Source organism: Lynx canadensis, chromosome B1 (genome assembly GCF_007474595.2).
Source record: "Lynx canadensis isolate LIC74 chromosome B1, mLynCan4.pri.v2, whole genome shotgun sequence".
NCBI lineage: Eukaryota > Metazoa > Chordata > Mammalia > Carnivora > Felidae > Lynx > Lynx canadensis.
The window spans coordinates 160139127-160427484 of record NC_044306.2 but is presented as its reverse complement, the minus strand read 5'-3'; the positions used below and the strand labels follow the sequence as shown (position 1 = coordinate 160427484).

The 288358-nt window shown below is 40.7% G+C and overlaps 5 protein-coding genes, 1 long non-coding RNA gene, 1 other non-coding gene and 1 pseudogene across 10 annotated transcripts; 4 read left to right on the top strand and 4 right to left on the bottom strand.

Moving 5' to 3' along the window:
* Positions 1-23101: 23101 nt before the first annotated feature.
* Positions 23102-34687, bottom strand: SPINK2 (serine peptidase inhibitor Kazal type 2). Of its 2 annotated transcripts, none has more exons than XM_030311946.1 (4): positions 34590-34687; positions 33459-33511; positions 24670-24779; positions 23102-23388 (listed from the first exon to the last, which is right to left on the bottom strand). In XM_030311946.1, exons 1-4 carry the CDS (start codon positions 34642-34644, stop codon positions 23343-23345), a joined length of 264 nt encoding a protein of 87 aa, XP_030167806.1. In that variant the 5' UTR covers positions 34645-34687; the 3' UTR covers positions 23102-23342. The 2 variants fall into 2 exon arrangements, with proteins under 2 accessions (XP_030167806.1, XP_030167807.1); XM_030311947.1 differs by having other exon boundaries at positions 24685-24779.
* An 80412-nt stretch (positions 34688-115099) lies between these two features.
* LOC115513113 lies at positions 115100-115215 on the bottom strand. Its single transcript, XR_003968540.1, has one exon. It is a non-coding gene; the product is annotated as a U5 spliceosomal RNA (small nuclear RNA).
* A 3295-nt stretch (positions 115216-118510) lies between these two features.
* Positions 118511-142167, top strand: REST (RE1 silencing transcription factor). Of its 2 annotated transcripts, none has more exons than XM_030313805.1 (4): positions 118511-118678; positions 121050-121953; positions 127731-127814; positions 135493-142167. In XM_030313805.1, exons 2-4 carry the CDS (start codon positions 121059-121061, stop codon positions 137619-137621), a joined length of 3108 nt encoding a protein of 1035 aa, XP_030169665.1. In that variant the 5' UTR covers positions 118511-118678; positions 121050-121058; the 3' UTR covers positions 137622-142167. The 2 variants fall into 2 exon arrangements, with proteins under 2 accessions (XP_030169665.1, XP_030169664.1); XM_030313804.1 differs by lacking the exon at positions 118511-118678 and adding an exon at positions 119416-119496.
* A 13971-nt stretch (positions 142168-156138) lies between these two features.
* On the bottom strand, positions 156139-169826 carry NOA1 (nitric oxide associated 1). Of its 2 annotated transcripts, XM_030313801.1 has the most exons (7): positions 168663-169826; positions 167183-167347; positions 165689-165894; positions 162725-162856; positions 161450-161566; positions 157689-157809; positions 156139-156455 (listed from the first exon to the last, which is right to left on the bottom strand). In XM_030313801.1, exons 1-7 carry the CDS (start codon positions 169807-169809, stop codon positions 156253-156255), a joined length of 2091 nt encoding a protein of 696 aa, XP_030169661.1. In that variant the 5' UTR covers positions 169810-169826; the 3' UTR covers positions 156139-156252. The 2 variants fall into 2 exon arrangements, with proteins under 2 accessions (XP_030169661.1, XP_030169662.1); XM_030313802.1 differs by lacking the exon at positions 161450-161566.
* LOC115512605 lies at positions 157787-158458 on the top strand. Its single transcript, XR_003968435.1, has 2 exons — positions 157787-158017; positions 158316-158458. It is a non-coding gene; the product is annotated as an uncharacterized LOC115512605 (long non-coding RNA).
* Positions 169827-169931: 105 nt separating the features above from the next.
* POLR2B (RNA polymerase II subunit B) lies at positions 169932-211396 on the top strand. The gene is made up of 26 exons (XM_030313800.2): positions 169932-170049; positions 170245-170583; positions 176888-176960; positions 179059-179209; positions 182520-182632; positions 182749-182968; positions 183154-183312; positions 184780-184944; positions 187665-187861; positions 188036-188155; positions 188931-189117; positions 189766-189909; positions 190139-190278; positions 190381-190492; positions 192604-192758; positions 193848-194046; positions 194367-194535; positions 202223-202319; positions 203291-203385; positions 204635-204885; positions 204978-205067; positions 205305-205412; positions 206386-206499; positions 206885-207045; positions 210496-210691; positions 211142-211396. The coding sequence occupies exons 2-26, from the start codon at positions 170565-170567 to the stop codon at positions 211229-211231; spliced, it is 3525 nt and encodes a 1174-aa protein (XP_030169660.1). The 5' UTR covers positions 169932-170049; positions 170245-170564; the 3' UTR covers positions 211232-211396.
* Positions 200306-201614, top strand: LOC115512603 (annotated as a pseudogene).
* IGFBP7 (insulin like growth factor binding protein 7) lies at positions 211392-284925 on the bottom strand. The gene is made up of 5 exons (XM_030313803.1): positions 284426-284925; positions 222539-222648; positions 213457-213573; positions 212600-212726; positions 211392-211598 (listed from the first exon to the last, which is right to left on the bottom strand). The coding sequence occupies exons 1-5, from the start codon at positions 284898-284900 to the stop codon at positions 211579-211581; spliced, it is 849 nt and encodes a 282-aa protein (XP_030169663.1). The 5' UTR covers positions 284901-284925; the 3' UTR covers positions 211392-211578.
* Positions 284926-288358: the final 3433 nt, after the last annotated feature.

Here is a 288358-nt window from a genome sequence, read left to right as displayed (position 1 = left end):
GCAAAGTCAGGCATTTTTGCCCCAAAGCCTGAAGATAGGGCTGGTTTTAGTGCAGGTGCATTATACCTTTGCCTCCAAGGTGTGATTTTATGACTCAAGCAGCCCTTTGGAAATCCTTCCCATCTGTTTCTGCTGGGTGATGCCTGTTATTCAATTGTCAATACTCCGTTCCTTTAACTTGAGATTTTGATCCTTGCTAACATCGAGACACATTTCAGAGAAATAATATTTTGAGTTGCTACCAATGCTTGGAGTGACCAAAAGAGTTAAGCAATTTTTTTTACTTTATTTATTTATTTTGAGAGAGAGAAAGAGAGAGATTCCCAAGCAGGCTCTGGGCTGCCAGTGTGAAGCCCAACATGGGGCTCCAACCCACAAACTGTGAGATTATGACCTGAGCCAAAATCAAGAGCTGGACACTCAACTGACTGAACCACCCAGGTGCCCTGAGTTAAGGAATTTTTTAAATAAAAGTTGGTAAAGGTGGAGAAGAAGAGAGTAACAGGTACCTTGAGAAAGAAGCTCCAGGAGTACAGCAAAGAGACAGAATAAAAAAATCTGGGATACAGATTGTTTGCAGACTTTGTAGTTCTACCTCTGGCCTACTGTACCTCTGCGAGAATAGAATTTGGTTCTGGATCCCGGAAGACTGGAGAAGGAGAATAGAGATGACTGCCCCTTCCCCTCTCCCTCCCTCACCATAGTCATTGGCACTATAGGAATTGCCCTGGCCTGCTTGGCAGTGGTTTTCTGTCTTAGATTAATATGTACTTTTCTTTTCTTTCTTTCTTTCTTTCTTTTTTTTTTAGTTTATTTATCTAAATAATCTCTACATCCAATGTGGGGCTTGGACTCATGACCCCAAGATCAAGAGTCACACACTCCTCCAACAGAGTCAGCCAGGCACCTCTAGTTGATGCTTTTCTTTAAGCATTTTTTAAGACAGAGAGAGACAGAGCATGAACAGGGGAGGGTCAGAGAGAGAGGGAGACACAGAATCTGAAGCAGGCTCCAGGCTCTGAGCTGTCAGCACAGAGCCTGACACGGAGCTTGAACCCACAGACCGTGAGATCATGACCTGAGCCAAAGCCGGACGCTCAACCGACTGAGCCACCCAGGTGCCCCTAGTTGATGCTTTTCTAAGGAAAAGAAGAGAACTGAGTTGGACTACAGTGGAAGTAAACCCTGGGGCATGTGCCAACTCTCTAAATTGTTTCCTGGGCTTGGGATGCAGAGAACTATGTAATTATGAGACTGTGATACATATAAATTGGCTTAAAGAAATTAGACACTTACACCCAATTGCCAAGAGCAATGAGAAAAGACAGATTTGTTGGAGCCCAATGGATTTTGTAGAGGCAAGCAACTTAGAGACTTGGGTTTTCTGATGAGAACATATTGTTGAATCAAATCCAATTACTGCAAGAAGTATCTCTCCCTCTCCAAGCAAAGAAATACTGATGGCTCTGGCAAAGGCTGTGACAGGCAGGATCTGAAGGTGTATCTCAGAACTTCCTGAAAGGATGGACTGCCAGAGCAGTCCACTGTTGTCCTCATTTAACTGTCTTCTCAAATGAGGTGAAGAGGATCTGTCTCTATGTTCATCTCAGCTGTGCTTCTGTCCAATTACTGAACAAGTTATGTACCTGCTTGGTGTAGCTTAGAAACAAGTATGCAGTCATTGGGTAACTTAAGAGTCTTTGGAAATTTAGCATCTCAAAATGAAATGGAGTCAGGAAGAAGATTTGAGAGATATAACTTCCTACTTCTACTTCCTCTATGATCTTCACCCTTTCTGCCAATGGCTCTATCAAGTGCTCAGCCATTTGGTTAGCATGGTAAAGTAGCTCTTGGCAGGAGCCAAGTAAATGCTTTTTGAGTGTCTATCACCACTTTATCTCAATATAGGGTTAGCAGGACTTTGGTGCTAGAGTTTGAAATGCAGGGGGTTAGTGTGCCCCCAAGGATTCCCCTTGGCAGTTTTCACAGGGGGGAGAAACCACACCGGGGTGAAATGTCCCTCCACTGTGCCTGAGAGACAACTACAGGTGCAAGAATAAATAAGTGTGTAAGAATAAGTCCACACTGAGGCATCTGGGTGGCTGTTGAGTGTCCAACTTCGGCTCAGGTCATGAACTCATGTTTCGTGGGTTCGAGCCCCACATGCTTTCAGCACAGAGCCTGCTTTGGATCCTCTGTTCCCCTCTTTCTTTCTGCCCCGCCCCTGCTCATTCTCTATCTGTCTCTCAAATAAATAAATAATAAGTCCACACTAATGTCACGACTGAAAAAATATTGAAAAGAAATCAAAAGTCATTTGTAATGCTGGAAATGGTGTCTCAGAATCAGGATAATGAAAATATCAGCAGTTTCCCCCAAATATCACTGTATTAAAGTTCTCCAGAGAAACAAAACCAATAAGATAGATATTTATATAGATATAGATTTGTGGAATTTTCTTATGAGGAATTAGCTCACATCATTACAGAGTTGTCTACAAGCTAGAGACTGAAAGCCAGTAGCATCATTCAGTCTGAGTCCAAAGGCCTAGACCCAGGGGAACCAATGACATAAAATCCAGTCCATGGACAGGAGAAGGTGAAATGAGATGTCCCAGCTTAATCGGTGAGGCAGAAAAAATAAAAAGCAAATTCCTCCTTCCTCTGCCTTTTGTCCTATTCAGGCCCTCAATGGATTGGTTGACATTCACACACACTGGGGAAAGCAATCAATTTACTGAGTTCACGAACTCAAATGCTGATCTCATCCAGAAACACCCAGACACACCCAGAAATATGTTTAATCCCAGCAACCAAGGTCAGTCAAGTGGACACATAAAATGAGCCATCACAATCACAATCTTTAAACGTGTCATACATATGTGTATATTTAATGCATGAGAGATTTTCATATATATGTATTTTTTTTTAGTTTAGCACCTTGCAATGTTTAGTTATTTTCTCCTTCACGTTGGCTTACATGGTGAATTTTTTACAAAGTATTCATCAAAAATTTCTTTATTACCTTTTATTTTTGATTTAATTTATAAGCAGTTTCACTTAAACAACATTCAAGGGATATTTTTCAGTGTAGGCAAGAGAAATGTGAAGGGAAATCCCCCCTCTCCTCACTTGTAGTTCATGTTCACAGGGTTGTCCATCCTACCACTTCCCCACTCTTCCCTTGCATCTAAAATTATCCCAAGATCATCTGGACATGTTCCCTCTAGTGAATGTCTTCTGTGGTCACTTTTTATGATCTCTGCTCCTAAGGAAGTGAATGCAAATGAAATGAGGCCAAGCCAGCATCCTTTCTCCAGCCTTCCTGTTTCCTTGCCTCTGTCCCTGCACAGGGACCCCAGAGACCAGGAAACCTCTGCCAGTCCCTTCTTCATTCCTACAGAAGTAGCTACATGTCTACCCAAAGCCTTTTCCCCCTTCTTCCTCACTGATAAACTTTTATTTTACTGCAAATGTTGGTATGTTCAGTTCAGTAACTATGGTCAGTTACTTTTCTGAGACTCTCAGGTGGATGGATGGGAGTGGGTGAATGGCAAAGTTTAGACTGGTGAGATGGAAGAGGAAATTGAGTAGGACATCTGCAAAGCTCAAAAGGGGAAAGGGCTCACCTGGCAGACGCCTTAATATTTTCCCCTCCCGCGTTCTTGCTTGTGTATATTAAGCACAAACACACAGCCCTACATATGTTTCAAGGATATATGTGTATTCAGGAGCATATCTACATCACATCAGAGTGGGAGGCCTACAATTAAGCAAAGGAAACGGCTGGTGTGGGTGGGGAAAAGTAAATTTAAAAAAAGAGAAGGGCCCTGTACAGACTACTGATGAGAATGTATTCTGAGATTGGTGTTTGTTTAACTCAACTCTGCACCTGGTATCTTGAATAAAAGGGGAGGGGGTGGAGGAGGAAGGCAAAAAGAAAAGAGCCAGTGCAAAATGTTATTGTCAATAATCTTATAAAATTCTGCAGTATGACACATGGAAAACATTCACCTGGCATCAACTGACTCAGGAAACCATGAGGAACCAAGAGAAAACTCTTCTAGCCTCAAATCTTGTGCAGTCTGACTTCACACCTGGGAGCTCTCAAATGTCCAGTGGTACAGCAGCCAGGGCTCTGTGGATGACTAAGGCGAATTCTCTGCTTGCGGTACCTTTCCCTGCAGATGTGAACAGGAACCCCATGGTTCAAATCTAAACACTGGATTCCCTTTCCGGATACTCTGTCCTGGTCTTGGGCTCCTACCCAGCTTCAGGGCTTTGATCAGTCTTTACACAGCTGTCCCTTTTAGGACTCAATAGACCTAATTTCCTGTTTAGGTTTTGTCCTCCCTGGGGGAAATTGCTGGCTGCCTTCTTCCTCCAAGCAGAGGTGCATAAACTTAAATGTTAAATAAAACCTCTGTTCTGTGAAAGAGGTTTTTGACTGAAGAGCCTTACAGTAGAAGCCTAAGGGGGAGTATGGCAGGCTGTGTGTTGGTAACCGCCCATGAGCCATGTTCCCGGCATTCATACCCTCTCCTTGATTCTTGATGGCTCTGTGACCTGCTTTAACCACTAGAATGAGGCAGAAGTGATGTTGAGCCAATCTGAGGCCTAGAATTTAAGAGGGCCTGGAAGCTTTTGCTTTCACACTTCACCCTCTGGGAGAAGCCAGCTGCCATGTGGTAGGAAGGCTGACCACTCTGAGACCACCACACTGTGAGGAAGCTCACAGAAACTTTTCCAGTGGTTTGTTATCCAACACTAGATTACCCAAACGAAGAGCTACTATACTCATACTGTATTGAGGGTTTAAAAATTGATTTAGGGGGAAAGGTAGTATTTCTTCACACAAGGAGAATGGTCTTTTGACAAATGATCTTCTAATTGAAGCTTAAAAGTAGTGCGTGTTACTGCAGAATTTTGTGTGACAACTAACTTCATCCTGCTACATGTCTCATCCTCTGTCTCCTCCTGTCCCTCCACTGCCTCCCACCCCCTGGATTTGCCTTATGCTTCTCCACTCCTGTGGGTTTGCCTCTGCCATCTGTGGGTAATGGCTCCCCCTACATCTCTGTGTATCAAAGCCCCACCAGTTCTCCTGAAACACTGTGAAGTAGAACCAGACTGTGGAATTTCCCATGAATGCTGCAGCCCCCAAGAGGGCTCCTCTTGTCCTCTCACCTCCATTCCCAAAGCATTTCTAGAATAGAAAACTCATTTAGCCATTAGCCATTGGGTAACATCATTTCTCTTACTGTCTTGAAGTGATATGTAAATATATTTTGATTTAACTTTATACCAGTTTATTTCCTGTTCCCCGAATCAGACTGTAGCTTATCAGGCACAGGAACACACGTGTGTCTCCTCAATAGAAAGTCAGTAAATGTCTGTTGATTTCTACTGTATTTCCCATCACCCATCCAAGGGACCCAATAATTATATCTTTTCTTTCTTTCTTTCTTTCTTTCTTTCTTTCTTTCTTTCTTTCTTTCTTTCTTTTCTTTCTTTTCTTTCTTTCCTTTCTCTTCCTGAAGTCTGAAATTGTACTTTGGCAACATGCACTTTTTAATTTATTTTTTTATTGAGATACAATTGACATATAACATTCCATCAGTTTCATATTTCATTTTTATTTTTTATTTTTTTTAATTTAATTTTATTAAAAAAATTTTTTTAATGTTTATTCATTTTTGAGAGACAGAGAGAGACAGAGCATGAGCGGGGAAGGGGCAGAGAGAGGGAGACACAGAATCTGAAGCAGGCTCCAGGCTCTGAGCTGTCAGCACAGAGCCCAATGTGGGGCTCGAACTCACAAACCATGAGGTCATGACCTGAGCCGAAGTCGGACACTCAACTGACTGAGCCACCCAGGTGCCCTTAGTTTTATTTTTGAGAGAGAGAGAAAGAGAGAGAGAGAAAGCAAGTGGGGAAGGGGCAGAGAGAGAGGAAGACAGAGGATCTGAAGCAGGCTCTGTGCTGACAACACAGAGCCCAATGTGGGGCTCGAACCCATGAACCATGAGATCATGACCTGAGTTGAAGTTGGGACACTTAACCAACTGAGCCACACAGGCACCCCTTGTATTTCTTTTTTAAAGCTTTCATTTCCTATCAAAACATTGTAATGATTTGAAATGTTTGTCCAAGACGGAGAGGGTTCTGGGAAGTGGAACCTACTATTTTAAAACTGATGTGAGGGAACAAGAATTTCTGTCCCATTCAAGAGTCCTTCTTCTAGCTGGACTAAGAATCAAATTGACATGAGACAGATAAACGGGAGAAAATAAAATTTAATAGTGTGCATTTGGGTAATCTACAAAGACATGGAAATTCCAAAGACAGACATAAAGGTATATATATTATCCTGAACTAAGGAGAAGGAGGTAGGGGTCTGGGACTCCAGAGGAAAGAAATGCACTTCACAGGGCAATTAGAAGAAGAGCCGATGTTTGGTAATTAGATGTTTGCCTGCCTTACAGATGGGTCACGCAGATAAATATTATCTCTGCTGATAACCCTTATTCTAGGAAAGACCCCCAATTTAGATTCTTCTATGTACTTAAGGGAGGGGCAAAGTTTTCTCTTGAGCTCATAGAGTCTCGATTGCTTTCAGCTCAAAATAATCTTCATGCCAAAGTGGCTCATCTTGGGGTGCCTGTCTTCAACCCCTACACTGGGAACGTCACATGAAAACTGGCATAAGTTGGCCACCTCACTTCTATAGGTTATTGCCACATCTAATTCACATGGTGCCCCACCCAGGGCTCCAACTGCAGAAACTGCAGAACGGTTGCCCAATCCTGTTTTCACATAAATTGCACCTGCACCCAGTAAAGTTCAAGCAGGTGGTCTCCTAAACAAGTTTCACTATCATTTAAATTTGATAGAAAGGTTTTGGAAAACCATTTGTGGTAATTATACATTAGCATAGTGGAGGTTGTATTCATGGTAGCAGCTATAAAAAGGAAGGATAAAAATTTGCTGGATTCTCTCCAGCGTGGTTCTACAGAGGGAAGCTCTACATGTCACATGCCCTCCAGAGCACATGCCCTCCAGACTCCAGAGAGAGACCCCATAGTCTGTCATGTAGCAAAGAAAAGTCAGGCGCTTCACTATATGTCTTCCTAGCATTTATTACATATATTGTAATTTGCTTCTTTCCATGTCACTCTTTCCTTCCCACTACTGTGAGCTCGTCAAAGACAAAGACTGGTGTGTTTATTTGACAACATTTATAAAACACATATGAAGTGCCAGATTGTATTCACTGCTTTTTACAAATGTTAACTCATTTAATTCTTACTTCTCTCTTAGTGGATAGATGCAATTTTTATTCCCATTTTACAGATGAGGTAACTGAGGCACAAAGTGATTAAGTAACTTGACAAGCTAATAAGTGACAGAGCTGAAATTTGAATCCAGGAAATCTGGCTCCAGAATATGCTTCAACCTTGACACAGTCCTGCTTAGTCCTTATTTATTGTTACATCCACAGTACCTAGCCCCATCCCTGGCATGATACTCAATGAATATTTATTTAAAAATGAATAAGTGAATAACTCCCATATGTAAGATAATCATATGTCCAGGATATTCTTGGAGAGTTCTAATTTTAAAAATTCTGTTTTCAAAATACGCATTAAACCATGCATCACATGATGCATCTAGATTTGGAGGTCAGAAACTGTGGCAAGGTTTCTGTAAGATTATCGATTTCATTTCCTCTGATTTTTTGTTCAAATTGATCATTCTTATCCAATAAATCTTGATGCCAGGAAAGGGGTGCCCTGGATAATGGGCTTCAAATACCAGGAATTGCAAAAATATCAAGTGTTCTTGGTTTTTATATAAGGTGATTGAGTTTGAAGCTGGAACGCTCCTAAAAATATCCATTTTATATGGTTCTGTAAGGTTTGAGTCAAACAAAGGATTTGAGGGAAGGTACAAGGAGTCTTCTTAGACCTGTTATTACTAGATGTAAAAACCTTTGGGAAATCTTACAAGGGTTGCCTAGCCAGGAATGCACCTCGTTGAGACAAGCAAGATACTATATTTTGGAAGAGGTCACTATCTCATGTTACAATCTATTTTCCCAAATATTTTCAGCGAAGGACTGCCTGGTTCAGAAGGTTATCTACAGCAGTGAGTCTTAAAGTATGGTCCCTAACCAGCAGCATCAGTATCTCCAAAGAACTTATTAGAAATACAAATTCTTGGGGCACTTGGGGGCTCAGTCAGTTAAGTGTCTGACTTCGCCTCAGGTCACGATCTCTCAGTTCGTGAATGCGAGCCCCACGTCAGGCCATGTGCTGACAGCTCGAAGCCTGGAGCCTGCTTCAGATTCTGTGTCTCTCTCTCTCTCTGCCCCTCCCCCACTCACACTCTGTCTCTCTCTGTCTCTCAAAAATGAATAAATGTTAAAAAATTAAAAAAAAAAAAAGAAATACAAATTCTTGGGCCACTTGGGTGGCCTATTCAGTTAAGTGTCTGACTCTTGATCTCAGCACAGGTTTTGATCTCAGAGTCATGAGTTCAAGCTTCAAGTTGGGCTCTGGGCTAGGTGGGAGGCCTACTTTAAAAAAAAAAGAAAAGAAAGAAATACAAATTCTTGAGCCCACCTTAGATCTACTGAATCAGAAACTCTGAACATGGGGTCCATGCATTTAATAAGCCTTCCAAGTGATTCTGATGCAGGCTTGACAAATCTATAACTAAGTTTGGTTTGTTTTTAGCTTATTATTTTTTGAAAAAGAGAGATAATTTAAGAATAAGTGAAATGATACTGTGAAATGAACTAAATACAGAATTGTTGAATTAGTAGCTAAGCACATATACACACTTACATGTGACAAGTGTGACCCAAGTTTCAGAAGTCCCCATAGGGTTGAGAGGCTGTTAAGCTCACATTTAATCAGAGGCAGCAAAAGTGTTCCATCTGTTTCAGTGACTCTATTACTTTCTGCTGCCCTCCCAAGGGGGAAGGGGTCATCAAGACAAATCCCATGGCTCCTGGTGAAAAGTTCTTTCTTTTCTTTACACGATGACCCTCCTCTCCCCAGGCACATGTGATGTCTCTGAAGGGGCTGGAGGCCAAGGTAGCCAACACCAGCCTCTAGAATACTGCTCTGTTGGGACAGTCTCAAGTCCCAGGCTCGGTCCAGCTAGTTCTACGAGAAGGTTCTACCGCCCCTCCTTTCAGTCCTTTCTTTGAGGGTCACAATCTGAAAGTCCAACTTCTACATGTCTGAACTGGAGTTCTGAACTGGATTCCACTCCCTTTCCATAGGGTTTCTGAACCCTGTGTGAAGCAAGGGGTATGTTTGGACATCTGTGTTGGTCAGTATCCCTGAGCATGACAAAATGGTTTAAAATCTCTCAGAATATTTTCCAACCATCAGGAAACTCACCTGTCTAAACTTCATGGGGGTCTTGTAGATGGTATAGGGTATAGGGTATAGAGTAGTATTGCCTAATCTCACATGCTAGCCTTAACTAGCCTTAAATGATCTGTCAGACATATTCATTCATTCATCTGTCCATTCATCCATAAACACATGTAGGCACATGCACAGAAAATACCTGTATTTTAAGATATCAGTAAGTATATATCAGAGTATGAAAAAAACCCAAATTCTATAAAATATGAATCAAAAATATTTTTATATGCTATAAAATATGGCTACCCATCACCAAGGACTAAATGAAACTTTAGTTAGCTGAAGGTAATGTAAATATTCCCACTTCGATCAAGTATGGACCCTCCCCTTCCATTTTCTGTCACCTCAGTCTATATTTTTGTTAATACTCTTCAGTGGCTATATGAACTTTTTTTGGAAGGAACAATTCAAGATTTTTATGCTCACCACTGAAAATGTTGTCTCTCTGCAATAGGTCAAATGTCATACCAAGAGTAGAAATGACTATACCTTCCCAGTTTTACCTACTGCTGTTATTATTTATTAGGACCTTCATTCACTTTCAAGGTGCCTTATGTTACGGGCCAGCTGCAGCTGCCACTCTCTTAAAAGGACTCCTCTCTTTCTGTATGATTTTTCCTTTGCTTCTCTAGTCTGGGGGTTGTGTAGACTGACTTTTGTGTAGGAAGAGAACAAATCTGAGGTAGTTCTGCAAGCAACACTGAAGGCCCTGGAAAGTCTCCCTCAATATGCAGGAGACATTTACTCATTATTTTCTGGGTGACCCTATCAAACTCTCTTTGGCAGTAACTGTTTAACATTTTTCCATTTAACAATTTCAGGCCCACTGTGTGTGGTCTTCACTTGGCTAGAGATAGATGAATTTTTAAAAGTATGCAAGACTTGATGAATGAACTATTTGGAGATGGATAGTTACTATACAGATAAGCCTGAAAATATTCCACTATTATAAAGTATGTGTTTCTAAAAGTATTATGTTGTAGATCAGCCAACCTGATTTCTTATTTCTGCTATTAAATGGTCTCAGGCAAAGAGCCTGGGGTGAAGTTGTCACATAGAACAAGCTTGACCTTAATAGCTGCTCTCATGCCCTTATTATCCACAGTTTCCTGGTTTCTAGATCCCTGACCAAGGGGATACTATATTATCAACTCATTCAGATCACACTGCTAAGACTGGGATGCCAAATAGGCTTCAACTCCTGTGCCAACTTTGATTAGCCTGGAGAGGTTGCCAGCAGCACTGTGTTGAGGATTCTAACTCCAGGTTCCAAGAGAAAGCATGCTATGATAGATTAGTAACATCCAGCATAGATTGGGAGTGTACCAAGAAACTTGCCTAGAATTTGCCATCCCTGCATTAAGAATTTAGCAGATTATAGGGTGCCTGGGTGGCTCAGTTGGTTAAGTGTCCAACTCTTGATTTCGGCTCAGGTCATGATCTCATGTTTCTTGGGTTTGAGCCCTGCATCTGGCTGTGTGCTGACCACCCAGAGCTTGCTTGGGATTCTCTCTCTCCCTCTCTCTCTGCCCCTCCCCACCCTCACATGCATGTACTTCCACCCTCTCTCTCTCTCAAAATAAATAAATAAACGTTTAAAAAAATAATTTAACATATTATGGGATATTTGCACATTAGAAGAGGAATGTGAAAGAGACAACAGTTTATTAAAACGCTGATAATTGGGGCACCTGGGTGGCTCAGTCAGTTGGGCATCCAACTTCGGCTCAGGTCATGATCTCATGACTTGTGGGTTCAGGCCCCATGTCAGGCTGTGTGCTGACAGCTCGGAGCCTGGAGCCTGCTTCAGATTCTGTCTCTCTCTCTGCCTCTCCCCTGCTCATGCTCTGTCTCTCGGTCTCTCTCTCTGTCTCTCTCTCTCTCTCTCAAAAATAAACATTAAAAAACATAAAAATAAAAATAAAATGCTGATGATCAATGGAGATTCAGACATTTGTAGAAAGCCAGAGGGACAAATATTTGGGGGAAGCCCTAGAAGGAGAGCAGGAGAAAATGAAAAGGAGATCTGTTCCAAAAGAGAAACTCAGTTTGAAAGAGTACAGGAATAGTACTAATCCCAGTCTTATAAACTACCATTTTATGGACCTAATATTAAGTCTAAATTTTAGTTAAATGTATAAAATGTGCCCAAGGTGCTGTGCTTTATTTTGCTGTAACAAATTTTGCACCAACTTTTCATGCTTCACATTACACTCCTTGGTCTGTTGTTTATTTTATTCTCTGTGATATGAGCCAAGGAGCTTGAGAAAGTGAGCTGACAGAAGGCACAGATGGGCCATATGTTATTTTCCTACTAGGTCAAGTACACCCTTGGCATTCGACAAACAACAACCCACCCAAATGCTGCCACTGCCTTGGACACTAACTTTTCCCCCTACAGAATCTAAGTAATAAGTTCCTCATTCAGCAGCACTGCAAAAACCAAATTATTTCAGTGCCTTAATTTTGTATGTTCAGATGGAAAACAGCAGCCACCAAATCTACCACAGAGAGATGGAGCAGAGGTGGTCTGGTAAAAGAACTTTCTTAACAGAGTTAGATATCTTGAGAGCACAATGATTTAAAAAAAAAAAAAAAAAAAAACCTCAAAATTTGGAGTCAGGAGACCTGCTATGCCCTTTAGTTGACCAGAAACACAGTCATTTAACCTATTTTACACTGTTTTCTAAACCATAAAACAGAGACACAACAAACCCCAACTTACCGGTTGACAATCAAGAGAAGCCATCACAAATTGAACCCTGATTTCCTACAAGCACAATGCTGTTTCCTATCACAAAAATTATGAAATGATCACATACAGTAGAACAAGAAAATTCAAATATACTTACAGGCTTTTATTAAATATGTAAAACCATACAGCCCTAAAAACTTCATAGCAAATGCTCCTTTTGAGAGGTTTTTCTGCATGGCTTAGACTTGTTGCAGCTTATCAAAATATATGGTTTATGAGGACAATTTCCCTAAGAAATCACCCTATAGAAAACAAAGGATTTCTTCACTCCTTCAAAGACTAACATACCACATTGAAAATTAGGGTCATCTGTCTTGCAAATATTCATTGCAGATTTCATGGACATGGATGCCTCTGAAGGTCTTTGAGTGGAAAATGCTTCTGATAGTGTTGCCTTGTTCCTTTCTTTCAGAGGAGAATCTGTTGCTGAGCTCCATAACCAAGATTCTAACACTTCCATGTTAGATAGTCTGTATCTGGACTTTAACTTGCAGCTTGGTCCATGTTGCCAGGTCAATGCAATGAATGTCCTTGCCACTTGGTCCCCAATCTTTCACTGGTATTTTGTTTTATTTTTATTTTATTTTATTTTATTTTATTTTATTTTATTTTATTTTATTTTATTTTATTTTATTTTATGTTTACTTATTTATTTATTTGAGAGAGAGAGTGTGCACATGTGGGAGGAGCAGGCGGGGGTGGGGAGAAAGAATCCCAACCAGGCTCCATGCTGTCAGGGTGGAGCCCAACACGGGGCTTGATCCCACAAACTGTGAGATCATGACCTGAGCCAAAATCAAGAATCAGACGCTCAACTGACTGAGCCATCCAGGTGCCCTCACTGGTTTTTTATATTGGCTTTGGTCACTGTGGTGAAGTTATTTCCAGTAATAAAATTCATTAAAGTGAGGATCAAAAGTCAAAACGTTTCAAATTGTGGGTGAAAAGCATACATGAAAGTGCTTAATAAAACATAAAAGACTTTCTTTTATTATTATTTTTTTAGGTTTATGAGGTTTACTTGCCTTTTTTTTTTTTTAACTCTCAAGTTAGTTAACAATACAATCTTGGCTTCAGGAGTAGATTCCAGCAATTCATCACTTACATACAACACCCAGTGCTCTTATTGTTATTTTTAAAAAATCTTTTTAAATGTTTATTACTTTTGAGAGAGAGAGACAGAGAGCAAGTAGGGGAGAGGCAGAGAGAGAGGGAGATGCAGAATCAGAAGCAGGCTCCAGGCTCTGAGCTGCCAGTACAGAGCCTGGCGCGGGGCTCAAACTCACAGATCACGAGATCATGACCTGAACTGAAGTCGACCACTTAACCGACTGAGCCACCCAGGCGCCCCTATTTTATTTTTTTATATTTATTTTTTTTAGTCATCTCTACACCTAACATGGGGCTTGAACTCATGACCCTGAGATCAAGAGTCACACACTCTCCTTACTGAGCCAGGCAGGCCCCCCTAAAATATAGAAGACTCTGTAAACTGAAAATAACCAAGCAAATATTGTATAGTGTGCCTTATCTGAAGTAATGCATAAGCTCACAAGAGCAGAAGTTTTAGTCAAGTTGAAAGACAATGAACCAGAGGGAGACAGTGGACCAGAAAAGCTTGGGAAGAAAGGTTGGAAGCTTAATTGTAAACTTGCCCATTACAGAAGGGGGTCTCCTAATACTCTCTTAGGCCAGTTGCTGGTTCCTGTGTCAGAGCTATTTGCTTGGGTCAGCTAAGCTTGAACCTTCTCCTCTGGCAGCTTTTCAAATTCCAACTTTTCCAGACAATCTGAGAATGTTTCCCTAACTCCTGCTCTGGAGGAGAAAATTGTTTCTATTTGCCTTTATTTCCCATCTTTTCACTTAGGTCCTTGACCCCATGTTGACCCCAACTGGACCATTCATTCAGTTTTTTTCATAGAAATGGTATCTTCAAAGAATCAAAGAAAAAAGAGGCTTTAATAACCAGTTTGCAGTGAAATGTGACTCTCCCAGGTCAGTGGCAATGAATGAGAGACGTCATCACTCAGCCAGTCTCAGGCTGAGCTCCAGATCTGCCGGCAGTTCCCAGGAAGCCACTGCCCCCTTGTGTCTCTGCGCTGGCCAGGAATTACCCCATGATGGGGAAGAACATTTGGCAAAAATCTGTAAAAGATTATCGGTGGGCTATTTCTGGCTCTTAGATTTGTTGGTTCAAATAAGATTTCCTTTCATCTCATGGCTTTTTAAATTATAATCTTCCTGCCTCCCCATGAATTTTTTAGAAGGCATATTTTGTTATAATCATCAAAGGAGTATATACTTCTTAAAGAAAAATTCATGTAAAATTAATTTTGTTAACATTTTGATGTATTTCTTCCATGTTTTTTTTTCTTTCTCCATATAAGGAAATCTAATTTTCCTTGGGGGTGGGGGAAAAAAAGCCACAGAACTATGAAATCTAATTTTATCATAAATGTTATATAAACATGATCTCTTCTCCACAAGAAAGTCAACTTTTGAATTTGCTAGAGTACTAAGAAACAGCTTGTCTTTTTCTCTCAAAAAATATAAGACATATAGGATATCACTTTAGATCACAGAACCTTTTAAAATTTGCCTGTAGCTCCAGTTCTGTGAATTATACATACTATAGTGATTGCAACTATTAAACACATTAAATTGAATATTATCTTCAAGACAGAACAATAAAATTCTCTACTCTAAAGACAGCCTGTGGAATTAGGAAATTTCACAGCCTAAATGATCCAGTCATTGGCAACTGCTTTCAAGAGCAACGTATCACATTTCTAAATGTTGTTTAGATATGTTACTTCCTCCCCATTTGGAGAATACAGAAACAAAGGCTTACATCTGGTCATGCTGGGAGGAGCTGAGAAGGTCATTTGTTTCTCCAAGTTCCTTTTCTTCTATATCTTAATGGTTGTCTGTATCATCTAGATATGCATACAATACAATATAAATATGGATATATGATGTCAGAGAGAGAGTCTGTAGCCAAGAATTGGAATGGGCTTAGAAGTTTAATGTAGCTTTAGCTGCTTTATCTGATCCTTTATTTTCTTTGGAGACCTTGTGACTAAGAGGATATTTCAAAAGAGTCCTAGAACAGGAGTTCCCCATTAAAAAAAAATTAATGTTAATTTATTTTTGAGAAAGAGTGTGAGTGGGGAGGGGCAGAGAGAAAGAGAGACACTGAAGCTGAAGCAGGCTCCAGGCTCTGAGCTGTCAGCACAGAGCCCGACGTGGGGCTCAAACCTACGAACTGTGAGATCATGACCTGAGCCAAAGTTGGACGCTTAACCGACTGAGCCACCCAGATGCCCCAGTTCCCCATTTTTTTTGACCCACAAATCACCTTAACTCTACAGGAATAGATCACCTACTTCCTGCATATTGTTTTTTAAAAATGTATATAGACATTTTATCATTTTCAATACAGAAAAACAAAACTTCCTTCTGTAAAGATGACCTGTGGGAATTATGTAATTTGGTCATTTAAATGAGCCTGTCATTGGCGATTGCAAATGGCCATTATTAAGCATACACACAAAATAATAAAGCATAAACTTGAATAATTTTACCGAAAAGATGATTGAATATTAAACTGTTAATTATAATATCCCAAAGTCTCTGATCGTTGTTATTACACATTTCTACTTGTTAACATGCTTGTAATCTGTGCCCCGTTTTCTTGTGTTCTATTTTTTAAATCCATTTTTTATTCTTCAAAATATATAAGATTCACATCCAGGTCATGGTAAAACATAGATATCCGGTATATTTTAGTGGGAGTTGCATCCTAGACTAGTCTATAAAGATGACCTGAAGGATCCAGAGATCTATTTGACTGCTTTTTACAAAAGTAGCAACATAGGGTGCTCTATTCTAGGGCACATGAGGGCAGTGTAAAAGGCAGACCCACATTTCTCTAGAAACAGCTCAGGAGAGCAGAGGATGCAGGGAGCCAACCAGGCCACAAGTACCTGGATGAGGTTCACTGCTTTAACCATTCTGGCTTGTGGTTTCTCTTACCATTTCAGGTGAGCACCTACACTCTGATAGAGACTGTTAGAAAGAATTCTTTCTGCCCCAAGGAAATGTGGCAAATGTACTTCCCATCTATCTACTCTAGCTCTCTGCCATCTTAGCCTGCTTCCAAAGGGGAGAGGGGAAATTATAAAGCTGAAACCTAATGCCAAGCTAGGATTTGGTGATAATTATCATCTTGATCTCCACCTATCAGACCCAGAGAAGCAATGTCATTTTGAGTACTGCTTCTCAGTTTTTTCATCTATGAAATGAGAACGCTGGACCAGTTACATACCTAAGTCTACCCCAGTTCAAACACTAGGAGTCTGTAAACTATACTTGGGCTTCATAGACAGAAAAAGTGTTTGGTTTAGCCAATGGGGGAAAAAAAACCCTCAGTGTGTCAAAATAACTTTCTTTCTTAAAAAAAAAAAACAAGTAAGAAAAACAAAGAGCTGGGTCGCCTAGGTGGCTCAGTTGGTTGAGCATCTGACTCTTGATTTCAGCTCCAGTCATGATCTCATGGTCATGGGATTGAGCCCAGAGTCAGGCTCTACACTGAGGGTGGGCCCTGCTTGGGATTCTCTCTCACTCTCTCTCTGCCCCTCCCCTGCTTGCAGCCCCCACACCTCTCTGTCTCAAAATAAATAAATAAAAATTTAAAAAAAAAGAAAAAGTGCTTTTTAAAAAATAAGTATTATTCAGCAAATGTTCCAATGAACCAGGATGCAGATCCTCTTATTTCAAGGCTCATTGTCTGGGAGACTGTGCCTCCAGAACCTACTGAGAAAGTGGCCTGTTCCTGAAGGTTGAATGAGAATGATTCATGCTTAACTGTTCAACCTGCTTTGCTGTACAAAGTTCATATTCTCCTATTCAAAATACTCTTGCCATCCTAAATCTGGCCGTAGAATGCAAAAGCCAACAGAATGGAACTGACTTTAGCTAGTGAGCCCACAATACTTTTTAAGTACCTGCTGTGTGCCAGGTGGGGACTGTAGTGAAGAACATAACAAATATGGCTCCAAACCTCATGGAACTTACAGTCTATAGCAAACATCAGATTCTGGGTTTCCAGAAGTGAGACTTGTTCTGCTTTTCAGAGAAATTTAAAAGAGTGATCCTGTAGATTTTGCAGGGCCAGGGGTATGTTTTATTCATTATTATATACCCAGTGATCAGCCTGTAATAGATATCCACAAATGTTCATGGCAGACATGAGTGAATGATCAGATATAAAGTGGATACTTAATAAAAAAAAAAAAAAAACTTAAATCAAGTTTAAGGTATGCTCCTAGAATTGCTCAAGATCACCTGGGCATTCAGTGCTGTTCTCTTTTTCAGACTAACATAGGAACACAAATAAAATTCACCATTGGGGCGCACCTGGGTAGCTCAGTTGGTTAAGCATCTCACTCTTGATTTCAGCTCACAGTAAAAAAATCAAACCCCGCATCGGGCTTTGTGCTGAGCGTGGAACCTGCTCGAGATTCTCTCTCCCTCTGCCCCTCCACCACTTGCATGCTCTCTCTCTCTCTCTCTCTCTCTCTCTTTCTCTCTCTCTTTCAAAATACATACATGCTTGGGGTGCCTGGGTGACTCAGTCGGTTGAGCGTCCGACTTCGGCTCAGGTCACGATCTCGCGGTCCGTGAGTTTGAGCCCCGCATCGGGCTCTGTGCTGACAGTGCGGAGCCTGGAGCCCGCTTCGGATTCTGTGTCTCCCTCTCTCTCTGCCCCTCCCCTGCTCATGCTCTGCCTCTCTCTGTCTCAAAAATAAATAAAAACATTTAAAAATTTTATACAAAATACATACATGCATACATAGTACAGAGACAGAGAGAAAGAAAGAAAGAAAGCAAAAAAGAAGGAGGAAGGAAGGAAGGAAGGAATTCACTGTTAGGCAAAAGTCAAAACCTGTTTCTCTTGTGGTGTGCGGTTGTGTGTTTATCTTGCCTGTTTGGGGGGAAGGAAGGAAATTCAGGAGGTTAGTGATTTTGTCATTATTTTGTGAGGCCTCCTAAGCATCCATTCCTTCCATCAACAACTATGCCCTGTGCTAGGCACTGTCCCAAGCACTGAAGACACCATGATGAGTAAGACTGGCAAGATCTCTATTCTCTGGGAGCTTCCATTCTAGAACTCTCCATAGACTTGTACTCTTCTCTTCACCACTTACTTTAGGTGATTATAATTACTACATATCACTTTTATAATCAGAATATTTTTAAGAAGGGGAAAGGGAATTATTTAATACATGGTGGAAAGAACTCTGAATCTGTAATACAACTCTGAGTCTATCTGGTGCAGCACTGCTTCTATTACACAACAGTGGCAGTGAAAAGAAGACCAGGCACTCATTTACCACAAAAAGTGCCTAAATAGGACCAACCTTTTCAGAGAGGAAATTTTGCGGCCTCTTTCAACATTTTTAAAGTAAGCTCTGCACCCAGTGTGGGTCTTGAACTCACAACGCCAAGAACAAGAGTCACACACTCTCCCAACTGAGCCAGCCAGACACGCCTCTTTAAACATTTTAAATGTCTGTCTTCTAATCAAGTAATTCCAGCCTCATGAGTTTATCCTACAAAATGCTTTCACAAATAAAGAAGGATACATGTGTGAAGATGTACTGCAACATTATTTGCGAAGGTAGAAAATGACAACCTAAATGTCCATCACTAGGAAATTGCACAAATAAATTATGGTATGCCCATATAATAGAATGCAATGAAATAGATCTGTATGTAGTGATTTGGGAAAATATACATGATATATTCTTACAGGGCCAGGGAGAAGTCAAAAAAACAGGTTGTTTCTTTTTTTAAGGTATAGTTTTCTATAAAATAGCCAACAGTTCACGTGTGCTAAGCACCTTACCATGTATTATTTAATTTACTCCTTACAACAAAACTGTGAAATAGGTACTATTATCGTCCTCACTTTACAGATGGGGAAACAGAGTTTCCATGAATGCATATATGTGACTTTGAGCTCATATGCTTGGTCACTGCTATATCCAGGAACCAATTCTCCCTTTAATTAGACTAATGTAAGTTGGGAATTTTCCACTTTCAACCAAGAAAATTCTAATAATCCAAATATAACTCAACAGAGACTAAATAACAGCACAATAATATAACAGACTACTGTGTAGTTTTTAAAATGAAGAAACTATATATATTAATATAAAAATAACCTAATATAAGAGAAAAGCACATTTATAGAATATATATATATATATTTGTTCTATAATAATAGATAAAAGTTTATACATAAAAGCATGGAAGTATTACAGTTCAATGTCACAAAAACAATACTGTAATGAAATTCTTATAATACATGTTGACACTTTTGAATTTATTTTGAAATATTATTAACAGTTCTTACTGACTATAAAAGTCTTTCATTTCATTGTACTAGGAGTGGACAGGAAAGGAGAATGAGACTAAAACAGGGAGACCCTTTTACTTCCCACACTTCCAAATTGCTTACATTTATTAGTTGAGGGGCGCCTGGGTGGCTCAGTCTGTTAAACATCTGACTTCGGCTCAAGTCATGATCCACAGTTCGTGGGTTCGAAACCCACATCAGGCTCTGCGCTGACAGCTCAGAGCCTGGAGCCTGCTTCCGATTCTGTGTCTCCCTCTCCCTCTGCCCCTCCCTGGCTCACACTCTGTCTCTTTCTCTCAAAAATAAATAAACATTAAACATTTTTTAAAAAATTTATTAGTTGAGGAGTTTATGTGATAACAACCCAATTCAAACTGCTATAAGCAAAAAGAAAAAAAAAAAGCGTGTTGGGTGGAATATTGAATGGATAGTGAGCCAGCTCACAGAATCAAAGGAAAAGCTGACCAACTGAGCCTGACCCATGGCAAGACGGGACATGTTTCCCTGGGCATGTTGGCATCATGCTCTCCTACTACAGTCTTTCTCCATAGTGAGGGGTCACGGTTTCCAGCAGCTTCCAGAAACACAGCCTCTCAATCTCACCACCTAAAAGGAAAAGGCCTCTTCCCTGAGGATGGATTCTGAACAATCACAAACCCACTGCAGACCAACCCTGTGATTAGGGTAGTGGGAATTATGACAGATCATGACTGGTCTAATTTGGACCAGGTGCTTACCCTTCTACCTCCAGATTCAGGGATACTGGATCATGTAAGAAGGCAGCAGCTCCATTCAGCCAGAAGTTGGGAGTGAAGTGGAAAAGCATAATGGAAGGCAGAAGCAATAGTACTTTAGGGCAGAAGAAGAGAGAGTTGCTGGCTATACTAAATGACCAGTGTGTACTACATGAGCATAAACTTCTCTTAAAATTTTTTTTAGGGGTACCTGGGTGGCTCAGTCAGTTAAGCGGCTGACTTCAGCTCAGGTCATGATCTCACAGTTCATGAGTTTGAGCCCCACATTGGGCTCTGTGCTGACAGCTCAGAGCCTGGAGCCTGCTTTGGATTCTTTCTCTCTCTCTCTCTCTCTCTCTCTCTGTCCCTCCCCCGCTTGTGCTCTGTCTCTGTCTCTCAAACTGAATAAACATTAAAAAATTTTTTTTTAATTTTTAGGGGACCCTGGGCGGCTCAGTCAGTAAAGCATCTGACTCTTGATCTCAGGATCATGAGTTCAAGCCCCACACTGGGTGTGGAGCCTACTTAAAAAAAAAAATTTAAAGCTATTCTCATTTTGTGTATGTGTGTGTGTGTGTGTATATATATATATATGTATATACATGTATATATATATGTTTTTTTTCAAGTGACAAGGATGTATGTATAAGAATGTTCTCTGAAACATTTTATAATCATTAAAAGTTGTAAACAACCTACAGTTAACATCTATTGATTTTTTTTCCTCTCGGATTTTCCCTTTTTTCCCTCTGGGAAACAATGGACCCAAGGTCTCATCTCAGCTTAATCAATCCTATATCACCTTAATTCTTCAGAAGGGTGGATGCATAATCTAACATGAACCAGTCAGGGTCTTTGTCCAGGAAAGAGTCATTTTCTTTTCAGGTAGTAAGATTGTTGGGGCTGTAACTCCAGGATTATTTTCACCTGGAACTGATAGAAAAGAATTACTTCCTGTTAGGTCAGAAAGTTGCTAGGATAGAATCTGGAACTTCCAATTTTGTCTCTCACACAGGAGGTGAAGCTAGTCTATGAATGAAGCTGTTTATGCTAAAATAAAGAGATGAGACACGGAGAGATGGCAATTTCTAGTGCGCTAAGGTCTCTGGTTGCAGGCACCCTCTGAGGTTAACATCAGCCTGCTCTTCCGCAAATATGACTAAATGGGACAATGAACTCTCTCTTTAGCTAAGACTAGTTTGAGTTGGGATTCTTCCAATTTCAACAAAGAGAATCCTAATGAACAAGCTGAATATAGATCAGTAGAGCCTGGATAACTTATGGCACAATAATAAAATACTATGTAGCTTTTGAAAAGAACAATCTATATTGACATTAAAAAAAAAAACAATATAAAAAGAAGAGCCATTTTATGGGACAGGGTGTATACGTCTGTGTCTCTGTGTGTCTGTATGATTCGATATACACATACATACTTAGGGAGAACAAAAAGGAGACTATGTTCCAAAAAGTTAATGGTGGTTACCTCTGGAGGCTATATGGGCATAACTTTCACTTTCTAAATACACTTATGTATTTCTTAATTTTCCAAAGAGTATATACTACTTTTATAAAATTTTTAAGCCAAAAACAACTACAGAACATTAACTGTAGCCCATTTATGTTATAGAATTTCCCACTTTATTGCCTTTACTCCACATAAACAACAGGACTGGGGATTCAGAGACCCAGGCTTCTATTCCAGACTTTCAATGTGTTCTATAATGTTGGGCAAGTTGATTTGCCTCTGTGGGCCTCAGTATCTTCCTCTCTAAGAGAGGTCCTTGAAATAATGGCAGGTACTATTTCAGCAGTTTCTGTGTCCCAGCACTGTGCTAAGCAGTTTCCTCTCCACGGTTTCATGAGTTGAGCATTAATCCCATTTTCCATATAAAAAACTGAAGTGTTGGAATCAGAATCCAAGCTCAGGTTTAGCTGACCCGAAAAGCCATATTCTTTCCAATACATGCTCTCTCAGCTACCTCTTGCCTCATGGCTCATGGTTTCCTGGTGCTAGAAAGTACTTGCACCCAGGACTTGACTCAAAATCCTGTACCTAGAAACATCATTCTAAAGCAACCCCCCGTCGCTTTTATTATTGTTAATGTCTATTCTTTATATTGTATCAACCTCTAAAACAGGATGTTTCAATCTCACCACTACTGATATTTTGGACTGAAAAATTCTTCATTGTTGGGAGCTGCCCCGCCCCCTCCACCCCCCACCCTGGGTCACTGCAGGATGTTTGACAACATCCCTGGCGTCTACCCACTAGATGTCAGTAGTGCCCACCCTTCAAATAGTGACACCAAAAATGCCTCCAGACATATTGCCAGATGTCCCCTGGAGGCAAAATCACTGGTCTAAAAGGAGTAAAAAGCCAAATTCCTACATTAACCCTGATGGGCAACTATTGAAAGGAGACACTGACTCTAGTAAATATTTCTACCTGCATGATTCTTTGACTTTATCAGCTCTGCCTAAAATCGGCTCCAAGTGTCTCACAGTTATTTGCTTTGTGCAGAACAACGTCCCAAGCACATATACATTAACTATGTAAGATTTGAGGTAAGGGGGGAGTAGAATAAAGCTCTCCCTCTCAACAATAACTCCACTTCTCCCTTACAAAATTCATCTTTGCCCGTGAGGAAGAGTCACCAGGAGGCTGCAGAGTAAGAATGGGTATTCAACAGAGAACAGCAGTACTTGAATACAATGCTGATTTTATTCCAGGGAAATAAAGCAATGCACAAGTCACCTGGGCAATAAGCTTAACTCAAGAGGCAAAAGCCGAGAAACAAGGATTTTTTTTGTGTTTGTTTTAATTATCATTTGCTCCACATAGCTCTCTTTCACACCTCCTCTCAGAAAATGTGGGCTAACAAATCCCATGCAAAAGAACATAGGAAAGAGAAAAAGGGGAAATGGAATTCATCTAGCATACTGTTGAAGGTGGTTTCTCCAAGTTCTCTTCTATAAACTGCTCCATCAACACGGTCCACTCCGGATTATTTTAATGTCATGACCATCTTCCCTGCAAATTGAACAACCATAAAGACACATTTACTACCTACCTACCACACTGAAACTGTCCCACTCTTTGAACCAAAAAGACCCATGTCATTATACATTAGATTCTAAGGTGATGCTTACTTAATCATTTTTAAAGCTAAATCTAGTAAACAATAGGGCCCCAATTCTGCCATTTTTCCCTGACCCTAAGGCACAGGGCACTAACCTAAAAAAAATCACTATGAGAAGACCTAGGTAACTCACTGAAGACTGACATCAGAGAAAGGACCCCGAAATACAATGCAGCCTACCTTGTCATGGTGTGGTACTTTGTATGTGATTCCTACTCACAGTAGACAATAAGCTAAGTTACAGCAAGACAAGATGTGAGTCTCAGTGGCCAATGTGAGCGCCTGTATTAGTTGTTTGTCAGAATCTAGGACTTAGAGTCCGGTATAACCATTACACCCAAATAAATGGACCCTCAAGTGAAGGAGCTTCAAATGTCTAGGAGACATTTGAAGGCCGACTGACCACCCAAGCTATAGGTGCAAAGATACTGTGTCAAAACAGATGCTGCTGGAGGCTCTGTCAGCACAGAAGGTGACCTGACCGAAATCCAGGCCGAAGTTTGTCTCAGGTCCAACGACTGGACAGGTGCCTCACTGCTCACCTTGTGACACCTCCTTCCTGGATCCTCTTCAGAGTGGTTCATTAATTCCCTCCACTAATTTTCTTCTGTGACTAACTTGTGTGATACAGTGTGCAATAAACTGAGTAATTCATGAATTTAATATTGGCACTACATGGTTATTTGAAATGTGTCTTAATCCTGTGATTCGCCCTGCTTCATACGTACAGGAGAAGTCACAGCCACCTGTGAGTTACATGAAAGGCATCATGTATAACACACTACTTAGCATTCTACTAGGTAGAATTATTACCTAGTAATAATTCAACCCAACTAGTTTTGCAGGTTGTACAGGTACCTGCACATGCCCTCTGAATTTAAAAGAATATTTAATATTTCATAGTTTAACTATTAATACACTCTTAATTTGGGGAAATTGCCCATCCATGAAGAGTAACATAACCTGATTATCAAGGGTATAATTGGTTAATCACAAATGTCACTCTCTGACTTTGACCTGGAAAATGAACTGAAGGATTGTCTTTTTAAATGTCAGTCTGAAAACACAACTACTATGTCACATTTGATTCTTACATCCAAGAAAAGAGTCACTACTTCCTAAGTAATCAAAAATCAAGAAAAGGACTAGTCTATATTGTAAAATTATGTTACCGGATTTTCACGCACAGAGTACACTCGTTAGGATAAGTGGACATGTCACTTCCACACACGGGGTTAAAGTCTCTGGGACATCCTGGTAATTTATATTGATTGCAGTTTGGCTAGGAAAGAAAAAGGAAGACAGAAATTACATAACTGAGACATTCTCATCACAAAATAGTTGGTGGGGGGGACAAAGTCCCAAGGCTCCTAAATTTCCTAGAAACACCCTACAAAAATATTTCTATTTTCCACAGAAAAAAAGATTTTTCTAATGCAAAAATCAGATGCAGCATTGAAGCAATGGTTCAATACCCACTATGTAAGAAAAGGACCTTAGCCAGGCTGATTTTTAAATGAAAGTCCAGGGGCTCCTGGGTGACTCAGTCAGTTAAGCGCCCGACGTCGGTTCAGGTCATGATCTCACAGTCCATGGGTTCAAGCCCCACATGGGGCTCTGTGCTGACAGCTCAGAGCCTGGAGCCTGCTTCGGATTCTGTGTCTCCCTCTCTCTCTGCTCCTCCCCTACTCACACTCTCTCTCTCTCTGTGTCTCTCTCAAAAATAAATAAACATTAAAAAAAATTTAAATGAAAGTCCAAGACAGGCCACCATATCCACTTTCCAACCCTCTAGCTTTATAATTTGTACTTCACTACTGTCTCCACAAGAATGTTGTTACATTCAACCTTAATCCTTCGGCGTGATGTCAAGACAAATTCAGGAATCTAATCTTTCAGTCTGGATCTTTAAGGTACTGGCATTCAACCAAGTGCAACAAAGAAAACAGCACTGGCACTTAGGGGTGGTGATGGGTTGAATTGTGCCCACCCAAAAAGTTACGTTATTGGAAATAGAGTCTTTGTACAGGGAATCAATTTAAAATGAGGTCAGTAGATTGGGCCCTAATCCAATAGAACTGGTGTCCTTATAAAAAGGGGAAATTTGGACACAGAGTCATAAACAGAGGGAAGGTCACACAAAGACATAGAATTTACAAGACAGGGAACACCTGGGGCTACCAGCACCTAGGAGAAAGGCATGGAACAGATTCTTCCTCACAGTCCTCAGGAGGAACCAATTCTACCAACATCCTGATTTAGGACTTCTAGACTCCAGAACAGGGAGACATTCAATTTCTGTTGTTTAACCCCCTCAGTTTGTGGTACTTTATTATAGCAGCCCTACGAAGCTGATACCAGGTCATGGAACTCAATCCTGTGATTTGATGGAATTGAGGCCCGTCAGGTAATACGTCTTGCTCACAGCTGCCAATCTCCAGCAGGGCCAGTCCTAGACCTGGTCAGTGATCAGACTATGATGTGCAGAGTCTCACTTTAACAAAAGTCTAAATATATGGCCCACTGTATTTCTGTTTTATATGCATACATTTAAGGGCACCTGGGTGGCTCAGTCGGTTTACTGAGGGAGGCTTGTTTTGGCTCAGGCTATGATCTCGTGGTTTGTGAGTTCAAGCCCCACAATGGGCTCCACACCAATATTATATATATAAATACTTGTTTTAGTAAATGGTGATCACTTTTCCTCACTTCAGAGTAAAAGAAGCCACCCTGTTTTAACACTCTGAATAAATGTGGCACACATTTCTACTGATACTATCTGGATTTATAAAGACCTAAACAAGGCTGGCCATGAGCCAAACTCTGAAGTAAAAGAGGTTTTGTTGACCGTTTCCATCCCCTGTTCAGCTCTCATTGAGGAGCATGATATGCTGCCCAAGGCTCACTAAGGTGATGCCTTATAGGGCTGTTCTCACAAGCAGAGTAGATGCCCTCTTATCCAATGAGACTGGGAGAAATGGTAGTTGGTCATTTAATTGATAAAGTCAATTAAAGCAAGGAAGCAAGGAAACAAAATATATATCCCAAGCATTTTATCATAAAACATATAGGTGAAAAACAAAATTGCCAATCTTTTGATGTAGGACAATGACAGGGCATGTAGCCACCTGTAATGCTACTATAAGATAACTTTCCTTGTCACTAGGTATGACTGTATGATTAAGGTAAGGCCAATGGGATATACATGGAATTATTGTACAGCAACTTCTGGGAACCTCCTTTGTTTCCCCTCATTTTTTTTCTTAGTCCATTCCTCCATCCTCCTGCAGAGTGCATGGAGCTCTAATCTTTGTTTAGAGCTTTGTTAGACTGGGAAGATAGAGGCCACATTCTCGGACAGCAGCACTGTGTGCTCCTATTTTGAGTTTTTGTTACTTGCAGCTGAATCTAATCCTAACTGATAGAGATGAGAGCTTTCCTTTGAATATTTAAACTACAGTTGATCTTTGAACAACATGAGTTTAAATATATTTTCTCTTCCTTATGATTTTCTTAATAGCATTTTCTTTTCTCTAACTTACATGAATACAGGTAAGATAAGGATGTAACACATAACATACAAAATGTGTATTAATCAACTCTTTATATTATCAGTTAGGCTTCTGGTCAACAGTAGGCTGTTAATTAAATTTGAGGATCAAAAGTTATGCTCAGATTTTTGACTGTGGGAGGGGTCAGCATCCCTAACCCCCTGCATTATTCAAGGATCAAGTGTAATTAAGAGTTTTGTGTGCTATCACTGCAAAAATGATACCCATAATAAGTCACATATTATTTGCTATTCTGGTTTATTTAAAACAGATTTTCTTGGGGCACCTGGGTGGCTCAGTTGGTTAAATGTCTAACTCTTGATTCAGCTCAGATCACGATCTCACGATTTGTGAGGATCTGCACTGGCAGCACAGAGCCTGCTTGGGATTCTCTCTCTTCCTTTCTCTCTGCCCCTCTTCTGATTACGCTCTCTCTCTCTCTCTGTCTCTCAAAATAAATAAATGAATTTTAAAAAATGTTGCTGCTGTTGTACTGTTGTTTCACACAATTCATATTTTGGACCAGATAATTCTTTGTGATGGGAGACGGTCCTGTGCATTGTAGGATGCTCTCTATCCATTAGATGCCAGTATAAACTCCCTAGTCATGATGATCTAAAATAACACTCTAAATGTCTGCTGAAGAGCAAAATTGACCCTAATTAAAAACTAATATTTTAAAATACAGAATTTAAGGGGCACCTGGCTCAGTCGGTAGAACATGTGACTCTTGATCTTGGGATTGTAGGTTCAAGCCCCACACTGGGTGTAGAAATTACTTAAAAATAGGGGATGACCAGGTGGCTCGGTCAGTTAAGCATCTGACTTTGGCTCAGGTCATGATCTCAGTTTGTGAGTTCAAGCCCCAGGTGGGGCTCTGTGCTGCAAGCGTGGAGCCTGGAGCCTGCTTAGAGTTCTGTGACTCCCTGTCTCTGTCCCTCTTGAACTCATGCTTTCTGTCTGTTGCTCTCTCTCTCTCTCTCTCTCTCTCTCTCTGAAAAGTAAATAAACATTTAAAAAAATTACTTAAAAATAAAATCTTAAAAAAAATACAGTCTTCTGGCATACAAAAGACAGTAGGCTGTCTACAGCCAGTAAGTGACCAATACACTATGGAAATTGTTGAGAGAGAAGGGAGAGGATCACTTGTGACTTGCTTAAGTGGAAGGTGTTGAGTGAGTGTTTAGTGTTAACAACTAGCCCTGGTGGATCTACACAGGGTTGCCTGTGCATACAACCTCATAAGCTTGTTAAAAACTGATTTAGTGTCATTGGCAATGACATGTATGGAGCTAAAGAGTATTAAGCTAAGGGAAATAAGCTAGTCAGAGAAAGACAAATACCATATAATTTTATTCATATGTGGAACTTAAGAAACAAAACAAACAAGCAAAAGGGAAGAGAAAACAGAGAGTGAGGCAAACCAAGACACAGACTGTTAACTACAGAGAACAAACTGATGGTTTGGAACTGATGTTCCAGAGAGGAGGTGGGTGGGGAGATAGATAAAATAGGTGATAGGTATTAAGGAGTGCTATGATGAGCACCAGATGTTGTATGGAAGTTTTGAATCACTACATTGTACAGCTGAACTTACCCTGTCTGCTAACAAACTGGAATAAAAATAAACACTTAAAAAACAAACAAACAAACAAACAAACACTGATTTGGGGCCTCATTCCAGACCTACTCAATTAGAATTTCCAGGGTTAGAATCCATGTGTCTAGAGGCCCCTCAATTCTGATTCAGCTAGAACTGGCTTTAGAAATGGCTATTCCCAATCATCTTGACATCCAATCCACTTAGACTATGTATGGAAGCTAAGGAGAATGCACCAAGACACACAGTTTGGCACACAATTTCAGGGATCCCCTGCTCTAGACCTTTTTTTCCTCCCTTTGTTTAACCAAAGTACATCTTGCCTATGCCCACTCTCTGATTAAATAGGTAAATAACTAATCAAAATCAATCTATTTAGCCTAAAGATCTTAGGGTTTTTTTTAAAATATTCAATAGCAGTTTTCAAATGCTTTCATCTCAAAGAATGACTAGTAAATGAGTTTTGAGGAGCAGTAACAGGCTGGTAAGGAAGTTTTGGTGTTTTATTTTGTTTTGTTTAAGCAGAAGACCTTTGATGTCTTTCAGATCCTCAAGAGATCTACCCAGCTGGAAGGCAATGTTGATATTTCAGTCTGATTCCAGTCTAATTCTCATGATTTCAAAGCCAGCTTTGGCTAGCCACCATTTAACTTTATTAAATTCAGGTAACTCATTTCCTGGATTTTCTCTGAGCAGAGACATGAGGCTTTATGAACAAACACTTTTCACTCTTATCAATGAGGTCAATCAATTTCACTAATAAATTATGTTCTCATTAACCCTTAGTTTTATACAGTTATCCAAATTTATGAAAAAGGAAAAGAAATTCAGAACAGGTTCACCATCTAGGGAGGCTCTAAATTACACCCCACAACATGCCAGCTACAGAAAAGAGTTCACCCCTGGCAGACTGCTCCTGGATATTCTGGAATAGTGTCACATGGCATTTTTATTTATTCTTTAGAATCAATTTAATTTTTATAGAAAGATGTCATATGCTTTTAAGTAATTCTCTGAGCTCTATACTCTGAATCTTTTCTTTTGAAAGATTCTTAAATACTTTACTAAATATAGTCCCTCATTTGTTTATTCAATAAATGAAGAAGATTTTAAGATAGATGTTAGAGAACTACAAAGACAAATTGAGTCCTACCTGTAAGAAGTTTGGTGTATCATTAGAAAATCAAGAAATATACGTGGTGCTCTTAAAGGATGGACAGAATTTAGATTAGAGAGATTTGGAAGAATGTCCACCTCAAGGAAATAAAACAGACTAACCAAAGGCACAGTAGTGAGGGAAGTGTCTGATCTGAGAGCAGGGCAGTTTAATTTAAAGGAGCATCCAACACTCTTTCATAATAAAAACACTCAACAAACTAGGCAGAAAAGAGAGCTTCCTCCAACCTGATAAAGAATATCTATAAAAAATATACTTAATGGTGGAAGACTGAATGCTTTTCCTCCAAAATTAGGAACGACAAGGATGTCCATTTTCATTTGTTCTATTCAACATTGTACAGAATATCCTAGAAAAGACAATTAGGCAATAAAATAAATATAAAAAGGCAACCAGATTGGAAAAGAAGAAATAAAACTATCTCTAATCAAAGATGCTATACTCTTTTTATAGAAAGGTCTGAGGAATCCACAAAGAAACTGTTAGAACTAAAAAACAAGTTCAATATGATTGGAGGATACAAGATCAATATACAGAAACCAATTGTACTTCTATACACTTGCAGTGAACAATCTGAAAATGAAATTGAGAAAAAAATTCCATTTATAACAGCATCAAAAAGAATAAAATATTTAGGAAAATATTTAGCAAGAGGAGCATAAGAATTGTACAACAAAACTACAAAACATTGTTGAAATAAATTAAAGGACTAATAAGTGAAAAGGCATCCCATATTCATGGATCAAAAGATTTAACTTTCTTAAGATGGAAACATTCCCCAAACTGATCTACAGGTTCAGTGAAATCCCTATCAAAAATCTCAACTGTCTTTTTGCAGCAGAATTTGGCAAACTGATCTTAAAATGCATATGGAAATGCAAGTGACCCTGAATAGCCAAAACAATCTCAAAGAAGTTGGAGGATTCACACTTCCCCATTTTGAAACTTACTACAAAGCTATAGTAATTAAAACAGTGTGGCACTAACACCTGAAACTAATACAACACTGGATGTCAATTACACTACACTAGCATTAAAATGAAAACAAAACAAAGCAAAGAAAAAACTGTGGCCCTAGCATAAGGATAGAAGAACATAAGCTATGGGAAAGCAGTGGAAGGTACAGGTAGAAAGATAGGCTGCAGTAAGGACACTCTGTGAACACTGGGAAGCTCCAGGTTTTGCAGAAAGTGGAGACACTAAAGAGTTAAGGAAAATTACTTAGGGGGTCACTATGCTTGGGGACTAAACTGGAACAGTAGCAACAGAACTGGGGAAGAAAGCAAAGATCTCTTGAGTGATTCATTCTTTTAATAATCCTGCACAAACAGACTGAGGTCCTGTAGCATTTGCTTCCTGAGACAGAGTGCCCTTTAAAATTTTGCACCCTAAACACCCAACTAGCCTTACCCTGATGCCAAACTTGAGATGAAGGTGGGACTATTCCCATTTTCTGGAAGAAAATCAAACTCCCCAAAATTGGGTCTTCTGATTAAAATGTATTATTGGGTACCTGCTAAGTGCTGAAGATTGGACACCAAATAGCAAGACATCATCCTTGACCACAGTAGTATACAGTTTACTGAAGGGAGACAGGCAAACAGGCAATTTACAGTTCAATGCTATGATGGGTTAGTGAAGAGCACTGGATCTGGAGTAAGACTGCTTGGGTTGGAATCATAGTTCCATCCTGTGGCCCATGCCTGGCTAAGGGGATAATAATGATACCTACTTCATAATGCTATAAAAGATTAAATGAGTTATTATGTTTAAAGCATTTAGAACAGTATTTGGCAGGGATGCCTGGCTGGCTCAGTTGGTAGAGCATGCACTCTTGATCTCTGAGTTGTGAGGTCAAGCCCCACACTGGGTGTAGAGGTTACTTAAAAAAAATCCCAGAATATGTCACCCCCAAACTATGACTCTTTGACATAATTATTTTGAGTTAAAGGCAGCTAAGAAGTAACAATCCCAAGAAAAGTGCTCTGTATCCTCCCCCCTTTTCTGCCTAAAGGCAAGATATAAATTCTCCTTTACTGAAGACAACTCTAGACTCAGCCCAGAGATGGCACCAGAGGAACCTGCAAACAAACCTTACTCCATTAGTTTCCTCCCATACATTTACCTTCCCATAGTATGCCACCCTTGGAAGCCTAGAACCATTTTACTTTGTCCTGTCATGTCTCTGCATGTCTACTTATAAGTCTGACTTGTAGTAGGCTGGCTTCCTGGGCTGGTTATTCTAAATAATGAGTTGGTTTCCTGAGTAGGTTGCTTCAGGTTGTGGGTCAGAATTCTATTTTAATAAATGGTCTGACATTGTCCATTTGTATATTTTCTTTATACAATTTATTGCTCTTGTTAAAGATGCTATATAAGTCAGAGTTCTAAACCACCTCTTTGAGTTACTCATCTCTGAATGCTCCCACATGTATGTGTGATGCACATGTTAATAAACTTTCTCTGTTTTTTTTTTTTTCTTGTTAAACTGTCTTTTGTTCAAGAGGCCCCAGCTGAGAACTTAGAAGGGTAGAGGAAAGCTTTCAATCTTCCCCTACACTGTCATGGTGATGATGATGATGATGCAGTATAGGTTGCATGGAACCAAAGAGAAAGTGCATTTACATATTCTTTGGAGTTAGAAAATGGGATGAGAAGGTTTCCTGGAAGAGGTCTACTCTGAGTTGAATACTCAAGGTTACTTAACCCCCTAAGGTAAATATCCCCATATGTAAAATAATATCTATCATACAAGGTCACTATGAGGATTGAGAGACATACATTGTCCATACAAATGGACAATGTCAGACCATTTATTAGAATAGAACGCTGACCCACAACCTGCAGCAACTTACCCAGAAAATCAACTCATTATATAGAATAACCAGCCCAGGAAGTCAGCCTGCTATAAGTCAGACTTGTAAGACGTCAGACAGCCATCTCTGATGACAGTCCAAGAAGCCAAACAATAACCTCCGTAACAACTGGCCCCAAATGGCCAGGACTTGGTTAATACCTGCCAGCTTCTCTGAGGTTTGTCCCCACATCCAACTGAGGATCAATCAAAGAAAGCCAAATATGCACTCCTTACCAATCACACAGGAAGCCTGCTTCTAGTTAGCCCACATACAGCTTCCCCAGGCCAACAGCTCCAATCAGGGCATACCTAAAGCCTTCCCTTGTTCCCGCTGCAAAGCTTCCCCCCTCCTCTGCCTGCCTTTGAGTCTCCACCAAAACACAAGTGATAAGTGTGGCCGACTCCCTTGCTATATCAAGCTGTGAATTTTGCTTTTTTGCTTGTTCTCACTTAGTTGGGCTTCGTTTGCTTCCACAGACTTCAATTTGATAATGTTCATAAAATTTCTAGTACAAGACATAACCATTAGATCAAGGATCTTTTGAATCATTAAAGAAACTATTAAAGGAAACAATGTGCTGATGCCATCAAGGACTGAGCTATTTTCAACCAAAATTTACAATTTTGATCTGTATCAAAAAGCCTGCCTTAGAATCAGATTTCTAAAGAAGTAAACAGTTTCAAAAGTGGCAGGTGAGACCTGAAAACCATCCCCAGCCCAAACTGTGTGGCCTTCACTATACTAGTGGAAATAATACAAGTGGCTTCCTACTTACTGTTCTGTATTCTGAAGTCTCGCTGAACTCAGAGCTCGAGGAGTCCAAAGAGGCTGTCAGAAAAGAGGCATTTTAAACTATATGATTGAGGTCAATTCTTATTGATAAAGGGCTTTTAAAATCCAGCTTGTGATTTATCCAGGCCATACCCTCTCTCAGATGACCAACTTCTTTGAACAGCCCCCATTGCCCACCCCTACCCCCAAAGAAGGGTATTTGGTTGTTTTCTGGCACTCTTGTGACAGGCACACAGAAGGAACATTTGGTATGGGTTCTGTAACTGACCACCCTAACAGGCTTGCTTGAGAAAGAACTTTGGAACTATGGAATAAAAGGCATAGTCGTATGGGACACCTGGGTGGCTCAGTGGGTTAAGCATCCAACTTTGCCTCAGGTCATGATCTGGTGGTTCATGGGTTCCAGCACTGTGTCAGGCTCTGTGCTGACAGCTCAGAGCCTGGAGCCTGTTTCAGATTCTGTCTCCCTCTGTCTCTGCCCCTCCCCTGCTCATGTTCTATCTCTCTGTGTCTCTCAAAAATAAATTAAAACATTAAAAAAAAAATTTTTTTTTTTAAGTCAGAGAAGTAACTCTTACTAATTCATGATATTCTTGTCCTCAGTGGCTAGGGTAACAAACACACAACTTAACATTTGGTATTACCACTTTAACTCCACTTTCAAATGGGCGTCAAGACCAGGTGGACTAAAGCCCCTTTCTCACAAGCCTCAGAGTGCCTGATGCATTTGGCATTCACAATCCCTAATTCCTGTTCATCTCTTGCAGATGTAGGGTCACTGTGTCCATAAAAACCCAATTTCTGAATTGGGTTCCAGAAAATCAGCCTTAAGGGAGAAAGAGCAGACAGCAGTGTGTCACTAAGAAGGAGCTGGGAGCCAAAGCCAAACAAGATCTTAAAGCACGTCCGCTGGCTCCACCGCCACCCCCGCCCTGCACGACCCCACGTTCGCACTCCTACACGACCGCAGGTGGCGGGGAACCGCCAGTAACGTGTGCCTGAAGGGCAGCCAGGGCCTCCAGGATCCAGGGACCGGCTGCCGCGGGCCAGAGCCACTCTCCGCTACTTCTACGCGGCTCATAGGGGCCCACCAGGCCTGCCCGGCCAGCGTTACCTGTCAAGTTCCCGGCCAGGAGCAACAGCACCAAGCGCACCGCCAAGAACGCCATGCTCCCTCTTTGGCCCGCCCGCTGGTCTCGGCCCGCTCCCGTGCCCGCGCGACACGCAGAGCGCGCCCAGGTCGGACAAGCGACAGGCTTGGGGAGAGAGGGCAAGGGGGACAGGAGGCACGAGAGGGGGAGGGGCTGGAGGAGGAGCGGTTGCTGGCCCCCCACTTCCGCGTCCCGCCGAGGATGGGGGTGAGCGAAGGGAGTGAGCGAGATCTCTCCCTGCAGCAAGCCAGAACCTCGTAAGAGCCCCCGGGGAACAACCCTGGGAGCTCTGTCGGCCAACCCCTGTATCTTCAGCATCTACTCTGTCCAAGACAGTGTTTGGGCGCTAAACTAAACAAAGAACCAGCTCTCGGGAAGTTTTCTGGTGTAGGTGTTGGGCATGGGGTGACACGGGAAACTCCCTAGCGAATCCATGCAATAATTTCTCAAATTAAGTGCTAGAGAGTGGTGGGAGGTGAAGACTTTCCACGGAGAGATCAGGAAAGGCCTTTCAGAGGTGGCATTTGAGCTGAAAGTCGAAGGAGGAGAAGGAATCATGGTGAAGACGGTGGGAACAAGTAATCCAGGATCCAGGAAAAGCCAGTGCAGAGATCCAGAGGCAGGAGCCAGCTCAGTGTTTCAGCTGGAAATGCTGGTGAAAGAGGGGGCAGAGCGAGGGAGATGGAACCCAAGGCCAAGGTCAGGTGTGGTGGTGTAGGCTGTGATAAGGAATTTGGACTTTTTCTGGTTGCAGTGGGAAGCTGGTGGAGGATTTTGAGCTTGGGAATGCCCCTGATCTGACTTATGTTTTAATAGATTGGCTGAAGAATGGACAGGAGATGGGTAAGAGTGGAGGCAGACAAATTAGGTGGCTTTTGCAGCAATCCAGGCATCATCAACCAGAGATGATGGTGGTTTAAATTGATGTGTAGCAGTGCACTGGTGAGAAGTCAGATTCAGGATTTATTTTGGAGGTGGGACCAGGTGGAGTGAAGAGAATAACCAAGGATGCTCCCTAAGCTTTTGTTCTGAACAGCTGAATGGGTGATGGTGCCATTTCTGTGATGAAGAAGATTTGGAGACAACGCCTATCAGACCTCCAAGTGGACATGTGTAACAAGGCAATTGGAATTACAAATTTAGAGCTGGAAATACAAATGAAGGAAACATCAGGGTATGGAAGGTATTGAAAACCATCTCTCTGCAGAGATCCAGATCAGAGCCCTGGTGCACTCCTAGATGCAGAGATTTGACACATGTGGAGAAGAAACCTGTGAAGGAGGAAGAAAACCAGGCTAGAGTCTGGGGTTACTGAACCCAGGGGAAGTGCTGCAACCATGTCAGTTGCTCCTGTGAGGCTGAGAATACGGCAGACTGAGCATGAAGATGGGCTTTGGCAAGATGTAGTCACGGATGACCTTAAAAGGGACTGGTTTAGAGACGTGATGGGGTCCAGGGCCCAAATGGCAAGGATTGAAAGAAATGAGGTGAGAAAGTGGAGACAGAGGGGGCGCCTGGGTGGCTTAGTTGGTTTAGCGTCGGACTTCAGCTCAGGTCATGATCTTGCAGTCTGTGAGTTCAAGCCCTGCATCGGGCTCTCTGTGCTGACAGCTCAGAGCCTGGAGCCTGCTTCAGATTCTGTGTCTCCCTCTCTCTCTGCCCCTCCCCCACTCACACTCTGTCTCTCCCTCTCAAAAATGAATAAATGTTAAAAAAATTTTTTTTAAAAAGAAAAAAGAAAGTGGAGACAGAGGGTTTAGATAACATTTGTGACTTTGGGGGAGTCTGGGTGGCTCAGTCTGTTAAGCGCCCCACTCTTGATTTTGGCTTAAGTCATGATCTCATGGTTGGTGAGTTCAAGCCCCACATCGGGCTCTGTGATGACCATGCAGAGGCTGCTTGAGATTCTCTCTCCCTCTCTTTCTGCCCCTCATGCGTGCTCCCTCCCTCTCTCTCTCAAAAATAAAGTGATGACATTTATTTAAAACAAAAGATAACAGCTGTGAGTTTTGCTATAAAAAGGAAGCCAGATATGGGCAGTTGATGGCCTAATGAGACTTCCAAAATTCCTTTTGAGGTTCATGTCAAAACTCTCCAATGTCCCCACCTTGCTAGGAGTAAAATCCAAAGTCCTTACTGTGGCCTCTAAGACCTCTGCTGGTCTCTTACTGCTCTTCCCTGACTCACTCTTCCCCAGCCACACTGGCCTGCTTGCTCCCATCCAAGGGCCTTGACACTTGCTATTTCCCTCTGCATAGATATCTACACAGCTTCCTCCTTCCATTCCTTTTGTCTCTGCTCAAATGACCCCATATCAGAAATGATTTCCCTGACCATAAATAAAAAATTAGTACTCCCCTCTTCCGGTTCTCCTTACCCTGCTTTTTCCCCCTCTCGTAGGATTTATCTTTTTTTTTTTTTTTTAACTTTGTGACACCAGCCACTGTGTAAGCTCCAAATGGGGAGTGATTCTTTTTTGGCTTACTGATTCATCTCCAGAACCTAGAAGAATACCTCACATATATTAGCAGGTTGACAAATATTGAACAAATAAATGAGGGATTCCTAGGGAGTCAGGGCCTTACCTAAAATGATGGTCAGAATAAAATAAATAACTAACATGCATAAGCAAAATGGCTATTTTGGTTAAGAAGGAGTTAAACCTTAATTCCTGGTTTTGTATGCATTCATTTTTTGCAGCATCACAAAGCATGGCTATAAAGAGTTTTGTAGTTGAATACTTGGCTCTATAAGTTACTGAACTAGCTCTGAACCTCAGAGCTTCCACTTTTGCCTTCCCCTCGTAAAATGGGTACTATAATAATAGAATCTTGAGTATTAAATGAGGTAATTGTACATAAATGTGTTGAGACATGGTAGAACTCAATAAATTTTACTCCCTTTCTATTTTCTCCATGATGACATTTGTAAAAGGGCAGCTGTTCTGTTCCTAGGCAATTGGGTGTCTGCTCTTTTTTCAGGTCACATTGGTCATCGTGTCGTCACAGAGCCCTTACAGCCAGTAGGCAGTAACATTGTCTATTTCTCTTACTTCCATATCCCTAGTACCGAGCACTGTGCCTGACACAAGCTCAGTAAATGTTTGCTGAATAGGTGAATCCTTGAAATGTCAAACTGACATCACAAGGAAGTAAACCAAAAAGGAAGACATAGGATCCAGGAAGCAAGAATTCGAACCCGAGAGAGGTTTGTTCGGGTGGACCTTAATCCAACATGACTGGTGTCCTTATAAGAAGATGACATTAGGACCCAAACAAAATGTAGGGATAACCTGGTGAGGAACCAGAAGATGGCCATCTGCAGTCCAAGGAGAGGGCCTTAGAAGAAACCGAACCTGCCAACATCTTGGCCTTGGGCCTCCAGCTTCCCAAACTGAGAAAATACATTTCTATTATTTAAGCCACTCAGTCTGTGGTGCTTTGTTATGGCAGCACCAGGAAACCAGTACATGTATGTGATAAAATATATTTAATGTGTGTTTATTTATTTTTATTTATATTCAAATTATGTGCATGTATCATTTTGTATTAAAAAATTTAACTTTAAGAAATTTAACAAAAGGTTATTTTGAATGTCCTCCAACAAAAGCTCAACATAGTATTGGAGAATAGTATTGATTTACTGATTTTTTTTTCTCCCTAGATAAGCACCGTTTGAGACATTTACTAATTCTGAACAGAAATTTTGGTAACTATTCAGCAAATCTTAATGAGAAGTGTAAAAAAGAGAAATAATTTTGCCAAAGAGACACAACGAATTAGTAAATTGGCAGATCCATTTCTTTCTCTTTTTTTAATTTTTTTAAATTTTTTATTTATTTTTGAGACAGAGCATGAGCAGGGGAGGGGCAGAGAAAGAGGGAGACACAGAATCTGAAGCAGGCCCCAGGCTCTGAGCTGTCAGCACAGAGCTAGATGCGGGGCTCGCACCCACAAACTGCGAGATCATGACCTGAGCCAAAGTCTGACACTTAACCAACTGAGCCACCCAGGCGCCCCTTGCAGATCCATTTCTTTTCTGCCTCATATGCCTGTGTGTCAAATGTTGATCCTGTGAAATATTCCCTGTATCAGTCAGGGTCCAGTCTAGAAAAAACGAGCCTCACTAGGAATTCTCCCAGAAAGAATTTAACATAAGGGACTGACCAGACCACTATTGGAAAACAAAAAAAGCAGCATGGGAATAGTGAGGTAACACTCAGAGATGGTAACTTCACAACGTATCACCCCTAAGTCTGCGGGAAAAGAGAGAAGAGTTCGAAATTATATTGAAATTTGGAGGAGAGGCCCTGGAAAGCTGAGACCCAGACCTCTGAGCAGGGATGTTGTGTGGCTAGTGCTGGTGGGTCTGAGACCTGTGATGAAGCCAGAGACTAGAAGCAGCTGCTACAGCCCACAGAGGGATGTTGCGTTGGGGTGGGGTGGGGGGGTTGGGGGGGCAGGGATCATATTGGAAATTTCAGGAAGCTAGCTGGCAAAGCAGAAAGGAATTCTGGCACCCCAGAGCCTGGAAGGGTGGTTTTAGAGCTGACATACAATAATCTAATGACTGGCATAGTCACATACCCCACTGCTTGATTTAGCAAACTCAAGTCTTGGGATGAGAAGACAATTCGCAGTTTTAAACTTTATCTGGCACCATGCATGGCTGAGTTCTGACTCAAGAGGGTAAATTTGGAATGAGTTGTTAATACATTTCTGAGTCACATAATTTAAGCTCTCTGAATAAAGTCCCTGAAATGAAGATGGGTTGTTTTGCCAAAGACTTTCATCAAGGAGTGTATATGTTATGGATATTATACACACACATACACACACACACACACAATTTTCTCCACTTTGTTAGATTTGTTACCAAATAACAAACACTTCATTATAAACATCTTTGTCTCTGATGCTTCAGGAATACAAACTGAAATCTGAGCAGACTCAGGAACAATGTGTAGAGTTGTTAGTTGGAATTTCAGCTTCAAAAAGAAAGCCATGTACCCCTCAAGATAGATTTGTTATACATTTATGTGGGTGGGCTGCTGCTTCCTGTTATCTTGTTCCAAACAGTTGATATTATACTTTAAAAATATTTTATACCATGGTGGTTTTCATATAGTTGTCTCAGCGTTTATCAGCCAGGAATAAGAGTTAACATTTTTTTGTAAAGGGCCAGAGAGTAAATACTTTAGACTTTGTGCATCATACAGTCTGTCACAACTAGTCAGCAGTGCCATCATAGTGCAAAAGCAGACGTAGACCATAATTCAAAGAAAGAGCATGGCTGTGTTCCAGTAAAATATGGATTTAGATGTAAAATGTGAAATTCTAAGATTTTGAATAACATCAAAAAGACTGTAAAAAGCATTAAACACGTCGGAATAAATTTAACCAAGGAGGTAAAAGACGTGTACTCTGAAAACTATAAAACATTGATGAAAGAAATTGAAGCTGCCACAAAGAAATGGAAAGATATTCTGTACTCATTGATTGGAAGTTCATATTGTTAAAATGTCCATACCACCCAAGGCAATGTACATATTTAATGAAATCCCTATCAAAATAGTAATGACATTTTTGACAGAACTAGGGCGAGTAATCCTAAAATTTATATGGAACCACAAAAGCCTGCAAAGCCAAAGCAATCTTGAGAAAGAATAAAGCTGGGAGTATCATAATCCCAAATTTCAAAATATAATACAAAGCGTTAGTAATCAAAACAGTATGGTACTGGTACAAAAACAAACAGATCAATAGATCAGAACAGAGAGCCCAGATATAAACTCACACTCACATGGTCAATTAATCTACAATAAAGGAGGCAAAAATATACAATGGAAAAAAAAACAGTCTCTTCAATAAATGGTGTTGGGGAAACTGGACAGCAACATGCAAAAGAACGAAACTGGACTCCTTTCTTACATAAACTCAAATGGAGTAAAGACTTAAATGTAAGACCTGCAATCATAAAGCTTATGGAAGAAAACATTACATCAGTCTTAGCAATATTTTTTTGAATCTGACACCTTAGGTTAGGACAATGAAAGCAAAAATAAGCAAATTGGACTATATAAAACTAAAAAGCTTTTGCACAGCAAAAGAAACCATCAATAAAATGAAAAAGTAACTTACTAAATGGAAGAAGATGTCCATAAATGATATACCCAATAAAGGTTTAAAATCCACAATATAAAAAATTCATACAACTCAATATAAAAAAAAAACAGTCTGATTTAAAAATTAGCAGAGGACCTGAATACACATTTTTCCAAAGAAGACATATAAATGGCCAACAGGCACATAAAAAGATGTTCAACATCACTAGTCATCAGGGAAATGCAAATCAAAACCACAATGAGCTATCATCTCACAGTAATCAGAATGGCTATTATCAAAAAGACAAGAAATAACAAGTGTTGGCAAAAATGGGGAAAAAAGAGAACTCTTGTGCTTTGTTGCTGGGATGTGAATTGGTGCACCTTCTGTGGAAAGCAGTGTGGAGATTCCCCCTAAAATAGAACTACTGGGGAACCTAGGTGGCTCAGTTGGTTGAACGTCCAAATCTTGATTTCAGATCAGGTCAGGATCCCAGGCTTGTGGAATCAAGCCTTGCATCAGGCTCCATGCCAAGTGCGGAACCTGCTTAAGATTCTCTCTCTCCCTTTGCCCCTCTCCCCTGCTCATGCTCTCTCTCAAAAAAAGAAAAGAAAAGAAAAGAAAAGAACTACCATATGATCCAACAATTCCACTTCTAGGTATTTATTTAAAGAAAAAAAAACACTAACTCAAAAGACATATGCACCCCTATATTCATATCAGCATTATTTATAATAGCCAAAGTTTGTAAGCCACCTAAATGTCCATAGGTAGATGAATGGATAAAGAAGATGTAATGTGTATGTATATAGTTATATACACAACAGAATATGACTCAGTTATAAAAAAGAATGAAATCTTGCCATTTTCAACAACATGGGTGGACCTAGAAGGTATTATGCTAAATGAAGCTAGACAGAGAAAAACAAATATGTATGATTTCACTAATATGTGGAATCTAAAAAACAAAACGAATAAAACAGAAACAGACTCATAAATACAGAGAACAAACTGATGGTTGCCAGAGGGGAGGGATGTGGGGAGAAGGGTAAAATATGTGAAGGGGATTAAGAGGTTCGATCTTCCAGTTATAAAATAAGACACAGGGATGTAATATATAGAATAGGGAATTTAGTCAATAATATAACAACTTTGTATGATGACAGATGGTAACAAGTCTTATTGTGGTGACCATTTTTAAATGTATATAAATATCAAATCAGTATGTTGTACACCTGAAACTAATACAATATTGTATGCCAATTATTCTTCAAAAAAGAAAAGAATCTTGGGGCACCTAGGTGGCTCAGTCAGTTAAGTGTTCAATGACTCTTGATTTCAGCTCAGGTCACGATGATCTAGTTCATGAATTCAAGCCCCATGTCAGGCTCTGCACTGACAGTGTGGAGCTTGCTTGGGATTCTCTCTCTCTCTCTGCTTCTTTCTCTGACCCTCCCCTACTCAGTCTTCTTCTCAAAATGCATAATTTTTTTTTAAAAAACTGAAAAGAAAGACAAATCTTAAAAAAAGAGAGAGAGAGAGGGAGAGAGAGCACATGTGAGTTAGGAAGGGGCGAGGGGTGGGAGGTGGTAAGAAGATCTGGAACCACCAGCTCTGCACTAATAGCAGAAAGCCCAATGCAGGGCTCGATATCACACACCATGAGATCATGATCTGAGCCGAAGTTGGACACTTAACCAACCGAACCACCCAGGCTCCCCTTAAAAAACTTTTGAGAAAAACAGGAGAAAATCTTTAGGATCTAGGCAAAGTGTTCTTAGACCTGACACTAAGAGCATGATTTATAAAAAGAAAAATTGGTAAATTGGTCCTCCTCAAAATTAAAACTGTTTGCTCTGTAAAATTCCTTATAATGAGGATGAAAAGACAAATATGGACTGGGAGAAAATATTTGCAAACCACATACCCAACAAAAGACTTGTATCTAGAATAAATAAAGAGATCTCAAAACTCCAGAGTAAAAAACAAAACAAAACAATTTTATTAGAAAATAGACAAATTTATGAGCAGACGTTACACTAGAGAGGATAGATAGATGGCAAATTAACGCATGAAAAGACATTCAACATCATTTGCCCTTAGGGAAATGCAAATCACAATGAGATATCATTTTAGTCATGATGACTAAAATAAAAAATATTAGTAACATCAAATGCTGTCAAGGTTGTGGAGAAACTGGATCATTCATTGTTGGTGGGAATGTCGAATGGTACAACTATTCTGGGAATACAGTTAGGTAGTTTCTTAAAAAACTAAGCATGCTAATTACCATATGACCCAACAATTGTACCTTTGGGCATTTCTGTCACAGAAATGAAAGCTTATGTTACGCAAAAACCTGAACACGAATGTTCATAGCAGCTTTATTTGTAATAGTCAAAAACTGGAAACAACCTAAATATCTTTCATCAAGCAAACAGTTAAACTGTGGTACATTTTACCATAGAGTATTACTCAACAGTAAAAGTGAATCGACAATTGATTCCTGCAACACAACTTGGGTGGATCTCAAGGGCATTACGCTGAGTTAAAGGAAAGAAACCAGATCTCAAAACTAGAAAACAGAAATAGTGGTCAAAACTGAAAATTTACTGAAAACGTTTTTGCTAGCTCATTACATGTGATTCTCAGAATCTTAAGTAATCAATAAGTTTAAATTATACTAATTTGGGAAGAATTCTCAGGTATTTATGACTCTTACCACAAAAAAAGTTTTAGGGCCCTCTGAAACATAGGTGAATAACCTCCAGGCTCACAATTTGGAAGTAAACAGAAAAAAAAAAATTTTTTTCAGGGCACCTGGGTAGTTCAGTCAGTTAAGCATCCGACTTCAGCTCAGGTCATTATCTCACGGTTTGTGGGTTTGAGCCCCACATCGGTCTCTGTGCTGACACCTCAGAGCCTGGAGCCTGCTTTGAAGTCTGTGTCTCCCTCTCTCTCTGCTCCTTCCCTGCTCACACTCTGTCTCTCTCTCTCTGTCTCTCTCTCTCTCTTAAAAATAAACATTAAAAAAATTTGTTTTTAAATTTTTTTAGAATTTTATTTATGAGAGAGAGAGAGTGCATGCATGCACCCACATGTAGGGGAAGGGCAGAGGGAGAGAGAGAGAGAGAGAGAGAGAACAAGAGAGAATCTCAAGCAGGCTCCATGCCCAGCACCGAGCCCCATCTCACAACCTTGAGGTCATGACCTGAGCTGAAATCAAGAGTCAAATGCTTAACCAACTGAGCCACTCAGGCACACCTATTTTTTAAAGATAATTATTTTTGAATGAAACCATACTATCCAGAAGGATATATATGATTCTAGAAATGTCATTTTATTCATCAATTCCACAAATATTTACAAAATGCTATATATGCACTGTCCCAGGAACCAGATTTAGCAGTGAACAAAGCATAGTAAAAATCCCTGCCCTTTGGGGAGTGGAGAATCCCTGCCCTCAAGAATCAGGGATTAATTCTAATATCTAGTACTGTTACTATAATAAAAGGCCCAATTAAAAAAACAACTACAAACTGTTCAAATAATGGTCACAATCAATGATTACACAAGACCTATGGGTCAGAGAATGTTTTATAAAAATTTAATCAGTATAGTAAATCAAACTATATAAATACCAAAAATATACATTGTCACTCATAGGCTGATCTTGGACCAGCATGTTATCAAATCTCACCTAAATGGAAATTACAGAGGGGTGCCTGGCTGGCTCAGTTGGTAGAGCATGCAACTCTTGATCTCAAGGTTGTGAGTTCAAGCCCCACATTGAGTATAAAGATTACTTAAAAATAAAAGGATTTGGGGAACGTGGGTGGCTCAGTCAGTTAAGCAGCTGACTCTTGATTTTGCCGCAGGTCATGATCTCTGGGTTTGTGGGCTCGGGTCATGCATGGGCTCTGTGCTGACAGTGTGGAGCCTGCTTGGGGTTCTCTCTCTCTCCCTCCCTCTCCCTGTCCCTCCCCCACTTGCACTGTCTCTCTCTCTCTCTCTCTCTCAAAATAAATAAATAAACTTAAAAAAAAATGAAAATAAAAACTTTAAAAAATATAAAGACAATTACTAAAGCACCAAAGGCACTGTGGAAACTTTAACTGGGTCCTCTGAATCAAAGCCAAATCTCTGTGGAATTTTGAAAACATAGTTTCTTTTCATAAAAATTGTTATAAATGTTAACAAATAGTGAATTTATTATTATTTAAATAAGAATATTTTCTAAATTTCTCCATTTTAAATTCTTTTTCTGAGCACACTTTATTTTTTTTTCCTTGCAAATCTTTGTTTATTTTTTAAATTTTATTTTAAAGTTTTTTTTAAATTTACATCCAAATTACTTAGCATATAGTGCAACAATGATTTCAGGAGTAGACTCCTTAATGCCCCTTACCCATTTAGCCCATCCCCCCCTCCCACAACCCCTCCAGTAACCCTATGTTTTTTCTCCATATTTATGAGTCTCTTCTGTTTTGTCCCCCTCCCTGTTTTTATATTATTTTTGTTTCCCTTCCCTTATGTTCACCTGTTTTGTCTCTTAAAGTCCTCATATGAGTGAAGTCATATGATTTTTGTCTTACTCTGACTAATTTCACTTAGCATAATACCCTCCAGTTCCATTCATATAGTTGCAAATGGCAAGATTTCATTCTTTTTGATTGCTAATACTCCATTGTATATATATATATATATATATATATATATATATATATATACCACATTTTCTTTATCCATTCATCCATCGATAGACATTTGGGCTCTTTCTATACTTTGGTTATTGTTGATAGGGCTGCTATAAACATGGGGGTGCATATGTCCCTTTGAAACAGCACACCTGTATCCTGTGGATAAATACCTAATAGTGCAATTGCTGGGTCGTAGGGTAGTTCTATTTTTAGTTTTTTGAGGAACCTCCATACTGTTTTCCAGAGTGGCTGCACCAGCTTGCATTCCCATCTCCATTTTAAATTCTAATATGATTAAATATTTGTAGACATAACAAAAAACACTCTTTGAGATATTCAAATTTTTAAGAGTATTAATATTTGGGGGGTACCTGGGTAGCTCAGTCAGTTGAACACCTGATTTGATTTTAGCTCAGGTCATGATCTCACAATTCAGGAGACTGAGCCCCAAGTCAGGCTCTGTGCTAACAGTGTGGAGCCTGCTTGGGATTTTGTCTCCCTCTCTCTCTGACCCTCCCCTGCACTCTCTCTATCTCTCTCTCTCTCAAAAATAAATACATATTTTTAAAAAGAGAGCATTAAAATTTGATCTGGGATTCCAAGACTATAATATTTGAGATCAAGTGCTGTATGAAATAGATGTTATGTCCATTTTATGGTTAATGTAGTGGGACTCAAGAAAGGTCAGGAAGAGTTCTTTTATTTATTATTTATTATTTATTATTTATTTATTTTTTTGAGAGAGGGAGAGACAGAGCACAAGCAAGGGAAGGGCAGAGAGAGAGGGAGACACAGAATTGCAAGCAGGTTCCAGGCTCTGAGCTGTCAGCACAGAGCCTGATGCTGGCCTCAAACTCTCAAGTTGTCAGATCATGACCTGAGCTGAAGTCAGATGCCCAATCAACTGAGCTACCTAGGCACCACAGGAAGAGATTTTTTAAAAGACAAGCCTAATTCTTTTTTTTTCTTCCAAATTTTTATTTAAATTCTAGTTAGTTAAGATACAGTGTAATATTGGCTTCAGGAGTAGAATAAAAAAAAAAAGTAGAATTTAGTGATTGATCACTTAACATACAACACCCAGTGCTCATCATAATAAGTACCCTCTTAATACCCATCACCCATGTAAACCATCCTTCGCCCACCTCCCTCCATCAACCCTCAGTTTGTTCTCTATCATCAAGAGTCTTATGGTTTGCTTCCCTCTCTTTTTTTTTCCTTCCCAAATGTTCATCTGTTTTGTTTCCTTAATTCCACATATAAGTGAAATCATATGGTATTTGTCTTTCTCTGTGACTTATTTCACTTAGCATAACACACTGTAGCTCCATCCACATTGTTGCAAATGGCGAGATTTCATTCTTTTCTTTTAAATTTTTTAAATAAGAATTTATTTTGAGAGAGAGAGAGGGCACAAGCAGGGGAGGGGCAGAGAGAGGGAGGCACAGAATCCAAAGCAGGCTTCAGTCTCTGAGCTGTCAGCACAGAGCCTGATGCAGGGCTTGAACTCACAAGCCGTGAGATCATGACCCAAACTGACGTCAGACTCTTACCTGACTGAGCCACCCAGACCCCCCAAGATTTCATTCTTTTAGATGACTGAATAATATCCTATATTATATAATATATATAATATAATAATATAATATTATAGTGTATTAATGTTATATACTAATAATATTAATATAATATATTATTAATATATAATTTATTAATTAATATAATTGATAATCTATTATTGTATATAATATGTGTGTGTGTGTATATATATATATATATATACTGCAAAACAAGCCTATCTTGTTTTCCTTTCCATTCAGCTCTGTGATGTAGATATTCACTTCATCCTCTGAAATGAACATATTCTACTATATTAAGTTGGGCAACCCAACATGTATATACCTTATTACCTCTGTCATCAAGTTTAAACTTTTAAGAAAAATTATTAAAAACTTGAAAATAAGGCAAAATATTACTGTGTGCCTTTTCAATGTCATACTAGAGTATTGTCTAAGAAACCCTGCATGGGGATCATCTGGCTCTACGGGCTGTCATCTTATTTGGCTTGTTACTTACTGTTGACAGGGCCTAGAGTCTGTAAAGTTAGATACTAACTCATGGCAGATAAGTGGCAAATGCTTTTGTCAAGTAGAAAAGGTGACTCCAAAGGTTATTGTTTTATTGCTCTGACAATAGAAAGCAGTATTGCATCTGATTTTGCAGTCTTATTACAAAGTTCTTTTTTCCCAGAGACTGTATATTCTATCCTCCTTTGAATTGGGTTTACTGTCCTTCTGGTTCCCTCACTAATGGGTTAAGTAAAAAGAATAAATAAGAGGCCAGTTTGCCCAGCAGATGGGGAAGGAGGTGTTTCTGATTTGGGAAGACCAGCCTATACAATGGCCAGCATGACTTCTTTAGAAAAATCCAAGAGTTCAGTTTGCTTCTTCAGTAAATCTGGGGTAAATTGAGGCCCAGGGTTCTGCACTTCTACAAGTGCAGTTGAAACGGATGCTGCTGGTTCATGGACCACACCTGGAGGAACAAGGGGGGTAAGCCAGAGCATAGGTGCATGTAGGAATGTCCAGAGGTGAAAAATGGAGACTGAGGGAGATGAATGTGGAACTAAAACAGGCTCTCTGTAGGGGTAAAAATAACCTTTTTTTCCCACAATCTACATCAAACAAAACGATTCCTAGGCCCAAGCAGGTAGTTCACTCATTTCAAATACTATATGCACTCGCTACATCCCAGTATAATCACACAAGATGAGGCCTGGTAAGTAATTTCATGAAAACTGTCCTGGATTCGGTCTCCCTTAGGGCGGTAGTTGAGCTAAGCTATATTGCGGTGTCTACTGCCATCTAGTGGACATAAGTTGACATAACTAGTGCCTCAGAGAGTAGTTTTCAACATGCCCTACTTTATCTTCACAATAACCTATGAGGTTATTCCAATTTGTTTACATTTTAAAATTAATATTGAGCTTACTGTAAGGGTGCCTGGGTGGCTCAGTCGGTTAAGCATCCAACGTTTGGTTTTGGCTCAGGTCATGATCTCATGGTTTTGTGGGTTTGAGCCCTGCTCAGAGTCTGCACTGGCAGTGTGGAGCCTGCTTGAGATTCTCTGTCTCCCTCTCGCTCTACCCGCCCCCCCAACACACACTCACACTGTATCTGTCTCTCTCAAAATAAATTAATAAACTTAAATTTTTTTTAAAAAATATTGAGCTAACTGTGAGCCAAGAACAATACATGAATAATCTTATTTATTCCCCATGTTAATTTTTTTTTTACATTTATTTGTTTTTGATCGACAGAGAGAGACAGAGCACAAGTGGGGGAGAGGCAGAGAGAGGAGACACAGAACCCGAAGCAAGCTCCAGGCTCCAAGCTGTCAGCACAGAGCCTGACGTGGGGCTGTAACTCACAAACCAGGAGATCATGACCTGAGGTGAAGTCGGACACTTAACTGACTGAGCCACCCAGGCGCCCCGTTATTCCCCATGTTAAAAACAAAATTCAGGGACACCTGGGTGGCTCAGTTGCTTGGGCAACCGAGTCTTGATTTTGGCTCAGACCGTGATCTCATGATTCATGGGATTGAGCCCCATGTCAGGCTCTGTGCTGGCAGTGTGGAGTGTGCTTGGGATTCTCTCTTTCTCCCTCTCTCTCTGTTCCTCCCTTGCTCTCTCTCACACACATAAAATAAACTTTTTTTAAAAATTCGATGGAGTAAACTTGAAGATCTAATTGACTAATTGAGTCATAATCCGATAACATCCCATCTAGCAAGAAGAGGGAAGAAGAGTTGTACAAAATGGAAGGTTTGTATAGGAAGGGAATGGTGCAATGAGCTAGTAGCAAAAGAAAAGAAAGGATTGTTCCAGGCAAGGGCACCTTGCCGAAGGGTCTTATAATGCTGAATGCCTTATCTTCTTTTGCAGAAAGGGGTGGGGGATGGAGAGGGTCCATATGACAGGTTACCTCACTGGTGCTGATCAAAAAACTCCTGGGGTGCCTGGGTGCCTCAGTCACTCAGTCTGACTCTTGTTTTCAGCTCACGTCATGATCTCACAGGTTGTGATGAGCCAGGCTCTGTGCTGATAGTGTTGATCCTGCCTGATATTCTCTCTCGCCTTCTCTCTCTACCCCTCCCCTGCTCTAAATAAATAAATAAACAAATAAACGAACGAACAAACTTTAAAAAAAGAAAGAAAATTCCCAACTGACCAGTTGAGACCACATTTCTGGGGGAGGTTGAAACTGCAATTAAATTAGGGATTAACTTTGCTGACTTGGCCTGGCAAAAGTGACTGGTTGGGCCTGTGGTTTTCTTTTTAATACCCATAACAATCTTATGTGATACTATTACCTGTGTTGTTATTCCCATTTACAGATGAGGAAGCTGAGGCTTAGATCTAGAATGTAAGAAACATTCTCATACTTCAGTAGCTAATAAGTGGGAACATCAGGATTCAAACCAGAGTAGTCACACATCATTAACACAAACCATCATCATCATTTTCTCCCCCTCCCCCTCCTCCCTCTCTTCTTCTTCTTCTTCTTTTCTTCCTTTTCTTCTCCTTTGCCTCCTCCTCCTCTTTCCCCCTTCCTCCTCCTCCTTCTCCTTCTCCTTCTTCTTCTTCTTCACAATGCATTGTGATTATATGCCATTTTCCTAAACAGTTTATAGGTATTGTATAACTTAATTCTTACAATTCTTATGAGTTAAGTATAAGTATTATTCCTATTTTATAGATGAGGAAATCAGTCAAGGCACAGAGGAGTTAAGCAAGTTATCCAAGGTTGTCAGTAGTGAAAACCATACCCAGAGTTGGAGCCTAGGGAATTTTTTTATTTTAATATTTTATGTAATTAAAATTTGCTTCTCTGACATCTAGGAAATAGACCTTTATCCCCATTTCTTATTTTATTTTTTCAGCTTTATTGAGATATAACTGACACATAACATTGTATAAGTTTAAGGCATACAATGTGATGATCTGATACATGTATATTATGTGTCATATATACATATATATATATATGATACACACATATATATTCTCAATATATATATATTGAGAAATGATTAGCACAATAAAGTTAGCTAACATATCCATCACCTCACATAATTACAATTTTTTGTGTGTGGTGAGAACATTTAAGATTTACTCTCAACAACTTTTTTTTACTTCCAAATTTTTATTCAAATTCCAGCCAGTCAAGATATAGTGTAATATTGGTATCAGGAACAGAACCTAATGACCCATATCACCTACATATAACACCCAGTGCCCAACACAAGTGCCCTCCTCTCCATACTCATCACCCACCCAGCCTATCCCCCACCCACCTCCCTCCATCAATTTTGTTTGTTCTCTACCATAGAGTCTCTTATGGTTTGTTTCCCTCTCTTTTTTCCTCTTTCCCATATGTTCATCTGTTTTGTTTCCCAAACTGTACATATGAGTGAAAACAGGGTATTTGTCTCTCTCTCTGACTGACTTACTTCACTTAGCATGATGCATTCTAGCTCCATCCACATCATTGCAAATGGCAAGATTTCATTCTTTTTGATAACTGAGTAATATTCCATTACACGCATATATGTGCATATTAATTTTATTAATATTATTAATAATTAATGTTAACATTAATATATATCACATTTTTAATCCATTCATTAAGTGATGGACATTTGGGCTCTTTCCATAATTTAGCTATTTTGATAATGCTGTTATAAACATGTGCATGTACCCGTTTGAATCTGTATTTTTGAATCCTTTAGGTAAATACCTAGTAGTGCAATTGCTGAGTCATAAGGTAGTTCTATTTTTAGTTTTTTGAGGAACCTCCACACTGTTCTCCAGAGTGGCTGCATCAGTTTCTTAGCAACTCTCCAGGATATAACACAGTACTGTTCTGTTAACTGTAATCACCATGATGAATATTAGATCCCACAACTTGTTCATCTTATAACTAGAAATTTGTACTCTTTGACCAACATGTTCCCATTTCCTCCACATCAGAACCACAGAAATCAGCATTCTATTCTGTTTCTATGAGTTAGGCTTTTTTTTAGATTCCACATGTTGGTGAGATCATACAGTATTTGTCCATTCTCTGTCTGACTTATTTCACTTAACATAAAGCCCTCAAGGGAATCCAGGAAGTTTTATTCCAGAGCCCATTCTCTCAGCCAATAAACAATTTAGGAAATAAAGTTAATTTGGTTTTCCTTGTTATAAAATTAATGCATATTGTAAAAAGCAGAAAGAAAAAAAATCACTGAAAATTCTATCTACCAAACACAACCACAATTAACATTTAGTGTCTCACCCCTAGCCACAATTCTAAGCTACTTTGTTGTTTTTGTTTTTCTAAAATTTTTTTTTAATGTTTATTTATTCTTGAGAGATAGAGACAGAGCATGAGCAGGGGAGGGGTGGAGACAGATGGAGACACAGAATCTGAAGCAGGCTCCAGTCTCTGAGCTGTCAGCACAGAGCCCAGTGTGGGGCTCAAACCCACGGACCATGAGATCATGACCTAAGGTGAAGCTGGACACCTAACTGACTGAGCTATCCAGGCACCCCTGTTTTTGTTTTTTCTAAAGTTTACTTATCTATTTTGAGAGAGAGAGAGAGAGAGAGAGCACAAGTGGGAAAGGAACAGAAAGGAGGAAAGACAGAATCCAAAGCAGACTTCTCCCCATCAGCACAGAGCCCAATGCGGGGTTCAAACCCACGAACTGTGAGACCATGACCTGAGCTAAGATTAAGAGTTGGACAATTAACCAACTGAGCCACCCGGCATCCCTAAGCTTCTTTGTTTTAAATATAGTTGTGATCATACTATAAGAACTATTTTGTGTTGTTTCTTTTATTTAACATCATAACATAGGCATTTCCAATACCCCCAAACTCTTCATAATTGTTTTTGTTAATGGGCCCTTTATGAGAGAGCAAAAGGCAAGCTGAGGACAAAACATGAACTGACACCTGCAACCTCGCCCCCCTTAAGGTGGGATATATATATAACATTCCCCAGGCACTAGTAACTGCTTAAGAACAAATGAAGGGGAAAAACAAATGGTCAATTAATAAAGATCACAGTCATGTAGGGCATGAAACTCACTATAGTTTGAAACTGTCTTAATGATTTACAAGAAAAACACTAATAGACCTTCAGGAACTCTAGACTCAATTTCCTATAGCACCTTCACCTCCATAGGATAGAAACCCCTATATTATCAGTCACTGCCCACAATCACAGTGCAGCTCTTTCTGTCCATAGGTCCTGTCCCTGTGCTGTAATAAAACCATCATTCCTTTTTTTTTTTTAATGTTTATTTATTTTTGAGAGATAGAGAATCGGAGAGAGAGTGTGTGCACGTGCGTGCACAAATGGGAGAGGGGCAGAGAGAGAGAGACACAGAATTCGAAGCAGGCTCCAGGCTCTGAGCTGTCAGCACAGAGCCTGATGCGGGGCTCGAACTCACAGACCGTGAGATCATGACCTGAGCTGAAGTTGGACGTTTGACTGAGCCACCTAGGTGCCCCAAACTACCATTCTGCACCTAAAACATCTGAAGAATTCTTTGGTAGGCTCGACAATCCCACATCACCTCTATGGGTCAGGTACTGGTGTGAGGAATTTCTATGTATTTACTCTTTGCAACAACTCCATAGTATAGAGACTATTAGGAGTCCTATTTTAGATGAGGAAACTGAGGCACAGCTGGTAAATGACAAGCTAGGATTTGAACCTAGGAAGTCTGGCTCCAGAGTCTGCCATTATATAACGTTAGAAAGCAAGGATTTAAATAGATTTAAATTGTTTACATTTTGATACGTTAACTACCTGGAATTTAAATAAAAACTTAAAAAAATAAATCGTTTACATTTTGAATCAGCTATGAAGAATCATATGAAGAAGCACTAAAACAATCTTTTAATAACCATTACACTTATAAAAAGCCTTTTGCAAATAATAATAATTAACATGTTGTCTATCAAGGAGGCAAACCTTGCATATACAGCAAAACCTTGGGTTGTAACTTGTTCTGCGAGTGTTCCATAAGACAAGCAGACATTTCTAATAAAGTTTAACTTGATAAATGAGCAATGTCTTGCAATATGACAAGCAGTACATGATGCCGAATATCACATGAGGCAATGGTTCTTGAAATTCATTTTGATATATAAATGCTTCGGTTTACAAGCATGTTTCCAGAACAAATTATGTTCGTAAACCATGGTTTTACTGTAATGAGATAAATCTCCAAAAAGAAAAGTATAGATAGTCACCATTTATCATGTGCTGCATACATTTATATTCATTATCTCTAATCTTTACTGAGACTCTGTTAGTGAATATTATTCTCTGCTAACATGAGGAAAGGAAATGCAGAGAGGGAAATTTGCACACGATCACAAAGCTAAGAAGTGCTGAAGTTAGATCACACTCAGATTATTTCACTTGAAACCCTAAATTCTTATATTCATGCTAAACTCTACAGCTGCATTGACTAATACTGTAGGCATCAGCCATGTGGCTATAGAAGATTTAAAATCTGGTAGAGTGGAGGCATCTGGGTGGCTCAGTTGGTTAAACATCCTACTTTGGCTCAGGTCATCATCTCACAGTTGGTTCGTGAGTTTGAGCCCTTCTTCCAACTCTGCTGACAGCTCAGAGCCTGGAGACTGCTTCGGATTCCTTGTCTCCCTCTCTCTCTGCCCCTCCCTTGCTTGCACTCTGTTCCTCACTCTCTCAAAAAAAATAAACATTTTTAAAAAATTGTGGTGGGGTGAATTCAGGTGTGCTGTAAGTATAAAATATACTCTGAATTTCAAAAACTTACTACAAAAGAAGGAACATAAAATATTTCCATAATTTTTATACGTGTTACATGTTGAAGTTACAACATTGTGGATATATTGAGTTAAATGAACCACATGATCACAATTAATTTCACTTGTATCTCTTCAGCTTTTTAAGTGTAGTTATTAGACATTTTAATTACACATGGGGCCCACTTTATATTTCTATTGGACAACACTGCTATAGACCAGAATTTCTTCAACTTTAAGGTGCAGATGAGTCACTCAGTAAAAGTGAGGATTCTGATGCAGGAAGCTCAAGGTAGGACCTGCGATTCTGCATTTCTCACAAGCTCTCAATGAAGCCAATGTTGCTGGTCCAGGTGGAGCACATTTGGGAGCAATGGTCTAGATGAGCGAAAGGGGGGGGGGTGTGGAGATCAGCATTAGAATCCTTGGCAACTCCTGTGTTTATGAGGTCATGAGTAAAAATTACAAAAGGCTCTGAAGTGGAGGAGGGGAGAAGTGGCCTGAAAAGGTCCTTAGAGAACTGGAATAGCATGTCGTTGGGGAAGCCATGATGGAAGCATGTCCAGGTAAAACCATCAACAACAGCGCACGCTAAAGACTAAACAGGGCCGGACTGGTTTCTCAATGAAGAGGCTACTGACGAATGTAGTGGGTACAGTTTCTGTGAGTAATGGATACTCAAGGCAGATTTCATAATATTGGGGGATAGTGAGTGAATAGAAGTGGAGCTCTTTTTTCCTACAAAGGGAGCTAAGGAAGCCGGCAGGGGCAAGTGAGGGAGTGGGGTGAGGTGGGGGAGGGGTTATGGAGATACTTGTTTGGTTTGGTTTTGCAGGAGTGAGACCTGAGTTGATGATTTATGCAGAAAGGGTGGGGCATGAGGGAGAAGTCAGCCCAGAGACTACTGGTGGCTTCGCTCCTAAATATACGAATGTGTTTACTGAATGTCAGCTGTGTGTCAGCTTCCGGAATAAAGGACACAGCCTCAAGGTTCACAGATCCCACAGTCTTGGCTACTAAGGGACCTGTATGCCTCTCCTGTGAAACTTTGAGAAGGCAGTAAACCAAGCATGGATTAGTGATGAGCAATCTTTTCTACAAGAGGCATGATGTCTATGTATATAAGGTCCTCAATTTTTTTGAAATTATGTTTAAACATTTTTTATTCCTCAATCACTGAAGGGTTCCATTTTTCTGCAAAAGTTCCACAATGTCACTAGTAGCAACCATTTCAGTATGAGAGGACAACACCAGTCTTTAAAGAAATGTTGAGTGAAATGACACCATGTGGGGCTGGTGAAGGGATCAAGACACAGACACAGGGAAGAGATTTGGCATCAGGATTCACTCACAGATCAGGAACAACCAGAAATGCTAGCCCCTTGGAAAATTCTACATCTGGTGGCAACTGGAGTGGGGTGCTGCCCTTTTAGTGGCAGCACGTGGGGGGATGTGGAGAAAAGTGGCAGCACGCAGGGCTGGAGTGAGGGGGAGCTGGGGAGCTGGTACCAGAGAGAAATGTCATCCTCTCCTATCTCCTCTCAGCCTGAAAACAGTTAAAAAAGAATACAAGTTTGGGCCCCACCCAGCCCATCTTCTGAATAAGCTCTTCAGTCCCTTAAATTGCTGTAGAGATTCCCAGAAGAGTTGAAGGTCAACCTTCCTTCAACTGGGTCCAGAGACCAGCCCACCTGGGGGTTTGTGTGACTATTGTCCCATTGTGTCTAATTGATATGCAAATATTCTAAAGCACAGCAATCAAAGAACCAGCCCCAGGGGAATAAACAAGCTTTAGACACAAAGACAATACCACTCCCCTTCCAGCTTTTTTTTTTTTAATTTTTTTTTTCAACGTTTATTTATTTTTGGGACAGAGAGAGACAGAGCACGAATGGGGGAGGGGCAGAGAGAGAGGGAGACACAGAACCGGAAACAGGCTCCAGGCTCTGAGCCATCAGCCCAGAGCCCGACGCGGGGCTCGAACTCACGGACCGCGAGATCGTGACCTGGCTGAAGTCGGACGCCTAACCGGCTGCGCCACCCAGGCGCCCCTCCCCTTCCAGCTTTAAGAGTGCCTTCTGATCACAGAATCAGCCCACTGAAGATTCTGGGGCTTCTCTAGCAACTTGTCTTCTCTGGGGCTTGACTGCCTCCTAGCTCTGACTTCTTCCTCCTACCTTTTTCCTCTCCCTTCCCAGGGGGGCAGTCTGAGCCATCTGAAAGCAGCCTGGCCCAAATAAAGGAAGAAGCATTCCAGTTCTTTCCTTCAGGGATGAGTGGTTTACCAGGCAGAGATGTGCGTTAAGAAGTGGCTCTTTGTAACACGTCTCTAGAGAAGGGCCTCCTAAAGGTCCAGTACATCGAAGCCCAACAACTTGCCCCCTGTAATAGTTTTCTGACACCTAAATAATGAAGGCCCATGCACCTCAACAAGGTGATTTTAAAAACCTTTCTGTTTTCTTCAAACTTCCTTCCTGCAGCCATGACTAATAAGCTTCCTCCCCAACCTTCTAAGCTCAGCTTGGTCTCCCAAAACCCGCTCCAGCTTGCCAGCCTGGAGAAGCCCTGCCAAGCCTTGGCCCTTCCACGAAGCATGTCTGAAATTTCACATTCTCTGAAAGGCACACCTAGCTCTCATGAATGACTTCTTTCTCTTCACTCCTAGGGTTAGATGTGCGAAACCTCTTCACTTACACTCGTTCATTCAGGAAATGTTTATGAGGGCTTCTTGTGTGCCTGGAGGTTTTGTACAGCACACTAACAATTCCAAGACAAATGAAGCGGGCAGTCCCATTCCCCAAGGAGGAGACCAACCTTGGAAAACCAACCCAGACTTGGGGGTCCTGGTAAGGCTTTCCATAAGAGGAATGGGGAAGGGCATCCTAGGCAGGTGAGTAGGCCAACAAAGGCCTAGAGAAGGGTCCTGGCCTTGTTAAAAAACACCAGCGGGTTAGCTGAACTGGAGGGCAAGGTCAGGCAGAGCAAGGGACGGGTGGGATGAGGCTGAGTGGGGAGCAGGAACCAAAGCCAGAAGGATCTTTTGAGCTATGCTAAGGAATTTGGTCTTGATCCCTCAGAGATGATGGGCCATTGAAGAAATAACACTGGGGGCACCTGGCCGGCTCAGGTGGTGGAGCACGCAACTCTTGGTTTCGGGGTAATGGGTTCAAGCCCCATGTTGGGCATGGAGATTACTTTTAAAAATTTTAAAAAAAGGAAAGAACTCTGGTGTGGTAAATGCATTGGTTGGGGTGAGGGGGCCCAAGAGTGAAGGAGCCTCACACAGGGTCTGGCTCACAAAGAAACTTGACAAGGATGTCTTTCATGAAAAGGCAGGTGAAGTTTCCCAGGTGAGTGATGACTGAGGCCTAAGCTAAACAAATTGTCTTCAGAGAATTTATTTCTTCATTTGTGTTTGTTTGGTCTCTCTCTTCCATTGGAATGGAAGCTGTGAGGTAACATTTTTGTCTTGTTTACTGCTGATTATAAGCCCAGGACTTCTAGTAGTGCCTAGACCCTAAGAGGCACTCAGTAAATATGTGAATGAAGGAATGGAAGCTGCTGGCATATGATGTGACAGATGACTGATGGGGGGCAGGGACGAAGGGGGTAGAATTGCCTGTAATCCCTGCCCTAATGCCGTGACCCCAGAAATGAGGCACCCTTGAAGTTGGTGACTGTACTGGTTTCCTATTGCTGCTGTAACAAATGACCACAAATTTAGTGGCTTAAAAAAGCACAAATTTGTTTTCTTGCGCTTTTTTTTTTTTTGGTTCAGCATCTCTGCAATATGGTGCTTCTTTTTTTTTATGTTTTTTTTTGAGAGAGAGAGAGTGGGAGGAAGAGAGAGAGGACCTCGAGTGGGGGAGGGGCTGAGAGAGAGAGACAGACAGACAGAAGATCTGAAGCAAGCCCCGATGCCAGACTTGAACTCACCAACCATGAGATCATGACCTGAGCCAAAGTTGGATGCTTAACTGACTGAGCCATTATGGTGCCCCTTGTTACACTTCCTGAAGTCAGAAGTCTGAAATCAGTTTTCCTGAGCCAAAGGCAAGCTGTAGGCAGAGTGGCTCTTTTTGGTGCTGTATGGCAGAATCCATTTTCTTGCCCTTTCTAATTTCTCGAGACTGCCTTCATCCTTAACTCCTGACTCCTTCCTTGAATCACTCCAACCTCTTGCTTCCACCCTCAGGTCTCCTACTTGCTCTTTTCTACTCAAATCCCCTCTGGCTCCCTGTCATAAGGGCACTTGTGATTACAGTTAGTGCCTGCCTGAATAATCTGGGATAATCTCTGTTTAATCACATCTGTAAAATCTTTTTTGCCATGCAAGGTAACATTCACAGGTTCTGGACATTAGGATTTGGGTATCTTTGGGCACCAGCACTCAGCCGAGCATAGTGACCAGCACATGAGGTAGTTGCTGAGTGCTTGCACGAGACTGCTTAGAGGTTGGGAGGACTGAACCACTTCACCTGAGAGGCAGGGAAACACAGTGGTTAGGAGCATAATCTGTGGCTAAACTGCCCAAATTCAAAGCTCTGCTATTCACTAGCTGTGTGACCTTGGGTAAGTTACTTAACTTCTCTGTGCTTTAGTTCCCTCGTCTGTAAAATGGATATAATAACTACCCCATAAGGTTTCTGGGATAAGTTAATGCCAAAAAAAAAAAAAAAAAAAAAAAAAGCATGTGGTAGACTAGTGCCAGTCACATGGTAAGCTCTCAGGAAGTGTTAACTATTTGAGATAGCCCACAGGGAAAACGTGGAGCTGCCCTGATCCCACTACTCAATTCAAGGTTTCTTAGCAGCTCAACCCTGAAGAAGCAAACTACACTGGGAATCTGAACTCTCTCCCATGCAGGGGAGACCAAATGCCTTGGGAGTGGTAAAGCATGACTCCACATTGTTACTCAAAACTCTGCCATTGATTCTCTGTCTTCAGTGTCAGCAACTCTCAATTTTAGAGCATCTTTCTACAAGTTTCCTAAAAGCAAAGGGGTAAGGAGCTCCCATTTTCTTATATCCCCTTCCACTTGTTCAGTATGAGTTCCAATCCTGGCAAATTATTGTTCTGGGCCTTAATTTCCTCACGTATAAAATAATAATAAAAGTCAACATTAAAATAGCACTTACTGGGGCGCCTGGGTAGCTCAGTTGGTTAAGCGTCCGACTTCAGCTCAGGTCATGATCTCGCGGTGCGTGAGTTCGAGCCCCGCATCGGGCTCTGTGCTGACAGCTCAGAGCCTGGAGCCTGTTTCAGATTCTGTGTCTCCCTCTCTCTCTGCCCCTCCCCTGTTCATGCTCTGTCTCTCTCTGTCTCAAAAATAAATAAACATTAAAAAAATTTTTTAAAAATAAATAAATAAATAATAAAATAAAATAAAATAAAATAAAATAGCACTTACTAGGGGCCCCTGGGTGGCTCAGTCAGTTAAGCGTCTGACCTCGGCTCAGGTCATGATCTCACGGTTTGTGAGTGCGAGTCTCACATCTGGCTCTGTGCTGACAGCTCGGAGCCTGGAGCCTGCTTAGGATTCTGTGTCTCCCTCTCTCTGCCCCTCCCCCGCTCACTCTCTGTCTCTCTCTCCTTCAAAACTAATTAAACATTAAAAAAATTTTTTTAAATAAAATAAAATAGCACTTACTGTATGCCAGTATGCTGACCTAAGCACTTCATTTGGATTCATGTAATCTTCACAGCAAACCTACATTAAAGGAACTGTTGTTATCTCCATTTTAAAGATAAGGGAGGGGCGCCTGGGTGGCGCAGTCGGTTAAGCGTCCGACTTCAGCCAGGTCACGATCTCGCGGTCCGTGAGTTCGAGCCCCGCGTCGGGCTCTGGGCTGATGGCTCAGAGCCTGGAGCCTGTTTCCCATTCTGTGTCTCCCTCTCTCTCTCTGCCCCTCGCCCGTTCATGCTCTGTCTCTCTCTGTCCCAAAAATAAATAAACGTTGAAAAAAAAAATTTTTAAAGATAAGGGAAATTGAGGGCCAGAGTCCTCTGAAGGAACAGTCTTGCTAGGAAGTTGGCATTGGTACCTCTGCTGTGGAACACTTGGTGTAGCTGGGGGTGAGGGGAGGGCATTGTAAAGAATCATTCCTCAGCCATCCCTACTTCTTTAGGGATTTAGGTCGCTAAATCCTAGGCCCTTCCTGGATAGGGTGAGCCTGGGTCATGTGCTCACATGTGCCCAAATTCATCAGGAATTGAGGACAAACCATACCTGGCTCCTTTCAACACCTCTGATAGAGGCTGAGCCACATTTCCAACCAAAGCTCAAACAATGGGTGACTTGCCCCTTTGTTGTGTGACAAATTACCCCAAATCATACCAACTTAAGACAGCAAACATTATCTCACAGTTTCTGTGGGTCAAGAATCCAGATACATCTTTGCTGGGTCCTTCGTTTCGGCTCAGGGTCTCTCACAAGGAAGCAATTATGTTGTCAGCCAGGACAGATCCTCAGTCGTCTCAAGGCTCAACTAGGGGAGGATCCACTTCCAAGCTCACTTGTGTGGCTGTTGTCAGAGCTCAGGTCTTTGTTGGCTGTTAGCCAGTGTTCGGTTCCCTGATACATAGGCCTTTCCATTCGTCTATTTATATCATGGCAGCCCTTCCCCCAGAGTGAAGGCTGAGAGAGAGGAATGCCAATATGCCTTCTCAATGCAATATTTAGGAGGAAAGCAGAGAAGAGCAGGAAGAAGGAGTTAAGTTAGGAGGTAAGGGCAACCCAAAGGGCTGGTGAAATGGCTTGATCTTCAGTGTTTTTATTTTGTTTTTCCATATGTTTGCCAGATAGATTCCATATGGAAAACATATATATAACTTAAAACTAAAGGAAAAATAACATAAAATTCAGGAATCCACCATGTAGCAAGAAATGAACAAATTCTCGATATAAAAAACATGCACCCATAATTTTAAAATGGATAAAACTGAAGAAGTCTAACAGTTGCCATGAAATACAAGATCATTGGAACAGATGGAAATCGCCAATGATACTATACAGCAGGTAGAGAAAGCAAAGTTAACCCCTGGAAAAAATGAGTCAGTTTGAAACCTATAAGATTGTGGCATACATTTTAATGGATAGAAGTTGTACCATCCTGTTTCTGTGTTGGGGCTCCCAATTAAAGATACTCTAGGGAGTTATCTTTGTGTATGTAATTACTTTCCACATACCCCGAGACCTGCACTAGTGAATCTCAAATGCTTTTGACTTGGACAAAGAGTAAAAAATACTTTTATACCACAACTAATGTGTACACATTCACACACACGTATCTGAAGTACAAGTTTTATGAAAACAACACTTATCCTTATTATATTTTATTAATAACATGTATTCCACTCTGATTTTTATATTCTATGTTATTTTAAAATTCTGGTCAAGATTCACTACACAGATTTCATAACCATTGATAGGTTGTGACATGCAGATTGAAAAATACTGCTTTGTAAGATTTTCACCCAATTTCACCCTCAATTACAGAGAATAGGACAAAGCCACAAAGCCTATATTTATATCATTTGACTTCCCCATAGGGAAAAGGAAGGGACTCATGTATGAAATAAACATTTTCTTTTAGTAATTTTAATAATTGTATAAGTTGAATCAAGTACTTCCTTTGCTTCTTTCTTCCTGCCTCCCTCCTCCTCTCTCTTTTTGTCCTCCTTCCTTTTTCTTTCTTTTCTTTTTTCTTTTCTTTCTTTCTTACTTCTTTCTTTTCTTTCTTCCTTCTTTTTCTTCTGTTCTTCTGTTCTTTTCTTTCTCCAGTCAAGTACTTTTTTCTTTCTTTCTTCTTTCCTTTGCCCAGTAAAGGCAGGCAAAGCTTTATTGGAGCTATTGCTCAAGCTGAAGAGACACAGTACCAACAGAGAGTAGACTGACCTCTCAACCATGTCCTTTACAATCTTTTTCTAGGGCCACCTGGGTGGCTCAGTCAGCTAAGTGTCTGACTTCAGCTCAGGTCATGATCTCATGGTTTGTAAGTTCAAGCGTGGCATCAGACTCCCTGCTGTCATTGCAGAGCCCGCTTCAGATCCACAGTCTGCCCCTCCCCTGCTCTCTCTCTCTCTCTCAAAAATAAACAAAAAATAAAATAAAAATTTTCTGTATCTGTGCTTATTTTCCCATCTTCATTTTTATTTTGTATATTCATGTTTTCTTCTTTTTTATTATTTTTATTAATGCTTATTTATTTTGATGAGAGAGAGTGAAGTGAATGTTGTGTGCAAGTAGAGAAGGGGCAGAAGAGGAGAGGGAGAGAAAGAATCCCAAGCAGGCTCCCCACTGTCAGTGCAGAGCCTGACATGGGACTCAATCTCACTATGAGATAAGACCTGAACCAAAATCAAGAGTTGGATGCTTAACTGGCTAAGCCACCCAGGTGCCCCTCTTCTTTTTTATTCTTGGGTAAGTTAGTAGTTTACTGCATTCAAAGAGTTGGTTCTTGGATTTCTTTTTCAGTTCTACAATTTTTTAAATCTCTAATTTGTTGATTTTTGGATTTGATCTTTGCTTTCCTTTTTTTTTTTTTAATTTTTTAATGTTTATTTTTGAAAGAGAGAGAGAGAGAGAGAGAGAGAGAGCAGCTCAAGGGGGAGGGGCAGAGAGAGAGAGGGAGACACAAAATCTGAAGCAGGCTCCAGGCTACGAGCTGTCAGCACAGTGCTGGATGTGAGAGTCGCACTCCCAAACCGTGAGATCATGACCTGAGCCGAAGTCGGATGCTTAACCAACTGAGCCACCCAGGCACCCAATCTTTGCTTCCTTATGTTATTCTGGTTTTAAAAATGTTTTTATACTCAGTGCTTAATTTGTTTAATTTTTCTTGTTGTATTAGTTTCCTATTACTAATTATTGTTAATAAATTACCTTAAAACTTGGTGATGTAAAACAACATACTTTAAAAAAAATCAAATTATAGTTGACACACACTGGTACATTCATCTCAGGTGTACAACATAGTGATACGACACTCTGTATATCGTGCTGTGTTCACCACAAGTGTAGCTTCCATCTGTGACCATATAACACTTACAATTTCATTGACTGTATGCATTGTTGCTGTACCTTTCATCCCTGTGACTTATTCATTCCATAATTGTAAGCCTATACCTACTACTCCCCTCATTCCTTTTTGCCCATCCTCCCATACCCTCTTTCCCTCTGACAATCATCTGTTTCTTCTCTGTATGTATGGGTCTGTTTCTGCTTTTTGTTTGTTCATGTGTTTTGTTTTTTAGACTCCACATATAAATGAAATCATATAGTATTTGCCTTTCTCTGACTCATTTCATTTAGCATAATACCCTCTAGGTCCACCTATGTTGTCACAAATGGCAAGATTTCATTGTTTTTTATGGCTGAGTAATATCCATTGTTTTTATATATACCACATATTCTTTCTTTTAAAGTAGGCTGCATGCCTAATGTGGGGCTTGAGCTCACAGCCCCAGGATTGAGAATCTCATGTTCTACCAATTGAGCCAGCCAGGCATCCCTACATACTGCATATTCTTTGTCCATTCATCCTTCAGTGAACACTAAAGTTGTTTCCGTGTCTTGGCTATTGTATATAATGCTACAGTGAACATAGGGGTGCATATACCTTTTCAAGTTAGTATTTTAGTTTCCTTGGGATAAATACCCAGAAGTGGAATTGCTGGCCCTATATTTAATTTTTTGAAGAAACTCCATACTGTTTTCCATAATGGTTGCACCAACTTAAATTCCCACCAACAGTGGGGCACCTGGGTGGCTCAGTAGGTTAATTGTCCAACTTCGGCTCAGGTCATATTCTCATGGTTCATGGGTTCGAGCCCTGTGTCAGGCTCTGTGCTGACAGCTTGGACCCTGAAGCCTGCTTCAGATTCTGAGTCTCCCTCTCTGCACCCCCCCCCACTCACACTCTTCTTCTCTCTCTCTCTCTCTCTCCCCCTCAAAAATAAACATTAAAAAAATTTAAATTCCCACCAACAGTGTACAAGAGTTCTCTTTTCTCCATACCCTCTCCAACACTTGTTATTTGTCTTTTTGGTAATAGCCATTCTGACAGGTGTAAGGTGATATGTCATTGTGGTTTTGATTTGCATTTCCCTGAAGATTAGTGATGTTGAACGTCTTCCCATGTGTCTGTAAAACAGCATACATTTATTATCTTATAGTTTCTGTGGGTCAAAAATCCCAGTTTACTGGGCCCTCTGCTTTAGGATCTATGGTGAGGCTGCATTCAAGGTATTGGCCAATAACACAGTCATCCCTAGATTCAACTGGGATAGAACGACTTCCAAACTCACTCAGTGGCTCAGTTCCCCTTTGGCTGTTGGTCTGAGGTTGGCTGTTAATTCCTTGACAGCTGGCCTTCACCAACAGAGCAGGCATGAGAGAACAGCTGGGGATAAAAAGGACCAGTAAGATGACAGTGGCAGTATTTTGTAATGAAGGAATATGTCACCCAGGATATGTCACCCCAAAATAGGTCTCTTTGTTATAAAAATAATTTTGAGGGGCACCTGGGTGGCTCAGTGAGTTAAGTGTCTGATTCTTGATTTTGGCTCAGGTCGTGATCTCACAGTTTGTGAGATCAAGGCCCACATCAGGCTCTGCACTGAGAGTGTAGATCCTGCTTGGGATTCTCTCTCTCTCCCTCTCTCTCTGCCCCTCCACCACTTGCATGTATGCACTCTCTTTTTCAAAATGAATAAATAAACTTAAAACAAACAAAAATAAGAATTATTTTGAGCTGAATACAATTGAGAAGCAGATACAAAAAAATCTCCCTGCCCTCCCCCATTTGCCCAAAAGTAGGACATAAATATTAAAAGGTATCCCTCCTCCCCTTTCTACCAGAGAGGACAAAAGTTAATTACCAGAGACAATTTTAGACCCATAGCATCCTGGAGGTGACACTAGAGGAATCTACATAACAAATTTTACTAAATAGCCTTTTCTTTTTTTTTTTTTTTTTTTAAGATTTTATTTTTTAAGTAACATCTACATCCAAGTGGGGCTTGAATTCACAACCCCAAGATCGAGTCACATGCTCTTTGGACTGAGCCAGCCAGGCACTCCCTAACTGGCTTTTATTGCCATTAGTTTCCCATATATTTACTTTCCCACAGTTTGCTACCTTGGAAGTGTAAAATTACTTTCCTTTGCCCTGTCATTTCTCTACAGATTATTGTTCTTTGTTGAAGATATATACAAGTCAGAGTTCTAAGCCACCTCTTTGAGTTACTCTTTCCAAGTCTCTCCCATGTATATATGAGATATGCATGTTAATAATGTCATTTTGTTTTTCTCTTTTAATATGTCTTTTGTTACAAAGGCCCTAGCTGAGGACTTAGAAGGATAAAGGCAAAGGATATTTCTTCCTCCCCTACGGTAATCTACTTACAGAAGTTTCAATCCATCACTACTGTTGAATTTTATTATTAGAAGGAAATCATTAGGTCTAGTCCATGCTCCAGGGGAAGAGAATTCACAAGGGTGTGAATACAGGTATTAGGGATCACTAGAGCTATGTCAATATTGCCTACCACACTTACATACAGTCAGTCTTCAGGTGCTTTTGAAGTCATTCTCAGACATGTGCAGAATGGCAAAAAAAATGAGTTGGTTGTTGTTCTTGTTCCTATCTGAGGCTGAATAAGGTGACACTCTGCCTTCTCATTCCATGTATTTGTGTGGCTGTTTATCTATTTACTTGTGATTTCACTGTTTATACCCTTACATTAAGTGCTGAGGTGCTGCCTAATGTTCCTAAGTGCAAGAATGTTGTGATGTACCTTAAGGAAAAATTACATGTGTTAGATTAGCTTTATTTAGACATGAGTTATTGTGCTGTTGGGCATGACTTCAATGTTAATCTATTAAAATATATAATAAACAAGCTGTTTTTAAGCAAAACACCCATAAACAAAGTTATGCATGATTATTTGACAAAAATATTGTGACCAGAGGGCCACAGGAAGCTAACTCTATATTTTCCATAGGAGCAGTGGTTCAGTATTTGTTAGATTAGTGTTTGAGGTCAGTTTATAGAAGTTACAAATGCTAATACTAATACTACTACTATAAATAAGATACATTAAATAAATATACATTGTTATTAAATAACGTGAATCAATCTATATAGTCTTTGTATTTAAGACTGTGACTTTTCTTTCAAGGAGGGCTTTATATATGCATCTCAGAATTCTGATATGTAGAGCATGTCTATTGTTAAGCTATTATCTGTCAAATCCAAATCCAGAAAGAATTGCTTTTCCAAGTACTTTGAGTTCTTACATGCTAGTGGTTTTTGAATCCTCCATGCTGGACTTTGTGAGGTGGGGCTGGAACTCTACAAGCTGTATTCCTTCTGTGTCAGCTGGCTGCTTTTAGGTTCTACCAGTAGGAGATACTAGAGGGGGGGCTTGAAGGCAGGAGAAGGAAACTCAAACTTCAGCCATCAATGCCTTTTTACTATGGTGGTAGCAACAGCAGCTGGTTTTAGCCTCCAGATCTTTTCCCATGCTCCCTGAACCAGCCCCACTGTACCCCTCAAAGGCCTGAGTCTCAGCTCGATGGGACCTCTGTCAGAGCATGGCAGCTGCTACCTGCAGGCATTACCTTGAAGTACCTCAGTGTCCCTTTCCTTCTTTTCTGTCCTTTAAGATCTGTCTAAAGTGCTTTAATTTCAAAATTAATCTTCTCTGTTAACCACCTATTAGGGTGTCCATTTTCCTGGAAACTAAGTGACACATAGAGATTCTGTAACTTTTTCTTTAAGTTATTTATTTATTTGAGAGAGGCAGAGAGACAGTTGCAAGCAGGGGAGGGGCAGAGAGGAGAGGCAGACGAGGATCCGAAGCAGGGTCTGTGCTGACAGCAGAGAGCCCAATACAGGGCTTGAATTCATAAGCTGTGAGATCATGACCCGAGACAAAGTCAGATGCTTAACTGCTTAACTGACTGAGCCACCCAGGCACCCCTCTTCTTTCTTTCTTTATTTTTTATAATTTCAAATTTTATAGAATATTGCAAGATTAGTACACAGAAATCTGGATACCCTAATACCCTTTGCTGAAATCCATCAATCTTTTTTCATAGAGGTGAAATTCACATAATATAAATTACTATTTCACTTATTTATTTATTAAAGTTTATTTATGTTTGGAGGGAGAGAGAGAGAGAGAGGAGAGAGATGAGAGAGAGAGAGAATCCCAAGCGGGGCTCCATGCTCTCAGCCTACAGCTCAGTGTGGGGCTTGAACCCATGAACCACGAGATCATGACCTGAAACAAAATCAAGAGTCAGACCCTTAACTAACTGAGCCACCAGGAACCCTAAAATTATCCATTTAAAGTGAACAATTAAGTTGCAATCAGTACATTCACAAAAAATTTATCAACTTTTGACATTTGCCACATTTGCTTTATAATTCACTGTCTCTATAGATGTATATCGATGCATGCATAATTATGCATAATTTTTTATCAACCATTTGAGAGTAAATTGCATATATGACTCTCCTTTACTACACCTTTACTACAATTACATGTACTTCTGAAGAACAACATTTCATTTTTTTAAGATTTTCTTTTTTTAATGTAATCTCTACACCCAACATGGGGCTTGAACTCACAACCCCAAGATCAAGAGTTACATGCTCTACCTACTAAGCCAGCCAGGCACCCTGAAGGACAACATTTCATACAAACTATTGGTAATTACTTTAATCTAATCTATAATCCATAGTCTCATTTGTGAATTGTTCAATAATGTTCTTTATAATATTGTTTTTCTGTTAGTGCAAGACCCAGTCCAGGAAGACATTTAGTTGAATTTAGTTGTCATGTCTGTTTAGTCTCTTTTAATGTGAAATAACCCGTGTTTCACAGCACTGACGTTTTTTAAAGACTACAGGTCAGATGGGCCTCATGTGTGGCTTAGTCATTGAGCAATGGACACTTGGTCTCAGATCATGATCTCACAGTTCTTGAGTTTGAGCCCTGTGTGGGGCTCTGTGCTGGTTGGCATAGAAACTGCTTGGGATTCTGTCTCTCCCTTTCAAAGTAAGTAATAAACTTAAAAAAAAAAAAGAATATAGATCAGTTCTTCAGTTTGGGTTTACTTCTGATTACAACCTGGTTTTACACTGCATAAGTATTTGTGACCTTTAGGGTATCACAAGATATCTTTCTGCCTCTATGACGATATTAATTTCAATCATCCAGTCAAGGTGTGCCCAGTTTCTTCACTGTATGCTCATGTGCTCCTTACAACTAATAAACAATTATGAAGAGACACTTTGAAACCATGAAAATATCTAGAAATTTCATAATATTTGTCTTCTATATAGTTTGCAGTTTAGTCTTGGATATTCTGTTGGATTTTTCTTTGATTCAAAGTTATTGTAGGGGTACCTGGGTGGCTCAGTTGGTAAGTGTCCAACTCTTGGTTTTGATCTCATGGTTTGTGAGTTCAAGCCCCATCTTAGGCTCTGCACTATCAGTGCTTGGGATTCTCTCTCTCTTCCTTCTTTCTGCCCACCCCCCCCACTGGCTCACTCTCATTTTCTCTCTCTCTCAAATAAATAAATAAACTTAAAAAAAAAAACTACAACAGGACATCTGGATGGCTCAGGTTGGTTAAGTGTCCAACTTCAGCTCAGGTCATGATCTTGCTTTTCATGGGTTTGAGCCCCACGTTGGGCTCTGTACTGACAGCTCAGAGCCTGGAGCCTGCTTTAGATTCTGTGTCTCCCTCTCTCTCTGCCCCTCCCTACTCATACTCTGTTTCTCTCTCTCTCTCTCTCTCAAAAATAAATAAACATTAAAAAATTTTTGAGGGGCGCCCTGGGTGGCGCAGTCGGTTTAAGCGTCCGACTTCAGCCAGGTCACGATCTCGCGGTCCGTGAGGTTCGAGCCCCGCGTCAGGCTCTGGGCTGATGGCTCGGAGCCTGGAGCCTGTTTCGATTCTGTGTCTCCCTCTCTCTCTGCCCCTCCCCCGTTCATGCTCTGTCTCTCTCTGTCCCAAAAATAAATAAACGTTAAAAAAAAAAAAATTTTTTTTTGATAAAAAATAAAATTAAACTAAAAACAAACAAACAAAGTTATTGTAAAGAGAGCTTTCAACTGTCCAGATCTTATCGTGCAACATATAACTCCACAATTTCTGTTATTTATTATCTTTTAAAGGAAAAAGAAATATCTATTAAGAAACTATTAGTTATTCTTATTTTGTGATGTGTTTAATTCTCAGCCTTTTCAATTAAACATCATCCTTTCATGTTGTTGATATAGTTCAAACTTGAAAGATGCAAAAAGCATACAAGGAAGTCTTTTTTTCCCAGCTACCCCAGTTCTCTCAACTAACCAAAGTTACAAGTTTCTCTGTGTCCTTCCAGAGCTAGTTTCTGCATATAAAGCAAAAACATATGTACACCCTATACAAATTAACTTTTGCCTATACTTGCACCACCGTTATACATTTGGCTTTTTTCATTTACAATATATCCTAGAGGGGTGCCCTGGGTGGCTCAGTGGGTTGAGCAGCTTACTATGATTTCAGCTCAGGTCACTTCACAGTTCATGAGTTTGAGCCCCTTGTCCAGCTCTGCACTGATAGTGTGGAGCCTGCTTGGGATTGTCTCTCTCTCTCTCTCCTTCTCTCTCTGCCCCTCCTGCTCTCTCTCTCAAAATAAATAAATAAACCTTAAAAACAAAAAAAAACCCAACCCCCCCCAAAAAAAACCAATACAATAAAACCTTGGATTATGAGTAACTTGTTCTGTAAGTGTTCCACAAGACGAGCAAACATTACTAATAAATTTTGACTTGATAAATGAGTGATGTCTTGCAATATGAGTAGTATATGATACTGAATGTCACATGATCACAATTGAGCCAAAGGTTCTTGAAATCCACTTTGATATACAAGTGCTCTGGATTACAAGCATGTTTCCGGAATGAATTATGCTCAGAAGCCAAGGTTTTACTATATATCTTAGAGATTATTAAATATTAGTACATTAAATATTAGCTTCCTTTTTCATCCTGATGGCTGCATATTATTGCATTGTTTATGTGTACTGTGATTTACTCAGCTAGTCCTCTTGACATTTCAGTTGTTTCCATCCTTTTGCCTTTATATAAACTATGGTCCAGAATAACCATGTTCATATATCAGTACATGTGCAAGTATATATATAATATAAATTCCTGGATGTGGTATTTCTGAGTCAAAAAGTATGTAATTTTGTGCTGCAATTTTGATAAATGTTGCCAATGTATGCTTCATCAAGATTCCAAGAAGATTGTACCAGTTTATAGGGAATGAGTCTTAGCACAATTGTTCCTTTATATGCAATAACTGAGAAAGGAAACTTGAAAATAGTATCAATCCAAGAAGATTCTAAAGGAGTGGCTTTTCCAAAAATGATACATATATTCAATATTGCAAAATATAATAATTAGGATCCAAAAAACTTACCTCCTAGATAAGGCTGGAATTTTAGCTTAATTCTTGTACTTGCAAAGACTGTTGTTTGTCCCAATCTGAAGTCTTGCTATTTGGCTTAATTTTTTACTTTACTGATGTGCATATTTCCAGGCCTGCTTTAAACAACTGAGTACAAACTCAGGAAGGTAGCAAATAGTTCAGCTGTTTAACAGACATGAGCCTGGCAAAGGGGAAGAGGAAAAAGGGCTTTCAGCTAAACCTCTCCTGTAGGCTTTTACTGTCCCTGAGGCATTTTCCTTGCCCAAATAAGAAGGAAAATTATTTTCCAGTCTTAAATCGAATGCCAAAATTATTCTTGGAATTGCTCCCTTAATCTGTCAGTTTCATTTTTCCCATGGAGGCGTGATCAGGGTGGCCAAAACTTCCCAGTCAAAATCAGGAATGGAACTTGATTGCTCCTACAGACAGCTACTTTGGAAAAACTCCTTGCAAGGTGATTTTAATAGTGATTACAAACATCAGAGATCTGGTAGTGGGATCTGAGGCTCTAACTGTAGAGGTGACTTCAGTCTTTCTACAGTGTAGTGGCTAACAGAGATATAAAGGAGTCAATCATTTCCAGCAAAGAGAAGACTAAGGAATCAGATTCAAGGGCTCATCAGTGTTGATCTCTAGCTCATTTTTTAAGTTCTTCATTTTCATTCTCTTTCCAAGTCTGGTCAAGTCAAGAGTATGGACTTTGGAGCCAGACCCACCTCAGCTCACATCCAAGCTGTGTCCCTTGCTGTGTTGGGAACACAAGTGAGTTAGTTAGCCTCCCAGAGACAAAGGGTCCTCACCAATAAATATGGGATCCCACTACCTTCTTTGTAGGGTCAGTGTGAGGATTAATGGAAGTCAAGTGCATGGGCACAGTGCCTAGCACAGTCTTGACAAAAAGTGTGGATGTTTATTTCTTTCCTATTATCTCCTTTCTACCCCTCTGACCAATGGCTTGAAACTCATTCTTTCAGAGCTTATAGTCTTGCAAGCATTAAGTTAAAAAAGAAACTTAGGGGCGCCTGGGTGGCGCAGTCGGTTAAGCGTCCGACTTCAGCCAGGTCACGATCTCGCGGTCCGTGAGTTCGAGCCCCGCGTCAGGCTCTGGGCTGATGGCTCGGAGCCTGGAGCCTGTTTCCGATTCTGTGTCTCCCTCTCTCTGCCCTCCCCCGTTCATGCTCTGTCTCTCTCTATCCCAAAAATAAATAAACGTTGAAAAAAAAAATTAAAAAAAAAAAAGAAACATTATAGTAAGGCAATCAGTGGAAACACCAGACTTCACCTGGGCCTAAATTAGAATTTGGAAATTAAAAAATATCCATTCCTTTCCAGGTGGTAAGATTTCAAGCCTTAGGAAATGTATTTCGTATTGACAGGTACACTGTTAGAAAATCCACACCTTTGGGGGCAAATGTGCCAGATTTTGTAATCAAGTCAAAACTATAGCTAATATTTAAACATTTCACAATCTTGTAAAGCAATTTAAATACAAACGGAGTTTTTACAAAAGTCAAGTTCAAGTTTCTTCTCTCTTTCCTCTCCCTGAGGAATATAAAACCTCTCAAGAATAGGGAATGGTTTTACCATAGATGGAGACTTTGGAAATTCTCTGAAACAAATGGTTTGCAGATTTTATAAATGCAAATATACAGTAGTAAATTATTTTACTCTAAACTCTTTATTTCCAGATATTTAACAGGGACCAAGTTATTTAACCACAGCAGCAAGATAGGCTAGCTGTTCATCAGACCTGTTTCCTTCTCATACTAGGCATGCAGCTAGACTGTCTTTCCCAGCCTCCCTTACAGTTGTTAAGTACACCAAGTGGAATGTGGTCAAAAGTTATATGGAGCACTTCCAGGCCTGGCCCGTTAAAACTCCCATGCATCACCCTCCATGCCCTTGAACCCTCCCAGCTGACAGGAATGGAGATGACTCCCAAGGCAATCTTGGAAGCCACATTTTTAATATGGAAGGAGCGTGAATCCCTGAATCACTACTTAGAGAAGAACCATGCAACCAAGAACATCTTCATTAGACTATTTTATGGGTAAGAAATAAGCTTTTTTGTATTAAACCAGTGAGATTTTAAGGGATTTATCTCTTACAGCAGCTAGTATTGTCAGTGTAGTCGTAAACACAAAATGTCATCTCAAAGTCCTCAAATGTCTTTATACCAGTCTCCTTCTCTCCTTCCTTCTCATCTCCTCCCTCCTTCCTTCCTTCCTTCCTTCCTCCCTCTGTCCTTCCTTCCTTCCTTCCTCCTTCCCTCCTTCCCTCTTTCCATTTTCCTTACCCAGTGTGCATCCAGTACACTCCTTCTAGGCTCTATTCTAGGCATTGGGATGTTGAGTAAACAAAGCAAACAATTTTTGCCCTTGTGAAGCTCACACTATAATGGAGGAGATAGGGCGCTGGGTAGCTCCGTCGGTTAAGCATCCGACTTCGGCTCAGGTCATGGTCTCACAGTCCATGGGTTTGAGCCCTGCATTGGGCTCTGTGCTGACAGCTCAGAGCCCGGAGCCTGCTTCAGATTCTGTGTCTTCCTCTCTCTCTAACCCTCCCCTGCTCATGGTATGCCTCTCTCTCTCAAAAATAAATAAACATTAAAAAAGTTTCATAGAAAAAAAAAAAGTTTCATAGGAGGAGACAGGCAATAAACAAGTAAATAATATGGTTACAAGCATTGATAATTGCCTAGAAAAAAAAAAACTAAAGAATAATAAAACGAGTGAGACAGGCCAGGAGGATCTTTTAGACAAGGTTAGGAAAGGCCTTTTGAGGAGGTGGAACTGAACAGTGATGTGAATGATACAAAGAAGCTAATCATACAAAGATCCAAAGACACAAAGATCTTAATCATTTCTCTAAAAGCAGTGATTTGTAGAAGGGAACAAAACATAAAAACAGTACAAAAAGAAACAGTGAAATGACTCAACTTAGTCAAAGATGAATCAAAGGGAGATGAAACTCAAACCCCAGATCATGTGTTTCTAACCTGATGTTGCCCTTGACCAAGAATCTTCAGCATCTTCGGTAAGCCCTTTCTTCCACTCTTGGTTGACTAGTTTCATACTTCACAGTCCTTCAATTTTTTGCCCATATTCAGGCAACTCAGAAAATATAGTAATATGTCAGGCTCCATCCTTAGACATTTCTAACCCATCTAAATTAACTTAACTGTGGGAACTCCAACAGGTTATTTAACTCTCCAGTCCTAAATTGTCTCATCTTTCAAAATGGAGAGAATCCTAGCAACTAAGTTACTTCATAGGCTTGTTCTGATAATAGATGAGACTGTAAATGTAAAATGCTAGCACAGAGTGCCAAAGAAATATTTTTAAGGTGGAGACTCGTTAGCTCAGCCATTAGAGCATGTGACTCTTGATCTCAGGGTCATGAATTCAAACACCATGTTGGGCCTAGAGCTTGCTAAAAAAGAAAAGAAAAGAAAAATGTATGTATTTTTAAAGTTTATTTATTTTTGAGATAGAGAAAGAGAGCATGCATGTACATAGGAGGGGCAGAGAGAGAATCCCAAGCAGGCTCCACAATGTCAGTGCAGAACCTGACGAAGGGCTCAATCCCACGCACTGAGAGATCATGACCTGAGTAGAAATCAAGAGTTGGATGCTTAACTGACTGAGCCACCCGGGCACCCCCGAAAAATGAAATATATTAAGGTTAAATTAACTTACAGCATGCCATTCAAAGACTATCTATCAAATTCCCAAGTCCATGTTCTTAAAATGCCAAGATATTTCTGTCTTCTTTAGGGTCGCACTCCAATTCAATCCTCATCTGAAGGGAAAGGATAATATTCCCCACAGCCTTTGTAGTCAGGAACAGCCAGCAGTTGGCTCTGATAGGCAGGAGGCTTTGTGTTGGGGATGTTTATTTATGAACCTGAGATACCCATTTGGCTGTCTGAGGAAAGATCACCATCGGCCACTATCCCATACAGCTTCCAAAGGGCACCATTTATGTAGAACTGTGAGTTGTACTCTGTTTGTGGGTTGGGAAATCAATTTGCAGGCTATGGCCAGAATCTTTTAAAATTTTTATTGAAGTATAACCTATAAGCATAAAAGTGCACACATCAAAAGTATAGAGCCCAATAAATTTTTATAAAATTTATAAAATTTTATAAAATAGGCACACCATGTAGCCAGCCTGACCTGAAGAAATAGAATATCGCTAACATTAGAAACACTCTCTTCTGCCTTCCTAGCCACTACTTCCCTCCAAAACTAACCACTAGCCTGATTTCTACACTAGCTATAGTTTTGCCTTAAAAAATAAATTTTTATTTTTAAGTAATCTCCACGTCCAACATGGGACTTGAACTCACAACTCCAAGATCAAGAGTCACATGCTCTACTGACTGAGCCAGCCAGTTGGCCCAAGTTTTGCCTTTTTGAAGTTTCATACAGATAAAATCATATGGTATGTAATTCTTTTGTATTTGACTTCTTTTGCTCAACATTATATTTATGAAATTCATCAGTGTTGTTGTGTGTATCAATTGTTCTCATTGCCCTAGAATATTCTATATGAATATACTGCAATTTATCCATTCTACTCTTAATAGACATTTGGGTTGTTTTCAAGTTTGGGCCATTAAGATAGTAGTAAAAAAAATGGCCATTTATCAGGGCACCTGGGTGGCTCAGTTGGTTGAGCGTCCGACTTCAGCTCAGGTCATGATCTCACAGTTCGTGAGCTCGAGCCCCGCGTCGTGCTCTGTGCTGACAGCTCAGAGCCTGGAGCTTGCTTCAGATTCTGTGTGTCTCTCTCTGGCCCTCCCCTTCTCATCCTCTGTCTCTCTCTGTCTCAAAAATAAATAAACATTAAAAAAAAAAAAGGGCATTTATCATGCTCACAGATTCTGTGAGTCAGGGATTTGGAAGGGGCACTGGGGATGGCTTATCTCTGCTCCAGGGAGGTATGGGGCTCTGGGTGAAAGACTCAGTGGTTGGAGGTGAATTGACAGGAGCACTGGCACGTGTCTGGCGCCTGGGCTGGGAAGACTCTTAGGACTAAGTAGGTCAATTAGGTCACCTATATGTGGATTCTTCTGGTTGATGGGCTTCCTTATAGCATGGTAGCCTCAGGACAGTTGGATTTCTTACAGGGTAGCTCAGTTCCAGGCATGAGGGTCCCCAGGAGCAAGGTAGAAACTGCATGGATTTTTCTGATAGGAGACGTTAAATGGTTCTTCCTCCACCCATCTTAGTTGACTGGCTGGGGCCTTGTAAATTAGATTGACAGAAAACCAGCTTAACGTGAGAAAAACAGTTTATTAATATGTGCATTACACACACACACACACACACACACACACGGGAACACTCAGTGATGAGTAACACAAAGGGTGGTTATTCTTAACAAAAGGTGTTATTCTTAACAAAAGAATAATAAAGTTTTAGAGAAATGACAAAGCAGATGAAAGGGACTTCAAATTTTTAGGATGACAAATTGTGGGAAGGGAAATATATGGGAGAACTAATGGGAGGTAAGGCTTGGGTTAGCAAGTTTCTTTTAAATTTTTTTTAATGTTTATTTATTTTTGAGAGACAGAGGGAGACAGAGCACAGTGGGGGAGGGCAGAGAGAGAGGGAGACTCAGAAGCAGGCTCCCGGCTCTGAGCTGCCAGCACAGAGCCCAACGCAGGGCTCCAACTCACAAACCGTGAGATCATGACCTGAGCCGCAGTCAGACGATTAACCGACTGAGTCACCCAGGCGCAGCTAGTAAGGTTTTTATTTATTTATTTATTTATTATTTATTTATTTATTTATTTGATTTTTTTTTTTGAGAGAGAGAGAAAGCACAGGCAAGGTGGGGAGGGGCAGAGTGAGAGAGAGACAGAGACAGAAACAGAGAGAGAATCCCAAGCAGGTTCCATGCTATCAGCGCAAAGCCTGACTCAGGGCTCAATCTCATGAACCATGATATCATGACCTGATCCAAAATCAATAGTCAGATGCTCAACTGGGTGACTAAGTCACCCAGGCCCCTAGCACGGTTTGTTATGTAGATACCTCTATTGTCATCTCTGGGCTGATAAGTTCTACAGTTGTCTCTGGTGATTAACTTCTGTCCTTCCTGGTAGAAAGAAGAGGGGAGACACCTTCACAAACTATGTCCTGCATTTAAGCACATAGAGGGAAGGCAGAGAGCTTTCCTTATATCTATTTTTCCTCAATTGAATTCGGCTCAAAAGGATCCTAATGCCCAAATGGCATATTTTGGGGTGGTATATTCTACTACCCTCCATTGACTTGATTTTGCATTTGACTTAACACAGCATTATTTCTATACCATTTTACTTGTTACAAGTGAGTCACAAGCTTGCTTAGTTTCAAAGGGCAGAAACACAGAACCTACCTCAGCCTAGGGAAGAGTCTCTAGGTTACATTATAGGAAAGCATATGAGATGGGAGACTGTTGCAGCCATTTTGGAATACACAATCTGCCCTAGCTGCTATGACCATTCTTAGAGATTTTTCATGGCCATATGTACATTTCTTTTGAGTATATGCCTTGGAGTGCAATTACTAAGTCAAAATATATAGTATGGTTAGCTTTAGTAGACAATGCTAAATAGTTCTTTTTTTTACCTTGTGCCAATTTATACTTCCATAAATGCTGTATGAAAGTTCCAGTTACTCCATATCCGTGCTAACAATTGGCATTGTTTTTCTCAGTTTAGCCATTTGACTGGGAGTACAGTGGTATTGCATTGTGGTTTAAATTTACATTTCTCTGATGACTAATGAAGTTAAGCACATTTTCAACTGTTTATTGGCTATTTGAATGTCTTTTGTGAAGTGTCTGTTCAGAGGGTCAGTATATTTTTTCAGATGGAACAGAATAGAAAATATCAGAGTACATTATACATAGCAAAGTAGGTATTTTTTCCTGAAACATTTTTTTTTTTTTATGTATTGTAGTAGATACTGTGGTATACTACCCTGATCACCCCCTACAGGATTAAGACACCCACTCCCCAGCTGCCAGGAATGTTGCCTACTGCTGACTGAATGCTCAAAATGAGTCTCTCCCCAGAAATTGCCCTTGGTCTGAGGGAAGTAAGTCATCTAGGGTTAAGATCCCTCCCCAGGGAAAGCCCACTTCCAATGGCTGGTTGATTTGGAAAGTGGGTACAAAGGTCTGGCTCTCCTAGAGGTACCAACTTATCCTGGTTTGCTTGGAACTTTCCTAACTTTAAAACTGAAAGTCCTGCATCCTGGGAGACCACTCAGTCCTAGACAAAGTAGGATGGTTGGTCACCCTATTCTTGCCACAACTTGGGACATCACTGATGAGCCAACTTCAGAACTCTCTATAGAAGCAAACGAAGCTTCACTTACTTAGGTTGCAAGAGCATCACAACTCAACTTATCCCTCTGTCCAATCCTACAATCCTTGTTCTTTCACAGGTGCTGATCCCAGAGTACTCCCCAATAAATGAGTTGTATGCAGTTCTCCATCCAGAATCTGCCTCTCAGGGAACCCAAAGTACTGTATACATGTAGCAGGTCCTAATGTAAAATTCATTTTCTTTCGGGCATTAAGGTCAAGAAAGATATGGAAGCTACTGTTAAAATAGACGTTACCATTGTCCACCCAATATTCTTCTCTTGCATTAGTGATAGCAATCTGGTTCTTTTAGGGAAATACAACTCCTCTGACTCAAGTCAGGTGTTCTGTTGGCACCTCCAATTCAAGTACCCCATCCTTTGCAAACTCTCAACCACCACTGTGATGGTGGACTGTGACTCAATCCAGAATCATTTCCTAGAATTTCTCTATTCAGCCTTAGAGAAAGAGTCCTTTCTTGGGTCAGCCTCTTCCATTACAATACCAAACCAGAGGCCACATAGCCCATACACAGAGGTACATGGAAAATATGGAGAAAGGGATTCTTCTGACATTATAGTCTGGTTCCAGGACAGCCCTGAGACCTATTTGTACCACTGTATCTCCTCTGGCTGGGCTTCTGCCATTTGCAGCCAAAAAGATCCTGACTAGTGCACAGACTTTTAAGAAGAGCAGATTATGATAATTCAGCAGACAAATAATCAACAGCTGTACTGCTATTATTTTTCAATCTTCTATTTATCTGTCTTCCCTTCTTTTGCCTTGTTTTCTCTACTTAATCAAATCAAACCCACTTCAAGATTTATTCAAAAGCCCCTTGCCCATAAAAAACATTTAGAGGAAGGAAGGAAGGAAGGAAAGAAGAAGGAAGAAGAAAGAAAGAAAGAAAAGAAAGAAAAGAAGAAAAGAAGAAGAAAGAAAGAAAAAAGAAAAAAAGAAAGAAACACCTGGGTGGCTTAGTTCGTTAAGCGTCCGACTCTTGATTTTGGCTCAGGTCATGACCTCAAGGGTTCGTGAGTGAGTTGAGCGCAACATTGGGCTCTCTGCTGTCAGCACAGAGCCTGCTTCAGAACTTCTATCTCCCCTTCTCTCTGCCCCTCCCCTGCTTGGTCTCTCTCTCACAAAAATAAATAAACATTAAAAAAAAAAAAAAGTCCCTTGCCCAGTGAAGTCAAGCTTTCCTGCCACTCCCAGTTTACATGCAGGCAGAACCCAAACATTATTGAGCTCTTGCAACTATCGTGCTGAAAGCTGCTGCCATGCTAACACTGGACTGCAAAGGTAGAACAGCGCACAGCCCAGGCCTCCAGGTGCTTTAGTATTATAGTGGGAGAGGCTGACCCACAGACAGTTACCATCTTGAGGTGGTAAGGGCAATGATAGGGATCTCAGAGAGTCCCTTGGAGGGAGGCTACCCTCCAGGGTGGTCCCCAGTGATGCCCACCTCCTGGTATACATACTCTGGGTAGCCCCCTCCCACACTGTATCAGGGTTTATCTCTGTAATCAATAGAATACCATGAAAATAATGGTGTGTGACTTAACAAGCCTACACCAGGAGTTAGCAAACTTTTCTGCAAAAGGCCAGATAGTCAATATTTATTTTTATTTTTATTTTTTTTTAAACGTTTATTTTTGAGACAGAGAGAGACAGAGCATGAACAGGGGAGGAGCAGAGAGAGAGGGAGACACAGAATCTGAAACAGGCTCCAGGCTCTGAGCCATCAGCACAGAGCCCGATGCAGGGCTCAAACTCATAGACCGTGAGATCATGACCTGAGCCGAAGTCGGACGCTTAACCAACCAAGCCACCCAGGCGCCCCCAGATAGTCAATATTTAAAGCTTTGCAGGCTATATGGTTTCTACTGTAACTACTCAACTCTCACTGTAGCATTAAAGCAACCAATAAGTAAATAAATGAGTATATCTGTGTTCTAATAAAACTATTTATAAAAACAAGTGGCAGCTGGCTTTCTTGGCCACTTGTAGCTTGCCAACTCCTGTTCTAGGTCATAAAAGACGTTTCAACTTTTTTTTTTTTTTTTGCTTTTCTTTTTTTTTTTTAAACATTTTTTTAATGTTTATTCATTTTTTTTATATATATATGAAATTTATTGACAAATTGGTTTCCATACAACACCCAGTGCTCATCCCAAAAGGTGCCCTCCTCAATACCCCACCCCCCCCCCCTCCCTCCGACCCCCATCAACCCTCAGTTTGTTCTCAGTTTTAACAGTCTCTATGCTTTGGCTCTCTCCCACTCTAACCTCTTTTTTTTTTTTTTTTCCTTCCCCTCCCCCATGGGTTCCTGTTAAGTTTCTCAGGATCCACATAAGAGTGAAACCCTATGGTATCTGTCTTTCTCTGTATGGCTTATTTCACTTAGCATTACACTCTCCAGTTCCATCCACGTTGCTACAAAAGGCCATATTTCATTTTTTCTCATTGCCACGTAGTATTCCATTGTGTATATATACCACAATTTTTATCCATTCATCAGTTGATGGACATTTAGGCTCTTTCCATAATTTGGCTATTGTTGAGAGTGCTGCTATGAACATTGGGGTACAAGTGCCCCTATGCATCAGTACTCCTGTATCCCTTGGATAAATTCCTAGCAGTGCTATTGCTGGGTCATAGGGTAGGTATTTTTAATTTCTGAGGAACCTCCACACTGCTTTCCAGAGCGGCTGCACCAATTTGCATTCCCACCAACAGTGCAAGAGGGTTCCCGTTTCTCCACATCCTCTCCAGCATCTAGAGTCTCCTGATTTGTTCATTTTGGCCACTCTGACTGGCGTGAGGTGATACCTGAGTGTGGTTTTAATTTGTATTTCCCTGATAAGGAGCGACGCTGAACATCTTTTCATGTGCCTGTTGGCCATCTGGATGTCTTCTTTAGAGAAGTGTCTATTCATGTTTTCTGCCCATTTCTTCACTGGGTTATTTGTTTTTCGGGTGTGGAGTTTGGTGAGCTCTTTATAGATTTTAGATACTAGCCCTTTGTCCGATATGCCATTTGCAAATATCTTTTCCCATTCCGTTGGTTGCCTTTTAGTTTTGTTGGTTGTTTCCTTTGCTGTGCAGAAGCTTTTTCTTCATAAGGTCCCAGTAATTCACTTTTGCTTTTAATTCCCTTGCCTTTGGGGATGTGTCGAGTAAGAGATTGCTACGACTAGGTCAGAGAGGTCTTTTCCTGCTTTCTCCTCTAAGGTTCTGATGGTTTCCTGTCTCACATTTAGGTCCTTTATCCATTTTGAGTTTTTTTTGTAAATGGTGTGAGAAAGTGGTCTAGTTTCAACCTTCTGCATGTTGCTGTCCAGTTCTCCCAGCACCATTTGTTAAAGAGGCTGTCTTTTTTCCATTGGATGTTTTTCCTGCTTTGTCAAAGATGAGTTGGCCATACGTTTGTGGGTCTAGTTCTGGGGTTTCTATTCTATTCCATTGGTCTGTGTGTCTGTTTTTGTGCCAATACCATGCTGTCTTGATGATGACAGCTTTGTAGTAGAGGCTAAAGTCTGGGACGTTTCAACTTTTGACTTGCTGTCTTGGGTCACTTGCTTTGGGGGAAGTCGATTTCTGTCATAAGGACATCTGAGTCCTACAGAGAGGTCCACATGATGAGGAACCAAGGCCTCTGCCAAAAGCCAGTGCCAAGTGTGCCAGTCATGTGAGTGGGCCATCTTCCAAGCAGATCCTTTAGCCCCACCAATCCTTTGGATGAGACTGAAGCCCCAGGTGCATCTTGACCACAACTTCATGAAAGACACTGAGCCAGAAGTGCCCAGCTAAGGTGCTCACACATTTCTGAAATTATCTGAACTAGTGAGTGTTTATTATTGTTTGAAGCCACTAAGTTTTGGCTTAGTGCAGGAATAGAGAATAGTGAGATTTGTCTCCCTCCTGACTCCTGAGATAAGCATTAAGAAACCATGAGCTATAGCTTAGGTGTTTTGGTAAATCAGTTATTTAAATTACAAATACATAAATACAAACTCATTGTAAAAGATCCAAACAATACAGAAGTACAGAGACCAAATAAGAAAATCTCCCTGTAACAATTCCCTACCCTCCTCAGCCCTACAGCCACAGCCCTTGGAGGTGGTATTGACATTTTTGTGTATAATCTTTTAGCCCCTTTCTTGTAGCAAGAATACCTAATGGCTTCTTCCTTTTTTTTATTTACTCAGCACCTGGTGTATTCTCTAGTGTTTATTTCATTCTCTTTGGTCTTAATGGTTTGTTGTTTTCTTAAGGGACAGCTTCATGGGTGTGTAATATATGCAGGGCCCTGCAATTAGAAAGGCTCTGTGTTTGATTTAATGCTCTGTTGTCACTTTCTTGAAACTCCTAAAAAAAATTTTTTTTTAAATTTTTTTTTTTAACGTTTATTTATTTTTGGGACAGAGAGAGACAGAGCATGAATGGGGGAGGGGCAGAGAGAGAGGGAGACACAGAATCGGAAACAGGCTCCAGGCTCTGAGCCATCAGCCCAGAGCCTGACGCGGGGCTCGAACTCATGGACCGCGAGATCATGACCTGGCTGAAGCCGGACGCTCACCGACTGCGCCACCCAGGCGCCCCGTAAAAAATTTTTAAGAAGGGAACCCACATTTTCATTTTATACTGGGCCTGGCTTTTGGATTTATCTTCTCTAAGATTATAAAGACAGTGAGGCCCAGGATTGCAGTCCTGTCATAGACATCTTTGAATTTCCCATAGCACCTTGAGAATGCTCATAATAAACATTGTTAATATGAAGGGGAAATTTCTTATCTCTACAGGGCTTTTTTCTTGTTTTTGTTTTGTTTGGCAAAGCCATGCACAGATATCTTTAATCATGATCAACAAACAGAAGAATCCAGAGTTTTTATTATCATAGTTGAGTCTCATTTTCCCTCTGATTTTTGCATGTTACTCTGAGCTTCATTTGTTCCATGAGAGGAACAAAAGAGAATACTATTCTCTGTTTCTCATTCAGAGAGATCTATAAACACATTCTTAAGAAGCAACAACTTTAGCCCCTTGCAGCCTGCAAGTTCCATGCTTGATAAGTATCCATGCTCAAAGAAGAATTGTGAGCCAGGCATAAAGAAGTGCATGTTTTCAGACAAGCTCAGTAGGAGTGAGTGAATATATAATGGAGCATATAATTATGATATTTTAAATTTTTCATCTGTCCATGCTTCTGTCAGCGATTCTTCTGGTCATTTCGGGGATTCAATGTTCCTTGAATTTCAATCATGGAAAGATTTATCATGACTTCTTGTAAAGAATATATCAGATTTCAGGTTATTCTGGTTAACTTTTTCAAACAGGTTATTTAAAATCAAATTCCCTATTTTTCCAAAATTATATTTAGAATTAGTTCAGGCCTTTCTTTAAGCCATTTTCCCCAAATATTAAAAGAAACATTTCCCCAAATTTTATATTACTACTTAAAGTTTTTTATGCTTTTAAGAGTGAATGTTCAATGATTTTTTTTTTTTTAAGTTTTTATTTAAATTCCAGTCAGGGATGCCTGGCTGCCTCAGTCAATGGAGCATGCAACTCTTGATCTCAGAGTTGTGAGTTCAAGCCCCATGTTGAGTGTAGAGATTACTTAAAAATAAAAATCTTTAAAAATAAATTGGGGCGCCTGGGTGATTCAATTGGTTAAGCATCCGACTTCAGCTCAGGTCACAATCTCACGGTCTGTGAGTCTGAGCCCCATGTGAGGCTCTGTGCTGACAGCTTGGAGCCTGGAGCCTGCTTCAGATTCTGAGTCTCCCTCTCTCTCTGCCCCTCCCCCTCTCAAATTCTGTCTCCCTCTCTTTCTCAAAAATAAACATTAAAATTTTTTTAATTAATTAATTAATTCCAGATAGTTATCATACAGTGTAATATTAGTTTCAGGTGTACAATTTAGTGATTGCCATGATTATTTTTAAATGGAGTAAATTAGAAGTCCAGAAAAGTAAAATAATAAAAATTTAACAAAATAGTAGTTACATCTTAAAATTTAAAGTAAAATGTTTTCATTATTCATTTAATCATTTGTTTATCAAATATCTATGAAGTTCCTCCTATATGTACCTGACATTGTTTCAGATAGGGAACACAGCAGACAAGTTCTCTGCAGTCTGGAGGTCACATTTTGGTGTGAGAACGTGACAGTCAACAGAAATAAATAGAGGATGGATAAGTAATAATAATAAAATGTTTAATTTAAAATTTAATTTTTTTTTTTTTTTTTTTTTTTTTGAGAGAGAGAGCATGAGTGGGAAGGAGACACAGAATCTGAAGCAGGCTCCAGGCTCTGAGCTGTCAGCACAGAGCCCAATGCGGGATTCAAACTCACAGACGGTGAGATCATGACCTGAACTGAAGTCAGACATTTAACCAAGTGAGCCTCCCAGGCGCTCAGGAATGTTTAATTTTAGCTGTTAATGTGTAGTAAGAAGGAAAAGACAAATGGGGGTGGGGGGGCACCTGGCTGCCTCAGAGGAGCATATGACTCTTGATCTCAGGGTTGTGAGTTGGGCCCCATGTTGGGTGTGGAACTTACTAAAAAAACAAAACAAAACAAAAAAACTTAAAAAAAAATTTGGGTATTTATTGATATGTAAACATCTTTATATTATTAAATAAAAAATGGGAATTGTAAAATAATAAGGTATAGGGATCTCAATTTTAGGGATATGTAGGTATATTACCAAAAAAATACATAAATAATAATAAAAGTTGAGAAGTATACACACTAAGATATAAGTGTAAAAAATACTTGAAAAAAAGAGAAGGGTGCCTGGCTTGGTCAGAGAGTAGAGCATGCGACTCTTGATCTCAGGGTTATGAGTTCAAGCCCCACATTGCACATGCAGCCTACTTAAAAAAAAAAAACAAAAAAACAAAAAAACAGGGAGAGACCATTTGAATTTGGGATCTATTTCCCAATATTAAGAACAAGAAAAATATGGGAAGCTTAATTCTCTGGGACCATCAAAAACATTGGCTCTATCAGATTTTATGGCCAACTGGAGAGGAATTTTTCCTGATGGCCTGGAGCCAATACTGACAAAAATAATCAACAGGGTGATAATTATTGTAAGATCTCTGGTTTGCATTAATGTGCTCCCCTGCCCACCTCTATGGCCAGATTTTCATGCTACCCGAAGCAATGCTTTGCACATAGTAGGTGCTGCATGATTATTCACTGCAAGCTGGCAGGAAGGAATGTATGACTGTGCTGTGGAATGGAAAACAGATGTGACTACTTAGGAAATGCAATCAAACAGATTTTGAGGTACTGGGAAGGAGGAGTGTATTTGCAAACCAGGAAACACCCAACCTCAGGAAGCAGATGCTGGTCTGCTTTGGGTCAAAACATCTTTTTCGTAGAAAGCTCCTGGGTCTCATTTTTACTTTGGTGACAATCAAAATTTTTAATCTGTCTGGGGAGTTTCGTTCCAAAATGAGATTCTGAGTGACTGCCCCCATTCACAGCAAGCTGGGTTTTGCGATAATTGCCTTTGATGTCTGTTCTTTGGCCTTTCTACCTCTCCTAACCCCTGTCGCTGTCAATTACCCTGGGAGGCTGCCTGAAACAATGGAGACTATTGCCTCAGTAACAGTGGCATCAGTAGTGGCAGAGGCTGCAGGCACTGCTAAAGGCTTCATTGAGAGCCAAGGAAACTTCCCAGGGTTTGCTCAACTGGTATCTACGGTTTTTCTTCCCACAGTGTGTGTCTACCATCACAGTGTGGGGTGGCAACTCCATCTCAGAGCTCCAAGAGATCCCCAAGTTGCCTCCGCTGTGGTCACAGTGATTCCTAATAGTGCAAGGCTGCAGCTGAAGAATTTGAGGCCGGGTAGGGAAAAGAGGAGATCCTAGCTAGGGGGAGGGCAATGCCCTAAGGGGCTGTCTTCCATAAACCATTTTGCCATCTATGCTCAGCAGTCTTTGTTGAAGGATTAAGATATTTTAGGCAGTGCCAGAGACAGAACTAACATCTATTGAGTAGTGATTAAGGGCCGCATGTTGTACAGATCTGTCTTAATCTTACCACATGTAAGAGTACTATCAGTCCCACTTAACAGATGAGAAAAATGAAGTTCTCTTGGGGTCAAAACTTAGATCTCTTGAATCTAAAATCATGTTCTTTCTACTACAAGGAAGTTGAGGGAATTGAGAAATAGGAATCAAAATTCCTGGCTTGTTTGGTGCAGTATGCTCAATAATTGGCACCAAAACAAGTTCTTCATAGGGACTGGGTTATATAAAATAGCCTAATTCAACATATTGGTTTAATTAAGTTAGAATAAAATGCTCACCTTCAATGCATCCTGATTTGGGGGAAATAACAAATTTTAAGACTATTGAAAGTACTTCATTATGAACTTAAAATATTTTTTATATTAAAAAATATTTTAAGTAATTTCTACACCAAACGAATTTACAACCCCAAGATCATGCCTCCATTATGAACTTTTAAAACAGTTTAATAGGTGTCTTGATTCCCAGACCATCACACTTCGAGGATTAGTCAGGCACCAGAGGCTCCTTTTTCAGTTCCTTTCTCCAGATTTCCACCATTGGCCATTTTCCTGTGAGGTAAACTAAGGATGCCAGCCATACTGGATGAAGTTGTACTTTGGGCTCCCAATATCTTCCATAAGCAATTGCATTTCAAATCTGCTGAAGTAATATTAGTTACCTCATAACCATGAACTTCTCTGTGACTCTCCGAGCCTAGTCCTAATATTATTTAGCAATGACAAATTGGGGGACTGGGTGGCTCAGTGGGTTAAGGGTCTGACTCTTGATTTCAGCTGGGGTCATGATCTCATGGTCTGTTGGGGGATTGAGCCCCACCTTGGGCTCTGCACTGGTTGTAGAGCCTGCTTAAGATTCTCTTTCCCTCTCCTTCTGCCCCTCCCCCACTCACACTCGCAAGCGCCTGCTCTCTCTCTCAAAAAATAAAAAAAATAAAATACACAAATTGTTTCCCATTAGTGATATTAAAACATACCCATAAACCTGGCAAATAGAATTACAGGTAGAAGTGGTTACAAAAAATTCCATGAAGCCAAGAAGTTCACAGAAAGGAAACAGATGGTGTCTCATAATAAAAATTATCAAATTCTTTACTGTGTGGAATAGAACAAGAACAAATTGTCATAGAAAATGCTAGGTTTCTACAAGCAGTGTAAAATGAATTCTTTAGAAATAGAAAAGGAGGGGCGCCTGGGTGGCTCAGTCGGTTGAGCGGCCGACTTCGGCTCAGGTCACGATCTTGCACTCTGTGAGTTCGAGCCCCGCGTCGGGCTCTGTGCTGACAGCTCAGAGCCTGGAGCCTGTTTCAGATTCTGTGTCTCCCTCTCTCTGACCCCCCCCGTTCATGCTCTGTCTCTCCCTGTCTCAAAAATAAATAAACGTAAAAAAAAAAAAAAAAAAAAAGAAATAGAAAAGGAAAAAGTTTTTAAGTGTCTACACTCAATTCTGGCAGGGAAAAAAACATATGGCAAGAGAAGTCAGTTCACCTCTTCTGTTTGACACATGTTCTTAGAGATAACCTTATCCTAGGACTGTGTTTATTTGTTTAGTTTTTAAATGTTATTAATTTATTTTTGAGAGAGAGAGATCGAGTCTGGGGAGGGGCAGTGAGAGAGGGAGACAGAGAAGCCCAAGCAGGCCCTGCACTGTCAGCACAGATACAGACGCGGAGCTCGAACCCACAAACTGTGAGACCATGACCTGAGCCGAAATCAAGAGCAGGATGCTTAACCGACTAAGTCACCCAGACACACACCCCTGCTGAGGGCTGTGTTCAAAATAAGAAATTTGTCTTTTCCATTGTCATTAGATAAGTTCTACTTATCAATATAAAATTCCAGCTTCTGAAAAAAGTTGAATACTTACAAAGGAGCTTACACTTTGTAGCAATTCACCTGAATGCACATACTAAATGTCACAAATTTTATTTTGAACTTGTAAATCTGATTTTGGAAACAATCTGATTTTAGGAAACATTTTCACATTAGATTTAGTTTTATTCTGTCCTACTTCTGTGCAAAAATCTCTTGGTTTCCTGAAGTTTTCCCAAATTCCTTTTACCTATTTCATAACAGTGCTTCTTAAATTTTAATGTGCATGGACAGCTTGTTAGAATGCAATTTCTGATTCAGTAGCTCTGGGATTCTGCATTTTTAACAAGCTCTCAGGTAATGACAGTGTTGCTGGTCCCTAGACTATACTCTGTGTAGCAAGATTTTAGATCACAGAATTCTTAAAACCCAGTGAACCCAGGTCTCAAAGCAGGGATTAAATGGGTTAATAAAGAAAGACTTTTCGGGGCGCCTGGGTGGCGCAGTCGGTTAAGCGTCCAACTTCACCCAGGTCACGATCTCGCGGTCCGTGAGTTCGAGCCCCGCGTCAGGCTCTGGGCTGATGGCTCAGAGCCTGGAGCCTGCTTCCGATTCTGTGTCTCCCTCTCTCTCTGCCCCTCCCCCGTTCATGCTCTGTCTCTCTCTGTCCTAAAAATAAATAAACGTTGAAAAAAAAATTAAAAAAAAAAAAAAAGAAAGACTTTTCATAAAGGGACATTTAAGAATGAAAAGAAGGGGTGCCTGAGTAGCTCAGTCCGTTAAGTGTCTGACTCTTGATTTTGGCTCAGGTCATGATCTCTGCACTATCGATATGGAGCCTGCTTGGGACTCTCTCTCTCCGTTTTCTCTCTGATCCTCCCTTACTCATGTTCTCTTGCTCTCTCAAAATAAATAAATAAAGTTTAATAATAAAAAATAAGAATGAAAAAAATATAAGGGGTGCCTGGGTGGCTCAGTTGGTTAAGCATCTGACTCTTAGTTAAGTGTCCTACTCAGGTTATGATCTCATGGTTCGTGGGTTCGAGCCCCACATTGGGCTCCACACTGACAGTGAGGGGTCTGCTTGGGATTTTCTCTCTCTCTCTCTCTCTCTCTCTCTCTCACTGCCCCTCCCCTGCTCATGCATGTGCACGTTCTTTTTCTCTGTCTCAAAATAAATAAATGAACTTAAGAAAAAAAAAAAGAATGAAAAGAATATGAATAGAAAGAAACTACCTTAAATCAAGACTTGTTGAGGTCTTGACCATGGAGAAACATGGATAGTTTTAAACAAAAGGGATTTGGTCACATTGGTTTACTATCACTCCTTTCTTGTTAAGTAAGCACTAAATTTTATTTATTTTTTGAATGTTTATTTTTGAGAGAGAGAGAGAGAGAGAGAGAGACTGTGAGCAGGGTAGGAGCAAAGAGAGAGGGAGACAGAGAATCAGGTCCAAAAGGGTTCTGTGGTGAGAGCAGACAGCCGAATTTGGGGCTCAGACTCACAAACTGTGAGATCATGACCTGAGCCAAAGTCAGACTGAGCCACCTAGGCACCCCAAGCACTAAATTTTAGTCCCAGAGTCAATATTAACAACACACAAGTCACCACTGGGGAAAGAAGCCATATAACAGAGCATCAAACCCCTAGCCAAGTCTTTATCTCTCCCTGTCTCCCTCCCTCCCTCATAGCAGTTTAAATGCAAGTTGAGAAATTTCATCAAGCACAGGATCGGAGAAATGGTTTTTGTTCAGCATATGTATGATCTCCAAGCTACAGACTTCTAGGCCTTCACAGTTTTGCAGAATGAATAAATAAATAAATAAATAAATAAATAAATAAATAAATAAATAATTTAAGGAAACTGGGTTCCACAAAAACTTCATCATCTGTTTTCTGATGCTTTCTAAGCTACAATTTCTTTGTAAAATGCAATATATCCTCCTTATAGGGTCATCATGAGAAAAAACGATATAGTCCAGATGGTTTATATCTCACCTCAACAAGAATCTTTCCTGGGCCCTTATTAGGCCAAGCAACTCTTCAGGGCTTTCATAACCCCAATGCATGCTTCGATCATGACACTGAATACCTTGTATTTATAAGCCTCTTTATTTTCTTACTTAAACTAGCTCCTTGAAAAAGATCAAGAAAGTAACCTTTATTGAGTACTTACTATGTGCCAGGCATATTCTAAACACTTTGTATCTCTACAATAGCCTTATGATGTAGGTACTCCCCATTCTACAGATGAAGAAACTGAAGGGCACCTGGGTGGCTCAGTCAGTTAAGTGTACAACTTCAGCCCAAGTCATGATCTCATGGTTCATGAGTTTGAGACCCACATCAGGCTCTCTGCTGTCAGCACAGAGCCTGCTTCATATCCTCTGTCTCCCTCTCACTCTGTCCCTCCCCTGTTCACACACACACACACACACACACACACTCTCTCTCTCTCTCTGTCTCTCTCTTTCTCTCTCTCTTAAAAATAAATAAACATTAAAAAAAAAGAAAAGAAAAGAAAAGAAATTGAGACTCATATTGTGGTAACTGCTGAAATTCATTGAACTAATTCGTGAAAGGGCTGGGATTTGAGCCCAGGCAGTCGGGCTCTAAAACCCACATTCCACTTGAGTGAAAGCTTCCTCAGATATTCCTCTCAATAATTCTACCATAACACAGTGTGGTGTGTAGTAGGCATCCAATCTTGTTGGATTTCACATTGGTGAAATCATCAGGATCCTGCTAGAAATGTAATAAATGGTTATAAAGTCTGGATCTCTGCAAGAAGTCTCAGGTATATCTGCAATGTAAGTTTTCCACCTGTGCTGTCTCCACATCTTCAACTTCCATTTGCCCATTGGAATCCAGCTAGGCCTGTCTCATTACTCCACCTTCTCAAGTCACTGCTGTCTTCCATGTTACCATATCTAATATATGCACTCGAGTTCCTACTGACACAGTTTCCAGCTTCTCAAGCAGCATTTCACCCAGATCAGCCCTCTGGTTTCCCTGACACTATACTGTTTTTAATCTGGTGTCCTCATTCCCTCTCAGTGTCCTTTCCTACTTCTTCATCCCCCCGGGTCTGTAAATATTGGAGTTCCACTGTGATGTTGCATCAGGTAAACTGTGCATTTCCTCTCTCATTCTTTTTCTTCCTCCTTCACCCCTGCCCATTTAGCCTTATGACTTTAAATACCTTCCTTGATGATGTTAATGTCTTCCAAATGTATATGGTCAGCCCAGGCTCTTCCCTCAACTCTAAGCTCAGAACTTTCTTGACATCTCCACTGGCATGTTTCATGGACATTTCAAATTTCACATGTTCAAAACTAAACTTGATAGTAAGGTATAAACAGAAAAACTAACCCCAACAAGCTGTGGAGACAGGGTGAATCTCTAGTCAAAGGAAAGTTCTTGTCACATGACAGTAACTACAAAGAGGAAATTAAGGGGTAAGGAAAATATTTATTAGTAACCTGCCTGAAATTAAAATATGGCTCCTAGATGAGGTGCCTGGGTGGCTCAGTTGGTTAAATGTCCAACTCTTGATTTCAGCTCAGGTCGTGATCTCATGGTCGTGGGATAGAGCCCTGCTTCCAGCTCTGCACTGGGTGTGGGACTGGCCTAAGATTCTCTCTCTCCCTCTCCCTCTGCCCCTTCTTACTCTCTCTCTCTCTCTCTCTCTCTCTCAAAAAATAAAAATAAAAAAAGTCTCCCAGACAAGTGTGTGTGTGTGTGTGTGTGTGTGTGTATGTGTATGTGTAAGATTTGTTTATTAGTGAGGGAACTGGCAGATTGTAAAGCTGGTCCAAAAACCATTTGAAGAATAGAGATTTATGAAGTCTGCCAGGAAAGACAGACTGAAATAAATTTGCTAGGTGAGGGATAAAACTAGTTAATGTCCTATAGGGCAATAAGATTGTAGCCATTTGGAGGTATCTTTTCTGTTGGAGAGAAATTATTTGCTTCTCTGTCAGACAAAAAACTGCAAGTTATCTTGTAATTTCGTGTTAACTCTTCACAGAGCCTGGGCCTAATCACTTGTATAGAGCATTGCAAAAGTGGTCATTTCCCTAGAGAATTAAATCATCCTTGGGCAAGCCTGTTAAGACAGAATTCAAGTATGACACTGAAAAGATACACATCCTCCTTTTTGCCTTATTTCCAAATTTTGGATAACTTTTCTTAACAAATGTTAGAATCCTTACATACTTTTTTCCTTGAGCACATAGTTTATAATGGACAGAGCTGGGACATCAACTCCAAAGCTCATATTCCTTCTATCATACCCCATTGACCCATAATATCTTTTGTTTGGGAGAAGTGCTATAGAGATTTCCAGGCTCTAGGGCTGACAACTGAATATCCATTACCAGGACCGAGTGTTCTTATAATTTGGAAGATGGAATCTTGTTTCCAGATTTCCTCAAAGCATACTCTGTTAGTCCCATTGAGTTCTCTGTTCCCAGAGACCTAGTAAATACTTCAGGGTTTTTTTTAACTTTTTAAAATATTTTTATTTATTTTTGACAGAGACAGAGCGTGAGTGGGGGAGGAGCAGAGAGAGAGGGAGACATAGAATCTGAAGCAGGCTCCAGGCTCTGAGCTGTCAGCATAGAGCCTGATGCAGGGCTCGAACTTGTGAACCATAAGATCATGACCTGAGCTGAAGTCAGACACTCTACCAACTGAGGCACCTAGATGACCCAACTTCAGTTTTGTATCATTCATTTGTCAATTTACCCAATGTTTTCTTAGTGTGATTTATCTTTATGTACATGTCCAGTCTCCTTACATAGATTATAAGCCTCTCAAAAGGTCAAAAGGAGGTAAGTTTTCTAAAAAAAAAATTAAATTAAATTAAAAAAAGGACGCTTTCTTTCTTAATACATTGCTGTAGTACCAGCTCCTTGGATATGCTCTATAATGCTCAGTAAGGATTAGCAATAATAAGGTCTATATAGATGGCAAAATGAATGCTAAAAATATTGAGAAAAGGGAGACATACTATAAAGTAAAATAATGTGGAAAACTTAATGGAAAGAAGGAATCTGGAATTCAACTACAGGGACAAATATAATTTGTACTGATACACTAAGAAGGCCATACTTAGCCCCAAGGAGAATTCCTACGACTGGGAATTTCCAGTGATAAGTTCTACACAAATTGTTTCTTCATGAGCAAATAATTTATTCATCCAGCAATTTACATTGAGGGTCAGCTATGTGTTAATCACTGGGGATATAGCTATGCCTAAATCGGACATGACCCTAACCTTCATGGAGATTATAGTGTACTGGGAAAAATCAATAATAATTGCACCACAGAGAATTAAATTACTACTGGGAAATTATACTTAAATAGAAAGTTTACTTGAAAAAATAACATCAAACAATATTAATAACATACTTGAACTTACTTGAAAACAATAATATCTCAACAGGATTCCTCAAAACTGTCAAGGTTATCAAAAATCAGGAAAGTCTGCGGCGCCTGGGTGGCTCAGTCAGTTAAGCATCTGACTCGGTTTCAGCTCAGGTCATGATCTCACAGTTTCGTGAGTTCAAGGCCCATGTCAGGCTTTGCTCTGGCATTGTGGAGCCTGCTTGGGATTCTCTCTCTCTCTCTCTCTCTCTCTCTCTCTCTTTTTGCCCTCCCCCCTGCTCGTACTGTCTCTGTCTCTCTCAAATAAATAATCTTTAAAAAAAATAATAAAAAAAATAAGGAAAGCCTGAGAAACTGTCATAGCCTAAGAGGACATGATACTAAATGTAACGTGATATTCTGCATAGGATGTTGGAAAAGAAGAAGGACATTAGGTAGAATTTCAGAAAAAATAAAGTATGGACTTTAGTTCACAATAATGTATTGAAAGTAAGAAACACATATTGGTTCATTAACTGTAACAAATGTGCCATTTTAATGGAAGATTGTCAAAAGCATGCTGTGAAGGCGCACACATGAGTTGTGTCCATCCGCAATACAGCTTATTCAGTCATGTTTTATGACTAACATAATTGTATAGCAGGTTCAGGATCCAGATTCAAACAACATTTCTCTATGCATTTAACTTGGCTTCATACATATCACAAAAAGCAAAGCACAATACAAAGTCTCACAACAAACAAGATACAACAAGGGGCAGGAAGTTAACAAACCAAATGCAAAATCAGTCTGTGAACACACAGTTGAGATGACTCAGTCTGGTCTGGGTCAGCTCTTGGCACATGCTGCTTATATTTTCAAGCAGTGTAGTATCTGTTATGTTTAGAGATCAATCCAGCAAAGCATCCCATAGCAGTTGCCCTTCTGATGTGGTCATATGTGAAGAGGGTCAGTGTCTGGAGAGTCTGATGGTTTGCTAAAAAGTCCTCCCTTGCATTTATTTATTTTTATAAGTTTATCTATTTTGAGAGAGAGAGAGCATGAGAGAGAATGTTGTGGGGTGTGGAGCCCAACTCGGGGCTTGAGCTCATGAACCATGAAATCATGACCTGAGCTGAAACCAAGAGTCAGATGCTCAACAAACTGAGCCATCCAGACGCCCCAAAAGCCCTCCCTTTTAAAGGAGTTTAATCAGTCTTGGGCCTTTGAAGGCCTTTTCTGGTTCTGCTAATCATAAATTCTGGGTGTCATCAGCCTGTGCTGGTTTTGGCAATATCTGGCCTTAGCTGCACTGTCCTTGACTGTTTGACATATGTGACTCCATCTTGTTCTCTACACAGATGTTAATAATAGGGGAAACTGTGTGTGTGTTGGGGGGTGTTAAAAAACAATATTCAACCAGGTAAACTGGAGGATCTAATTGGCTTTATTAAGGGATTCATGAATTGGGCAGCAACCCATCTGGCAAGTAGAGAGGAGCTCTGAGGAGGTTGTACAAAACGGAAGGTTTTTATAGGAAGGAGGGTGGGGCAAGAAAGTTATTAGTAAAAGAAAAGGAAGGATTATTCCAAGCAAAGTCACCTTTCCTTTAAGGGTGGAGGGAGAAAGCAGGGGTCTTATTAAGTGGATTACTTCATCTTCCTTTGGGGCATGGAAAGGCACCCCCCACCCCTTGACAGATGACCTCATTGGTACTTATCAGAAAATTCCTGATTAACAGGTTAAGACTATATTATTTCTGGGGGGAAGTTGAAACTGCAATTACGTTTGGGCTTAAGCCCTGATTTGGTGACTTGGCCTGGCCTAAGTGATGCCATTTCGGCATAGAGTTTTCTTTTTCACAGGAGAGAAAGTATATGGGCACTGGGTGCTGTCTGCTCAATCTAAAACAATTCTAAGAAAATAAAGTCTAGAAGTTTAAAAAAATTTTAAAGAAGTTTTCTTCACTGTAAATAAAAACAGAAATTATTTGTGATAAACACTAAGAAGGTGAAAAACTGGGTATTTGTTGTTAGAGTCTATAAAGGTCATAAGAAAATGTTTTCTTGAAGAAATCACATAGAAGCTGAGACTTGAAGTTTGAAAAGGAATTGGCTAAGAAAAGAGGAAGTCAAGATCCTTCTAGGCAGGGACCACAGGGAATTCTAAGACTGTGAGAAAGTTAAAAGCGAGGTCACTGTGGCTACAGCAAAAGCCCTGGACATTAATGATAAGACTGCCCTAGATAGACCTTGGATACCAAGTTAAGAACTTTAAATTTTATTCTAAAGCCAAAGGAGAACCATTCATTTGATAACCAATATTATCAGCACTAGTATGTAAAGGTCTGCTAAGCATTGGCCCTAACGCAATGAAGAAAACAAAACCCCTGCCCTCATGAAGCTCCCAGTGGCTTTGAGGGGTGGTGCAGGAGGGAAGATGGGAAAGAAGGCGGAGCACCAAAAAGCTTTTTGTTTTATTCTGTGATGAAGGCTTTTGAGCCAAGGAATGACTTGACCTTTGTACATGATTTATAGAACCTCACTTAGGCTGTTACACATCCCTATAATCCATTCTCTTACACCAGCCAAAGTGACCTTTTGCAAACATAATCAGGCCTTCCTCATTCTCCTGCTTTAAACCCCCTTTTGTTTCTGCTTGCACAGAGATAAAAACCCAAACTCCTAAAACACTTAAAGAAACACTTAAAACACTAAAGAAATTTCAGCAAAATATGTCTATCTGAAAAGAAAACATGATTTTTTTCATATAGGTTTTTACCTATTTATGATTAAGGTGAGGGGGGCGGGGTAAGGGGGGAGGAATTCCCTCTCCAGAATAAACCAGGTCCCAGAGGAATTTTAGACATCAGTCTGAAATTACCTGAATATGCAAACCAATGTTCTTTATCCATTCTACCAAACCCTTATCTCTATTTAAAGACCACCCTCCTGTAAATGAGGGAAAAAAGTTTTCATTGTATCCTGAAACTGCATATCACAAATGCACTAAATAAGCAGGTTTGGGAAACATCCTCTTTATTTCTTCCATACTGACTTTTTCTATCCTTCTATTCAACTAGTCCCTACTTTTGGGAGATTTTCTCCAACAAATTCACGTTGATCTTTTTATATATAACCAGATTTGGAGGGCTTTACATCTGAGCAAATTTTGCTATAGTCTTTCTAGGGTACACAATCCAGTGAAAATGATGAGAGTATATTTCATTTGCACAACCTAATGCAGACTTAATTTCAGGATGCAAATATTTAATTTTGTCCTTGGAATGCTTTAAAAATTTTAATTAATGGAATTCTGGGAAGTTATTAAAAAGAACTAGATAGATCTGTGTAAAATAATAGGTTCAAGATATATTATTAAAGGAAAAAAGTTTCAGGACAATACAAAATAATCCTTGTTAAAAATGTTTATCTTGGGGAGCACCTGGGTGGCTCAGTTGGTTAAGCATCTGACCCTTGATCTTGGCTTGGGTCTTGATCTCAGGGTCATGAGTTCAGGAGCTGTGTTGTGGAGCCTACTTAAGAAAAAAATGTTTATTTTGTATGTATATTTATATATGGTTGGAAAAAAAGCCTATGTAACTAAGTGCATAGCTATTTATACTACTTATTCTTGAGCATGAATAATATATAAGATTTCATCTTCCAGATGCACATTTCTGAAATGTTTGATATTTTCTGCAACTTTCTTCCTTTCTTCCTTCCTTCCTCCCTCCCTCTCTTTCTTTCTTTTCTTTTTCCTTCTTTCCTTCCTTCCTTCCTTCCTTCCTTCCTTCCTTCTTTTAATAAGCTCTAGGCCCAACATGGGTCTTAAAATCACAACCCTGAGATCAAGAGTCACATGTTCTGCAAACTGAACCAGCCAGGTGCCCCTCTACAACTTTGTTTCTGGTTAGTTGTGAATCACAAAAAGTTTAGAGTCTAATATTTATGAAGTATATAATACATTAGTATTTAAATTCATATTTATAGAAACTAATAAAATAGAAGCAAATTATAAGACTATCATAAAATAATGATAGCCAATGATTAGACTAAAATTTCTCTCTGGATGTGAATGACCCTTTTTATTTGGACTTCCAGCTCAAAATGACCTTATACTTGTTGGCACATTATCAGTGATTATTCTAAAAAAAAAAAAAAAAAAAAAAAAAAAAAAAAAAGCATTATGCTGCCATTTGCAGCTTAAATTAAGGAAAAGTCTACCTCCTTAATTGTAATTCCCACTCCCTTCTTTGGGAAAAAAAAGGAGCTTACCCAGTTCTTACTCTACTAAGCAAGCCCCATTTATTACTGACCAACAGTTGCTCTTCTTCCAACCCATTCTATAAGTGAGAAAGCGTGGATGGCACCTGACCGCAGGCCAAATGAGTCTGGGGGAATATCACCTAGGAGTGTCAGTATCTGAACATTCTCAAAGAGTTACTGAGTCTGTCCTCCTCTCTCACTGCACCCCTGCCCTCATAGAGACTTTGTATCTAGGCTTGTTGGATGGATTTCCTCCACAAAGTCGCTGTCTCCTCTGGTAAGCCTATCCTGGCCTGGATTACATTGGGTCTCTCTTTAATGGATCCGAACTGCCTTTCATCTGTTCCCTCATCCTAGCTCTTCTAGTAATGCACGGTCTATCACATCTCAGTCTGTCCTCCCCACTAAACTTTGAATTTCTTTTTATCCCTGAAGACTAGCAGGGAACATGTCATTGGTCTACAAATACGTATTTGAATGCCTGTTCTGTACCAGGCCCTCTGCTGGGTGCTGGTATTACCATGGTGACCAAACAGTAAAAACTGACATTATGGAATGTACAGTCTGGTGAAGGAAATTAGTTAAGTACACAAGTAACTAATTAACTAAAATGGTGTTTAAGGCCACTACATCCAAATACTAACAGAGCATAACAGACTTAGTAGGACTTGGTATAGTTCAGGTGCAGGTTTCTTGGAGGATGTAATCCTTAGATAGACTCCTGAAGAATGAAAACAAGTTACCCAAGCAGAATGTGTCTGTGTTGGGATGGAGGTAGGTAGAGTACTGAGGCCCAGAGGAATCCTCTAGGTAGTTGCAGAGGCACATGAAGGGAGACTGAGCTGGAAATGGCCAGTACCATGGAGTTAGTGAAAGAAGAGGTAACAGTCCAGGCCTAGGCCAGATCTGGCAGCTCCTCACAGGCCTTGTTGAGCAGCTTGAACTTCACCCTACAAGAAATGTAAAGGTGCTGAGGGGATTGTAGTGGAGGAATGATGTGATAAGGTGATCAGATGTGCATTTTTAAAAGTTGACTTTTTTAGGCCACTAGATGAAAAATGGAATGTAGATGAGTAGGAATGGGCAAAGAAAGATTAGTTAAGACAAAATGTAATGGTGGCTTAATGAGTGTACATTGAATGAATGAACTTTAGAATCAAAGCATAGGATATAAGGTCTGGAAAGTCCCCCAGATCCCATCCAAGTTTTGTATCTCAGTTAATGAGAAAACCGAGTCCCAGAGTGGCACCATGAAGTATTCAATGCTGCACAGTTTATTCATAGCAGAACTAGGACAGCCAACCAGTTATGTATTTTGTCTCTTTCCATGGACCTTATGTGACCCAGCAAGTTTTTAAATGGAAAAACAAAAAAAGCAGTGCTTCACTAAGTGATGGGTATATGGAGTTCATTGTGCTATTCTTTGATGTTGAAAAAATGGATAATAAGCAGTTTTACAGACACAATGGCTTTTTTTAAAAATTTTTTGAATGTTTATTTATTTTGATAGAGAGAGAGTGAGAGAGACAGAGTATGAGTAGGGAAAGGGCAGAGAGAGAGGGAGACATAGAATCCGAAGCAGGCTCCAGGCTCTGAGCTGTCAGCACAGAGCCCAACATGGGGCTCGAACTCACGAGCCATGAGATCATGACCTGAGCTGAAGTCGGACGCTCAACCGACTGAGTCACCCAGGTGCCCCAAGATGCATTGCTTTAAAACTGTTGGGGCATAGGTCAAATTCAAGACCTTTGAAACAATTTGGCAAAGGAAACCAATCCAGGGCTTCCTGGCACTATGATACTTACATAGTACCCTCTGGTTCCTAGCCTGGTAGACTCAGCTGGTGGTATTAGGATTGACTGCCATGTCATAGATGAAGCCATATTGCTGAACTCCATGGCACTTGTCTAGAAACACTCAACCCCTCTTTGGTTCTTCTGTAAAATTGGGAGTCCATGCTGTCAAATGCAAAAGCAATATAATTTCATAACAAGTTTGATGTCCTTTGTTCAAGGTAAAACAATACATGGACTGGGGAAGTGCAGTGCCTGACAAGCTGTAAGCACTCTTCCTGAGAGATTTTGAGCAAGAGAGAGTCCTACAGAGTGTTAGAAAAGGGAACACAGAAACAGGGCATGACTGGCTAGGCGGTTAGTGGTTTCCTTGTAAGACTAGCAGGTCCCATTTTGCAGGGTAAGCTAGCTGAGTTGGAGGATTGTGATTGGTTTATGTTAGGTTTCCTTGACAGTGAGGCATTTCTCCTAAGAGCAGACTATCAACCTGAGGTAAACTGGGGCAAGTTTGAACTACCTGGAATTGAGTTTATTTGGAAATAGAAGAAATGAAATTCAGGAAACACATGGTATAGCAAGCTACAGGAGAGTCTGTTGAGGGTTTGGGACAGGATTATCAATGTGTAGGGAGTGTAAAGAGGGGGATATCCAGCCAGAGTCCAAGCAATAAGTTAGGTGGTTGAGGATGAGGAGGGACTCTTGGCAGATGTCCATCGGAAAGGAGATAAGTCTCAGTCTTCCATAAATCAGGCATTTAATGGAAATCAGTCTCTTCGTTCTTAAATTCTTTTCTTCTGAAAGCATGTTCATGAGATTCATTTCATATCCTCTCGTTCCATTTTAGATTGAAATGCTTTCACAAGGTTTACTTAGGTTTAGATTTGTGACCTGGGCCGGACCACTGGAGCAGCCTCTATTTAGTGGGTCCCCATACACAAAATAACTTTATCAATACTTTTTATAGAGGGGATGTTGTGAAACCAGAGTGAGTCCATGTATGTCCCATATTTCCTGATCAATGAATGCTATTTTTTTCTTCACTTTTCCTGAACTCTGAGTAATCAATGTCACCAACAGCTGTCTGTATAAACCACCGAGAGTGACCAAATAGTTGTCTACTTATGATTTATATTGCATGTTAAAAATAATCTTGAAGGGGTGCCTGGGTGGCTCAGTTGGTTAAGTGTCTGACTCTCAATTTCGGCTCAGGTCATGATCTCATGGTTTGTGAGTTCAAACCCCACATTGGGCTCTGGGCTGACAGTGCAGAGCCTGCTTGGGATCCTCTCTCTCCCCCTCTCTCTGCCCCTCCCCTGCTCACTTGCTCTCTCTCAAAATGAGTAAACTTTGAAAAAATTTTAAAAATAATAAACTTGAAGAAGTTCTTTTTTATTTTTAATTTAAGCTGGGGATTGTTATTAATTCAATAGTTTCAGAATATAGAAAGCAAAGATAATAGTTTGTATCCACTAAGACAATTTTATGGAAGATGGGTGAGGTAATCCTATTTGCTGTCAATTTGAAATCTCTGGGTTTTGGAGGGTGGTGGCTGACAGTTAAAGGAATTAATTAGCTTTAGTTACCAGTTTCTTTTCCAAAGTCATTGGTGAGGTGGGCCTTCCTTAGATGATGTGATCAAGGAACTCTTCAGATAGGACCCTCCATTTTATCTTCTTCCCAGTCTTTCTGTACCACTAGATTCTCTGGTATTCAGAAAACATGCAGTTAATCTTCTCCCTATTTTGTCTCCTTTAAAAAAATTTTTTTTAATGTGTATTTATTTTTGAGAGAGAGACAGAGCAACAGCAGGGGAGGGGCAGAGAGGGAGGGAGACACAGAATCTGAAGCAGGCTCTAGGCTCTGAGCTGTCAGCACAGACAGATCCCGACATTGGGGCTCAAACTCATGAACGGTGAGATCATGACCTGAGCCAAAGTCAGACCCTTAATCGACTGAGCCACCCAGGTGCCCCTATTTTGCCCCTTTTAAAATTATTTTTTCACCTGGGGTGCCTGGGTGGCTTGGTTGGTTAAGCGTCTGACTTCGGCTCATGTCATGATCTCGCAGTTCACGAGTTCAAGCCCCACATCAGGCTCTGTGCTGCCAGTTCAGAGCCTGGAGCCTGCTTCAGACTCTGTAACTCTCTCTCTCTGCCCCTCCCCTGCTTATGTTCTGTCCCTCTCTGTCTCTCAAAAAATAAGCTTAAAAAAAATTTAAATTATTTTTTCACCCAATCTTTTCTCAGTGAGGGCAGATTCAAAGGGGCAAACCTGGTGGCACATTGTAAGTACAAAATAGTTTTTGAGTGAATGAAGCAATTCATAAGCAAATTTGAACCCTATAATTTAAATATAACATTGAAAGATGCATACTGTAGAAATGCATATTATAGAAAGTGAAAGTACCCTCCCATAAGCCCGTTCCACGATATAATCCTGGCTAATATTTTGACCAGTAACTTTACTAAAAACACTGGATTGAACATTCTTGCAGATCTCTGTGCACTGTGGAAGGTTATATTGGGTCAAAAGCTGTGTCTATGTGTGTGTGTGTATTTATTTTGGCAGTGCCATCTTATTCTCCAAAAAAGCTGTAGAATTTATACTCCCCAAACATAGTGTTGTGAGATGGTCCATGAACATTTTATTTTAGTTTAAAAACCCTTACTTTCTAGATTATAAAAGTAATGTATTCTTTTGAAAAGAGCTGGAATAATTTGGATGCATACAAAGTAGGAAATTAAATTTTGCTACAAATTTTGGAGATTAACATATATATGTTAATTATATATATATACATATATAGCACTATATATATATATAAGCCATATATATATACAAGCACTATATATATATGCACATATATATATATATATATATATATATATATATATTTTTTTTTTTTTTTTTTTTTAAGTAGGATTCATGCCCAGTGTGGAGCCCAACTCAGGTGCTGAACTCATGACCCTGAGATTACGACCTGAGCCAAGATCAAGATCAAGAGCCAGAAGCCCACTAACTGAGCCACCCAGACACCCTGAGATTATCTTAGAATGAGACAACAATATGGTCAATATAGTAACTTTCCCAGACCAACTTTACTTTATCTTTTCTTCTTTTTCCTCCAGCGTATGTAACCAACCTATGCCACTGCTAAGAAATTCTGAGAGGCCTGCCTAGACCTTCAGCACTTTTATATTTCCAGGCCCTACTTTACATCCAACAATTGTCTTCAGATGCACAAACATCAAATATTGTGTGTGTGTGTGTGTGTGTGTGTGTGATATAAAAGGGCAATGGTATAATATTTTTTTTCTTAAAAATACTTGGCCATAAGTAATTTATTAGCTATAATTCCTCAGTAACTTTCCTGCATGCTCAGGATTTCTTATGAAGTGAGGAAATCTAGCCTATAAGCTTTAAAACATAAGACATTTTAATAAATGCCAAGTTTATTAAGCTGACATAATGTATATGTAGACATTTAATTAAACCTGATGTTTGTCTTACAATTTGGTTTTCAAATTTTGGAGCATAAACCTTTGTAGACATGGCTGACCTGGCTTAAAAATGATCATATCAGGGGTGCCTGGGTGGCTTTCTGTTGGTTAAGCATCTGACTCATGCTTTCTCTCTCTCTCAAAATAAAAACTTAAAAAAAAAAAAATGAAATGAAATTGCTGGGACAAAGAGTAAGTACAATGAACTTTAAAATTTTTTTTAATTAAAAAAAATTTATTTATTTATTTTTGAGAGAGGGACAGTGTGCCCAAGTGGGGAGGGGCAGAGAGACAGAGGGAAACACAGAATCTGAAGCAGGCTCCAAGCTGTCAGCACAGAGCCCGATGTGGGGCTCAAACCCACAAACTGTGAGATCATGACCTGAGCTGAAGTCGGACACTCAACTGACTGAGCCACCCAGGTGTCCCCAATGAAATTTTTTTAAATCTTTATTTATTTATTTTTGAGAGAGAGAGAGAGAGAGAGAGAGAGAGAGAGAGAGAGAGAGAGACTGTGTGTGAGTGGGGGAGGGGCAGAGAGACAGTGGCAGAGAGAATCCAAGCACAGAGTCTGACATGGAGCTCAAACTCACAAAACTGTGAGACCTCGACCTGAGCTGAAATCAAGAGTCAGATGAGCCCCAGGCCTCCCAAACTGTTGAGCGTTGTAGCCAAATTACCCTCCTATGAAGTGATACCCATTTACACAGCAACTTACAGTTTAAGAGACTGCTTAGAGTTTACTTTTCTTCCTTCCTTCCTTCCTTCCTTCCTTCCTTCCTTCCTTCCTTCCTTCCTTCTGTTCTTTCTTTCTTTCTTTCCTTCCTTCTTTCTTTCTTTCCTTCTTTCTTCCTTTCTCTTTTGAACAGGGAGGGGAAAACATAGGGAGAGAGAGAATTCCAGCAAACAGCCTGTCATGGGGCTTGAACCCACGAACTGTGAGATTATGACCTAAGCCAAAACCAAGAGTTGGACACTTAACCTACTGAGCTACCCAGGTGCCCCCAGAGTTTTCATTCTGAAAATTATTTATTTATTTACTTTACATTTTCTCCCCACTGGAATTAAAAAAGCAATATAACACCAGCAAGTACATATATTTGAAAGCAAATGAAAACCTCTCATTGTAGCCTTAGATCTATTTCTGCTCTTGTGTGTTCCTCTGCACCTGAAAGGGGAGCTGGTCTTTGCCAGCTATATGTCCTGGGCTTCCTGTAAGCTGGTATCTGACTGGTTTGGGCTAGTGGGAAACATTGGCAAGAGACTGGAGCGGTGAGTAGTGAGAAGTAAGGCATTTTCGGGGTGTCTGGGTGGCTCAGTCAGTTAAGCATCTGACTCTTGGTTTCTGCTCAGGTCATGATCTCACAGTTTTGTGAGCTCGAGCCCCACATCGGGCTCTGTGCTGGCAGGGCAGAGCCTGCTTCAGATTCTCTCTCTCTCTCCCTCGCTCTCTGCCCCTCACTCATTCTCTGTTTCTGTCTCTCAAAATAAATAAATAAACTTAAAAAAAAAAAAAAAAGAAGTCAGGCATTCCCCCCTCTGTCCTGGGAAGTGTCTTAGCAAGGACAGTGATTTCCTTTGCTCCCCCTCCTCCATGGATCCACCTGCTGCTAAACAGGCCCACTGCAGAGGTTCTGGCACCTGTGGCATACCCCTAGCTTTTGGCGGCCCTATTTGGCTTCTCTGCTCTTCCACTGCCTCTGCAAACAACCTCTTGCCTCAAATTCCCTCTGTTTTAAATACTTAGAAATGGAATCTGTTTCCTGATAGGACCCTAACTGACACACACATCACCCCACCATCCTTGCATTATTTTCTAATTTTTTTTAATGTTTATTTATTTTTGAGAGTGGGAGAGAGAGAGAGGGGGTGAACAGGGGAGGAGCAGAGAGATAGGGAGACAGAATCAGAAGCAGGCTCCAGGCTCCAAGCTGTCAGCACAGAGCCTGACAGGGAGCTCGAACTCACAAACCACAAGATCGTGACCTTAGCCAAAGTTGGATGCTTACACAGACGCCCTCCCTTGCATTATTTTCTTACCACATTTTCTTCTAAATGCTCACATATTTTTACTCTGTCACAACCATGTAAGTTAATATTTTGTCTTCTGTTTCCTTCATTTAACATTATGTCATCAGCATACAATATAAACATATTTTTGAGTACTTTTAATAATTATATTTAAAGGTTGCAGAGTATCTTTTCTTGTTGAGGTACCATGAATCATTCATCATTTAATGTACATGTACTATGAAATTGTTAGCCATGAGAACTGAAACTAACTTACTTTCTTGTCCCTGTGCTAAACAATTCTGGGATCAGACAAAAATAACTTAGCTATTTGCTCTGTGAAATTCTTGTTCTTAAAAGACACCACTATGAACCAATTAAAATAGGTTACTAATCAAAATTAACAACTTGCTCGTTAATACTTGTTTTAATACCCTCATCTTGCTATGCTCACTAATCCTAAACTATTATATTATAAATTCTGCTTATTCCCAACCAGTTTCCTGCCCTCCCAGACCTGTTTAAGTCATCCAACCTGGGCCTAAAACCCTAGAAATATCCTCCTCTGACTACTAAGATTCTGTCAGGGTACTGTTCCCTCTCTCTGTAGTATTCTAATAAATTTAGCTTTGCTTGACCAACAAGTTTTTCTGGTGGTCTTTTGGGAGGTTAATGATTGACAGCAATAATCTATATCACAGGATTATCATGAACAGTGAATGAAAACAAGTATCTGAAAGCATGTCTAAACAATAATGCACTTTCCTGTGCATGGCACACAGACTCTAAGATGGCCCTAATTATCACTTCCCTCTTCTTCCCTTTTCTGGAAACAAGAAGATCTAATATGACCCGAGAAACTTGGAACAGAAAGGCAATGAACTGACATTTACTGAACACTCAATATGTGTCAGGCACTTCTGAGATTTCACTTTGTCCTCACATGAGTCCTGCCAAAATGGCATTATTATTCTGATTGTCCAGACTAAGTGAGGCAGGCTGAGAGAGTTTAAAGGATTTGCTAGAGGTCTGACTCTAAATGGCAAAGCCAGGATTCCACCCATGTCTGTCTGACTCAGCTTGTACTTTCCCTCCTGTTATGGCTTTACTTCCCAGACTTGTATTGTTTTTACTGCAATTATAGAAGGTGAGGCTAAGATTTCAGAGCAGGAGACTGTTCAGCTCCTTTACAGAACCCCACAGGGGAAAATAACATTCTAGAGCAGCACTGATCAAATAGAAATATAATGCAAACCACCTATGTAATTAAAAGTTTTCTAGTAGCTGCCACCGAAAATACTAGAAAGAAAGAAGTGAAATTAATTCTTTATTCATTTAAAAATAATTACAGATTCACAGGAAGTTCCAAAAATAGTATAGAGGGGTCCTGTGTTCTCTTTCTTCCACTCTCCTCTAATGAGAACATCTTAGATAATTATAAAAATCAAAACAAGGAAATTGACATTGGTACAATCTACAGACCTTAGTCTGTAGAAATCTTAGTCAGAGTTCATCAGATTTACATGCAGACGGAAGTGTTCCATCTCCATAAAGATCTCCTTTGTGGTATCACTTTATACTCAGCAAGCCACCATCCCATATCCCATTCTTTTTTTTTTTTTTTAATATTTACTTATTTATTTTTGAAAGAGAGAGCACAAGTGGGGGAGAGGCAGAGAGCCACAGGGAGACACAGAATCCAAAGCAGGCTCTAGGCTTTGCGCTGTCAGCACAGAGCCCGACATGGGGCTTGAACCTCTGAACCGTGAGATCATGACCTGAGCGGAATTCAGATGCTTAACTGACTGAGCCACCCAGGTGCCCCCTGACATCCCATTCTTAACACTTGGCCACATCTAATCTATTCTCCATGTCTGTAATTTTGTTACTTTGAGATGTTACATAGATGGAATCATGCAGCATAGTAGTTTCCCAGGGCTGCTAAAACAAATGGCTACAAACTGAGCTGTTTAAAACAAGAGAAACTTATTCTCTCACAGTTCTGGAGGCTAGAGGTCCAAAATCAAGGTGTCAGCAGGGCCATGCTGGCTCAGAAAGGCCTCTAAGGAAAGATCCAGTCCAGATCTCTTTTAGCCTCTCGCGGTCGCCAGCTTCTTTGGCTTGCGGCCACATCACTCCAATCTCTGCCTCAGTCTTCACATTACTTTCCCCTCTGTCTGTGTTCTCCTCTGTGTGTCTTATATAAGGATTTATGTCAATGACTTTAGGACACACCTAGGTAATCTAGGATAATCTCCTCATTTCAAGATCCTCAATTTAATTACATCTGCAAAGGCCCTGAGAAAGGAGTATGCCTGCCATGGGTGGCTGGAGCTCAGTGAGTGAGGGCTAGAAAAGGAGGAGATGTAGTAGGAAATGTTAGAGGAGGATAGTAGGAGAAAATGCAAAAATTAGAATATCAGTTAATAATAACTTAGCTGCCACACACACACACACACACACACACACACTTTGGAGTCAAAGTATGGGGTGTATATTATTAGTATTGTTTTGTGAATATGGACTCAATGTTAGGAGAGATTAAATGATTTGACATCTATTCTAAGCCATGGAAAATCCAAGTAAACTGTCCTTTGTCCTAAACCTAGCATATATGTTTCTAACAGCCACATTCAATGTCTCAATCCTCCCTGGACAGTGTTAGGTAAACAGTGCCAACTTTTCCCCCTTCATTTTCCTCCTTTCTAGATTATATGCAGACTAGTTTCTTATGGCAACACATTCTTTCTTCTGAGTACACTACAGGAACTTACATTTTATCTTCATCCAAATCAATATACTTGATGTTGCTAAGGTTTGATTGTGTGATGGTCACAATTATTATTAGATTGTAGTGCTGATTTTGTTTTTGTTTGTTTTTCTGAGTGAATTCATCACTACTTATTTAAGACATTGTTGGTAGAAAGCCAAGCCCATACTTGAAAGAGTGTCAGTCCTAAATTGATGTCATGTACTTCACTTTCAGTTGTGTTTTGCTCCAACCCCAGCTGGTTTACTATTCTGGTTTACCTGATTTTTTTTTTTTTTAACATTTATTCATTTTTGAGAGACAGAGAGAGACAGAGCATGAGTGGGGGAGGGCAGAAAGAGAGGGAGACACAGAATCCGAAGCAGGCTCTAGGCTCCAAGCTGTCAGCACAGAGCCCGACATGGGTCTTGAACCCATGAACCGTGAGATCATGACCTGAGCCGAAGTTGGACACTTAACTCACTGAGCCAGCCAGGCACCACTGGTTTACCTCACTTTCTTTCCCACAACTCTGCTCCTGCCTCTTCATCTTTCAGCAGAGACCCAGACTCTCCTCCTGGAATGATACATTAAGAATGACCTTAAGGTAACCAATCTCTAGACTTTGGACTAGAGGCAGTCCACGGACTGCTTAGTTTCCTATAAGACACACTCTACTGCATTGTTGAAGCTTTGCCTAGCTGGAAGCAATTTCTCTTCCAAACTTGAAAAGCTCTTACTGTCTGTTCTTTTACTAAAGCAGGGTTTTATTTCCCCAGCTAAACTGTAAGCTGGTGAAGGTCAAAACCTAGTTTATATTTCTTTACCTGCCTCCCACCCTGCAACCCCATCCATGTGCCCTAAACAGAGAGAGGTGCTTGGTAAATACCTGTGAAATAAAATAACTTTAGGGATAAGAAGTGACTTTTTTTTTTCATTTGACAGAGAGAGCATGCATGCATGAGCCAGGGAGAGGGGCAGAGGGAAAGAGAGAATCTTAAGTAGGATCCACTCTCAGTGCAGAGGCCAATGCAGAGCTCTGTCCCATCACCATGAGATGATGACCTGAGCTGAAATCAAGAGTTGGATGCTTAACTGATGGAGCCACCCAGGCACCCCAAGAAGTGACTTTTTAGTATAAATTGGTGAGACTCTATTAGGAGAAAAATCATCATTCTCAGATGTAACATATTGTGAAAGAATTTCAAACACTTTCCAAAATAACTCAAACATCCAGACAAAGAAAAGCTCATGTCTATTCTCTACGGCTATGTTTTTATTTTTACTATTCTTATTTTTTTTAATTTTGTGATGTTTATTTAATTTTGAGAGAGAGACAGAGACAGAGTGTGGGTGGGGGAGGGGCAGAGAGAGGGAGACACAGAATCCAAAGCAGGCTCCAGGCTCTGAGCTGTCAGTACAGAGCCTGACGTGGGTTTCGAACTCATGAACCATGAGATCGTGACCTGAGCTGAAGTAGGACGCTTCACTGACTGATCCACTCAGGAGCCCCTACTACTATTATTTTTTAAAGATTTATTTATTTTTGAGAGAGAGAGAGAGCACAAGTGGGGAAGGGGCAAGGAGAGAGTGGGGACAGAAGGTCTGAAGCAAGCTCTACGCTGACAGCTGCGAGCCCAACGCAGGGCTCAAACTCACAGCCATGAGATCATGACCTGAGCCGAAGTCAGAGGCTCAACTAACTGAGTCACCCAGGAACCCCTCTACAGCCATATTTGTTAAAAGTCAGGCTTATTAAAATTATGTAAAATTTGCCCTTTTAAAAGTTGTTCATTTCTATGAATTTTGGGAGGTTTATACTGTAGTGTAGCCATCACCGTAGCCAAGATATAGATCACTGACATTACCTCCAAAATTCCCTTATACCTGTTTATAGTCAATCCCCTTCCCTAACCACTGGCCCCTGGCAAACACTGATCTGATTTGTGTCTCTATTGACTCGCCTTTCTCAGAATGGCAATGGAACCATAAGGTAAGTGGCCTTTTGTATCTGGCTTCTTTCACTTAGCATAATGCTCTTGACATTCATCTATGCAGCTGCCTCATAGCTAGTTCCTTTTTATTGCTATTGGATGGGTCCAGAATATGCCACTCACTGTGGCATAAAAATTTTTAGAAGGCATTTGAGTTCCTGAAACCTCTCACCTTCCTAAAAGCAGAGCCTCTCAAGAGTAGTTTTAAAAAACTTCAATTGTCATAACCCCTTCCCTGGGATCAACTAGGACCATAGACTCTTATCACTTATCCCAGAAGATGAGAGGTCTCCATACTGTATCACACATTGTCACAAAACAATCATATCTCTCGTCTCTTCTGAGGCCCATTTATCTTTCTAAAAACTCATTTGGTTTTCCCTTAAGTGCCCTTTCTTCCCCCACCTGCCCTTATTAAGAAGTCATTACTTTTCCCATAAGTGTCCTTCTCCTCCTCCCCTGACCCTATTAGGATGGTATATAAGCCCCAGATTCTCACAGCCCCTTTGTGTCATATTTTACTGTGTACCCTTTTACATACCTTAACGAAAAGGATGATTGAATTTTATCTTTTGCTAATCTGTCTTTGGCAGTCTAATTCACAGGGCCCTGATCACTTAAAGTAAGAGAGTACAGGGAAAGTTTTAGTTCCCTGACACTATTATTCCATTGTATGGGTATATTAAAATTTGTTTATCCACTAACCAATTGGACTTTTTTGGGTTGTTCCTAGTTTTTGGACACTTTCCTACAGGGTCTTTGCATGGCAAATATTTTCAATTCCCTTGAGTTAAGACTGTTAAAAAACAAAAATTCAACCAAGTAAATTTGAAAATCCAATTGACTTTATTAATCAGTTCATGAATTGGGCAGCCTCCCCTCTAGCAGGTAGAGCGGAACTCTGAGGAGTTGTACAAAATGGAATGTTTTATGGGGGGGGAGGGGCAAGGAAGTTATTTGCAAAGGGGAGAAAAGATGGTTTCAGACAAAGTCACCTTTCCTTAATGGGAAGGGCAGGGATATTATCATGCAGATTACCTCATCTTTTTGAGGGGGGTGGTGGGGGATGAAGAGGGCCCATGTGACAAATTACCTCATTGATGCTGATCAGAAAATTCCTAACTGATCAGTTAAGACTACATTTAGGGAGGACGTGGAAACTTGGCTTAAGTGACACCATTTTGGACCTGTGGTTCTTTTTAATAAGAACAACAGGATGCCTGAATTAAATGCTATGTGTCTCTGTAAGAAACTACACAGACCAATTCCAACATTTCCATCAGTAATATATGAGAGTTCCAGTTGCTTAGTGTTCTTTTTTTTTTTTAATAAAGTTTCAAAATTTTATTTCTAAGAGACTGAACAAACAGAGGAGGGGAAGAGAAAGAGGGGGAACAGAGGATCCAAAGCAGGCCCCGTGCTGACCGCAGACAGCGCAATGTGGGGTTCAAACACATGAACCCTGAGACCATGACCTGAGCTGAAGTTGGGTGCTTAACCAACTGAGCCACCCAAGTGCCCTGCTGAGCATTCTTTTTTTTTTTTTTTTAAAACGTTTATTTATTTTTGAGACAGAGAGAGACAGAGCACGAACGGGGGAGGGGCAGAGAGAGAGGGAGACACAGAATCCGAAGCAGGCTTCAGGCTCTGAGCCATCAGCCCAGAGCCCGACGTGGGGCTCAAAGTATTCTTTTCAATACTTCATATTGCCACCTCTTTTATTTTTAGCCATTCTAGTAAGTTAAATGATTATTTGAAGACAAATAAGGAAAAGGTGAGGTTTTACTCATCTAAGAAACATTTATTGACAAAACCAGTGTCTGGTTTTAACTTTGGGTGGGTTGATATACTTTGTCAGATGTTTGATTTTCTTGACTATGGAAGGAATATTATCATATTGAGAACACACAAACAGCTTCTTATCTCCAGGCTCTCTCGGTCAGGTGAGAAAGACACGAGAAAGAAAATATGTATGAGTATACTTTGGGAGCACAGACTGGGAGCTTTTTGCTTCTCTATGGAAGGAAGGAAAAGACTGACAGAAGTTGTCTTTTAAGTTAAGTCCCATTTCCCCTAAATTGATGTTGAGTTTTGTAGGTTAAAATGTTGATGCTGGGTCTTTAGTATTTTAAACGCAATAGAGGACAATAAGGCTTTCCCTAGCCAGAAAGTAATTAATCTTAATATGAAAATAGGCTTGGGTACCTGGCTGGTTCAGTCAGTATATAGCATGTGACTCTTGATCTCAGAGTTGTGAGTTGGAGCCCCACGTTGGGTATAGAGATTACTTAAATAAACAAATACATCTTTAAAAAATACATATATGAAGATAGGCTTAAAAGTTAGGGACATACAGGGACGCTTGGGTGGCTTAGTCTGTTAAGCGTCTGACTTCAGCTCAGGTCATGATCTCATGGTTTGTGGGTTCGAGCCCCATGTCAAGCTCTGTGCTGCCACCTCAGAGCCTGGAGCCTGCTTCAGATTCTGTGTCTTCCTCTCTCTCTCTGCCCCTCCTCCCCCCTCTCTCTCAAAAACAAAATAAACATTAAAAAAAAAAAAGTTAGGGAACTATAGATCTGAAAAGACTTCTTACCTTAGATATACCTTGTCTGTGCAACCATTGAACAAAGTGGCTTATCAGGTCCAGAGGAGTAAAATGTTTTTGGGAAGGGGGCCACTGGGGTCAGGGAAAAATAGAGGGAAGACTGGAGATTTTGAGAAATGTGGAAAGAGCATCTGTCTGACTGGAAATCTGAGCCCCTGAATCCTAGTTCCAGCTGTACCCTAACTTGAGTGCAAACCTGCATAAGCCAAATGCTTGCAAGTCTATCTTTCATCTATAAAATAAGCGCTTGGATGCCTAAGATCTTTTTCAATTGTGAGATTTTGTGGTCTGCATATTATATGGGGGGAGAATTCTGGGAGGAAGGACAATGACAAAGGCCAAAGTAAATGGGCACCTGGGTGGCTCAGTTGGCTAAGCATCCGACTTCAGCTTACGTCATGATCTCCCGGTTCATGAGTTCCAGCCTTGCATTGGGCTCTCTGCTGTCAGCACAGAGCCTGCTTCGGATCCTCTGTCCCCCTCTCCCTCTGCTCCTCCCCCACTTATGCTCACTCTCTTTCTCTCTCTCTCTCAAAAATAAATAAACATTAAAAAAAAAAAAAGCCAAAGTAAAGAGAATGCAGGGGAGGGGCAGGGCAATACAGATGCAGCTCTCCAGGGAGGGGGTGTGGCTTACATTTAAACACTGGCAAATAGAGGGGCACCAGAGGCTCAACAGACTGTTAGGGGCACCAAGGAAAATCCAACTAGAGATTGGTGAGTGAAACTAGGGCTATGCTAGGAATACAATATGCAGAAGGGCAGAAGGGAGATTTCCGACAGGAAGGTAGACCACAGGAACCAGGGGTCCAGGAGCATTGTTTTATTCATTCAACAAATAGTTATTGAAAAGGGACTATTTTAGGGGAGATTCAAAGAGGCAGGCTAGCATGTAGCATGAGGGAAGTCTGTAATAGGTACTGAAGTGAGGGTACTGATACGAGTACAAGATGTCTCCACTTTGAGAGACTGCAAAAACCAAGGTACTATCCCCTAACCATTCATTTCACAAACTCTTATTGAACAACTACCATGTTATAGGCACAGAAAATACCAATTTCATTGTCATTGTCCTTCTAGTGAGGAAAGAAAATAAATAAGATAAATAAAATACATAGCATGTTAGTTAGTGATAACTGCTAATAAGAAGGACAACAGGGATGCCTGGGTGGCTCAGTCAGGTAAGCACCCAATTCTTGATTTGGCTAAGGTCATGATCTCAGGGTGTGTTTGAGCCCTGAATTTGGGATTCTCTCTCTTTCCCTCTCTCTCCCTGCCCCTCCATGGCTCTCTCTCTCTCTCAAAATAAATAAAATTTAAAAAGAAAGGACAACATGATTAGATGCAAAAGGGAGGAGGTTGTAATTCTGAAATCGTGGCATCTGAATCAAGGAGAGGTGGGAATGAGCAGCATGGATAGAGGGTACTGGACAGTCTTTCAGAAGAGGAACAGCAAACAGAACAGGGAACCAAAAGGGGGAGAGTAGCCAGGGTTCAAGGAGGCCAGTGAGGCTGAAAGGAAGAGGAACAAGGGAAGAGTTGTTCAAAGTGTGGTTGGGGCTCCAGGAGAGGGTAGGATGGAACCCAGCTCATTCTGGAGTTTCCTTGTTCACCTCCCTTCCTTCTCTTAGCACTTAGGGGACATCTCTGTGTCTCAAGCTGCAGATACTATAGTGGATAAAGACCCTGTGCTCAATTGTCAGAACCAGAAAAATAGGTCAGGGTCCAAATGGAAGCAAGGATAGATGATCCTGCATTTAGTAGAACTAGACCAGGCCTTAAATCCCTGTCTTCAGACAATGCCAATCTTTTTTTTTTTTTTTTTAAGATTTTATTTATTTTTTTAATGTTTTTTAACTTTATTTTGAATGACAGTGAGAGAGTGTGTGAGCAGGCAGAGGGAGAGGGAGAGAGAGAATTCCAATGACATGGGACTCTATCTCACAAACCATGAGATCATGACCTGAGCGGAAATCAAGAGTTGGATGCCTAACCCACTGAGCCACTCAGGCGCCCCTTTTAAGATTTTATTTTTAAGTAATCTCCACACCCAATGTGGGGCTCAAACTTACAACCCTGAGATCAAGAGTTAAATGCTCTACTGACTGAGCCAGCCAGGGATTCCACAGACAACACCTGTCTTGAGGCCAGTTATGTTTCAAGGCTACTGGTATGTCTCCACAGGGGCAAAAGAGAGCCATAGAGAAGAAACTAGGGATGTCACGTATATTGAACTTAAAAATACATAATTGCGGGCACCTGGATGGTGCAGTCGGTTAAGCGCCCAACTCTTGATCTTGGCTTAGGTCATGATCTCACAGTTTGTGAATTCGAGCCCTGAACTGGGCTCTGTGTTGACAGCTTGGAGGCTGCTTGGGATTCTGTCTCTCCCTCTCTCTGTCTCTCCCTATTCCTGTACTGCACGTGCTCTCTCTCTCCCCAAAATAAATACACTTTAAAAAATTAAAAATATATGTATATAATTGTACTAGGAAAACTACATATGATTTGAAATTTCAAACAGAATAAAAAGTAACCTAGATTTCCAAGCTGCTGACAATTTTAGACATCACTAGTCCAACCTCTTCATTTTACAGGCAAAATTCAAGAGAAGTGATTTCTCAAAGCAACAGAGGGAAGGAGAAACAATTCTCTAGCCTACCTGCCCTATGCTTGCTGTTCTTTCTCCCTCCCCCCTCCTTCTTTCTTTTCCCTCTCTCTTTCTTTCTTCCCCCCTTTTCCTTCCTTCTTTCCTTCCTTTCTCTTTCTGTTCTTTTTCTTTTTTTTTTCCTTTGTAAACTTGCTGAAACAAGGACTCAAGAAATTGGCTTAAGACTCAAAGTTGTTCCTTTCCACGAAAATCTTCAGTAAAAGGTAAAAGATTTGTATGATTTGAAGAGAAACCAGAGTATCCAGTGCACTTTCCATCCCAACTTTTTTTTACCCTCACTAAAAGTTTCAGAATAAAGTTATAGAGAAAGCAAAGCACTATTTTTTAAGTTGTCTTTTAAGTTCACTGTGAACTAAATGAGGAATAGAAATTGTGCTTACTCACAGAGCACAAACTTCAGAACCAGAGTTCAATTCCTGAAGGATCAGTTGGGGAGGAGATTCCTGGAGGGGTGAGCAGTGACAGGTACCACTAAAAATGAAAAGAGAGGGGCGCCTGGGTGGCGCAGTCGGTTAAGCGTCCGACTTCAGCCAGGTCACGATCTCGCGGTCCGTGAGTTCGAGCCCCGCGTCGGGCTCTGGGCTGATGGCTCGGAGCCTGGAGCCTGTTTCCGATTCTGTGTCTCCCTCTCTCTCTGCCCCTCCCCCGTTCATGCTCTGTCTCTCTCTGTCCCAAAAATAAATAAACGTTGAAAAAAAAAATTTTTTTTAAAAAAATGAAAAGAGAGTGGCAGGAAAGGCCTGAAACATTGGTCCTTGACACACAAATGTCTTCCCTTTGGCTGGTAACAGGAAGAGTGGAAGTGAAATCTTTTAACATCAGAATGGAGATGTTGTATCCCAATTTTTATTCACAAACTTGAGTCATGTAATATGTAAAACAGGTATTTGAATTTCAGTGTAACATTAATGTGGGTTCAGTCAAACTAAGCTCTTTTCTAGAGAAAAAAATGAAACACAGTTAGGAATAAAAAGCACGTAGAAGCACAAACACATTTTACCAAACTTTTGAAATAAATCTCCAGAGGAAATGTTATTAAAAACATATGATAACATTTTAGTTTAGTAAAAAATTGATGAATTAAATACGTAGGAAAGACCCCATATTCTCAAAATAAGAAAACCAGAACTCATTCATGTGTCAAAGTCTTTATCTTGCAGAAGATCTTAAATTTTGGATGCAGCAAAGTAGAATACAGCCTCTTGAGAAACAATTAAGAATTCAAGTTCATAGCACCAGCTCTCCCAAAGGAAATTTTCTATTGATTTGTAACTTGGCCTTGAATTTGACCTGTGGCCTTCATGTCATGATAATTTGGGTCACTCTGAATATGCCATCTCTTGAACAAGGGCCTCTGCTAATTTTAAATGAATGCAGCTGCCAATTTGCCATTCTTCTTTTTGCATCACAATATGTGGGAATAACTTCGCAATTAATAAAACATCTCCAGCAAGCAGTCAGACTGAGGAAATGAAGGACATTTATCGAGTAAATTTAAAAAGAGATGTCTCATTTTTGCCTTTTTGGACTTAAAAAAAAGGGAAAGAAAACAGTTTATGCCTTTGAGGGCTTTGATAGAGGCCAGAATTGTTCCCTGGGTTATAGCATCTAAAAAAGCCGTGCAGCTCAAATTAGATTTTAGTTAAAAAGAAAAAAAGAAATTAAAAAAAAAAAGTAGAGATAAGTTGGTAGCAGACCTAAAACTTCTTTCTTCCTTTCCTTTCCTCCCTCCCTTCCTTCTTCCTTCCCTCTTTTCTTTCCCTCCCTCCCTTCCTCTCTCTCCTTTCCTTTCTGCATTTCTTTCCTCTCTTTGGTTCAATGAGAATGAATACTTCCCAAGTTTGAATCACAGGAAGTGCTTGCATTTGATATGAAGTAACCAAACCTTTAGTGGTTAAGCCCCTAAGGCCTTTATTCCATCTTGCCTCTAAAGCTGCACTAATTAATAATGTACTGTCCTGGGGCACCTGGTGAGCTTAGTCCTAGGAGCATGAGACTCCTGATCTCTGGGTTGTGAGTTCAAGCCCCAGGTTGGGTGTGGAGATTGCTTAAATAAATACAAAACTTAAAAATAAAAAAATACTGTCCTACTATAGGGAGACAAGGGTCCTACTGAGGTGAAGACCAGGAAAGTGAGGAGTATGGAAGTTGTGTCATAAGAGAAGCAAATGAAGGAACTTGAAAAAGAAGGGGAGCTGGAACAGGAATTAGGCAAGGCTCAATTGATGGGTTTTTGAGCTGGCTGTTTGCACTGTGTAGAATGTTCCTTCCCCTACTTTCCACCTATTGAAATTCTCCCAATAATGTAAGGCCAGATTGGATCATCATCTACTTTGAGAAGTTTCTAGATCCTCTTAGCTAGGGACCATCTCCCTACTTTGAACCCCCATAGCATTTGCTGCTACTTCTTTTTTAATAGTAGTGGTAGTCCAACATGTCCAGATCAGGTTAGTCAGGGCCTTGAATGCTACACGGAGAGGTGTAAGGAAGCCATTAAATTTCTGAGGATGGGCATGATCCAAGGTATCAAAGGCAGACTAAGAAGGCGTTTCTGGTGTAAACAGAAGGCAAGGGGTACATGAGACTACATTCTCTTTTTTTTTAAAGCATATTACCATGCTCCAGGTATTATGCATGGTTACCCCACTTTATAAACATGGAAGCCAGGTTACTCTCCGACACATGGTCGCCAGGCAGCCTCCTTGTCCTAGGCACCTGCTTTACCCTCTGTAATCTGAGGATAATTGCTCCACTAAAATCGTGTTTTGAAGGCTCAGGAATGACCTGCTTCGTGCCACGTGTATGGACTTGTCCCCTCAGTTCTGAGTCCGTGATCTTCCCGAGACATTTGTTTTTTCACAATTCACGAACGAATTGCTTTTCCTCGCTTATAGTTTAAATTTGGGATGCACTTTTACCGAGTGAGTATAACGAAGCTTAATTAGTTAAGGGTGGCTATGGGTGGAGATTTCAAGAGATTCTAAAGGGTATTTCCGAGTCCTTTAGACTTGAAAGGCGGGTGACAATAGTTCTAAAGAGAACGGTCAAAGCCTGCAGATTTTTTCTTTTAACAGCTCTATTCTCATCCAGGCGCGGCAAGGCTGGGGGGCAACTTCTCTGTTATTTGTTTACAAAAGAAATCAAGAAAGGGAGCGGGGCTCGCCTCTTTTTTGACCTAAGGACAAGAGTGAGGGGTCGGGAGGATTAGGTGCGGCTCCCCCTAGGCGCGCCCACAGCCCAGCCACGGCCCAGGGCAACCCCCTTCGCCAAGGGGCGGGGCGCGCCGGGCGGCCACGCGCGCGGGCGGCGGGGTGGGCGTGTCCCGCGGGCGCGCGCGGGCGGTGGAGGGGGCGTGTCTCGCGGGCGGCGGCGGCGGCGGCGCGGGCTGGGTGCGCGGCGCAGCCTCCTGTGCTGGAATGTGCGGCTCCCGCGAGCTCGCGGTGCAGCAGAAGAGCCAGCGCCGCCGAGGCCCCGGGCCACAGACCCCGGCGGCGGCGGCGGCGCCCGGGACGGCGTGGCGAGAGCCGGCGGCTTGAGCACTCTCTGTAGTCCCTCTCTTGGGCCTTTGCGGGCCTCGACGTCCCCAGCGCCCAACTTTTCCATCCTCCCACTCCCCTCCCCCCGAAACTCCAGCAACAAAGAAAAGTAGTCGGAGAAGGAGCGGCGACTCCGGGTCGCCGGCCCCTCCTCCCCTAGGAAGGCCGGTAAGCGCGGCGGAGGGCTGGGGGCTCAGTCGCAGTGGGGGAGGGCCGGCCGGGCGACGGCGGCGGTGGCGGCGGCAGCAGCAGGGGGAGGGCGCGGAAGGACGCGGAGCGAGGCGCTGTCCAGGGCTGATTTGCAGATACTGTGGCTCCGGCGGCGGCCGCCGCGCCGGGCGGGGGCGGGCGGCCGAGCGGGATCGGGTTACACCGGCGCGGCCTCGGGGCTGGGCCGGGGGCGTCCATGGGGAGCGGCGCGGAGCCAGAACCCCCTCCCCAATCGAGGCCAGGCCGCCGCCTCCGCGCGGGCCCGGGCGCCCCTCGAGTCGAGTCCTGAGGCCAAGGAGCGGAGCTGCTTGAGGCCCTGGTCCTGAAACTTCCTCCCCGTCCTCCTGCTCCCAGGTCCCGCCGCAGCCCCTCGTCGGCCCGCGGCCCTCCCGTCCCCCTCCCTCTCTGGCCTCTCCCTTTCGCCGGAAGGCGCCGTTGAGTGCGGCCGGGCGGGTTGAGTCAGCCCCGCGGCCCGGGCGGTTCCGCCAATGGGGCTGGACAGCGATTTCTGCTCTCGGGCCGCCCCGCCGCCGCGGCCCTCCGCACCCGGCCACCTAGGCGCGCGAGCTGGCGGGGTTGGGGCGCGCGTCCCGCGGGGCGCTGTGGCGGAGTGAGTTCGCAAACTTCCGGGGCGCGGGGGAGGCGGCCAGCGCGCGTGGGGCCCCCCTCCGGCGCTTGGGGCCCGACGCCTCCGGAGGGCGCCCGCGGAGCCTCCCGGGCCCTCGGCGGAGGGCGAGTCCAGGGGCCGTGAGAGGAGCCGGGACGCCGGCAACGCGGTAACTTTCTTCCCTCTACCCAAGACTCGGGGCCCGCAGGCCGGGGAGGGGACAATCCCGAATGGGGAAGATTTGGTCTGGCCCAGCGGCGCCCCGAGTTTGACCACCTTGCCTTTCTTAGTGTTGGGGAGCTCAGGAAAAGCTTCAGGACGAGTGTTGGGGCAACTCCCGCGAGTTGGTGTGTAAATGTGTGCAGTGAGCGGGCCCAGCCGAGAGGAAGCGAGAGCGCCCGAGTTTGCAAAGAGCTGCTTTGTGTTTGGTATTTTGAGAAAATGGCCGAATGCCTATTTCAGTCAGGAATGCCGCCGCCGAGGCAGGCGCTGGTGGCAGCCACACATAGGAATTCGTGCAACACGTTGGGTTTTCGGGCTGTGCTTAGACGGCCTTCCTGACGAACGTTAAAATTCCTTTAGGGATGGTAGTTAGGGTTCAGGGGGGTATTAGAAAACTCGATTTTGGGTAAATTGCCAAGTAGCCTAGGCTGTTAAGCCCTGGGGCAGCTTTTGCCCTCAGTTTGCTTTCTGTGATGGCATTTGATTCCAACTTTCGGTACGTTGGTTTGTGTTTATGCACCTGGATGAAACGGATTACTTTTTGTATTGGGGTTTGGTTTTATTTTTTGAGTGCTTGTCACTTTACTTTTTTTTAATTTGCAAGGCAGCACTCAATTTGAGAATACCACGTTTTAGATTGGAAAGTAATGTGGTTAAGGCGATTTTAAAAGCCCAACATGTTTTCAAGAAGGTGATCTTGTAATGGCTTCCACTAAGCAAGTAGGCCAAGTCAAGCACAATGCGAGAAAGTCGCTGATTGTCCGGTTGAGTTGTACGATTATTAGCGGGACCGAAAGTTTCTTTATTTTCATTTGTGAAGTTTTGAATACAGGGAGCTTCCTTTTTTCATAGGAGAAAAGGTCTACAGTTGTTTTTGTTTTTGTTTTTTGTTGTTTTTCCCTTTTAAACAGGTCTAGTCATTAAAAATAAACTGTTACTTTTTTACAGTAGTTTATTCTTCTGGAGTTAGTTAAGTTCATCTGAAAGTCAATTCAGTTGACCAATTACTATAGGCTTCTACTTTCCAGACATGTTTGTACTTAATAAATGCATAGTATGGCTTTTTGATTTCTCCCTTTTCTGATTTAGACAAGTAAACCGTTGAAGGGGAAATTGGGAGGACAGCAATTAACTATTCATGTGTTGAATTTAAATATAATTTTAGTTCATGTTAAAGATGAAGTTATTTTTTTTCACCAGAAAAATGAAAAGCATTTGAGGGAAGGCATGCCACTGGGTAGGCCAAGTTGATGGATGAGTTATGTCAAACAATTGATAGAATTTTTTGCTGGGATAAGAGAAATTTTTTTGATGATTGCAATAAAGAAAATTTGGAATTACAAAAATATTTTAAAGCCTTAATTTTAGCAATTAATGAACCTCATTGAATTTAAAGATTATATTTGAGAAAATTTTTTTAAGACATGAAGAAGTATAGCGATATTTTGGATGTTGTGTTTAAACTGGTACTTTGTGGTTTTTGTTTTATTTTGAATTCAGAATACAGTCATGGCCACCCAGGTAATGGGGCAGTCTTCTGGAGGAGGAGGGCTGTTCACCAGCAGTGGCAATATTGGCATGGCTTTGCCTAACGACATGTATGACTTGCATGACCTCTCCAAAGCTGAACTGGCTGCGCCTCAGCTTATCATGTTGGCAAATGTGGCCTTAACTGGGGAAGTAAATGGCAGCTGCTGTGATTACCTGGTTGGTGAAGAAAGACAGATGGCAGAATTGATGCCTGTTGGAGATAACAATTTTTCAGATAGTGATGGAGAAGGACTTGAGGAGTCTGCTGAAATAAAAGGTGAACCCAGTGGACTGGAAAACATGGAACTGGAAAGTTTGGAACTGAGTGTTGTAGAACCACAGCCTGTGTTTGAGGTATCAGCTGCCCCAGAAATTTATAGCTCAAATAAAGATCTTCCTCCTGAAACATCAGGAGCAGAGGACAAATGCAAGAACTTGAAGAGCAAACCCTTTCGCTGTAAACCATGCCAGTATGAAGCAGAATCTGAAGAACAGTTTGTGCATCACATCAGAGTTCATAGTGCCAAGAAATTTTTTGTGGAAGAAAGTGCAGAGAAGCAAGCAAAAGCCAGAGAATCTGGGTCTTCTACCACAGAAGAGGGAGATTTCTCCAAGGGCCCCATTCGCTGTGACCGCTGTGGCTACAATACCAATCGATATGATCACTATACTGCTCACCTGAAACACCACACCAGAGCTGGGGATAATGAGCGAGTTTACAAGTGCATCATTTGCACATACACCACAGTAAGCGAATATCACTGGAGGAAACACTTGAGAAACCATTTTCCAAGGAAAGTATACACATGTGGAAAATGCAACTATTTTTCAGACAGAAAAAATAATTACGTTCAACATGTTCGAACTCATACAGGTAAGAGTACCTTTGTAGTCCATAAGTTCAACTCACTTCTGATAGTCAATTCAGTAAATAGTTAAAAGTAGTACTGCAGAAGGGGGATTCTGTTTTCAAGTCCTGGTTCAGTTATTTGCTGTCTTTTTGACCTTGGATAAGTCATTTAACCTTTTTGTGCTTCAGTTACTCTCTCCATGGGGGTAACTATATGGGACTGGAAGACAAGTGAAGAAACACTTATTTGAAAGAATGGGCAAGATAACTATTATCAGTGTTATTGCTAAAATTCGTATTCTAACAACTTGGGATTGATCATTTAGCTAAATTAGACTACTATTTTTTTAGAAGATGTATTTAGTTGATAGTGAATACATCTAAGATGCAGTATAGTTTCCCGAAGGAATTGAGGACTTAGACAAAAAGGAAAACTCAATGATTAACCCTTGCATAGATCCGTTTAACAGAAACAAGCTTTTTATTTGTTTATTTTTTTAATATTTATTTTTGAGAGAGACAGAGACAGCATGAGCTAGGGAGAGCCAGAGAGAGAGGGAGACACAGAATCCAAAGCAGTCTCCAGGTTCTGAGCTGTTGCGTGGAGCCCAACACGGGGCTCAAACCCACAAACTGTGAAATCATGACCTAGGTTGAAGTAGGACGCTTAACCGACTGAGTCACCCAGGTGCCCTAGCCTTCAACTTTTTTAAAAAATTTGTTTTGTGGTATTCAATTCCTACATAGAACAACTTAACTTGTCCCCAAAACATAGGAATGTGAGAAGTTAGTTTTTGAAAGATTGGTGGGATTACCACACTTGAATTCATTAGAAGAAAGCAAACACACATGTGGAAAATGCAGCTATTTTTCAGACAAAAAATAATACTGTTCAGCATGTTTGAACTCATACAGGTAAGAGGACCTTTCTAGTTTGTAAGTGTACTCTATCAAAAAAAAAATGGAACAATCTTAAAAATACGAAAATTTTCAAATATCCCAAAGAGAATATGAACTTATACCCATTATTATCTGTATTCAACAGTTACCAATATTTTATCACAGTTGGCAATTTTTAATATCAGCTTTATTGAGATATAGTTCACTACAATGGAATTATCTGTTTAAAGTTACAATTCATTGGTTTTAGTATATTCACAAAAGCTGTGTAACCATCACCAGTTTTTAGGACATCTTCACCCCAAAAAGAAACCCTATTAGTGGTTGCTCCCCGTTTCTCCCCAACACCCCGTAATCATTCACTTTTGAATTGATTTATAAATCTGTGTAAAGGGTCTTTCTGTCTCTCTCTCTTTTTTTTTTTTTAAAGTAAGTTGTAGGCCCAGTGTGGATCTGGAACTCATGATCCTGAAATCAAGAATTGCATGCCTCACCAAGTGAGCCAGCTAGGCGCCCTAAGGGGTGTGTCTCTCTCTCTTTTTTAAAAAAATATTTTAGAGAGAGAGGATGTGTGAGTGGAGGGGGAGGGGGGAGAGAGACAGAAAGAAAGAGAAGAATTTTAGGCAGATTCCATGCTGAGCCCAACGTGAGCTATGTCCCATGACCCTGGGATCATAACCTAAGCCGAAATCAAGAGTGGGTTGCTGAACTGACTGAGGCACCCTGGCTGTCTGAAGTCTCATTTTTTAAGAAAATGTTTGTAAATTATTGGGACTTAATTTTCTCACGTTACATTTTTTGCTAAGAATTGGTACCTTTGAGGACTGATTAGTGGTCTGAACAAAATGGATAGGATAATCTAGTATGGTACTCTGGGATCACAAATGAAAAGGGGTTGGTGGGATGCTGTTTGCATCAGGTCCCTTTTGCAAGAGTTATCACTCTGCAGGACTGAATCCCACAGGTAGAACAGGGCACACAGTAGGGAGAAGGAATCGATAGTGCTTTACTGAAGTGGTAGACTTAATAAAACTTGCAGGTGAAATTCTATTACAAGAAGGATGTCTGCAGCAAGATTTCTAAGCCCCAGGAGATAGCTACTGAATTTAAAGCTTTAAAATCTAGTCAAATAAGAGAATTTGTAGATCTTTTGGAATTTGTTGTAACCTTTGACTATCTCTATACTTTGAAACCATTTTAATTTCAGAATTGAAAAAGTTCAAACATTATAAAATTACGTGGCATAGGAAATGAAAGTTACTTGGAACTTCTACCCCATTAAGTACTTAATAGTTTGAATTAAACAGACTAGCCTCATCTACAATGTCTTAAATTCCAGCTAGCATATATACTTCAGCCATAAGTACTTGATATTCATTTAATAATATTTTGAGAACCTTAGGGCTTAATTTAGATTGGCTGTGATCTGTAGAGCTTTCAGGTAGTAACCATGGCATGACTTTAATCTGTACACTTTGATGAACTGTTTTAATTGAGGTATAACTGATGATGAACTTTTACAAATATGTGTACTCCTGATCGCCATATCAGCACCCCAGTGCTTTTGTCTTGATACACTGGGATTTTTTTTGGTCAGTTGTATTTTGCTAATTCATATATTTCCTAAAAAGCTAAAAATGTTTTCAACAATAAATTTAAATTTAAATTTGTCAATTTAAGAATATTTTTAGAACCAAAAAGAAAATGGAGAAAACTGGAAAAGTGTTTCAGTATTCAGTATTTTGTGTGTATTTCCAAGTTTTTTGTAAAGTGTTTAAAAAAAAAATTTTTTTTTTTAACATTTATTTATTGTTGAGAGACAGAGACAGAGCATGAGCAAGGGAGGGGAAGAGACTGGAGGAGATACAAAATCTGAAGCAGGCTCCAGGCTCTGAGCTGTCAGCACAGAGCCCTATGCCGGGCTTGAACTCACAAACCATGAGATCATGACCTGAGCCCAAGTTGGACGCTTAACCCTACTGAACCACCCAGGTGCCCCATGTAAAGTGCTTTTTTTAAACAACTCTTTGCCATTTCTTAATTTTTTTGTGTAGTGTTTTATTTTAATCTAATTGCAGTCTAGGTGACTAATTTTTTTTTTAATGTTTATTTATTTTGAGAGAGAGCGCGTGCATGTGTGTGTGTCAGTGGCAGAGAGAGACAATCCCAAGCAGGCTCTGTGCTGGCAGAGGTCATGACCTGAGCTGAAATCAAGAATCGGAGGCTTAACCAACCGAGTGGCCCAGCTGCTCCTTTTTAAGGGTATATTTTGTATACTGAAGTGTACCACCCACACCTTTTTTTCCACATTAATTTAAGGTTGATTATTTCCACAGAAGGCTAACATTGGTTGTATGTATCTCTCATTTCACATTTTAGCGTTAAACTTGTGTGGTCTCAATGCTTTTTGAAAAGATTCTTTTCTCCTTAATGTCACCTTATTTATGATTTTTTTAAAAGCATTTTAAAACAGTTTGGTAGTGTATACATTGGAGGATAATATTTTGATTATATAAAGTCTGAGTATCTGGTGTTAAATGCATGGTTCTGAAGATTGTATGTATTTATGGAAAAATAAATTCATTTAGTGCTGAAGAGTTAAAAAACGATAGAATCACTTCTCACCTAAGTAGTCTAGTTTTCAGATTCACTTAATAGGTTTCTTCTGTTCTTTATTGAGTGCCCAGTATTAGGTACTTATGCTAATCTTCAGAACAGTCTATTGAGGAATACAAGATAAGTTATAATAGTCCATGTTTACTGAGAGGTAACTGTGAAGTAATGTGCCCAAGGTTAGATACAACTAAGAATCAAAGTTTGATTCTCTTTTTATGGTTAATTATCATGGTGGTGGGCTGAGGATTATTTTTATTTGGGTCTTCAGTCAGATGATTTTTAATTTTGTGTTGATATTTAACCAGTTCACAAATTTTACTTTAAAAGATGACATTTTAACCTTTATTTGTGACTGAAAAATCACTAAGTTTTCTAGAGTAGTTATGTGTATTTTGTAGAATTGAGCAGATAGAAGCAATCTATTCTGTTATAAGGAATTTAAAATAAATTCTTAATTGATCCTTTATGTTAATCTATAATGGTATTTAATTTTTCTTCCATTAACTTTTTTTGGTAATAGCTTGATGGAGATACATTTTACATTACCATACAGCTAACTATGGATTGGCCCATTCTGGATGGTTCACATAAGTAGAATCATACAGTTAGTATATGGTCCTTTGTGACTACCTTCTTTCACTTAGCATAATGTTTTCAAGGTCCATCCATGTTGTATACACAGTACTTGTTTTCCTTTTATTGCCAAATAATATTCTCTTGGAGGGATATACAACATTTAGTTTATCCATTCATCAGTTAGAATATTTGGATTGTTGGGGCACCTGGGTGGCTCAGTTGGTTAAGTGTACAACTTAGGCTCAGGTCATGATATCACGGCTTGTGGTATCACATCAGGCTCTGTGCTGACAGCTCAGAGCCTGGAGCCTGTTTCGGATTCTGTGTCTCCCTCTCTCTCTGCCCCTCCCCCGCCCATGCAGTGTCTCTCTGTCTCAAAAATAAACATCAAAAAAAATTAAAAAAAAATATTTGGATTGTTTCTGTTTTTTTGCTTTTGTGAATAATTCTATGAGCATTCATTTACAAGTTTTTGTGGACATAAGTTTTTATTTCTCTTGGGTATGTACAGTTAACCCTTGAACAATGCAGGGATTAGGGGCACCAACCCCGACGTAGTCAAAAATCTGCATATACCTTTTGACTCCCCCAAAACTTAACCACTAGTAGCCTACTGTTGACCAGACTCCTTGCCAATAACATAAACAGTCGATTAACACATATTTTGTGTATGTGTTACATACTGTATTATAATAAAGTAAGCTAGAGAAAACATGTTAAGAAAATCTATGAGGAGGAGAAAATAAATTTACACTACTGTACTGTATTTATTGGGGAAAAAAAAGCACGTATAAGTGGACCTGCACAATTCAAGCCCATGTTGTTCAAGGGTCATCTGTGTATACCTGGTAGTGGAGTTGCTAGGCCATATGGTTTTGAGGAGCTGCCAAACTGTTTTCCAAAGTGGCTGCACTATTTTACAATCTCACCAGCAGTGTATGAGTATTCCAATTTTTCCATATCCTAACCAATACTTGATAACATCTGTCGTTTTGATTACAGCCATCCTTGTGGGTATGAAATCTTCCATCTCATTGTGGTTTTGATTTGCATTTCTGTCATTGGTAAAGATAGTGTGCATCTTTTCATATACTTACTTGTCATTTATGTATCTTTACAGGAATACGCTCAATATTTTTTTAAAGGTGTTTTTTTTTTTTTTTTTTTTTTGTTTATTTATTTTGAGAGAGAGTGTGAACAGGGGAGGGGCAGAGAAGGGATCAAAGGATCTGAAGTGGGCTCTGTGCTGACAGCAGAGAGACTGATGTGGGGCTCAAACTCAGGAACTGTGAGATGTCTGAAGTCGAACACTTACTGACTGAGCCACCCAGGTGCCCTTCAGTTTCTTCATGTGTGTAACGGGGAGTACCTACATCATAAGGTTGTTGCAGAGAGAAAAAGTGTTTAGAATATGCCTGGTACATAGTAAGTGCTCAACAAAGGTTACTTTCATTATCTTTTTTCACGGAGCTGGTTTAAGAAAGAAAATAAAGAGACTTATAAATACAAGGTATTAAGTGTCATGATCGAAGCATGCATTGGGGTTATGGAGCCCAGTGCAGAGCCTGCTTAGGATTCATCCCCACCCCCCCTCAATAAATAAACTTTAAAAAAAAAAAAAGCTCAGTACTGTATGTATATTGTCTATATTGTTAGAATTGTATTTGCCTTATTTACCGTATTTAACCCTAATTATTATATTCTTGCAGGAGAACGCCCATATAAATGTGAACTTTGTCCTTACTCAAGTTCTCAGAAGACTCATCTAACTAGACATATGCGTACTCATTCAGGTTGGTGAGAAATGGGAACTCTTCTATGATTTTTAGTAAACAATTTGTCATGATAAGGAAGTTCTAGACCTGGAACTGGGTCATTATTTATGATTGATTTATTTTTAAAATAAAAGCAGTTTATGATTTCTTTTTAATAATTCGAAATTAGAGTGAAAAATTGGTGTTATATTCATGTGGAGCTGTATTTAAATGTAGATTCTTAATAAGGAATCCATAGGTGGAACTCTTGAAACTGAATGTAAATGCATGCATGCACCTTTTCTGGGCAGAGGGTCCTTAATATTCACCAGATCTTCAACTTAATATGACTAATAAAACTTGAACTACTAGCATAGACTAAGGCTATGATACAACCCCTACCTTCTAACCCTCTCTCCCACCCCAACACAATATAACACCAAATTTCATAGTGTGTGGTTTTCAGGTTACAAGGATTCCTTCTTAACTTCAGTCCTGAACTGTGGGTTTGTCCTCTTTTGAGAGCTGATAGGGCTTCTGTGGGCTGATTTACAAAAGCCAAACTTTAAAGAATAATGGATAATCCAGGATCTCAATTAATTAATTTATAATAGATAAAATGCAGGACTAAAATAGATAATCCAGGTTCTCAGTTTATTAATCTGTAATAGATAAAATGCAGGACTATAAATGCAGTAGATTTGTCCACTCTGGTGACTGAAATAATCATGTTCACCAACCAGAATTGGTCTCCATTATCAAGATAGGTAGATGGCAAAATTAAAAAGTAAATGTTAGCTTAGGTGGTCTTGAATGGTTAATTCATTTTGGCTACAGTTGATCCTTGGTGAACTACCACATCTGATCAGAATACCCTACTTCCAAATTTAGAATATATACCCCTATGGGGAAACTATGCTAAAATCTTCCTGTTAACAAAAGTATACATAGGCCCATCTCCCTTTAATGATTAATTGCCTTAAATTTGTGCTGTCTGGATAGCCACCAGCCTTATGTGGTTGTTGAGCTTGTGAAATGTAGCTAGTTTGAATTGAAATGTATACAATACATAGATGAATTCAAACTAAATAAAAGCATGTAAAATATCTACTTTAGGGTGCCTGGCTGGCTCAGTTAGAAGAGCATGTGACTCTTGATCTTGGAGTCTTGAGTTTGAGCCCCATGTTGGGTTTAGAGATTACTTAAATAAATAAAACTTTAAAAAAAAATTTAAAATACTGATTACATGTTGACATGACATTGGTTATATTGGGTTAATTTTATCTGTTTTTTACTTTTGTAATGTGACTACTATAAAATTTAAAATTACATATATTGCTTGCATTTTATTTCTCTCGGATATCACTATTTTAAGTCAGTGAGTAACACTTGATTACAGATTCTGACTTGAGCAGCTGCAAAGGGGTCACATAATATGCATGCTAGCTTTTCTTCATCCTACAGGTTTGTCATGTTAATATACTTTGAATGTTCCTTTTAAATCTCCTAAGCTATTAGTTGAGTCACTTAACCAGAAACCTGATTTTATTGCTTTGGGGTACGCCCTGGTTTCATTTTCTAAGGGTAGTTTGGATGCTCTCTCAGGCTTTGTTGAGGGTAGGCATCATGTTCTTTTGATAGATGTGATCTAGCCTTTAAATAAAACATTTAAGAATTTTGTATGAGTTAACTCATTTTAGTTTTTTTATTTTTTTTTTTTAATTTTTTTTTTTCAACGTTTATTTGTTTTTGGGACAGAGAGAGACAGAGCATGAACGGGTGAGGGGCAGAGAGAGAGAGGGAGACACAGACTCGGAAGCAGGCTCCAGGCTCTGAGCCATCAGCCCAGAGCCTGACGCGGGGCTCGAACTCACGGACCGCGAGATCGTGACCTGGCTGAAGTCGGACGCTTAACCGACTGCGCCACCCAGGCGCCCCTTAGTTTTTTTTTAAAAAAACATTTATTTTGAGAGCGAGAGCAAGTAGGGGAGGGGCAGAGAGAGGGAGAGAGAATCCCAAGATCGATGCAAGGCTTGATCTCATAAACGGTGAGAGGGAAAATCGAGTCAGACACTGAGCTACCTAGCACCCCTCATTTTAGTCTTTATAACTGTACTATCATGTATAAGTTCTATTACTGTCCCTGTTTTACCAATGGGGAAACTAAACTAACGCTTTGAGAGAATATGGCCATTTTTCCTGTAGAATGTCCCCCTTTCTGGATTTGTCTTATTTGCTTTCTCATGGTGTCATATAGTTTTTCCTTTGACCCTGTGCCTTGTATTAATTGTACACTGGAAATTAAATCTGAATGCTTGAATTCTACTTAATGTGTCTCATTTGAAGTCCTATCTGGTTGACCCATTATTAGTGTTGCTGGGTCACTGGATTAGAATGATGACAAACTTGTATCTTTTTCATTGAGTCAATAATACTTGTGTCACTGTCTCAGTGTCTGGTGTTTTACACTAGTCAGTAACTTTTGTGTGAATAATTTTTGTGTTTGTTAGCTGTTGTCTTTTGAATCTCTTCACTATGTTAAAAAAGATGATACTCCTTAGTCGCTGTTATAGTACAGCAAGTATTTTAAAAGTCTCTTAATGAGTCGTAGCTACTATTTTTTTTAATGTTTAAGAGAGAGAGGGAGAGAGAATGCCTTGTTGTTGACACATAGCCCCATGAGGGCTAGATCCCATGAACTTGTGAGATCACGACCTGAGCTGAAATCAAGTCATGTGCTTACCTGATAAAGCCACCCAGGTGTCCCACTACTATTATTATTTTTTAAGATTTTATTTTTCTAAGTAATCTCTACATTCAATGTGGGGCTCAAACTCACAACCCCGAGTTCGAGAGCCGCATGCTCTGCTGGCTGAGGTAGCCAGGCATCCCAGTAGTAGCTATTATTTATTATATGCATGCCAGGCACTGAAAAATTAATCTTAGTACTCCTAAAATACTTAATCCCAGTTTATGGATTAGGACACAGGTGTAAGATAAATGCTTTATCTAAGGTTGTCATTCCTTTAAATCAGAAGAAGAGCTAAGATTTCGCCTTAAACTGCCTACCCTCCCGTTTTCAGTTATCAGTGTTAGAAATTATGGCTCAGAAAATGGCTCAAGAAGCTATAGCATAATGAAATTGAAACCACAGTGTATAGAGAGAGCAGATATTGTCTTTTATTGGATGCCAATGGTTTGAGACTCAAATAGGAAATAGTTTGTTTTGTGTATGAGTGTGCAGTTATTTCCAGCAGATCCTATATTTTAATGCTTTTAATAGAAGTTGCCAGTAGCACTTGTAAGTAAAGTAAGGCTATGTTAGATCAAATTGGGTTGGTAGTTTTTTCTTTTTAATGGATTGCATGGAGTGAATATCTTGGGTGCCTCATCTGTGGCCTGGAGTCTGAACTTTAAGGTCCCCATGGGCATGTTTGTTCCTTGTTCATGTGAGTGTATTTTAGGGAAGAAAACTGTGCTCAGTCTCTTATTTTTGGAAGAGATTAGGCTCTGTGGAGTTGGTACATTTTAGCTTCATCTATAGGGTTTGTCTTTTTAGGGCAAAGTAAGAAAGGATCAAAATGTTGATTAGGTGAAAAATTGTTATACTAAATTAATCTAACCTTATCTGGTGTTATTCTCCATTTTATTGGTGTTTCTCCCTAATGGTATTAAAGTATCCTTCACTTGGCTAGTCTTAATTACACTGACATTATACGTTCTCCCTTTCTTATTCTCAGAAATGGTACCATTTCATCCTGGATGAAATACATCTAGTTTGTTTTGTATATGCTGTTACGATATTTGGCTAGTACCCCGTCTTGCTAGCATAGGAGTTCATCTTGAATATTTTTCCATAATGAGTGTAATAGATGTTTGTTAAAGGAGATTAACAACTTACCAAGTTCCACTTCCATGTATTACTCTTTTTAAGGTGGAAAAATATTTTATTCAGCAATAAATTTATTTTCCTTTCACCAAGTATTTGATAATTATTATGGAGGCACTATTTTAATAGCTGGACTTATTTGAAAGATATTGTGGTTTGACAGTCTTCATGAATTCTAGAATAAGCTTTTTCCCTGTTTGCTATTTTATTTTTCCCCTCATTAAAAAAAAATATTTATTTAAATTCAAGTTAGTTAACATACAGTGTAGTATTGGTTTCAGAAGTAGAACTCAGTGATTCATCACTTACATACAACACCCAGTGCTTATCCCAAGTGCCCTCCTTGATGCCCATCACCTATCTAGCCCATCCCCCACCCACCTCCCCACCAGCAATCCTCAGTTTGTTCTCTGTATTTAAGAGTCTTAGGGTTTGCCTCCCTCTCTGCTTTTTATCTTATTTTTCCTTCCCTTCCCCTGTGTTCTTCTGTTGTATTTCTTAAATTCCACATATGAGTGAAATCATATGATATTTGTCTTTTTTCTCATTTTAACATGTCATGTCAAATTCAACTTACTATGCAGTTTGGGGTTTTGTTGTCAGTAAACGTTTTTTATTGAAATATAGGTGATATATAATGTTATGTTAATTTCAGGTGTATAGAATAAATTTTTAAACAGTATTATATTGAGGTTCAATTTTCACATGTGAAAATGCATACATGTATCTGAAGTGTACAGGTCAGTGACTTCACATGGTTTCTCCTGTTTGACTGCCACCTGGAGGAAGAACTGAAACATTTCTACACCCTCAGAAAAGTTTTCCCCTTACCCTTTCCAGTCAGTACTCCCTCATAGTCTATCCCCAACTGATACTCTGACTTCTATCAAAAAGATTACTGTAATATTTTTCTATAAAATGTTTTTGACATTCATCCCATGCTGCTTTATCAGAACTTTGTTTTTATTGCTGGGTAGTAATCAATTGTGTGTCTCAGTACTCTCTAAAAGTCCCTTGTGGGGCGCCTGGGTGACTCGGTTAAGCATCTGACTTCGGCTCAGGTCATGAACTAGTGGTTTGTGGGTTCAAGCCCCACATTGGGCTCTGTGCTGACAGCTCAGAGCCTGGAGCCTGCTTCAGATTCTGTGTCTCCCTCTCTCTCTGTTCCTTCCCCGCTCTTACTCTGTCTCTGTCAAAAATAAATAAAGGTTATAAAGGTCCCTTGCTATTCTTTCCAGATTCTTGATAAAAACATGTAAAGCATATAAAAAAACCTTTCCCCTTTTGAATTTGCTGTATACCTTTAAGTTAATTTGGGAAGAATAAAATAGGCGTCTGATACGTGTATAAAGATGAAAAACATAAATATTATTAGAATTGGAAAGGAATTAAGTTAAAATCATTGATACAAGGCAAAAAATTATATTTACCTAGGTACTAATAAACTATACAGTTTTGATGACTAAATCTTCTAATACAAGCAAGATTTAATGTCAAGAAAATAAAACTGAGGGGAAGGAATGGAGCAAGTAAACTTTGCCATCAAAATTTAAACAGATTTTTATGAACTCCCTTTCTCTGACCATTTCATATGTAGAGGCTAGCACTTTGATGCTTGCTATGTAAATACCCTTATTAGTTAGGAGTTATACAGTGGTGATATTTCTGTTAGCACAAATGTTTTCATAAAAAGATAAACTTCATTCATCAGCTATTAGAGGTAGGGTTTAAATGGAAAAGAAGATAGAGGTGTCTGGGTGACTCAGTTTAGCGTCTGACTCTTGATTTTGGCTCAGGTCAATCTCCTGGTCGTGAGATTGAACCTCAAGTTGGGCTCTGCACTCACAGCGCAGGGCCTACTTGGGATTCTCTCTCTCTCTCTCTCTCTCTCTCTCTCTCTCTCTCTCTCTCTTTCTCTCTCTCTCTTTCTCTCTCTCCCTTTTTCTTTTTCTCACTCTCTCACTCTCCCTCTCTTTCTCTCTCAAAATAAATAAATAAACTTAAAAAAATGGAAAGGCAGGATAAACACATGAATCTTGCCTTTTGTTTACCCATACTAAATTACCAGTTCTGAAAGTGATGATTTATAGGTAATGTATTTGGACTGCTTGACTCTTTGCTCCAGACTAAGTTCTTTATATAGATTAAATTATTTATAGCTCACAGCACTTAAAGTATTTTACAGATAAGGACATTGAACCTTACAGTTTTCAGTACATTGCTTAATATCTCAGTGAGTTGGAAAAGAGCCCATATTTATTTGATCTCCCAGATAGTCTCATTCTAGAAAAAGTTCTTTTTTTTTAATAGTTTATATATTTATTTTGAGAGAGTATGAGTGGGGAAGGGGCAGAGAGAGAGGGAGAAAGAGAATCCCAAGCAGGCTCCACACTGTCAACGCGGTGCCCAGTGTGGGGCATCATCCCATGAACTGTGAGATCATGACCTGAGAAGTCAAAAGTGGACTCTTAACCAACTGAATGACCCAGGTGCCCCTCTAGAAGAAATCCTTAACCATTATGTCACCTGTCTTTCCCCATTCTGTGTCTATATATGTTAAGCAAATGTTTATCTCCACTGAGGTCATTTATGGAGAGGACAAGAAAGGGCCAAGTAATGCAGCATGTTGTAGAAACCTCTGTTTATGAATCTCTTAGTGGACTAATGTGGAAAATAGTTGTCCAATTAGCTATATAGCCAATCTGATATACCTGGATAAGTTTTTGTTTTTGTGATTATTTTTATCATCAGACATTTTTTTAATCATGTAAAGCTTACCATGGTTTTACTTAATGTCTGAGAAATTTGCTTTATGAAAAAATTAGATTTGCTATGAATTTGATAATGTTTGAGAGATGAATTTTCATAAATGTCAATTTCCATTTTTCTACTATGCATTCCATTGGACCAGTGGGGTATGGATACCATTTGGTAATATTTACTAGAGTGTGATCTAGATGGGTATGTATTCAGGTAGAATGTGTTAATCTTACACCTTTAATTTGGGGGTGGGGGTGGTTTTGGTTTTGTATGTACCTGTGATCTGTGATCATGACTTTCTTCAATTATTTTACATACCATATCTATTTGTATGCCCTTTCTCATTTATGTAGTTTCTTTGCTCGTTTGTTAGAAGAAGGTAGGGAAAAATTAAGAAAAGGTTTCTGGCTTTACTATATTTTTGCTTTAAAATAACACTTCTGGCTGGAAGAATTTGCTGAGTGAAACTTTACTTTTGCAGGGATGGACAAAAGAGTTAAATTTAAAGAAAAGGCCTTTTGCTCCCTGAGGCCAAAACTTTTGTTTTACAACTTCTACAGGGAAGATCTGGGAATATAGCCTGGAGTGTAAGATCTTTCTTTTGAAGTCTCAAGATTTATCTTCAAAATGGATGGGAATTTTATATTCTGCTCCATTATACATTTGTTTTAACTGAACATAAAACATTTAAAATTATCTTTTCTCTTTGAGTGCCCTTGTCCCAAAATTCACATCCAGAACCCAACTAACTTTGCCAATAATTGTTGTGTACTTCTTGATGAATTGCTGTTCTCGTATAGTGTTTGAGAGCTCTAGCTTCATGAACTTTTTAGAAGATGATGCTTAAATGAGATCATTGTTCCTGCATTTGGTGTGAGAATTAATGTCAAGGGGTAGAGAAAAGATCTACAAATAAATATGGTAAATGTAAAGTGCATGATACAGTCTTTTCAATGAATAGTTTTTGTGTGTGTTTTTTAAACATATATCCAATTCCCTATATTTTAATAAAAACTTGAATTCATTTCTTAATCTCCGTCCTCTCTAACATCTCTTGTTTACCTTCAGGTGAGAAGCCATTTAAATGTGATCAGTGCAGTTATGTGGCCTCTAATCAACATGAAGTAACCCGCCATGCAAGACAGGTTCATAATGGGCCTAAACCTCTTAACTGTCCACATTGTGACTACAAAACAGCAGATAGAAGTAACTTCAAAAAACATGTAGAGCTACATGTGAATCCACGGCAGTTCAATTGTCCTGTATGCGACTATGCAGCTTCTAAGAAGTGTAATCTGCAGTATCATTTCAAATCTAAGCATCCTACTTGTCCTAATAAAACAATGGATGTCTCAAAAGTGAAACTAAAGAAAACCAAAAAGCGAGAGGCTGACTTGCCTGATAACAACATTACCAATGAGAAAACAGAAATAGAACAGACAAAAATAAAGGGGGATGTGGCTGGAAAGAAGAATGAAAAGTCTGTAAAAGTGGAGAAAAAAGATAATGTTTCAAAAGAGAAAAAGTCTTGTAGTAATGCTTCAATCCAAGTGACTACCAGAACTCGCAAATCAGCAATGGAAACTAAAGAAATGGATGTGCACACAGGAAATAATTCAGAAGCAACCTGTAAAACCAAGAAAGGCAAAAGGAAGATGGAAGCTGAAGCCCATCCCTTACAAGATCCTGTTAACGAGGAGGAACCTGTGACAAAAAAGAAAAAGAAGGCAGAAAACAAATCCAAAAATAATCAGGAAGTGCCAAAAGGTGACAACAAAGTAGAGGAGAATAAAAAGCAAAATACCTGCATGAAAAAAAGTACAAAGAAGAAAACTCTGAAAAATAAGTCAAGTAAAAAAAGCAGCAAGCCTGCTCAGAAGGAGGTTGCTCAGAAAGGGCCTGCTCAGACGGAGCCTTCTCCCAGGGGGCCTGCACAGACAGAGCCTTCTCCCAGGGGGCCTGCACAGACAGAGCCTTCTCCCAGGGGGCCTGCTCAGACGGAGCCTTCTCCCAGGGGGCCTGTGCAGATGGAGCCTTCTCCCAGGGGGCCTGCTCACCGGGGGCCTGCTCAGACGGAGCCTTCTCCCAGGGGGCCTGCACAGACAGAGCCTTCTCCCAGGGGGCCTGCTCAGACGGAGCCTTCTCCAAGGGGGCCTGGGCAGACGGAGCCATCTCCTGTCCCAGAGCCTGCTCAGACGGATATGGGTCAGAGGGAGCCGCCTCCTGCCACAGAGCCTGCTCCGACAGAGTCCCCTCCTTCTGTGGGGCCTGCTCAGATGGAGGTAGTTCAGACGGAGCTTCCTCCCACAGAGCCTCCTCTTCACATGGAACCAATTCCCAAAAAGTCTCCTCGAAAAGATAATAAAAAGGAAAAGTCCCACACGCAGAGTGAAATGGCACAGAAGGAGCAAGTCCTTATTGAAGTTGGCTTAGTGCCTGTTAAAGATAGCCAGCTTCTAAAGGAAAGTGTGGGTGCGAGAGATCTCTTACCACCATCAACACCACTGCCAAAGGAAAACTTAACAGAAGAGGAGTCAAAAGACCAAAAATTATTCACCGAAGACGAAGGAAATAAAGAAGCCCCTCTTCAAAAAGAAGTAAAAGAGGCAGATAAAAGTCTAGCTGGTGTTGCTGCTATTATCAATGAATCTGCTAATATTTCATCCTCTGAACAAAACTTGAATATGCCAGAGGGTGAAACTTTAGATGGTAAGTGTCAGGCTGGCGCAATGCTTTGTGAAATGGAAATGGACACTGATGAGAACAAAACAGAGAATCCCCCTGGCAAAGACTCAGCAGTTGAAGAACAAATGTCACCACTGCTGCTTCCCCTAGCAATAGAAAACCATGAAGCAGTGTCCAAAACTACTGCGACATCACCTCCTGTCACCACGGCAGTAAATGAGTCTCAGGAAATGGATGAAGACGAAGGCATCCATAGTCATGATGGAAGTGATCTAAGTGACAACATGTCAGAGGGTAGTGATGATTCTGGATTGAATGGGGCCCGGCCAGTTCCACAAGAAACCAGCAGGAAAAATGCTAAGGAGGCCTTGGCAGGCAAAGTGGCTGAGGGAGATTTTGTTTGTATCTTCTGTGATCGTTCTTTTCGAAAGGAAAAAGATTATAGCAAGCACCTCAATCGCCATTTGGTTAATGTATACTTCCTTGAAAAAGCAGCTAAAGGGCAGGAGTAATTAAACGTAGGATAAGGCTTCAGTTCTTAGTTTATAAGATCTATTACATTTAATATTCATTTATAGTTATAGACAACGTTTTATTTTTTAAATTGCTTTAATTAGTGTCCAATGTTGATTTTTAAGTGGCACTCTTTTCCTTAGGACTCTGTACACCTATTGATGGGTAAATTTTAGCATATCCAAGGAAGTTAGTGTACTAAACCAGCAGACTCCTAAATCTGTTAGTTTATACATTTAATTGAAATGAGAAGGCCAAGGTGGTATTGTAGCATTCCGTTGCTTTGTCTGGCTGTAATTTGTCACTTTTCTCGCCATGTCTGTCTTCTTGTTTCACTTTAGTGTTTTCTTAGTTCCTGGTTTAGCGCTGTAAAAATTGGCATACGTAAATAGCAAATTACTTGAAAAATTTGCCTGCTTTATATAAAGTTAGCACTTTAAAATTTTTTTAGAGATGAGAAGAGACATTTAAATTGAAGAAAAATTCTCCCAACAGTGGACATTGTATCAGTCCAGGTATTTACTTCCTGAATTTTGATCAATATTTCTTATTTGTGTGTGTTAATTGTCATAAAAACAATGATTTTGGTGTGTGTGGTTTTTTGGGTTTTTTGTTTTTGTTTTTGTTTTTTTTTTTTTGGTGCTTTAATGGCTTAAGATGTTGCACATTGTTGTTTTTTTTTAACCTATGCAGTTCAATTTTTTTCTAGAAATAGCATTTGTGTTGAACAGTAACACTTTATACATATATATGCATGTTTATTTTGTCCTCTTTGGAGGGATGCTTTTAGTCTTGTTTGCAAAAGGGCAGTTTTCCTTTTCCTTTGCTGCAATTGTCTTTTTTGCAGAATATGTGTGCAAATTTGTGAGCAAATGAAACATGCAGGTTCAATCCATTGATTTTGAATTTCACATCTTCTATCTATGCCAGAATCTGTATTTCACATAAGTTATTTATTTTAAATGGATGTAGTGAATTCACAGCTCTCATTTTGACCTGTACAAGAAACAAACCACTAGGCTCTATATTGAACAGATTTTTATCTCAGAAACCAACCATAAGTGAAAATTTTTGGCTTGTTTTAGTATAGCTACTTCCTAAATGTTCAGTGTTAAGTCATATCTTTGAGGAAAACCTTTTTACATAGATGGTTGGTGTCCATATGGCTAGTTGGCTGAATAAAGAACTGAAAGTGATATTTGGAAACTGCAAACCTGGAATTAGGAGACATAATTACTCTTTCAAGTTATACAGAATATCAGTTGTGAGAGTCCAAAGCCATAGCAATTACACAGGAAACCTAGGTGGAGAGAAGTAGTATGAGTGCTGGGAGACCAGCTGCTACTTACTTCCTATGAATACAGTGCAAAAGGCAGGTGAAACTTAAGTACAGTCCAGATTTTAAAAATCACACTTTCTCAGGGATCTCCACAAACTAGTGGGTGTCCTGGCTGTCTCTGACAGCCTCTTTCTACAGGTGAGGCCTCAAATGAATTGCAGCTATCCTGGTGTTCCCATGGGGGCACTTTGTATGAAGAAAGAGTGTACTCCCAAACTTTTTTGGTAGGTTCTTTGGCCAGTTGCCAAAGAATATGAAAGAATCCAACATTGGATTTTTCTTGCTGATAGCAATTATTCATTACAGTAAAAGTGTGATCCCAATAGGGAATCTTGAACAGTGCTGATCCTCCCATGTTCTGTTCTGAAATAACCACTTTCTATGTCATTTATTTTCTTTTATCTGATGATCTCTTTGAGGCAGGTTTCAGAGTTTGGCAATGCAACATGAAAGATTAGGAAAAGCATTGATGAAGTGTGGGTGGAAAACTTGTTAAAAATCTGAGTGAAGTTTGAGTTAAAAGACATTTGAACTCGGAATTGACTGGGAGGCCAAAGATTTAAAGAAGAGAAGATTCTCTCAAGACATGAGGAGTAAGTTGTGTGTTAATGGTGTGTGTTTTGTGTGCATGAATGGGAATTTGTAAATGATGTTGAATTCTAGGTGAATTCATGGCTCCGACAATCATTGTCAACAGAAGATCAAGCTGCAAATATTTATGTTTTAAAACTTAAATTATAAAGCTAGTTAAATCTTTCTAACAACTAGTTTTAATGTTCATGGGTACATTTTATGTAAGTTACCTTTTACATTATATATGAAAAGACTCATGTTAAGTACAGATTGGAGATTGGGAATCAGTTTGGGGAAAGTTTTGTGGATTCTTTCATGCTACAAAAGAAAACAATTAGACTTCTAGGGAATTGGACTAATTTTCTTACCTAGTTTTTAAGACTAGAATGGTAAAAACAAAAATATGAAGGAAATTAAAACCCCTTATTATTAAATTGATCTGTGAAAACATTGTTACTGGAAATTGAGTGGGACTTGAGGCCTTTCTTCCAGAAAACAAGGACTTGATTGTCAGGCCTATATTAGGTTCTGAACTTTAATGCCATGTATTTGTACTTGTTAAAAATTGTTTCAATGAAAAATATATTAGTAATATGAACTTCTGGTCTAGTTGGGAGTTCTTCCATTTGAAAAATGTGATATTTGCATGGAACTGTTTGAATCTTTGTTTTCTCAGTTTCCCCTCCACTGGATAGAATTGAAACTAGAATTTTCCCTTTTGTTAAAGGAATAAAAATGAACATGTTATTTGTAAATTGATGTTTAGTAACTAGAGATAAACTTGAAATGCTAGAATACATTATAAGCCTAATCCTAGGTAGTCTTATGAAAATGTATCTCTTTTATCTATCTTTTGAACCTATATTCACATTGGTCTTCAAGATATCTTAAGTTATATTTTTTCCTCTTTTCAGAGCTGCTTCTTTGGGGCTACTTTTTTAAATTGAGGTGTAATTCATAAGGGGCTACATTTCTGATAAGGTTTCTTATAACTATGGTTGGATGTTTTGCTCTAGTCTTCCAAGAAGGGCCATTTTATTTTTTAGAGTCACTTCTAAGGTCATGTGGTCTTTAACTTTGGGGACTATTTTACATATAAGTGCTAATGCAGGTAAATTTAAACCCAAGTAGACCTCATCACATGTCACCCCGTGAATGTTGACAATGGAAGGAATACCGTGCCTGTAGTATAATATCAGTTCTGGACTGAAAAGCTGGGGAAGAAACTTAATTTTCTTTTTTGCATAAATCAGAAAAACAGCTAGTGTGCAGTTTCCTTGTTGACCTCAGCAGATGAACTGAGCTGATAGTGTTAATTCAGATTGAAGAAATATCTGAATCTTGGTTTGTGTAGACTTACAATCTACATGCAATATTAACTAAATCAGATAGCTTTTACGTTTTCACGTGTGTGCATAGGCTCTCCCCACCCTTTTCAACATCCACTAGTTAATTGATCGTTTTAAACTGGCATTGAAACATTACAACAATGTTTTGTTGCACCAATTTTATAAACTTTTACAGTGCAATACGTGTTATTTTTCCGAGACAAACCAAAGGTTAATTTCTCAAGGTTCTTGCTGCCTGCTTTAGCAGCATTTGATGGGAGGATCTTTTATATACATTTATGATAGATGAAAAATAAACCAGATTGCAAATCTTTTTTTTTTTTTTTTTTTAAATGCTTAAACCATGTACCAAGTTTTTGGTCCAAATTGTGTAGGATAAGTTAAACTTAAATTGCATTCTATTAACCAATATGAGTGTATTTCTGTAAGCATAGTTATGTTGAAATAAAGTTTTAAAAAGCATTTTATGCCTTTGTTTATTATTGGTACATCAAGTATTGAAGAACCAAATTTGTTTTGCTGTAATTGCAAGTATATTAATTCCAAAACTATCACGTCTGATAGCCCGTGGTAGGTAGAAAGGTCATGGCAGTCTGTTTGGGGTAACAATCCAGTGGGTAGTAGTCCAAAGCATATCTTTCCTAAATGGTGCTTTCTCAGAGATGGTCATCAGGAAGAAACAACCTAAAGACAATTCATAGTAGGTTTTACAATATCCTTTCTCAGTAGTAGCAGGCCTGGTGTTAGTACATTTTGACTCATAATTAAAAAGATGCATTGAAGGGAAAATAAGTTGAATTACACTGAGTGTTGACAGCCAGGGTACCATTTTAAGAATTTTACTGTGTTTAGCGGAGCTCTGAGAAGAAAATGAAACTCAAGGGAAAGTGATAAGCCATGTTCTTAATAAGAGTCTGCTTTTTTTGTTAATGGAAAAACATGTGCTTTTAATGTGTTTTTGTTGAGGTGGAAAAAAAGGGGGAGAGGGAGATGGAGAAAACTGTGCAGAACATCAAAACAACTGGATTGCATTCTGTCCTGATACGGCAAGTGACCCGGAATGTATTGAGTCCTAAAGAATGGGACATTTCATACTGATGAGAGATTCACCTTCTGACTTCTTTTGCAAGACTCCTATCAGCAAAAAAGCAAAATGAATTTGCAAGATTTATTTTATTGGCATGGTAGAATCAAGAACAAGGAGCATGAAAGTTTGCCCGACCAAAGATATGTGGGGAATTTATCTTGAATATAAATGCTATTGATGTCTGACTTGGTTTGTTATCTTTAATGAGTGAAAGAGTGGTTACAAGTGTCTTTTCTCCAGTCCCTTTCTACCTTTTTTTTTTTTTTTTTCCAACGTTTATTTATTTTTGGGACAGAGAGAGACAGAGCATGAACGGGGGAGGGGCAGAGAGAGAGGGAGACACAGAACCGGAAACAGGCTCCAGGCTCTGAGCCATCAGCCCAGAGCCCGACTCGGGGCTCGAACTCACGGACCGCGAGATCGTGACCTGGCTGAAGTCGGACGCTTAACCGACTGCGCCACCCAGGCGCCCCTCTACCTCTTTTCCAGAGGCTTACCCTTGTTAGGATGTCTACATATGTGCTACATTTACACTTAACCAGTTGGCCATCTTTTTTCTCCCCAAGTTCTCAGGGCTTGACTCATTTGTAGGTAGTTACAGTGTAGAAGTATGAGCTTCCAGCCAGGGTACTTCACAGCACTCTCCTCAGCTCCATAAAGGCAGATTGGTGAAGGTGCTAAGAACAATGTGCTAGTGTTTGGTAATAAGGGAAAGTTTCAGTGTTAAGAAATTGCCTTTTCAAAGGATTTTGATGCTCACTGTATCAAGTACTCTGTCAGCCTTTGAGATAGAGCTGGGTTCACAATGGGCCTCTCTTCCTAAGCACTATAAATGGGCAAACCATTTTAACTTTACTGACCATATTTCTTCATCTATAAAAGGAAATATGGAATTACTATCCAAAGAGTGGCTTTGAGTGTTAAATGCTTATGAAGCGTTTACGCTGGTGCTTTTATTAGGGCCTCTTTTAGCTACATGAAGAGCCAAGTAAGTATCCTTAAATATATAAAGTCCTTCCTCTATTTGGGCATGATTAAGTTGTACAGTTCACCTGCTTGTCTTGCAAAACTGAGCTTTTAATGTTAAAGTAGTACGTGGGCTTTTGTATTAAACTATATTGTAATATCTTAAGAGTCAGAATGCTTTTATTTTTTTTCCAAATGCTTTTATATTCATTGCTTTATTTAAGCGGCTAAAATAGGTCCTGGTCCTTAGTAGGGTAAATGGTTGCCCAGGCTGAGAATTGTGTGTGGTGAGTGTTTTTCCTTGATTTCAGCTAATTGATATACGATGGTAGTTTTACTGTAATTTTAAAATTCTGATAATGCAGAAATCTCTTCATTTATAGGCAGAGGTATTTTTCTGGATGCAAAGAGAGTCAATCCAAGTAGCAGGAAATAGCAAATCTTGAGAAAGAGTTTTTATTAAGAAACTTGATTTTAAGAAAGGTTCAAACTTACAAAGAAGTTGCAAAAAATGTTACCTTGAAATTTTGTGTACCTTTCATGTGGATTCACTCACATTTGCTTTCTGTATGTTATGTATGTATGATTTGCTGAACCACCAGAAATTAAGTGGCATACCCCCTTTATCTCTGAAAATTCAGTTTGTGTCTCCTAGGGATAGGGCATTCTCTTGCACAACCACATTATATAGTTATCAAATTTAAAGCTTTTAAGATTGGTATAGTATTTATATTACAATCTATATTCAAATTGTGCCAAATGTCTTAACTACTAACCTTTAACAATCCCCCTGTTCCTATCACCCATTGCATTTGTTGTCTCATTTCTTCAGTTTCCTCTTAATTTGGAACAGTCCTCTAGCCTGTTCTTCACAACAGTAAGAGTTTGAAAAGTTCATGCCAGCTGTTTAAAAAATGTTAATTTAGATTATTCTAGTTGTTTCCTCATGCCTCAATTCAGGTTATGCATTTTGGAAGGAATACTAAATACTGGTGCATTGTACCAGAAGGCACACATCATGTCAGTTTAACCCATTATTGGTGTTCACTCTTAGTTAAGGTGTTGTCCACCAGATTTCTCCATTGTAAAGTTATTTTTTCCCCTTATAATATTCTGTGGGAGGATATATTGAAACTATCTGAACTTTCAACAAACCCAATGATTTTAGCATATAATTAATATTTTTTTATAGTTTATTTTTGAGAGAGAGCATGAGCGGTGGAGGGGCAGAGAGGGAGGGAAAGAGAATCCCAAACAGGCTCCACCTCACAAACCATGAGATCATAACCTGAGCCAATATCAAGAGTGGAATGCTTAACCAGCTGAGAACTGAACCACCCAGGTGCCCCTAGCATATAATTATTTTTGCTTGAATCAGTTATACCTCCTGTTTGCTGGTACAGGGTCTGTCAAGAGGGGCTTTTTCTTCCCATAGACTCCAGTTCTTGTTTCATGCATTTTACCTCAATTCAGCCAGTGGGGGGTTGCCCTTTCTGACTCCTTTAATAAGGCTAAGTTACATTCTGTTAATACATTGAGGATTCTTATTTATGACCAAATACTTTGAAACATACCAGATTTCTCTCTGCATAAGTCCCAACAGTATTGTAAAATTATGAAAGCTTGCTGGGATGTCTTAAGGGATAAACTGCAGGTGGAAATTTACCTGTGGTCAAGATTCTGTCACCAGAAGGGGCAATTTCAGAGAATCATGTCCTAATTCTACACTGATTTTTGAAATGCTGCATACACCTTTTATTTCTTCATGTGTGTGCCCTAATTGCTTTCTTAAAATCACATAATGCAGGGGACCCTGGGTGGCTCAGTTGGTTAAGCACCTAACTTCAGCTTATGTCGTGATCTCACAGTTTGTGAGTTCAAGCCCTGCATTGGGCTCTCTGCTGTCAGCACAGAGCCCACTTCAGATCCTCTGTCCCCTTCTTTTTCTGCCCCTTCACTGCTTGCACTCTCTATGGCTCTCTCAAAAGAAACAAATAAAAAAAAATCACGTAATGCAGGGGCGCCTGGGTGGTTCAGTCAGTTAAATGTCTGACTCTTAATTTCAGCTCAGGTCATGATCTCACGGTTCATGGGATCGAGCCTCACGTTGGGCTTTGTGCTGACAGCACAGCCTGCTTGGGATTCTCTCTCCCTCTCCTCTCCCCTGCTTGTGTGTGCGCTCTCTCTCTCTCTCTCTCTCTCTCTCTCTCTCTCTCTCTCTCTCAAACATTGAAAATAAATTCTGAAGCACAGAAAGATAAAATTTCTTAAAAAATCACAATACGTATGTAAATTCTCAAAATTCAGATAAGTAAATCCATCTTGAATAGCTCTCTTCTTATAAACCCTTACTCTTTCTAGAGTTAACTACTGTCAATGGTTTGCTGTTAACTTTTTACCTTTATCTGTATACATATTAAAATGTTTTGTTTCTATGCTTTGACATAAATTGAATTATTGATTTTGCAATTTGCAGAATTTGGAGATCTTTGTCAGTAGTTAAGCATCTTCCTCATTCTTTGTAACTATTGCATAATGTTCCAAAGGGTGGATGTGTCAGGTTTTTATCACTTTAATGCCTATTCTCTGGCCTCCTTATTGCCAAAATTGGTTGACAATCTGGAGGTATTCTGAGAGTGGAAACCATATAAAGTGAAGTTCAGAGAACTCATAATTTCTTACAGTCTTAAAAATTACATTGGTTTATGCTTGTGTTCTTTAAAAAAATTTTCTTTAACATTTATTCATTTTTGAGAGACAGTGAGTTGGGGGGAGGGGCAGAGAGAGCGGGAGACACAGAATCTGAAGCAGGCTCCAGGTTCTGAGCTGTCAGCACAGAGCCTGACTTGGGACTTGAACTCACAGACCGCAAGATCATGCCCTGAGCTGGTGGTATGCTTAACCAACTGAGCCACCCAGGTGCCCCTATGCTTGTGTTCTAAAGATAGAACTTCTTTCAGGTTTTCTAATACTAATCAAGTCTTGCACTTTTTATGTTAAAGGTTTTTTGGGTTTTTTTTTTACACAGAGGATGTATATATTTGGAATGTTTATTTTCGTGTTGCTTAAAATAACAGAATGATGAGTAACATGTCCAATATTTAATGTTCAGCATAGATGTGGGTAAGTAATAGTACCTCACACTCAGCTAACATTACTGGGATGAATGAAGTATCCACATAATGATATAGTAAGGTATTACAATAATTTAAAGAGGTTCCTATTTGAGCATAGATCTAACTAGCTGGGTCATGTCTACTACACCAGTGTGGGGAGAATCTTACTGCCTTGAAACAAAGATTTTTCTGATGAGTTGCTGTTGTGCCCTGTGCACGGAAGTATGAAATTCCCTTAAAGGAAGCTGTTGTTAGAAATAAAATGGCTGATTTTGTGTAAAAGTAGATATGACCCATGATCCATGTGAGACAACCTTGGAGACACTCATGCCGTTGGGAAACAGCGCAGGCTGGAGATCCTGCATTAGCATCTAGGAGTAGAAGTACTTGTAAGTACCAAGCAGTATTCTAAGCACATCACATTAACTGAATCCCCTCATCATTACTGAGAAGTAGGTGGTTAATTCCCACATTGCATCCTACAGACAAGTGAATTGCTTGATGTCACAGTAGGAAGTGGCAGGTCTGTGCCACATTGCCTTTATTAAATGAAGAATATTATGTGGGGGAAAATGGATGTTATAAAAGGAGAAATTAGGAATGGGGATCAAAAGGATTTCCATCTAATCTGAATGTCCTCAATTATAATGTTCTATTAACATGATAAAAAGGGCACTTTATTTTGAAGTATGCTTCATGCCCAGTGTGGAGCCCAGTGTGAGGCCTGGACTCAGAGCCCTGAGATCAAGACCAGAGCTGAGATCAAGAGTCGGATGCTCAACTGACAGAGCCACCCAGGTGCCCCAAAAGGACACTCTTTAAGTAGGCTTTCCTCTATCATAACTTCTAGCCAGTTTATATTCACTAAAGACCATATGAGAAGCTTACCAGCAGTAGTCAGATTAATTTCACCTTTTCCAAATAAACCAGGATAAAACCATTTTGCCCTGATCCTACTTAAGCCTAGTTCTGAGAGCAGAAGCTGGCATTTTTGCTATATTTTTATACTTAAGCTGGCATTTTTAGATAAGCCACTGTATTCATTATGTGCATAGCTATTTGAAAGTATAAGAATGTCATAATTTAACGTGGAAAGAGCTGGATTTATTTGAAAATGCCCTTGGTTCTTGGGCTCTGCGAGCCTGCTGTATTATAGGCCCTGATTCTTTGTCCCATCTGATCCATTGATTAAAATCACAATTTGAAGACTTGGCAGGAGGTGTATGTCTCCTAGACTCCCAGAATTGATTGGGAGTGGTGGAGACAGTCATAGGCTATCCACCCTACACAACAGGGAGGAAGGAGAGTGACAGATGTCCCTGACATGGGTTTCTATGTTTTCACTTAATTTTTTAAATTAAAAAAAAAACAACAAACTTCTCTTTCTGCAGTCCTCCCACATGTCTCATTTCTTGTTGAACAGTCACAGAAATAATACTGATAGCAGTAATAGTAATAGGCATTTCTCTCCTCGTCTTCTGCCTTTTTGGTGTTTTTCAGTGTGAGCACGCACATACGTAAATGCACACAAAGACTGCTGAATTCTGCACAAACACTGGCTGGAGTACTGTCTGTGATCAGCAGTTGGCTTACTGGCAAGCAGGCCCAGGTCAGTCCACCCCATGCAGCTTAAGACAGAGGGTGCTATTTCAGGGCCTTTGTTTCAAGTCCATGAACTCCAGAGGAAAGGACCCTTGAGATCCCCTGGGCTGTGCTCACACACATGGGAAATGTGCTCCGTAGCAGAGCCTGAAAAGTTGTAGATGATCTGTCTTGAGACCTTTGCAGATCCCCAGTCCTGCCAGAAAATTTGATCACTTTGAGTAAATATCAATTAAGTGTCCTCTTCAGACTGTTTACAATTCTGTAAATACACAATACAGCTTTAAGAATCTTGGGGCGCCTGGGTGGCTCAGTTGTTGAGCATCAGACTCTTGGATTCTGCCCAGGTCATGATCTCACAGTTTGTGAGTTTGAGCCCTGCATTGGGCTGATGGTGTGGGGCCAGCTTGGGATTCTCTCTCCTCTCTCTTAAAGAATCTTTCATGGTATAACTTCTTACCTAATTTTTTTTTTAATGTTTATTTTTGAGAGAGAGAGAACAAACGTGAGCAGGGGATGGGCAGAGACACACGAGCACACAGAATCCAAAGCAGCTCCAGGCTCCCAGCTGTCAGCACAGAGCCTGATGTGGGGCTTGACCCATGAATCCAGAGATCACAACCCGAGCCAAAGTCGGATGCTTAACCAACTGAGCCACATAAGCACCCCTCTTACCTAATTTTTTCACTTTGATGATCATTTTCACATTAACTGGTGGGGATAGCTCAAACTGTTTCTTTTGGGTGGCAACCATTTTTAACCTGTGCTGCTTTTTGTTGAACTTAATCCCATTGTACTTCCTTCCACCACCCTCCAAGGCTGAGACGTGTAGTGGGGTCTGCCTCCTTTTCCCCTTGGAGAACACTGGATATTTAGAAGAGAGGTGCCTTTTTTGTTTGTTTGTTTTTTGCACATCTGGTTAGAGTTTTCAAGTTGAGAGGTTTTACGGTTTGATGGGATTGAAGCCAGGGAGCTAAAAAAGCCCAAATTCTGCCCTGGCACTTATTCTACCTCAAGAGTTCCTGGGTAGGGTGGGGGGCTCTAGTGGGATAGAAATTAAACTAATACTTTTATCAAATTTCTAGATACACTAGTATACATTTCTAGTAAAACATTGATTCAAAGACTCTCTTAGGAGCAAGTGGGACCACCTATATGATTCCTTGTGCTTCCCATTCCCTGCTCCAGTCTAAGCCAGGGCCCAGTGTGTTCCCCCAGGACTGTAAAGGGGAGGGGCAGAGATGGAGAAATGCTGGTAGGTGGCCAGGGGTAAAAAAGGTTCCAACCCCATGTCACTCCACCCCTCACCCTGGTTGTGGAGCCAGGAAAAGAAGCTAGGGTCTCAGGATCCTCAGCTTGGATTCTGCCTGAAACCTCTTTTTTCCTTCCTGGGGAGCAGCAGGATACTGTTTTGAGATCTAACGGTCCTTCACTTCTGTATTCTCATTGCCTTTCCCACCACAGAGACTTTGTAAATAGCTGACTTCCTGAGATAGCTTTCTGGTATGGTAAGTGCTCCATGGGGGTGGAGATAGGCTAGATTTGAATCTGAATGGATTTTTTTTTCACTTTAAATTTATGAAAGTAACACATGCGCAGTTTAAAACACTATTGCTAAAAGATTTATGATGAAATCTACATTCCATAGCCTTTTCCTCTCTCCTTTCCTCAGTCACATAGCTGCTATATGTATCTGACTCCTGAAGTAAATTTAAATTAGTATGAAATTTCTTATTTTGCAGATTTACAGTGGATTCTCTTCATCAGGTCGTTAGATAGCATGTCACACTGCATTTTTCTGAAGGTGGTCAACATGATGAATATTTGTGGTGAATAAAAATTGAGGTGCCTGGGTGGCTCAGTCAGTTAATTGTCCGACTTCGGCTCAGGTCATGATCTCACAGCTGGTGGGTTCGAACCCCGCATCGGGCCCTGTGCTGACAGCTCAGAGTCTGGAACCTGCTTCAGATTCTGTGTCTCCCTCTCTCTCTGCTCCTCCCCCCCCCCTGCTCTTTTTTTCTCTCTCTCTCTCAAAAATAAGTAAACATTAAAAAAATGGCCACAGTCTTTTTTTTTTTTTTAAGCTTTATTTTGAGAGAGACTGTGAGTGGGGGAGGAGCAGAGAGAGGGAGAGAGAGAGAATCCCAAGCAGGCTCCATGCTGTCAGTGCACAGCCTGGCTGGGGGGCTCCATCCCAAGACCATGAGATGATTACCTGAGTCAAAATCAAAGATTTGGATACTTAACCGACTGAGCCACCTGAGCCACCCAGGTGTCCCAGGCCACAGATTCTTTGTAGCCCTTCTGATCAGCTTGACTCTGTGCTGCCGTTGTGACTTGCTTTCACCAATAGAATTGCAGTAGAGTGACATTGTGTAACTTATGAGCTTCAGCCTCTGGAGGCCTTGCAGCTTCTTTTGTGCTTTCTAAACATGGTCACTTTGTGAACAAGCTTGAACCAGCCTACTTGAGGATGAGATGCTAGGTAGAGAGAGTGACCACTGGAAAAAGGCCCAGATTTCCCAGCTGTTACAATCATCTCAGCTGAAGCTGCAGATGTAGAGTGAGTTCTGCAAGCGCAGGTTCGTATGGAGCAGAAAAACCACTGAGCTGAGCCTAGATGACACTGCCAAACTAAGGAATGGGAGCAAATAAATGCTTGTGTAAGTCACTGAATTTTGGGTTGTCACTTAGTTTGTTACCCAGCAATAGATATGGACACAAACCTAATAATGCCCTCAATCTAGTTAATAAAAAAGCACTTCCAATGAACAAATGTTCATTGTACCTGGAAGTGACTTAACCCATGCCTAATGGGAGAGTGAATGGGTAGATGGGTCTATTAGGCATTGTTTTCCTTTGTTAAACAGTCTCATCCAAGTTCCCGTGCTGAAAATGTTCACATTTCTCATAATTAGCTTTATGTAATAGCTTTATTTGTCCAGTGAAAAAGATTTTTCTTCAGCTAGTGTTCCACTAAAAGACATCTTTTACCTGGCATTTTAGAGACTAGTCCCCATTTCTCTAATTGTCCTTCCTGTTAAGTATTTAACCATGGAATTTAAAGTCAAAGACAAGAAAAAAGGTTTTTTTAGGCCAGATGTTAAGTGCTGAGAAAAACAAGAGAATAGAAAGTTTTTAGTTGGGCAACCAGGATCCCAATATAGTGAAAGTAAGATGTAAAAATGAACAGGAAATAGGATGAATGCTATACAAGTAGAAAAGGCAAGTCCATTTAAACAAGTTCAGGACCAAATCAATTTGGTTTTTGAAGCTGTTTGATTTGTGAATAGATAACACCAGTTCTTCTAATTCTATGTTCCTAGTAGAGTCAGAAGTAAAAATCAGTTTCTTTTCTGTGATAGTTTAGTGGTATAATTCTTTGAATGTTTGCATTCCAGATTTCCTGTGTATTTAATGTACTATTTTCTTAATCAGAACTGTAGGTCAGGATCTCCATTCATGCTGTGATCTGTCCGTGGTACTTGGCAAAGCTTACTAGCAATGTGAAAAGATTCCCAGCCAGCCATGAAAGCACAGTTGATTTAAAGCTATCCGAGATGGTAAGAGAGCATGGAGCATGGAAATCACACTGGGACACTTGAGGTTGTTCAGCATTGCTGAAGTAAGACAGCAAGAGTATAGCACATCTCTCTCTCTCTCTCTCTCTTTCTCACTCTCTCACTCTCTCACTCACTCACTCACTCACTCACTACCCTAGCCCTGAGAAATAGTTTTTCCTCACAGAACTGTGTATAGCTGGATTCAAAGGATGTTCAAAAGAATTATGTGGCAGTTACAGAGTTTCCACGGAAATTGTTATTACCTTTGGAGGTCTTCAAAGTGGGTTACCTTTCTTTTCTGAGATAACATGTTTCCCACCTGAGGTTGAAAATTCTCTCCTTTAGACTTGTGATGGGTTCCCATATAAAGAGGAAGTATTGTGTAGTGGTTAGAAACCTGGGTGCTATCAGATGGGACTGCTCTGTTTCCTGATTATGGTGGTTGTTACACAAACCTATATGTATATTGAAATCCATACAACTACAATGAACGGGAAAAAAGTAAGTTTTACTGTAAAATTAAACACACCCACAGGGGTGCTGGACATAGACTGCTTGGATTTGTTTGAATCACAGCTCCATCATTCATTAGTTGTGTGACCCTGAGAAGTTACTTATGCCTTAGTTTCCTCATCTGTAAATGTGGGTAAGAATAGTACCTCCTACATGGGGTTGTTGGAAGGATTCAACAAACGTATGTAAAGCACTTAAAACAGTGCCTGACTTATTATTTTTTATTTTTTTTTTTGTCTTAGTATGAGCAGGGGAGGGCGGGGGGGGGGGAGAGAGAGAGAGAGAGAGAGAGAGAGAGAGAGAGAGAGAATGAATGAATGAATGAATGAATATCAATCTTAGGCAGGCTCCACACTTAGCATGGAGCCTGACACGGGGCTCAAACCCATGGCCCTGGGATCATGACCTGAGCTGAAATCAAGAGTCACACACTCAATCAACTGAGCCACTCAGGTGCTCTAGTGCCTGGCTTATTGTATGTGCTATATAAGGGAGAGCTACTATTATTATTATAATGTAAAGGAATAAATAAAAAGATAATATGGGCTCTCATATGACCACTATGAATAGTTTGAAATACAACTGCTATGAGGTGGTGCCCTTATGCAGTAAAAGGAGGAAACCCTAGAAGAATGAAAATGCTATTAAGCAAATTGAAGTCTTCTCTGTTGTTATATTCCAGGGGAGGCAAAAACCAACCAATCAAACAAGAAAATCCCCTCATTCTCCTAATTCATTCATTTATGCCTGCTATTTTCCAGGGACTTACTGAAAAATTAGAAGGGATCTTGGCAATCTTTCACTTCCCAAATCACCTGATGATATATTCTCTAGCATATGTGGTTCTTTTATTTCTGTGGCCCATTTTTGGTAGATTTACCAAAGCTACTGGCTAGAGGTACTGATAATGTTTGCAATTAAGCATCATAGCTGTTGCGTCTACCAATGAGAATATTAAGACCAAAGAAATTCTTCCTCCAGGTTGATTACCTAGAAGATAAATTCTGAGAATTATTTGGGAGGGAAATGGAAGCTTATGAAAAACAGGAACCTGGGGATCTAAGACATGGGTATTTTAAGGATGCTTTAGACAGACTTAGGAATATTCAGATCATGAAAGTCTTATACTAAATGAAAGAATAACAATGCTCTTTGACATGAAGGAAAAAATGAGGCATCATTCCCATATGATGTTAAAATATTAATTTTGAGCTGCCTCCTCCCACTACAGGATATGAATGGGGCAGATGACACGACACAGAGACATTAAGAGCAGGCGGAGGTGCTATCTATTCGATTCACATGAGTGTGAGGTCTTGTTTTTAATGTTTAAGCATTACTCTTTGACAGTTGAGAAAACAATCCCCCTGGGAGGAGGAAAGCAGCCAAGAGAAAATGGAACAGTCTGAGAAAGAATGGAAATGATTCTATTGCTCCACCAGACAGAGCCAAGTGGGAGGGAAGCCAGGATAAATGATCAGAGGCTGTCTACGAAACAGCTCGCCTCAGCTTGAGCGCTGGGTGCCTACTCAGTGAAGCAATCACAGCTCTGCCACGGCTGGCACAGCTGGAGTTCCAAGTTAGTCATCTGCAGGAAACTGGCCTTGATCTCCATTTTGTAAGAAGTGTCTGTATGCTCAAGAAACACAAGTGTACACGATTGCATCTGTGCTCCACTTCTCCTTGGTTGTCATGGGAAGTGAGTGTTGCAAGTAACATAAACAAATTTAGACTCTGGGGAACTACACAGTAAAGTTCTAATTGCCATTTATGGTGATTAAAAATATGAAATGTGTTAAACTATGTTTCAGTAACTTTGAAGAAAATGCTGTTTCAAGGAGGGGAAAAGGAGAGATAAGATATAACTTAAAAACTTTGAGTTTAATGTTACAAAGAAGTCAAAAACTTTTTTTTTATGTTTATTATTTTTAAGAGAGAGAGCATGAGCAGGGGAGGGGCAGAGAGAGAGGGAGACACAGAATGTGAAGCAGGCTCCAGGCTCTGAGCTGTCAGCACAGAGCCCCATGCGGGGCTTGAACCCACGAACCGTGGGATCATGACCTGAGCCGAAGTCGGGCTCTCAACTGAACCACCCAGGTGCCCCAGAAGTCAAAAACTTTTTGATGGCACATCTTTTACTTCTTTTAGGTGTCATGAATACAAAAGAGGTGACATGTTAAACACCACAAAGCTGCAGAGCTTGTAAATGATCTAGCATGAACTTGCTCAATTCTTTTCTAGCCACTCAAAACAATCACTGTTCTGTGGAAAAGTGAGCAGGCTGTCCTGACATTTTGCCATTAATTCTCCTCTTTACTTATTCCTGCATGTTGCCATAGTGTAAATGATTAATGATTCAAGCGAAGTCTCCATACTCAGATTACTGGATTAACAAGTATCAGTAAACTGACTAAAGCTCAGAAAGCAACAGTGACAGAACTTTAAGTAAAATCTGCGGAGCAGTTGAATATACCAGCAATGATCCTGGGCTACATTAGGTGGCAGAATATGGAGTGAATTAATACAGATCCTAGCAGAAGTCCTCAACTGTCTAGGCACGTGGCATCCTGTTTGTGGTATTAGAACCACTCTTTCCTGGCTTTCCTGCCTGTTTTTGCTGAGAATTATGAAGGGACTGAGAAAAATCTAATGTTTTCCTCTCGTTCTATGGGTGAGAAAATGAAGACCTGAAGAGGTTAACTAATATAACCAGGGAAACTAAACTTGCTTAGTTAATTTTGCTGTTTGAAACTTCTAGCAAGGTACACTGAACATCTGCTTCAGTCAAGCTTTATGCAGCAAAAGCATAGAATTTTAGAGGTAAAGGAGATCTGAGAGTATAAATTATGAACATTTAAAAACTGAATCTCTGTTAATCAAGAGGCCAAAAACCTAGAGACAAGGAGGAATGTTTTGCTTTCTAAAATACATATTCAGAAGTTATCAGAGTAATGACAGCATCAGTTCCTAGGTTCTCTATTTCTACACAAATGCCAAATTTTTAGCTTGTAAAATTAATGATATTTCATTTCTCCAAAATAAAAATGAGAAATTGATTTTCTCAACTGGGAAGCTACCGCCCTCTAGAGGGTGGGCTTGGAAACGTGAGGGGTACTTTCGTTTGTCTCTATGACAGGTCAGGGGGAGAGGTTACTGGCATTTATTTATCTGGGGATGAGGGATGCTGGCATTCTGAAATGCAGTCTTACACATTAAAGAACTCTGTTCCCCAAGATGCCAATAGTAGTTACTTTGAAACATGATGAAAGTGAGATCTATGGTTTTTACAAGTTGAATGTTAAAATGCTAACCATTTATTGTAAGCGGTTTTAGTGAGATGGGGGTTAGGGGATGCTTGTTGACAGAGAACATGGGTATGTCTACTAATTTTATGCTAAACCTTAGCCTACAGGAAGTTCATGGATCGGACTGCATTTCAGGTCAGCCTTTTCCCATTAGCATTTCTCTTAACATTGGGATCTGGTACTTGACTTGCCAATTGTTCACTGTACAAGGCTATAGCGCTACTTATCGAACTAGGAATAATAAAAGGTAGATTTCTGACTGATGTAATGTTATACAATGTATATAGGCGGATGTTGATAAAATGGTTAAAAGTGCTCTGATAATCGCAGAACAGACTTTGAGTGCCAGAAGGATGTAACCTGAATCTTAAAAGTAAGATTCTCAGGTAGGATTATGTAAAGGTGAATGTTTGTTTCTCCAGTGTTTATTCTCCCTTAATAATAATCCAAAATAGTCTCCATCTCCTCCTACATCTCCCAGCTTTCATGTGGGTAGGTAATGACCATATAACTTGATCAATAGACAGTATGAAATGTGTGCAACTTGTAACCTTTCCCCTTTCCTCGAAATAGGGAAATTGTGCTCTTCACTCACTTTTCCTCTTTCCACTTGCTGGGAAGGGATGACAACGTGAGCAACCATCTTAGACCTAGGAATGAAGCCATGGAGCCTTCCACCAGCTGCATACCTGGATGACTATGTGGAGCAGAGGCACCCATTCATTCCTGTCTTATTTGAGCCCATTTATTTTGGAGAAATCCTCTTTTTGCCATTTTTTCATATGCCAACTGCTTTGTTGCTCTCTCAACTAGACTCTAAGTAAGAAATGACATCTAGTCTTTTTTTGTTTTTTTTTTTTTAGTAATCTCTACACCCATGTGGGGTCCGAACTTACGACCCTGAGATCAAGAGTTGCATGCTCCTCTGACTGAGCCAGCCAGGTGCCCCGACATCTGGTCTTAATAAATAGTGAGAGAAACTTGAATGTAGCTGAACTCCTTTTGAGGTATATTTGGATGACAAATACATACATATACACACCCTACAAAAAAACAACTTGTATTTACAAACTCAATACAGTACAAACAGGCACAGTCCTTGGTGGCTTAAAGGGAGCAAAGAAAGCTTTATTATAGTTATATTTAATACAATTTAACATGTAGTTATGTCCAGTATAGTTAATATTTTCAGTGTGAACAGGGTCAACTTCATATTTCTATCTGTTTTTCTTCTTCTGCAGATTGTACACAAGGGAAGGAGGCTTCTTGGTTTTATAGGCCACACTTCTCTTGATGCGCTCGCCTTTGATGTTAACGATATATGGCAAGAGAGGGGGCCGGACCGTCAGAACTGTTCCTTGAGGTGTATAGCCTCGGAGATGCAGTCTGTCCTTAAACTGAGGTGTTACTGCAACCCAACCTACGCAGGCATGTGATAGAACACAAAATGGTGTTAGCAACCATCTTATTAAAAATGTCAACCCCAGGGGCGCCTGGGTGGCGCAGTCGGTTAAGCGTCCGACTTCAGCCAGGTCACGATCTCGCGGTCTGTGAGTTCGAGCCCCGCGTCGGGCTCTGGGCTGATGGCTCAGAGCCTGGAGCCTGTTTCCGATTCTGTGTCTCCCTCTCTCTCTGCCCCTCGCCCATTCATGCTCTGCCTCTCTCTGTCCCAAAAATAAATAAACGTTGAAAAAAAAAATTTAAAAAAAAAATGTCAACCCCAAGCTCAAAATGGAGCACCAAAGGAGGCTACTGGTCTCTTTCACTTTATTTTTTAAGAAAGCATAGGGGCGCCTGGGTGGCGCAGTCGGTTAAGCGTCCGACTTCAGCCAGGTCACGATCTTGCGGTCCGTGAGTTCGAGCCCCGCGTCAGGCTCTGGGCTGATGGCTCGGAGCCTGGAGCCTGTTTCCGATTCTGTGTCTCCCTCTCTCTCTGCCCCTCCCCCGTTCATGCTCTGTCTCTCTCTGTCCCAAAAATAAATAATCGATTCCCGGTCAGGGAACCTTAAAAAAAAAAGAAAAAAAAAAAAAAAAAAAAAAAGAAAGCATACAATGCATTTATGAAAAGGTACAAATTTATTTTCAGAGTAGGCTGCATTTAATGAATAAATTAGTATATTTCTTTTCTTCTTTTTTTTAATGTTTGTTTAAGAGAGAGACACAGCGTGAGTGGAGGAGGGGCAGAGAGAAAGGGAGACACAGAATCCGAAGCAGGCTCCAGGCTCTGAGCTGTCAGTAGAGAACCTGATGCGGGGCCTGAACCCAGGAGCCGTGAGATCATGACCTGAGTCAAAGTCAGGCGTATAACCGACGGAGCCACTGGTGCCTCTAAATTAGTATATTTCTTAAAATCCTCAGTTTATGTCAGATAAATGCACATTTCTATAAAAATACCAGTAAGGCCACTTAATTCACCTTTTAAGTGTATTTATTTATTTTGAGACAGAGAGCATCAGCAAGGCAGACAGAGAGAGAGAGGGAGAGAGACAATCCCCAGCAGGCTCTGTGCTATCAGTGCAGAGTTCCATGTGAGGATGGATCTTACAAACTGTGAGATCATGACCTGAGCCGGGATCAAGAGTTGGGTGCTTAACTGACTGAGCCACCGACGTGCCCCTATTCACCTTTTAAAAAGTGCTTGGTGTACAATTACCTGCAGAAGAAAACTTGATGTCAGCCACTGCTTCAGATTCCCCAAGTCCTTCATTTAATGTAATGTCTTCACCAACAAGAGGAGGAAATCCTGCCATTCTTTCTTCTCCACCCATTGGAACCTTCCATTGAAATAAAATGAAGATGTTTGGAAGTTCAAATTAAACTGCCCATAACTCTAATATTAAGTAAAGCACCGATACACTAGTTATGTAGAGGGATCAATAATCTCAGCTATTGAAAACCCCAAATCACTTCTAGTTCAAATGAAAAGCATGGGAACCCTGTGACGAGATAAAGCCTACAGATTCCAGGACGTAAGAGCTGCATGTGAGTATGTGTCCAGTGGTAACCTCCTAATAGCAGAATCTTATTTTACTAGTTTACACTGTTTTTATAGCCCTCCATAAAGCTTCACAGAGTAACATTGGGCAATTAAAGTAACATCCTTCAATATACCTTAGGTCTCATAGGCCTGGCTGGCCTCAAAGATTAATCCCTGCCTCATTACAAGTGAAGGGTACATGTGCAATGGGTAAGGTTTAGCTTGTTTATAGATGTGTCCATGAATGGGAAGTAACTGGATAATAACTTATTTATTAATAAATCTTTCTCTGTTTAACACTAGGGACACAAAGATAGATGTTACAATATGGTCCCTGTGCCCAAGAAGATCAGAAGGTGGAAATAACATGTAAACAAATTACAAGGTGAGAAATGTCATGGGAAGCATCTATCAAGTACTACAGTTGAGGAGGAAGAAGTAATGAGTATGTTTTAGTCAAGGAAAACCTTGATGAAGCAGCAATATCTGAGGAGTATCTTGAGATAAAGTTGAAATTACTCAGTGGACAAGTATTCCGGATTAGCATCATGTACATAAGACAAAGGATGATGAATTCAGGGAACTGTAGTTGAACTGTCTAGGGTATGTTAAGTCTGTGTATATGTGTGTGTCAGTGATGAAGCTGTTGGTTTAGACTTCTCAGTAATGTGGAACTACCAAGGAATTATAAGTAGGAAAAAGAACAGAGATAAGAATAAAAAAGAATACTGTGATCTGCTTTGTATTTTGGAAAGATCTCTGTAGTGCAGGGTTTGTTAACCTTGGCACTATTGACATTTTGGGCTGAATAATGCTTTGATGGGGGCTAGAGGGGAAGGCTGTGAGGCTGCAGAAGTGTAGAATTGTAAATGTCCCCTGGGGGCAAAAGTCAATCCTGCATGAGAAGCCACTGCTTTAGTGGCTGTAGAGGTATATTTGGGGTGGGGGTGGGAGGAGGACAATAAAAGCTGGAAGCTAAGAAAATACTTCAGGATCTCAAAAACAGCCTAATGAAAGCAGATTACAGCTTGAACTGGGAGGCTGTATTCAGTGATAATGAGAAGGGAGGGCTGACTTGGATTTGGGAGGTAAGTAAGAAAACCAGGAGGCAAGAATGAGTCTCAGAGCACCCCCCAGAACGTTTCCGTTACTGGCAGAGAAGAATGGGATAGTTGCTTTGGAAAGCATCAGTGATGTCCACTCTGAAAACTATACAGATGCACAGGGGCAGAGAACGACAGAATTCATTTTTAGAAGAGCCATGTTATACAAACTAAGAAGTTTCCTTCCCTGGAAATTTCAAGCTGTATTTGAACTCATGTATTATTGTTTTACCTAAAAAGGAAGCAAATTTAACCGGAGAACTAAAGTCTTTTAAATGCAGAAACACCAACAGATCTATATTGCTGATTGCCTTTATATATTCACCCATCCTACAGGTCTCTGGAATATTAACTTTAGAGCAGTTATGTCAATGGAGTTTTTTGTTTTTTTTTTAAATTTTTTAGTGTTTATTTATTTTTGAGAGAGAGAAAGAGAGTGTGAGCAGGGGAGGGGCAGAGAGAGAAGGAGACACAATCCAAAGTAGGCTCTAGGCTCTGAGCTGTCAGGACGGAGCCTGACACAGGGCTCAAACTCACCACCCCTGAGATCATGACCAGAGCCTAAGTCGGACGCTTAACTGACACCACCTAGGTGCCCCTGTCAATGGAGTTTTAATTTCAGTCTGGCTTTCTTAGGAAATACAGATAGAAAGAAACATTTATTTCTCAAGTCAGGTTTACTTTTATCCTCTTTGGAAAGCAGTGTATATTTTGGGTTCTGGCTTACATTTAGTTGCATAAGCACTAATCAATACTAAACCACCTTTGCTGGATGCACCTGGTATTTGTGTAGATGTGTTTCATCATCATCACAAACACTCACATAGCAGTTACAACAGTGCCCTGGAACTTAGTTCTCGCCACAACCTTGTGATGTAGGTACAACACAGTGTTACACAGCTTTGTCAAGTGGTGGAACAGAGCGAGCATTTAAACCCAGTCTGGCTCCAATAATCTAAATATTATACATTATACATTACCAATGTCTGTGTCAGGTCTTATTATTAAAGAGCTGAAAACAGTTCCCACTCAGTACTTGGTGAACTTTGTAAGAACAATTTCAATGATACAGGAAGGGACAAATGGGGACTGCAGAGGATGGACATGAGGAGCAGGAGCAAGCTTGACAGTAAAAAGAAGGAATAAATAAGCAGGACACTGAGGGATACTGAATTTTTTGTTTTTGTAATTCTTTTTAATGTTTATTTTTGAGAGAGCGTGTGTGTGCAGTGCATGAGTAGGGGAGGGGAAGAGAGAGGGAGACGTAGGATCCGAAGTAGGCTCTGTGCTGACAGCAGAGAGCCTGATGTGTGGCTTGAACTCATAAACTGTGAGATCATGACCTGAGCTAAAGTCAGATGCTTCACTGACTGAGCCAGCCAGGCACCCCAAGTTTTGTTTTCTTTCTTTCTTTTTTTTTCTTTTTTAAAGATGAGAGAAACTGGATGCACCTGGGTGGCTCAGCTGGTTGAGTGTCCAACTCTTGACTTTGGCTCAGGTTATGATCTCATGGTTTGTGGGACTGGGCCCCACACTGGGCTCTGTACTGACAGTGCAGAGCCTGCTTGGTATTCTCTCTCCCCCTCTCTCTGTCACTCTGTGGCTTGTGCTGTGTCTCTCAAAACAAATAAACTTTAAAAATAAGATTAAAAAAAAAGGTGAGAGAAACTGTAACATACTTACAGGTGGAAGGAAGGAGCTGGTAGGGCAGGAGTAAAGAGGCAGCATAATCTCTAAGTAACTGGGATTAAGAACCTGGGAGGAGAGCTTTTCCACCCAGACCAGGACTTCTCAACCATTCAACTACTGACATTTTGGATCAGAGAATTTTGTTTTGAGCATCTGTTGTGTGCATTGCAGGATGTCCAGCATTATCCTTGGCCTCCACCCACTAGACGCAAGTAGCATCCCCCAGTTGTGAGAACATCTGTAACTTCTCTTCCCTCAGCATTATCCAATAAACTTTCGGTGATGATGTGACTGCTGGGCAGTTGAAAAATGGCTAGTGCAACTGAAGAACTAAATTTTAAAGTTTATTTACTTTTAATTAATTAATTTAAATTTAAATGGCACTTGTGGCTATTGTATTGGTCAGTGTAGTTTAGAGAAAACACAAGTCTGTAGCTATTCTAGGATCAGTCCAAACAACATCCTTTTCTTCTACAACCCATTTTACTTGCTAGCCAAAATCCTCAACCAGAACAGGTGAGGAGACAGCTAGCTGATTGTATAACAAAGATGGTTATGTCCAAGAAAGACTTTGTTAGCAGGGCTGTGGGACTGTCACAGTGGAGGTTAACCTAACCGTGCAATCTTCAAAGTGTGTTCCCTCACCTTGAGTAATGTACGACCGGCATGTTTCTTATACATAGTATCTGCCTTGTCCAAGGAAGTAATGTGCACAGGAAGGAGGCTGGAAGCCACAACCGTAAACCAAGCTGACTGATTTCCCTTAAGAAAGGAAGAAAAGAAGTTATTTTACAGAATGAAAAACTTGCAAAACCAGCACATTACAATGTACAATCAATAAAAAAAAAAATCAAGCTCCTTTTATAAGTAAATGGATATGTAAATAAAGTATAAGTAATCTATAAGGAAACATAAGTAAATATAAGTAAATGTTCTAATTGTCCCAGTGTAAAGCTAGGTTTAAATTATTGTTCTATGGGTTTTAATGAAACACAAAACCCAAGAAATATGCTATAGCAATAACTTGCAAGTTGCATTTAGTGTTGTTGGATACATCCACATTTCATTTCCCTTTTTCCTCACTTTGGGAAAATATGGAACAGTTCTATAAATACTCTAAAATCCCCAGAATAATGCTAAGTAAATGAATACCAAACAAAAAAGTACATACATAAATGTATACATTTCATGGGATATAAAGGAGTGTGACAGGGGTGCAGGGCTGGCTCAGTTGGTGAAACATGTGACTCTTGATCAGGGCATTGTGAGTTTGAGCCCCACATTTGGTATTAATCTTACTTAAAAAGAAAATCTTTATTTTTTTAAAAAGAAAATCTTTAAAGCAAAACAAAAAAAGAAATGTGGGATTTATTTAATGCACATTAACCCTACACCTAAGGTTGGACCTATGATTTCCATGTGAAACAATACCACAGGATAGGTACAGTAACTTTTCTCCATGCCAAGTTGTCTGGGGCATTTAATATCCTAATGAAGATCTAGTTTCTGAGACCTACTAGTTGTTTTTCCTCCCCATTTCTTTTTCCCAAGTTTTCATTATGGGCATTTTCAAACAAACAAAAAGCATACCAACCTCCTCAACAGTCATGATCTAGTTATCAACATTTGCCAGTCTTGTTCACATATTTGTATCCTTAAACTAGTCATTTTTTTGTAAAATTTCTTTAATGTTTATTTTTGAGATAGAAGTGCGAGCAGGTGAGGGGCAGAGAAAGAGGGACAGAAAGAGGGAGGGAGAGAATCCAAAGCAGGCTCCGCACTGTCAGCACAAAAAGACCCATGTGGGGCCTGAACCCACAAATCTCGAGATCACAACCTGAGCTGAAGCTGGATGCTCAACTGACTGAGCCACCCAGGTGCCCCAGTAGGTCATTTTTTAATGGTGCAGACTTTTCTTACCTGCAGAAAATCAATGCGGCCTATGGCACCCAAAAATAGAACCATTCCTGGTTTAAGCACAAAAGTTCTTGGAACAATGGAATGTGTTGGCAAAACAATATTTACTTCTTTTTCTGTTAGAAGGTTTAAAACCTGTAAAGCAAAGGGTAGATTTTTTAGAGAATTATTACTTTTTAAAAAAACGTTTATTTATTTTTGAGAGTGCAGACAGGAGAGGGGCAAAGAAGCGGGGCAGAGGATCCGAAGCAGGTTCTGTGCTGATGGCAGCGAGTCCAATGTGGGGCTTGAATTCCTGAACTGGGAGATCATGACCCGAGCCAAAGCTGGAGGCTCATCCAACTGATGCACCCAGGTGCCCCAAGCATTACTTTTATTGAAGATATGATATATTTTGATTTACCTCTTAGGTAAAAAAATATTTCGGACTTCACAATAAACCAAAACATGTCAGAACTTGCTGCATATAAAACTGCTATATTCATTCTGTCTAAATCAATTTATGGATGGCTCTACTCTTGCTTCACAACTTAATATTGAGTAATGGCAAAACAACTTTATGGGAGTATGAGACTTTCTATGTGAGCAGCATCCCTCAAATGTCAAAACTGGTGTGAACTGAAAACAACTGATGAGGCCGTTCCAAGATGGTATATATATGCTCTCCATCAAGGCTTCTGGGGGGCAGGGGGTCAGCTAAAGGTAAGGCAAAATACTACTTATATCCCAGTGGCAAGTATGCATGCATTAAATGCAAAATGGTCACCTCATTCTAGGAGCAGGTAAAGAGTTCTGAAGAACCTTTTTCTGCATTCTAGTCATTTTATTTCCCCCAAATGCTCAGCAAAAAATGAGAAAAAGTTATGAATCCTCTGGCTGCTTCTTCTTCTTCTTTTTAAAATGAATCCTCTGGCTTCTAAGGATGAAGAGTTCCTAAAGAGACTAGAGAAAATGGAAAAGGAAAGCCAAGAAGAACAAGATTTGGGTAAGATTTAAAGAATCAAAATCTGATTAAAAAAGAGCAATATTATGGGGCATCTGGCTGACTCAGTCAATGGAGTCTGTGACTCTTGATCTCAGGGTTGTGAGTTTGAGCGCCATGTTGGGGGCAGCGATTACTTAAAAAATTTTTTTTTGACGAGAAATATTAGAGAAGGTAAAAAAAAAATGGATAAAAAACTTTTGTGAACTTGTTTAAGAAAAATAAGGAAATAAAGAATATGTGAAACCTAGAGAGCCTCACAAGAAAATACATAACAAGGGGCTGCAAGTACTTTTCCTCAGCATTTCTGTTTGAAAAAAGCACATTAAAAGCCACCTGCAGTAAAGAAACCTTTTAACACTTTTTAGCAGAGCCTTTAATACTTTTATTTCAGAACAGAATACCTTGAATCAGTTTGGGAAACACTAGTTTAAGGCATCTAATAAATGTATCAATAAACTGACATAGAAGCAGACTGCCAGAGACCTTTTAGTTCTAAAAATTTGAGGGTCTCATTCTGCTGGCTAGAATATTTAGCAAATTCTTGCTTTTCTATTTGACAAGAGGGTATATATGATGGAAAAAACTGCTATCCCTGAAGAATACATTGGTGAAGTGAAAGTGCTGGAACATTACCAGAAAGCAATCCAGTTGCTCTGAAGTTCTAGATTGTGAAGAGACAGGTGACAAGCAATTACTGTGGGAGTGCAAAAATGTTAAAAAATCTATATGATTCTGTGACATGGGACACGAAATAAGAGTATCATTCTGATAACAAAACTGTTAAGTGATCCACATAAGGCAAAGAAGGAAAAGAAGCTAAGACACCAACGTTGTTTCACAGGCATATAGACATATTTAGGCGATTCAGGAACTTGGGTCAGTGACCAGATTCAAAGGAAACTGATTAATAGATCTGTTGTAAGGCTATATCCTGGATGCATACCAGTCAATCCAGGACTTGGATGATTATCAAAACTGCAAATGAGTAAAAAGTTGTGAGATTTAATGTGTGTGGAATATAGGCTAACTTTAATGAGATAAAACAAAGTTGCCCAGGAAATCCTGCAATTGGATTAAAAAGATGTATTAAGGGCAGGCACCTGGGTGGTTCAGTCAGTTGAGTGTCTGGTTGAGTGTCCGACTTCAGCTCAGGTCATGATCTTGCAGTTCATGAGTTCAAGCCCCACATTAGGCTCACTGCTGTCAGTGCAGAGCCTGCTTAAGGTCCTCTGTCGTTCTCTCTGCCCCTCCCCCACCTGCATGCTCTCAAAAATAAAACATTAAAAAAAAGATGTAATAAGGGCAAGAGAGAGAGACGATAAGCCTATTCTCTCAGGGAGAAGAGCTGCAAGAAACAGACAAATTATCTGGATTATGTCAGTGCAGTAAATGTTCAATGTTTTGTTGGAAGAACTAATGAAGGTGAACAGTAGAGTGAGGAAGAGACAGGACATTACACATTAAAGTAGTTCAAAGTCTAGCAAGGGTAACAGGCATTTAGTCCATACAGGTCCATTTGAAGAACAATAGGTACAAGTTACAGGGAGACTGTTCAGCTCAACCCAAAGAGTAGGTCAAGGCCAAATGGGGTTACCTTGGGAGATGAGGGGACACTGCTTCACCTGGTGGTGAGTCACTCCTTACTTTAGTGTGAGCTGGATGGACAGTTTTAGAGGGAATTCAAGCATAGAATAGGTGGCTAGACTGCAGTGATATTTATGCTTTCTTCCAACCTCAAGATCTAGGATTTTATAAATGTCTCCCTAATAACTAAGGCAACAACAACAATAACACAAATATGTTGGCAGTGAAGCCTACCAAATGGAATACACATCTTGATGGCAGATAGATCACCCTGAACTGCTTCTAGGAAGGAACGAGAAGTGAGTCTGAAGTGAAAGAATACATCCTTTCCTGTGTTCTGACAATTAAGACAATACTTGTGCAATTGAAAGTATTTCTAAAAGACAACAAATACATACACAATTTTCTTTTGTAATTCCAGGGGTGTCATGAAACCAGTGGGCATCTTTCACATCTTGTGGGGTCAATTCTATTCGTTTGGTGGGTTTATCTGCAACCATAACAGGTTCATTTCCCATGTCAAAGGCAAGGGAATCAGCATCAAACTGAAAGGCAGCTTCATCCTTCTGTTCTTCTGAATATAGGAATGTTCTTCCAATTCTTCCTAGAACAAGTTATAGTTAAGCTATTAGTCACTCCTTTGAAGGTTTTGACTCCAGACAGATAATTCTTATTCTTCTTACTTGCCTCAAACAAGTTACTTAGACTAAATACGGTGTACAGAAGCAAGACTACAATGATACCCTTGCCCTCTTTTCAAAGGCAGTGGGAGTCAGACTCTTGCAATGGTCAAGTATGTGGCTAGCTGTGTACACCAGGTGGGGGGATGAGTGGAAAGTGCTGCAAATCAAAATATTTAAAAGAAAAAAAAATTTTTTTAATGTTTTATTTTTGAGACAGAGACAGAGCATGAACAGGAGAGGGTCAGAGAGAGAGGGAGACACAGAATCTGAAACAGGCTCCAGGCTCTGAGCTGTCAGCACAGAGCCTGATGCGGGGCTCGAACTCACGGACTGTGAGATCATGACCTGAGCTGAAGTCGGACGCTCAACTGATTGAGCCACCCAGGAGCCCCAAATCAAAATATTTTTAGTAAAGGAGGGACAATCTATTTTTTTGTTTATTTTTGAGAGAGACAGAGCATGAGAGGGGGAGGGGCAGACAGAGAGGGAGACACAGAATCTGAAACAGGCTCCAGGCTCTAGGCTCTGAGCTGTCAGCACACAGCCTGAAGCGGGGCTCGAACTCACAAACTGTGAGATCATGACCTGAGCCGAAATTGGTCCCTTAACCGATTGAGCCACGCAGGAGCCCCAAGGAGGGACAATCTAATTTAAAGCTGCTGCATGCAGTCAACAACCTGTGCTGGTGGTCTGCAAGGAGAGGGTGCTGTTTCTTAGTGAAAATGCTTCTACTGCTGACAGTGGTTGGTGGGCAGTTACTGCAAGTTTCCTTCCCTGGATTTCTCCAAGTATCAGCACAGTGAACTCTGGGTTTCCAAATAGTAGCTTTGCCTCTAAAGGGGCCTCTTTGTTCCAGAACTGGGAAAGTAGTCTCTTCCCAGTAGCCACAAAAACTGGCTAGCCCCAGACAGCTGTATTCCATGTTGCTCCACAAAAATTTTTAGCATAGCCCCGACAAGAGTTTTCTTTTTTTTTTTTAACGTTTATTTATTTTTGAGACAGAGAGAGACAGAGCATGAACGGGGGATGGTCAGAGAGAGGGAGACACAGAATCTGAAACAGGCTCCAGGCTCTGAGCTGTCAGCACAGAGCCCGACGCGGGGCTCGAACTCACAGACCACGAGATCATGACCTGAGCCGAAGTCGGACGCTTAACTGACCGAGCCACCCAGGCGCCCCCGGCAAGAGTTTTCTAAAGAAGATGCTTACCTACTACATAACCGTGCTTTTTCAAAAGATTAAGTTGATGTTGCTCTTGCTGACTAAGATCTTCTTCAGCTTTAGTTGCATCTTTTTTAAGCCTTTTTTGCCTTTCAAACATCCTGTAAGGTGTTGGGTTGCAAATAGGAAACTTCAGAAGGTTTAATGTAGTACCTGAAATACCAAAGAATAAATATGTTGTTATAAACATTATAAAAGAAGAGAGAATAAGGGGAGAAAAACCTACATTTTTGAGGAGCTACCTTGTCTTGGGTACAGTGATTTACTTCACGGAACCTTCGTGACAACCCTCTACAAAATAATTCTTACTTTTACAGATGAGGAAATAGGCTCAGAGATTGGCTCAAAGGCTCAACCTGGATTTGAATCTCAAATCTGCAGACCTGCTTTTTTTTCCCTTCTTTTCATTTTCACTGTACTATCATCAAGTATAAGAGCACTTCTGTGTATAATTTAACTAAAGTCCTGGACAGAGAAATATGGCCCATCAAAGCTAAACACTGGTTTCAAAGGAACAATGAGGCAGTTTTGCCAACTGTTAAATACAAACAGGGTCACAAAAGGACCTGTTTTGCAATTACAGAAGTTTCTTTTTTCCTTTTTAAATTTTTTTAAATGTTTATTTATTTTCGAGACAGAGACAGAGCATGAACGGGGGAGGGTCAGAGAGAGAGGGAGACACAGAATCGGAAGCAGGCTCCAGGCTCTGAGCTGTCAGCACAGAGCCCGACGCGGGGCTCGAACTCACCGACTGCGAGATCATGACCTGAGCTGAAATTGGGCGCTTAACCGACTGAGCCACCCAGGCACCCCTACAGAAGTTTCTTAAAACCACAAACTTGAGGGGTGCCTGGCTGGCTCAGTCAGTGGAGCCTGTGACTCTTGATCTCAGGGTTGTGAGTTCGAGTCCCACACTGAATGTAAAGATTACTTAAAAATAAAATTAAAAAGACAAACAAAAACCGAAACCACAAAGTTGACTTTTTCTCTCAGAGTCACATCTTATAGCATTAGTGAATTATTCAAATGTTAAATGTGTATAGTATACTGATCTTATGAATAAACTTAAGATATGGAGAATAAGACTGGGAGGGTGGAGTGAGCTTTAGAAAGTAAAAGAAGGAAAAAAAAAGTAAACGAAGGACTTTCCAGAGAAACATACAAATAAGTAAAGCTACCAGAGAAACTTCCAAGAGAGCAGGAACTCTTGCTTTGTTCCCCGGTTCATCTACAGTGCCTAGCACAGTGACTGGAACATAGAAGTGCTCCATGAGAAAATTACTCTAACATATAAGTTTCCAAGCACTAGGCTGACACAAAAGAGAGGTGTGACCAAAGTAGGGAGAGAATTTTTAAAGGGAAGACTCCAGACAGCCCTTGGTGGACATTAAGGAAGGATATACTAGGTAGCCGCGATAAGACTCTCAGCATCTCACAAAAGTAAGGGGACGGGCCTCCTAAGGCTCACCAGGCCAAGAGGAGATGGTGGCTCTGTCGATAGCTTCAGCGCCCTTGGCGATGCAGTAATCAGATTCTAGGAGCGTGTTGAAGAGAGTGGACTTCCCAGCGTTGGTGGCGCCAACCAGGTAGACGTCGCCGCGGTAACGCCAGGAACGCTGAAGCACTGAGATCAATTCTTCGATTCCGTAGCCAGTCTTGGCGCTAATTAGCCTCACGTCCTTGAGCACCGTACGGACCCTGGCAGAAGGCTTCGAATTCTCCTTCTCGTCTCGCGGCCCGTCCTCCCCAGCGTGCTGTAGCCCTCGGTGGCTAGACAGCTGAAGGAGCCCTGCGCGGGTACAGTCGTCCCACAGTCGCTCCCGGAGCCGCTGCAGGTAGCCGGGCGCGTCCTGGGGCAGCAGGTCCACCTTGTTCCCCAGCACGATCAGTTGCTTGGGGCCCACCAGCGCGGGCAGCTCCGGCAGCAGGGGGTCAGGCAGATCCAGAAGGTCCACCATGTAAAGCACCATGGCGGGCCCCGGCCGTCGCAGCGCTGCGCTCACCAGCTCTAAATACTGCTCGCGGTTCATCTGTACGCGCAGAGCGCGCCGGTGGTGCACTAGGAGCCAGCAACGCTGGCACACGGTCCGCGCCAGCCCGCCGTCGGTCTGCGCCGCTGCGCTGAGGAACTTCTCGCTGGGGAGGTAGCCGGGCACGCCGGGATCCTGGCAGTGCAGCTCCGCTCCGCAGCCCGAGCAGTTCAGGCCGCTGGGTGGCACCGTCGGGTCCGGGTGTCCCACGACCGGGTGTTGTCGACTACTGTCCCGTAGCTTTTGCCGCCGCCGCTCTTCCCGCCGCTGCTGTTTCTGTAGCTCTTCCTCCTCTTGCCGCTGTTGCAGCTCTCGCAGTTGCTCTTCGAGGGTCGGTGCGGGCTCGGGCTCCGAGACGTACTCGGGGAACAAAAAATGCTCCTCCATGTCAGTTCTTCCTTCGTAATCCCTAGTTGCCGTTGAGCCACGAGAAAGCCTACGTCCCAGGTTTGATGGGTGCTGGGAGGAAGAGGCAGCCACACATCTCTCGAGAAGCTGCTCTTGAGTGCCATGGCGCGCTACCGTGGGAGCAGATCCCCGTAAGAAGGGCCACAGCCGCCTGCAAGCCAGGCGAGCAGGCAGCATGGGGAACACCGCCACGGGTAAGGGCGAGGGTGGAGTCACACGCGCGCAGGCGCACTGAGGTCCGAGGTGCGTGTTAAATTCGAGACGTAAACCCTGGACTAGCTGAGGGCTGTTGTTTGTCCGACACATTTCGTCTCTTCCTTTCGTTTCTATTCCTGTGGGTTCTTGAGATGAAGGATCTGAGGCCTGGAAACCCATTCAAAGCTGCGGCAAAAGCACCGGCGACTTAAGCTGAGCTGGGTGGGCAGGAGGCTAGCGAGGGTTTTACTATCGGGCTTATTCTATGCGCCACCGCTGGCGCAACCTTTTAATGAATCACGTTTTTAAAAACTTGTTTTTTGGTCCTTAAAACTGCAAAGAAAAGTCGAATGCCGCATACTCATGGTCCCAATTAAAGCCTTTTATCAATACATCTTTTTGTTTCTTTTTTTCCAGGTGTCATCGTGCAAGGATATAGAAAAATAAACTTTAATTGGCATGCGCCGACTGTGAGAGCCTTTCTCGCAATCAGCCAGAGGAGGCGATGGCCCACGATTTGCGCGTGCGCAATTCTAACCATTACCTAGGCTCGGCCTACCACTTGCGCAGGCGCAGATCTTACGTTGGCTTCTTTGTGGGTGGCCTCTGGCCTGAAAAGGGGAGCATTCTGGGAACGCCGGAGACGGAAATTACTTCGCCTCACGCTCGGGCGCCGGCGGCCGCCGCTCGTTTTTTTCGGATTTCTAGAGTTAGGAACTTGGAAACCCTTTGCCAATATGTATGACGCGGACGAGGGTAGGTATCTACTCAGAACACTCCGAGGCGACCCATCTAAGGAGGGAAAAGTGGGGAGCTGAATTGAGAATTTGCGGCCTCCTCCCAATAGCCGCTTAAGTATTCCCGGTCATGCCCCCCAAAATTCCCCAGGCCGGGTACAAAGCTGGGATTATGAAAGATAGAGGGTGCAGGGAACGTAGCATTAATGTCCCTGGTCAGGTGAGTCTTGTTCTCTCCGCTTTCTGCTCCTGGGTAAGTCTGATACGCCGCTTTTCCATATTGAAATGGCGCGCACAACAGTTAAGACAAATTCCGTTGTTTGTACTTTGAAGCAAAGGACTCCGTTTTTGATTTCCCCTAGGGCCACAGTGGATTTATTGAATAGTTGAATTTTTGAGTGTCAGCCTGTGCCAAGTATTGTGCTAGGTCAGGAAATACAGCAGGGTCAAAGAATATAGCGTGTATGGAGGGTCGGGGAGGTGAGGAGGGGTTGGTCTCTTTTGGAATTCCTTCATACTGTCAAATGACTAAGTATATTGTCCTAAAAGATCTTTAAATTTTTTCTTCCCACAGGATGGTAGTTTTCAGGTGTTATGTATTTTATTGAGTGGGATCAATATGTATTTTTTCTTTTTACATGTAGAATTCTTAGTCAAAGCTAGTGTATTTTCATTATGTATTTTTAGTATTGTTATGATTTTAATGTTTGTTTATATTTGAGAGGGAGAGAGACAAAGCACAAGCGCGGGAGGGGCAGAGAGAGGGAGACACAGAATCCCAAGCAGGTTCCAGGCTCTGAGTTGTCAGCACAGAGCCCCACGTGGTGCTGGAATCCACGGACTGGGAGACATGACCTGCTCAGAGTCCTACGACTAACTGAGCCAGCCACCCAGGTGTCCCTCATGTATTTTTAAAGTTCAGTCTTCCATTATTCACAGCTTCTATTTCAGACTTCACTTTTTTTCCGACTCCCAGTCCTGTGGCCACCTCTCATGTTTCTCTTTATTTCCGCAGCCACTTCATGGAGAAAAAGAAGAGCATAAACTCTACTGTTTAAACTTCTCTGTCTCAGATCTTGAGTCTACAAATTTATAAATATCTTTATTAGATTTCTTAGATTAGAAATTAGATTTCTTCTAGCTCAGAAAAAAATTTGAAGTTTTTTTAGTTTGACATTTTGAGTGCATAATGTATTCTCATTAGAGAATTAGATTTAGATTAGATTTCTTCTAGCTCAGAAAAAAATTTGAAGTTTTTTTAGTTTGACATTTTGGGTGCATAATGTATTCTCATCACTCACAAGGTAGAACATATAAAAATATTAAAGGGTAAGGTCTTAACTCTTGTCCACGATCTAATGTGAGTCCCTTCCACAGTAGGTAATCTCTGTTCTTAGATTCTCTCTTCAGAGAGCTTTATGCATACTAAAGCAAATATAAATGGGATTCTGTTGTCTACCCTTTTACAGACAAAAGGTAACACTCATACTTTTCTGCATCTTTTGAGATATATATAGCTCAATAAATACATATATTTTATATATATGTTTTGTATATATGGGATATTCTCATGAGCACCCTCAGATTTTTTCACACCTTCCTGGTTTGTCTGGGTATACCGTAAGTAGTGTTTTATTGATGGGTATTTGGGTCATATCCGGTCTTTTTCTGGTTCAAGTAGTGCTGTTGTGAATTATCTTGCACTTGTCATTTTGTCCAATGCAAGTATGTCGTTCGGAGAAATTCCTAGATACAGAATTGTCAGCTTGAATAATACACATGTTTAACATTTTGTTAGCTGGTGCCAAGTAACCACTATAGTGATTGTACTAGTTTATATTCTCATTAGCAATGTATAATAATCTTGTGGAAAGAGAGTTAAAGGTATTTCATTTATCAATTCTGCTCCAGCATTGAGTCTACATCCCATTTCTGCTTGTGCCCTTTGATATCTTTATTAGATAATGCCTTCATCAGTTTTTAGACACTCCTTTTCACCTGGCTTCTTTTTCTATATGAAATACTAGATCTCTTGATCTCAAGAAAACGTTTGTTTTTCTGTTTGTCCTTAAACTCTTTGTTTACTTTTCTTCTAATATTTGACCTTTCTCCTTTCATTCACAGCTAGTCTTCTTAAAAAAAAAAGTTTCCAATTCCCATTTTTTAAATTCTCAACCTGTTATAATCTAATTGTGCTCAAGCCACTACATTAAATCAACTCTTAGAATGTCAGTGACTTCTCAAGTGATAAATCAGAGGGATTTTTTTTTTTAAACATTATCCAAACCCAGGGTGCCTGGGTGGTTCAGTTGGTGGAGTGTCCAACTCTTGATTTTGGCTCAGGTCATGATCCCAGGGTTGTGGAATTGAGCCTTGCATTGGGCTCTATGCTGAGCGTGAAGCCTGCCTAGGATTTCTGTCTCTCTCAAAAATAAAAATAAAGGGGGCGCCTGGGTGGCTCAGTCTGTTAAGCGTCCGACTTCGACTCAGGTCATGATCTCGCGGTCTGTGAGTTCGAGCCCCGCGTCGGGCTCTGTGCTGACAGCTCAGAGCCTGGAGCCCGTTTCAGATTCTGTGTCTCCCTCTCTCTCTGCCCCGTCTCTCTCTGTCTCAAAAATAAATAAACGTTAAAAAAAAATAAAAATAAAAACATTTTAAACCTTAAACTCTGTTGTGGTATTTAACATTGTTGACATCCTCCTGGAAACTCACTCCTTCCTTCTGCCACATAACTCTCAATTCTTCCTACCTATCTGACTTTCCTTCTCATTCTCTTATACTATTCATATTCTCTCTGGAGGATTTCATCTATTTTCCATGGCTTCAGTTACCATTTATTTGTGGATGACTTTGAATTTATATTTCCAGTCCATATGTTTTGGATATCTAATGCCAGTGGACAAATTCACTTGGATGTGCCCCAGGCTCCTCAAATTTGTCACTGCCCAAACATCTATTTTCTTTATCTGTCTTCCTAATCTGCTTTGTCCTGTGTTCTCCATCTCCATGAGTGGTATTACCCTCTTCTGTTGTTGAAGCCAGAAGCCTGGGCGTCATTCTGGATTCCTCTCTTCTGTCCCTATTATCTAATGAGCCACCAAGCCCTGAGAGTTCTGCCTCTTAAATATGTCAAATCTGGCCATTTCTCTGTTCACTCTGCCACAATTTCTAGTTCAGGCCACCACCATCTCTTGCCTAGATTACTTCTCCAGATTCTCAAATGGTTTTGGTGCTCCAGTTTTCTTGCCTTTCCAATTCACTCTCCATACTGTGGCCATAGTGATCTTTCAGAAATGAAATCTGATCTAGCCACACCTTTGTTAAAATCTTAGAATGGTTCTATTGGTAAAAAACAGTCTCTTTTACCACTCCAACTTCACACTCCATCCTTCAGCTACATTGGCCTTCTTTCATTCCTTGAATATCTTTCATTTTGGAGTCTTTCACGAAAATTTTTTTCTGTTTGAAATATTACTATCTCTACCCCTCCTGTCTCACCCCTTTGCTTTTGCCTGGTTTACTCCTGTTTGTTCTTATGTGAGATTGCTGCTCAGCTCAGCTTTTGGGAAGTCTACCCTAACCTCCTTAGGTCTTGGTTAGGACTGTCCATATCACTTTGTTCTTCCTGTTAATTGAGTTCATCTTGTTTGTATCCCCCACATAGGTGATAATCTGAGGATACAGCTGAAGATTTACTATATCTCTGGGATACAGTAAATACATTCAGTAAATATTTGATGAGCAGGTGAATGAGTAAATGAGTCTCATTCATGGATTCATTTCTTTTCACATGACTCTAATAGGGGTATTCCTTAATTTCCCCCCTTCAGTCTTCTCTACATAAGCTTTCCATATTCTACCGGAATAATTATCACCTATTTGTAATATTAATACAATTATCACCTTATTAATTATTATCACTTAATAATTATCACCTGTTTGTAATTTAGAACTCTTGTTTGAGCTTTATATTTATATCCAGTTGTTTACTACAAGTATTTAAAGGGATAAATGATCTACAAGTATACCTAAAGCTGACCTCCTTATTTCTCCCCCTTTCCCACCTTTTTATTTGCTTCTCTGTGGCTGTGATGTTAGCCTCTAATCTTTCATCAAAGCTGGGTATCTCTGAACTATTTTAGATACCTTTGTCTTACCCCTCCCACCATGTATAGGGGTCAGTCCAGTCCATTGAAGAAGCATTTATTACATAATTTATTTTGAATATATGTGTTAATTTTATTTTATTTTTTAATTAAAAAATTTTTTAATGTATTTATTTTTGAGACAGCATGAGCAGGGGAGGGGCAGAGAGAGAAGGATACATAGAATCCGAAGCAGGCTCCAGGCTCTGAGCTGTCAGCACAGAGCCTGATGCAGGGCTTGAACTCATGGACTGTGAGATCATGACCTGAGCTGAAATCAGACACTGAACCAACTGAGCCACCCAGGTGCCCCATGTGTGTTAATTTTAAAATAGAAAATTCTTAAGTTTTGCAGACTGCATAAAAGTCAGAATATAAAAATACAGCACTTTTTTTTTTTTTTGAGAGTGGGTGGTGGAGGGGCAGAGGGAGGGGGAGGGAGAGTGAGAGAGAAAGAGCCTAAGCAGGCTCTATGCCCAGTGAGGATGGGGGGGGGGGGGGGGTTGATCTGAGTACCATGAGATCATGACCTGAACTGAAATCAAGAGTCACACTTAACCAGACTGAGCCACCCAGGCGTCCCTCTCATACTAATTAAAAAAAAATTTTTTTTAATGTTTTATTTGTTTTTGAAGGAGAGAGAGACAGAGTGTGAGTTGGGGAGGGGCAGAGAGAAAGACACATACAGAATCCATCCAAAGCAGGCTCCAGGCTCTGAGCTGTCAGCACAGAACCTGACACAGGCCTCGAACTCAAACTGCAAGATCATGACCTGAGCTGAAGTTGGACGCTCAACTGACTGAACCATCCAGGCACCCCCATTTACCTTCTTACATAAGAAGATGAGCCTAGTATCAGAGGACCAGTGCACTCTGATTTTTCAAATGTCCTATTGTTCATATTACTATTGCTGCATAACCTAAAATTTGGCTGCTTGAAAACTAATTTAGTGTGTTCATGGATTCAGTGGGTCAGGAATTTGGACAGAGCATAGTAGGAATAACATGTTTGCTCCATGATGTCAGTGGTTCAGTGCAAAGACTTAAAGGCTGAGTGTTGACAGTTGTGGGCTGTATGATCTAGAGTGTTTATTCACGTTTCTAGAAGGACTCAAGGACCAGGATTGCTGACCCAACCATCTATAAGTGTTCTCTCCGTATGGTTTGGGCTTCCTCACATTAAACAAGCCTTAGAGTAGTAGAGCTTAATTAACGGACACTCAAAGCTCCAGAAGCATGTGTTTCAGCAAACAGGGTGGAGCTGTGTTGCCTTTTCTTACATAGCTTTTAAAGTCATGTAGTGTGGTTTTAGTTGCATTATCTTAGTTTTGGCACTGTCAGAAACCCCTCAGATTTAAGGGGAGGAAACATAGACCCTGTATCTTGATGATAGGCATATCAAGATGACATTATAAAAGAGCATGTGAAATGGAAGATACAGTTGTGGCCATCTTCAGAAAATACAGTCTGTCACACCTTTACATGTATGAAATGCTGTTGTAATAGACCATTGTACCTTAAGGTATTGCCCAGCTATTGGAATACTTCTCTGGCTTTACTCCCCTACCCTAATCTGTCCCTCCAGTCTCTGAGGAGCTTATTTTTTTTTTAATGTTTATTTATTTTGAGAGAGTACCCAAGTGCATGTGAGCAGGGGTGGGGGGTGGGCAGAGAGAGAGGGAAGGAGAATCCCAAGCAGGCTCTGTGCTATCAGCACTGAGCCCAACTTGGGGAATGATCTCATGACCACAAGATCATGCCCTGAGTGGAAATCAAGAGTCAGACGCCTTAACCGACTGGGTCACCCAGGTGCCCCTCTGAGGAGCTTATTGACTAGAGGACTACATGCTTGCTCCTAGTTATTATTACAGTTAGCTATTCATGAGAATTACATGGCCTTTCTGGAGAAGATGGAATATTAAACAAATTCACACAACTTACACTGAACCTTTGTAATTGTAGCCTCTGTATATTGGGAGAATACCTATGTGACATAGACCTTTGTATACGTAGATGTATACCTATGTATATTATACGTTAGTAATAACTCGATTAATTGAGATTTTTGAAGAAGGGTAAAAGGATTGTTTTTTATTTAGCAGAGAGTAAATGTGTTTCTGCTACTTCAAACCATAGGAGTGAGATATGCACATGAATACAATATTTTTGGTTTTTGCAGATATGCAATATGATGAGGATGATGATGAAATCACCCCAGACTTGTGGCAAGAAGCATGCTGGATTGTAATCAGGTAACTTTTTAGACTAAACTAAGCCTTAAGAGGCACAATAAACTATAAAAGGATTTCCTGCTTATTCTGTTCTTGAAAATTAGATGTTTTATATGTATATGCTCCATGAGAGCTGGTTTCTCTATTTATGTATTTAACTTGAACCTTTAAAGTATTTTAAGACTTAAAAAGTTACATGACGAATTTATGTATACATTTCGCTTAGATTCCCTAGATGTTAACTTTATACAGTTGTTTTGTGTTTTTTTCCCTCTCTCTACATATTTTTTCCCTGAGACATTTGAGAGTCTGTTGCAGACCTAAACATATTCTTTTACATACTTATAATATAAGTTCTCAAAATCAGGAAATTGATACTAATACAATAATTTAATCTACAAATCTTATCCAAATTTTGCTGGTTGTCTCACTAATGTTGTTTATAGCAAAATAAATTTTTTTCTGATCCTGGATCCAACCTAGGATTACATATTATGTTTAGCTTTCATGACTTGTTTTTTTGTCTCTTATAGTTTAGAACTGTCCATAAGCCTTTCTCTCTTTTTTTTTTTTTTTTTTTTTTTTTTTTAACTTTGGCATTTTGGAATGCCAGTTACTTTTTAGAATGCCCCTCAGTTTGGGTTTTTTCTGATGTTTCCTTATAATTAGATTCAGATGATGACATTTGGCAGCAGTGATGTTCTCTTTGCAGTCCATCAGGAGGCATGAGATGCCTATTTTTTCCATTTCTGGTGTTAATTTGATTCCTTAGTTTTCTTATTATTTTAAATGGATAAAGAGTTATGTTAGGTTGTATTTTAACCCAAATTTCCATCGAATTCTAAATGCAATTAAGATGTAATAAAACTCAGAAGCCTTAACAATAGGTAAGAAAAGTAACTTTTCATTTTTTAATGTTTATTCTTTTGTTTATTTATTGAAGTTTATTTATTTTGAAAGAGAGTGAGCGAGAGGCAGAAAGAGAGGGAGAGAATCCCAAGCAGGCTCTGCACTGCCAGTGCAGAGCCAATATGGGGCTTTGAACTATGAACCATGAGATCATGACCTGAGCCAAAACCAAGAGTCAGACATTTAACAGACTGAGCTACCCAGATGCCCCTAGTGTTTGTTTATTTTGGAGAGAGAGAGACAGGAGAGAGAGAATGAATCAGAGGATCTGAAGTAGCCTCTTTGCTGATAGTTGAAAGCCTGATGCAGGGCTCCAACTCACAACATGACCTGAGCTGAAGTCAGATGCTTAACCAACCGAGCCACCCAGGCACCCCAAGAAAAGTAACTTTTTTTTTTTCTTTCAATATTTATTTTTGAGAGAGAGAGAGACAGAGTCAGGATGTGAGTGGAGGAGGGGCAGAGAGAGAGGGAGGCACAGAATCTGAAGCAGGCTCCAGGCTCTGAGCTGTCAGCATAGAGTCTGATGTGGGGCTTGAACTCATGAACTGTGAGATCATGACCTGAGCCAAAGTCAGACGCTTAACCAACTGAACCACCCAGGTGCCCTGAACCTTGTTTTGTTAAAAATGTATTGAGATTTGGGGATATAAGTGTATATTTTTACAATTAAACATGGCTATAAAAACTTTGTACTGAGATATTGGTATCTTCTGTGATATTTGAGTATTAAAACACCAAGAGGCATCTTGCTAAGAAAAAATAACTAGGTAGATACTCTGTGAGTGTGCACAGGGAGAGGGAGAGAATCTTAAGCAGGCTGCATGTCCAGTGTGGAGCTGGACATAGGGCTTGATCTCACAACTGTGAGATCATGACCTGGGCTGAAATCAAGGGTCAGACACTTAATATTAAGTCACCCAGGTGCCCTTTAAAGACATTTATAATTAGGGTCTCCTTATAGTTCTTATATTATGGTTTAATTATTTTACCCATAAGTCTTGTTTTCCTAAACTTAATAAGTTCTACAAAGAAAGTGTTCCTAGTCTCATCCCTTTTTTGGATACCTCATAGTATCTGGTATAATGATGGACATAAGGTGGTTGGTATTTAATGATTATTTGTTGGATTTAATTATAATGAAAATGAGGAAGTATGCTAGAAAATGTCACTGAGTTATAACTGGTTTTAAACCCAAATATTTTCCCAGTTCCTATTTTGATGAGAAAGGCTTGGTCAGACAGCAGCTGGATTCTTTTGATGAGTTTATTCAGATGTCTGTTCAAAGAATTGTGGAAGATGCCCCACCTATAGACCTACAAGCTGAAGCTCAGCATGCTAGTGGAGAAGTTGAAGAACCGGTAAGATGGTTATTCTAATAAAGTAACATATGTAAAAGAAAAGTATTGATTTGAAATTTCAGTCCTTCTGTCAGCTGGCCTAAAGGTTTAAAAAAAATGGTAGGTGTTTTTAGCAGGGTACTTACAGCATTTTTAAGAAGCTCTTGATTTATTCTTCCTAATGGAGAGATGCATTTTGCAAGTAGTCCAAAACTAATCTTTATTCAGATAGTAGAGATTTAATAACTGGGGAGAGGGGACTTAGAAATATAATGAATTACCAAGAGAAACAAGCCACAAATAGTTAAGCCCCCCTTTTTTCTTTTACAGTAAGGAATCATAAAATGTATTTGAAGGACTTTTCCCCTTTTTATTATTATTTTTTAAAGTGTATTTATTTTGAGAGAGTGTGAGAGCACACGAGTGGGGGAGGGGCAGAGAGAGAGAGAGAGAGAGGGGTAGAGAGAATTCCAAGCATGCTCCTGGCTGTCAGCGCTGAGCCTGACTCAGTTCTCGATTTCAGGAACCATGAGATCATGACCTGAGCCAAAATCAAGAGGCAGACGCTTAATCAGCTGTGCCACCTGGCACCCCTCTTTATTTTTTTTGTAAGAAACACATTATTATAATTATATAAGAGATTATAAAGGGAAATGACCCAAACATACCAGCTGTTTTAGTTTTTCTAAGTTTCCTAGAGTCTTTGTTTACACATATGTGTGTTTTTAGCATTGTTAAAATCATAGGAAGAGTCTGATTTTATAATCTGGTTTTACATGAGTGATTGTGAAGAAGTATGTAGTCCAAAATAATGGCTGTCCCTAGTTTTTGAGAAGAGAGGTAGCATTGTGGGCTTTGAGAGCAATGGGGAAACTGAAAAACAAAGTGAGTCAGGGAGAGCCCCAGTTCAGTCCTTCTTTTATATCTAACCAGTTCAGTCTTTCTTTTCTGTAGCTAACTAAGCTTCTTTTTTTTTTTTTTTTTATGTTTTTTATTTTATTTTTGGGAGAGTGAGACAAAGCACTAGCAGGAGAGGGGCAGAGAGAGAGGGAGACACAGGATCTGAAGCAGGATTCAGTCTCCGAGCTGTCTGAACAGAGCCTGATGCAGGGCTTGAACTCATGGACTGTGAGATCATGACCTGTGTTGAAGTCAGACATTCAACTGACTGAGCCACCCAGGAACCCCTCTGTAGTTAAGCTTCTGAGGGTTGATCTGTTCTTCTCATTCTAACTGGAGACACTGCATAGACTTGCTGTTAAGAACAAAAATAATTGACTCTTTTGGCACTGTACTGGAAAAATGGGTATACATTTTTTTTTTTTAATACTTACGGCATTTTCTCTTCTTGGCATTTCCAAAACGAGAGATAACAATAAACATAACAGATTCAGAGTGCCAGTACCATTGAGGTCTATTGGAGGAAGAGATTTCTTTTTTTTTTTTTTTTTAACATTTATTTATTTTTGAGAGACAGAGAGAGATAGAGCACAAGCAGGGGAGGAGCAGAGAGAGAGGGAGACACAGAATCTGAAGTAGGCTCCAGGCTCTGAGCTGTCAGCACAGAGCCCAATGTGGGGCTCGAACTCACAGACGGTGAGATCATAACCTGAGCTGAAGTCAGCTGCTTAACCAACTGCATCACCTAGGCACCCCTGGAGGAGGAGATTTCTGAAGGGTATCAGAACTCAGTGGAAATTAAGTTGAAATTAAGCTGAAATTAAGCTGACTGTGACGGCAGGGTAGGACTTGTCTTAGTAGAGAAAAAAGATACTTAGGGGCTTCAGCAAGAAAATAAACTTGGTGTTATTTGGCTTTGGGATAGAATGACCACAGCAGTCAGTATATGATTTTTGGCTTGATCTATTTTGTTTTAGTGGCTTGATCTGTTTTTGATAGGTGTTAGTAGAAGATAAAATAGAACGAGATTGTCAGGCTTTGGATGTCATTGGAAATTACTGAAAGATTGTCACGGTATTTGCATAAAGCATTATTTTAGAAAGGTTACTTTGGAAATGGTGTTTAGTGGTAGTGGGAAGAGGCTGAAGACAGGTAGAAATCTTTGAATAGCGTAGGTTTAAGATAATAATGTTCTAGATTAGGATAATGGTAGAAATAAGGAGCAGAGGGGAGGGTTCTCTCTGGTTCATGATCACCACCAGTTCTCTTTGCCCTTTACTCCAGGTTGGGAATCTTGGGTGTTAATAATTTACCGTTAATGGTCTGCTTAGTCCCACTGTCTACCTTTCTGAGATTTGGTTTGGAGAGAAATCCACACTATTGGTGTATCTCTGGAAAGTTCTTATGGATCTTGTTTTATTGGGGGAGCAAATAGATATTAATTGGAAAGTTTTTTTTTTTTTCCACAGGGTTGGAAGTTCTCAGTCCCCCCCCGCCCCCGCTTTTTTAAAAAAAAATATTTGCTTATTTATTTTTGAGAGAGAGAGAGTGTGTGTGAGCAGGGGAGGGGCAGAGAGAGAGGAAGAGAGAATGTGAAGCAGGCTGCACACTGTCAGCGTAGAGCCTGATGTAGGGCTCGAACTCATGAACCATGAAATCATGACTTGAGCTGAAGTCAGACCCTTAACCAACTAAGCCACCGAGGTGCCTGGAAGTTGTCAGTCCTTTTTATAGAGTAAGTGGGACACCTGGATGGCTCAGTCGGTTAAGCATCCAACTCTTGATTTTTTCTCAGGTCATGAGCTCACGGTTTGTGGGTTTGAGCTCCGCCTTGGGCTCTGCTCCAACATTGCGGAGCCTGCTTGGGATTCTCTCTCTCCCTGTTTCTCTGCCTCTCCCCTGCTCATGCTCTCTCAAAATAAATAAAGAATAATTAGAATTTTTTGTATATTTAATTGAAGTTAGGCTTGTGTGTGTGTGTGTGTGTGTGTGTGTGTGTGTGTGTGTGTGTTCTGTCGATTAGATTAGCATGGTCCTAATTGTCTGAATATCATTTTGTTTTTTGTTTTTTGGTAACTTTGTACTTCTGATCTTAACCAAGGAGAGTGCACATGAAACTACATAGATCATTAACACAAATCCTTCAACTGTTTGATGTAAACACAGAGCACACGAGATATGTGCATAGTCTTTATTTACTTGGGATATTTTAAGTCGCTTTGTCTTTTGCCTTAAAACAATTAAGTATAAAACTTGACATCTATGGAATGTGGATGTTGGCTTTGGAGAGTCCTCATATCAGTAAAGTGGGTTAATTTTAGCAGTTCCTAGAGCTGTTTCTACTCAAAATGTTAGTGTTGATTAAATTGGAATCATTAAAACTTTAATGGACAAAAATTACCCTTCTTCATGTTTTTTGGTTTCATTTTAGCCAAGATATTTGCTGAAGTTTGAACAAATTTACCTCTCCAAGCCTACCCATTGGGAAAGAGATGGTGCTCCTTCACCAATGATGCCAAACGAGGCCAGATTAAGAAATCTCACGTAAGAATTTTTCCAGTAGCTGATATTGAAATACCATTCAGAAAATGTAATTTTAACCAGTTGAGAGATTTAGTAAACATCTTACTGTTACTTGTGATCTACTTTTGTTTTTAAAGGTATTCTGCTCCCCTTTATGTTGACATAACCAAAACTGTCATTAAAGAAGGTGAAGAACAACTTCAAACTCAGCATCAGAAAACTTTTATAGGAAAAATTCCAATTATGTTGCGTTCAACTTACTGCCTGTTGAATGGTTTAACAGATCGTGATCTTTGTGAGTTAAATGAATGCCCCTTGGATCCAGGTGGATATTTCATTATTAATGGGTCAGAAAAGGTATAGTAAGCATTATTTAAAGAAAATTATAAAATCATAATAAAGATTTAAATTATGAAAGTTGAAATTAAAAAGTAAGCTTGTATACAGAATAACCTGGAAGTTTAAGATGCAGATTTTTTATTCTTCTTTCTACTTCAAGGACCTGTGGGTTTTATGGTGTAACTTTTTTATTGTCCACAAAGGTTCTGATTGCTCAAGAAAAAATGGCAACAAACACAGTCTATGTGTTTGCCAAAAAGGATTCTAAATATGCCTACACAGGAGAGTGTAGATCATGTCTGGAGAATTCTTCCCGACCCACCAGTACTATTTGGGTTAGCATGCTGGCGAGAGGAGGACAGGTATGGACTGGAATATGATATTGTTTGGGTTTACTTCTTTTTGTCTTGTCTTATAATTTTTTTTAAGTTTGTTTATTTTGAGAGAGAGCATGAAGAGAAGAGGGGCAGAGAGAGAGAGAGAGGGGGGTGGAGAATACCAAGCAGCTTCCATGCTGTCAGCACAGAGCCTGATACAGGACTTGATCTCATGAACTGTGAGATCATGACCTGAGTCGAGATCAAGAGTCGGATGCTTAACCAACTGAGCAACCCAGGCACCCCCTGTTTAGACTTACGGTTTATCAGGCTGCATTCTTAGAGCTTTTCTGGACTATATTGTCAGTGTTATGTGGTAAGTATTGTATTATTTACTTATTGCTGTGTGGCAAATTCCTCCAATAGCAACATTTATCATCTCACGGATATGTAAGTAGAACCAAATGGCATTTGGAGATATGAGGGCTGAGGGTACAGGAAAAAGGGCAAGATGAAGATTTGCATATCATTTATTTTAAAGTTTATTGAGAGAGAGGGAGGCAGGGAGGGAAGGGGGAGGGGCAGAGAGAGAGAGGGAGAGCAAGAATCCCAGTGGGCTCCGTGCTGTCAGCAGTGAGCCCAATTCTTGGCTCAAATCCATGAACCGAGAGACCATGACCTGAGCCAAAACCAAGAGTCGGATGCTTAACTGACCGAGCCACCCAGGTGCTCCTGGAAATCATTTGTGAATTGTTACTGAACAGCCGTAAGATGGGAGTTAAGGAAGGAGGCCTAAAGTAGGAGGAGAGAGATGACAGAAATTGTTATTAGAAGGACCATGATAATATAGGGTTATGAGGCCAAGAGAAGAGAGAGCTTAATATTGAAGAAAAAATATAAAATGGAGAGGTCAGTTGATGGTATGTCATTGTAGGTTAGTAATTTTTTGTATGTGTGTAGAATTAAAGAGAAATTGGAAAAAAGAAACTTGTGTGAAAGAAGCTATTTGTTAATTTTGAAATATTCAAGTGAGATACAGATCACCTCTGAATTTTTCATTCTCTGCTGTGTTTTTCCCCCATGTTTGTCTCTCTGTGTTTTTTTTTTTTTCCCTTTAGCCCTCATATCTTTCTTTCAGAGAGTTTTGTGTGTTTTTTTTAGTTTGTTTTTGTTTTTGTTTTCTATGAGGGGAGAGGGTGTGGGATCAGTGTTCATATTCTTTTGTATCCTGATGTAATTTCCAAATACAGTATTGGGTAATACTGAGAGAATTTTGCCAGGCAGATAGTAGAGGATGGAAGTTCTCTCAGTTCTAAATGATCAACCTGTTCATAAAATTAGTAAACCTGTTCCAGTGGTTTTGGAAAGCATCCATGGGATGTTCCTTAGAGTATGAGAGGTATGCGTCTTTTGAAATATATGCAATGAACATGTATATGAGTGGTTTTCATGGTGTTTTTATATGGCTGTGATCTCTTTGTATGATAACTCTAATGATTTTTATTTTTTCAGGGTGCAAAAAAGAGTGCTATTGGTCAGCGCATTGTGGCAACGCTACCGTACATCAAGCAGGAAGTTCCCATCATTATTGTGTTCAGAGCATTAGGTTTTGTGTCTGACAGAGATATTTTAGAGCATATTATTTATGATTTTGAAGATCCAGAGATGATGGAAATGGTAATGTGAAAGCAAAATGTCTTTGTAGTGTTTTCTAAGAGGTTTGAAGTTACTGACTGTTGCTAATCTTAAAACAGTAGAAAGCTGCTCTGAAGAGTAATTTAGCTGTCAGAAATCCCATGCCATTTACTATTTAGCAAAAGCCTTCAGCCTGTCTTTCTTGACAATTCTGTGTAAAATAGTCATAAGAACTAGAGGCAGCCAACTAGAGGCAGCCAAAAGTTCACTGACAGCAGCAAGAGGAAACCATAGTAAGGAACATCAAAAAGCATACCAGCTTGGTGCAATTTAAAGAAGGAAAGTGAATAGTTGATACAACTTCTTTTTTAAAACTTTTTATTTTGAAATAATTTCAGATTTATAGAAAAATTACAACTCTTGTATATTCTTCATCCAGATTCACTAGTTTACCTTTGCTACATTGTGACCTTTGCTACATTTGTTTTAGCATTCTCTATATAAACACATTATTTTTTTTCTGGACCATTTGAGAGTAAGTTTTGGGCATCATTTCCCTTTACTCCGAAATACTTCAGTGTGTATTTCCTAAGAACCAGGACATTAATTACATATTCATAATACATTCACCAAAATCAGAGCCTTTAACTTAGGTACAGTACTGTTAAGCCATAGATCTTATTCAGGTTTTTGCCACTTGTCCTGATAACGTCCTTAATGCTTCCCCCCCCCCCCCCGGTTCAGAATCCAGCCCAGGATGGTGCATTGCCTGTCATTTTTAAGTGTCTTTAAGTCTCTTTAAATCTTTCCTTGTCTTTTTCTTCAGTGTTCCATAATATTGAAATTTTGGGGGAGGAGGATAGGCCAGTTATTTTGTAGAATTTCCCTCCATTTGGGCTTTTCTGGTATTTCCTCATGATTAGATTCAATTCATGCTTTTTTGGCAGGAAAAATAATAGAAGTAATATTGTGTGCTTCCCAGGGCATTGCATCAGGAGTTTTGTGATGGAATTTTGTCCTGTTATTTATAAACTCTACAGTGGTGTCTTAGGTTCCTCTACTGTAAAGTTACTAAATTTGTTGGAAGATTCTTTGAGTCTAGATAAAGAACCATTTCCTTGTCATTGTTTTTCATTGATGATTCTTGTTTCAGTAGTAGTTGATATACTTAAAGTTGTCCTGAATTGTCCGGAGTCTTTAAGACTATAGAGAAAAAAGGTTAAATGGAGGCTACATAAATGTTGGTCACATAATGAGATGGTGGAGTGAGTACATATTAGTTTTTAGAACATCGATGCAGTTTCATGAGAAAAATGGATTCTGGCTAGATTTTATTTTAAGCTTTTATCAGTAGTCATACTAGTATAAAGTATAAAAGAAAAATACATGATTTTATCCAAAAGGCATCCCAAGTGATTCAGACTGTATTCAAACTAGAATTTTCTTAGTAAAGTGAAACAGCTGATTGATATATATATATATATATATATATATATAATTTTTTTTTTTTTTTTTTTGAAAATTACTCTTTGTTCCTTTAGCTCTTTTGAAGCTTAGGCCAATTTTTACAGTCTGTGAGTCTAGCATTTACTGTGCAAAAGTGCTTTAATTCTTTATTCTGAAAATGATTGTTACTCCTTTTCCAAATCCAGATTAACCTTTTTTTTTTTTTAATGTTTATTTTTGAAGGAAAGAGAGACAGAGCATGAGTGGGGGAGGGGCAGAGAGAGAGAGAGAGAGAGACAGACAGACAGACAGACAGACAGAATCCAAAGCAGGCTCCAGGCTCCGAGCTGTCAGCACAGAGCCTGATTCGGGGCTCGAACCCAGGAACTGTGAGATCATGACCCCAGCTGAAGTCGGTCACTTAACCGACTCAGCCACCCAGGCACCCCAAATCCAGATTAACCTTAACAATTTCAGAACAAGAATGACAATTTAAAAAGATCACTTTCATTTACCATACGCTGACTGCTTTATGTTACCTTTTTCTGATCTTTGGTTCCATGATTGGAATTTGGATGTTTAAACTTGAGGATCAGTGTTAAATAGACATAGGAAGTCAAAGGCAGGAAAGGCATTTCAGTATATGTGATAGGATTAAAGGGTATTTACAGTGGCCAGAGTTAGTGTTACCCTTCATTCCTCATGCTCATTATTGTGTAAAATTGGAATTTTAGAATGTTAGAACTAGAGTGAAACCTAGAGATTATTTTATCTAGCCACTTTGTAGATGAGCAAACTGATTACATGGCTGCTCAGAGGCCACGGTTTACTTAATCGCAGGTATGAAATGTAGGTCTTTATAAAATATTCTCCTTTACAAAAAAAAAAACTGAGTGGTTTTATTTATAGGTTAATAACCTCTTAAACCAAGGCTGAAAATAGCCTGGCACTTTTATGCATTTGTAATTTAGTAAATTTTAATTTTGACTATTAAAAGTTCTCTAATTTGGTATAAGGTGTTTAGAAGGAATTTTTGTTTTGCCATTTGTTAAAATGTAAAAACCAAAAACACAGTACTCTTTTTATAATGGAATTATTTATATTTTTTAAGGAAGTAGAGTTGCCTGTGTTGATGAGATTTTGTCAAGAGATCTCTAGATCTTAAAAGTGTATTCAACTTACAAGATTTTGTGATTCCTTGGTTTTTCAAAAAATATTTGCATATTCTGTTATTACATAGGGATATTTAACATGTTACAAAGTAAAGTTATAGTTGACTTAAGGTGAAAATGACTCTTATTTGAATTGTCTGATAGGTGAAACCTTCTCTCGATGAAGCTTTTGTCATCCAAGAACAGAATGTTGCACTGAATTTCATTGGCTCAAGAGGGGCAAAGCCTGGTGTCACCAAAGAGAAAAGAATTAAATATGCAAAAGAAGTCTTACAAAAAGAAATGCTCCCTCATGTCGGTGTCAGTGATTTTTGTGAGACCAAAAAAGCTTATTTCTTGGGGTACGTTAAATACCGTTTTAAGTTTTTTGCCAAGATAGTTTTTGTTGAAGTTAAAAATATCAAAGGGGTGCCTAGGTGGCTCAAAGAGCATTAAAAAAATGCCAGAATGGTGTTTTTAAATTTTTTAAAAAGCCAAAAACCATATGTTTTCTTTTTCTCTTCTTTTTTTTAAAGGTACATGGTTCATCGGTTGCTTTTAGCAGCTTTGGGTAGAAGAGAATTAGATGACAGGGATCACTATGGAAACAAAAGATTGGATCTTGCTGGACCACTACTTGCATTCTTATTCAGAGGGTAAGGAATGAGAATGATAACAGTTACAAATAGAGAGATTTCACTTTAGATTTGTCATTGCACTAGTGGAAGTCCTAAACTGTCTTGGCATCTATATTGGGTATATATGAAGTTGGGTACATTCTGTTTGCCACTTGCCCAGATTTTGTTCTACTTCATGTCTGTGAATTTCAGGTTTGTAAGGGCAGGTTATTACTTGTATACATTTTCTTTATTTCTCTGGTAGCTTTATAAGTCATTTGTTAAGTACTGATGATATTGGAATTTTTATTAGTCCTGCTTTTGCGTTTTATAAAAACCCAAAAGCTGGAGGGAAATCTGTCAAAATATTAGCAGCTGTTGTCTCACAGTATTGATGTAATATGATTTTTATTTTATTCTTCCTATGTTTTTGTATTTTCTATACTTCCTGTAATGAACATATAACACTTTTATATTCAGAAAAGTTATTTTTAAAAGCAAAATCTGTAAACAATATAAAAAAGATAATATTAGCACTATTTCTTTCTTCATGTTCTATTATTTAGTGTGTTGTAGAATAGTGATTTGTCAGCCTACTGTTTCACCCTACTAAGGAGTCTCTGACATTTTTCTCTAGTTGCTCACCTCATGTGTGTTTATGTACTGTGAGTACATTAGTGCTTTTTACATAAAAAGTAGGAACGCTTCCCTCCCCCTACCCGAACTACTTTTCACCCCTTGTGGGCAAAATTGTCCATATTGAGAGTGCATGTTGTTGACCTTTACATATTTAAAATACCATTTTATTTGGCAGTATGTTTAAGAATTTGCTTAAAGAGGTGCGGATCTATGCACAGAAGTTTATTGATCGAGGAAAGGATTTTAACTTGGAGTTGGCAATTAAAACAAGGATTATATCTGATGGCCTAAAATATTCGTTAGCTACTGGAAACTGGGGTGACCAAAAGAAAGCTCATCAAGCCAGAGCTGGAGTATCTCAGGTAAGGACATCGACTGTAACTACAGGTTTGATAGGAAAATGTTGTGAGACTAATAGATCCCTTCATTCATTAAATGTAAATTATTTTACTTTTTTTTTTTCTTAGATGTAAAAGCACTGGGGGATATTGAATTATGAAAATGAAATTTTCCTTAAATTAGCTGTTAGCATTACTTAAGAGATTAAAGTTTTGGCTTGCAGCAAGGTAGTTAATAAATTAGTGTACCTGCTAAGACATAAGATGGTCCATGTTAGTGAAATTTTTATATCTTAAAAGCTCCATATTAGAAGTTAACTAAAGTACAAAGTACAGTACGATGTTGACCTGTGAACAGTGGGGGGTTAGGGACAGTAACTCTTGTGGGACTAATATTCTAGTGGTTGGAGGTGATCATATATAAAACATTTATGTGGATATGTTAGAACTGTATATCACATATATGCCATCCCTGCTATGAGGGGCACTTAAGTTATGGGATGAATGATATTATCTAGGGAAGGGATGGAGAATGGAGGGATAGGGAGAGTTCGAGAGTCAGTTGATTATAGGTTAAAATGTGACTTTGCCTCATTCTAGTATTTGCTAAAAATGCGGTAGCATGAGTTAACAGAAATGCCCAAACTACAAAGATTTGATATTGTTTTCTAGGTGTTAAACCGCCTGACATTTGCATCTACTCTTTCTCACCTGCGTCGTTTAAATTCTCCTATTGGTAGAGATGGCAAGCTAGCAAAACCAAGACAATTGCATAATACATTGTGGGGAATGGTGTGTCCTGCTGAGACCCCAGAGGTAATACATTAGAATTTACGTTCAGGACAAAAAGTCTACCGATAATTATGTAGGGTATATAATTACTTTTAGAAGTAAGTAATTTGTTGTGCGGTTTTAGAATTAATGTTTTATTTATGATTTTGTTCTTAGAGTAAATCCTGAAATCAAATTGAAGGAAAAATGTTTATGGAAAGGAATTTTGATAGGTATGTTAAATCCATATGAATAATACTTTGTTTATTCGTAGGGCCATGCTGTAGGACTTGTGAAGAATTTAGCCCTGATGGCTTATATTTCAGTTGGATCTCAGCCTTCTCCAATTCTTGAATTTTTAGAAGAATGGAGTATGGAAAATTTAGAAGAAATATCTCCTGCAGCTATTGCTGAGTGTGTATAGACATGATTTCTTCTTTGAAACTATTGTTAATCTTTGATTATTGCTTAGTATAGAGTTACTAACTGCAAAATGCTTTTGGTTTCACATTTTAGTGCAACCAAGATTTTTGTTAATGGCTGCTGGGTTGGAATACATAAAGATCCTGAACAACTTATGAACACCCTGAGGAAGTTGCGGCGACAGATGGACATCATTGTGTCTGAAGTGAGCCTTTTAATTAAGAGTAGATGATTCTACAGGATTTCTAAACAAGGCATAAGACTAGTGACAATTTTCTTTACATTGGCATTTCTTTAACTGCTTTCTCTTGAATTATAGAGTACATTGTCAGAAGTCTAGGTGATTCTTTTTTAAAGTTTATTTTGAGAGAGAGAGAGACAGACAGTGTGAGTGGTGGAGGGGCAGAGAGAGAGGGAGAGAGAATCCCAAACAGGTCCCACCCTGTCAGCACAGAGCCTGACATGGGGCTCAAACCCACGGACTGTGAAACCATGACCCAAGCTGAAATCAAGAGTCGTATGCTTAACTGACTGAGCCACCCAGGTACCGCATAACTGTGTTCTTTATTGAGAATTTCCCCCCAATTTTTGTGTTTTGGAGAGGGGCAGGTGGGGAGGGGCGGAGACAGGGAGTGAGAGAATCTTAAGCAGTGTGGAGCCCAATGAGAGGCTTGAGATCATGACCTGAGTCAAAATCGAGAGTCGCATGTTCTACTGACTGAGCCAGAAAGTGCCCTGCCTAAAATATCTTTTATAATTTCTGGGAATAGGGGCTCCTGGGTGGCTCAGTCGGTTAAGCATCCAACTTCTGCCCAGGTCATGGTCTCATGGTTCATGAGTTCGAGCCCTACATTGGACATGCTGCTGTCAGCATAGAGCCTGCCTTGGATCCTTTGTCCCCCTCTTTCTGTCCCTCCCCCACTGCACACTGTCTCTCAAAAATAAGTAGACATTAAAAAAAATAAAGTATGTTTTCTGGGAATATATTTTCTAGTGCTGCCCAGTAGAAATATCATGTGAGCTACCCATGGATGTAGTAGCCATGTTAAAAAATTAGAAAATGAGAATAATTTTAATAATATATTTTATTTGACCTGTTCTATCCAAAGTACTATAATTTCAACATCTAATTAGTAGTTATGAGAAATTTTGTATCCTTTTATTTTTATGTGGTATTTTTTTTTATTGAAGGGTAGTTGATGTACAGTATTGCATTAGTTTCAGGTGTATAACATATTGATTTGACAGTTCTATACATTATGCTGTGCTCACCAGAAATGTAGCTACCATCTGTCATGTATAATAGCAATACACGTTATTATAATGCTATTGACTATGTTCTCTGCACTGTACCACTTATTATCTGTTCATTCTATAACTGGAAGCTTGTACTTCCTACTACTCCCCTTTACCCTTTTTTGCCCATTCTCCCAACTCCTTCCTGTCTGGTAACCACTAGTTTGTTTTCTGTGTTTATGGGTCTGTTTCTGCTTTGTTTATGTGGTACTCTTTGAAATCCACTGTGTAATTTATACACGTTGTACACTGCAGCGTCTCTCAGTTCAGAATGGCCATATTTCAAGGGCTTAATAATGACATGTGGCTAATGTCTGCTGTATCGGACAGGTAAATTATAAGCCATTTGTCTGATTAGGTCAGTGTCAGAAGGTGGGCTTGTTTCCGAGAAAGTATGATAGATGCAAAATGATAATGGCTGGTTACTGAAAGGTTGCAGAGTGAAGTCTGTGTAATTATCAGGGACAAAATAAATTGCTATCTCTAGTGTTTGTGATGACACAAATATATTTTCTTCATTTTGCTTTATCTTGCATGGCAGTATTGCCAGATATTCAGCTTTATAATTACCAAGGTTAAATAATTATTCTTTATAAAGTTTTAAATTATACTTAGGTTTTTAGTATATCGAACAATGATAAACTAAGATTTGTCCATTTTTTAAAAAGGTTTATTTATTTTGAGAGAGCATGCACATGCATGCAAGCAGGTGAGGAGTAGAGAGAAGGGGAGAGAGGATCCCAAGCAGGCTTAGTGCTGACAGCGCAGAGCCCGATGTGGGGCTGGAACTCAGGAACCATGAGATCGTGACTTGAGCCAAAATTAGGAGTTGGATACTTAATCGACTGAGCCACCCAGCTGCTGCAAGATTTGTCCATTTAAAAAAAAAAAAAAGATTTGTCCATTTTATTTGATTATCGTTTGCTCCAGAAATTTACTAGGAACTTTATTATATTTTTAGCTAAGTCTTAATGATACAGAGAAAAAGCTCATGAGACTGTTTTGTCTTTTTACATATAGGTTTCTATGATCAGAGATATTCGAGAGCGGGAGATTCGGATCTATACCGATGCAGGACGTATTTGTAGGCCACTTCTGATTGTAGAAAAACAAAAACTACTTCTAAAGAAGAGACATATTGATCAATTGAAAGAGAGAGAATATAACAACTACAGGTAAGAACATGCATGAGGAAAAAATTGAGATATGATTCGTATGCCATATAGTTCAGTGGTTTTAGTATATTCCTGATTGTGCAACTATCACCACTAATTCCAGAATATTTCGTTGCCCCAAAAAGGCACTTTGTACAGTCACGTTTGTTTTTCTTAATTTTTATTATCAAGTAAAGAACTTGTAGCGTTTTGTTAAAGCATTAAAGTCTTTGTGACATGTTGAAGTCTGATAAATAACTTACATAATAGAAATTGTATAGCATGTAATAGGAATAATATGATAGCAAATAAATTTAATAAAAAGATGAATCTGCTTTAAAATTTATTTTTAAAAATATTTGAATGTATATTTTTTATTGTAAAAAAAGTCAAACAATGTGTATAATAAAAATAGATAAAAGCCCCTAATCCATACTTTCCTCTTAAAAAGTAACCCATACCCATACACCCATGTATTAGAACAAACCAAGACAAACTAATAGTGATATAGGATCATACTTTGTGTGTGTTGTTTATAGTAACTTGCTTTTTTTCACTATTAACAGTAATATACCTATTTTGGAACTCTTTCTGTATCCGTACATGTAGATAAAAGAATACCCTTTTTTTGTTTGTTTATATTTTAGAGCAGGGCGGGGGGGGAGGGGCGCGAGGAACAGAGGATCTGAAGCTGGCTCTGTGCTGGTAGTAGAGAGCCCACTGTGGGGCTCCAACTCAAACTGTGAGATCATGACTTGGGCCAAAGTTGGATGCTTAAGTAACTGAGCCACCACCTAGGTGCCCTGATATAGGAATGCTCTTTATTAAGCAGGAAGCTTAGTTAAAATACTTCAGTAGATAAGGAAATAAAGTGAATACTTCTTTTTCTTTTAAAGTTTATTTTATTTTTATTTTTTTAGAGAGAGTGCGAGCAGGGTAGAGGGGCAAAGCGAGAGAGAGAATGAATCCTAAGCAGGCTCCACACTTAGCACAGAGCCAGATGCAGGGTTTGATCCCATGACTCTGGGATCATGACCTGAGGTGAAATTGAGTTGGACACTCAACTGACTGAGCCAACCAGGCACTCCAAAGTGAATTCCTCTTTTTTAGTTGGCAGGATCTTGTGGCCAGTGGGGTAGTAGAATATATTGATACTCTGGAAGAAGAAACAGTGATGCTTGCAATGACTCCAGATGATTTACAGGAGAAAGAAGTAGCTTATTGTTCCACATATACACACTGCGAGATTCATCCATCGATGATTCTTGGTGTCTGTGCATCTATTATTCCCTTTCCTGATCATAACCAGGTTGGTAGCAGTTTTTTTAACTTCTGGTTTTTTGAGGTATTGGGGGAAGAAGAATACAACTTAGAGATTAATGTGCAGTTTTTTGTAAAGAAAAGTGTGTTGATGAAAAGGCTGTGAACTCATATGGAATCAGCATTTAATATGCTTTTTTTTGTTTGTTTCACTGTTAGCTATAATTATTCCAAATGGTTATGACTTCTCTTTCAGAAAAAAACATGACCTTTACCAGCCATATTTCTGATTTGTGTAGTACCCTGTAGAATCTGTTGCTTTAGAAGCATTAAATTTTCATTGATTCTGCTTTTCATTTCTACCTTTAGTCCCCTAGAAACACATACCAGTCTGCTATGGGTAAGCAGGCTATGGGAGTTTATATCACCAACTTCCATGTTCGTATGGATACACTGGCCCATGTTCTGTATTATCCTCAAAAACCACTTGTGACTACACGGTCTATGGAATATCTACGATTTAGAGAGCTGCCAGCAGGTATGTTCAGTTTTGTTTTTCAGTTTTTTTTAAATTTTTTTTATCAAAAAATTTTTTTTAATGTTTATTTTTGAGAGAGAGTGAGAGAAAGTGCATAAGGGGGAGGGTCAGGGGCAGAGGGGGGGGGTCAGTCACAGAATCTGAAGCAAGCTCCAGGCTCCAAGAGGTCAGCACAGAGCCTGACGTGGGCTGGGACTTATGAGTCATATGAGATCATGACCTGAGCCGAAGTAGGATGTGTAACCTACTGAGCCATCTAGGCGCCACTATTCTTTACCTTTTAAGATCCCTGTCATGCTTAAGTACTTTGAGTGCTTGGGAGAGTGAATAAAATAACTTATGACACAACCTCTTTTATCTCAAAATTTATAATGTGGTGGGAAACTTGAACACAAATAATAAAAGATAGATATGTGGAAAGTGTTACGATGAGGTACAGAATCCTTTGAAAGCACAGAGTGAAGGAAATGATTGATACCTGTTGGAAATCTGGAGCCAGTTTCATGGGGGAGGTGGCATTTTAGACTAGCGTATAGTTTGACAAAAGGGTATTTGAGAGGTGGGTTGAGGAAGGGCTTAGATGCATGAATGTATGAGATACGGAACAGTTAGTAGTCATGGCACTTTAGTATAACTGAAGTGTAAATGTATGGGAGTGAACTTTGGTCTCATAGTGTAGAGAGCAGGTTGAATTTTGAGAATGAAGACCCATCCAGCCTTTTGGAACAAGGAGGTAATACAATTTGGGATTTATTTTGAGGGTTGGGGGTGGTGTGCCTGGGTGGCTCGGTTAAGCATCTGATTCTTGATCTCAGCTCAGGTCTTGATCTCAGGGTTGTGAGTTCAGACCCCACATTGGCTCCACCGTGGGCATGGAGCTTACTTAAAAAGAAAAAAAAAATTTAGGAATATCATTCTGGCAGTTGATACAGATTACAATTAGATATGGTATTGGAAGAAGATAATTTAGAGGTTTTTGCAGTGGTCTGAGAATTGGTAAGGTCCTTAAGAAATGAAGAAGAGTAGGAGATGAGATGCCTAATGGAATACCCTTGATGGGACTTGGAAATATTATTGGACATATTGTTGGTGTTCGTGGCTTGGGTGATAAAGAAGAGAGGAGTACTATTAATAAGGTTGGAAGCCCATTAGAAGATGTTTTAGAGGTAAGATAGTAAGTTCAGTTTTCAGCATGTTGATTTTGAGTTGCTGCTATAATGTGTAAGAAAAGATTTTCCAACAGTGAGTTGCAAATATGATTTGAAAGAAGCTCAGATCTGGAGCTGTGAAGTTTTTTATGTATTAGTGGTAATTATAGATTATGATGAAATTGCTAAAGGGAAATTCAGAGTGAAAATAAAGTCAGAGACAGCTTTAGGCACCAGGAAAAGAATCAGAAGAGATTTGAGATGTAGCTGCTGCTAAGGAGAATCAGGAGTTAGCAGGAGATTTTTTGTTTTGAAGTTTATTAATTTATTTTGGGAGAATGTGAACAGGGTAGGGGCAGAGAGAGAGGGAGAGACAGAATCCCAAGTAGGCTCTGGTCTGTGAACATGGAGCCTGACATGGGGCTCGATCCTATAAACTGTGAGATGATGACCTGAGCTGAAATCAAGAGTTGAGCTACTCAGGTGCCGCTGCAAGAGGAGCGTCCTAAGGAGACTGGACAGCCGGCAAAATGGTGCAGAGAAGTCTAAAGGGCAGAAGAGTGTTGAATATTAAAGGAGACAGCATAATTCTTTGGCATAATTGTTTTCTTACCTTATTATTAACAGGGTTTTGGCTTTAACTGTGGGTAACGTTATTTAGTGGAGTTTGCTTTGCAAGTAGTGGCCTTAAATTATTAACTATACTAGGGGTTTAGCATTTTGATAGCAAATTCTTACAGGTAAGAATGATTTATTTTCAAAGTCTTCCACAAGGGGTTACTCTTGTCTAGGAAAACAATCTGTTAGGTTGTCTGCAAGTATGCTCGTATCTTTGGGGTATGCTTGTAGTGTTGTGCTTTCTTCAACATTTACATGATGATTTCTTTATGGCTAGAGAAGAAAAATAGGTAAGGGATTGGAGTTGAAATGTTCTTTTGGTACTGGTATGAAGTGGTGAAGGCATGGGACTACAAGCCTTTCATTTTTTTTTTTTGTTTTCTTTTAATGTTTATTTTTGAGAGAGAGACAGAGTATGAGCGGGGGAGGGGCAGAGAGAGAAACACAGAGTCCAAAGCAGGCTCCAGGCTCTGAGCTGTCAACACAGAGCCTGATGCAGGGCTTGAGCTCATGAAACACGAGAGCATGACCTAAGCTGAAGTCAGATGGCTAACCGACTGAGCCACCCAGGTGCCCTGGGACTACATGCCTTTCAATTCTGTTATTGCTTCATGCCTTAATCACATCTATTCTAAAAGCTAAATTTCGCCTGATCTCTCAAACTTGCCCATATAGATAAAGGCTGTTAATCTTTTATAAAGGCTGTAGGATGGAGGGAGCTGCCTCTTGGGCTCTAGTTGATACAGTGTATGTGGGTGATCCGGGGATTGTTACAGAGGCAGAAAGTCTCACAAGGACCAAGACAGTTGAGAATCATAGACTATATCACCTGGAAAAAGAAAGGAGCATAGGTGGGCTCACCAAAATATGAGGACATGCTGAGGAAGTCTTGGCCTATTTCATGTTTCACAGATGTCATATATGTCCTACTACTGGCTTCCTCTGTAGTAGGATCATATCACATCTCCCAAGATCCTGAGATTTCTGTAAATTCTCCAGTTTTCAAACCCTCCTCTGCCTTCAGGAACCTGCATCTTTATGTATTTTCCTTATATTATGCTTCTTGATTATGTTTGAGACTTTGAATTCTTCCAGTTCTCCCAAAGAATCCACACAAAAGGATGGTGACCATGTGGGTGCTACTAAAGATTTCATAGGGGAATCATGTAGATTTCAGGAGGATTATTTGACTTTTCTGAAGACCTTGCCTGCTAATGGGGTTTTATCCACTGTCAACTTCCTTGACACTGCCCTTTCCTTGGAGAACTTCATACTCCTTTCGTCCCAAGCAGAACATTTTAGCTTTTTCTCCAAATTTATTTTTTTATTTTTATTTATATATTTTTAAATGTTTATTATTTTTGAGAGAGAGAGAGACAAGACAGAGCATGCGCAGGGGAGGGGCAGAGAGAGGGAGACACAGATTCCGAAGCAGGCTCCAGGCTCTGAGCTGTCAGCACAGAGCCTGACACGGGGCTCAAACTCACGAACCTCAAACTCACGAACCGTGAGATCATGACCTTAGCCGGCCAAAATCAACAGATACTTAACTGACTGAGCCCCCCAGGCACCCCTGCTCCAAATTTAAATACATAAACCCGTCAAGGTTCTCAGAAGAACAAATACCTTCTTTTTTTTTAAAATATTTTTTTTTCAACGTTTATTTATTTTCGGGACGGAGAGAGACAGAGCATAAACGGGGGAGGGGCAGAGAGAGAGGGAGACACAGAATCGAAACAGGCTCCAGGCTCTGAGCCATCAGCCCAGAGCCTGACGCGGGGCTCGAACTCACAAAACGCAAGATCATGACCTTAGCCGACGTCAGATGCTTAACCAACTGAGCCACCCAGGTGCCCCAGGGCTTTATGTTTTAAACAGGGCTTGCAACCTCAGATTCCTACAGCATTAGGCAGGATTGGTGAGTAAGTAAGTTAAAGGTTTGCCTGTCCACTGGGGTTAGCCCGTAGCTTCAGCTGTGGCTGTGATGTATATAAGTGGACCCAGTGATGCCCGATCTCATATTTCAAAAAACGTTTGAAATCTAAGCTTTTGAATTTACTTTTCAAAGCATTAGGAATGGATTCAAGTTAAAAACAAAACTCTGGAATCTGCTACCTTGGGCCAGGTGTGTTTTTTTTTTTTTTTTTAATTTTTTTTTTCAACGTTTATTTATTTTTGGGACAGAGAGAGGCAGAGCATGAACGGGGGAGGGGCAGAGAGAGAGGGAGACACAGAATCGGAAACAGGCTCCAGGCTCTGAGCCATCAGCCCAGAGCCTGACGCGGGGCTCGAACTCACGGACCGCGAGATCGTGACCTGGCTGAAGTCGGACGCTTAACCGACTGCGCCACCCAGGCGCCCCAAGGGCCAGGTGTGTTTAAGATAGCCAGCAGAAAGCTTTCTGTGACATAGAAGCCAGAGCTTTTAAGGGGCAAATGTTGTTATTAGGGAGGAGGGCCTGCCCTTTGCATGCATCTCTCTCTAAATCTGTTTGTGCCTTCGGTTGGGAATTACTGGGAATGAGAGACTTGGAGGAGAGGAGTGTGTCTTCAGTGTCCCAGACCCAGACCAGTAGCACCACCACCTCTTACGCTGCATCCTCCTTGTTAAAACTGCACCCCTGGCTGTATGCATAAAGGAGTAAATGAATGGTGTGCCTTCTCATGAGGGGTGGGTTGCTTTTTGAAAGTTGAATTTAGTTTTAGGGAAGCAAATATAAACATTTGATTCAGAATTCAGATAACCAGAACATTCAGTTATCCAGATTTAGTTGCTTTGTATTCTGTAGTCATAGTCTTTTACTCCACATTTGAAATATTTAAATCAAGATATGTTAACTATAGCTTTAGAGTTGAATGTATTTTAATTTTTGGAAAATCTGATTCACATATATGTGCATTATGTTCATTGAAACTCCACCCACATTCAGCAGTCATTTCTTAGATTTCAGTCCTACTAGTTCATAGGGTGTTTTAAACTTTTGTCTTTTTAAGTACTTGTTATTTTCTTTACAGTCTCATCAAAAGTAGTTTGGGCAGCAGCAACTAAGAATAAGATTGTGGCGTGGAAGGTGGCCCCACGTTTTTGTTAGTATAGTATAGTATAGTTAGTATATATAGTATATATAGTATAGTATAGTTAGTATAGTATAAAGCAGAATGGTACTAGGTTCAAACTGCAAATCAGGAGACAAGGAGCTGGGACTTGAGTCTGTTGTTTACCAACTTTGGGAGCATGGATAAGTCATTTAAATAGTTCTTTCTGATAATGATGAGAATAGTAGTACCTCATTTATGGCACAGGGTTGCTGTGAAAATTGTGAAACTTGGTTTAGGGAAGCACTTTGTAAATTAAATAAATTTAATGTTTATTTTTGAGAGAGAGTGTAAGTGGAGGAGGGGCAGAGAGAGGGAGACATAGAATCTGAAGCAGGCTCTAGGCTCTGGGCTGTCAGCACAGAGCCTGACACAGGGCTTGAACCCACGAATGGAGAGATCATGACCTTAGCTGAAGTTTCACGCTTAACCGACTGAGCTACTCAGGCTTCCCAGGGATGCACTTTATAAATATGAGGTGACTTGTATGTGTAATCACCAATTATAAGATGGGTACATTGAGAATGACTACCTCTTTTTTTTTTTTTTTTTTAATTTTTTAATGTTTATTTATTTTTGAGAGAGAGTGCAAGCAGGGGAGGAGCAGAGAGAGAGAGGGAGACACAGAATCTGAAGCAGGCTCCAGGCTCTGAGCTATCAGCACAGAGCCTGATGCAGGGCTCGAACCCACAAACCGTGAGATCATGACCTGAGCCGAAGACAGACGCTTAACTGAATGAGACACCCAGGCGCCCATGACTACCCCTTTTTTAAAGTTTGTTTATTTTGAAAGAGCATGAGCAGGGGAGGGGCACAGAGAGGATTCTAAGGAGTGCTGTCAGCATGGAGCCCAACGTGGGGCTTGAAGCCATGAACTATGAGAGCATTATTTGAGCCGAAATCAAGCGTCTGGTGCCTGACTGAGCCACCCAGATGCCCCAGGTTTTGCTTATTTTATTCATTAAGCCTTCAGAGTAGTTGCCTCATTTATTGCTATCCCAGGGGAAGTAGACTTTGACAGGTACTGCCGTGAAAAACATTTGTGGCAAATATGGTTACATAAAATTGCTTTAAAAGAAAGGGTCAGTGACTAGCCTCATCGCTTCCTTCGGTCCCATATCAAACTTGAGTTGGCAGAGGCAAGTCTCGTTTCAAAATGGTGGTAAAACCCCTGCCTGATCGCCTCCAGCCCCACTCTAGCCATCGCTACCAGGGGGAGGAAGGGCATGATCCACAGGAACCGGAGCAGTTGAGAAAACTTTATTGGTGGGTTGAGCTTTGATACTACATATGATTGTTTAAGAGAACATTTTGAAAAAATGGGGCACACTTACAGATTATATGGTTTTGAGGGACTCTGAAACAAAACGTTCCAGGGGTTTTGGTTTTGTGACTTATTTGTTGAAGAGGTGGATGCAGCAATGTGTGCTTGACCACACAAGGTTGATGGGTGTGTAGTGGAATCAAAGAGAGCTGTTTTTACAGAGGATTCTGTAAAGCTTGGTGTATTAAAGAAAATACAGAAGAATAACATGAGAGACTACTTTGAAAAGTAAGATTGGCAAGATTGAAACCACAGAAGTTATGGAAGACGGGCGGAGTGGAAAAAAGGATTTGCTTTTGTAATTTTTGATGATCATGATACAGTTGATAAAATTGTTGTTCAGAAATACTACACTACTAATGGGCATAATTATGAAGTGGTAAAGGCCCTTTCTAAACTAGAAATACAGTCTGCTGGATTGCAGAGAGGTTGTCGTGGAGGTGGATCTGGCAACTTTTTAGGTGGTGGGGGAAACTTTGGAGCTAGTGGTGACTTTGGCCATGGTGGAAGAAGAGGTTCTGGTGGTGGAGATGATGGCAGCAGAGTTAGTTATAAAAGAGGTGAGGATGACAACTACGACGGTGGTCCTGGTTATAGTCGTGGAGGAGGTTCTGGTGTTGGTGGACCAGGATATGGAAACCAAGGAGGTGGATGTTGTGGTGGTGGTGGTGTTGATGGTTATGATGAAAGAGGAAATTTCAGAGGTGGTAAATGTGGTGGTGGGAACTATAATGGTTTTGGAAATAGCAGTGGGCCACAGAAGTAAAATTATGGACCCACGAAACAGGGCAGTTTCAGTGGAATAAGCTTGGGCAGTCCCTGTGGTGGTGGTTATGGATCTAGTGGTGGAAGTAAATGATGTGGTAGCAGAGAGTTATAAAAAAAAAAAAAAAACTCAGAAGAAAAGGGCTACAGTTCGTAGCAGGAGAGAGAGCAAGGAGTTACCAGGAAAGCTACAGGTTACTTTGAGATATTTGTCCCAAATGCATTAGAGGAACTGTAAAAATCTGCCACAGAAGGATCAATGATCCAGAGTGAGAAAAGTTACTACAGCTTAAATGGGAAACTTTTCTTATTTAGGACTGTCCTAGCCACAGTTTGCAAAAAGTGCAGCTATTGCTTAATGCAGGGTAGTGTCAATTAGATGTACATTCCCACCCCGACTCCCTCTGTTTTTAAAGATTTTATTTTTAAGTAATCTCTACACCCATTGTGGGGCTCGAACTCATGACCCTGAGATCAAGAGTCGCATGCTCTACTGATTGAGCCAGCCAGGCATCCCTGGATGTACATTTCTGAGGTCTTTTATCTGTTGTAGCTTTGTCTTTTTTGTTGTTGTTTTCTTTTTTTCTTTACGTCTGGTGTATTGCCCTATAAATTGTGGTAGTGGTACCAGGAATAAAAAATTAAGGAATTTTTAACTTTTCAAAAAAAAATAAAAGGAATAATTTTTCTTTGTTTCCTATATGATACTTAAATGTATGCTTTTACATGCACTACAGGTATCAACTCCATTGTGGCGATTGCATCTTACACTGGATATAATCAAGAAGACTCTGTTATCATGAATCGTTCAGCTGTAGACAGAGGCTTTTTCAGGTCAGCTATTTACAACAGTTGTCAAAACATTAATATTTTAATCAAAAAAAGTTTTTTAAAAGCAAGTTTGGCTTATGTATCCAAACTTTTTGGTGGTTTCGAAGATCAGGCTAGAAGAGATTTTGATCTGACTTGACAGCAGAGAGATTTTTCTGTTAAGATATTTAATCTTTTGCCTCAATTCACAATGCTTTGTGGATATTTGGCAGACACATACTGTTGTGTGGATGCCTATATATAGTGTGAAATCATTGCCTGACTCCAGAAAACAGGAGGCCTGGTTGATGGTCATGAGTGACTGAAGACACTATTTCTTGTGTCTCAGGATTTTCAGATGTTAATATGTTGAGGCCCTGACCTCCCACACTCTTTTTTGGTAAGCAAAGACATCTTTGCATTTAGATAATACAGAAATGTCTAAAGAAATAAAAATAAACCTGTAATCTTAGGATCCATAAATAACTATTAAAATTATAGTGTGTTTTTTTCAATCTTTTTTTTTATCATGCTTCAGTTATTTTATTGGCAAATAAGCTCAAATGCATGGCATATGAAGATTGGTTGAAAACTGGGAATTTAGAAGATGGATTTTTTTCTGTTTAGTTTTAGAGGATAGCACTAGGATCAGAGGGTAGACGGTAGACATGATAGCCGAATATCATAAACTTCTGACTAGAAATATTGGAGCAGATCCTGTGTGACCATCTCTGAGGGACATTATGGAAGGGATTCTTATTTCAGATAGGAGGTTGGATTTAGTGACCTTTCTTGAGATTATGGGTCAAATGCTACATGTGTGGCCCATGTAACAGCAGTTAGGACTTAACTTTGACCCTTAATACAGTTAACTCTTGTCCTAGATTCATGGTTTAAATTGTCTCCCAAATAACAATTAAGTAAAAATTATTGGTATGTTCTAAGTCCTTTTATAAAAGGAAAGTAGAAATTACCTTTATAACCATGTGTTTTAGGTCTGTTTTCTATCGATCATATAAAGAACAGGAATCTAAAAAAGGATTTGATCAAGAAGAAGTTTTTGAGAAGCCAACACGTGAAACATGCCAAGGTAAGTGATACTGATGTTTAAATTACGGAATTTTATTTATTTATTTTTAAAATTTTATTGTTTTTTTAATGTTTGTTTATTTTTGAGAGAGGGAGAGACAGTGGGAGTGGGGGAAGGAACAGAGAGAGGGAGACACAGAATCCGAAGCAGGCTTCAGGGTCTGAGCTGTCAGCACAAAGCCCAGTGTGGGGCTTGAACTCACAAACTGTGAGATGATGACCTGAGCCAAAGTTGGACACTTAACTGACTGAGCCACCCAGGCGCCCCTAAATTATGGAATTTAAAGTTAGTTAACTTTACCATTGCTTTCCTGAATAATTTTTCTTCTCCCTCCCCCCAACCTCCCACCACATGAGAATATGTTTTCAAGTTATTCTTAGAACTCTTATATAAGAAAATATGTGTGTTTGCTAAAAGTCTTTGCATGTAAGAGCTGGCTTGTTATAGTTCTTCCATCCTGGTAGATCCTGCATTGAAGAGGGTATTTAGGAGATTAGAGAGGTCATATAATTTCATATAATACGCTACAGCCCCATTCTTACTTGTACTGTGAACTGTCCGTCAGTTTATGTGTTTGCATGGGAACTCCCTCTCCTCTCCACATTGTAGCGTGACTACATTTGTGTAATCACAGTATTTGTGTACATTTAACAGACAAATGAGAGGACACCTAGCACTTTTTTTTTTGTTTCTTCTAGAAAACTCAAACTTATTTTCTAGTTATTTTCACAGATACTTAAAAACTGTGTATGCAGTGGAATGGATGGGATGTCCCAGGGAAATGGGGCATCTCCGCCACAGTTTTGACTTCTAATGGTATTGTGTGAAGTAAAATGTGTTATATTTTTTAAATCATCTATTCCATTCCTGTGGGTGGTTCTGTGTAGTAATGAATTGATGTCCATCGAAGTTAAGATTTCCACAAGATGAAATTAAAAGTTTCTGTGGGAGGATGTGTGTTAGAGGCATAGTCTTTTCTCCTTGATATTCCTTTTCATGTAAAAAAGAGATCAGAACATGGCAACACCCTTATCCAAAGTCACCCAGCAAATAGTCTGATTTTCCAGTGCTCAGTCCAGTGCTTTTTTTTTAAAAATTCATGGTGTTAAAGATTCCTGTGAACTTCCCTCTGACTTGGAAATGATTTATGTATTTGCTTTTTAATCTTTTAGAGGGATTATGTGACATTGTAAATACTTTTCTATATAGTAGTACCATTTCAGAAAATTCCTTGTCTGTTTCTTCATAGGTATGAGGCATGCCATTTATGACAAGCTGGATGATGATGGTTTGATAGCTCCTGGAGTCCGTGTGTCAGGAGATGATGTTATTATAGGCAAAACAGTCACCTTGCCTGAAAATGAAGATGAATTGGAGGGCACTAATCGACGCTATACCAAGAGAGATTGTAGCACATTTCTTAGAACTAGTGAGACGGGAATTGTGGATCAGGTTATGGTAACTCTCAATCAGGAAGGATATAAGTTTTGTAAAATAAGGGTGAGTATAGCTTTGTCATATTTGTATGTTTATGAAGAGCTGTTTATAAAAAGTAAACCAGTTTGAACTAACCTCTTTTTGTATTAATTCAGGTCCGCTCTGTTAGAATTCCACAGATTGGAGACAAATTTGCTAGTCGACATGGTCAAAAGGGTACTTGTGGTATTCAGTATAGACAAGAGGTGGGTGTCTTTTATCTCCCTCACCTCCACCCAAAGTTCTGTTTAACATTTTATTAAAATTTGCTTTAATTTAAAAGTACAAAGGTGATAAAGGCTTGACTTTTTAGTGTTGAATAAGTATATGAAGATACCATGTTGAGCACAATTGTGGACGTAGAAAACTTCAAGGGTGGGGGCCAGTTCTAGTTTTGTAGCTAAGAGAGTTAAGTTTGTCTCCTTTTAAAAATCCCTTTATAGGATATGCCTTTCACCTGTGAAGGTATCACCCCTGATATCATCATAAATCCCCATGCCATCCCCTCTCGTATGACTATTGGTCACTTGATTGAATGTCTTCAAGGGAAGGTAAGAGATTTTCTTTAAAAATATATACTCCAAACTAATGTTTCTTCCAAAATGATGATATGTGATTTCTGTCATATTTGAGTTTGGGGTTCTTTGTTGGAAAAAGCTAGTATGATACTCATTTTCCTGCTTTTAAATTGGTTATGATTTTTTCCCCCCTGGCAAAAATTTGTGAAGTTTTGGTTATGTCAGAATTTTTGTAAAATTTACTACATCCAGCCTCTACATACATACATGGTTATTCTTTAGACTGGTTCGTTTCTATAGATGAAGAGTTAATTCATTGGTGGTTAGTTCAGTATGCACTTAATAATTTTATAGCTATATTACTAGCTATAAAGTTTTCTAATTTTAAGTATCTTGTTAAGGTGGAATGGCTAACCCTAACCCTAACCCTAACATGCGTGACTTGGTTTTAGGGCATTAAAATGTCATTTTCTTGGAGCCATAGGTGGGAGTCTCATTCTTTTTGTGTCTGGTCTCAGGGATAGCTTCCTTTTTTTTTTTTTTTTAATGTTTATTTATTTTTGAGAGAGACAAAGACAGAATGTGAGTGGGTTAGGGGCAAAGAGAGAGGGAGACACAGAAGCAGAAGCAGGCTCCAGGCTGTGAGCTGTCAGCACAGAGCCCTACGCGGGGCTCGAACTCACAAGCTGTGATATCATGACCTGAGCCGAAGTCGGACGCTCAACCGACTGAGCCACCCAGGCGCCTCTGATAGCTTCCTTTTTGAAGGCTTATAATGGAATTAGTTTAATCTTTTTGGTAGATTAGTTTGTCATAAATACTATTTCATGTAAGATATTAATAAAATGAAACTTATAGTATTACAGCTTTATATAACATAGATTTTTAAGTTCAAAATCTTACCTGTATAGAAAGGATTTAAATTGAATATATTTTTATTAATGAAAGTCTCCTTCTAAGAGGAGACTAAAGGATGCAGCCTTTTAAATACTTTTTTTTTTTAAAGGTATCAGCTAACAAAGGTGAAATTGGTGATGCCACTCCATTTAATGATGCTGTTAATGTGCAGAAGATTTCTAATCTATTATCTGATTATGGCTACCATCTCAGAGGAAATGAGGTACGTTTGCTCTTTAGTAGTTATGTCTCTTCTGTTTTGTATGTGTGTACTTTCATAAAAAAGATCAACCCTTTTATTGAAGTATGACACATACTTTATATACACAAATCATTAATGTGCAGCTTGATGAATTTATTTTACACAAAGTGAACACACCTTGTGTGACTGGCACCCAGATCTCGAAAAGAAAATTACCAGTACCCTTTTAGTCCTAGATACCCCCTCATGTCTCCTTCCAGTTTCTACTACCTTCCCACCCAACCCCAAGGTAAACATTCTCTTGACTTTTTATTAGTTTTGTCTTTTGATTTTTGTATAAATGAAATCATACAGTATGTGCATGTATATTTAGTATTTTAAGTCTGTACTCCAAAATTTGTTTCAGGTCCTGTACAATGGGTTCACTGGTCGAAAAATCACATCACAAATTTTTATTGGTCCTACATATTACCAGCGTTTGAAGCATATGGTGGATGATAAGATTCATTCTCGTGCCAGGGGACCTATTCAGATCCTTAATAGACAGCCCATGGAGGGTAGATCTCGGTAAGAGAGCTGCATCACCATCATTGTTATTATTTATTTATTAAAAAAAAATGTTTATTTTTAAGAGTGGGGTTGGGGGGAGAGAGACAGAGAGGGGTGTTGGGACAGAGAGAGAGACCGTGAACCCCAAGCAGGCCTTGTATGAGGGGCTTGAACTGGTGAATGGTGAGATCGTGACCTGATCCAAAATCAAGAGTCAGATGCTTAACCAACTGAGCCACCCAGGCTCTCCCATCGTTATTATTTTTAAAAAAATTATTTTGAGAGAGACAGAGAGTGCAGGTTGGGGAGGGGCAGAGAGAGGGAGAATCTCAAGCAGGCTCCGCACTGTCAGGGCAGAGCCCGCACTGTCAACGCAGAGCCAGATGCAGGGCTTGAGTATTAATTAGCCTTTTTAAATGAAAACTGTCACTTACAAAAATAGACACAATGGTATTAATGAAACCCCCATGTGCCTGTCTCTCCACTTCCATAATTAACAGTGGGATTTGTTACGTTCATCTCCCCATTCCTACCAACTCCTGATTATTTTTAAGCAAAGTCCAGATACCAATTTTTTCTGTAAATGTAGTTTAGAATAGATTTACAAAAGAGTGGTTCTCAAATTTCTTGGTTCCAGGACCTCAAAGAACTTTTAAGTTGTATTTATTGATGTTAATCATGTTAGAAGTTAAAACTAAGACTTAGAATATTAATTTATTAAAAAATAACACTAATAAGCCCACTACATATTAACAGATAACATTTAAAATTTTTTTAATTTTTTAAGTATTTGAGAGAAAGAGCCATTCACATTTGCACATGTGCATGTAGGGGAAGGGCAGAGAGAGGCAGAGAGAATCCTAAGCAGGTTTCATGCTGTTAGTGCAGAGCCTGACATGAGGCTCAGTCTCATGAACCATGAGATCATGACCTGAGCGGATATCAAGGGTCAGATGCTCAACCAATTGAGCCGCCCAGGTGCCCCCAACAAATAACGTTTTTAATGGAAAATATATTTTCCAAATAAATTTAGTAATGAGTGACATTGGTTTACCTTTCTGCAAATCTTTTTAATGAGCTGATTTGCTAGAAGACAGCAGGATTCTTCTGTCTGCTTCTGCATTCAGTCCACTGCAGTATTTTATTTTTTATATTTAAGTATACAAGGAAAATCCTACTTCCCATAGATACGTGGTTGGAAAAGGGAGGAATATTTTAATAACATTTTCAGGTGACTTTGGATATTATGTTTTGATGCTACACCAAAATGAAAAGTTGTAGTTTCTTAAAGGCTAGTTGTAATGTAGAAGCCAACTCAGTGAATCTTTTGTATTCATTATATTAAAATCCACTGGCTTGTCTTGCACTTTGAGTGTATCTTTCACACATGTGTAATTTTGTAGCACCATAATTGGCTGTTTGGAAAATACTGGCTTATGTTGACATATTTATCCAAAAGTAGTTCACATTTGTAGTGGCTTCACCAGTGTTATCAGAAGTGTTTTATTGGGACACTATTAAAGCCATAATGTTGAATAGAGGTTTTCTAAAATTCTAATTTTTGACTGAAAGATCAAAAGCTTAATCATTTTCAACGGATATTTAAAATTATTTTCCTTTAAGTGAAAGGCATATTACTTTGTTCATTTTCCTAAAAATGTCTGCCAAATAGTTGGTGTTCTCAGTGTTGAATTAATATAATTGCTGTCAGCTCTTTTTTCAAGATATACTCCCTTGGGAAAAGTGATTAGTTCAGAATCGTGCAAGTTTTTTTCTTCAAGCATCCTCAGTATAGAAGTGCTTTAGAATTTACCATTAGGTCATAGAATATTAAAAATGTGTACTCTCAAGAGTCAAGGTTTAGTAAAACTTTAGTTTCATTAATGACATTCTTAAGTAAAACTGGCTTTTCCCTCCTCCCTTCACAGTGGAGAGCATGACTACGGCTAGTGCGTTTGGTTCCACTGCCTGGACTTGCGTTCAGCAGTTTTACTCTGTTTCTTTTGCAGCCATCTCAGTGCAAATGTCAACACAGTGAAAGAAGTAAATATGCTGAATTATAAAAATAGTTTTCACCCTCACTGGGTCCACAGGCCACACCCAGACAACTTCTACTTGAAAAGATTAGAACACTAACCTAATCGCAGTATTTAGTTGACTCTTGAACAACACAGGTTTGAACTGTGCAGGCCTACTTATGCACGGATTTTGATGCAATACTATAAATACTTTAACATTTTTTTCTTCTAGGTTTATTATAAGAATACATATGTAAAATATGTGCTAATTGTTATTCGTAAGTCTTCCAGTCAGCAGTAGGTTATTAGTAAAGTGTTTGGAGAATCAAAAGTTCTATTTGACTATGATTGTTGACTATGAGGGGGAATCAGTGCCCCATACTCAGGTGTTGTTCAAGGGTCACCTCTACCTCAATATTCAGTGTCCAATGTTCAAATTTACCCGATTGAATAATTTTTAAAAAGGTTAATTTTAATCAGGAGAGAAGTCCGTGCTTTGCAGTTGATTGATCTAAAAAAAAATTTTTTTTAATGCTTACTTTTGAGAGAGACAGACACAGAATCCTAAGCAGGCTTCAGTGTCCACGCTGTCAGCCCAGAGCCCGATGTGGGACTCGAACCCACAAACCGTGGGATCATTGACCTCATCCAAAGTCGGTCACTTAACTGACTGAGCCACCCACGTGCCCCTAAAGCTTTTATTTTTTTAAGTCTATAGATTGCCTTCCAGCTTTTTTTCCTTGCAGTTTATTTGTTGAAGTAATTGGATTATTTGTCCTGGAGTGTTTTCTCACACGCTGGATTTTGCTGATTCCATTCTTGGGCTGTATATTCCTGTTTTTCTTGTAAACTGCTAATTAGATCTTGAGCTTTGATGATATGAAAGGTTGCATTCTTGTGCAGTAATACTGTATAGGTGGTATTGTAGATTTCTAGTATCTGGTTGTCTCTTAGTGATTTTAGCAGTTATTAATGATTGAAGCCCTTAATTTTATTTTGTCACTTAATAGTTGGAATAGTTCTGTAGAGAGAAATCTTGTTTCAACTGGTTACCTGGTGACATAGTTCCTAAAGGCATGATAAATGCTTCATTCTTTATCAGTTTTCAAAATAATGAGTTGTCTTTCATCCTCCAAAGTTGACTGATAAATTGTTTTTTTTGGTAATATTAGAAAATCATTGGTTTTATGTATTTTGTACATTAGGAGTGTTAGGGAAACTGTCACCATCCACTTTTTGGCCATTTGAACAATGTATTTCATTTTACTTCCATATTGGGGAATCCTGTGATCATTCACCTCTTCTTTCCATTAATTTTGCCAACATACATTTATCATTTCAGGCTTGATTGCCTGGGAGACTCATTCATGGAGAAACGGATTTGGAAAGTCAAGGTGGTGTTAGTAATAGAAAATAAGTACAAAATAATCTGTTGTTTGTTCCTTAACAGTGATGGTGGCCTGCGTTTTGGAGAAATGGAACGAGATTGTCAGATTGCCCATGGAGCAGCCCAGTTTTTAAGGGAAAGATTGTTTGAGGCATCAGATCCCTATCAGGTTCATGTTTGCAATCTTTGTGGAATAATGGCAATTGCTAACACGAGGACCCATACATATGAATGTCGGGGCTGTCGCAATAAAACTCAGGTGTGTAGACCTTACGGGCAGTTGATACTTTGTCTAGGATATAACCATGTTGGTCTAATCATCCAGGCAGGTTCAGTGTGGTGGAACAGATTGACATTTTCACAATTTTGATTAATACTTCCATAAGTTTTAAGTGAGAAAAAGAGAAAAACCAGTATATCATCTTTTGGAAATGACTTGTACAAGGAATTTTAAACATTTTAAATTAAGGAGTTTTTTTTAAAAAAACCTTTTGAGAAGGGCGAATATAAATATGTCTGACAGAAAGGCTGAAATACCAAAGCTGCTCAGGAGAAAACCATGAAAAAGCCAAGGCAGCAGGAGGAATGCTACCAGCCTACTCCCTTATTTATCATCTACACTACCAAGTCCTTACAATTTTTTCTGGGGTAGGTAAATGGGGTCACTTCAAATATAGTTTTGCTAATTACCTTTTTTTCTCTCCCCCAGATTTCTTTGGTGCGAATGCCTTATGCGTGCAAACTGCTGTTTCAGGAACTTATGTCTATGAGTATTGCTCCTCGAATGATGAGCGTCTAGCTGTTTTAAAGAAGCCTCAAGATGCTTGTAAATACTTGTTTTTACAATATGGCTTAAAACAGAAAAAAACCCAATGTACTGCATTGTGAGAGAAAGCATTTTATTGATTTTAATTACATGCATGCTTTTCTTCTGTAAATAGACAATAAATTTTTGTAGATAGTCTTGATGTGTTAACCTTTATTTTGGATTTTCCTCTATGTAAAACCAGTGAATATAACTAAGCGTTAGTGGGTTGGATGAAAAGAAACTGGTTATTAGGCAAGCACTGGTTATTACAGCAAGTATCCAGGACTGTAGTTATCCAGGACTGCTGTTAGTGATGCAGACTAATATATTCTGCAGGTTTATAGGTCAGCACCTTCACCTATTCGAAAAAAGAAAAAGATGAAAATTAGAAAGTCAACCACATCCATATCTGTAACTAATTTTTAGGTACTTTAGTGTTTTCCATATATGTGAGGATAAAGGATATATAAGTAACTATAAATGATATGGTGACGTGCTCTTTGGAATTTGGGCTGTGATTTTTGTACCGGTCTATGCATAAGAGATGGGCCTTATTATAGAAGTGGAAGAGTTCGTTTCACAAATGAGCAAATTGAGAGCTAGAGAGGCTTTCGTTCAAAATTTCAGGTGGAGGATTAGTGGCAGAGCTGAGATATCACCTCGCTTTACACATCTTGGCCAAAGAGAATTCTGGCCAGACACATGCTCACTTGATACTTCCTCCTTCCATACCACAGGTGAGTGATCTGCACGGTGGGACAGATGCTGATAAATTTGTTATTTTTGGTTTAAGAGAAAGCCAGTTCGGACATCAGTCCACTAGAACTATAGAAATGTAAAGTAGCACCACTCTGACGCCACCAGGATATTGATGGTGAAGTGGATAGAGGCAGCTAGAGCTGGGTACTTGTCAGTATACTTCCTCTTCTGGCTTTTTCTTATAAAATCTCAAAGTGAAGAACCAGAATTGCCCACAATCGTTTACTTTTAAATGGAAGTTTAACGTAATAGTCACAACACCAAGGAAAAAATGCGACGTGGATAGAAAGTTATGGGAAATAGAAGTGATTCCCTTCAAATTTGAGTTTTAACTCTTACATGTAAGATAAGGTGAAGCACCTAAGTCCTAACAGTAGTGTTCCATAGGCATCCAGATGTTGTTTTATAGCCACGTGCTCTACATTTTGGTAGCATGCTTTTGTGGATAACGAACATACAAATTTCAGTAAGAGCTATGTCTGATGTTTTCATTCTTGGTTCTGTTATTAAACAAAAGCATTAGCCCTTTTTAAAGGGCCTTGGTTCTCTTTAAACAAAAGCACGAGTTCTTTTTAAATGGTTGTAAGATTTGTTACTTACCTTTTCTCACTGGTATTTCATGTAAGGCATCAACCACTGTAATTTTTGCCGATGCTGAAGCCTGTCCTTGGGAATTGGATGCATGGCACTCATATTCTCCAGCATCTTCCTTACTGAGAGGAGATACCTGTGAAGGAGAAAGGATGTTTAGTTCCTCTGTGGCAGTCCTCTCTTTTCCCAGTGGCTTCAGCTCATTCTTTCTTAAGATGAATAGTAAAGAGACTGCTAGAAATAGCACCAGTGCTGTGCTGGGGGACTGAGCTGCTCTTTGTGTTCTGCTAGGAGGATTCACGCTCTGAGGGCACACCATGGACAACTTCTGATCACCCTGCAGAGGTAAAGAGCTGTCCAACAGGTACACATACTAGTTTGAGGAAGACCTTGACAGAGTGTATAAGTTCTATCTAGCAGTATCACACGTCAAGTAAAGTTAATAATTGATTAACTAATGCTCGGGCCATTTAGTTTCCTGTGAGGATTTTGCTTTGAATTTCTTTCTTCTTTTTTTTTTAAAGTAAGCTCTAGCCCACCGTGGGGTTGAACTCACAACCCGGAGATCAAGAGTCACATACTCTACTGACTCAGCCAGTCAGGCGCCCCTGCTTTGAATTCTTAAGAGAAAAAATTAGTTCTCATTTATTTGTTGGTTATTTCCAAAACATTCAAACCACCTCAACTCTTTTTTTTTTTTTTTTTTTGAGTTACCTCTGAAAGAGGAATAGCAGGCTCCTAGTAGGGCCATTGCAAAGACGGTGGCAGGGCCAATTCTTTCAGCCCGGGCAGGACATCTGGCACCTTTGCCAGGTTTGCAGTGTCTAATCCTAAGAATGAAATCCTTGCCAGTTCTTTGTACTCACCAGCACCCAGCCAGTGACTTCATGCTTTTCTGGGCCACCCCGTGTCTGAATAGCCAGGTTGTCCCGGTCACCAGGCAAGAGTTCTGTCCTTTGAACTCCATAGTTACCCCTTTTTACCTGCAAAAACAAAAGGAAATACTGTTGGGCTTTCTGCATTGATTTATCAGCTTGGAACATGATCAACATTCTTAGAATTGTACAGGGCATACATCAGACTTTCTAACTGGATTAAACCCAGCAATTTCCATATTACCCTTTCCTTAATACTTACATATAGTTCTTCTTTTATTTTCTCCTGTAAGTTTCCCTCTAAGTTTATATATTTTTTTTTTTAATTTTTTTTTTTTTAACATTTATTCATTTTTGAGACACAGAGACAGAGCATGAATGGGGGAAGGTCAGAGAGAGAGAGGGAGACACAGAATCTGAAACAGGCTCCAGGCTCTGAGCTGTCAGCACAGAGCCCGACGCGGCGCTCGAACTCACGGACCGCGAGATCATGACCTGAGCCGAAGTCGGACGCTCAACCGACTGAGCCACCCAGGCGCCCCTATATTTTATTTTTTAATGTTTATTTTTGGGGAGAGACAGAGCGTGAGCGGGGGAGGGGCAGAGAGAGAGGGAGACATAGAATCTGAAGCAGGCTCCAGACTCTGAGCTGTCAAGACCAGAGCCCGATGTAGGGCTAGAATTTGGGAACAGTGAGATCATGACCTGAGCCAAGATGGCCATTTGAGCCATCTGGTGCCCCTTTGTATTTTTCTGCATGCTTGGGGGAATACACACCGTCATACTTTCCTGCCACTGGCTACCATCATTCACTCATGCCCTCATAAATTCTGTTTTTCTTTGCTGAGTTTTTTCTTGCTTGCCACACCATGTTTGACAAACTGTGTCACCAAGTGCTAGGTCTGATTCTTGGGACCTTATACAAGAGCCCAGGTCCTGCAACCACTACAGAAATGGAAAATCAGTCGAGTCCAAAGCCAATATCATTCCTTTTGTTCTGAGGGCCAAGGGTTCATCAAATGGTTTACTAAAGACCTGACAAAAGCTGCCTACCCCCGTGTGTGTCATGGTGAGAACAGGGATGGGTTAAGAAGACATGCACCTTGGTTTGAGGGCAATAATGAACACTGTCCTAATTTTCCCCCTCCTGAACTGTGTTCATTATATAAACTCTGGAAAATACATAAAAATATACGGAAAAGTAAAATTTACTTATAACCCTTCTGTGCATATAGATTTAGCAGAAATTTGGAGAAGTGGAATTGCTTGAGTCACAGAATACAAATATTTTAAGGTGTATGATAATGATGGGTTTAAAAAATCACACAGATACATAAAGTAATGTTTGTTTATTCCATCCCAGGCCACCTTTAAGAGCTAGCTTGATGTTACTACCTCTAATTAGAAAAAAGGATCTACAATTTCACAGGTAGCTTTCATTTTTTTCTTTTATAATTAAGCAAATTCTAAGCCAAAAAAGACCACCTTACAGTACGAACCCTCCACATTAGTGCTGCTGTTCTCCTGCGTGATCCCACGCTTACCACGTGCTGTCACTCTGGTCTCGACTTCAAACCTACTCTTTTTCTGTGGTGTGACACCAGGGCCAGGGCTCTGCAAACCACGAGGGACCTTGGCCAACTCCTACTCTAAAAAGTATCTAGCATTACTGATTCGGAATGCCTGGATTTTGCTTGTTTGCTTTCCCCCCCTTGGATTTCCCCATATTGCGACTTAGAGAAAACCAGGTATCTTAGTGTTTTTCACATATAAGCGCTAGAAAGACAAAACAGATGAACAGGCATCTTTTTTCCTTCCATTTCTCAAGTAGCTGGCAAAACAGTTCATGCTAGTGCAGATTTTTTTGTTTTTGTGCAGATTTTGAAATATTTAAAAATGGCTTTAATAATGGTGTAAGTATTAATTTGATTTAATGGCCAAAGTAATAGATCTCTGGTCTTTACTGAATTTTAGGGTTCTTTAAGAGCTTTGTGTGTGACCAGAGCAAAAAAACACTACTGCCTGAATTACTGAATCTCCACAACTAACCTGTTGGTCCTCAAAGTATGTCACTCTTAGGGAGAGTGTTCTGTGAGGAAACCTGGTTCACTATGTACAGAGAAATTGTTCTTGTTAAGTATTGGATTAGAAAATGAATGTTTAATGGAACTCATATTTTAATATATTGTAAAAAGGTACACACCACATAGAAAACCTGTAGAATGTCAAGAATTACTACGTAGTGAATTTTTTATATGGCATACTCCCCTGCTCCCTTATGTAAGGGGAGTTCACTGATAAATGTGTTCCCTAATTTGGGGGGGAAAAAAGTATGCAGGCTGAAAAAAAGTGGCTTCTAAAACAATTCTACAGATGTGCAATAGGCTGGAAGTGCTTCAGAGTTTGACCCTTCGAAATCTAGGCACAAAAAACTGGCTAGCAGTCCTGCTCACCATAAAGGGTCAGCTAGGAGAGAATCAGGAAGACCCAGGAAGTCCTTTCTTGCTTGGATTTTAGCTGTAACAACGTCTTCGTGAATCCTATTGCAGATAAGCAATTAATAATAAAAAAGTGCCAATGACTTTGGAAGTAGGGTGGATTAGTCTGATTCTTACAGGTTAATACATTTTGAAGCTTCACTGAATTTCAGGGAACCATTAAAGGACATTTATGCAGTATGGAACATATTTGCTGTGCCTTTTTGGTGAAGTTTCTGAAGAGGTTTATGATGAAATAAATACACGTCTGTTGAAACTTTCAGATCTCCAGCCACTGTAACCCATTAAAGACAAAATGTCTAAGAAAAAAATATTTGTAATATGTGAGAAAGTTGGTCATTATCTCTCATGTACAAAAAGCCACAGACTAATAATAACAACCCAACAGGAAAATGGGTAAAGGAGCGGGGGGGGGGGGGGGGGGGCGCGGGTGCCTGGGTGGCTCAGTTGATTAAGTGATGGACTTCGGCTCAGGTCATGATCTCACGGTTTGTGAGTCTGACTCGCACATCAGGCTCTGTGCTAACAGCATAGAGCATGCTTTGGATCCTCTATCCCCCACTCCCCTGCCCCTCCCCCGCTCACACTCACTCTCTCAAAAATAAAAAATGGGTAAAGGATATTTGAATAGGCAATTCATATAAAACACAAACATGAAAATATTCTCTTCAAAGTATGTAAAGACCTTATATATAAAATATATAAAGACCAAAAAACAATGCAATTAAAACTGGGCAGAAGACATGACCAGACATTTCTCTAAAAAAGACATCCAGATGGCCAACAGACACATGAAAATGTGCTCAACATCACTCATAAGGGAAATGCAAATCAAAACCACAATGATACCACTTCACACCTGTCAGAATGGCTAAAATCAAAACAGCAAGAAACAAGTGATAAGGATGTGGAGAAAAAGGAATACTCATGCACTGTTGGTGGGAACACAAACTGGTGCAGCCACTATGGAAAACAGTATGGAAGTTCCTCAAAAAGTTAAAAATAGAACTACCCTAAGATCCAGTAATTGCACTGATTATTAACCCAAAAAATACAGAATGCTAATTCAAAGGGATACACGCACCTTTATGTTTACAGCAGCAATATGTGCAACAGCCAAATTATAGAAGCAGCCCAAGTGTCCATTATTAAATGGTTAAAGATGATGGGGTATATATACACAATGGAGTATTATTATTCAGCCATACAAAGAATGCAATCTTGCCATTTGCAACAACATAAAGCTAAAGAGTATAATGCTAAGTGAAATAAGTCAGAGAAAGACAAACACCATACAATTTCACTCATATGTGGAATTTAAGAAACCAAAGGGGGAAAAAAAGACCAATCAACAAACAGACTCTTAACTACAGGGAACAGTTACCAGAGGGGAGGTGGAGGAGGAGATGGTTGAAATAGGTGATGGGGATTAAGGAGTGCACTTGTGAGGAACACTGGGTGATGTGTGGAATTGCTGAATCACTATATTGTATACCTGAAACTAATAGAACACTGTTAACTATACGGTAATGAAAGTAAAACACATATTTAAAAAAATTGTAGAACCACAAAAATATTAAAAAATTTTTTTTTTCAACATTTATTTATTTTTGGGACAGAGAGAGACAGAGCATGAACGGGGGAGGGGCAGAGAGAGAGGGAGACACAGAATCGGAAACAGGCTCCAGGCTCCGAGCCATCAGCCCAGAGCCCGACGCGGGGCTCGAACTCACGGACCGCGAGATCGTGACCTGGCTGAAGTCGGACGCTTAACCGACTGCGCCACCCAGGCGCCCCAAAAATATTTAAATACTACAATGTGAAAGGGACATCTGGGTGGTTCAGTTGGTTCAGTGTCCAATTCTTGATTTTGGCTCAGGTCATGATCCCAGGGAGTGTCCAGCTCCACACTGAGCATGGAGCCTGCTTGGGATTCTCTCTCTCTCTCTCTCTCTCTCTCTCTCTCTCTCTGTGTCCCTTTCCTCAGCTTGTGCTCTCTCTCAAAACAAAAAACAAAGCCCACAAAACTACAGTGTGAAAAAAAATATTCTCAATGTAGTCAAGGAAATCAAAGCAGTAATGAAAGGAATTCTTTTACCCATCATTAACAAAAATTAAAAAAGTGGGTGCCCGGGTGGCTCGGTTGGGTGAGCGTCCAACTCTTGATTTCAGCTCAGATCATGTCCCAGGGTCGTGGGATTGAGCCCCATGTTGGGCTGCGTACCAAGCATGGAGCCTGCTTGGGATTCTCTCCCCCTCTTGCACTCTTTCTCTCTAAAATAGAAAATAATAATAAAAAAAAAGTAGGGCAATATTCAATGCTGGTAAGGATGCAGGAAAATGGCACCCATCCCTACTGGGGGAGTGTGAACTACTACAATCTATTTAGAAAGTAATCTGACATTGTCTATTAACACTAGCATTAAATCTTTTGACATAGTCATGTATCTTTTGGGGGGACTCTATCCTATCGAGGCGGGGGGAAGGACTTACATATAGGATATATATAGACTCATGTTTAAAGTTGAATTGGGGCGCCTGGGTGGCGCAGTCGGTTAAGCGTCCGACTTCAGCCAGGTCACGATCTCGCGGTCCGTGAGTTCGAGCCCCGCGTCAGGCTCTGGGCTGATGGCTCGGAGTCTGGAGCCTGTTTCCGATTCTGTGTCTACCTCTCTCTCTGCCCCTCCCCCGTTCATGCTCTGTCTGTCTCTGTCCCAAAAATAAATAAACGTTGAAAAAAAAATTTTTTTAAAGTTGAATTATTTAACGTGGTCAAAAATTGGAAACCACAGAAACAATACAGGAATGATTTAGTAATTACGGAGATCCATACTTGGAATATCTTGTAGTTGCTGAGAAGCAGACCTAGAGGGATGCCCACAAAGTATTTATTGAGAAAAGCAAATTTCATAGTAATATGCTCACTATATTCCTACCTCACTCCATATACTGAGGATATGTGGGTGTATGTATGGGCACAAGTGAGGGTATAGAAAGATAAAACCAGGGCAGTTCACACTGGTTATTTTAGGGAGTGGAAGGAAAAAGGGAGATTTTGAACTCTTTTTTTACATCTTTGGAGAGCTTCTCCTTATTACCATTATCACTTATTATTTTAAAAAAAATTTTTTAATGTTTATTTTTGAGAGAGAGAGAGAGAGAACACGTGCGAGGCAGAGGAGAGGCAAAGAGAGGGAGACAGAGGATCCAAAGCAAGCTCCACACTGACAGCAGAGATATGTGCGAGACCATGCATGACCTGAGCCAAAGTCAGTTAACTGACTGAGCCACCTAAGCACCCCCTTACTGTTTTTAATTAAAAAAAATATTCTAGGTTTTGCAAGCCCAAATCTGGAGAAATCTCAAGGCAGGAAAAGAAATGAATAGAGAGCCTCAGTCTCAGAAACTCCCAGTGTTTGGAAGGAATTCTAGATGATTTATCTTCTCTGTAAGCACCATCTCTCTGACTTACCTGGGTTAAGGCTATTTCAGCCTGAAATATGGCTATTTCAGTTCATTTCCCCATATCAAAATATTGCTCCTGGAATGTTTGTAGGCTGGAGGTTTGTGAAAAAGTATGGGGCTTGTTAATATCATATGATAACTACAGGGCAGAAAAGTACAGACTGTTCACTGGGCTGTGGCAGCCACAAGAGGTACTACTTGAGTGTCTGGAGAGCAGCAGGCTTGTTCTGTCAGCTCTGCTCTTGCTGAGAATTCTTGAGCAAGAAAGACATGCTACCTTCTTTGAACTTCAGCTTAACAACTGAGATTCTAATATTCGTTTATAATAAAAAATCACTTCTATGCTTAAATTGAATTTGAACGTGACCTTTCTTATTGTATTCTTAACAGTCTGGTTACAGGGAGAGTGGGGAAAAAACGGCCTATTTAATTTTTTGGGTCGGTGACATGGCGCATAGAAGTATATTCTGCGTTGGGATCTGGAATATACAAAAGAAAAGTTGTATGAAATGATACCCCTACTAAATGTGATCGATGTGCCTTAGGATATTTTCTGTTCTTCTTTTTATTTTTAAAGAATCTGGGGCACCTGGGTGTCTTGGCCGAGTGTCTGACTTTGGCTCAGGTCATGATCTCACAGTTCGTGAGTTCGAGCCGTGTATCGGGCTCTGTGCTGACATCTCAGAGCCTGGAGCCTGCTTCAGATTCTGTGTCTTCCTCTCTCTGCCCATCCCTTTCTTGTGCTCTCTCTCTCAAAAAATAAATACACATTAAGAAAGAAAAGAAAAGAAAAGAAAAGAAAAGAAAAGAAAAGAAAAGAAAAGAAAAGAAAAGAAAAGAAAAGAGAAGAAAAGAAAAAAGAAAAAGAGCAAGCAAGCAAGCAACCACGCTGAGAGAAAAAAGTTAAAAAAGAATCTGCTGGTTGTGATCCCTAACATTGAACTGAACACTCACTGATGGGTCACGGCCTAAAAAAACATTGCTTTAGGTCATGCATGTGGCAAATTACATTAAGAAGGTACAGAAAATTCAGCAGAGCCTGGCAGCTGGGTTTTTGCTAGTTTCTGGCAAGTCTCCTCTGCCCCCCACCTCCAGCCACAAATCCTCAGGGAAGCCCATGGGCTCTGCTCCATATTATCCCAAAAGCTTAAAGGAAAAGATTCCAAGGCAGATTTATTCCCCTGGTATGTATGTATGTTAGCTGGGGTGGGGCAGAGCAAGGACTGAGGAAATCATTCTCTGCCAAGATTTGTCAATAAGGTCATAGACTCCAGACACTTGGGTCACCCTGGCTTCTTGTTGTATAATCCCTAGAGAACTGCAACAGAGCTTTTTATGGATACTCTTTGGAAAAGTTGTTCCTCCGCTTCTCCACCCTCTGAACAAAGCCTCCAAATAAGCAACGAGGAGCAGCAGCAGCTTTGTCAGGAGGCGCACATTCACTGGCTGCATTTTTGCTCTTCACTGCTTGCTCCTTGCTCCCCTTCCAAAAAGAAATTTATGGAGGTATAATTTTATTATTCTCTTCAACAGAAGTTTCAGCTGTAAAAGTTAGTTGTAATATAGCTGGTGGTGTCTCTGCCCACCCCCACTCCCAGGCACTTTTTGGAATCACCCTTCCCTCCCAACGGGATGGTTCCCTTGTGGGGGGGGGTGATGCACCCCTCTGGCCACCTGGGGGAGCCAGAGGGCAGCAGGTGACCCGACCTGAGTCCTTCAATGGGATTTACAATGCAGCAGGGAGAGGGGGAGCCCTTTCTTTCCTCTGGAGTCTTCAAGCTGTGATAATAACAAGAGCTTGGAGCTGCCAGTGACAATGCGGCCTAAGGTGTGGAGGAAGCTTCTTGAGGTAAAAGAAAAAAAATGAGACCAATACACTGAGAGCGAAGAGTCCTGACCACTTGCGTACCTGGATCTAGCTGTCCCAGAGGCTGGAATCACCACTCCTCACCCTCCCTTTTTCTTGCCCAAAGTAGTTTGAAGTGAGTTTCTACAACTTGCAACATAAAGAGTTCTGACCACAGGAGCCACAATCCGCCTGGAATTCTAGAAGTTGATCCTCTGGTCAGATACCAGCAAACAAAATAATCAAGAGAGACCACCTTAGAGCTTGCTGGAGAAGTAAACCAGCCAAAAAGGAGTATCTGGTTATACCTTTTTACTTAAACTAGATTTCCTTTTTGTTGGCACAAGTTTGATGATATTTACTCCATAGTGCTGTCGTGAGGCTTAACCGAGGCAAAATGCACAAAAAGGGACATAACGAAAAATAATGTACAGTATAACTGTGAAGTATTATTTGATCTGGCAAATGAGTATTTTCTTTTGCCTTCTACAGACTTGCTGAGAATATGCTGTCCTTCAAATGTGAAGACAGTTACACAAGATAATGCCACTTGAAGAGATATATTTCCAGGAACAGTAGCTACCATCAACTGAATTCTAGCTATGTATCTGATAACAAGCCAAGTAATTTTACCTGCATTACTCTATGCAACCTTTACAGAAATTATATGCTGTCTTCACCAGACAGGAGGAAACTGAGGTTTAAAGCACTCATTCTCATTCTAGGCGATTTTTCCCCCAGGAGACATTTCCCACAACTTTGGGGAGGGTGCCATTGGCATTTGGTAGATAGGGGGTCAGGGATGATGCACAGGGCAGCCCCCACAACAAAGAATCATCTGGTTCAAAATGTTAATACTGCTCAGGCTAAGAAAGCCCAGGCTTAGAACTCCAACAACCTGGTTAAGAGACTCACATCCTTACCCACTATGCTATACTGTCTCCGATGGGAACACACACACTCATGCTCACACTCACACATGCACACACTCAGAGGGTGGGTTAGTGTGTTCAGCATTATAGTCTTCTAGTTCCTAAGGCTCCCTTCTCAGGCAATGATCACAAAAGCAGAGACTATTTTTGAGGTCAGTAAAATTGTTCAACAGAGCCAGGCGAGGTGTCTGCAAGATGGCCACAAGGCTTCACCACATTTGAGGAGCTGCAGGGAATAGAAGAGGCCAAAGGTTTTAGATTACTGCCATCATTGCACAGTGAGAGGGGAGACTGTCAGTCGAGGATGTCTTCCTGAAATCTGTGTCACTGACCTTGTTCCAGATGAGGACAGGGGTTGGGATTCCGATGACCTCACAGCTCAAGTACACCTGGGCGCCAGTGATATTCCAGATGTCCTTGGGAGGTGTCACAATGGAAGGACCTACAAGAGAGGACACAAAGCGAAACCCGTCTTTTTAAACAGTCTTTAACATCAGTCAGCATGCTAGCCAGTAAGTCCTTGATTATGTTTATGAGGCTGTCCCTTCTGTGCGTTATCTAGACAAATTTCAAAGATCAGACTGGTTTCCCCCTGCGACCAGCATGATTTTAAGCTCTGCTCTGGAAATGCATACATCTAAATAACAAAAATCATTAGGATGAATGATTGTAAATTTATTATTTACAAAATTTTCTACTCCCTCAAATCATGTTTAATGGTTTAAATTTACCAGTTGTTGATGAATGGATAAAGAAATTGTGGTTTATATACACAATGGAGTACTACGTGGCAGTGAGAAAGAATGAAAATGGCCCTTTGTAGCAACGTGGATGGAACTGGAGAGTGTGATGCTAAGTGAAATAAGCCATACAGAGAAAGACAGATACCATATGGTTTCACTCTTATGTGGATCCTGAGAAACTTAACAGAAACCCGTGGGGGAGGGGAAGGAAAAAAAAAAAGAGGTTAGAGTGGGAGAGAGCCAAAGCATAAGAGACTCTTAAAAACTGAGAACTGAGGGTTGATGGGGGGTGGGAGGGTGGGGAGGGTAGGTGATGGGCATTGAAGAGGGCATCTTTTGGGATGAGCACTGGGTGTTGTATGGAAACCAATTTGACAATAGATTTTGTATATTAAAAAAAATAAACACTTTATACTAAAAGATAAAAAAAATAAATTTACCAGTTGTTTTGCATTATCTGGGATATTCCAAAATAATGAAGTTCAGTTCCAAAATGTTTAATGTTTTTCCTTTTTGTTTATCAGAATTTCTATATTTTTTTGGTGGAGAGGGCAATACCCAACCACTCCTTAGGTAATGAAAGAAAAAAATCTAAGAAGATATTTGAAAAGGTGCTGAGCACCCAGAAAAGATGGCAGTCCCTGTTTTAAGAAGCTTAGGGTCTAAGATTGACAAATCAAAGTGATCAGGCAGGAATGGATGACTTTCATCTAAGACAAAAATGTAGAGTGCTGTGTGCCCTGGAGACTGCAAAGGTACTTCTGAACAGAAGCGGCCTGGGTATCCAGGGAGAAGGTAGAAAGGTCTTTCTTCTCAGTTGGGGGATGCAGTGGATAAAACAGCAGCAGTGACAGGTCTCTTGTGTGTGACCAGGACACCCAAGGAGATAGCTCTTTCCCAGAGTTCTAAGTGTCTAGCTCCTGGGCAAGGGGGCATTGGCAAGTGGGGGGACCGGTCAAGGCACTGCCTAAAAGCCTCAACAGGTATGAGACCGACCACACAGAGAGAGCCTAAGTGATATCTCCCCTTCCCCACCTCCGCCAATTCTGAAACACATCTCTAGGGCTTCTGTATCAGATCTATCCCCTCCGGTAATTACACAGGACCACCAACAATGGTATACATCCTTTTTGTTCCTAAAGACATCCTTGGGCCAGCAAAAACTATGGCCCATGGGCCAAGCCTGGCCTGCCACTTGATTTTGCACAGGTCCTAAGAGGTCTTTGTGTTTTTAAATGGTTGGTGGGGGGAAAAATTTGTGAAAATTAAAAGAGCTTCACATGTCAGTGTCTATAAATTAAGATTTATTGGAACAGTCATGCCTAGAGTCTGGCAATTGTGGCCAGGGTTGTATGGCCTGAAACATTGACAATCTGGGCCTTTATGGAAGAAGTGCTGATACCTGCTCCAATCAGCCAAGCAATACCTAAGTAAGATGCCACAGGAAAGTCTCAGGACTCCAATCCTTTACACATCACCTGGACCTGATGCAAGTAACCCCACCTGCTGGTCCAGCTCTGAAATGCAACACTTTTGAAACCAACAGAGAGAGCTGGGCTCGCTTACTGCTCCTTGGGGAGTGGGGGGCAGCTCCCCAGCATCTGCTGTAGAAGAGGCTCGCACACCTGCTTCTTAGTGGGTTGTACTTAATTAATATTTCACTTCTGCTAATTAAGAATGCCAGGCTGTGGGCACAGGGACCTTCAGAGAGATTAGGGTCAGTCCACAGAACAGGGAGGCAGAGCTGGGAGCCTGCCCTCCCTGCCACCTCGGCCCCCTCCCAGGTATGACAGCACAATTCTCAAGAACCAAAGCCGGCCTGTCCTCAATGCTCACTGCCGGTTCTTGAATGAATGAGTTAATCGTCCCCTCTGAATTTCAGCTCTCCACTTCCTTGGGTCCTCCAGCCAAATAAAATGTCTAACTATAGGGTCATCTTGCATCAGTGTCCTGGGAAAGGGACAACTTCCCCTCTAGGCCTGGAAAATTTTCTGGCATAATCAGCATTCAAAGGACACGAAGTCTCCCCTTTTGCAACAGGCTATTTCCAGCACGCTAATAATTTCTTGAAACAGAAAGGAAATGACTCCAGCACAGAAGATTTTTCCCACTCATCTCAAGTATTAGATGCTGATTTTTTTCTAATCCCTTGGGGTATTTTTATTTTTTCCCCTTTGTAAGAATGTGCAAAACAATCAAAGTTTTGAAAGCTCTAAATATATTTTGTGCTTCCTCTCCTCTAAATCTTAGGTCTGAAGAGGAAGCATCTATCGTGGCCTGGGGTCTTGGCTTTTCTGTTGCAAATGTGGATGTGGGGAGCATGGCAGTGTGTGTTTATGTATGTTTCTGGCTCTGTCTCCAATGCTTCCTACTCTGACTGAACCAACACGGGACCCCGCAAAGGGCTGGGCTGGGCCCGACCCCATCTCAGGCTTCCTCCAGGGGCTTGGAGACCAGAGAACCGGATCTGGCTGGAATGTGAACTACTTTCGCTCACCTCTCTGAGGACTTCCATGTGGCTCTGTCCTCCTTCCCACACACAGACTTGTCAGGATGACCTCAAAGCTCAGGGGATCCCAAGAGATTGTTCTGAAAAGAATACTCCAGTGTTCAGCATTGTGGAGGGGCTTGGGAACAAAGCTGCCTCTCATGTATTAAAACCACACAAGGAACAGAAGACGTTTTTTATTGTGAGGTCTCAGGGCCTCAGCCTTGCAACAAACCACTTATCTTAACCTGCATCCATCTCCTTAGAGTCACAATGAGTAGCAGGGTCCTCCGTCTTTGTCAGGGGGGCACATTCTGGAATGCCCATGGAAGAATTCCAGCCTGATTTTCTGTCACAGACCTTGAAGACATGCTCTGAAGTCTTCCTATGGCATAATTTTAAAACTAAGATACTCTTAGTTTTCATATAGTCCAATTTATTACATTTTCTTTTATGATTAGTACTTTATGTGCCATGTTAAAAAGAAATTTTTTCCCAGCCCAAAGTCACAAAGATCTCTCCTGTTTTCCCATTTTCTTCTACAAGCTTTATGGTTTTACCTTTCACATTTAGGTCTGTAGTCTATCCTGAATTAATTTTTGTGGATGTTATAACATAGAGGTCAAAGTTCACACCCCCTCACCCTGCAAGGACATCAACTGCTTTGGCATTATTTCTTGAAAAGCCCATCCTGGGGCGCCTGGGTGGCTCAGTCAGTTGGGCGTCCGACTTCGGCTCAGGTCGTGATCTCGCGGTCCGTGAGTTCGAGCCCCGCGTCGGGCTCTGGGCTGACAGCTCAGAGCCTGGAGCCTGTTTCGGATTCTGTGTCTCCCTCTCTCTCTGCCCCTCCCCTGCTCATGCTCTGTCTCTCTCTGTCTCAAAAATAAATAAATGTTAAAAAAAAAAAAAAAAAAAAAGAAAAGGCCATCCTTTTCTTAGTGAATCGTAATGATAAATTCATTCATTGTATATGTGTGGACTACTTCTGGATTCTTTATTCTGTTCCTTTGGTCTATGTGTCTATCCGTGCACCAATGACTATGGTATAATTTAGAAAAGTGTTCAAACTCTAATACTGAATAGAGGGCAGATCGATTATACCCATCCATCTCCAATCTCCTCCTTATTCCAAGAAGAATAAGGAATTCCACTTCAGGAAGAGCAAGAATTCTTTCCAAATATCTGAAGCCAGGAATACTTTGAATCAGAGCCATTGCTACACAGTTCAAGATTAGGACAAATCATGCTGTGGGTTCCTCTTTCTGTCTCCCAACCCTAAAATACATATTAGGAATGAGGTGAATGGGCTGAGTCAATATTCGGACGGTTCGAAGAACATAAATGATCTCATCAATTCTGCTACCAGGCTATCTCAAGAATCCTACATATCCTACATGTATAGAATCCACAAATTCTGTATTACTCACTGAATCTGGCTGAGTTGATGGAGCAGAGGAGCAGAGGGGCCATTAGGACCAGTTTGCTGCACCACATTTACAAAAACCCTTGGCTATTTCATATGTCCTTGAACAAATGACAGATTCAATAACACAATGAAAACTTTAATAAACAATATTTAACCTGGAAAGTGCTGACCTATAGAATGGCCTTTAGAGTTTGATATGTAGTGTCTTGCAAAGCAAAGTCAGATCAATGAACAATTAGACTAATACTCAAGATATCAACCAACCTCCTGGAGTAGGTGGAGGCAGGCTGGCTTCAATCTGACTTCCCGAGTTGGAAGAATCCATGGTTTCAGATTCTTCCTGTTTACTCTGTTCGGTGCTGATACCCACTGGGTCACCTACTTACTAAACTCCTGGTTCTTTGCCACTCACTGGTCTGGAAATTCCCTCAGAGTATGAAGAGAGAGTGGACAAACTCGTGATGAAGGCAGAATGCAGCAACATTATAGAAAAATGAGTGATGATGATACATTGTGAAAAACAGTAAGAAAGAGACTTAATGGTGACCCATAGGGACACCAAGTGGACAGATTTTGTACAGAAGTGAAGGGATGGTGAAAACACTTTGGGCTAATACGATGGCAGATCCAACAACACTTTACTCCCCTCCTCCGAACTAAAGAACCATCATTCCATATATTCTACCAATAAGCAATTTCACTGCCAACAATCCTCTTGAATTGCAGGTCTATCATGCAATTAATTCCTGAAGGTTCTGTTCTACCTCAGGAGAAAGCTCAGTGAAATGACTCTACCAAATAGCTTCTCTTTCCACTCTGCCTTTTTTCCAAGAGTCCAAAGAAGATCCAGAATTTATTTCTGTTTTTCAGGGTAAAGGAAGTTTTAGTTCACTCTGAGCTTGTTTTCAGGCTTTTGAGCTTTCTGCTCAAAATCAGTTCTCAAGGCTGGGCCAAGGGTAACAACGTCACTGTGTAAATCATGCTCAGTGTTTGGATTCCATTTAAAGCAAGTTGCAGAATATTTAAATGTATAGGGACCAACACCAGGATAGGCTCAATTATTTATTTATCCTTGCCTTTGTTCCAGTAAGCACTTCAGGCTGCTCAAACATCTGTCTAGCAAACATCCTGTACCTAGAATTATTGAATGCCCCCACCTGTCTCCTCCCCTTCCCCACCCTGGCCAACCCCAGGCAGGCAGCAGCCAAGCCGCCCAAAGGGCTGCCCAGTGGCTGGCATGAGGAGTCCACCCCAAGGCTTTCTCACCTCAGAGACACATATCTGTCTCAGATGACTGGGCCCAAACCAGGCTACTCCATTTTCTGTTCTTACCTCTCACATCTCGATTATCAGCCAAGCTCTCTTTTTTTAAATGTTTGTTTGTTTGTTTGTTTGTTTATTTATTTATTTATTTATTTTTAATTTTTTTTTTCAACGTTTTTATTTATTTTTGGGACAGAGAGAGACAGAGCATGAACGGAGGAGGGGCAGAGAGAGAGGGAGACACAGAATCGGAAACAGTTTCCAGGCTCCGAGCCATCAGCCCAGAGCCTGACGCGGGGCTCGAACTCACGGACCGCGAGATCGTGACCTGGCTGAAGTCGGACGCTCAACCGACTGCGCCACCCAGGCGCCCCAAAATGTTTATTTATTTTTGAGAGAGACGGAGATACAGTGTTGAGTGGGAGAGAGGCAGAGAGAAAGGGAGACACAGAATCCAAAGCAGGCTCCAGGCTCTGAGCTGTGAGCACAGAGCCCAACTCTTGCCTAGTAACCTTATGTGGTCTCTTCTCTTTAATCACTCCTTGAAGGGAAAGAGGGAAGAAGTGGAGGAGAAGAAGAAGAGAGAGAAAATGAAGAAAGACAGATCCTAAATGAAATTATAACCAGGAAGAAGAAAGTACTGAGTTTGGAAAAGAACTAAAATTCAATTTAATGAATCAGTATCACCTTAAAAGTACCTAGAAGGAGTCAGAAGTCTCCCACACAATTTCCACCTAGATTTACATCCTCCTCCTCAGCTTCTTTTTTTTTTTTTTTTAAATTTTTTTTTTTTTCAACGTTTATTTATTTTTGGGACAGAGAGAGACAGAGCATGAACGGGGGAGGGGCAGAGAGAGAGGGAGACACAGAATCGGAAGCAGGCTCCAGGCTCTGAGCCATCAGCCCAGAGCCCGACGCGGGGCTCGAACTCACGGACCGCGAGATCGTGACCTGGCTGAAGTCGGACGCTTAACCGACTGCGCCACCCAGGCGCCCCTCCTCAGCTTCTTTTAATTTCTAGACAAATTATCCACAAATTATCAGATTATTTTAGAAATACTCAATTATAACCTAGAAAGAGCTGAGTTCTGAGAAATCATGAAAAATACAAAAAAGGAAGAATGGTGGATGGATGAATTTAAATTTGGAATATTTCATTTGAGTCAGAAGAGGCTAAGAATGGCAGTTCTTACCAAACACACAAATGTCCTAAGGAGAAGATCCTGAAACAGAATTTTTAATTTGATCAACAACGCATTTGAGCTGATTTTACATGAAGATGCAGTAGAGAGAAGAGAGTTAAAATTTCTTATCCTATAAAAAGCATGAGGATAATGTAAAAGAAGTAAAAGAAGTCTGTGAACAATTTCCTAGTCTCTTACAGAGCACAAAACACTCCTCCAACACGACCTGAGATGTCCTTACCATGTTCCTATTAAAAAGACACACACACACAAAACAAAGCAATCTTGGGGAGAGAACACTTGGCTCTGGAGCTCTCATGCCCTGTGAACCAGTTCAGTGTTCTCCTCCCCTACCTTAATGCAATGTATGTGACTCATAACAAGGTTCATTCTCCCAGTGATGAATAAAATAGAGCTTATAAAGGTATCAGATATTACTTAGTTAGCCAATTTTTTAATCTGAAAGAGCTACATAGAAGATGTTAGGAGAAGTCATGTGTTGAAGCTGAATATATTCCACTGAGTCTGGAAAACAGTCAAAAGTTAAATTCCCCCCAAAGTCAGTTTCTGTCTTCTTTTGTTGATATCACATTCAACCACACATTTTTTTTTTTTGTTTTTTGCTTCATTGCTTTCTTCATTTCCCTCATCTCTTTTGTTTTCACCCTACAAATATGTTCTTTCTTACTTCTACCCAAACTCAATCTCTGCTCTTAGCAATCATGTTCATCCACCATTACATGCTCATTACCACTTCCAGAAATTATACTTGTGATGATGCGCTAGCCTACTTGGGATGCCCTCCCTATCCTTTATTTGAAGCTCCAAGGCTAAAGTGTGACCCCCCCCTTTGGCATTTTTGTATGGGTATAGTTCCCACTTATTTTTTCTCTGAAATCTTGTTGGGTTCACAGTGCCTCACAGCTTGGTGCATCATTGTTCTCTAATGCTTTCCCCAGCAGGGCTAATTGAAGATGCCAGTGCCCTGATGGAGTCAGAACTGAGCCAGAAACTCCAGAATCAGGTGTTCTTTGTGTTCACTGGAAGGAGGGACAGCTCGGATTATATGCAGTGGGTAAAGGGCAGCAGTAAATTCAGAACATAATGTGATCAGTCATATGGAATTGAGTAGATGGCCATGGTCTTGAAAACATACCAGTGTACACACTGCCAACACAACCTAACCAAACTGATGCCAGAACCACCTATTATTTACCAGCTAGCAGATTATTTATCAAGATTTTCTTTAATCCTCTACTTGACTTTCTCTTGCCCTAAGCCATGTTTCTTGGCTACTGCCCACTCATTAACCTGTTTGTATATGATCAGGGGATGCAAATTAATTTGTGTATATTAGTCACACAAATCCAAACAAGGAGAGTAGGTCTGCTGTGAGGGAAAGGATCTGCAATCATCCTCATATGAAAAACAGGGTCTCTGTATCATGTTGGGCTATATGATTAACATTATAGCTCTCACTGAGTACTTACCAACATGGCTAAGACAGCTGAGTATAAAGACTTCTCTAAGTTATGGTAGATTTGCAAACCACACTCATCTGGACTCTTAAGGATGCTGAGTCTTGGAATAGTTCATACACAGTATGTGCACTTATACCAAAAAAGGAGGGTTTAAGAAAGAACTGTGATACCACATATGGAGATAGAGTTCAGACACCTTGGCAAAATTCCCCAGATGGGATTATGATAACACTCAAAGGGAAAAGCACCAAACAAAAGTACAAACTGGGAAAAGAATAGTAGGAAGGCCCTATGGCCAAGAGGGGGAAGGGGATGAAACACGTGAAAACTTCCTGATATTAAATAAGGGGAAGCAGTAGCTTTATGGCTAATTAAAGAGCAGAGTCATCTGCCAAGGCAAGTCATTTTGGGAACTTCCAGAGGTGGCATGATGTAGCAGCTGAAGCTTGATATGGGAATCTAGCACACAATCTCAAAGGCATCAGAGGAGGACAGCAAGGGCAGGAGGAAAAAGGACTAAATTGCAAACAGCATGAAACAGGTTTAATTTCAGGGTTTTAGTTTAAGGCAAAGTCATCTGGTTATGGTAGCTACTGTTAGTCATTTACTCTTTAGTCTGAATGAAGACCCAATAGTTTATGCTGATGGGGCCCTGTCAAACACTGCCGGGGGCAAAAGTGTAGAAGAATTGCTTCCTTTCCTCCAAACATGATCTATTGGGATACAATGGGGGAAGGTTAACAGTTTAGACTAAGAACAAAATGCTGGAGAGGTAACAGACTATACAGTGAGTTTGGAGCACAGACCCTGGATGAGCAATTCTACCACTTCTGAGTAATGTGACACTGCACAAGTTACTTAACTTCTCTCAGTTTGTTCATCTGTGAAATGGGGTAACAATATAGAAATCATGAGAGTATCAGAGAGAGCAATCAAGATACAGTAATCAGCATGGTACCTGGGGCATGGGGTAAACAGTACTAACTCTTGCTTTTGTTTCAAAGTAAATTCCTTATGACTGGAGTTGATAAAAATTGTTTATTCAGAGAATGGAGACAACACACTACTTGGACTTGGGGTGGTTAGGGAAAGGAGATGGCGTCTGAGTAGGCCCTGAAGTTCAGAAATAGGCCTTCTGACAAGGAAGTGTTCACCTTTAGGGACTTGCCTGAGCAGAGGTGTGGAGGCAGGAAAACAGTTGTCTGTGGCAGAACAGCGAGCACACCAGTCTGGCTCCCTGAGAGCGTTGCATAAAAGGAGAGGATTGGAGATCAGGGGTGGGGCACAGTGGAAGGTGCAGGAGGTGGGGCTTTATGGCCGAATGTGCCTCCTGAATGCTGGGCAGGCATGATGCAGGTAGCATTTCAGGACATGATTCTGAAGGCCTTTGCAGCAGGAGTAGGGGGCTAAGTCAAGGCTGTAGCAATGAGAACAGATAGGACAGTGGCAGACTGGAGAGAGTATTCAGGAAAACAAATGCCATCCAGTAACCGCCTGGATGTGGGAAGTGGGCGCTGAGTCCAAAGTTGTGGGGCTGGGTAAGAGGAGGCTGCTACATCATGAGCAGGAGCAGGATGCCTGAGGAAGGCACTGGATTGGAGAAGGTGCAAAAAATGGATTTGTGTTTAAATTTGCTGAATGTGAGGTACCATCTGGGCACTGAGGTCTGAACCCTATAGGAAAGAGAGGAACAGATACAGACTGCGGGGACCAGTGGTGCCAAGGCAAATATTGTCTAGCTTACATTTTAGCCCTGGGAAGGTTAGCGGGGGGCCTCTCGTATAGAAGGAAGGCAGCTTTGGCTCTCCGGCCCAGGGGCAGCTTCTCTGAGGGACCTCAGCTCACTGACCACCTGACCATCCCCACCCTGACCAAGGCAGAGCAGGAGACAGCTAAGGTGCTGCTTAGCCAGCCGTGAGCCATTCATTTGTAGGGGCAGTCGTCCGAAAGCAGACTGTCCAATGACAGAACCCTGGTGATGGTGTACTCCAGTCCTGTGAGTTACATTTCCTGACTCCTAGTTACCTCTGGGCTTTAATGACACACCCCATTTTGACTCCAATATTTGACGCTGAGAATCTTCCTAGAGTGTATTAGTCTATTTTTTCTATTAAAAATAAGTTTTTTAAGTTTATTTATTTTGAGAGAGAGAGAGAGTATGGGCACAAGTGAGGGAGGGGCAGAGACAGAGAATCCGGAGCAGGCTCTGAGCTGTCAGCACAGAGCCCGACTCAGGGCTCAAACCCACAAACCATGAGATCATGACCTGAGCTGAAGCCAAAAGTCAGATGCTTGACCGACTGACCCACCCTCGTCTGCTTTTTTTAAAAACTATAGTAGATATCATAGTATTCACATCTCATCTTATGACTGTGAATCTTGCGGCATCTCAAAATTTTTACCGTAAGTCTGACCATGGAACATAAGCAGAAAGCTTCTTCTTACAATCTGTTGCTTACAAACCAATCTCTTATTTTGACAATATTTTCTTGTTCTTTTCCCCTAACTTGGGTCTAGCACGAGAAGTGGGGTACAGACCAAGAGTCGGACCCCAAGGAGTGACTGCCACCCACAGGTGATTCTGGCACACGTGGTCTGGGGTCACCTTTGAATGAACCCTGCGTTAGGCAAAGTAAATCCATGAAAGGTTCAGATGTGTAAGGTGGAGTGATCCCTGTGGCAGCCACGTGGTAGATGAGCTCACCTGGGTCTGTGTCAGCAACAATGCCAAGGGAGGAGTTCATTTATTCAGCAGGGCTCGCGTGGAAGTTGAAATACCTAAACTCCCATCACACTACCAGAATGACTGATGTCCATACAAATTAAATTAGCAGGCTAGATTTTTATTTGGTTTGAGTATATGGAAGAACTGACTTTATATGGGATGCCATTATGAAGGGAAACTCCCTAGTCATGTGGGTGTATCTTAACATACCCTTGGAAATACTTTTTTTTTTTTTTTTTTTCTACATTTCATGGGCCTGTCCTGTCTGGACTATGACTCATCTTAAATCCAACATAGAAAAATTTTGGTTACTTGTTCCTATTCCATAAGCACAGAATTGGGTGGGGAAGTTTCCACAGAAGGGCACTTCTTGCCACCTGATTCTGGGATTCCTAGAAACCTAGACAGTTCCCCCAAGATGTTTCATCTTTGAGTCCCTGCCCACTCCCCTTTCTCTTCATATGTACTCAGTGCCTGGCATGGTCAGGCATCAGGAAATGTTTCCTGAACCAAGTTGTAAGGGAAAATCTTTCAGAGCCTGGAGGTCACCCACCCTCAAAGCTTCGTCTCTGTCAACAGACCCTGTTTGTTAACAAGGGCTACAGTCTGGTCTGTCCCAAAGACACAGATGCTCTTGAACCCAGACATTAGAGAAGCCCTCAGAGGTTTACACTGTAGAAACCCCAGCAAATCCCTCAGGCCAGGCTGAAAACTCCAGAAGCAGCCTGTGGGAATGGTCAGGCCAGCACAGGGTCAGTCTTTCAGACTAGGGGTTATCAGAAAGTGTAGACTTGGTCAGTCTCCAGAGGTGACACAGGTTGGAAAAGATCTCACAGAGGGGCGTCTACACAAATAAGCAGCAGCCAGACACACAGAGCCAATGGGGTGAGCTCCAGCTGCCCGGGAACCGGCTTCTAAGAAGGATTCCATCTTGCAGCATCTTACCCGGTGGTTGCCAACCCTGGCTGCACACTGCATGCCCCTGGGAACAGTTCATGCCCACGCCTGGGCCTCACTCCCACAGTTGCTCGTTGGTCTGGGCGTGGGGTCTGGCACTGGTATTTAAAAAAAAACTCTCGGCAGAACCACTCCATTACAACACAGCTTCAGAGCGTGAGACACTCAGATGATAAGGGAGACAGGAAGGCGGGAAGTAGGAGAGGAGGCGGGGAGGACAGATTTGAGGACGAAATGCTTCCAAGCCTCTTCAAGGAGAGGCCAAGGACCCCAGGGAGTTGCAAGTGTTCAAGGAGAAGAGGGAAATCTCTGGGGAGCTGGCTCTGGTGAAGGGCACAGAAACCGGATAGTAGTGACACTGTATTGTTGCTATTACTATTGCTCCAGCCATATGGGTGGGGGTGGGGTGATGCGCAGTGTCTGAAGCTTTAAGCTGTGAGTTGTCCTGAGTCTTAGCAGTTCTCTATCATTTTCCTAAAATAAAGCAGTTGGTCCTCAGCCCTGCCCTGCACCTCTGCTGCCTCCTAATTCCTACCTTTCCCCGGCAATGCGCAGGCCGGAGGACTCTGTGCCCCAAGTCTGTGCATCCTACTTAAAAAATCCCAGTAAATCAGGGCCTTTTCCCTTTGCTCATTTCGGGGCAGACTGCCTCTGTTAAGACACATTCACCTTGGTTTGCAGGGGCCAGGAGCAGGGTACAGGGACCTGTGAGAAAATGGCCCCTTCAGGCTGCCGAGGAACAGAGCACAGGGCGTGCTGGGCCTGCGTCTGGCATTTTTACTTGGTGAGGTTTTTGCCCTTCGGGCCCCAGCCTCCTTCTCACTTAGAACTCATGGTTACAGTTGCCTCCTTGGCCGACAACCCCAGACGTTAATCAGCCGCCCACGAAAAGAGCTCCCCCTGTTCTTTCTCAGTGTTATTCCCTTTCACTGTGCCCTCTGGTTATTTTCTGTACTCCTCTGTGATGTCCAGAGACTTGAAAGCTCTCAGCTATTTATCCCAAGCCTCAGCCTTTGTTTATATCTGCTTTGCTGAGTGTTCTCAGATTTCCTCCCAGCTTCCTCATAGGATTTAGCCTTTCTTTTCCTAAGTTCTACATTTTCTAGTGCTGTCCCTAAGGCTTAAACTAGAACAGAAACACCCCTCCTACCCTGTGGGCTAATTCTGATGTGTCCTGGGTACTTGTTAGGTGTGCCACTGTGTACTTGCTTTATAAATCACTGTGAATAGACTGGGTGTTCCAGCACAAGGACAAGACATTCTGAGTGTGGACAGGAAATTCACATCATAGAAGGTGCTAGATGTGGATTGCAGTGGACTATCTGGATGAGCTAGATTGTTCAATGAGGCTCAGAAGTGCCAAAACAACACTACTCTGAAAATCAGAGAAATGGGTGTATCTTGCTTATCTCGTGGTAGGAGGACCTATCTGGTAGGAGCTGGAGAACTTTGAATAAGGATATTGTATTTTTCATTAGTGAAGCAAATCATGCTTGCGCTTATTGGGTGGAGGACAATCTGGAGCCCATCTGGGTGGCTATGAGCTAAGACATACAGGAAGCAGGTAAAGCAAAGCTATGCCAGTGCACAGAGGAATAATTGCTCCAGAAGAAGGGATTCATGGGACATGAGAATGCTCTTTGCTGCTCTTACCAGTTGTCATAGGATCAGACATCTTTACTTTAGCACTTTTAGGTAGGGATTATTTTTCTGTAATTAGTGGTGCCGTGTTTTGTTTTGTTTTTCATGTTTTATTTTCCCTAAGTTCATTCTTTTTATGACGCAGGAAAAAACAAGGGGAGTTTTCATGGTTTCAATAGTAGGGTGAGTTTTTAAAGTGAGGAGACTGGGAACAACCACATGCAAAGTATCCTAAGGGGAGATGAGCACTGGGGGGAAAGCCTCACCCCCAGAACCATCCTTTTCCTCCCCAGGTGTTCCTTCTAGAGCCACCATCAGCTCCAGCCACGGAGATCTTACTCTTTTGTTTAATTGAAGGAAAATAATTTCCTCACTGAGCAGCTGGGATCGCAGATCTGGCACCTCTTCAGAGCAACCATACATAAAAGTAGGAAAACTCATTCTTTATAAACTTGGGGAAGAAAATGTCCTCGATCTTCCTGAAATTGACGTAAAAGTTGTAGTTTATGCCCCCTCAGTCCTTGCCTTTTGGATCCATTCTTGGGAAATGTCTCCAGCAAAATGTGTGACCTCTTCAGGAAGCTGGAGTCTTCAAAGATGATGCCTGTTCACAAGGGGGTTCATGCTTGTTCTGCTTGGGAACAACAGGGAGGGGACAGAAAAGTAATCCAGGCTCATCGAGTCCATGGGAAAAGATTATGGTTTTTGAGCCTGTCAGTCAGTGAAACCGATGCTTGAAGAGAAGAAAACTCAAAGTAGACTCAAATAAATAAGAACAAGACCCCTAGGACAAGTATGATGTTGGCTGAACATGCAACTTGTCTCGATATTTCCACCCACATATCCACCCATGTGAGCTTGGCCTGTGAAAACTGAGGGCCATGATCCCTGGATTGGAGAGAGATTAAATCCACTCAGTTCCAATTTTTTTCTTTTTCTTTTTTTTTTTAATGAGCAAGCAGCATTTTAACCTACACACAAATAATAACAAGTCCACAAATATTTTGTAGTGTCAGTACTACATAGCTTTCCCAATGTCATCTAACACACTCGGAAGATGTTTAAAAGAACAGATCTTTCTGGAATACACTGATCATCAGACGTTAAGATTAGGCTGGCAAGAGGTTTAATTTCTAATAATTAGGTAATATCAAAAGAAAAATGTCATCTAATCATCAACTTCAATATCCATCCCTGTAATTAGAACACTAACTTCTATTGCTTAGTTGAATTTATTCAATAAGGGAAAATCCCTATGGAAAATGGCATGAAAGGTGAGAACAATCCACAATGATATTAACTAAATCAAATTTCAGCACTGCATGGCACTAAGCAGGTAAAAACATGGAGTGGATTAATTAATTCAGGCCCTCCATGCACTAAATTTTGTGCTGGTGACGTGAGGGATAGAAAGATGGGTTGGGTTGAACTCCTGCCTGATAGGGGTTTACAATACAGAAAGTGTAGACAAGTAGGCAAGTAGATAAGCAATTACAATATGCTTGTATTGTAATTTATAGCATAGGACTGGTGTAACTGGTCCTATGATCTAGATGTAAATATAAAAGGTATTGTAACTGAATAGGTCAGAACTGAATTCATGGAAGAGGCAAGGGGCTTTCAAAAGTTAAAGGTGGTGGGTGGGGTGGGTGAGGAGATGGCAGGCAAAGGGATTAGCATGCTCAAAGAAATGAAACGTCACTCGGAGGAAAAATAATAATTGATAATGGTATCGGGCTTTATACCACACAAAGTGCTTTTCTATCTATTAACTTCATTTTGATTTTCCCAACAATCTTGTGAGCTAAGTGAGTCATTTCACAGATACAAAAGTTGAGATTCAGTAAAGTTAAGTGGCTTGTGCAAAGTTGCCCAGATTGAGAGTAGTGTGGCCAGGATGTGAATCCAGTTTTTCTGAGTCCAAACCCAGTGGTTTCCCTACGCTCTTTCCATAATCCACCATGACCGACATGTTCCATTTTGCTTTCTTTTGTTGTGTGTGCGTGGGGGGTGTCAAATGTTTGGAGAGAAGGAAAAGAAACCTTGAGAGGTAAAGGCCAGACTAGATTGCAGAGGTTTTCAATGTCAACCAAGGAGATTAGTTATGTCTACAAGTTATCATGACGAAAAGGCAAACAACAGAATACAAACATTAATATATTTTGGAGAAAAGGTCACACAATTGCTAGAATCCTAAAGAGAGGCAATGGCTCACCATTCACACTCTGGCCTGAAATGCTTCAGAGGTGTTATCTGACTGGTTCTGGGTAGTGGACTTACAACCCCAGATAGGTGACAATTATCCTCCTTATGCTGAATGCTGGGCAGATATTAACCCTACCGTGACTATATGATTGGAGTCCTACCCATATCTTGGAGTAAGAGAGTCTGGAAACTCTAGCCATTTTGACTGTATTTTAATGGTTTCAATAAATGTTTAATGTGACAATCAGTATTAGAAAATATACTTCATGTTTTGTCTTACAAATCATTAAGAAGATGCCATATTCTTAGAAAGTACCTTATATATGCAGAAATCCTATGACAACTTTAAAAGTCAATGTTAACACTTAGTAAACATTCCTGAGCAGAGATAAGCAATCCCTGTCTTAGTGAAAATGTTGTCTCTCTGGGATATGTTTTAGATTTACATCTTCATCTTGAGAAAAACTTTTTAACTGCCAGAAGGGGGATAAGGGCCCTAAATGAATACATTTACTAAACTATAAAATCCAGAATAAATCAGATCTGGCCCTGAGTATCTTCCCAGCCTCATTTCTTGCCATATCCCTCTGGAACTCTGAGCTCCAGCCATAAAGAACTTCTTGTGTTCCTCAAATGTCCTGCTCTCTGCTAATCTTTGCACGTCATTCCTTTTTCTGGAACAATCTTCCCTCCCCCAGCCCCTCATTTCCCACTCTTCCCTACGTTTGCTTGGTTAACTCCTAGATATCCTTTGGGTCTCAGATTTTTTTAAAATAATTTTTTTATGTTTAAGAAAGAGAAAGAGAGAGAGAGAGAATGAATCCCAAGCAGGCTCTGTGCTGACAGCACGGAGCTTGATCCCATGAACCATGAGATCATGGCCTGAGTCAAAAATCGAGAGTCAGATGCTTAACTGACTCCCACCCAGGCACCACTCAGCTATCTTTCTATTTAACAAATTTTCCTTGACCCTTCCTTTCTCATCTCCCTCAACTCCTCTTCACCCCTCACCCCCTGATTTAGAATGAGGCCTCCTTTCTGGTTCTTACATGGCTCTCTATATTTACCCTTATCCTATCATTTTCATAAGGCATTTTAATTATGTCTGCATAGCCCATCAGATTGTGGGCTCAGTGCTGGTAAGGACCTGTCAATTTACTCTATTTCTTTTCTGTATCTCACTGTCTAGCACTGAGTAGATGATCAATACACTGCTGAGTAGTTGAGTGAAACAATGCCTCTGCCAAATTACACACCAGGTGTAGTATTTTCATGTGAAGGTTTAAATAGCATGAGTTTAGGGAAAATGGCTTTCTTTGTGCTATTGAATATTAAAAATATTTGGGGGGGGGTGGCTAGTCAGGTATAACTACTCCTATTCCAGAGTTTGTACAGGGCATGCTTTAGCATTTGAGAAAGGTTAAAATGCAGAGATTTTGTTAAGCGTGGACTACTTAAAAGTTGGTCCTTAACTGTTCATAGGTACAAACAGGTCAATGTTTAGGTATGCCTTTCTTTTGTTCCTGACTGAGCTACCTAACAGAGCAATCAAATGGCCCAAATTGCTGATTCTGTATTTTTACCCTTACACTAACATAGATCATATGTTAAAAATCTATAAAAAAGTAGCAACCTCATTTAAAAGCTTAGATAAAACCCAGAAGTCAGAAGATAAAGGCTGACTCCATAGCAAAATGCTGCCTTATTAGTCAATTTACAAGATTTAACAATCAGGGGTCACTGGTTAGACTTTTGATGAGAAACTAGAGTGGAAATGGGATAAATACTTCAAAGTGCAAAAGTGCAATTCCAGGTTGACCAATATTGTTCCATTGGAAAAGACGGATTAAAAAAAAAAAAAAAACCAGCAAAGCATAAGCCCCAGTTATCCAAGGATGTTTAAGATATTTATATCAGGTTTGAAGTGAAAAGGTCAACTTAAAAATCTGTTTCCAAACATGGAAGAATTGGTGATTCCACACGAAGAGGAAAAATTCCAGTTGAGAGACACGCCCTTCCCTTTCTAGTGGGATAGGAGTACTAACATTCATCTCTTATAATAAATAAATCCTTTTCTATTAATACTTTCATCCTCTTAAATTATCATATAGGCAGTGGACTGTAGACTTATAAGAGCCCAGATCCATCTTGTCCAGATCCTTATTTATTTAAACGTTAATTTTTGAGAGATAGAGCAAGAGCAGAGGAGGGGCACAGAGAGAGAGAGAGGGGGGGAGGGAGGGAGACACAGAATCCGAAGCTGGCTCCAGGCTCTGAGCTGTCAGCACAGAGCTCGACACAGGGCTCGAACCCACGAACTCCGAGATCATGACCTGAACCGAAGTCGTACGCCTAACAGACTGAGCCTCCCAGACGCCCCTGTCCAGATCCTCATTTTACAGGTAAGGTTGGGGGTGGTGGTGTTAGACATTTGCCTAAACTCATTACTGGAAGCTGGCAGCAACAAAACTAGAACTATAGCTTCTTGCACTTTATTATTCACTGAGAAAAACCAGGATCTGTTCTCCATTAGCTGGCCACCATTAAACAGTGTGAAGCTGAGAGATCAGAAAGGTGGTGAGCAAAGCCATTAAGTATCCACAGCTACATTTCTTAGGCAGATGGGCAGCACAGTTTGGTTGTGGGAATACTTCTAATTTGCATGAGTAGAACATGGAAAAATAAGATAAGTGGCTTCAGGAAAGTAACCCCCCCAATTCCCCTGAGCCGTGAGTTTGGAAAACCGCAGGCTGCTCTGGAATTTGGGAACATCACAAATGGTACTACTGGATAGAACTCCCCAAGTGGCCGCAGCTCACGCATGGAGGATGGTCAAGGTCCCAGGTGCTGGCTCACCCCCAAGCTATGACTGAGACAGGAAAACAAAGAAAAAAAATCCTCCCTGAGTGCATACATAAACAAAAGCTATCTTCCTGTGTCCTCTGCCAAGAGAGCTGGAGCCAAAGACAGGAGTTCGAAACTCTGATTCATCCCTCAAGACAAATAAACTCAGTCAATGGAGGTTAGGAAGGCAATTTAGGCAACTTTTATTTAAGTAAACAAAAGTTAAGTTTTGGAAAGGGGCTTTGGAAAAAACACAGAGACCACCCCAGAATCTAACTCCCAGTGAAAACAGAAAAGAGCTCACTCTTAAGCGCTGATAATGCCAACAGATGGACATGTACAAAGGGCCAAGTCCAGAGGCAAAGCCCTTGTCTTAGTTCACAGAACTGTGGAGTCTGGGTTCTGAGCCAGCTCCTTGCCAAGCTGAAGAAACATCTTTAGAGCAGCAGAGGGCCTGAAGGCACTGCACTGTTCAGTTTCAGCAACAGCAAACAAAAGCCTGATTGGAATTAAGTACTTCTTCCTTCCAGGAGTGCCGAGCTCCTGGGCTGGCCCAGAGCATCCACCTTTGTTCCCTGGTCAAAGCCACTGCCCTTACCTGTATCACTTCTCTAGTCTGGCTAGTCGGTTGTTCCCCTGGTTCTTTCCGCCCCACACCGACCCCACGTCAACCACAGATGTGAGTTTGTGTCCAATTCTGTCTCTCTGTCTTACAGCATCACTAGAATATCCAGTCCAGGCCCTATTTATCCTTCCTACTGCATGGGTCTTCCCATCTCCGTATCAAATCCTCCCTCCCTTTCTAGGCAGAGCCTAATTCTGCTCCCCTTGACTATGGGCTGGACTTGTAGTAAATACAGTGCAGTAGAAGTGACAAAGTGTGACTCCTAAGACTAGGTCATTAAAGGCATAGCAGCTTCCATCATGCTTTTTCTTGGGAGAAGCCAGCTGACATGTTGTTAGGATGCTCAAGCGGTGCAGTGGAGAGGTCCATGTGATAAGGAACCAAGTCCTCGTAACTACAGTCATGAGAATGAGCCAATGTGGAAACACATCCTTCCAACCCTAATCTTCAGATGACTGCAGTGCTCACCTGACCTCTTGACTACAACCTCATGAGAGATCCCAAGCCAGAACTACCTGGATAAAGCCAGTCCCAAATCTGTGACCCACAGAAAATGTGCGAGATAATAAATATTCATTGTTGTTTTAGGCTGCTAAGTTTTGGACCGATTTATTATGTAGCAATTAGAAACTAATACAATATCTTTGAACTTTATCATCAACTAGAGTTGTTCCTTAATTAATCATAATCCTTTTTGGAGAATGTGTTTGTTTTGTTTTTGTCATAAAGTCCTCTCACCATGGGCTAGGGGAAAAAAATCCCACCTACAGAGTTCTCATGGATGGACATTTATTGATTTGGGGCCACCACTGCTCAATCCCAAAGATATGACCACAGCGATTATGATATCTATTTCCAAGGACTATTCTTTTTTTTTTTTTTTTTTTTTGAGAGAAAAGGAGGGAGGGTGGAAGGGAGAGGGCGCACAAGTGGGGAAGGGGAAGAGAGGAGAGACAGAATCCCAAATAGACTCCATACCATTAGCACAAAGCCTGATGTGGATGGGGCTTGAGGTAGATAAATTTATCTATCTATCTATCTATCTATCTATCTATCTATCTATCTATCTATCTATCTATAGCGAGCAGGAGGGGCAGAGGGAGAAAGGGAGAATCCCAAGCAGCCTATGCATGGTCAATGCAGAGCCTGATGTGGGGCTCAAACTCATGAACTGTGAGATCATGACCTGTGCCAAAACCAAGAGTTGGACACTGAACCGACTGAGCCACCCAAGTGCCCCTCCAAGGACTATTTTTTTTTCAATATATGAAGTTTATTGTCAAATTGGTTTCCATACAACACCCAGTGCTCATCCCAAAAGGTGCCCTCCTCAATACCCATCACCCACCCTCCCCTCCCTCCCACCCCCCATCAACCCTCAGTTTGTTCTCAGTTTTTAAGGTCTCTTATGCTTTGGCTCCCTTCCACTCTAACCTCTTTTTTTTTTTTTTCCTTCCCCTCCCCCATGGGTTTCTGTTAAGTTTCTCAGGATCCACATAAGAGTGAAACCATATGGTATCTGTCTTTCTCTGTATGGCTTATTTCACTTAGCATCACACTCTCCATCCATGTTGCTACATGGGCCATATTTCATTCTTTCTCATTGCCATGTAGTACTCCATTGTGTATATAAACCACAATTTCTTTATCCATTCATCAGTTGATGGACATTTAGGCTCTTTCCATAATTTGGCTATTGTTGAGAGTGCTGCTATAAACATTGGGGCACAAGTGCCCCTATGCATCAGTACTCCTGTATCCCCAAGGACTATTTTTAACATGTTATTTGTGCCTGCTATCTTAGAATCTTTTGTCTTACTTCATCACTACATAATAAAGAATCAGAACTTCTATCACCCCAGGATCTCTAAAACATAAGCCTTAACTGTGAGCATTTGTAACCTTAAACAGCCCATAGAAGATATAAGGGACTTCCCCCCCCCCCCCCGCCTTAAGAGTCTTGTATTTACACTTTAATAGTGAGTGAAATTAACCTGCTACATACTACAACATGGACGAACCTTGAGGACATTATACTAAGTGAAATCAGCCAGTCACAGTACAAATACTGCATGATTTTGCATACGTGAGGAGTCATACTCACAGAAGCAGAAAGAATGGCAGTTGCCAGGGGCGAGAGGGAAGGGAAAATGCGGAGTATAGAGTTTCAGTCATGCAACATGAAAGTTCTAAAGATTCGCCATGAAACAATGTGCTTAGAGTTAATACTATTGTACTATACGCTTAAAATACACTTAAAATTTTGTTAACAGGGTAGATTTCATGTTTTCTACCAAAATAAAAATTTAAAAAAAGGGATCATGAGATTAAAATGACCTTATTCCAAGGTTCATGGCAGTGCTTCCTTTTCTGCAATATTCTAGAACTTCTCTAGTGTATGTCATTCTGTCTTAAAACCTCAAAATTTAAAAAAAAGTTTTGCTTGGGGCACCTGGGTGGCTCAGTCAGTTAAGCATACGACTCTTGATTTTGGCTCAGGTCTTGATCTCCTGGTCATGAGATCAAACCCACATCAGGCTTGGTGCAGAGCATGGAGTCTGCTTGGGATTCTTTCTCTCCCTTTCTCTCTGACACTTGCCTGCCCTGGCTCTCTCTTTCTCAAAATAAATAAAACTTTAAAATATTTTTGCTTGTTTTTACATTAAAAGACACACATGTTGCTCTCTTCTTCTTGGAGGACTGGCAGGGTAGAGAAGGAGGTAGGAGGTCATACAAACCAAAAGGGATAGAACATTACAATTCCAACAGGTTTGGGAATTACTGATCTGGAGATGTGTTGCGGTTTCAAAATAAGTGAGCTTAAAAAAATATCTGAGCATTTGAAAAGCTAAAGTCCAGTCAAAGGACTGATGTCACCAGTTCACTATCTCATTCTCTCTATGCCAAAGAGCTGTAGACATAATATACCCAAGAGGACAGGGAAAACCAGAAGCCAGATAACAAGAAGCTAATGCACAGATAAGAAGAACCAGCTTGGTAATACATCAGTAATGGCAGAGAAAAATAAAGACTGAAATACTTCCTATTCATTAATACATGATTGGGGTACAACATGAAGAACAGATAGGTTCTTTCACATCATTTTCCATAGGAAGAAGAAAATATCAAAAGAGAGGAAATGGCACAAGAAGGGTTGAATTTTCACAGAGTAAATACAAAATCATCATCGCCATGCAGTAAACTGGGAATGGGATTAGTGGAAGGCGTGAAGGGAAGTGAAAGGAAACTTCACGTCCTTCAAGGACAAGGAGAAAGGGACAAATCTGATAATCTCTTAGATATCTGATAATGCTCTAAGAGTTGACTGACAGCCATGGTGTGCTTTCTCTTCATTCGCTCCTCACCTTGCTACTTCTTTTTACATTAAAAACTAATTCTGTGAAGCTTTTCAAGTGCCACTCTTATGTGCAGAACCCTTCTGAAGGGCACGAGAAAAAAGCCATGGAAGGAAGCCTCTTGGGCCGAGACTAGAGAAACGTTCTGAGCCCCTTGCCCAGACACTGGGGAGGGCCAAGGGTGGGTGACTGAATGATGGGCTGGATCCCCCACGGGGCCCACCTCTAGGTGTGCTCCCAGGAGTTGGGAGGAAGGAGACCGTTACACCCTCCCCTTGTACTGTTTCAAGACAGAACATTACCATCCAGACACACTGACTTGCCAGGAAAGAAACTCAAATTGGTGTGGAAACCCAAATACCCATTTGCATCTCTTGGGCCATTTCAGGCTGGAGGGAGCAGAAGAGAAGAATAAATATAGGAAACAAGGAGAGAGAAGCTGGGCTGGAACCACAGGTCAGGATAGCGGGAACTTTGAACTGCTGAGACTTCTCTCTCTCTACTTGTGCATGGCTCCTCCAATAAAAGACAAATGGAAGTGTTAAGCAGTTAGTTAGGCCTGAGCGATGAAGTTAAAGCAGGCGCTGGCCACACCCTCGGTGCCACCCCTAAGGGTTAACAGCTACACCTTCAGAGCCACCTCTACAGGCTAACAGAATAGCAAAGGCCTCGCCATAGAGCTGCCTCAGAAGACACAAGGGGACTGCCAAGTGCATGTGTTGCATGCACACAAAGGGTGCAACTTGCCATTAAGTACCTTTAAGGTCACAACAAAAGTTCATTAGAGGGGTGCCTGGGGGGCTCAAGTCGATTGAGCACGCTTGACTTCAGCTCAGGTCATGATCCCAGGGTTGTGGGATTGAACCCCACGTTGGGCTCCTGTGCTGAGTGTAGAGCCTGCTTGAGAGTCTCAGTACCTCTTTCTCTCTCTCCCTTCCCCGTCCCTCATTCATGCTCTCTCTCTATAAAAAAAAAAAAGGGTGTTTGCCCCTCACTACCACTTTGCTCTGGCAGTGGCCTGCTTTCATTCTAGAAAATATACTATACTTATCTACTCGATAAACTCTATCTCCCCATTCTGGTCTCGGGTCTCCAATTCTTTGGTGTATCCGGGACAAGAACCAAGTGACCCCATAAGAGAAGTTTCTCCATCAGGAGACCTTCAGCACCAGAGCTCTCTTTACATTTCCTACAGGAATCTTAGGTGAGTCTCTCTTTCTTTCAGAAGTCCTCCCAGAGAGAGACATTTTTCCCCTGAAAATGTTGATTAGACTCCTGTTATGACATCTTAACAAGAAATTAAGTTTATAAAGAGCCTAGTTTAAATGAAAATGAAAACCAAAGAAATACTCCTTTCACATTTGACAGAGGCTTTATCTTTGTTTCCTCTATCCTGCCCTCCTCCCCATTCCCCCACCCCAAAATGTCTGATTGTCTTACTATATTAACCCAGATTCTGTTTATCTATGCATTTCCATTATGGCTAACACCAAAAAAGCACATTCCCTGCTGAAAAATCACATTTAACAAATCCCTTTGGGGACAGAAAAAAGTGCAAACCATTTAAAAAGATTAGTTTGTGGGAAGATGAAGTCAGTCCCAAATCACTCCTCTGCATTATGCTCTAGTTAAATGAGGTGGGTGCCCCAGGACACATTTATAATGATGGAAAGTTCTCAATCTCTTACTGCAGGCCTAAACCTCTCTGAGACCATAACTGTTCTCAAATCAAAACATGCAAACGTTAAAACCAAAAGCTTAAATAAGAATACCTTTGTTTTCTCTTATGGATGCCTGAGACAACTCAGCCCAGCTGATGATTTGGGGGGAGGGTTGAGAAGCAATGAACACTGGTGGGGAGCCTCAGTGCATTTTTCTATTTGATTAAGATTGGTTAATCCTGAAAAACAAATGGATCAATCTTGTGGACCAAGAACGAATGGTAGAACACACACATTTCAATGTATTAAATAATTTACTGAAATACAACTGCTAATCAAAGAGGCCAATTTATCTGCAGATGGGCTCTCCCGGCATGTGTTCACCTTATAGGACATCCTATTTCTTCTGCTCTGAACACACCTGGCTCACCAGGTTAGCAAAGTCCCTCAGGCTCAGGTGCATATGGTGGTGGCAAAGTCAGGTGGAAGGAAGTTTGTGAATCAGTTCAGGCTGCAGCACGAGGATGTTATAGCCAAGAGTGATGCTCATCAATGCACGACTCTAGGTCCTACGAAAGACAAGTATTCAGGGCTGTGGAACACCACTGGAATTTACAAAGAATGCTCCTCCCGCTGCTGCGGCCTTTGGAACGCCTCTTTTAGTCAAACACTACATTCCATGCTGTCACTGAGCACGCACACACGTCTCGTCACATCAGGAGAGTTCTGCGTGTGCAGGGAGAAGAGGGTCAGGTGGTAGGAGGCTCATTTGGGACTCTTCTAGCATCTCCTTCCTCTGTCTGTGCTGACTAATGTTTGTTTCTGGACACTGTAAATGTCTGGCACTGACCACTCAGGCTTAGACTAAGCAACCTCAGATCGCTAACACCGGGGAGAGTTCCAGCATACAGGGTAAGACAGCCTCACTTTGTTTTCCCTGGCTGGTCACTGAGTGGGTGGGGGGCCCTTAGGCCCCCAGCCCACAGACCCACTGCTCAACACAGCAGAGGGGATTGGTCTTGGTTAGTATCCTAAGAAGTCAGCCACAAGGGAACCAGACTGGCATTCGGCATACTTAGCATGACAGATATCAGGGTAATCAGGAAGGCTGGTCCACAAGGGCTTTCAAAACTTAGGGTCTGTTTATTAGGAGAGCTTGTCTTGAATAGCTGTTCTTGGTAGATTAGGAATGCTGGCTGGGGGAAGGGAGGTGGTTGTAAGAATGTTCCAGGAGTGCCCAAGATTACCAGGGTCTCCGGGTCATGAGGATCAGACTAGGACGGGCCTTTAGGTAGCCCTGTAAATTTCCATGACTATGCAGTAACTGGCCAGGCTCTAAGCCCAGATAGAACACCACAGTCATCACCACTACCTCCAACTTGCCCCACCATCTGTGGAGAACTTTCTAAAGTGTGTTATCGTAGTTGACCCTCGGTACAGTCCTGTGGAATGGACTGGGAACCATGGTGACCGCTGTTGCACAGAGGGGAGTAAGTTGTCTGAGGCCAGAGCTCACACAGCCACTATTCTGGTTTGAGTACACAGGTCTCTAAATTGCCTCACCTGCTCTCCTCTTTGGAAATTTCATCTCTAACCCAGAACAAAACCATTTTATTGTTTGACTCTCCCTTTCACCCTCCTGCCTGCCTCCGAAGGTGTTACAAGGTAAAAGGGAGTTGTAACTGGCACCTGGGTTCTGCTTCTCATTCAGGCAGGTATGAAAGTACCTCAGGCTTCACTCACTTATCTTTCACTATGTGGAATGCTCTCCAGACTCATCTCAGGGGCTTATGTCACTCTTGCCACAACTCTTCATTCTTTCTCTTTTATCTCTTGAAGTTCTGTCATAATACCCCTTTGTTTTCTGGCCTATTCATAATATTCTAATAACTGAGGCCTCTTTTTATTTTTTATTTATTAAAAAAAAATTTAATGTTTACTTCTTTTTTAGAGAGAGTACGAGCAGAGGAGGGACAGAGAGAGAGGGAGACACAGAATCTGAAGCAGGCTGAGCCTTCTTTTTAAAAAACACCTTTCCAGACAGCTTCCTTCTCTCAAGCCTTTCAATTAAAAGAAAAAAGATACAGCTCCCCCCCCCCCAAAAAAAAATTGCCAGCACCCAAGTACTGTCATGCTTCAGGAACTTAAATTGTTTACTTCATTTGGTATAATCTGTGTTAAAACAATATAGCATTATCTACTTTGAATGTACTAGAAGCCCTCAGGGTAGAGTTGTGTTTTGTGAGAGATATTAAATCTAGTTGGAACTCAACAAGAAGCAGCGTCATGTGGGGCAATCCGTGCCTACTGGACCCCTGACTGATCACATTTCAAAGCCTAGTGCTTTGCTAAAGGGCATCTGACTTTAAGAATAAGCAATCCTATTACTCAGAGCCTTCTCTGCACACCATAGCTTTGAAGGAATTTGAGAGTTTGCAAATTCAAAGTTGAAAATTAAAAACCCACAAATAAGACTTGAATCCATTTATTCATGGTAAGATGAATATAGCTTTGAAAAGTCTACCCTCATTAGGATCATGAGGGAGGCTGCTTAACTAGCTTCTTCTTGCCCATGACAAGAGAACCATTTTCCTAAAACAAACTCTGTCTTCAATAGACTCAGGAGATACCACAGAATAATATTCACTTAAGTACATTTCTTTTTCAATGACGTTTCATTGTTTTCTTAATCACTGTGATTTCTATTTTGCCAGAGTTAGAGTACCTCTTCCCCTACTCCCAAAATGAATTAAAATAAATCTGAGGCCCTGCAGGAGTGATCAAAGCTTTCCTGTTCACGGAGGAATGTCCATTCCTACAAGCTTGGGGAGGTTTCCTAACTAATGAACTAGAACACTGTCAGATGTCTGGTTGCCAAGTAATATATTAAAGTGCTTTTCTAATGAGATTTCTGTAAGGTAACTATAAAACCGTAAAAAGCACACTAAGCTTCAGTGAAGCAAAAACAAACAAACAAAAACCCAACCCGACAATAAATGCCTTTAAGGAAAGAAGAGTTCAACATGGCAACTGAAAAGCTAAAGAGAATTTGGCAAGTAGAAAAATAAAGCTCAATAATTTTCAATCTGAGAAAAAGGGTGGGCATAAAGCAAAGCAGTGTAGTAGTTAGGTCATAAAGGAGCCAACTGAGTATCTCTTTTCTTCTTCTTCTTCTTCTTCTTCTTCTTCTTCTTCTTCTTCTTCTTCTTCTTTTCTTCTTCTTTTTTTTTTTTTTTTTTGTGAGCTCTACGCCCAGTGTGGGGCTTGAACTCATGACCCCAAGATCAAGAGTCACATGCTCTAGGGGTGCCTGGGTGGCTCAGTCAGTTAAGTGTCTGACCTCAGCTCAGGTCATGATCTCACGGTTCAAGCCCCACGTCAGGCTCTGCACTGACAGCTCAGAGCTTGGAGCCTGCTTGGGATTCTGTGTCTCCCTCTCTCTCTGCCCCTTCCCTGCTTGTATTTTCTCTCTCTTCTTCAAAAATAAACATTTAAAAAATAAATATAAATAAAAACAAACACTAAAAGTCACATGCTCTACTGGTTGAGCCTGTCAGTCACCCCCAAACTGATACTATATATACTACATTTTAGTATCTTAATATCTACATCTTTAAATATCTCCCTTTCCTTATCTATTTGACAAGATCTATTTACACAGATTTCTGATAAACATAGCTACAAATGTCCCCTATCGTTAAAAGAAGAAACATTTTTCCATTGTTAGAACTTGTGCCTCAGAATTTAGAAATAGTCTACAAAAATCTTGAATGCCAAGGATCTCTTTGTTAGAGGCAATATGGTGAGGAATTCTCACCTGAAATACAAACAACAGTAATGGTACCAAGACTACTATGGACCACCCTGAAACAGTTTGGGGAAGCTCTTTCCTTGGCTCCCCTTGCCACTCTCCCTTATTTAACCATGGAGCCCACCATGACATCAATGAGGCTAAGAGGCTAGAGGCCAGCCCTCTTGGTGTGCATTCATGTAAGCCTGTGATTCCAGTGTGTTCTACACTAATCCTTACAGTCCTACATTCCTGGGTCCCATTTAAGAGGTTAAGAGTAGAACAGACCCATCAAAGAATGGTGTGGGGTCTGAAAACCAATACAGAAGGTGATGTGGGTGGCTAGTTTAAAGAGGAGAAGACTAGAGTGGGGAAGTCCCTGGTTAAACATCTTCTAATATCTGAAGGAACGCCATGTCAGGAGATGAGAAGTCTTAATTTTAGTTACCCCAGAAGGAAACACTAAGATCAAAGTCATGTTACATATTTAAGGTCAAGGTAACAATAAAGTGTCAGCAGTTAAAGATGTCCAACAATAAACATGCTTTAAATGTAGTCATGTGGATATGAGTGGTGGGTTGAGAGTTATCAGGGATAAAGTCTTCATTTTATTCACAATTTCAACCAAATCCAATCAAATGATGGATTGATTCCAAAGGAATTTTTTAAATTACTTAATGGTATCATTTCTTTTAAACAGCTAACCTTATTAATGCTGGGAAATGATTTATTGAAGATTAATAGAAGTTCTTTTCAAAATCTGGTGCTCTGCATTTAATATGGGAAGAAACCAGAATAAGGCATGTACTCATGGGTATTAACCATTTGCTTCAGTGGGAACGTAGAACACAATAAACCAGTCTTCCCTTTGCAGAAGTTCTTCCAGGTAATCACATAAACAAAGCCAAATAAGTGACAGAACAGTGACCCTGGCACTCCAAACCCAACACAAACACTGGAGTGTAGCTTTCAGTGGATTGCTGTTCTGAAGCTTTAATCTTCAGGAAGGTAATAGAAAATGGAATGCAAAGAGAAAGGAACCGCTCTCTAGTTCACCTCTGGATTCAGACAGACCTAGGTGACGTTGCATAAGATATTTAACATTTTGAGCCTCAGGCTTCTCATCTATAAGATGGGGCTGTAACAGTACCTAGGTCTTTTGGGATTATTGTGATTATTATGCACAGGACCTGCTGTGCTGTCTGGCACACAGTGAGCACTCAATGATCACTGTTATTTGCAATTTCAAAATAATTATTTTAAAATGGAATAGGAATTGTTTTCCATGTTAAAAGGAGGCTGGACTAAATAGTTCTTTTATACTTCCTTATATGTACCATATTATCATCCTATTCCACATGACTTTCCCCTCCTCAACTCACTCCTACCACACACCTCCCCACCAATGGCCATAATAAAACAACAGCAAGACTTATTCATTGACTGCTCACTGTGGGCAGACAGGTAACTACTTTAAACCTCTCAACAACCCTGTGAGGTGGGGGCTGTCTCCCATTTTACAGAAGAGAAAACTGAGGCAAAGAAAGGTTGAATAGTTTGCCCTAAGTCACAAGGCTTATAAGTAGGTGTACTGGGATTCCAAACTAGGTAATTTGGTTCTAGAACCCAGGTTCCCAACCATTATCCATATGGCCTTATACATGACCCAAAAGTCTGCCTCAACAAATCAATGAACAAATGCACAAACTACTTGTTGCGGTGGATGGAAAAGTGGTAAAAGATCCAGTGTTGGCTTTAATCTCCTTTTCTCCATCTTCAACAGTTCCTCTAGATCTAAATTCTGGAGCTTCATTCGTGATTATCAATTTCTTTCCCTCTCTTCCCACAAAACACTCCTACCCTTGATGGGTCAGGTGGATATAAATATATTTATGTGCATATAAACATGCACTTCCCATTTATCCGTGAGTTTGAGGCTTAAAAAAAAAGGCTCTGTCACATTCCCTTGATCTCTGCCTGTAATACCGGTACAGGGGTATGTGGAAGGCTGGCTAATCCTGAGCTTACCAAGCTGTGAACACAGTCAGGCATTTCAGAAATGCACTCGGATGATGACTAGGAGGTTCCTCTAATAATGGAAAGTTCCCAACAGAACTGTTAGGGCTCAGGAGGACCAGCTCCAACACCCATCCCTGCCAGCCTGGGAGGTGCCACCTGGGCAGATCTGACTCCTGGCTGCAGGGTCGCTAAGTTCCCTGGCTCAATTCCATGCTTCCTGCTGCAGTTGCTCATTTCTTCTTGTCCCACATGTTCTCCAGCCTTGATGATTAATGTCTTCTATGTAGGGTGGGGAAAATGACCCTGCTGTCGTATGAGTGGGAAACCTTTATCCCTTCCGTCTACAAGGAAGCACACAGCTCCTCAGCTCAACTCAGAGTAATTCCTCTTTGCTGTCTTCTTGCTGAATACCATCACTTCCTCAAGCAAGGTATATACGGTCTTGTAATTTCCTTTTTTCTTAAAACACAAATTGCAAGTGATTCACTGCATTCTGTGTTGCTAAAATTCATATCCCGGTGTAGTTCATTAGTAAAAGCCCTTTTGCTCCCTCTCTTCCCCCTCCCCCACTGCAACACTGTTTGATGAGATGCAAATAGAACTATTTTGGTTTTCCAGCTGAGCAGCCATGAAAGAGAGAGAGCGAGAGAGCAGCTCCTTGCTTATCTCTGTGTTACACATTAACACGGTTCTCCCTTGCAGAGGTTCAAGGTAAGCACACTCTAAAAAGTCAAATAATTGACAAAACAATTACCCTGGCACTCCAAGGTCAATGCAAAGGCTGGGCTGTGGTCTTCAGCTTAATACTGTACTAAAGATTCAGTCTTCAGGAATGTGATAGAAAGTGAAATGCAAAGGGAAAAGAATTTCCCAATTTCCCCATGAAGATGTGATTGAAAAATATAATAGAACTCAAGGGAAAGCAAGCTGGCAGGCCAAGTTCTACCCAGAACCTTCCCAGGCAGGCACCTCTTGTCCGGCAGTCTCTCCCCCACTGGCATCTAACAGTGCTTTCCTCTATCACTCTTGTGCTGTTGGTCTCATCAATAATAATAAAAATTGCCACCAGCCTTCCCGCTACCATTAATCCTGCCCCACCACCATTTACTGAGCTTATATGCCAGGCATAGCGCAGTCTCTTCTTCTTTCCGGTAGTTCTTGTAAAAATCCAATGAGGGGTTATGCTTTTTAGCCCAATTTTACTGATGAGAAATCAGAGGCTCTGAGAGGTTCAATGACTTGTACAGAGTCATAGAGCTTATCAGTAGCAGGGCCAAGATTTCAGGGTAGGCTTAACTCCACAACATTCATCCTAACCATGACTCCTAGTTTTCTGAGTATTGACATGGCCCTTTCCCTCCCAACAGAGCCTATCGTAGGTTTTGGTGGACACTTGCATGAATGAATGAATGGACTAATAAATGAACAAATCAACAAACAAGTGAATGTACCTTCTGAAGACCAGCTTTTTTTTTTTTTTTAATGTTTAGTTTTGAGAGAGAGAGAGAGAGAGAGAGAGAGCGAGCGAGCGAGCACAAGTGGGGAAGGGGCAGAAAGTGAAGGAGACATGGAATCTGAAGCAGGCTCCAGGCCCTGAGTTGTCAACGCAGAACCTGACATGGGGATTGAACTCACTAATGGTGAGATCATGACCTGAACCAAAGTTGGATGCTCAACTGACTGAGCCACCCAGGTGCCCCTGAAGAATAGGTTTTTTAAAGAAAGTACTCACTCTCAGAAAAGCAAGAAATGTCTGAAACTGAGTATGGCAATACTTAGGATTTCAAAATGAAATAATTTCTTCACCCACTTAAAATTCAAAGGAGAGGAACTGAGAACTGCATTCTACCTACACTGGTCCTGAGTGCTCCTGGCTGTAGGGATAATGGCTAAAATAACTGAAGCTGACATATTCAAAAGAATCTTGATTTCAGATACATGAAGGGTTTTACTAAAGTTAACATCAATGCCTTTTCTTCCAATATTGAATGTCCCCCCTCCCCATTTAGAGGGAGTTTGCTGAATGACACTATTTTTCTTACTTTTTATTTAGAATCAAGCAGAGAAAATGCCATTCTTATTTATTTTTTGAGAGAGAAAGAGAGAAACAGAGAGTGCGCATGCACGCACAGGGGAGGGGCAGAGAGAGGAACCCAAGCATGCTCCACATATTGTCAGCATGGAGCCCGACTAGGGGCTCAAATTCATGAACCATGAGATCACGACCCTCACTGAAATCAAGAGTTGGCTGTTTAACTGACTGAGCTACCCAGGCACCCCGCCCCCCCCCCCCCCACAATGCCATTCATACCCACACCCTCTTCCCCCAACACACACTATCCAGGAAATGTGAGGAGACAAACCAAAGAGGTGATGAGGAGGAAGTGCTCAAAGACATTAGCTGGATCAGCACTACCAACGGAAGTGCTTTGCATCCCAAGAACTGTGCTGTTTTCCTTTCCCCTGCCAGCGAGACAACTACGTTGGCTCTCTCTTCTTCAGTCTCTCCTCCCTGCCCTGGACCAGCATCCCCAGAATTCCCTGGGTGGGCTGAAGATGCTGAGAGGTGCCATCTGGTCCACTTCACCTTTCCTCCCCCAGAAGTCAACACCCATTTCCCCTACAGAGCTTCCCCCTTTTGTCAGCATAGGAAGTGAGGATCCCAACTAGGGAACTTAAAGTGTGCCTTGAGTGGATACCTTTCGGAGCATTCCCGGACTCAGGGTGGGAACCAGGGAAACCGGCCTCAATATCCAGTTTATTTTTAATCTTGCTTGATAATCACTTTGGAACTGCCCGCTCTTCATAGATCCCATCCCTCTTCTCTTTTGGCCGGCACTCAGCTATTGGTTCTAAGTAGGAAAGCCTGTCAGGGTATTAAAAATGGCTTAAGAATTATGAAAAGAGGAAGCTGATGTTTAGATTTATTCCCTTCTACCCACCCCCACTCACACCATAAACTGCATAGTTTCCCTCCAGAAAGGAAAACATTCTTAACCCCTCTGTCTAAATGTTTATCAGAAGTTGTCTGGACATGCAGAGTCTCTGAAGTCACATTCTTTATTAGTCACATCCTTCTTGGTGTGACCCTCATATCAGGCCAGGAGGAATGCTTGGACCTTGTGCAGAAACCATTTGGTGCTGGAAGCATCTACTACCACTCAGGGATTTTCACTTAGCCCAAACATGAGCAGAAGCTGAGCAAAGAACTTGAGCTTCCTGATGGCAGGAGGACTTCAGATATAAACAGATATGAAAAAAAAAATCCTCTTGGTTCCTAATGCTGTGAGGCTTTGACTTCAAAATAAAGCCTCAGTATGGAGCTTGAACCTAGAACCCTACTTCCAGGTGCTCAGCCCAAAATGAGTGGTCAGAGTTTTACCCTTGCTCTGAAACACTCCTACTTTGGTGCAGGATGGCAAATACCAACGTCCATAAATTAGTTTATAGTTCTTTTTTTTCTTTCTTCTAAAGTTAGTTAGCTAGTTTGTTTGTTTATTTATTTATTTTGAGAGAGAGATAGGGGGGTGCCAGGGCGGCTCAGTCCATTAAGCACCCGGCTTCAGCTCAGATCATGACCTCAGTGTTGGTGAGTTGAAGGCCCCCATGTGGCTTTGTCCTGACAGCTCAGAGCCTGGAGCCTGCTTCAGATTCTGTGTCTCCCTCTCTCTCTGCCCCTCCCCAGCTAGTGCTCAGTCCTTTAAACAAACAAACAAACAAACATTAAAAAAATTAAAAAAAAAACAAACCTTTATTTTGAGAGAGAGCAAGCATGGTAGGGGCAGAGAAAGAGCAAGGGAGGGGCAGAGAGAGGGAAAGACAGAGAATCCTAAGCAGGCTCCACACTTTCAGTGCAGAGCCCGATGTGGGACTCGGACTCACAAACCGTGACATCATGACATGACCTGAAACCAAGAGTTGGACACCTAACCAACTGAGCCACCCAGGTGCCGTTAGTGTATATGTCAAAAGTTATATAAATAGTATGTATCTAAAAGACCTTGTATCAATAGGTAAAAGGCACTGTTGTAGAACCAATTAGGTGATGCTGGTGTGTCTGAGAGAAAGGTATGACTAGCACAACAGAGAGTGCACTCATCTAGCAAGGAGGATAAGGGGGTTTTGGTACCAGTTCTCACCAGAGGCAGGTTATACATTCTACTTGGTCCTTGGCTCTTTATCATCTCTAAGATGGGAAGGTTGAAGCAATCCTCTAGGAGGTCCTACTGAGGCCCAGAATCATACACATACACACACACACACACACACACACCATACATGTATATATATGTATATGTCATGATATCATGTATACACACACACATATGTGTATGTGTGTGTATATATATCTACATATCTATATATACATATGTATTTATATATCTGTATATACATATTCGTAAATACACACACACACACACACACATTTTTTTTTTTTTTTTTGAGGGTGGAGGGGCAGAGGGAGAAAGGGAGAGAATCCTAAGCAGGCTCCATGCTCAGTGCAGAGCCTGACGCAGGACCCAATCCCATGACTGTGAGATCATGACCTGAGCAGAAACCAAGAGTCAATCAACTGAACCACCCAGGTGCCCCAAGGCCTAGAATCATTTCTGATTCTTTGTTTCTAATATCTCAAGTGGATAAAACAAGTGTAAGCTCCAGCCCAAAGGATATCAGTCACAATAAAAAAGACCTTTCTGACAGTAAACCTGAGGATTTGCAAAGGATACTCTGAAATTTTCCCTTCTAGACCAGCGTGGGTGGCAAACTGTGATCTGAGGGAACTCTTCTAATACTGGTGTCTTTGGCACAGTCCTGTTTGAAATCTTCTAGACTGGGATGATATAGGGAAGAGGCAGGGGATGGTTAATGGTAAACTGAAATATCACTTGATAATCATTCTAGATATGAGTCTATACTTTAAATCTATTAATTTTTTTTGTAACTAAAAGAAGGGAGAAAAACACCTCACAATTTGAGTGACTTTTGTTATGTTACATGCGGAATACCAATGCTGTAATGGTACATTTTTTTTTTTTAAGTTTATTTATTTACTTTGAGAGAGAGAGTGCAAGTGCACTGGAGGGGGAGGGGGAGGGGGGAGAGACAGACAGACAGAATCCCAAGCCAACTCCACATTGTCAGTGCAGAGCCTCATGCAGGGCTTGAATCCACAAACCATGACCTGAGCAGAAATCAAGAGTCAGACGCTTAACCAACTGAGTCTCTGAGGTGCCCCATGGCACAGAATTTATAGAAGATATTTTGTTGGTATTTAAAAAATATATAAAAGTACATAGTAATATCAATATAGGATAAAAATTCTCAACAAAGTGGCTATACAATGTACTTCAACATAATAAGGCCTATGTATGACAAGCCTGCAACTGAGAATGTGCTCAACAGTGAAAAGCTACAAGTTTTTCCTTGAAGACCAGGAACAAGACAAGACCATCCAGTCTCACGACTTTTACTCAACATAGTATTGGAAGTTATAGCCAGAACAATTAGGCAAGAAAAAGAAATAAAAGGCACCCAAATTAGAAAGGAAGGAGTAAAACTATCATTATTTACAGATGACATGATATTATATATAGAAAACCCTAATGACTCAGTCAAAAAATGGTAGAACCAATCAACAAATTCAGTAAATCTGCAGGACACAAAACCAATATATAAAGATATGTTTCTATACACTAAGAACCATTAGAGAAATTAAGAAAACAATCCCATTTACAACTGCACCAAAAAGAATAAGATACCCAGGAATAAATTTTTAACAAGTAGGTAAAAGACCTGTATAAGAAAAACTGTAAGACACTGATGAAAGAAACTGAAGAAGACACAAAGAAATGGAAATATATTCCATGCTCATGGATTGGGAGAATTAAAAACTTTTAAATGTCCATACTACCCAAAGCAGTCTATAGATTCAATGCAATCCCCACTGCAATGGCATTTTTCACAGAAATAAAACCCCTAAAATTTGTATGGAAACACAAAAGACCCCAAATAGCTAAAGCAATCTTGAGAAAGAACAAAGCTAGAAGTAACATGCTCCTTGATTTCAAACTATATTACAAAGCTATAGTGATTAAAACACCTTGGGGGTGCCTGGCTCAGTAGGTTAAGTGTCCGACTCTCGATTTTGGCTCAGGTCATGATCTCATGGTTTGTGACACTGAGCCCTGGGTCAGGCTCTATGCTGACACTGCAGAGCTTGCTTGAGATTCTTTCCCTCCCTCTCTCCCTGCCCCTCCCTGCTCATGTGTGCTCTCCCTCTCAAAATGAATATTAAACAAAAACCCACTATGGTATTGGCATAAAAACACACACAGATCAATGGAACAGAATGCGGGGCCTAGAAATAAATCCATGCATATATTTATGACAAAGGTACCAAGAATACACAATGGAGAAAGGACAATCTCTCCAATAAATGGTGCTGGGAAAATCAGACCATTATTTTACAGTACCCAGAAAATTCAACTTCAAATGGATTAAGGACTCAAATGTAAGACCTGAAACCACAAAATTCCTAGAAGAAAACATAGTTGATAAGCTCCTTGACATTGGTCTTGGCAATAATTTTTTGGATTCAATACCAAAAGCAAAGGCAATGAAAGCAAAAATAAACAAATGACACTACATCAAACTAAAAAGCTTTTGTACAGAAAAGGAAATCATCAACAAAATGAAAAGGCAATGTACCAAATGGGAGAAAATATTTGCAAATCATATATCTGATAAGAGGTTAGTATTCAAAATATATAAAGAACTCTTACAACAGCAAAGAAACAACTAAAAATGGGCAGAGGATCTGAATAGACATTTGTGCAAAAATGACACACAGCTGTCCAAAAGGTACATGAAAAGGTACTTAACATTATTAATCATCAGGGAAATGCAAATCAAAATTACAATGAGATCTCACATCCGATAAGTCAGAATGGCTATTATCAAAAAGACAAGAAATAAGTGTTGGCAAAGATAATGAGAAAAGGGAACTCTTGCGCACTATTTGTTTGAATTTAAATTGGTGCAGCCACTATGGAAAACAGTATGGAATTTCCTCAAAAAATTAAAACTGGAACTACCATATGATGCAGCAATTCCACTTCTGGGTATTTATCTGAAGGAAACTAAAATGCTAACTCGAAAAGATAAATGCATCCCCATGTTTACTGCAGCATTATATACAATAGTCAAGACATGGAAGCAACCTTACTGCCCACTGATGGATGAATGGATAAAGAATAGGTAGAATAAAGAAAGAATATGTGGTTTATAAAGAGCAATGGAATATTACTCAGAAATAAAAAAGAAGGAAATCTTGCCATTTGTGACAACATAGATGGACCTTGAGGACATTATGCAAAGTGAAATAAGTCAGACAAAGAAAGGCAAATATTTTATATGTGAATGTAAAACACACAAGACAATGAAACAGCGAACAGACTGCTGATTGCCAGAGCTGGGGGTGGGTAGTGGGTCCAATGGGTGAAGAAGGTCAAAAGGTACAAACTTCCAGTTAGAAAATAAATAAATCATAGGGATGTAATGTACAGCATAGTGACTACAGTTAATAATACTGTGTTGTATACTGGAAAACTGCTAAGGGAGTAGGTCTTATTAACAGTTCTCATCACGAGCAGCACCTGGGTGGTTCAGGTGGTTAAGCATCGACTCTTGGTTTCAGCTCAGGTCATGATCTCATGGTTTGTGGGTTCGAGCCCCATAACAGGGTCTGCGCTGACAGCACGGATCCTGCTTAGGATTCTCTCTTTCTCCCTCTCTCTCTGCCCCTCCCCTGCTCACACATACTCTTTCTCTCAAAATAAATACATAAGCTTAAAAAAATTAAAGAAAAAATTTCTTATCACAAGAAAAAAACATTGTGACTAGGTGTGGTGATGGTGGTTAAGCAGACTTATTGTGAGAATTGTTTCACAATATATACAAACAACAAGTCATGTTGCACACCTAAAACTAATTTTATAACGTCAATTAAAAAAACCATTAATAACAAACGATTACAAGTCTTATTGTGTAATATTATTAAACTATTATAAAAACTATCAGGGTTGGAAGGAATCTTAGAGTCATCTAGTCCAACTCCCAAAACCTGATATAAAAGTCTTCTCTCCAATAGCTTATGGTTTTCTGCCTGAATATTTCCAGAGACCCTCAACTTAAGGTTCCCAAATCCACTGCTGAATCACTGTTGTGGCAAAGTTCTTCTTCCGATGAACTAAAATCAGCCTTCTTGCAACTTCCACCACTGTTTACAGCTCCACCCTCCAAAACATCATGGAGTAAGTTAAACTGATTTAGCATATGATGTTAGAAAACAAAAAAGTACATGTTCATTGTAACAATTCAAACATTATAAAAGTATAATGTATAAAGAGGCAGTAAACTACTTTAATCTCCCAAAAATGCTGAATGTCCAATAACATGTATTAACAGTTTATACAACCATATATTTTTCATTTTTTAAAAATTCCATATCTATTACCCAATAAATTGCCTTTTGTTATTAAACAATATAACCTATAGTGCTCTTGTTAGGTCAATACAATACACATAAACCAAATTCATTCAACAGCTGCAAAATGTTCCATAACATTGGTAAACTTTTTCAAGAATATTCGGGATATTTCCATTTTTTTCTACATAAAAAACAAACTAGGATACAATAAATATTCTTATACATGTCCTTATGCATTAGTGCTTTTATGTCTGTAGGATAAGTTCCAGGAAATGTGCTTTCTGGGTCAAAGGGTATGAGAATGTTTCATTTTAATAGACGCTCCTAGATTACTTTCAAAAAGGTTAGAAATTCTTGGACGTGTGCTCATTTCCTCACACATTTCCCAGCAGTGGGAGTTAGGAATTCACAGAAATTAGGCCAAACTGAAGGGGAAACACTGTATGCTGTGGCCGTTCTAACTGCATTTTCAGAACTACTTTCAGGCCAAGCAACTCTTCACATGTTTATTGGCCATTTGCAGTTGCTTCTCCTTTTAATTCACTACCTACAACTTTTGCTTATTTGTCTACTGGAGTACTTGTTTATTAACTTACATGAGCTCTTGTTATCATATATTTTGCAAATAATCTCTCCAGGTCATCTTTTTGTTATGTTTTGTTTTGTTTTTACAGCCATTTATTTATGGTATCAGTTGCCATATAGCATGTAATATAAGCTCTTTGTGAGCAGTGACAGTGGCTGTTTAGGACACCGCCATATCTTCAGCACCAAGAACAGTACCTGGCACATAGTATGTTCTCAGTAAAAACAATGAATGAATAAAATAGAAGCCTAGAATTTTTATGTAGCCAAGTCAGTCAATCTTTTCCTGTATGGTTTCTGAGCTATCAGAATAACTCTATTAGTGTTACTTTTTTGCAATTAATCCATCTTGAGTTTGTTTTGAACGTGGTATGAAGCAGAGTAAATTGTCTGACTCTGAACTTTGTCTACTACTTTGTATAAAAAGTACTACATAAAATGCAAATTTGGGGCACTTGACTAGGTCAGTTGGTAAAGCATGCAACTCTCGATCTTGGGGTCCTGAGTTTGAGCTCCACACTGGGCACAGGGATTGCCTAAAAAGTAAACTATTTAAAAATGCAAATTCCCTTTATTGTTTTAAAATTTATTTATTTTGAGAGAAAGAATGTGAGTGGGGGAGGGGGCAGAGATAGAGGGAGAGGGAGAGAATTCCAAGCAGGCTCTGCACTGTTAGCACAGAGCCCAGAATGGGGCTTCATCTCCATTATGACCCGAGCCGAAATCAAGAGTCAGACACTTAACTAAGTCACCCAGGTGCCCCCCACCAAAATGGAAGCTCCTTTTAGATTTCAAGGTATGCTATACATTAAAATATAAATATACCCTACCATCCATTTTATGCGCCATTAAAATAAATTAACCAAAAAATAAGGATGGAGAGTACTGACTGGGTGTCAGCCAATCACAGTGTCACATTCCCCTTGACAGTTACGGGTTCAGACATGGGTGTATGACCCAATTCTGGCTGATGAGACCTACAGATAAATCTACTGGAGCACTTCCTAGAAAAGTTTTCTCTCATAATAATGATGTGGAATGCAGGAGAAGACAGGACCCTTTTCTTTGTCTCTGGTTGTCGTTGAGCTGCCTTGCAATCACAAGGAGATAAATCCCTCCCCACTTCTACCTGGCCTCTTTCCTTCATTTCTGTTGTCTGTTTCCCGTCCTGTTTTGATCCTTCTTCTAGAAGTTCCTCCTTAGTGCAGAACGCTGTCTTGGAAGGGAGCCTTGGCTGGCCAGTTTTGAGAACTCTACTCCAGCTCCTAGACCCTTCCATGGTCTCTTACACTCACCCACTAATGGACTTAGTACACCACACTTTCCAGTGAGTACCCCCTGGGTATGTTGGGATTTGCCAGTAATCAGATCTGTCATCACCTTGTTACTTCCCTTTGCTTCCTACCACAAAGCTGTTGACATCATACAGACCTTGAAGCATAGGTGGTTTAACACACTTGTATTTTGGGATTCTTTTTAGGGGATAGCTTGTCACCTTTTGTGTGGTAAATGTCCATGGGGTTTGGGTTTTGGTATCTAGTGCCTTTATTTTATTTTTTTAATTTATTTATTTAAGAAAGAGCACATTAGTGAGTGGGGGAGGGGCAGAGAGGAGAGGGAGAGAATCCCAAGCAGGCTCTGCACTGTCAGCACAGAGTCTGACACAGGGCTTGAAGCCACGAACAGTGAGATCATGACCTGAGCCAAAATCAAGAGTTGGCCACCCGACTGACTGAGCCACCCAGATGCCCCTCTAGTGCCTTCAATACTAAAAAATTGTGGTAAAACACACATAAAATTTACCATCTTAACTATTTTTAAGTATATAGTTCAGTATTGTCAAGTATATTCACATTGTTGTGCGTCTCCATAACTTTCTTCCTCTTTCGAAACTAACACTACTCATTAAACAATTCACCATTCTTCCCTTTCCCAACCTCTGGAAACCATTCTTGTATGAGGTTCTGAAGGGGTTCTGTTTTTATGAGGAGACTGAATTCGGGGTACCAACAAAGTCTGCCACCACAGCCCCATTACTAAACTGTAACTCCGGGAGACTGGAGTCTATTCTATGCCCACAGCACCAGCACAGCACCCAACACACAGAAAACACTCACATTATTTAACCAGTGAATGAATCACTCTGAATTCCTGCACCTTCTGGCAGGGTGATAGGATGCATTCTTGTACTCATTAAAGTGATTGATGGTTAACATAAAAGTTGCCATCGTTACCTGGACTAATACCTTTCCAGGTCAATATGCAACATGAGCTTCTGGAAAGAACACTGCCAGCTCTTGATTACCTGACTAATGAGGGGCAGGAGAGGAACAGACTATCTCAAATTGATGCTGATTTTAGAGTACTTTATATGTATTTTTTTATGTATGAATTTGTTGTGGCAGATATCCTTACTAATTATGCTTGGTTCAGGCTAACATTGTAACATTAGTAGTCCCTGGGCACTATTTGTGGGTAGTGATTTGAAGGGAAGGAGGTGGTCCAGGTGTACGTGGGGCAATCTATTAAAAAGTAAACATCTGACACAGATGTACACAAAATGGTTAACTAAGTGGGCATATTTGAGAGTTGTTGCTATAACAATTGGTGAAACCAAAAGGAATAAGAGGTTGTGTTCATATCAAGCTTTACCATTACAAAGGGCTTTCAAAACCATGACCTCACTTTTTCTCACAACATTAACCCTTTAATACAGGCCCTGCTAGCGCCACTTTACGGGTGAGGAAATGGAGCAGCCCGAGAGACTAAGTAATATGATTGTAACCACACAATGTGTAGTCTGGACTGTCTTCTAAGCTTAGTGTTTTTTTGTTTTTTTTTTGTTTTTTTGTTTTTTTACAACACTATTGTTACACCTGAAGAACGTGGGCACACAAACTACTCACATCCTATGTCGGAAGAAGGCAGGGTATAAATTATACATATATAAAAACAATGACGTTCTGGACTAGTTTGGACAAGAATAACCCTAGTTTTCTCCCTGCAATCCCTAAAACCACTCCTAGCACTCAGTTTCTGCCTCCATCTTCAATCACATCTCTAGGTACCCTTACAGAAAAAGACAGAAAAAGAGGGAAGAACAAGGGTAAAAGTACCATGGCATTACATTTTGGGGCTGTTCCAGAAGCATCAGCATTACTACTAACGATGAAGGCAACAACCAGACTGTGAGCCCCTACTGTGCACCAGGCACTGTGTTTGAAGCCTCAAATCACCAACCCTGCTGGGTAGGCAGTACCATTCACAGTTTACAGACAGCTTTTCTGAACCTTGGTTTTGTCAAGTCACTTGCCCAAATCATGCATTTAGCAGGGATTTGAACCCTTTGCTCTCCTAAACAAACACCTCTGCAATATGATTTAAATAAGCATAAAAACAGGGGTGCCTGGGTAGTTGAGTATCCAACTCTTGATTTCAGCTCAGGTCGTGATCCCAGTGTTGTGGGATCAAACCCTGTGTTGGGCATGAAGCCTGCTTAAATTCTCCCTCTCTCCCTCTCCCCACCCCCCGCCCCCCTGCCCCTAGCACATGCTCTCTAATAAAAAATAAAAAAATAAAACATTTAAAAAATAAATAAATAAGCATAAAATCACAACAATTAGGAATTCACCACACCTAGCCTGAAGATGAACTGAAGGTTATCTTTAGACAATTTATGAAAATCCAAGTATGCTTGTTTTCTAACATATTGACACTAAAAAATGACTTTTCTTGTTTACCTTCAATTTATTTATCCCTTTCTACATAATAAAAGCAAATTAGGGAGGGATCCTCAAATCTCTTAGCCACCCCTTCTGTAAAGGAAACCATCAAAGAGTGAAATGTCATTTCTTTCAGAATGGTCTTGTGAAGATCTTCAGTACTCTTTTTTTTTTTAAATGTTGTATTTACTTTTAAGAGAGAAAGAGACAGAGGGAGAGCAGGGGAGGAGCAGAGAGGGAGGGAGACACAGAATCTAAAGCAGGCTCCAGGCTCTGAGCTGTCAGCACAGAGCCCGATGCAGAGATTGAACCCACGAACTGCGAGATCATGACCTGAGCCAAAGTCAGATGCTTAACCAACTGAGCCACCCTGGTGCCCCAGTACCTTTGCAATAGAACTTCTTCCCGTGGAATTTTGGGAATGACCTATTTTGCTACAAAGCTGGTCTCTTTTTTTTTTTTTTCCCAGACATGATCTATTTTATCATCTGGTTTTCAAAAATGACTGATCACTGTTCAATGAAGTCTGATGGGGTCCGTGAACTCCAAAACACTAAACTTCCAGTCATTCTTTAAATTTGCCTTCACAACGGTTTCTGGAAAGAGAAACTGCTGCCTAGCTCTGGCAGACACTGGAGGTGGACTCTGCCCCACTCTACCCTCTCTCTTCGCAGTCTTTTGCACTCCTAGGGGTAGCCAAGTGACCTATTTATGGCCAATGAGCTTGGGCAGACATTTGCTGAGAGGAGAGCTTCTGGGAAACTTTGGCTCACCTGATAAAATGGGACATACAACTGGCACCGCTCTTCTCCCTGCTCCTTCTAACCACCCTGAATTAAGACTCAATGGCCAGAGGCACAGTAGCCTTCTTGAAACTATTAAACATGAAGACAAAAGCAAACACAAGGTAAAGGATAATGGAGCAGAAAGAACCTGGGTCCTTCAGTGGCATTGCTGAGCAGTTGAACCCACACCAGAAGCGGTCTACATCTGGACTCCAAGCAAAGAAACCCCATTTTGGGTGAGCCTTGTAGACAGGTCTGTTACCTGCAGCTGGACACATTCCTTACTGATAGACTAGCTGTTGTCCTTTTTGGTGATCAATCTTCTCTTCCTCTTCCCTAAATCCAGCCATCCGTTTCTTTTTCTTTTCTTTTTCTTACTGTTTTGTTTATTTTTGAGAGAGAGAGAGTAAACAGGGCAGGGGCAGTGAAAGAGGGAGACACAAAATCTGAAGCAGGCTCCAGGCTCCCAGGTGTCAGCACAGAGCCTGACGTGGGGCTCGAACCCATGAGCTGTGAGATCATGACCTGAGCCGAAGTCAGACACTTAACCCACTGAACCACCCAGCATCCCTTTCTATGCTGAAGGAACTCATACAGAATGGCACCTTCTAATCAGGCACAGACTTACATAACCTAAAAGTATTTACAAACTAAAAAAAATAATATAAAGTACATACAAACTAAATTACAGGACTAAGAAAACTGCTGAGGAATATTCCTTCACCTCTTTGTCTAAGAACTTCTTAAATCTGAGATACATGTCAACTTCCATGAGAAACTTACTATTTCCTGCTTTCTTTGGCAGTGTTTTAAGGTTTGGCTTTCCAGCTGTTATGATACACCCTGTTGGTTTTAAGGACTTTTCAGTGGGTCACATTCTCATTCCATAGAGATGAAACACACACACACACGCAAGCGCGCGCACACACCCACATGCCAAAAAAAAAAAAAAAAAAAAAAAAGTCTCCCAGGACTCAATTTTATTCAAATTGACTGAAAACTTAATTTGTTCTTCACAAAGTTCTGCTTTTTAGTGATACAGGTTTTATTTTTAGAAACTACATGTGAGCCACGTCTGGGTGGCTCATTCGGTTAAGCATCCAACTCTTGATCTCAGCTCAGGTCATGATCTCACAATCAGTCATGGGACCGACCTGCATTGGGCTCTGCGTGGACAGTGCAGAGCCTGCTTGGGATTCTCAATCTCCCCCTCTCTCTCTGCCCCTCCTCCACTTGCATACGCACTCTCTCAAAATAAATAAACTTTAAAAAGTGTTTATAAAAAGATTATATACAAAGTGTATATGTAAAAATTCTTATAAATTGTGCTATTCTATGTTGACTTAGGGTATTGTTACTATTCCTAACTCCTGGTAAAATATGGAAAAAATTCTGCTGGAACAATGATGTACAGCCACTCCACTTTATAAATATATCCTCAGCACTCTTGAGATACTATTGGATCAGCAGGAATAACTGCCTTACAGAGGACTATTGTCCCTCACTGAAGTGAGGGAGATTAAGGATCTGAGGAAAAGGAAACAAGGCCTTGGCAATCTCTAAGGACCTAAGGAAAACTGCAAAGATATGTGCAGTAAAATGTTGAAAGCAGATTCTTTTCCATTTTTTTTTAAGTTTATTTATTTATTTTGAGAGCGAGTGAGTGCATGCTCAAGTAGGGGAGGAGCAGAGAGAGAGGGAGAGAATCCCAAGCAGGCTCTGTGATGACCATGCAGGGCTCAAACTCACAGTGAGATCATGACCCAAGCTGAAGTCAGATGCTTGACAAAGCCACCTAGGTGCCCCTCTTTTCCAGTTTTAATAAGTGGAACAGGCCACAGGCTGTCCCCAAGAGGTGGAGAGTAACAGTACATCTCACACAACCTGATGAAACACGTGGTCAAGCCACAGGCTCAGTATTATGCACAGAACTCCTATTTAATGAGACACTGAGAATCAACTGTGTTTGATTGTAGTCAAATAGAGTTGTAAAGGCTATTATTTTTCTTCTATGAAAAAACACTAAAGACAAAACCTCCAAATTTCACTAAGTGTTTATTGTTTGTATCTCATGCAGGTGGCTACAATAGGCATTTTCAAGCTACTCTAGCAGAGATACACATGATTTTAACGAATCCCAGCTCAATGATGCACAAAGGCATATTCTCTCCAGCCACTATTATTTTGAAATGTATGATTGACCAAACTGGACTTTAACAAAAGAAAGGCATTACAGCAAACTCCTGATGGAGGAGATCTAGTTGTTCTCTATCTATTCCCAATGCCTGGCAAGCTTGGATGCAAACTAGATGAATGGCAGGGCTCCTGGGTGTTGGCCAGTCACTACGCATTTCATAAATAGGGACTGGGGTGAGGGTACTACTCTCAATGGTTTTTATGCCATTGGAGAGAGACAGTCACAGTAAAATCCAAGTCTGAAGATAATTCAGAAGTAATTTTGACTGCATATTGAAATGTTTTGCTTTTGGCCTCTTGTTTTTTGGAGAAAATGTGTCCAATTTAGAAGAGGCTAATTTTTAAAATGTAATCATCAATGTCAATATACACTGAAAATTTTTTATTTAAAAAAATTTTTTTAACATTTATTTATTTTTTTGAGAGAAAGAGACACAGGGCATGAGTGGGAGAGGGAGACACAGAATCAGAAGCAGGTTCCAGGCTCTGAGCTATCAGCACAGAGCCTGACACCGGGCTCGAACTCATAAACAGTGAAACCATGACCTGAGCTGAAGTCGGACACTCAACCAACTGAGCCACCCAGGCACCCCTCAAAAATTTTTTAAATGTTCATACCTTTGAATCATAATTCCAATCTGATGTCTACTCTAAAGATGTAATGAAGAAACAAGACCTTTATGTCCAAACATGAGAATTTAAAGGTTATTTTTGACAGAGGAAAACTGAAATGAATTATGATTCATTCTAATGATCATATAGCATTATAAATGACATTTATAACATACTTTAAACACATGGAGGATAGTTATAAATGAAAAACAAGATGTAAAAAAACATGGATAACACTATTTAAATAATTATATATGTCTAGAAAAACACTAGAGTGAAGTACAGTAAAATATGGAATGGGTACAATAAAAAGATTAATAATGATGGTCTTTATTTTAATGAGTTCTACAAGTTTCCATGATGTTTTTCTTGAGTAACAAAAAAGATCTTAATTGAAAACAAAATTAAATTAGCTCACATTCCCAGAACACACATAAACTTCACAACAGCTGAAATTAATTAACAAGGATAAGTAAAGTCTAGAATTTAAAACCTACTGTAGTTTGTCCAAAAAGCTAGACATCTGACAATGGATCACTAACAGCAAAATAGTATCCTCGTGGTCTCAATGGGTCATTTGCATCTATTTAAAATTTTGCTTTTACACATTTGCCAGGGAACTAGGTAGAAGAGAATTTACTACATTTGGTTTTCTCAGTATTTTACCAAGGTAAAATAATCTTTAAGATTCTTTTGGATCAATATTCTATCCTTAACTCAATTCTGAGCAAACAAACATAAAATTCATTTGTCTCCCACTCCAGAATGTCACTTTGGGCAAAGTCATACTAAGTCATTTATATACTCCACATCTAGCCATAGTTACATTATTTATAAGCTCATGAAGTCTGTAATTAAATTATAATGTATTTGTAGGCTACAAATGTGAATGTACCTTTGTGCATTTTTTCCATTCCAGTAGAAATTGCATTGAAAATATACACTTCTAATTATTAAAAAAAAAAAGAGAGAGAGAAAGAGAAATGAGGGATAGGTGTATGTTCTTTGCTCCTATGCATTTTTATTGACCTTTTATTTTAATTTAGTCTAACTGCCTCTTCTGCCTTGCTACACTTCACACCACCAGACAGACCACAGCTTTGTAGGCTCCTTTGGAAAGGGGCATTATCTTTCTCATCACTGCAAATTTCCTTATTATGGCACTTAGCACACAGCATTTACAAAAAGGTACTTGACATGACTCATAGGGAATCATTACAATATTCTATTTCTAATGACAGTGATGATCCAGGTAACCTTTGCTTCCTGAGTTAAGTGATGGGTGAACCCAGATGAGCCAGGACACAGCCTAATTGCTGAGTGTACATCTAGAGAGGGAGGAGAGGGCTGGTTTGGGGTAAAGTGAAGAATTGTGCCTGCAAGCCTGGCTCTGTGTGAGGGAAAGGTCATGCAGGAGGCTCTAGCTGGGGGGAGGGCTGGAGAGAGAAATGGGAGGGACTTTCCTGCTGTCCCTATAAAAACATAGTAAAATCTATACTTCTTACTAACACCTGTAGAATGGGAATCCTGCTTGCAGATGCAGGAAGGGCAAAAAACAGAAGCCTGTCATGGGTAGAGTTGACAATAGGGATAGCATATGTATTTGTTAAATTGGATGCAGAGTCCAACAATTATCTACTAAGTACCTGCTCTGTGCCCAGCAGTTGATCCTTATTATTCATGGATTCCGTATTTGTGAAGCCACCTACTCACTAACATTTGTAACCCCCAAATCATTCTTGTATGTGCAGACTGGCAAAAAACAAAACAAAACAAAACAAAATCTGAGGTCCCAAACTGCTTTGTTTCTACTTTCATACTGTAAACAAGTATCCCCTTCACAGACTTTTTTTTTTTTTTAATATATTTTTGTGTTTTATGTTGGTGACCTCGCTGTTTAAAATAGTGCCTGAGTTGATCAGTTGGTTGAGTATCTGACTCTTGGTTTCAGCTCAGGGCATGATCTCATGGTTTGTGAGTTAGAGCCCTGCACTGGGCTCTCTGCTGACGGCATGGAGCCTGCTTGGGATTCTGTCTCTCTCTCTACCACTCCCTGTCTCAAAAATAAACAAACATTTAAAATGGTCCCCAGGTATAGTGTTAAAGTGCTGTCTAGTGTTCTAAGCAAAAAGGGTTATGTGTCTTACAGAGAAAAATGTGTGTTAGATAAGCTTCATTCAGGCAGGAGTTACAGGTTGTTGGCCGTGAGTTCAATGTGAACGAATCAATATATATTGAGGTGTCTATAAGCAGAAACATAAAGCAAAGCTATGTACTGATTGGTTAACAAAAATGTGATCAGGAACTTAACTGTGTTGCCCCTAAGAGCAATGGTTCAGTACTTAGTACACTAATTCAGCATTTGTAGGACTTTGTAAGAACTACCATTAATAATGAGAATGAACTGAATTTGTGACTCCCTCTATTGCTATTTAACGGAAGGGGAAAGAAGACGAGAAGTAAGCTTTATTAAGGGCCAACTGTGGGCCAAACACTGTGCTAAACATTAACTCATGTAACTCTCATAACCAATTTGTGAGGCAGGTAATATCTTCATTTTACAGATGAGAATACTGATGATCAGAAAGGTTAAGTAAATTTCCCAAGGTCACACAGCCAGTGGTAGAACAGTATTCCCTAATAATGCCTGGGAGATGATTGGGGGAGATGATAAAATTGAACTGAACATTTGTTTTCAGTCTCAGAGTTTTTGTAACAGTAGGACATAAGTATAAGGGGCAATTTTGGAAGATGACAATGAGGAAGAGTTCAGCCAAGTGACCAAAGATTCTCCTCTAGGTTGGGGGACCTAGAAGCTGGACAGTCACCTCTCCCTGTTAGAGATTCTGAGGGGGGTGAGAGAGGGATGGGCTTCCCCCAGTGTAAAGGTTCTCCTTCCCCACAGGGCACATTATAATCTACTTTTATTCTTTCATTTACACAATAAGTATGTACTGAATACCTACTATCTTATCCCAAGGACTGTTTAGACACTAGAGTTTCAACAGTGAACAAACAGATAAAAAGCACCAGGCTCATGGAACTTATGTTCCAGTGACAATTTTTTCTTTCTTTTTTTTTTTTATTTTGAGAGAGAGGAGGAGGGGGAGGGGCAGGAAAAGAGGGAGAGAGAAGCCCAAGGAGGTCCTGAACTGTCAGCATGGAACCCGACGTAGGGCTTGAACTCACAAACTGTGAGATCATGACCTGAGCTGAAATCAAGAGTCTGACGCTTAACCAACTGGGCCACGCGGGCACCCCTAGTGACAGAATTAAAAGATTGAGTCGTGTGGCTTTAGATTACTATTTTTCTTAAAGTACTGTGGTACTCCAATTTTTATTAATACCAACAAATACTGACAGTTGTAGAAATATTTCCATTCTGTCTGACTCAGATAACAGCACTGAAATGGCCAAGAAGATAAGCAGCAGCCAAACCACCATGCTGCTTGCGCTATCCTGAGTGTTCATGCTTTCTAGGGCTTCCATTTCCCACAGTGAACTAGATATTCTGAAAAGTTGTCCTGCTGCGAAACATTACATGCTGGATAAGTGCAGGAAAAATTGGCTCATCATTATTATAATTATCCTAATGAAATGGTGCACACCCAGTCACTTGAAGTCTTTTTAGAACAATGCTTCTGAACCTGGCCTGGACATTAAATCATCTGGGAGCTTTTAAAAGGCCTGCTGCCCAGGTTACACGCAAACCAATTAAATAAGAATCTTGGAGTAGAAGTCAGGCATCAGAATTTTATAAAACTCCCCAGGAGATTATGATGTTCTGCCAAGGTCAAGAATCACCGCTTTAGAATGGGATAGAGCACACGATGTACGTGGAGAGTTGGTGGTCCCAGTGTTTTGTCAACTTTACTCACAATTGCTGAAGCTGGTAGATCTGAAAAGTTATCCAGCGTCTTAAATTTCCTCTCCATACCCTCATCTTCTGCTCTCCACCCTATGCTGGGAGGTGGATAGCATCACTTTTCAGGTAGACGCAAAGAACCAACCTAAGTGGGTACCTTCCTGAGTCTAAGTATTCCCGTTTATAGTTGTTTTGATTTTTTTTAAACTAGTTCCTGCTGAGGTACATGTAAAAGCCAAAGAAGAGACACAAATTCCACAAGTCTCCAAAGTCAAGGATAATACCCAATATGTACCTAATAAATATTAATCATACTCTCCCTCTGCCAATCTCAGTGATTTTGGTTCATATTCTTTTTTGTAGCCAATTATCTCCGGGTTTTTTGGTTTTTATATGAACCAAACAACAAAACACAAAAACATTTTCGATGTATGCAGGGAAGAAACAGACCAATCATTACTTAAGTGTCCTTTGAATCTAAAATGTCCTCTATACTTGAAAGGTGCTCTTAGGAGAAAAAAAAAGGGTGTGACATGAAAGATGGAAATACTCCATGTTGTAAAGCAAAGTGAACCCTCTGGCCAGCACCCTGGGTGGTTACTTGCATTTGACTCTGGGGTCTCAGAGATGGAGCATGGCTCTCTGCCCTGTAATCCTTGAAGAACAATAACAAGAGCTACATGAAAGTTTCCAGGGATGTGGTTATAAGAACGTTACCCTGACATTTTGCTTGCAGAGTTCTAAACACAGGTTTCAGATCTAACTTGGAGATACACAGGGCGGTATTACATTTGGATTGGTCAAGTAAGACATAATGCATCACAGTCAAGGTGCTTATAAACTAACTCGTACCAGGGCTTATAATGCTAGGAACAACAAAAACTGAAATGAAACAGCATTTAATGAGACTTTTCTATGTGCCAGGTACCGAAGCTTTTCGTGTATTACCTCACTTAAGCTCCCAACAACCCTAAGTGGCAGACATTATTATTACACCAGTTTTGCAAGAAAGAAAACTATGAATCAAGGAGGTTTGGGTCACACAAGTAGTTAAGTGGCAAAGGGGGATTTGACTCATGTGGTCTGATTCCCAAGTTCACATCCTTAACCATTCTGCTGTATTTCCTCACTTGTATCAAATTTTGGCTGCTGGGTGACCAGAAATCATAAGAGTTGAAGACAACTGGTAGGGTCAGGCCTGGGATCGGCCTTGGAGACCTATCAAGCCCATGGTTATGGGGTTATGGCTGTCTCCCCTTCCTCCTGGACTGGGCCAGAGAGGGGCTCTACTGGGTTTGGACTGATACATGGAATAAGTGAGGATCCTAAAGTACCTGAAAAAACTTCAACCTAAAGCAGCATCAAGAAAAGAAGGGACAACCGTCTCCTGGATAACACTGACCTTTCAGAGGTAGCATGCCAACGTTTGGCTTATTTGCTATCTATGGGAGAATGCCACATGTGGTTCCTAAGTCTGGGGATGGAATTGGGGAGGCACACTGAGCAGTGTTCACCGTGTATCAAGTTGCTGGCCAAGCTCTGTAACTAACAAAGGGCTGGGACTGGAGAGAAAACCTCATTTCTTTGTGCTCAGGCAGGAGAAAGGGGCAGCATGCAATGATAGGCCAGGGAGGGAGGTGGGGGGAGAGAGGGGGGAGGGGGAGGAGAGAGAGAGAAGAGGGGGAGGAAGAGGGAGAGAGGGAGAAAGAGAAAAGAAAGACGCCTCCAAGGAGGCAGGAGTGAGGGAGGGGCTGCTCACTTTCCCATATCACAACCAGGTCCAAAAGGCCTGCCCCTGCCCCAACAGTTCTCTTCTAGTGAACCAAAGCCTTGGTGGGGCACAAAGAGCTGAGCTGCATCAGCCTCTCCCGCCTGCTCCGCAGCGCTGATCTGAGGCACACCTGTGCACAGTGGGGCCTCTGGCTCCGAAGCTCTGGCCCATCAAAACTTGGCAGCTTCTTGCTCTCCGCCCCAGCCTACCCTCTCCAGCTGGGCTGGGCATCTCTAATAAGCAGCCTCTCTGCATGGATCGCCTCGCCTCACCTCACCTCCTGTAACTCAGAGCGGCGCTGCTGCCTAAGCATTTCAAGCTCAGTCACATGCTCTACGGCTTCCTGGGGGGGGGGAAATTCCTTCGGAAGCCAGGGTTGCCGCGTAATTGCTGCAGCTGCTGCTGAAATCCACTTTCGGATTTCTGTTCCCGGAGCAGAAAGTTCTGAAAGCGCCCGTGGAGAAGGAGCAGGCTTTGCATCCCTGCAGGCTCAGGCTACCCAGACAAATTCCTAAAGCCTCATTTCTGTGTGGTCTCTTTCAAAACCTTCTGAATGTTCCCGGAGATCTATTTCTTGATAAATTTTTTTCTCCCTTGCTTGGGGTCAGGCCAGAAGAGAGAACAGATGTCAGATCTAAAGCTTTCCCAATTCAACCACTTGACCACTGGCCAGCTAATCTGCCATGATGTAAATGAAATGTCTTTGAGCCTTTCTTGCTGGGGGGGTGGGGTGGGGAGACAAGCCTCCAAAAAAGCTGGAGACGTCCCTGTTTCAAGAAAAACAACATGAAAGAACAGGGTGATTGAAGTCAGCTGCATTTCTGCCTGTTAGAATATTAAAGTGCTCTTTTTTCCTCTCAGAAAGTCAAAATGGATTATGCCGGAGTTCTCAAACCCCCACAAGGATTTTCCTTCTCTTGCACGTGATCACCTGACAAAAAATATGCTTCAGTCTGTAAGGGGAGTAATCCCACAACGAATCCCAGCTCAGATGTGCAGTAAATATTATTATCCCAGCTGAGAAAACTGATGCCAGAGTGGTGCCGGGGTGGGTGTGTGCAGGGCTCAGTCAGCACTCAGAACTAAAATTTCAGGTGAAGGGGAACACTGGAGTGTGTTGACAGTTATCTTAACTGTCTTTTCTCCTTCCTCACCTTATTCGGACTTACCAGAAAGCCTGGCAGATGATCAAACACCATAGAAACAAACGTTATGCTCCCAGAGGTCCTGCTTGGGAAAATATTCATGCTAGCTGCTCCCAGCACACCAGCCCTTCAAAAGCCTCTTGGCTGCAATTGAAGAGACTTTCCAATCTGGCCCTGGAAGGACTGCCACTAGACTGAGCTATCTGTACGCAGCGCTCCTTCGATACATTCTTTTAAGAAATATCATTCTGCGCTGCATGTAATAGGACATTTATTATAAGGTGAACCACAAAAAGCCAAGTAAACTAAGACATTAACTTTGTTATCATAAAGAATTTCTATTTTATGCTAAAAGAAAGAGCTCTTTTAGAGCTATTTATACAGGGATGTATCATATATCCCCGATCAATTCATCAAAAAGAAACTGTAAGATAAATGTATTAAGGTATTCTACAATGCACTATGTAGAGTTCTTGCTCCCAAAGAATTTACAGTCTAGTCAATAAGGACTCTTTACATTTGGTGCTGCACACTTTATAGTGATTTCATATCTGTTTTATACTCTGACATTCACAATAATCCTGTGAAGGAGTACACCAAACTGTGCCTTCATTTATTAAATGCATTACCCTGAAGTTTTGAAGGTGTTGCTTTTTCATAGTAAACTCTATTTTGAACATGTTGGCTTGTCCTCTTGGTGTAAGTAAGTAACATCATACCACAGGAATGGGGCACTGTCTACACTGGGTTACTAGGTTTGTTTTATCTGGTCTGAACCTACCTACCTACTTTCCTTCCTTCCTTTCTCTCTCTCTCTCTTTTTTTTTTTTTTTTCTTCGAGAGAGGGCATAAGTAAGCAAGGGGCAGAGAAACAGAGAAGCAGTGCTCGAGCTCACAAACAATGAGATCATGACCTGAACTGAAGTCAGATGCTTAATGGACTGTGCCACCCAGGCGCCCTCATCTGAACCTTTCTTTTCAGACACAAAAATGCTCTGCAACCTCAACGTGCTTTTGGACGCAGTCCATTTCTGGTTGGTTCCTCTCTCTGGTAACCCACTGCTTGGTGGAGGCATTGAGAGAGGTGGGGCTATTGCTCAATCTAGCTTTTTCTTTTTTGATTTTGGGGGCTTCAAGCCCAGTGCTGAGCCCAATGTGGGGGTTGAACTCACCACCCTGAGATCAAGGCCTGAGCTGAGGGATGCTTAACAGACTGAGCTGTCCAGGCACCCCTCCAGCTGTTTCTAATAACCTCACCTAGCTTTCTTTTGTAGAACAGTAAAGTCGATTCAACAAATTAGCTTTTTCTAAGGCACCAGATCATTTTGCCACTAATCCAACTTGAGAAAAAAAGAGTTCAATTATTTAACTCATCAATTTTAAGTAAAAATAAATAAATGAACACTTTCCCCCTCCCCCACATGTTATCAACCCTGGCTTTCTTCTACAGACCTCTTCACTTTCTTGTATAGGCTTTGTGGGGGTAGTGGGGTGCTGGTCTTAACAGACCTGCAAAACCCACCCAGAACAGCCTTGGGAAAGCTTTCCTTAGCTATTTCTAGTCCCTCCCACCCACCCTCCTAAAGAGTAAAGGTCTCCCTGCGAAATCTTTAAAATTGCCTAATATAAGCTAACATTCATTTACACACACGTCTTCTTCCATCTCAAATCTTTCTAACAGTGCTGCCCTGGATCTAAATTACAAAAAAAGGTTACATTCATATGGTCCCTAGCTTAAAAGTTCTTTTGACGATAGTTCAGGGTTCCTTTTTAGTAAAGCTGCCAAAAACAAGATGTAGTCTTACAATTAAAAACACAGATGAGGTGAGATCATTTGTGGGGTAGCTTGAGGTATAAAGGAAGCACTATAATCTTATCCACTGTGGGCAGGAATTTAGAGTGAAGGAAGGCTGGCCAGCCTTGGACTCCATCCAGGAGAGTTTTGTTGCTAAACTACCCAAAGAGAGCCTTATAAGGCAGTCTCTTGTAGAAGGCAAGTCTGCAGTAAACCGGAGAGCAGGCTCGTGGGGAAGGATGGAAATCCTATTTAGCGGTGTCAATAAATGCCTGATCAGCTCAATCATTCCATCTCACAGGCCCAGGGTATAAAAGATTTTTAAAGTTATAACAACCTCTTCTACATGTTTCCTCTCCTCACTGAGGTGATCTCTCAGCTCCCCAAAGAGAATCTTTGAAACTGAATTCTCCAGACTCCCATGTGAGCATGTTATGGTATTCAACAGTTTTTACCAGCAAGTTATTCCTACTGTGTATTCTAAATGTGCCTCATGGCTACTTAATTCCAGGCCTTTTAATTCCATCTCCTGAGGAACTGTAGAACAGTAGGTCAGGCACCTTCCACTTAATAACTAATTCCCAACCATGAAGAAACATTAACTTGTTCTTTGGATTATTTTCCTCCAAAAGAATCTTAAGTCCTTTAAGACCTCTTTGGCAAGGCTGCCTATTTTCTTTTCTAAAGCTTCTTCACGTTTTCAAATCCTTACTAAAATGCAATGATTAAAACCAGGTAAACTAAAAATGAACCAGTGATTCACTTAACTTTCTAGAAGTTTCTGTGCTTAAGAAGGACAAATGAGGCCAGAAAAAGTTTTAAAGCATTTCTGTTGGTCTGGGGTGGACTTTTTGGGAGGTGACATTTTCTGTTTCTGATCTGAAAGCAGACGGAGGAATGGGAATTGTGGGCGAGAGAGGAAGAGCTTCCTGAAATGAGCAAGTGGGTTATATAATTTGGGAGCAGGGCTAGCTAATGAGCAGAGGATGTGTGGGTACTTTGTAAGGAGTCATTTATAACAAAAAAGCGCAGTACAATGGGCTTGTCTCTGCCAAGCAACACACAGCTTGCCATGGCAGGTTAAGAGCCCGGATTTGACAATGCTTCTAAGATCTGAGAAACGTAAGGTCTTGTGAAGAAGTCTAGGCAGCTTTTGCTGGGATTATTGTAACGGCCTCCTAATGGTAGTCTCTGACTGCAGTCTTGCCCCTCTTCCAATCCCATTCTAAGGGTGGCCAACACAGATTTTTAAAAAGCATAAATCCAATGTTATCACCGAATAGGTCCCTCAGCTCTGGTGATCACCTCTAAACTTCAATGCATCTAAACTTCTCCATCCTTGGGGTCAAGTGTTCAGCAGTCACCTCTGCTCTCCTGTGAGGCAGCCCTATGGAACCATGTGCTATTCCTTCTGCTGCTAATGCTCTTCTCTCCATTCTAAGTCCGTTCCAACCCCCATGCTAGCTCTTCTCCAGCCAATTCCTTTACATCCCCATCTCAGGACCTTACTCTTCCAGGAAGTCATTCCTGGCCCTTTTTCTACAAGTTTGGGTTAAGGATCCCCCTCATCTGGGCTCTGTGGCCATCTTTATGGTATAACTGTTAGCTTACAAAGCACTGCATGGACTTCCGTTCCCCCCATCCCTGGAGATAAACCAGACCATTAGTAATCTCATTTAAGTTTCAAATCCCTATTCCAACTTTCAGTAAAGTTCTACAATTCTGGTACCAGTGGCAATGTGTTTTTTTTCATGCCACCAAGCAATTCTTTGATAGCAGCTGTGCATCCTACTGTTCAACTCTTTTCTGACACTATCTACCTAGAGATAGTGTTAGATCACACAGCTCGGTCCCACAAGACTGCACTCCCACTTCAGATGCCTATCCCAAGTCCAGTTGGTCACCTGTGCTTCTGACTGGCCATAAACTGGGTTCCAACGACTCCCTCTCCTTGGTTCAATGGATTGCTAGAATGCTCACAGAATTCAGAGAAACACTTTACTTACAAAATTACCAGTTTATTATAAAAGGATGTAACTCAGGAACAGCCAGACAGGAGAGATATATAGGGCAAGGTATGGAGACAGGGGTATAGAGTTCCCATGCCCTCTCCAGGAGGGCCATTCTTCCAGCATTTCCACATGTACACCAGCACGGAAGTTCTCTGAACCCATCCTTTTGGGTATTTGTGGAGGATTTGTTACATAAGCATGCCTTAATGATTTGATGACAATCATTGGTGATCTCCAGCCCCTCTTCCCTTCCAGGGGGTGAAGAGTAGGCCTGAAAGTTCCAACCCTTTAGTCATGTGGTTGGTTCAACTGGCAACCAGCCCCCAACCACAGTCCCAAAGTAACTCATTAACATACAAAAGACACCCCACCACTCTCCATACCTCAGAAATTCCAAGGGTTTTAGGAGCTTTGCTGCAGAAACTGGCAGGAAGATCACATATATATTTATTATTATAAATCACAATATCACAAGTTCATAACTCATTGAAGGACAGTAACAGAACATGGACATTTGAATGATAGGTTATCAAAATAAAATGAGCCTAAAATGAGCTTCTCAAAGAACAAATGTTTAAAGTCCATCAAATAGAACTAATGTTAAGAGTTCAGGATAAGAGAGGAAGAGGAGTCAAACGTCAGATGTATTCCCGGGCCTAGACTTCAGAAAGGCAGAATATACAAGAAGAAAAGAGAACAGACAAGCAGGAGAGTCCACAGCCTGCATTTCCAAACAGGAAGGCCCTTTCTTACGTGGATTTCTTTGTTTAATCAACAAATATTTATAAAGCGTCCAATAGCCAGCTACTGTGTTTATAAATAATTATAAGACAGCGTCCCTCTTTTAGGATGCTGCTATGAGGAAAACAGACATCCAAAGAGCCCTTTGGTGGGGGTGGGGGGGGCACCTGGGTAGCTCAGTTGGTTAAGTGTCCGACTTCGGCTCGGGTCATGATCTCATGGCTCATGAGTTTGAGCCCCATATTGGGCTCTGCTGACAGCTCAGACAGAGCCTGAAGCCTGCTTTGGATTCTGTATCTCCCTCTTTCTCTCTGCCCTTCCCCTGCTTGTGCTCTCTATCTCTCAAAAATGAATAAACATTAAAAAAAAAAAATTAAAACAAAAAAAGTCTCTTTGGTTTGTTCCCCCCCGCCTTTTTTCCCTTCCCATATATTCATCTATTTCACAACACTGAACCTTAACAACAACTCTGAGATAGGTATGATTATAATCCTTGTATTAAGGGTGAGGAAACCCAGGCCCAAAGAGGTCAAATAATTTGCTTAAGGATCAGTAAGTGACAGTTACAATTCACACCCAGGGAGTTTGGTTCTAGAGCTCAGCGTCTTAACTATTCTGCTAGAATGCCTCTTGCTTATATACACACAGCATGTGTGCAATAAATATTGTTGAAAAAGGACTGGAAGCCTACAGAGAACTGAAGGACATCATTTAGGGGGTAGAGGGTAGGTGGAGCCAGGGGAGTCAAGGAGCTTCCTGGAGAAAGGGACAGGCCCTGATCTTGAAGGCCTAATGTTCAAAGGGCGGAAAGACAAGTGAGGGCAAGGGGGTGACTGTGAACAACAGCAAATAGCAACACTTACTGCAGCTGGACCATGACTGGGTTGGAGGGAAGAGGCCAAAAGAATACAGTTACGGTAAAGAGCCTCATTCGTCCTGATAGGTGGTTTGAATTTAGTTCTAGAAATGCTAAACACAGAGACTCTTAAAGAATTCTGGGGCACCTGGGTGGCTCAGTCATTAAGCATCTGACTTCAGCTCAGGTCATGATCTGATGGTTCATGAGTTCGTGTCCCACACTGGGTGAGTCCGCTTCTCTCTCTCTCTCTCTCTCTCTCTCTCTCTGCCTCTTGCTCACTTGCGCCCTCTCTCTCAAAAAATATAATAAAAAAACAATGAATTCTGATTCCACAATTAAAAACTGTGAGGGAGAAGAAGAGGAGAGGGGACCCAAAGGGACCAACGTGGTTGAAACGGAATTGCCAAGAAGCTCAGATTTAAGGACCAGGGACAAAAGGTGTTAATCAAGAATTGGAATAAAGGAGCACCATGTTCTCTTCAACCATGAGATTTTAATACATATATCTCAGCAACTCTATATTAACTTTTTATTTTTTTTAAGTTTATTTATTTTGAGAGAGGGAGAGAGAGAGAGAGAGCACATGCACGAGTCGGGGAGAGGCAGAGAAAGAGACAGAGAGAGAGGGAGAGAGAATCCCAAGCAGGCTCCACACTGTCAGTGCAGAGCCTGTCATGGGGCTCGAACTCACGAACCTCAAGATCATGACCTGAGCTGAAATCAAGAGTCGGACGCTTAGCCAACTGAGCCACCCAGGTGCTCCTATATTAACCCTTTATTAAACTGCATTGTCACATCCTCTCTTCCAGTTACTCATGACTTCAGGGACTTCAATAATGACACTAAATGCATGATGGCAGTTCCAACCTTTGAGATTATCTTTCAGACATACTTTCAAAAAGGTGGCTTTGCCTCTTATCACAGGTACAGAAACAAGCAGACTAAGATCTTTTCCCCAGACAGTGGGTAAGTGGTAATCTCAGAAAAGAAGAGGATGATTGGGAGTGTCTCCAGCCCCCCAAGGAAGGCACACAGGGAGGGGAGACTGCAACCTGTGTGGATACATTAATTAGCGGGACCAGATCTGTTCTGTGCATCCCCAGCTGTAGAACATCTAGCACAGTGCTGACACCAGCTATCTGCTCAATAAATGTTGGTTAGTGAGATCAGCAGGAATGTCCCCTTCCTCTCAACACTTGAGGAAGCATAACTTGAAATTCCTCTCAGGGTAGAAATGGCTGGAGGAACCTAGAAAACACATTTCCTATTCTTTGCAAAGCCCCAGTACTAAATGGCACAGAAATAAATGGCACTGTCAGATTTGCCTCTGTAGCTGTCAAAACACATCCACATCAGGAGAAATATATTAGGAGATACGGTTTTAGTCCCATTTGTCTCTGCTGTAGACAAGCACACTGGTAGACCTCACATTCTTTTCTGCTTTCTCTGACATTCTCCTACAAATGGTCCCAGGCACCACACCCCCATCTCTAGATTCAGACTGGGAAGAAAAGGCTAATTTTGTCAAGGTTTCCAGTTTTGGACGCTATTTCACTTAACATCTTCCTAAACAAAAAGAAAAACCAGGTCCACATCTTCAAGGGATTTGCAGTCTGGAAAGATGCTGGGGAACGGGGTGTACATGGTAATGAGGTGATAGGATTAGTTCTCTACAACTATCACTCTCAAGATTTTATAATCCCACTGTGCGTTTAGAGACACAAATAGCAAGAGAGAAAAAGGGATAAAACTAGCTACGGGCTAGAATTGACAACAATGCTTAAACAATCCCCAAGCTAACCTTTGGCTGTGATAAGCAAGTCCCAATGATCTGGAAAGACTGTGGGGAAAAATTCCCCTTAGAATGTTTATAAGAAAATCTCAGTATTTGGAAGGAGTTTTTAAACGATGCACATTTCTCTTTTCAAGATATGACTGATAAATGAGATCCAAAAAAAAAATGACTGTTTCTGTTGGAAAAGTATATGAATTATTTTGGGTTGTGATTTTCCAAGTTCAAGGTGATGATGGTAATATAAATAGTCCACAGTAAGTTACATGATTTAAAGCTTTCAATAGTGAACTCTGAAATGAGTGACATACGACCTATCAGAGTATGGGCTTCTGGGAAAAACTCTAAAAAAAGAACTATTTGGAAAGTGTGGAGAAAGTCTGAGCTGTGCTTAAAGAAGCAACTGCTTCTGTCATTTCAGGAGAACTGCCTCCCTCCCTTTTGCTGTGTTGGCTGGGGCTAGGAGAGGGACTGCCAAGGTTGGATCTCTCTAACATTTCCCTATGGAAAATGTTATTTCAGACAGAGTTAAAAATCTCCGAGGTTTTTTTCCCCTTACAAGTCCGGGCTCTTATTTATTTTCCCCTTTCATTTATGGCAAGTTTGGATCTGTCTGGAATAAAATAAATGATCAAACATAACCTCAAAGGCATTCCTGCCGAACAGTGCATCCTGGGGACGAATTACACACAAAAAAGGGACAAGAAAGAAAAACAAAATGGTCATAAGGTTCACAGTATAAACTACATCATAAAAACATTCTTCAAAGACTTTGCACTTTTTGCCCACAAATAATTAGCTAGTTAGATTATTGTTTGAGAATCTTTAATTTCCAGTAAGTGAATTACTTTCTCTAACATTAAGAGACCATGAAATCCAATTTTTAAAATTCTTACAATTTAGCCAGTTAAACGTGGGACAAATAACTTCTCTGACAGTCCTTTACTTTGTATTTCAGCGTCAAACTCTTCCCCCTTCACTCTTGATTTCACTTCTATATCCACACAAGCCAAGAAAGAAGGACGAGAAAATGACATCTCTGGGTTTCCAAAAGAATGGGGGCAGCTTTTGCTTATCGACTTGCCAGCTGTCAGTACGAGCTGGGTCGCGGGAGTCTTGTGGTGCCAGAAAAACTTTTCTATATATACACTCGCCCCGCAAAACCTCACTTCTTGGCGCACGCAACAAGCTTCCAAAATAAAACCGAGAGAGAGAGAGAGAGAGAGAGAGAGAGAGAGAGAGAGAGAGAGAGAAGAGGGGGCGTTGCCTATGCCTCCTAGTCTCTCAGAGGCGCGCCCAAATCCTCCCCTCGGATCCGTCTCCCGGATGCCCAGGGAAGTATCCTGGGGCACAACGGCCGAGTACGCCCCGCCGGGTCTGACCCGCGAGGGGGCGCGCGGCCGACGGGGCAGGGTTGGAAGGGAAAGCGCTCGTGCCCACCTTGCTCGCAGGTGCCCTTGCTGACCTGGGTGATAGCCTTCTCCCCGCGGCTCTCGGCCCTCAGGCTGGCGGCGCGCAGCTGGCACCCGCTGGAGTAGGTGATGCCGTCGCTACCGCACACCGGGTAGCGGCTCTTGCACACGCACACGCCGCTCACCCCCGGGCCGCCGGCTGCTGCCCCGGCTTTACCCTTCCGCCTCTTGCGGCTCTTCACGCACTCCATGCCCGGCGCGCAGTGCCCCCTGCCGGCGCCGCCGCCCCCGCACGGCTCGCCCTCGCCGCGGGCGCACACCGGGCAGCAGCCACAGGCGTCGCGGGTCTCGCCCAGAGGGCAGCCCCGCGGGGGCAGGGGCGGGCAGGCGGCCGGCTCGCAGGGGCCGCAGACGTCCGAAGAGGAGGAAGAGGAGAGGGGCAGGAGCAGGAGCAGCAGCCCGGTCGCGCTGAGGAGCAGGGCGCGCAGCGGCGGCCACTCCATGGCTGGGCGCGGAGGCGGCGGGAGCGCGAGTAAGCCTGATCCCGCAGGCTGACGTTTTAAACCCCGCGCCCCGCCCGGCCGGGCCGCGGGAGCCACACCCCAGGGCGGCGAGAGCGCGGCCGCCCCGCCCGCGCCGCGCCTCCCGGGACCGCCGGGCTCCAGCGCGCCCCTGCCGGCGGGGCGGGGCAGGGCATCCGCGCGGGCCTGGGATGCTGGGTCTCCAGTGCTTCCCGCCCCTTAGCCCAGTGCACCGTTCCCCAGTCCCTCGAGGTCGCCGGCAAGGACGGCGGCTCCCTCAGCTTCTGGTTCCTCGCCCAGTTATACTTCTTAACTACAACAACTTTGCGATTACCCTGTGTTTAATCTATTAAATTCTCCATGGGCCTGGGAGACCTGAGTCCTAAATTACTCTGAAGTTTGGAAAGCTTTTTAAAGAACAAAACGCCACAGGGTGAGGGGGCGCCTGGATGGGTCAGGAGGTTGTACATCTGGCTGGGTTTTGGCTCAGGTCATGATCTGCTGGTCCTTGGGAACCAGCCCTGCATTGAGCATGGAGCCTGCCTGGGATTCTCTCTCTCCCTCTCTTTCTCTCTCTCTCTCTCTCTCTCTCTCTGCTCCTCCCCCACACCGACTCAAAATAAATAAACATTAAAACAAACAAACAAACAAACAAACAAAAAACTCCACATGGGGATTTGTGTCCCTGTTGGCCACAGGCCCGGTGTGGCCTTGGGTGCCAGGCTAAGAGGACAAATCATTGCCAACCACTCCTCTTTTGGGAACCTCATTAATTGACTCCTCCTCCAGTGCTTTTCTATGCCAAATCAAGTTTCAAGTGTGAGTACTGAATCCACGAGAGAGCTGTTTCACCGTTTCATTGTCGTAGGTTCCTACTAAATTGTGTTGGAGCTCCATCAAACTTCTCCAGAGAACAGGACACAGCTGGGTGTGCCACTGAGGCACCTGAAGAAATGGTAAACCCATGAAGTTTTTGATACTAAACACCTGACATTTCCTCCTCAGCCTTTCTGTAAAATGCTCTGCAAACTTAACCTTAAAGCCTCTTTTTCCAAGAGTATGCCCTTCAAATCCCTCCTATCCATTTAAATTCTTTACATTTTTATTGAACATACAACATTGCAATGTGCATGATTCTGCATGTCCTTTTAGTTCTCTTTTTTCTTAGCATAAATTCAAGGATTTGTAGGATTGCTAACTCAAAGTGTGTGATTCATGATGCCACCAGCAATATATGGCTGTCATTCTCACCAGCCTTACTAGCATTATTGTAAACTTTTTTGGAAATTAAATAATCATAAAATTTACTTGGGGAATAAAAAAAACAAGCACCTTTCAATCCAGAAAACCTAGCACTGCTTTTTGGCCTCTCCTTAGAAATATTCTGGAAAAGTGGCACTTTTTTTTTTTTTTTTTAAGGTCATATGTTGACATGACCATTAGTTTTTTTTTTTTCTTTTTTTTTCTTTTCTTTTTTTTTTTTTGAGAGGGAGAGACAGAGAGAGAGAGACAGCGTAAGCAGGGGAGTAGCAAAGAGAGAGGGAGACACAGAATCCGAAGCGGGCTTTAGGCTCTGAGCTGTCAGCACAGGGCCCGACTTGGGGCTTGAACTCATGGACAGCGAGATCATGACCTGAGCCAAAGCTGGATGCTTAACCGACTGAGCCACTCAGGCACCCTGACATGACCGTTGTTTATAAAAGGATGAAAAGCGGGGCGCCTGGGTGGCGCAGTCGGTTAAGCGTCCGACTTCAGCCAGGTCACGATCTCGCGGTCCGTGAGTTTGAGCCCCGCGTCAGGCTCTGGGCTGATGGCTCAGAGCCTGGAGCCTGCTTCTGATTCTGTGTCTCCCTCTCTCTCTGCCCCTCCCCCGTTCATGCTCTGTCTCTCTCTGTCCCAAAAATAAATAAAAAAAAATTAAAAAAAAAAAAAAACTAAAAGGATGAAAAGCCTTTGGAGCAGAGTTTTCCTAAATATTCTTGCCTTTGTCCCACTATAAGAGATATAGTTTACATGACCCAGTGTAAGTCCCAAATTGAAACAAATGTGGAGTGAGCTCTGATATTTCCTGCTATGTTGCAACATTATGAACTCACTGGTAAAGGTCCACTAAGTTGATGATGACCCACTATAACTATCTATCATAGATTTAGGTTGCCTAGAAGCGGACCCTGAGAACAAGGATTCCAGTGCATATAGTTTACCTGAGAGGCCACATGAGGAACACCAGTTGCATGGGGTTTGGGGATGGAGGTGTTGGGAGTGGGCAGAAAGGGAAGACAGACAATAAAGGTGCTTATTAAGTTAGCTCCCAGGTAGGCTATGCAGCCAGATGAAGCCTTCAGGCTCTACAAGTTTGTGGGCGGGTGGGAGGGCACAGGGGTACTCACAGCCACTGTATGCTGTGGTGTTTTGAAATCCTGCATTGGAGCCAGCAGCAAGGATGCAAGCATATGGGAACCCTCACTGTCCAGCAAGCAGAAGAGTGAACAGCATTCTTGTCACTGAAGAGGGCACCTGGGTTGTGTGATAGTGCCTATGTGGAGCACCTGAAAATAGGAACAGATGTGGTTATTCAGAGGAAGGAGAAAAGGCAGGAAAATAAAAAAATTTGACAAAGAAATTTGACAACTTCTTGCTTCCAAGAAAGAAGATACTGTCACCTATTCAGCTTCAGTTCTAGTGAGATGAAAAGCCTAGGTATGGAGAAAGGATTATATCATTTGCAAATAGAGAGAATTTTATACTTCTTCCTGTTTAATCTTGATGCCCTTTATGATTTTTTTTCTTGCCCAATTGCTCTGGTTAGAACCTCCAGTATAATGTGGAGTCAAAGTGGTGAGAATGAGCATCCTTGTCTTGCTCCTGACCTTAACCTTAGAGGGAAAGCTTTCAGTCTTTCACCATTAAGTACAATGTTACCTGGGAGTTTTTCACAGATGGTCTTATCAGGTTGAGGAAATTCTTTTCCATTCCCATTTTGTTGAGTGCTTTTATCATCAAGAATTGGAATTTTGAATTTTGTCAAATGCCTTTTTTTTTTTTGCATCTGTTGAGATGATCAATCAAGATGTATTTTCTTCTCTTGATATGGCATATTACATTAATTGATTTTTTGAATGTAAACCAAACTTGCATTCCTGGGATAAATCCCACTTAGTCATGATGTATAATCCTTTTTTATATGTTCCTGGATTTGGTTTGCTAGTATTTTGTTGCAGATTTTGGCACTTATATTCAGTATTAGACTGTAGTTTTCTTTGTTGTCTTTGGTTTTGGTATCAGGGTGATAGTGGCCTCAGAATGAGTTAGGAAGTATTCTCGCATCCTCCGTTTTTGTTTTTGTTTTTTTCCAAGAGTTTCTGAAGAATTTATTTTAATTTTTCTTTAAATGTTTAGATTTCACCAGTGAAGTCATCTGGGAGCAGGCTTTTCTTCAC

Excerpts from the sequence above, each read along its gene's own strand:
- SPINK2 (XM_030311946.1), bottom strand. The coding sequence starts at position 34,644 with ATGGCGTTCTTGGCGGTGCGCTTGGTGCTGTTGCTCCTGGCCGGGAAC. Across the intron at positions 33,512-34,589 it reads CCTGGCCGGGAACTTGACAG|CCTCTTTGGACTCCTCGAGC; the intron begins GTAACGCTGGCC and ends CTTTTCTGACAG. Across the intron at positions 24,780-33,458 it reads AGACTTCAGAATACAGAACA|CCAAACTGCAATCAATATAA; the intron begins GTAAGTAGGAAG and ends TTTCTTTCCTAG.
- REST (XM_030313805.1), top strand. The coding sequence starts at position 121,059 with ATGGCCACCCAGGTAATGGGGCAGTCTTCTGGAGGAGGAGGGCTGTTC. Across the intron at positions 121,954-127,730 it reads ACATGTTCGAACTCATACAG|GAGAACGCCCATATAAATGT; the intron begins GTAAGAGTACCT and ends ATATTCTTGCAG. Across the intron at positions 127,815-135,492 it reads ACATATGCGTACTCATTCAG|GTGAGAAGCCATTTAAATGT; the intron begins GTTGGTGAGAAA and ends GTTTACCTTCAG.
- NOA1 (XM_030313801.1), bottom strand. The coding sequence starts at position 169,809 with ATGCTGCCTGCTCGCCTGGCTTGCAGGCGGCTGTGGCCCTTCTTACGG. Across the intron at positions 162,857-165,688 it reads GAATTACAAAAGAAAATTGT|GTTTTAAACCTTCTAACAGA; the intron begins GTATGTATTTGT and ends TTTGCTTTACAG. Across the intron at positions 157,810-161,449 it reads CCGGTCGTACATTACTCAAG|GTTCCAATGGGTGGAGAAGA; the intron begins GTGAGGGAACAC and ends TTTCAATGGAAG.
- POLR2B (XM_030313800.2), top strand. Across the intron at positions 179,210-182,519 it reads GTGGAGAAGTTGAAGAACCG|CCAAGATATTTGCTGAAGTT; the intron begins GTAAGATGGTTA and ends GTTTCATTTTAG. Across the intron at positions 210,692-211,141 it reads GCTGTCGCAATAAAACTCAG|ATTTCTTTGGTGCGAATGCC; the intron begins GTGTGTAGACCT and ends TCTCTCCCCCAG.
- IGFBP7 (XM_030313803.1), bottom strand. The coding sequence starts at position 284,900 with ATGGAGTGGCCGCCGCTGCGCGCCCTGCTCCTCAGCGCGACCGGGCTG. Across the intron at positions 212,727-213,456 it reads AAGTCACTGGCTGGGTGCTG|GTATCTCCTCTCAGTAAGGA; the intron begins GTGAGTACAAAG and ends TCTCCTTCACAG. Across the intron at positions 211,599-212,599 it reads TGAAATACCAGTGAGAAAAG|GTGAAGGTGCTGACCTATAA; the intron begins GTAAGTAACAAA and ends TTTTTCGAATAG.